Below are 288,358 nucleotides of genomic sequence, written 5' to 3' on the forward strand. Positions count from 1 at the left end.
TCCTGTGAGGATCAAGAAGGGGGACGAATGAAAAACGGCATTTAATACCAGAACAGGCCATTATGAGTACCTCGTAATGCCATTTGGCCTTTGCAACGCTTTGGCAGTTTTCCAGGAATTTATCAACGATGTCCTCCGAGATTTGTTGCAGCTGTGTGTGATGGTTTATATCAATGATATCCTCATTTTTTTCCAAGTCCCTAGAGAGCCACCACTCAGATGTCTGTCATGTGCTTCAGAAGTGGAGAGAGAACAATCTCTATTGTGAATTGGAGAAGTGCGAGTTCCACTGCTGGCTTTTCGATGGACCCAGAGAAACTTTTAGCAGTCCTACATTGGCCCCGACACAGGGGTATGAGTCTTCTGCAATGTTTTCTTGGCTTTGCCAATTATTATCGAAAGTTTGGAGAGCCACTACACAGATGTCTGTCATGTACTTCAGAAACTAAGAGAGAACAATCTCTATTGTAAACTGGAGAAGAGCGAGTTCCATCGTGAACAGGTTACATTCCTGGGCTATGTCATTTCCACTGCTGGTTTTTCGATGGACCCAGAGAAACTGTCGGCAGTCCTACAGTGGCCATGACCCGTGGGTTTAGGTCCTCTGCAGCGTTTCCTGGGCTTTGCCAACTACTATCGGTTTATTTGTAACTTCACGTCTCTAGTCAAGCCTCTGACTGATATGACCAGAAAGGATGGTAACCCACAGAGTTGGTCTCTGGAGTCCATTAAGGCCTTTGAGAGTCTCAAGGCTGCCTTTGTTTCTGTTCCTGTGTTGGCACATCCTGATCCTACGTTACCCTTTATCCTTGAGGTTGATGCTTCCGAGACTGAATTTGGCGCCCTTCTGTCTCAACGTCCTACCTCTGAGTGCGATATGCATCCTTGTAGCTACTTTTCCAAGAAATTGCCACCTGCGGAATGAAATTATGAGATTGGGGATAGAGAGTTGTTAGCGATCATTTTAGCCCTTAAAGAATGGAGGCATCTCCTCAAAGGTACCAACGTGCATGTTCTCATTCTTACTGACCATAAGAATCTCACATTCTTGTCTGAGGCTAAACACTTCTCTCCCAGAAGAACGCAGTGGTCTCTTTTCTTGTCAAGTTTCAATTATTTTATCTCATTCTTACCCAGTACTAAGAATGTAAGGGCTGACGCTTTGTCACAACAATTTTCCTCCACTTCCAAGATGGAATTAGTTCCTGTTCCTGTGATTCCTCCTGATCGTGTTCTGGCTACGGTTCACACCAGTCTCACTTCTCCTTTAGGTGATAAAATTCTTGCTGTTTAGGTCCATGCTCCTCCTGAGAAACCTTGTGACCGCTGCTTTGTTCCTGAGAGTCTCTGTACTGACATGCTCCAGACTAACGATTCTCCCAAGGCTGCTGGCCACCCTGGGAATCAACGCTTTTGGGCCATTTCACAACAATTCTGGTGGCCTAGTCTATGTGCTGATGTAGCCGCCTTTGTAACTACTTGTTCTGTGTGTGCTCAGAGTAAGACACCATAGGGCTAATTTGCAAACGGTTTGCGCCATGAGTTGCGGCTCACGCCGATGCGCAATGGCTGTTTTTGTATTCACAAAGCATTTGCGCCTGTAACACAACGCAATTTGCCATTTACTATTAACATGTCGGCGCACCGCAGGCAGCGATTGGTGCGCCGCTATAGACATGGCGTACGTGCTCCAGGAATGGGGAATCAAACACTACGACCTACTGATAAACAACTCCCACTTCTAGCAATACATTGCTTTAATAATGGAGTGATGAAAGACTTCGCAGTGTTGAAGTCAGACAACGACATCCCCTCCTTGCCCTTGTGGACGTACTTCCAGATACGATCATTCGTTAACAAACCACCGCGTAAGGAACATTTTATTAGAGAACTCACGGAGTTGGAGTCGGTGTGCCTCAAAGGGGAACAGGTATTAAAAACTACCTCCACGGCATACGACTGGTTGCAACACCTGGCGACGGGGACGAGAGATCGGTTTAGAGAGAGATGGTCAGCAGATTTGGAAATAGATTTTACAAATGCTCAGTGGGAGAAGGCCTGTATATTAGCCCACAAATGCTCTATCAGTACAAGACTGCAGGAAACTGCATATAAAGTACTTACCCGTTGGTATGTCACACCTGACAAGACTCATAAATGGTACCGCCAGTCCAGTGACTTGTGTTGGCGCTGTCTCAAAGAAAGGGGCACTATGCTTCATATCTGGTGGCGTTGTGATAAAATAAGTACATATTGGAGTGAAGTGAAGAGGTTGGTGCGTCGGATCACGGAGACCAATATTACCTTAGACGCTGCATGTTGCCTTCTTAACATTTCTGATTTCTCTTTGAAGAAGTATGCAAATTCTTTATCGAGACACCTGCTAAATGCGGCTAGGTCGCTTATCCCCCTCTATTGGAAAACCACGCATACCCCCTCTCTGAAAGAATGGTTGCTAAAGATTTCTTACATATGTGAAATGGAGGATACTAAGGCACAATCAGAAGAAACCGTAGCACGGTATCACAGAACTTGGTCTCCCTGGTTCGAGTACCGGTATTCTCAAGAATATGGGTCACTGGTTGGGTGATCTGATCACCGAAAAAGTGGGCATGGATAGCCAAAACTGACAGGTTGACAGAACCGACCTACACGCTACTTACTATAGGCTGCCTGGTGCAGCACCCATGCGATAAAAATCTCACACTCCATCTACGGTCTCCGCTTTTCTATTTTTTCTCTCTATTTTTACTATCTTTTTTCCTCTGAATTTCCATCTCCCCAAGAAGTACAGTTGCTGCCCGCAGCTTGGTATTACCACTTCTCGTGTGACATTTGGTGTTGTTTTTCTGTAACCAGTCTGCACATTCGTATAGAATCGGGCCGAAGGGTAATAGTAGTTTTGCACTTTATTGTTGGCAGTTTACGCTAACTTTTGGTCTAATGTGTCTAACTTTTTGTGCCTTATTTATCCGTCTGTACTTTCTCCTGTATTGCTTATATTTTTGAATAAAAACTTTTAAATGTAAAAAAAAAAAAAAAATAAAAAAAAAAAGACATGGCGTACGCATTATTCAACTCAGAATGAAAAGAAGCTGGAAGTGCCAATATTATGGGGGTGATGTGGGTGATGTGAGGAAGTACAGTTATAACTGTCCAAGTAACAAATATGCCCAAAATAGAATATAAAAGTTACTTTCTCTGAGCAAGCTCGCTGCGCCTGCAAATACACTTGGAACTGCACAAGGTCAATTTATGCACTGCGCATGCTCAAGCAGCATTTGCCCACATTCAAGTGCTTTGGTTCACTGCGCCTGGAAAATCTTAGTAAATGTCAAGCCACGTAGATGCATTTGCATAAGTTGAACAGGCGCACCTCTCAACTTGACTTTTTGTTTTTTTGTGCCGGTTAACTTTTATGGATTTTTTTAAGGCTATTTGCACACACGTCATGTTAGCATTAAGGGAAAAAAATGTGTGGGGGTCCCCTGAAATTCCATACCAGGCCCTTCAGGTCTGGTATGGATATTAAGGGGGACCCCACGCCAAAAAAAATGGCGTGGGGTCCCCCTTAATGACCTCAAAATCCATGCCAGACCCTTATCCGAGCACGCAACCTGGCAGACCGCAGGGAAAGAGGGGGGATGAGAAAGCGCCCCCCTCCTGAACCATACCAGGCCACATGCCCCCAAAACACCTTGTCCCCATGTTGATGAGGACAAGGGCCTCATCCCCACAACCCTAGAAGCCAGAATCTGGAAGCCCCCTTTAACAATGGGACCCCCAGATCCCTGCCTCCCCACCTGTGTGAAATTGTAAGGGTACCATTTCACCAAAAAGGGACAAAAGTATTAAAAATGACAAGAGACGGTTTTTGACAATTCCTTTATTAAAGTCTTCTTCTTTCATCTTCTTTCTTCTGATCTTCTTCCTTCTACTTTCCTTCATCCTTTGATTTCTTCCTCCATTTTCTTCTTGCTTCATCTTCTTCTTCCTCTGATCCTCTGCTTCTAGCTTCAGTGTTCTCGTCCGGCATCTTCCTCCACAGCGTCTCTTCTTCTTCGCTTCCTTCTCGTCAGCTCCGTGCAATGGGAGGCTCCCGCTGTGTGACACTTCTCTTTTTCTGACACATATAATGGAACCGTGCGTCAGAGGGGGCGGGGTCACCGGGTGGCCCCGCCCTCCGTTATATAAGAACTGTCAGAAGAAGAGAAGCGTCACACAGCGGGAGCCTCCCATTGTGCGGAGCGGCCCAAGAAGGAAGCGAGGAAGAAGAGACGCTGTGGATGAAGATCCCGGACGAGAACACCAGAGCAAGATGCAGAGGATCGGAGGAAGAAGAAGATGGAGGAAGAAACTGAAGGATGAAAGAAAGAAGAAGAAAGAAGAACAGAAGAAAGAAGATGAAATAAGACGACTTTAATAAAAGAATTGTCAAAAAATGTCATTTTTAACACTTTTGTCACTTTTTTGGTGAAATGGTATGGGTACTTTTGTACCCCCTTACCATTTCACACAGGTGGGGGAGGCAGGGATCTGGGGGTCTCATTGTTAAAGGGGGCTTCCAGATTCCAATAAGCCCCCACCCACAGACCCCCACAACCACCGGCCAGGGTTGTGGGGATGAGGCCCTTGTCCTCATCAACATGGGGACAAGGTGCTTTGGGGGGTACCCCAAAGCACTCTTCCGATGTTGAGGGCATGTGGCCTGGAGGGGGGCACTCTCTCATCCTCCCCTCTTTTACTGTGGCCTACCAGGTTGCGTGCTTGAATAAGGATCTGGTATGGATTTTCAGGGGGACCCCCACGCCATTTTTGTTGGCACGGGGTTCCCCTTAAAATCCATGCCAGACCTGAAAGGTCTGATATGGATTTTGAGGTGGACCCCCATGCCCCATTCTGAGAGGGACCCCCATGCCATTTTTTTGGTTCGGGGTTCCCTTTAATATCCATACCAGACCTGAAGGGCCTGGTATGCTCTTGGAGGGGAACCCATGCCGTTTTTTTTTCAATTAAAGTCGCCTGGCCTGGGGGCGACTTAAAGTCACGTTGTAAGTCGCCCCAAGTCGCACTGTAAATTAACACTCAAGTCGTGTCCAAGTTGCCTCCCAAAATCATGCTGGAAGTCGTGTTGCCCCTGTGTGAATGGACTGTTAATGATACGGCGTGCGCTATTATCAATGGCATATTATTATCGCGTGCACTGGAATATTACCTGTTGCCCTTTTGCGTGCACCGGTTCAGACACTCACTTAATAATTTATCTGGCACACAAATTAAGGTATGAACCGGCGCAGCGTATTCATCTTAGTAAATTACCCCCCATTACACCTTCCAGTGGGCCTCCTACAACTTATTCCCAATGGAGAGAGGACTTGGATCCACCTGTCCATGAATTTCATTGTGGAGTTACCGAACTCTCAGGGCAACACAGTTATCCTTAAGGTGGTTGATCGGTTCTTGGAGATGTCTCATTGTATTCCACTTAAAGTGGGATTCCGCTCTTTTTTTTTTTTTCTTACCTGTGTTACAGGTGGGCGACTGCCACCTTCGCTTAGCATCCACGTCCGGCGTTTTTTTGACCCCCGGCGCGACGATTCTTTTCCTCGGGATGACTTTTAAAAAAGTGCTCTGGCGTTTTCCATTTTAAGTGTGGGCGTCTGAAGCCCACAGGCATTTACTTCCTGTGTATCGATGACGCTCGGCTCCCAGCATGCTCCGCTCCATCTCGCACATGCTCAGTGTGCAGTAGTGGTAATGGCAGATACAGCTGCCTGCCCACTTTAAAAATGGCAAATTCGGGCACGCCCTCGTCACGTGACCGGCGTCCTAACGAAATCTCGCGAGATTTCGCAATTTCATTGTCCCCCCATGGATTCTTGGGAAATAGCTTAGAAATTTCCCAGGGACCATTGCGAGGACGATAACCACGCCTACTCCCACGGGAGGACAACCCGGAAGTCAGCAGAAACATCTGAAATAAAAGGTAAGTAAAGAATAATTTTTTTTTTCAGGGTTCATTTAGGTAAGTATTTAATATGGTGATTTTAATAAGATGAAGTTTCATTTTTAGGTACCAAACCACTTTAAGAAGTTGCCCACATCTAAGGAACTGGCTTCCATTTTTGCTTGGGAGATTTTTCGCTTACACGGGCTACCCAGGGTGAACGTCCTGGACAGGGGTAGTCAGTTTTTGTATCCCGGGTCTGGTGAATAGGGATGGACGAACTTCCGATGGGACGTTTCGTGAATGCGAACCGCGAACGTGGCCAAAAGTTCGGTTCGCGGCGGACCCCATTGACTTTAATGGCAGGCGAACCTTAAAAACCTTCAGATCATATTTTCAGCCACAAAATACTTACTAGCTGTGCACACATAGTCCCACAACATGGACACTGACATAACAAAAGTATTAAGTGAATCTGGGATCGACAACAACAAGCATTCTTTTTTTATCTGTGAAATTTTGACAATTCAGGAGCGCATGAAGGCCATGGAGGAGAGGCAAGGTCAGGGCAGGCTATGAAGGGGGTGCAGGAGATGATCAGAGCCACAGACAGGGCAGCGCAGTCCTGTGCCAGTGTCTCAGTGTGCCAACCTGTGCTTGAGCCCCTCCCTCTGTCCGGCCCTTACCCCCACCTATGCAGGGCTCCACTGCGGTGGTCCGGAGATGCCAGTCCAGTGCTGATCCTCAGCCATGGTGCTGGCACTGCCTGCTGATTGTCTTCTCAGCTGCTATCTCCCTAACTGTCTGAAACCAGCAGCGTGATAGAGACTGAGCACTGACACCTGCACCGTAATAGAGAGCACTGACACCAGCACCGAGATAGAGAGCACTGACACCAGCACAGTGATAGAGAACACTGACACCAGCACTGAGATAGAGAGCACTGACACCAGCACTGAGATAGGAAGCACTGACACCAGCACCGAGATAGAGAGCACTGACACCAGCACAGTGATAGAGAGCACTGACACCAGCACTGTGATAGAGAGCACTGACACCAGCACCGTGAGAGCACTGACACCAGAACCGTGATAGAGAGCACTGACACCAGCACTGTGAAAGCACTGACACCAACACTGTGATCGAGAGCACTGAGACCACATCAGAACTGAGATAGAGAGCACTGACACCAGCACTGAGATAGAGAGCACTGACACCAGCACCGTGATAGAGAGCACTGACACCAGCACCATGATATAGAGCACTTACACCAGCACCGTGAGAGCACTAACACCAGCACCGTGATAGAGAGCACTGACATCAGCACCGTGATAGAGAGCATTGACACCAGCACCTTGATAGAGAGCACTGACACCAGCACCATGATAGAGAGCACTGACACCAGCACCGTGAGAACACTGACACCAGCACCGTGATAGAGAGCACTGACACCAGCACCGTGATAGAGAGCACTGACAACAGCACCATGAGCACTGACACCAGCACCGTGATAGAGAGCACTGAGACCACACCAGCACTGAAATAGAGAGCACTGACACCAGCACCGTGACAGAGAGCACTGACACCAGCACTGTGAGAGCACTGACACCAGCACCGTGATAGAGAGCACTGACACCAGCACCGTGAGAGCACTGACACCAGCATCGTGATAGAGAGCACTGAGACCACACCAGCACCGAGATAGAGAGCACTGACACCAGCACCGTGATAGAGAGCACTGACACCAGCACTGTGAGAGCACTGACACCAGCACCATGATAGAGAGCACTGACACCAGCACCGTGAGAGCACTGATATGAGCACTGTGATAGAGAGCACTGAGACCACATTAGCACCGAGATAGAGAGCACTAACACCAGCACCGAGATAGAGAGCACTGACACCAGCACCGTGATAGAGAGCACTGAGACCACACCAGCACTGAAATAGAGAGCACTGACACCAGCACCGTGACAGAGAGCACTGACACCAGCACTGTGAGAGCACTGACACCAGCACCGTGATAGAGAGCACTGACCCCAGCACCGTGAGAGCACTGACACCAGCATCATGATAGAGAGCACTGAGACCACACCAGCACCGAGATAGAGAGCACTGACACCAGCACCGTGATAGAGAGCACTGACACCAGCACTGTGAGAGCACTGACACCAGCACCATGATAGAGAGAACTGACACCAGCACCGTGAGAGCACTGATATCAGCACTGTGATAGAGAGCACTGAGACCACATCAGCACCGAGATAGAGAGCACTAACACCAGCACCGAGATAGAGAGCACTGACACCAGCATCGTGATAGAGAGCACTGACACCAGCACCGTGAGAGCACTGACACCAGCACCGTGATAGAGAGCACTGAGACCACACCAGCACCGTGATAGAGAGCACTGACACCAGCACCGTGAGAGCACTGACACCAGCACCATGATAGAGAGCACTGACACCAGCACCGTGAGAGCACTGATATCAGCACTGTGATAGAGAGCACTGAGACCACATCAGCATCGAGATAGAGAGCACTAACACCAGCACCGAGATAGAGAGCACTTACACCAGCACCGAGATAGAGAGCACTGACACCAGCACCGTGATAGAGAGCACTGACACCAGCACCGCGAGAGCACTGACCCCAGAACCGTGATAGAGAGCACTGACACCAGCACCGTGAGAGCACTGACACCAGCACCGTGATAGAGAGCACTGAGACCACACCAGCACCGAGATAGAGAGCACTGACACCAGCACCGTGATAGAGAGCACTGACACCAGCACCGTGATATAGAGCACTGACACCAGCACCGTGAGAGCACTGACACCAGCACCGTATTAGAGAGCACTGAGACCACACCAGCACCGATATAGAGAGCGCTGACACCAGCACCGTGATAGAGGGCACTGACACCAGCACCGTGATAGAGAGCACTGACACCAGCACTGAAATAGAGAGCACTGACACCAGCACCGAGATAGCGAGCACTTACACCATCACCGAGATAGAGAGCACTGACACCAGCACCGAGATAGAGAGCACTGACACCAGCACCGTGAGAGCACTGACACCAGCACCATGATAGAGAGCACTGACACCACACCAGCACTGAGATAGAGAGCTGACACCAGCACCGTGATAGAGAGCACTGACACCAGCACCGTGATAGAGAGCACTGACCCCAGCACTGAGATAGATAGCACTGACACCAGCACCGAGATAGCGAGCACTGACACCATCACTGAGATAGAGAGCACTGACACCAGCACCGAGATAGAGAGAGAGCACTGACAACAGCAGCGAGATAGAGAGCACTGACACCACACCAGCACCGTGATAGAGATCACTGACACCAGCACCATGATAGAGAGCACTGACACCAGCACCGTGATAGAGAGCACTGACACCAGCACTGAGATAGACAGCACTGACACTAGCACCGAGATAGAGAGCATTGACACCAGTACCGTGATAGAGAGCACTGACACCAGCACCGTGAGAGCACTGACACCAGCACCATGATAGAGAGCACTGACACCAGCACCGTGAGAGCACTGATATCAGCACTGTGATAGAGAGCACTGAGACCACATCAGCACCGAGATAGAAAGCACTAACACCAGCACCGAGATAGAGAGCACTGACACCAGCACCGAGATAGAGAGCACTGACACCAGCACCGTGATAGAGAGCACTGACACCAGCACCGTGAGAGCACTGACACCAGCACCGTGATAGAGAGCACTGACACCAGCACCGTGAGAGCACTGACACCAGCACCGTGATAGAGAGCACTGACACCAGCACCGTGAGAGCACTGACACCAGCACCATGATAGAGAGCACTGAGACCACACCAGCACCGATATAGAGAGCGCTGACACCAGCACAGTGATAGAGGGCACTGACACCAGCACCGTGATAGAGAGCACTGACACCAGCACTGAAATAGAGAGCACTGACACCAGCACCGAAATAGCGAGCACTGACACCATCACCGAGATAGAGAGCACTGACACCAGCACCGAGATAGAGAGCACTGACACCAGCACCGTGAGAGCACTGACACCAGCACCATGATAGAGAGCACTGACACCACACCAGCACTGAGATAGAGAGCTGACACCAGCACCGTGATAGAGAGCACTGACACCAGCACCGTGATAGAGAGCACTGACCCCAGCACTGAGATAGATAGCACTGACACCAGCACCGAGATAGCGAGCACTGACACCATCACCGAGATAGAGAGCACTGACACCAGCACCGAGATAGAGAGAGAGCACTGACAACAGCAGCGAGATAGAGAGCACTGACACCACACCAGCACCGTGATAGAGATCACTGACACCAGCACCATGATAGAGAGCACTGACACCAGCACAGTGATAGAGAGCACTGACACCAGCACTGAGATAGACAGCACTGACACTAGCACCAAGATAGAGAGCACTGACACCAGCACCGAGATAGAGAGAGAGCACTGACACCAGCACCATGATAGAGAGCTCTGGCACCACACCAGCACCGTGATAGAGAGCACTGACACCAGCACCGAGATAGAGAGAGGACACTGACACCAGTACTTATACCAGCAACTCGCTGCAGGACCCACAAATATGACACCGCTCAACCTCTTCAAACAGGAGGGTATGGGCATATAGTATGGTGTGCTTTTTTTGTACAAGGAAGTGAGCCAAAGGTAGAAAAAAGGTCAGTGTGCTAGATTAAATAAATCGTTTATAGAGTTATGCATATACATGGTCTACTGGTCACATGTGTTGTATTCCTCCGAGATTCATGTCTCATTAATTTTTATAAATGTGAAGTGGTCAACACTGTCGTGAGCTAGGCGAGTTCGCTTATCGGTCACGATCCCCCCTGCTGCACTGAACGTCCTTTCGGACAGGACACTGGACAAGGGGCAAGCCAACAGTTCCATTGCAAATTGGGCAAGCTCTGGCCAGAGGTCAAGCCTGCCCACCCAGTAGTCCAGGGGTTTATCACTTCTCAGAGTGTCCACATCGGCCGTTAATGCTAATGTAGTCGGACACCTGTCGGTTTAGGCGTTCCCTGATGCTGGATCCGGATGAGATCTGTCGATGGATCAGCTGAAAGAATGATCTCATATCAGAAGTTACCATCACATCTTCAAACTTCCCTTTTCTTGCAGGCGCTGTTGGATTGATACCTGCAACTCTTTCTCTGGGAGTGGGAATTCCTCTGCCAGTGCACGCAAAAGCAGAATGCAGCATTTCTTGAAGCAAGGCCTGTAAGTGCTCCATTCTGACAGCCCTCTGTGATGGTGGTAACATTTCCGCCATTTTGTGTTTGTGGTTGGGGGTCTAAGTACGTTGCCACCCAGTACTGGTTCTTGACCTTTATGCTTTTTATACGGGGGGTCCCTGTTAAAACACTGGAGCATGAAGGCCCCCATTTGCACTAAACTGGAAGCGGTGTGGTGGCCTGGCTCCTGCTCATCATCCAGGATAATGTAGTCCTCCTCATTCTCCTCTCCCCATCCACGCACAACAACAGGGATCCCAGAAAGGTTTAAAGCATGCTCTTCTTGCTCCTCCTCATCCGCCCCTGTACCATCCTTCTCTGACTCCTCTTCAGACTCCTGTTGTTGACTTGTCTCAGATAGAGTAGCCCCCCCTGGGAATTCATCCATCATTGCAACTTCCTCATCTTCCTGCTCCTCCATGGTTTGATCAATGACACGACACAATGCATAAAGAAGGCATACGGTACAATGTCACTGATGGCGCCATGGCTGCGACTGACCAGTTTGGTGATCTCATCAAATGGCCGCATAAGTCTGCATGCGTCGCGCATGAGCAGCCACTGGCGCGGTGAACAAAAAACAAGCTCCCCAGATCCTGTTCTGCTGCAGAGTTCAGACAGGTAGTCATTAACTGCACGTTTCTGCTGGAGCAGCCTATCAAGCATATAGAAGGTTGAGTTCCATCGCATCGGGCAATCGCAAATAGGACGTCTGACTGGCAGATTGTGTTGCCGCTGAATGTCAGCAAGGCAAGCCATGGCCGTGTAAGATCTTCTGAAATGGGTCGAGATTTTCCTTGCCTGCCGCAAGATGTCCTGGACCCCAGGGTATTTGACAATGAATTGCTGCACGACCAAGTTTAAGACATGTGTCATGCATGGTACGTGTGTAATTTTGCCCTGTTTCAATGCACTAAGCAGATTGGCACCGTTGTCACACACCACTTTACCAACTGTCAAATTGAGCAGTGTTAGCCACTGATCTGCCTGTGAATGCAAAGCTGAAAGGAGTGCAGGGCCAGTGTGGCTCTTGGCTTCCAGGCACAATAGATGCAGCACAGCATGGCAACGTCAGAAGTCTGCCTGTTTGGCGAATCGCGAATGAGCAAAGTTCGCCGCGAACCGACCACTGGGCGAACAGCAAGGCCATCTCTACTGGTGAACCTTTTGTGCACAGTTGAGTATTCAGCCTTCTTTCTCCACTGCGTATCACCCGCAGTCTAATGGGACCTCAGAATGAACCAACCAGTCCTTGGAGCAGTATCTACATTGCTTTATTTCTGACCATCATAACAACTGGTCAGACCTCTTACTGTGGGCAGAGTTTGCTCACAATAGTGTCTTGAATTCTGCTTCCCGATTGTCCCCATTTATGAAAAACTATGGTTTCTAACCATCCATGCTGCCTGACTCATTTGTTCCGCAGAGCATTCCTGCATTAGAGGAGCATCTCTGTGGTCTTCGGTCTTCGTATGGTCTTCGTATCACTTGGGTACAAGTCCAAGGAGGCTTGGCGTGACATGCGAATGATAGGTATAGACTCCATGCTGATCGCAGACGCCTGCCTGCGCCATCCTACCAAGTTGGGGACAGGGTTCGGCTGTCATCTCGCAAGCTCACTGAAGTTGGCTCCTCGGTTTATTGGGTCTTTCCGTATTCTCTGCAGGATTAACCCATTGGCATATGCTTTAGACCTTCCTTCCAATATGTGTATCTCAAATGTATTTCATGTCTCCTTATTAAAACCTTTGATCTAAAACCGCTTCACCGGTGCCACATCCTTACCCAGTACAGGTTGAAAACCATGAGGAGTATGAAGTACAGTCCATTGTTGACTCCCGTAGGTTTCATGGGTGCATACAGTACCTGGTGCATTGGAAAGGGTACGGTCCGAAGGAACGCTCTTGGGTCTCATCTTCGGATGTACATGCCTCTGTCCTCCTCTGTGCTTTCCATAGACGTTTTCCCCTCAAACCTGGTGGTCCCCAGAGGGGAAGGGGTCCTTCTGACCTCTATGTCAGGGCTGGACTCAGCCCATTCTTCAAAGAGCAGGCTGCCCAGCTGTCGGTTAATTGCCAACTCTAATCTTTCCACAGTGACTCGCCTGTTGATGATATCGTGTTCATCAGTCCTGCCGGTTACTTAAGCTTTTCAGATCATCTCTGCCTTTGCCTTGGTCAACACATCCAGAGACTCTCTCCTGTGTACCTGTTGAAGACTCGCTTGGCTGACGTCCCTTCTGGTTCCTAATCATGCTTGCTATCCCACTACACTGATCCTCCAGTTTCCTGATTTCCTGGCCTGTCCTGAAGTACGCTGATCTCCGGTTCTCTGACGTCCTGGCTTGTCTGACTATTCTTTCCAGTTACCGAACCGGGCTATGATTTGACTACGTTGTTCTGTTTTTCTTTTACTATTATTATTATTATTATTAAACAAGTGTGATTTTAACTGCACTTCTGTCTCATGGTTTCTGACACTCTCTTAATACAAGAAAGGACTTTGCTTGCTTTGAAAACCGCAGCATGGCATTGCATGCTATTATTAAGCTTATGATCTACCAAAACCCCCAGATCCTTCTCCACTATGGATCCCCCCAGTTGCACTCCCTTAGTATGTATGATGCATGCATATTCTTAGACCCCAAGTGCATAACTTTATATTTATGGGACATTATTATTTTTTTTGTAATGAAGAACTTATTCTAAGGTGTAGGCATTTTTATTTACTCTTTTACTACTTTGTGAATGGATGACTTTCTCTTTCATGTAGGGAGGAGGGTTGGACATCTGGCAGGCCCAGTTATTTTTAAAGGACATACCAATAAGTCTCCCCACACACACGCCCAGATCCACTGTGCCAGTGATGTTAGAAAAAGGTCCTCATTTATAGTGATGGACGAACTTCCGAAGGGACGTTTCGCGAACGCGGACCGCGAACGCGGACCGCGAACGCGGCCGATAGTTCGCGGACCGTAACATTCGCAGCGGGCCCCATTGACTTCAATGGGAGGCGAACTTTGCAAACCTACAGGTCAAATTTGCAGCCACAAAATAATTACTAGCTGTGCAAACATAGTCCCACCACATGGCTAATGCCATAACACATGTATGAGGTGAATCTGGGATCGACAACTACAAGCATTCTTTTTTTATTTGTGAAATTGTTGTGACAATTCAGGACTATGGAGCGCATGAAGGCAATGGAGGAGAGGGAAGGTCAGGGTAGGCAAAGAAGAGGGTGCAGGAGATGATCACCAGCAGCGTGGCATACAGCAATGACACCTGCACCGTGATAGAGTGATCTGACACCAGCACCGTGATAGAGAGCACTGACATCAGCAGCGCGACATAACGCACTGACACCAGCACCATGATATACAGCACTGACACCAGCACCGTGATGGAGAGCACTGACATCAGCAGCGTGACATACAGCAATGACACCTACACCGTGATAGAGTGATCTGACACCAGCACCGTGATAGAGAGCACTGACATCAGCAGCGTGACATACAGCAATGACACCTGCACCGTGATAGAGTGTTCTGACACCAGCACCGTGATAGAAAGCACTGACATCAGCAGCGTGACATAAAGCACTGACACCAGCACCGTGATATACAGCACTGACATCAGCAGCGTGACATACAGCTATGACACCTGCACCGTGATAGAGTGATCTGACATCAGCCCCATGATAGAGAGCACTGACATCAGCAGCGTGACATAAAGCACTGACACCAGCACCATGATATACAGCACTGACACCAGCACCGTGATATACAGCACTGACACCTGCACCGTAAGCAGCCCTAGGAGTAAGTCAGCATAGCACAGGGATGGTGGGAGCCCCTCATAATGAGCATAGCACAGGGATGGTGGGAGCCCCTCATAATGAGCATATCACAGGGATGGTGGGAGCCCCTCATAATATGCACAGCAGAGGTACAGCCCCAGGAGTAAGTCAGCATAGCACAGGGATGGTGGGAGCCCCTCATAATAAGCAGCCCCAGGAGGAAGTCAGCACAGGGATGGTGGGAGCCCCTCATAATGAGCATAGCACAGGGATGGTGGGAGCCCCTCATAATATGCACAGCAGAGGTACAGCCCCAGGATGAAGTCAGCATAGCACAGGGATGGTGGGAGCCCCTCATAATAAGCAGCCCCAGGAGGAAGTCAGCACAGCACAGGGATGGTGGGAGCCCCTTATAATAAGCAGCCCCAGGAGGAAGTCAGTATAGCACAGGGATGGTGGGAGCCCCTCATAATGTGCATTGCACAGGGATGGTGGGAGCCCCTCATAATGAGCATAGCACAGGGATGGTGGGAGCCCCTCATAATATGCACAGCAGAGGTACAGCCCCAGGAGGAAGTCAGCACAGCACAGGGATGGTGGGAGCCCCTCATAATAAGCAGCCCCAGGAGGAAGTCAGCATAGCACAGGGATGGTGGGAGTCCCTCATAATATGCACAGCAGAGGTACAGCCCCAAGAGGAAGTCAGCACAGCACAGGGATGGTGAACTTCACAAACCTACAGGTCATATTTGCAGCCACAAAATAATTACTAGCTGTGCACACATAGTCCCACCACATGGCCAATGACATAACACATGTATGAGGTGAATCTGGGATCGACAACTACAAGCATTCTTTTGTTATATGTGAAATTCTGACAATTCAGGACTCTTGAGACAATGGAGACGAGGGAAGGTCACGGTAGGCAAAGAAGAGGGTGCAGGAGATGATCACCAGCACCAGCACCGTGATATAGAGCACTGACACCTGCACCGTGATAGAGTGATCTGACACCAGCACCGTGACATAACACATGTATGAGGTGAATCTGGGATCGACAACTACAAGCATTCTTTTTTTATATGTGAAATTCTGACAATTCAGGACTCTTGAGACAATGGAGGCGAGGGAAGGTCAGGGTAGGCAAAGAAGAGGGTGCAGGAGATGATCACCAGCACCAGCACCGTGATATACAGCACTGACACCTGCACCGTGATAGAGTGATCTGACACCAACAACGTGACATAACACATGTATGAGGTGAATCTGGGATCGACAACTACAAGCATTCTTTTTTTATATGTGAAATTCTGACAATTCAGGACTCTTGAGACAATGGAGGCGAGGGAAGGATTAGCAGACTGTACCTCACTCAACCCTATATACTGTAGTACACTATACCTTACCAGTCCTTATAAGGACCTTTGTGGAACTAGTATGTTGTGATTAGCAGACTGTACCTCAGTCCCTATACTCATAAAGGACTGCTGCAGAATAGGGCAGCAGTCAGCAGTAGTGCACCTCAACCCTATATATTGTGGACCTATACCAGTCCTTAAGGATTAGCAGACTGTATCTCACTCAACCCTATATACTGTAGTACACTATACCTTACCAGTCCTTAGAAGGACCTTTGTGCAACTAGTAGGTTGTGATTACCAGACTGTACCTCAGTCCCTATACTCATAAAGGACTGCTGCAGAATAGGGCAGCAGTCAGCAGTAGTGCACCTCAACCCTATATATTGTGGACCTATACCAGTCCTTAAGGATTAGCAGACTGTACCTCACTCAACCCTATATACTGTAGTACGCTATACTTTACCAGTCCTTATAAGGACCTTTGTGGAACTAGTAGGTTGTGATTAGCAGACTGTACCTCAGTCCCTATACTGATAAAGGACTGCTGCAGAATTGGGCAGCAGTCAGCAGTAGTGCACCTCAACCCTATATATTGTGGACCTATACCAGTCCTTAAGGATTAGCAGACTGTACCTCACTCAAGCCTATATACTGTAGTACGCTATACCTTACCAGTCCTTATAAGGACCATTGTGGAACTAGTAGGTTGTGATTAGCAGACTGTACCTCATTCCCTATACTGATAAAGGACTGCTGCCGAATTGGGCAGCAGTCAGCAGTAGTGCACCTCAACCCTATATATTGTGGACCTATACCAGTCCTTAAGGATTAGCAGACTGTACCTCACTCAACCCTATATACTGTAGTACACTATACCTTACCAGTCCTTAGAAGGACCTTTGTGCAACTAGCAGCTTGTGATTAGCAGACTGTACCTCACTCAACCCTATATACTGTAGTACACTATACCTTACCAGTCCTTAGAAGGACCTTTGTGGAACTAGTAGGTTGTGATTAGCAGACTGTACCTCAGTCCCTATACTCATAAAGGACTGCTGCAGAATAGGGCAGCAGTCAGCAGTAGTACACCTCAACCCTATAAATTGTGGACCTATACCAGTCCTTAAGGATTAGCAGACTGTACCTCACTCAACCCTATATACTGTAGTACGCTATACTTTACCAGTCCTTATAAGGACCTTTGTGGAACTAGTAGGTTGTGATTAGCAGACTGTACCTCAGTCCCTATACTGATAAAGGACTGCTGCAGAATTGGGCAGCAGTCAGCAGTAGTGCACCTCAACCCTATATATTGTGGACCTATACCAGTCCTTAAGGATTAGCAGACTGTACCTCAATCAAGCCTATATACTGTAGTACGCTATACCTTACCAGTCCTTATAAGGACCATTGTGGAACTAGTAGGTTGTGATTAGCAGACTGTACCTCATTCCCTATACTGATAAAGGACTGCTGCCGAATTGGGCAGCAGTCAGCAGTAGTGCACCTCAACCCTATATATTGTGGACCTATACCAGTCCTTAAGGATTAGCAGACTGTACCTCACTCAACCCTATATACTGTAGTACACTATACCTTACCAGTCCTTAGAAGGACCTTTGTGCAACTAGCAGCTTGTGATTAGCAGACTGTACCTCAGTCCCTATACTCATAAAGGACTGCTGCAGAATAGGGCAGCAGTCAGGAGTAGTACACCTCAACCCTATAAATTGTGGACCTATACCAGTCCTTAAGGATTAGCAGACTGTACCTCACTCAACCCTATATACTGTAGTATGCTATACCTTACCAGTCCTTAGAAGGACCTTTGTGCAAATAGTAGGTTGTGATTAGCAGACTGTACCTCAGTCCCTATACTCATAAAGGACTAATGCAGGAGAAGGGCAGCAGTCAAGTATAATATTCTTTCTATATTTGGAAGAAAGAATATTATACGTGTACAAGCCTATTACCATACCAGTCCTGAAAAGATCCTTTGTGGACCTAATAGTAACAGCTACTGATTAAACTGACTGTCCCTCACTGCCACACACAGCTTCCTGCCTGTCCCTATTTAAACTGACAAAACACAGGCTCCTGCAACAATAACTTGAATAGCACTCAAAACTATATCCTATACTACTTTACCATACCAGTCCTGAAAAGGACTTTTGTGGACCTAATAGTAACAGCTAATGATTAAACTGACTGTCTCTGCTGCACACAACGTCCTGTCCCTCTCTCAGCACTGACAAAAGACAGGCTGCTGCAACAATGACTTGAATAGCAGTGCCTCAAACCTATATCCTGAACTACACCTATACCATACCAGTCCTTAAAAGAACTTTTGTGGACCTAATAGCTAGCGATTTGGGTCACTGCAGTCTCTCCCTGCTCCACACAGCAACCTCTCCCTATAGTGACAGAAGAAAGAATGTAAAATGGCCGCCGGATCGGGTCTATTTATAAGTTAGGGGGAATGTCCAAGTGTCCATGTGCTGTAATGTCTCAATTGGCTGTCCTGTACCACATGATGAATGTGTCATCATAGGTCAAAGTTCTTTTACACAGTAAACACGTAAGTCCCCCGGGCAAACAGCGGCAATAGTCCGCCGATCGGGCGGACCGTGAACAGCCGAAATTCGCCGCGAACCGACTGCCGTGCGAACAGTTCGGCCATCCCTAGTCCTGGCACTTAGGAAGGTGTTCTGTCCAAAAACAGATAAGTTTAGTATAGTCATGATATGGTTTTTAGAAGATCTACATTTTCCTAAAAAGATTGCAATAGAATCTGGTCCTCCATAGTGAATTTTGACAGCCATGTTCTGCAGGAACTTTGATTGCACATTTACCAAGTTTATATTGTGATTTTTGTTACCAGCAAGTTTAAAATCTATCTTTCCTGACAGACTCCATGGCAGCTTACGTATGGGTTAATCCCGCCTCTCATACCTCATAGGACCCCACTCCCATAAATCTTTACTCCTAATCAGAGACCGTGTTCCTTTTTTGTCCTCCTCCTTAAGGACCAAAGGGGTAGTTCTTACCTGAAGGAGTCATGAATCCGGTTCTGGTTCCTGTTCGCAGTTCGCATGCATGATGGAATTTTCTGGTGTCTGGAGTCCAGTATCCCAGATACTAGCAGGGAGCACATGGGGATGTATGCCATGAAGAGCTTACTATCCAGCAGTATGGCCATTCATCCTAGCTACTAGCGGGAGGCCTTTCCCTTTAATTGATCCCCAAGATCGTGCTTATGGATGGGAGCCAGGTCGGGTGGTCACTGCGCTGGAATGGGATCATATGGCAGCCTGTATGTTGTTTTCTCTGTGTCCTGTGCCAATTGTTTTGGTGGGGGATGGCGGCTGGAACGCATATGCGTTCCAGTTCACCGCTCTGTTCCTGTATTGCGCAACTGCAAGCTTCGGTTGAAATTGAGGCTTGGTTTTCCCTTGCGCAGTACAGTCAATATGGCGGTGACTGTGCATGCGTGCGAGCGCCGTGGAAACAACGCCATTGGCGTCATGACATCATCCGGCGGCAATTTTAAAAACCTGTCAGTTTCAGACAGGTTTGCTGCTGCTCTTTTAGCAAAAAAAAAAGAGAGAGAAAGATTTCACTGCTTGCTCTGTGGAATTGGGGTAAGAGTTTTATGCTTAATCCTGGCTGAATTAACTCTTTATTGGCTAACTGATTTTTGAGCACTATCTGATAGTGTGTCATTCATTGATTTATATTTTTGCTATTGACTTAGTTGCAGCTTGTCTGAATCTATTCCTATGGGTGTCTCTTCACCCCCTTGTGGCCAGCCCTTGCGCCGCAGGTAGGATGGAATTTTATTGTTCCTTTCTGCCTGTTTGTTGGGTTGATTTGGGGGTAGTAAAAAAAAAAATATATATATATATATATATATATATATATTTTTTTTTTTTCCTTTGTTTTTTTCCTGTATCTATTTTTAGCCCTTCTGTACCGGATCTTCGTTCGTCAGCACGTGAAGATAATACTCAGTCTGGGTCACGTTGTGGCCATTCAAGATCAAATTTGTGACGTCATAAGTCCTCTTCCAGACACTGCTCTGACAAATCAAGGTCCGGGTCTCGGCACTATTCCCTCCACCATTCTGGTCGCTTGGAAGGAAAATCTTGTTGGGGTTGCAGAGCTAAAATTCCGGAAGACAAATTGCTATGCGATTTATGTTTTTCTCGAGTCGTAAAAGAAAGAGATACTAAAGACCAGCAAGTAGAGGCTTTGGTCAGAAAGGTGGTTCAAGAATCTCTGAGTAGATCAGATTCCACGCATGCGGCCGTTCCTCCCTCTGTGCCAACTTCAGTCGTTGAGATGGAAGACCTTGAGGTGCCGGGTCCCTCCAGCGACAGTTGTTCCTTCAGTGGTTCCTCTGACGGTGAGGCTGAAGTGGATGATGTTAATGCAGGGTTTGATTTGTCCCTGGTTCCTCATCTGGTCAAAGCAGTCAAAGACGCACTAAGATGGGAAGAGCCAGTGGAAGCACCCGCTAAACAGAGGAAATACTTTAAGCATCTTAAAAAATAACGCTCAAATTTTCCCTTTTTGGGGGAACTAGGTGAAATCATCTTGGATGAATGGAGCAAAGTTGAAAGGAAGAATTCTTTGATCTCCAAAGTGGCGAGAATGTACCCATTTAAGAGTGAAGAGGTGAAGCACTTAGAATCTGCTCCTCTTATTGATGCAGCTTTGATGAGACTGGTAAGACATGTCACACTCCCTCTGGAAGACACCGTCTCTTTTAAGGATGGTCTTGAAAGGAAAATCGATATAGATTTAAAGTGTATCTATATTACGGCCGGGATGGCCTGTAAGCCAGCATTGGCATTGGCAGCTTTATCTAAAGCAATGGAGTGCTGGACTGATGATATGGGTGCGATTTTGAGGATAATTTCCGAGGATGCATTTAAAAACTCTCCAATACACGAGATGAAGATGGCATCAGCGTTTCTGGGTGAGGCATCCCTGGACAATATTCATCTAGTCATGCTGTCTTCTGTTACAGCTAAACGGGCCTTATGGTTACGCCCTTGGGTGGCGGATCCGGCCTCTAAACAGGCCTGGTGCAAAATTCCCTTTTAGGGCGCCTCCCTCTTTGGGAATAAGCTGGATTCAGGTATCACACGTGCTACCGGGGGGAAGTCTGAATTCTTACCCCAGGATCGCTGGAGTTTAGGTCAAAAGAGGGCCCAAGCATGACAAAATCCAGAACGTGCTAGGGATGCACGTCGTTACAGGCCGGGTCGTGAGTTTAGGAAGAACTGGAGGAGAAACCAGCCTTCTGGTCAGAAGTCTTCAAAAACAACTTCTTCCGGGAATCGATATAGAGCCTGTCCAGGCGGAGCAGGTAGGGGCCCGTCTACTCCGTTTCTGCCATGTTTGGGCAGCCTCGATACAGGACTTTTGGGTCATCAAAAAAGTTTCCCAAGGGCATGCTTGGGTGTTCAGCAGTCCATCCATACACTGTTTCGTTCCCACGAGTCTTCCTCAATCAGAAGAGAAGAGATAGGTTCTTCTAGCTTACATGGATTCCCTCATTGCTCAAGGCTTGGCCATTTTGGTCCCAACGGGGGAAAAATTTCAAGGGATCTATTCACCTCTTTTTATGGTCCTCAAAAAGAACGGAATTTGGAGACCAGTCATCGACTTGACTTACCCAAATTCCTTTATAAAAAAGGAAAAATTCAAGATGGAAACTTTACTGACCATACGACAGACAATACAACCAAGCGATTGGTTAGTCTCGATTAGGGATAAGCCGAACACCCCCCGGTTCGGTTCGCACCAGAACTTTCGAACGGACTCCAAATTCGTACGAACTTTAGAACCCCATTGAAGTCTATGGGACTCGAACGTTCGAAATGAAAAGTGCTAATTTTACCGGCTAATATGCAAGATACTGTCTTAAAAAGGGTTTGGGGACCTGGCTCCTGCCCCAGGGGACATGGGTCAATGCCTAAAATGTTTTTAAAAATGGCCGTTTTGGCGGGAGCACTGATTTTAATGACGATTAAAGTGAAAAAAAAGTGAAATATTCCTTTAAATATCGTGCCTGGGGGGTGTCTGTAGTATGCCTGTGAAGTGCCACGTGTTTCCCGTGTTTAGAACAGTCCCTGCACAAAATGACATTAAACCGAAATAACATCATTTAAAACTGCTTGCGGTTTTAATGTTATATCTGGTTCCTGCAATATGGTTGAAAATCATTGAGAAAAATGGCATGGGTAGCCCTCCCTGCCCATTACCAGCCCCTTTAGGTCTTGTACGCATATTAAGGGGAACCCTGTACCCATATTAAAAAAAGGAAATGCGTGTGGCCCCCAGGCCCTATATACTCAGAACAGCAGTATACAGGCGGTGCAAACAAGACAGGGACTGTGTAGGTTTGTTGTGTTAAGTTGAATCTGTTTGTAATTTTCAACTGGTACATTTTTAAAGTGTAGCTCCAGTCAAAAAAACGATTTTTAAGCTTTTTGGAAAACATAGGGAAGGGTTATCACCCCTGTATAATTTGTTTTGTCGTACATCTTTTTTCATCTCACTTGCTGTTGTCTCCTTCCGTTTGCAAGTAGGAGATGTTTGTAAATTGGATGTTTGAAAGTAGGGGCCTGCCCTATATGCTCTGCAGAAATGGCGGAACAAGGTGTTGGTTTTGCCACAACATTGTAAGCCCTCAAAGTGACTCTTGCTGGGCGCTGGAGCGCCCTGCTGTGAACGATTATATCAAGAATTGTAATTACATGCCATTGTTGAACAGTGGTAGAAAAATTGACCTTTGGTGGTTGTGGTGCTGGTGCCACAACACTATAAGTCTTCACAGTTACTCTGGGTGGGCACAGGAACGGGCCCTCCTGTGAAATATTATATCAAGAATTGTAATTACAAGTCCCCGTTAAACAGGGGCAGAAAAATTGGGCCTTAGGCACTGGTGCTGGTGCCACCACACTGCAACCTCTCCCATATACTCTAGTTTTAGTGAAGGAATTAGCCCTGCTGCAAAACATTGCATCAAAAATTGTAATTAAACACCCCTGTTAAACAGGGGCAGAAAAATTGGTCCTTAGGCACTGGTCCCGGTGCCACCACACTGCAACCTCTCCCATATACTCTAGTTTTATTGCAGGAATTAGCCCTGCTGCAAAGCATTGCATCAAAAATTGTAATTAAACGCCCCTGTTAAACAGGGGCAGAAAAATTGGTCCTTAGGCACTGGTCCCGGTGCCACCACACTACAACCTCTCCCACATACTCTAGTTTTATTGCAGGAATTAGCCCTGCTGCAAAGCATTGCATCAAAAATTGTAATTAAATGCCCCTGTTAAACAGGGGCAGAAAAATTGGGCCTTAGGCACTGGTGCTGGTGACACGACACTGCAACCTCTCCCATATACTCTAGTTTTATTGCAGGAATTAGCCCTGCTGCAAAGCATTGCATCAAAAATTGTAATTAAACGCCCCTGTTAAACAGGGGCAGAAAAATTGGGCCTTAGGCACTGGTGCTGGTGCCACGACACTGCAACCTCTCCCATATACTCTAGTTTTATTGCAGGAATTAGCCCTGCTGCAAAGCATTGCATCAAAAATTGTAAATAAATGCCCCTGTTAAACAGGGGCAGAAAAATTGGGCCTTAGGCACTGGTGCTGGTGCCACGACACTGCAACCTCTTCCATATATTCTAGTTTTATTGCAGAAATTAGCCCTGCTGCAAAGCATTGCATCAAAAATTGTAATTAAACGCCCCTGTTAAACAGGGGCAGAAAAATTGGGCTGATGGCATCAACCAGAACCAGAAATGTTCTTCCAACATATCAGCGGAGGAGGAAGAGGATAGATAATCAACATAACAGGACAGTCACTCAGCATCAGCATAGGCAGTCTTGAAGGGATGTGATATTTCAAACAAAATTATTCTGTTACATCAGCTTCAGGTGCTTGGTAGCTGTGGGTGATCCAAGACTGATTCATCTTGATGAAGGTCAGTCGATCAACTGATTCGGTGGACAGGCGCACCCTGTGATCGGTAACAAAGCCACCAGCAGCACTGAAGGTGCGTTCCGAAAGAACGCTGGATGCAGGACAGGCCAGTAGCTCAATTGCATACTGTGCAAGCTCTGGCCAGTGATCCATCCTCAAGATCCAGTAAGCCAGAGGATTTTCGGTGGGAAAGGTGTCCAAGTCTGACCTTGCCCCTAGGTATTCCTGCACCATGTAAATCAGACGCTGGCGATGGGTGCTGGAACCGATCATACCTTGGGGCTGCGGACTAAAAAATTGTCTGAAAGCATCAGTCAGACGGCCACCTTCTCCACCGCTCCTTCTGACCGATGCCTCAGCAACACGTTGTCCAGAACCAGGAGTTTGTAACCTCCCAGTCTCTGGGAACGCGTTGCACAGACCTTTCTGCAAGGCCTCCCGGAGATGTCTCATCCTCTGCTCCCTCTGCGATGGCAAGATAAGGTCGGCAACCTTACCCTTGTACCGTGGATCAAGGAGAGTGGCCAGCCAGTAATGGTCCCTCTCCTTGATCCGAAGAATACGAGTATCCTTCCGCAGGCTTTGCAGGATCAGGGAGGCCATGCAGCGTAGGTTAGCTGAGGCATTCGGTCCGGAGTCCTATGGGTCACTAAGGACAACATGATCCGCAGCTACCTCCTCCCAGCCACGTACAAGTCCACGTGTTTCTTGGGACTGTAAATCATCCCTACAAGACTGCTGCTGCTGCTGCTGCTGCTGCTGATGCTGAGTGCCAGCCTCCACCTCCATGCTGACACAATCATCCTCCTCCTCCTCTTCCTCCTCCTCATCCTCTTCCTGTGTGATGGGTGGCACAGCAGGAACACTGTCTGGATAAAGGGGGCCTTGAGAGGCAAGGAAGTCCTCCTCTTCCTGCCTCTGTTCTGCCTCAAGTGCCCTGTCCATTATTCCACGCAGCGTATGCTCCAAGAGGTGGACAAGAGGTACAGTGTCACTGATGCATGCACTGTCACTGCTCACCATCCTTGCGGCCTCCTCAAACGGTGACAGGACAGTGCATGCATCCCTGATCATGCCCCACTGGCGTGGTGAGAAAAAACCAAGCTCCCCTGACCCTGTCCTGGTGCCGTAGTCGCACAGGTACTCATTGATGGCCCTCTGCTGCGTGTGCAGCCAATGCAGCATGGCCAATGTTGAGTTCCATCTGGTGGGCATGTCACATATAAGGCGGTTCTTGGGCAGGTTCAACTCCTTTTGGAGCTCAGCCAGCCGAGCACAGGCATTAAATGATCGGCGGAAATGCACACAGACTTTCCTGGCCTGCTTCAGGACATCCTGTAAGCCGGGGTACCTGCCCAAGAACCGCTGCACCACCAGGTTAAGGACGTGAGCTACACAGGGCACATGGGTCTGTTGTCCCTGTCGGAGGGCGGAGAGGAGGTTGGTGCCATTGTCGCAAACCACCATTCCTGGCTTAAGCTGGCGTGGCGTCAACCACCTCTCGGCCTGCCCCTGCAGAGCTGACAAAACATCCTCCCCAGTGTGGCTCCTGTCCCCCAAACAAACCAGCGCAAGCACGGCATGGCATTGTTTTGCCTGAGTACTTGCGTAGCCCCTGGAACGCCTACGGAGCACCGCTGGTTCTGAGGACAGAGCACTGGAAGAGGCCATGGAGGAAGAAGAAGAGGAGGGGGTGGAGGAGAGAGGTGTGTCACAACCAATAGTAGCATTTTGGAGGCGTGGTGGCGGAACAACCTCCAACACTACTGCACCTTGTCCTGCATCCTTCCCAGCTGCCAAAAGAGTGACCCAATGGGCCGTGAAAGACAGGTAACGTCCCTGTCCATGCCAGCTGGACCATGAGTCAGCGGTAATATGCACCTTACCGCTGACCGCCCTGTCCAGCAAGGCAAGGACATTGCCTTCCACATGCCTTTAGAGAGCTCGGAATCGCCTTCCGTGAGAAAAAGTGGCGTTTGGGGACCTGCCACTGAAGAACCGCACATTGTACAAACTCACGGAAGGGGGCCGAGTCTACCAACTGAAAAGGCAGCAGTTGAAGTGCTAGCAATTTAGCCAAGCTAGGATTCAACCGCTGGGCATGTGGATGGCTGGGAGTGAACTTCTTTCGCCGGTCCAGCAGCTGGGGCAGGGACATTTGCCTGCTATAATCGGACGTGGGTGTACTGCTAGCAGAGTGCCCGGAAGCACTTGGCTGTGACACACCTAATTCTACACCTTCATTCCTCTCAGAGCAGGTTTCAGAGAGGACTGAAGGTCTAGTGGGGTTGGAGATGCCAGCTGATGAGGAGCAAGGAGAGGTCCGCTTTGTTCTTTGGTGTGGGTTTTTGAGGTACGCATGCCAACGAGCTGCATGGCAGGTCAACATATGTCTGGTCAAGCATGTGGTGCCCAAGCGGCTGATGTTTTGGCCACGCGAGATACGCTTGAGACATATGTGTTGCAAATAGCAGTGGTGTGATCTGATGCACTCGTCAGCGGAGCTCTGCGGTGTGATTCAGTCGGTGTGCTGCCCCTAAGCTGGCCCCCGGAGGGCATCCTGCCTCGTTGGACATGTGCCTCCTCCTCCTCCTCTCTCCTACCAGGCACCCACGTGGAGTCAGTGCCCTCATCATCCCCTCCCTCTTCATCGCTGTAGCAAACCTGGCAGTATGCTGCAGCTTGTGGAACATGACTGCCAGATTGCTGTCCTTCTTGAGCATCCCCTCTCTCTGCATTCACGCTACTGCCTTCCTCTAGCTGAATGTCATCATCAGAGCCTACAAAACACTGGGCATCCTCCTGGAGCATGTACCCAACAATGTGCTCAAAGAGTTCAGGAGACTCCTCAGGAGGACATGGTGGGTCTAGGGAAGGAGTCACTGATGATGACATTGAGACGAGGGAAGACGATGCGTTGGCAGCTGCTTTGCTAGTACCCTGAGACTGGGTGAGAGAGGATGAGGAGGATGAAGAGGGCTTGGTCATCCACTCATTGGCATGTTGCGGCTCAACATGTCCAGCTGCCGAAAAGAAGGACAAGCGTGTCCCATGGCCATGTGCTGATGACGATGCACCGCGTCCACGACCAGCACTGTTGTCTCTAGACACAGAGCCTGCTTGCCCTCTTTTATCGTCTCGCGCCTGTCTGCCTCTCCTTGCTAGCCTTCCAGACATGGTAATGGCCTGAAGGGAGTTGGGTAAAACTCAATTGGGTAGTGTATATTGTGTTGGAGGCACACAACACCCACTAACTCCTGCAGATGCCTTTATTATAGAACACCAGCAATAAAGGGTAGATAAAGGTGTATACTGTACTGGAGGCACACAACACCCACTAAGCCCTGCAGATGGCTCTATTAGAGAACAGCAATAAAGGGTAGATATAGGTGTATATTGTGCTGGAGGCATACAACACCCACTAACTCCTGCAGATGCCTTTATTATAGAACACCAGAGATAAAGGGGTATATACAGATGTATACTGTGCTGTGCTGGAGGCACACACAACTTCCAATAACTCCTGCAGATGGCAGATGGCTCAAATAGAGAAGAGCTATGTAGGTGGATATAGCGGTGTGTACTGGGTACAGAGCACGCAGACAGCACGCACAAGCTCCTAACACTGACTGCAAGCTCTATTATAAAAGATATATATATCGCTAGCTATATAGGTGAGGTGAATATAGCGGTGTATACTGCGGTCAGGGCACGCAGACAACAACCACTACAGAAGAGCAAGATCGAAAAATCGGGCGATAACGATCGGTGTATACTGTGTTGAAGGTACACAGAACACCCACTAACTGCTTCAGACGCCAACACACTACACAAGGCCGCCACACTGGCGGCCTTATATAGTATGGGGCGTGTACTACACAGCCTGAGCTATGATTGGCCACAGGCATCCTGCCTGTGGCCAATCATGGCTCTCCTCGCTGCCGGCGCTGTGATTGGCTAAGCATGCGGGGTCACAGTGCATGCTTGGCCAATCATGAGCCAGCAATGCACTGCGCCATCGCAGTGCATTGTGGGCCGTGAGCGCCACACGAATTTGACGCAAACGGCCCATAATGTTCGGAATTCACCGAACGGGCGAACAGCCGGTGTTCGAGTCGAAACATATGTTCGACTTGAACATGAAGCTCATCCCTAGTCTCGATAGATCTGAAAGACGCATACTTTCAAGTCCCAATTGCAAAGGACTTCCAGAAATATCTCAGATTCTCAGTGAACCAAAGACATCCCCAGTTTATTTGTCTCCCGTTCGGGCTTACAACATCACCACGGGTGTTTTCAAAGCTCTTACTGGCGGTGGTCGCCTTGATCAGAGTCAAAGGTATCAGGCTTCATCATTATCTGGACGACCTACTTCTGCTGTCACAGGACAGGAAGCAGTTGCTGTCACACCGAGATCAAGTCATCTCTACTCTGATAGGGTTCAGTTGGCTATTAAACAAGGAAAAAAGTCACCTGGAGCCTACACAGTCTCTAGTGTTTCTTGGGGCACAGTTCGACATGGCGAAGAGCACGATCTCTCTCCCTCTGGAAAAGATTTCAGTAGTTCGGGACAGAATTCATCTGGCAATTTCAGATCCCATTCTCAGGGCTTCTCAGTGCCTCAGGATAATAAGCACCATGGTGGCCACAGCCCCTATAGTGAAATAGGCGCAATGGAGGATGCAACCTTTTCAGAAGGGTTTCCTGCAACAGTGGAATCTGGAGTTGCAAGATCACCTGATTCGAATAACTCTTTCTCCCCTGATGGCTGCAGCGGAAGAATCTTGTCAACTGCCATTCGATAGCTCCAGTGTCCTGGATAACGGTTAACGACAGATGCCAGCAACAGGGGCTGGGGCGCTCTCTGTCGGTCGGAGGTAGCCCAGGGCAGGTGGGATTTTCCACCTCAGGGGGTGGTTTAGAATGTATTGGAGCTTCGATCTGCCTTCAAGGCCCTTCGAGCTTTCCTCCATCTGACATCGGGGCCTCAGTCCTCATGAGGTTGGACAATACGACAGCGGTATCGTATATCAAAAGACAGGGGGGCACTCGCAGTCTCTCCCTTCTGAAGGAGGTGAGTCCAATCATGTCCTGGGCTCAGGCGAACTTGACGAATCTGACGACGGTGTATCTTGCTGGAGTTCAAAATGTTCAGGCGGATTTCCTTTCAAAAACCGCCTTAGACAACAACGAGTGGTCTCTCCACACAGTAGTGTTCGACTGGATCCTGTTGTTAGGAATGATTCCGGAGGTGGATTTGTTCGCATCCCCCTGCAATGCCAAAATGAAGAGGTATTATACGAGGGGTCATTGTCCCCAATCGACCAGAGTAGACGCTCTCACGGATCAGTGGAGATTCCACAAGGTGTATGCCTTTCCTCCAGTCCCGGTCATTCTTCGGTTTCTTTCAAGGCTCAGACAGGAAGTAGCCGAAATAGTGGCAATCATCCCATATTAGCCCAACAGGCCATGGTTTCCTCTCATGTTACAACTGAGTTACCGGGACCCAGTTCCGCTCCCTTCCAGGCCGGATCTACTTCTATAGGGAACATCCCTTCATCCATGCCCATCTCATCTCCATCTGATGGTCTGATGGTTGAGAGGAAGAGGCTGGAGGCATTAGGATGCCCAAGTTCAGCATTGGCTACCTTGTTAAATGCCAGGAGACAGGGTACGAATAAGGTTTACCAGAGAATCTGGTCTAAATTCATGGACTTTGTCTCATCTTCTGGTGGTTCTTGTAACAACCCAGAAATTAAGGATGTCTTAGGTTTTCTCCAATCGGGTTTGAATCTGCCATTGTCTGTAATTTCTCTATGGGTCCAAGTGTCTGCAATTTCTGCTTTTACTGTTATCTCTTGGGCAAGACATCCTCTTACCAGGCAATTCTTTAGAGGAGCATCAAGACTTAGGCCTCAGAGAAAGCCAAGGTTCTCCAAATGGGATCTTCCCCTTGTTCTGGATTTCCTCTCAGAAGAATCATTTCAACAATTTGATCAGCTGTCTATGAAGGACATTTCTCTTAAAACAGCGTTTTTAGTGGCTATAACATCAGCTAAGAGAGAATCGGAGATCTGTGCCTTGGGTTCTAAGGAGCCCTTCCTTACCTTCTTCCTGGACCGAGTGGTTCTGATGCCAATGTTAGGATCAAATCCTAAAGTGACATTGGTTTTCCACGAGAATCAAGAAATTGTTCTTCCAACCTTTCAGTCAGTTGAATCTTCAATTACTCATCCTCTGGATGTTGGGAAAGTTTTGAAGTGCTATCTGGAAGCTACAGCATCTTTTAGGAAGTCAGATCATTTTGTGTATTTTTACGGGAAAAACAGAGGATTGAGTACTTCCTCTAGAACTATTGCGGGCTGGATCGTACAGACAATCCAAAGGGTGTATAAGACTAAGGGGCTGGCTCCTCCGGAGGCTGTGACAGCTCATTCCACCAGAGGTGTATCGATGTCGTGGGCAGCTTCCTGACACGTGTCAGCAGAAGTAATCTGCAAGGCGGCTTCATGGTCATTGATAAATACTTTCATGAAGCACTATTGTATTGAGCCAGCGGCTCTTTCTTCTGTTAATTTTAGTTTAAATGTTCTATCTGAGCGGTGCTAATTAAACCTTCATTTTTGTTGAACCAGCAATTTGTGCCCACCCGGGTGTGTATGGCTAGTTATTTCCCATACGTAGGCTGCCATGGAGTCTGTCAGGAAAATGGAAAATTTATATCAATACTTACCGTAATATTCCTTTCCTGATGGACTCAAAGGCAGCAGGAGTTCCCTCCCATTTGCTGGAATAGGCTAAGTTACGGAACACGGTCTCTGATTAGGTGCAAAGATTTATGGGAGTGGGGTCCTATGAGGTATGAGAAGCGGGATTAACCCATTCATAGGCTGCCATGGAGTCCATCAGGAAAGGAAAATTACGGTAAGTATTGATATAAATTTTCCGTTTTGCAACTCATTTTTTAACATCAAACATTGAGTACAAAATGGGACAAAAAATATCTCTTTGTGAAGGTCCCTGATTATGTATTATTCATCTATAGTTGTCTGGTTAAACCGTATAGTTACATTGCCATTGGGTTATTCTTCAGTATAAATGTACATGTTTGCATTAACCAAGATAAGTATCAACGTAAAACTTAAACGAAAGTGTTTTTTGCATTTTGATGGTTGATTTACTAACAGGCTGTTCACTTTGCAAGAACATTTTTATTTTGCAAGGGTATTTTCTCTTAGCTTGGTTAATGTGGTGAAAAATCACATTGCAAACATTACTTAATTAGGTGCAAAGAAAATAAAAAACAAACACGATTTTTTTGTTTGCACACAATGAATAGATGGAAGTCAGCAAAATTTGACCTCATTCACTAAGCTAGGGGAATAATTCCCCTGCAAAGAGATTTTGATAAATCAATCCAGTTGAGGTTGTACTGTCAATGTTTACCTTATTGTTTGCATAAAAAGTTAAAAACTGAGTGTTCTTTTTCTTTTTTTAAACTTGCATTCCCACTTATCTACATTCAAATGCATGTATGTACAATGCGTATTGGTCTATGCTGATTATATGTGCTGTATCTCAAATCTCACATTTCAAAACTATTTTAAAACAAAACACTTCCTTGTAATATTTTTAGATGTAGGCAACAGCATATCTCTGCAATTTTCTTACACAGATGGCGGTGTATTTTTATAGTGATCATGATGCAACTGATGCCTGAAGAAAAAAAGGCACATCTGCCCTCAGACTGCCAACACTCCAGGCACTCATTTTTTTTAGCTCTAACAACCAGAAACACATTTAAAAGGTGTAAATAAATATACATTAAACCAATTTTCAAAAACACAATATTTTATTTGCAACTTCTGGATCATAGCTAATGAGTTGAATACACCTAAACTGTTAAGTTTAAGTTAAGTGAGTCAGTGAGTTAAGCGAGTGAGTTAAGTGAGTCAAACTTAAATTAAGATATAAGTCATCAATGTTTCAAAGTTACCTATATCTACATAGTGCTTTTTATATAATGAGGTTGATTTACTAAAGGCAATTAAGCTCTTAATTTTGAAGGCAATATTCCCATAGCTTAGCTTAGTGAATGTGATGAACATTTATTTAGCACAGAATACTCAATCATACCAGGAAAAGTAAAACGAATAGTACTTCCTGGTGCCTCCATGGCAGCATACCTATGATAAGCTCCGCTGGAGTCCTCCCCTCAGGATAGTTAATACGTTATAAAAGTGACAACCATACCCCTCAATAGCCTTCTCCTTTTTTTCCTGCTACCTGATGGATAGTGTCAGTGCGTGTCTTTTCCTCTGCCATGTGCAGCTTAAGTCTTGGTTCAGGCCTCTCCCAGATGCAGTCCCCTATCTTGGGCTGCTAACAGCGCTGATAAGAGGGGGGATCCTTCTGGTGGTCTTTTGGGGCAGCAGCAGTTTCCAAACTTGGAACAACAGCCCTGAATATTGGGTTAAGCTGGCTTTCCACAGTGGCGACAGGTAGGGGCTTCCTTTTCTGAGTCTATTGTGTATTTTGCCTGTATTGCCTTTTGTTATGCTGTTCCTGTTATCTGACCTCTGCAGTCTGTGTGCGGCAAGCGCCGGGGCGCAGAAGCGCCGCTGAAGGGGCAGTATTCTAATCTCCAATTGGCAGAGCGGTGCTCCTGGCCGTCCAGAGCATGCGCAGTTGGCAGATGCTTGTAGCGCCATCTTTCCGTCACTTGAGGCTGAATCGTCAGGGGGCAGAGCGCGGAAGAGGGGGACGGAGGGATCTGCCTTCCCTTTCCCTATTTAGACAGTCAGAGCATTAGTTAGCCTAAAGGCCCGTACACACGATCGGACTTTTTGACAACAAACATGCAAATTAGCTGTTTTGGAGCAACATCCGACCGTGTGTACGCTCCATCGGACAAACTTTTTCTGTTTTCATCGGACTTTTGTTGGCTGTGCGAACGGACAAACTTTTTGACAACAGAAGTCCGATGGAGCAAAGTCCGATCGTGTGTACACAAAATCATCGGACTTTAGTCCGAAGTACAAACACGCATGCTCGGAAGTAAGGATCAGCACGAAGAGGTCGGTCTTGTAAAACTAGCATTCGTAATTTAGTTAGCACATTCGTGACGTGTCAAATTTAGAATTTTCGAAATGCAGAGTACATTGTCTTAATTTAATGGCTTAGTAATAATAAATATGATTTGCAGGTGATACTGACCAAGTACTAACAAACATATTTTTACATAGGACTTGTGTGCTAATGATATCCAAAAACAATTATTTATTTGGCCATTTTTTTTTATTGTCCATTCACAACATAAATTCGAAAATAATTTTAGACATATTTTCTGTCACCACAATTCTAAAAGAAAAATTAGAAACCAAAAGAGCAAATGATACACTGAAAACCAAAACTATAGCCTATTAAATCAGAAGCCTTTAAACTCCCCAGACCACTGGCCTTGTTGTGCATCCTGGGGCTGATTTTGCCACTGACCACCATGCTGCTGAGGTGGGTGGGCTTGCTGGGGTGGGTAGGTTTGCTGGGGTGGGTAGGTTTGCTGAGGTGGGTAGGTTTGTTGAGGTGGGTAGGCTTGCTGAGGTGGGTAGGCTTGCTGAGGTGGGTAGGCTTGTTGTGGAGGAGGTAAAGGTGTGTGGTCCAAATTACACACATGTGATTTGGTGGTTAGCTCACATTTCCTGGCCTTGCTGAAGAGCTGGATTATGATACCCTCACATAGCTCCCTTTGATCTGGATCAATTTCTCTGAGTTTATTAGCTGTAAAACAGCCAAACCCTTCAGCACTATCGGGTGCTGTGGTGATAACGGAAGTAGCCCTACTTAGGAAGTCAGCTGTGGCCTCATCCAGGTGGTGGCTCTTCCTGGCCCTTTTTTTGGGAGGACGCAGGGGAGGGATTCTGCACTCTGTTGTCTGGCTACTGGGCCCAGCCTCTTCTTGGCTCAAAAGTTCCTATGTGTGAAAAAACATAATTTTAATGTTTGGTCATCCATCACAAACACTTTTCAGATCATGACTTTTTTAATTTGGAATGTGTCCAATTAGTAAAGACTATCAATCTGACTCCAGCATTTATCATTCTTGTCCAAATCCAGGGGCGTAACTATAAGGGGTGCAGCAGTCGCGACCGCAACCAGGCCCTGTGATGCAGGGGGCCCATGCAGCCCCCTCTACATATGGCCGGCAGCAGCATAGGCAGCTAGGGGTACCAGTGCACCATGCACACAGGTGGTGGAGGTGGAGGGTGACTAGCAGAGCTCCATGCTCGACTATCGCACTGGCTGCTCTTTAGTTGGGCATTCCCCGCATGACCTGTGTCCTCGGCCGGCTCCTCAGAGTACCCCTCTCCTGCTCCATGCATTGCCGCTCAGTCCGATGTCTGTTATCCCCAGCCAGAGTCCCGCCCCCCCGAGTCCGGCCCACACTGCACTGCATACTTCTCCCGGGTAAACAAACTTTAACCACACAGATGCAGTGCAACCCTATGAGAGCCCCCCAGAGGACACTGCAGGCTTGTATGCCAGCCCCCCTCCTCCCCCGTCATACACAGATGATGAAAGGTCTTTCTGGGAGATATGCTGATCACCCGTCCAGCACACTGGATGGAGCCCAGGCCAACATGGATGAGTGTGCGACTTACAGCTTGGTCATGGTGAGTGAGAAGACCTCATCCCCCACACACTATTACATATCCCCTCCATCTCCCCCTGGGGACAGGGACCCCTTCTCACGTGGGGACAGGGACCCCCTCCTCCCCTGGGGACAGGGACCCCTTCTCACCTGGGGGAAGTAACTTCATCTGCCCTGGAGAAAAGGACCTCATCTCTTCTGGGGACGGGGACCCCATCCTGCCTAGGGACAGTCCCCCAATGGGGCACCTAAAAATTAAAAAAATAAAAATAAAAAAACTACTGATACCAGTGGTGGAACTACAGGGCTCACAAAGGTCATACCTGGTACCACGCCCTGGAGTTCCACCGCCGGACTCGGAGGGAAGGGCCCTGGCTGGGGTTCAGGGGGACCCTTTATGGTTTCTTGCATCGGGGCCCTGAAGGTTCTAGTTAGGCCACTGTCCAAATCCTTTTTGGCCACTACTTGTCTATTGATATGGAACTCACTTTTTTAAGACAACTAATTATTTTAGGCATACTAGCATCTAATTAACAACACACACACTATATATATATATATATATATATATATATATATATATATATATATATATGAAAAAATATTGTTTTTTTAGCCAAGATTTTAAACAATGCTATACCTGAGTCAAGTTGAGCTCCTCCTCCTCTTCATCCTGTGTAGGATCAGGCTCAGTATCGGTGGCCTCAGCTGATGTGGAGGGCAGTGTAGAGAGCGATCTACGTGGTATGTTCAACCCGAACATGAGTTTGACTTGAACATTGACATTACCCAATAGCAAACCATTTATGTTGTTTGTGACAAGTAATAAACCCACAGAACACCTTATTAAAAGCCTATGTGAGAATTCCAAAGTCAGAATTTTAATCAACAATATGCAAGCTATTGTCCTAAAAAAACTTTGTGACCCAGGGGACATGTATCAACGCAAAAGAACGTTTTAACAAAACGGCCTTTTTTTATCGTGCCCATGTACTTTAATGTTTAAGTCATTTAACAGTACCAGCGATAACGAAAAGTTTTAGAAACGTATCTTCCTTTCTGGTCTTTCAGCTTGCGTCAGCTTGCGTTCATCACCCGCCTATGCTGAACGTTACGTTGCATCATACGTTCGTGCTTTATACACGGCGTATACGGCAAACCTCCGCTCTCCGAACGTCATGACGTTGGGCCGTGACGTTACAGATTCTGCCATGCTTTATTAATATTTAACGTTCGTGTACTATTGACTTTAATCGTCTTTATTCATGTCCGGACTATTTTAATTATATACACATACATGTATGTGATAAACTTTCCATACACATATTTAGCCCAAAAAATGAATCCTTTAATTTTTTAATTGCATATAGGGTGTCATCGTATATTCCGATCGGATATAGTCCGCGCGGTACGCTCAACATACAGTGCACATGCGCGAAACTACGATCGCGTCGCCCGCCCCTGACGTTCTTTTTCTGTAATATTCCCCGCCCCTTCTCCCTTCATTGCGCAGTGGGAGTGAAGTAAACATGGCGGACAGACAGACATCCAGTGAGGAGGAATCCCGATGTAGGAGGAGATTCAAGGTCACCAACATGGCCTTTGAAGAAATGGTGGAGATGGTGGCCATTATGAGAAGGGAGGACTATGATGGGAAGCATGGCCCATATCTGCATCCCAATTTAGTCAAGGATCAAATCCTTACTTGAGTGGTGAAGACTCTGGAGGAGAAATTTGGGGTGCGAAGGTCTAAAGACCAATTGAGGAAACGCTGGTCCGACATAAAATTGAGGGAGCCGGATCAGTACCTCAAAATCAAGAAGGCGCTCCGAAAAGTAAGTACCTGTCATACGTTCCCATTATACATAGCAACGTGTATGAATTCGTATACCGTTCGTATATTTGCACCAAACCGTTAAACCGTTCGTATGGTGTTCATTAGCGCATACGATGTTATTAGCTGATCCAGGGTTATGACTGTTTTGGTCTGGATCATTTGACGTAATGAGTAAAGTTCGTAACGTTATTGTTTAGCTGTCTTTGAAATGTATTTCAGTATGGTTAAAAGGGAAATTTCATTGTCTTCAACTTGGATCTCTTCATAAACAGAAAATTGTACACCACCTCAAAGCAATGTTTCATATCTGTGTGCTAAAGTATACCTTTTGTTTGATTCTCATAGGGGAGAAAAGACTCAGACACCAACCCCGCCAGGACCCCCAACCCCGCCAGGACCCCCAACCTCACCGGAACCCCCAACCCCGCCGGGACCCCCAACCTCACCGGAACCCCCAACCCTGCTGGGACCCCCAACCTCACCAGAAACCCCAACCCCGCCAGGACCCACAACCCCGCCGGGACCCCCAACCCCACCAGGACCCCCAACCTCACCAGCCTGAATGGCCGAGAAATCAAGAGGAGGTGGAGGAAAGAGAGGTGGAGGAAGTGAACACACCAGGTGAGTGTCTGACACCCCAGCTTCACGTAATCTATGTCTATGTATATATATGCATATTTCTAAATACATGTTTTTTATCTCATTTTTAGATGATGTGCTGTTTGTGGAACAACAACCTGAAGCGTTCACTACAGACAGTGCACAGAGGCTCATCGGCCAGATCATGGCATGGAATGGGGAGATGCCATGCGCAATCGCCTCAATGTCATGCAGCAGGAAATGAAGAATATGATAGATATTTTGGGAAGAATCTAATCCCTTTTTCAAAAAATAATAATTTTCTTCATTCCCTGCTGCATGTTGTTGAGGCGATGCCCCCATTCCAATGTTATTGTTATTTTAAAAATGTTTTAAGAAAAAAAAAACAATCTATATTTTGATTTTTAAAAAAATGATCAAAAAAGAAAATATATATATTTTGATTTAAAAAAAAAATTATCCAAAAAAAAAAGATATTTTGATTTAAAAAAAAATGATCAAAAAAAATATATATATTTTGATTTTTAAAAAAATGATCAAAAAAAATATATATTTTGAGTTTAAAAAAAAAATTATCAAAAAAAAAAATATTTTGATTTTAATAAAAAATGTGGCACAGATTAAAAAAGTTAAACTAAAAACGATGTGTGGCTTCTTATTTCAATGCTCAATACCAGTATATTTGTTCAGTTGTTGTAGTTACATTGACCATGTACTCTAAAATGTGTGTAGCTGAGATACAGCACAATATAAAAGTTAGCTCAAAGAGATAACCAACCTGCACATCAGGTTGGTTTAAACTAGTGGCAAAAAGGACAAAGATCATGGCTATTTGCAAACATAAGAAACACAGACAACAGTAGCTGAACAGAAATATTATTTTATGAATAAGTAATATATTTACAAGTTATCAAACACATTTTGCTGCCAAGGCACTGCCCCTCTACCAACAAAGTAGTCCATATATTGTTCACGGACAAGACGGCCATTCCGGGAGCCCAAACCAGCACGTGCACCTTCCAGAGCTGGCATCACAGCCTCTTCAGCTGGTTCGGAAAAAGCCTCATCAGTTTGCCCTGAGGCAATATAGCTGGAAGCATTCCTCCTTAAAAAATTATGGAGGATGCAGCAGCATAACACCACATGATTTAATTTATAATCTGCCAAGTTTATGGCAGTTAAAAAGAGACAAAATCTGCTTGAAAGAATGCCAAAGGCATTTTCAACTACCCTTCGGGCACGAGACAGACGATAATTGAAAACCCTTTGTTCTGGGGTTAGGTTCCTCATTGGAAAGGGTTTGAGAATATGTTCCCCCAAAGAAAAGGCATCATCTGCCACAAACACGAAATTTAGTCCCTCAATATTTTCCTGAGCAGGTGGCAAATGTAAGGTCCCTTTCTGCAGCCGGTCATAAAATTCAGTATGCATCAGCACACCTCCATCAGAGTGACGGCCATTCATCCCAACATCAACATACAAAAAATCATATTTGGCTGACACCACAGCCAGCAGAACTATGCTGCAAAATCCTTTATAATTAAAATAATATGATCCCGAGTTTGGCGGTGGAACTATCCTCACATGCTCGGCCAGCACAGTGGTGTAGTGGTTAGCACTCTCACCTAGCAGTAAGAAGGGTCGCTGGTTCGTTTCCCAACCACAACACTACCTGCCTGGAGTTTGCATGTTCTCCCTGTGCCTGTGTGGGTTTCCTCCGGGTACTCCGGTTTCCTCCCACACTCCAAAGACATGCAGGTAGGTTAATTGACTTCTGTCCAAAAAAAAAAATTGGCCCTAGTATATGAATGGGGACCTTGGATTGTGGGCTCCTTGAGGGTAGGGACCAATGTGAGTGTGTAATGTACAGGGATAGGGACAATTGTAGACACTCACTCAGGTTGAACTGGATGGACTAGTGTCTTTATTCAACCTTACTAACTATGAAACTATGAAACTATGCTTGCCATCAATGGCACCTCCACAGTTGAAATTCCATAAATTGGCAAACTGGGCCGCCACATCCTGCCATTGCTGGGTGGTTGAAGGAAACTGTGGAATCAAACAAATAAAAAAAAATGAATACCCGAGTACATAAAATTGCAAACATAGTTGACACAAACATTGTGGGGCAACATAATATTAGAACATTTAAATGTTTATTTCCAATAAAATGATAAGTTACAATTATATGTTCCCTCACCCCCTCTGGTGGCACATTCCAAAAAACTTAGGGGGGGGGGGAGTTGGGTATGATGGTTTGGACAAGTCAAGACTTCCATGAGAACTAAATGCATTAAAATGTAAGTTTAATTTGGCCAACACATCCATCTTTCCAAGATTGTCAGGCCAGTGGATAGGTAAGAAGTGGTATAAAACAAAAAGAAGAATGCACATTGTCCAAATCTACACACATTTTGACATACATCATAAACCCAAAAAAATGTTAATTATGAGTAATCGATATGACGAAGTTAAAAAGCCAGGAAGCTGGGACAGCATAGGGATGGTGGGAGCCATTCATAATGATAAGTTAATCCTAACCAAAGTATAATTTGTACATTTTGAAGGTAATCAGGCAGGCCCTTGCACTACATTATTTTAAGTATTTAGGCAGCAATCTTAACTCCAAAAATAAGGTACACAGTGTATGTGTTTAGCTAAATCTGCAGATAGAGTAGTTGTATTGGTTTACTCTGCATTTTTTATTATTGTTTTCTTTAGTTTTTGTTTTTTTCTAGATTTTTTTGGGGTGTTAAAATAAGTGTGTGAAACACAAAAAAGGGACTCTTGCACTCTGCATAAATTTAAGGGCAGGAATAAGATTGACACACATTTTAGGTGGTGTTTAGGGTAAGGAATGAAGCATAATAAATACAGTGTGAAGTACTAGGTAGGGATGCACCGAAATTTCGGCCAACGAAACATACTGGCTGAAAATGGCCCTTTTGGCAAAAAGCCGAAAAGAGAATTTTCGCCAATACTGGTGCGAAAATGGGGCGGGGGCTTCTGGCCTTGGTCCTGCCCCTGGTGCCACCCATCACGGGGGTGTAATTCCATTTTTACTCTCTCCTCCTCTCCTCCCTCCTCACCCATGCTGCAGGCAGCCTGTGGGGTCTCAGTGTAAAGTCTCCTTCTCCACAGCGGGGGCTCCTCAGCCGATGTGGAAATCAGCTGTGCAGGAGCTCGAACACGCCGTTTACTATGAAAGTGAAAGCAAAGGAGAGGCATCTAGCAGTGTGTGCTGTGCTCTCTGCCTCCCCCTACAGTGCAGTACCCAGCATGGAGATTAAAGTACAGAGCTGCAGCTCCCAATTTTAAAAGGACTGTCTATATCTATATCTATCTATCTATCTATCTATCTATCTATCTATCTATCTATATATATATATATATATATATATATATATATATATATATATATTTGTATGCCTCTCTGTGTGTATGTGTGTGTGTATGTTTATTTATGTGTTTGTGTTTTTATATATGTATGTTTATATGCACTGGTGAGGCACAGGCAGGTTACATGATGGCCACTGGTAGGTTGCTGGGGACAGTGAGGCTGCATATGATGTGCACTGATGAGGCTGCATTGATCTCCTGTAGCATGTCCGCAGTCTCTGACCATCTCCTGTAGCATGTCCGCAGTCTCTGACCATCTCCTGTAGCATGTACCCAGTCTCTGACCATCTCCTGTAGCATGTACCCAGTCTCTGACCATCTCCTGTAGCATGTACCCAGTCTCTGACCATCTCCAGTATAAAAATATTTTTAAACAATAGTCAATTTCGGTATCGGTGCTGTTTCAGTATCGGCTTCAGCAACCAAAAAACCCATTCGGTGCATCACTAGTACTAGGCTAGGTGTGTATGGGCCCAGGGTGACATGCTGGGGAGGTTAGTGAGGGGAAATATGCACGTAGGCCACAAAAGAGGTTACAGTATGCATGAGGACAAAGAGGACATTCATTCACAGCATATCACAAAAATGGGAAGGATGGAATACAAAAAATATAAATTGAATTGGAAAACAGGAAGGTGATATTAAAGCAAAAAACTTACACGAATATAGTCCTTCTGCAGGACTTGGATGATGGCACAACATGTCTCAGGAATAATGACTCCCAGAGCCTGCGGAGAGATACCAGTGGTAAACTTAATATCCTGGAGACTCCTCCCTGTCGCCAAATAACGCAAGGTGGCTATGAGTCTTTGTTCTGCTGGAATAAAAGCTCTCATGCAGGTGTCCTGATTCATGATATAGGGGGACAGCAAGGACAATAGTTGCTGAAAGCAGGAGTCCGTCATCCGGAGATAATTACGAAAATCATTTGGATTATTCTCCTGCAGCTCACGCAATAAGGGCATATGGCTAAATTGTTCTCGATTAAGTAGCCAAGTTTTGGCCCAAATACTCCTCACCCTACTACTCCGATTATTCCTAGACCGGGCTAAAGTCACAGCAACAACTCCAAGCCCATAAATAGCACGCTCTCTCCTAGGATCGCGCAACATAGCTAGTTGGTCAAATCGGTCGGAAACTAACAAGAAACGCACGGAACGAAAAAACGCGAATCAGCACCGACCAAATGTCTACTAACTCGAAAATAGCAGACGGAGCCCGAAGGGTGATGGCAGAGAATTGAACGTCCTCTTTTGAAGCGTCGTCAGTACGTTGTGACGTCACTACGTTCGTGTTTGTTGTCAAAAAGTCTGATCGTGTGTATGCAATACCAACTTGTGGACCACGCCCTTTGTACAAAAGTCCACGGGAAAGTTTGTACAAAGTCCGATCGTGTGTATGCAATACCAACTTGTGGACCACGCCCTTTGTACAAAAGTCCACGGGAAAGTTTGTACAAAGTCCAATCGTGTGTATGGGGCTTAAGTCTCTGTCTTTTCAAGTCCAGCCCTTGGTATGCTCCTATAGCAGCAGTATATGGTGAGTTCTTTTTGATGTTTTAAAAGGGGAATAATTTAAAAGATATGTTTATAGTTCAGGGGATAATGATGCTTAAATATATTTATCACTTTGGCTATATGTTTCTTTTTCTTTTGGTTAAATGTGATAACAAAAAAAAAAGAAGAAGGACACGCACCTAATACAAAAAATAAATACGTAAATAAAATATATATTTATATTTTTTGAACAAAAGAGTGCCTTTATGCTGTTACTCTTGTTTCAGCCCTATACGCTAAGATATGTCTAACAAGACTTCTGGCCATCACAGCGGTCACTCCTGGCCAAGTTCGAATCACAGTCAATCTACTAGTTCTCGACACCATTCCGATGGGAGGTCAGCTTCTAAGAGACATCACTCAGCCAGCCCTTCCAGGCGGGAAAGTACCAAAAAATGCTGGGCATGTGGAGAAACCCCTATGCAGCTAATCTGCAGAGACTGTTTTCGGGGTTATGCTGAAGAAGAAAAAGCTGAAGTTCAGCAGGTGATGGATTTAATAAAAAAAAGTGGTCAAGGACTCTTTAGCCGAGCTAATGCACTCATCTCCCTCAGAACAGAGCATAGCTAGTGGGAAGGTTCAGCCACATCAGGGCCACTTCCCCGACTACAGGAGACAAAGAGGAATCAGAGGATTCTGCCGAGGAATCAGAACCCTCAGACTTTAACTTTTCTTTAGTACAGCCATTTGTTGCTGCGGTCAAGCAGGCCATCGGCTGGGAAGAGGCGGAAGAACCGCCTAAGAAAGCTAAGTCCCCTTTCCCATTTTTAAAGTAAAAACTTGCCTTTTTTCCCTTTATGGAAGAGTTAAAGGATCTTATAGAGGGGGAATGGAAGAAGATGGACAAACACTTCTCCTTAAACCGACTTCAAAAGTTATACCCTTTAGCAGAGTCTGACAATGTTCACCTGGACACTCCTTCGGTGGTCGATGCTGCAGTGGTGCGCCTAGCTAAAAACATCACCCTGCCAATGGAGGACTCAGCCTCCTTTAAGGATCCGTTGGATAGGTGCATCGACTCGGACCTAAGGAAAGCCTACCAGTTGGCAGGAGGAGCCTGCAGGCCAGCTGTAACATTAGCTTCAGTCTCTAATGCCATCAGGGTCTGGACCGAGAATATTAAGGTAGCCATTTGTCAAGATGTACCTAAAGATGACATCATTAAAGCAATGGAGGAGCTCAAATTATCTGCAGGCTTCAATTGATGCAGTGAGGTATTTAGCTACAGCGAAGTTGCACATGATTATGGCCAAACGGGCCATGTGGCTGAAAATTTGGGCAGCCGGCACAGCAGCAAAACAAAACTGGTGCAATATCCCCTTTGACGGGAAAGCTCTGTTTGGGGATAGGCTGGAGAAGGCTATCCCTCGAGTGGCTGGGGGTAAATTAGGGTTACTTCCCCAGGACAGGAGGGTTAGATGTCCTTGAGTTGTTTATTCCAAATTTCAGTCCTCCATGAATAGGGACTTCTCTCAGTTCCGTCAAAGTACATAGTTACATAGTAAGTCGGGTTAAAAAAAGACACAAGTCCATCCAGTTCAACCACGAAAAAAAAAAGAATAATAATAATAATAATAATAATATCATACAATCCCATATACCCAATTCTATACCCACAGCTGATCCAGAGGAAGGCAAGAAACCCCAGCAGAGCATGATCCAATTTGCTAAAGCAGGGGAAAAAATTCGGATTTTCCCCAGATCAACTTTACCTATAAATGTTAGTACCCAGTTATATTCTGTACACTTAGGAAATAATCCAGGCCCTTCTTAAAACAATCCACTGAGCTGGCCAGAACCACCTCTGCAGGGAGTCTATTCCACATTTTCACAGCTCTTACTGTGAAGAAACCCTTCCGTATTTCCTCTAGACGTAAAGAGTGCCCCCTTGTCCTCTTTGTTGACTGTAAAGTGAATAACCCCAAGAAAAATTGGAGAAGTACTCAAGCAACTTTTTTGAAGTCAAACAAACAGAGGAGTCTCTCCAACCCCCAGGAGGCAACGAAAACTTGTCAGGAGGCATCTCCATCTTCCTCTAGTAGGGGTCAGGTTGAAGAGGTTTACTGAAGTTTGGTCCAGCCGCTGGGTGGTATCTACTGTCCATTTTGGTAATTTTTGCACATTCCTAGATCATCCCCCACAAGACTCATTCATTCTAATGAAACAACCAGATTTGCCTCAAAAGGCGGAGGCTCTGCAGAAATATCTTCACCTACTGCAGGTTCAGCAAGTGGTAATCCCTGTCCTTCCTTCCGAGAAATTCACAGGATTCTATTCTGCTCTCTTCCTTATCCCCAAAAAGAGTGGAGAATGGAGACCAGTAGTGGATTTGAAGAGATTAAATTGTTTCGTTCATTTGGACGCTTTCAAAATTGAATCCTTACAAACTATCATCCAGATGGTCCAACCAGGAGACTGGATGATCTAGGTAGACTTGCAAGACGCCTATTTTCATGTTCCCATTCTCCCTGCCTTTCAGAAATTTCTAAGGGTGGTGGTGGGTCCCATACACTTCCAGTTCCAGGGGCTTCCTTTTTGTCTGTGCACATCCCCAAGAATTTTCTCAAAGGTGTTAATCATACTCCTGGCTCCCCTCAGGGAAAGAGGACTGTGAGTCTTTCACTTTTTAGATGACATCCTACTGCTCACCCCCAGTCCAACGCAGCTTCTGAAACACAGGGAGATTCTTCTGTCCACCCTGAAGGAGTTTGGGTGGTTTGTGAATACAGAAAAGAGTCTCCTGACTCCAACCCAGTTAATGATCTACCTCTGCGCTCTTTTCAACACCTCAGCAGGAACGGTGTGCCTCCTCCCCCAGAAAGTAACGGTTATGGTCTAAAAAATGTGTCATGTAAGAACACTTTCTCACCTGTCAGATTGTTTAAGTCTAATCAGGACCATGTCATCCTGTATCCCGATGCTACCCTGTGCTCATTGGCATCTGAGGAGTTTTCAAGTGGGCTTCCTGGCTCAGTGGAGGAGGAAGTCACTGTGTCAACTAATTTCAACCTCAGTGTCCATGAGGAAGAGTCTCCTCTGGTGGATAAAGAAGGAGTTAATCTCAAGACCTCATCTTCTTCAGTGCCCCTTCTGGACCATCCTTACCACTGATGTGAGTATGATGAGTTGGGGAGCACACTGCGATCCCCTTGCAGTACAAGGGAGGTGGGATTTTCTCACAAAGGGGGTAGTCTCCAATGTCTTGGAATTAATGGTGGTCTATCTAGCCTTAGTGAATCTAGGAGAATATCTACACCAGAAGCAAGTCCTAGTACGCATGGACAACAGAGCAGCAGTGTCGTATATATAAAAACAAGGGGGAACACAGAGCATCCCTTTACTAAGGGAAGTGGAGCCCATTATGTTGTGGGCAGAGAGAAATTTGCTGGATCTGAAGGCGGTCTACCTTCCGGGCCATCTGAATGAAGAGGTATATCATCTGTCTCGTTGTTTTCAGGGCAACAACGAATAGTCTCTTCACCCCTCAGTGTTCAATTGGATCATGAGTCTTCAGAATCCTCCGGAAATCAACCTTTTTTTCCTCACCAACGGATACAGAACTGCCGAGATTTCTCTCCCACCTGCCTCATCCTCGAGCAGAAGCAGTAGATGCCCTCTTGAGACCGTGGCATTGCAAAAGAGCTTATGCGATCCCTCCCAAGCCCTTAATCTCAAAGTTTCTGCTCAGGTTGATGAATGAACTAGTCAGAGTGGTGGCAATTCTCCCTTACTGGCCAAGGAGGCCGTGGTTCTCTTGGATTTTCTACAAGCTGACCTGGACCTTGGTCTCAGTCTCAGTTCACTTAAGGTTCAGGTAGAGGCTATATCAGCAGCCAACCAGAAAATATGGGCAGAAGACACGCTCATCATCCAATTCTTCAGGGCAGTCAAAATGTTCTTTCTTGATCATACATCACGGGACACAGGAGCTCATTACATAGTGGGTTATATAGTCACCTCTGGTGATTGGACACTGGTTAACCCCAATTAAGGATAATTCCTCCCCTATATAACCCCTCCCATATGGGAGGCACCTCAGTTTTTTCGCTAGTGTCTATGGTGGTCGGTCACGTAAAACATGTGCTATGAAGAAAGCTCTGTGCAGGTCCCTGCAGGGGACTAAGGGCTACAACAAACCGTATCCATATCTCGGGCCGATATTTGACTCCCAAGATGGTATGGTACCCGGGCCTCATCATCCGAAGAAACGAGGTTTGGCCTGTAAGTCCTCTCCTATTGGAAGACTGGGCTCTGGGAAAACCAGACTTGGTGTACTGTTTACACAGAGCGCACGAAAGTTTCTGGCAGAGTCTTTTACAATGTCCAGGTAGGAGGTTCTTCTGAGAAAGAACCCCAGATAAACCTGCAGGTTGGCTAACTCTGCCCGCCGTGATGGGTGAAGGCTGGAATCTGTCTGTTTCAGCAATTCCTGCGGCGAGGACAGGTAAGGGAAGTTAATCCTATATATAATTATATGATGGATTTCTTCATTTTGAGTAGTTATATGTCTTACCTGGTTTCCACCACTAGAGGGAGTAAGAGCAGCCTGATGCATACTTACATGCCTTTCAGTACACACGCTCAGTGAAGCCTGGTTCTTCAGAGGTCTCACGTCTCCACTGCAGTCCCTGCCACAACAAGGTAATACAGGAGTCCATCGTAGTCTGGGGGTCCCACGCAGCTCTGATGAGACTCCTTTCCCCCCCCCGGATTACGGCGGTCCTCGCGCGCCGAGCGCGCTCCCGGGCTAATGGAGAAGGGGGGAGTGTGGTTGTGAGCCGTGCACGTTGGTGTGCACGGCGCTGTACTGCGCAGGTGCCAGGCGGCAGTTTTAAAAATACCAGAGCGTCAGGGGACTGTAAGTGAGAGACACAGGAGCTGTGGGCAGTAAGCATCCCAGGGGATTGTATCCAGGCAAACCTTAGACACCTACTCAGCATCAGGTTGTGCAGTATTAAGCATATATATGTTATTGTGAGACTTTTAGCACAACAGTGATTGCACTTTGTACTAGTACCTCTGCTTGTAGCTTAGGACTATGTCTCCTCTTAAGAGGATCTCAGGGGGAGGTAACAAGGGCACTGGTAAATCCCTGTAAGTTACCATCCCCCCTGCAAGACTGGAGCCAGCCTCACAGGATGAGTCAGTGCCGCTGTCAGGTTTTGCAGCCTCTCCTAATGTCCCAGCCCCGGTATATGTCACTGACGACTCCCTTAGGGCTACATTGGAGGGTTTTGAAGGGAGAATCATGAATTTTATTTCTGCTTCCCTGAAAGATAGCAGGAAAAGGGGTAGATCCCCTCCCTCTGCTGAGATTTCTCTCTCCGATGATTCTTCTGACAATGAGGAGAGATCCCTATCTTAGGACAGGGATCTTGAGCAGTCGGAGGAATCAGAGGAAGAGGAGAGAGTCCCCTCCTCCCAGGCGCTCAGAAAACAGGTGCAGTATTATACTGAATTGGTGCGTACCACATTCAGAATGCCTGCTGCTGAAGTCGCTACGTCCTCTGTTTCTTCCCTGGGAGTCAGGAAAGTCCCACATACTGCTTTTTCCTTCCAAATTCATCCCTTAATGGATAAATTGATGTATGAGGATTGGGGACATCCCGATAAACTGTTTACTCCTCCTAAAAGATTTTCTATGCATTATCCTCTGGCGGAACGTTTCACCAAGAAATGGGGGGTCCCATCTGTCGATGCGGCTGTTTATTGTGTGAATAAAAACCTGACCTGTCCTTTGGATAATGCTCAGGTATTTAAAGATCCAACTGTTTTCGCGGGGCGTGGCCGGATGTGTGGAGTGGAGTAAGTGAGTGTGTGGAAGACGCTGTGTGTGTCTCCCTCCCTGGCCCCCATGGCGAAAGAGTGGAGTGCTTAACAATACGGCCGGGTGCAGGGTGAGGAGGGCTGAAGCTGCGCAAGCACAGTAGACGCTGGACGGAACGGCGCTATATCACCCTAGCGTGCTGAGCTCTCGGAGCTCTCGGAGATCCCCGCTGACCCCCGCTGACTTCCGGGTTCCGCATCCCGACGGCCGAAGTGAGGTACGAGATACCTCCGAGCAACGCCGATCTACGCCGAACCCCTCCTACTGAGAGACGCCGCCTACAGTAACCATCGAAGGTTCCCCCGCTCCCCGGTAACTCGCAACAGGAAGAAGGAGGTAAGTGGAGGGAGTGCAGGGAGGAAGAAGCCGGCAGCCTGAGGGGCATAGTGGCGGAGGTCTGGTGGAGAAAGCTGGGACACAGTGATGCCTGGAGGCTGGTAACACTCAATCAGGCACCGGAGGGGGTATGAAAGATTGGTATTCCCCTGTCAGTTTTTTTTTTCTCTCTCTGGATGCCTGAGCATAGCAGGCGGAGGTTTTGCAGTGTAAGCCTTTGACATAGCGGTGCCTGGTGACTGGCAATTAGCAAACAGGAGTGTGCTGGCTGAGGGTGAGGAGGACTTATAACACTTCTATCTGGACTTCACCGTATTGTATTGCACAGTAAGGGGAATGAACAGTACCTGAAATAGTATGTGCAAATAAGTACCTGCTCTCCTGGTCATGTTCCTATTTTTCTATTTTTTTCCCTTTTTGATGTTTGGATGTTCGGATTCTACTGCCTCCTGTGGGTGCCTTAAGGCAAGAGACTGCTAAAATAGATAACCTGGGCAAAGGAATACTTTTTGCTAAAAAGGAAACTGAATATTTTGTAAGTAGCAGAGAACGTGTGGACTGACTATAAAACTGGTTATAAATCTAGCTCAGCACTGTACTAATCTATTAACTGTGGGACAGTCTCTGTGTTAAAAAAAGGGACAAGCTAAACAGTGAAGGAGCCAATCTGAGTAAATAAATGTATGTGGCGTTGCAAAACCAGGAAATAGGAGGTCTTTGTGATATATGAAAGGAGCATCGGAATACGGTCATTACCGCACTAAATGAATATTGTGTTGTGGGCGGCTTGATTAGAAACCCTTTAAAATACGATACAACACGATATATCCAGGATTGTCCCGAAGTCAGGGACGAGAAAAGGGAAAGTAAGATGCAACATTTACGTTCTGCAAAAGAAAGGGGGGAAAAAAGCTCGCAACAGTCCGTTACAGCAGCGAAGTTAGAACAATATGCTCACAACCCGGTTCAGTCATCCCAGACACCTCCAAAAAAAGGACAGTCAAAGGGGCAGCAAGGTGTAATGACTGAAAAGTATGGGACAGTCAAATATTAATATCAACACACAAGCTGGAGCAGTGGTAAAACCCTCAGTAAATAGAAATACGGAAGTGGGGGAACAGAATATAGAAATTACAGTAGGTGATTCCCCCCCGATAGAAAAGGAGCCAACTATAAAGGATGTGCTATTGGCGGTAAACGCATGCAACATTTCACTTAAAGAACTCTGTAATCAAATGAAGGGAGTGAAGGAAGATTTAATGGTGGTAAGGCAAGACTTACAGAAAGTGGTGGAAAGGACGATAGAACTTGAGATAAGGACTAGCAGATTAGAAGACGATACAACATTCCTAATTAAAGAAATAGAAAGCCTGAAGGAGCAGTTCAGTGGATATAGAACAAGAATGGACGAAATGGAAAATAGGCTCCGGAGGGACAATGTGCGAGTAGTGGGGCTTCCGGAAAAAAGTGAGGGTGTAAACCCTGCTGAATTTATGGAGCATCTTTTGGTTGAATTGTTTGGGAGGGATGCTTTTTCAACAACGTTCTCAATAGAGAGGGCGCATAGGGTACCCTTTAGAGCACCATTGGAGGGGGGCCGTCCCAGGCCATTATTGATGAAATTACTCAATTATAAAGATAAAGTGGTGTTATTACGGAAGGCAAGGGAAATGGGGAATGTACTGTATAAGGGTGTTAGAATCTCACTATATTCTGATTTTTCCCCAGAACTCCAGAGAAAAAGGGTAGAGTTCCTCCAGGTGAAACGCAGGTTACAGAAGCTCAGGGTGCCGTATGCTCTTCTTTATCCTGCAAAGCTACGGATTAATGCACTAGGGCATACTCAGGTTTTTTGTTCCCCAATGGAAGTGGAAAAATGGATAGAAGAAAATAAAGAAAAATTGTAGCCGTTGGGGTTCCTGGTATTGAGTGGGTCAGGAAGATAGAAAGAGATGGGGGGATGAAGTATGTGTGTCTTTTTTTTTTTTTTTTTGTTTGTATGGGAGGGGGGTCGGGAGGGAGGTAACACACGGCGAGTGTACTAGGTGTGGGTGGTAAATAGGTTGTGAAGAGAGTGGTATAAGGTCACTAATAGCCCCTAGGGTAACACCTAGGAAGGTGGGGGAGGGGTGGGAGGGAGGTAGAAGGGGGGGGGAGGGGGTTGGTGTAGTAGGGAAAATAGGGGGGAGGTTGAAGGGGAAAAAAAATATGTATGCACTAATAAATGGAGTACAGGAAATAACTCAAATCAAGAAAGGACACAAAATATGGGGTGGTAAAACTTGGGGTGGTAAAAAACAAGGAAAATATATTGGTCACAAGGGGGAAAATGGTAATAAACAATTATATAGTATAATTTATATCAAAAGACACATAATATATGAGATAATGGTGACGTCTAATAAATTTGTTATTACACTAGGGAGTAATATTTGGGGAGCGCGGTATAAGTTAATAAAAGAAGTTAGGGGGGAGTTGGTGGGTACTGGGAGACAAATGAATCTCAATAGTGTCCTCAGTAGACTGGTTATTTCGCTCTCTCTCTTCCCTGCCCCAATTTTTTCTTTTTTTTTCTTTATTTGTTTATGGTTATGCAGGACGGTAAAATTAAGATAGGCTCCTGGAATGTGAGGGGCCTGGGGACGCAGGTGAAACAAAAAGCTGTGCTATCCTTGTTGGAGGGATGTGGAGTAGAGCTGCTCTGCCTGCAGGAGACCCATTTAAATAGAGATACAATATACCGGTTGCAGAGTAGAAAATATCAATTTCAATACCACTCTGTTTATTCGACATATAGTAGAGGGGTGAGTGTCTTGGTAAAAACGGGGGTGAATTTTGTATGTAAACGGGTCAGCCTGGATGAAAAGGGCAGATACATTTTCTTACATTGCCTAATTGAAAATAGAGAATGTATGTTGGCAAATATCTACATCCCTCCACCATTTAAAATGGAAGTGCTTTTTAAATTACAGGAATTTTTAGTGGGGATAGATGGTGTTCCTATAATAACAGTAGGGGATTTCAACACGGTATTGGATATTAAAATTGATAGATTCCCAGAAAAAATACTGGCGGAACCAGCTTGGCAGGGGAGGTTGGGACAGTACCTGGAAGAAGTAGGACTACTGGATTTATGGAGAACTGGGAACCCGGGAGCCCGGCAGTATAGTTGTTATTCGGCCACGCATACTACGTTATCCAGGATTGATATGATACTGGGGAATGACCTGGCCTTACAAATGGTGGAAAAGATTGAATATCAGCCCAGGGGGATTTCAGATCATTCCCCAGTGACAGCAGTTTTAAAAATGAGAGAACGAAAGGTACAGAGGTTGTGGAAAGTGAACCCGCTCTGGTTGGAACTGATAAAAAAAGAGACAGAAGAACGCCCTGAGAGAATTCAGTGGGAATTAAAAGAATTTCTAAAAAATAACCGGGGTACAGTAACATCAGGGATCCTGTGGGATACTCTGAAAGCTTTTTTGAGGGGTCTTATGATCCAATCAATAGCAAAAATAAACAGAAAGTCTAGGGAACAGGAGGTACAAATAGGGAGAGAAGTGTTAGAGGCTGAAAGAGATTTTATTAGCGACCCCACTCAGGGCAAAGAAAAAATCTGGTTAGATAAACAAGAAGAACTTAGGCTATTAACTCTGAAGAAAGCAGAGATTCAACATATGTTCCAACGGCAAGCCTCCTTTGCTGAAGGGGAAAGCGTGGGAAAAATGTTGGCACAACTGGTGAAGAATAACACGGGTCCCTCCTCAATTTCGGCGATTAGGATACCTGAGGGAAAGGTTACAACGGAAACTGGGAGTATATGCCAAGCATTTGAAGGATATTATAAAAAACTATATACTGCACAGAAAGTGGGGATGGATGAGCAAATGGAAACATTTTTAGGTCAACTAGAGGTACCATGTTTGAAACAAGAAGAAAGAGAGGAACTGGAAGCCCCAATAACTTTGAAAGAACTTCAGGAAGCAGTTGCGAGTATGCCAAATCAGAAATCGCCTGGGCCGGATGGACTACCGATTGAAGTCTATAAAAATTTTGGCGAGATACTGCTTCCTGAACTCCTGGAGATGTTAAGAGGAGCATATGGGGAGGGTAAATTGCCTCCATCAATGATGGAGGCGGTTATAATCCTGTTGTACAAAGAAGGAAAGGACGCCCTAGATGTTGCAGCGTATAGACCAATTTCTCTCCTGTGTACCGATACAAAGATACTGGCCAAGGTATTAGCGATTAGGCTTAATCGAGTTATAGCAAGATTAGTCCATATGGACCAAACAGGGTTTATAGCCAACAGGTCAACTAGTATAAATATTAGAAGAGCCTTTTTGAATTTGCAGATCCCAATGGATAACGATACTCCGGGTGCAGTAGTGGCATTGGATGTAAGGAAAGCATTTGATAGCGTAGAATGGGGATATATATGGAAAGTTTTGGAGAAATTTGGCCTGGGTCCTTCCTTCATAGGATGGATTAGGATGTTATACGACAAACCTAGTGCGAGACTAAAAATTAATAACGAGTTATCCGGGAAAATAGAGCTGGGGAGAGGGACGAGGCAGGGGTGCCCATTATCACCCCTGCTCTTTGCATTGGCTATAGAGCCCTTGGCATGTGCAATTAGAGCAAACCGGGAGATAGTCGGTTTTGTAAGAAAAACTGGAGAGGAAAAAATCTCACTCTATGCAGACGATATCCTATTGTTTTTAGGGGATATGAGGTACTCACTACCAAGGGCAATGGGACTGGTGCAAGGGTTTGGAGGCTTCACAGGGCTGGAGATAAATTGGGAAAAATCGGAATGTCTTCCTTTGGACCCAATTGGTCAGCAAACGGCCCTGGGAACCCCCCAAATGCCAACAGTGGATAAGTTGAAATATCTGGGAGTAACCTTGTCAAGGGATCCTAAGCAATATATAAGTTATAACTTAGTCCCATTATTGGTTAATAAAAAAAAAAAATTGCTATATGGAAGCGAATGCCTCTCTCGGTGGCTGGCAGATGTAATTTGATAAAAATGATATGGATGCCCCAACTTTTATACATATTGCATAATGCCCCAATATGGATTAATAGAAGTTGGTTTAATAAAATCGAGATGTTGTTCAGGGAGTTAATATGGAGGGGAGGACAGGCCAGATTGAGATTGCGGACGCTCCAGCTACCGGGAGAGGAAGGAGGATTCGCGGTCCCTTATCCGGAGTGCTATTTTTGGGCGTCCCAATTACAACAGCTAGGGGGGATTGATGAGATGAACGGAGGAACCCCAAATGGGAGATTAGTATTAACAGGCTCCCCACATAGCACGCTGATTGAGACCTTGGAAGCGGACTCATTCCAGTGTAGATGCCCTACAGTAAAAATGATGTTAAAGCTATGGGATATAGTTAAAAAAAAAATGGGATATAGTGAAATAACAAAGTATACACCTCTCTGGAACAATAAGAAGCTACAGGAAATATGGCGGGTTGGAAAAATTGTAGAATGGGAAAAATGTGGTATTGTAAGGCTTAGCCATTTATATGGCGGCAGGGGTATTAAATCTTTCGATCAACTGCAAAAAGAATTTAAGATATCACAAAACTCATTCTATGCCTATATACAAGTGAGGCACGCTTTAAAGACCCAGTTTGGAAACTTGTTACTAACATGGGAAGAACTGCCCTTGCTATACCCAGTAGCACAAGTAGGACCCACTAAAGGATTAATATCTAAATTCTATGCCCAGTTGGGTGAACAGATTGATTGTGAGAGGAAAGGGAGGGTCGAGAAGGAGAAATGGGAGCAAGACTTAGGTAATATAACACGAGTACAGTGGAAAAATATCCTAGCGGCATGCCCAAAGGTCTCGGTCTCTCCTCCCCATAGGATTTCCCATTTGATGGTAATTAATAGAGCATACTATACTCCCCAGAAATTATTTAGATTTGGTAAGAGAACAGATGACTGTTGCCCCAGGTGTGGGGGGTCAGGGAATTTAATGCATATGCTCTGGAAATGTCCCAAATTATTTAGATACTGGGAAGGAGTGGTAAAGACAATAAGTAGGGCCTTTGGGACGGCGATAGAATTAAATCCCATAGTGTGTATCTTAGGATATAGAAATGAGGAAGTAGAGAGAAAGGGAGTAACAACGGTAATTCTAAGATGCTTATTCCAAGCCAGAAGGATGATAGCTAGGAGATGGCAATCAAATCTAGCCCCCACAGTAGAGGATTGGATAAGTGCTGTAAATGAATACCTATGTAAGGAGAGAGCAGTATATGCAAATCGAAATAACCTAAAAGAGTTTAATAGAAACTGGCGAGAGTGGATAGAAGAGATGCATACCCCAGTTTAAACCATGATAGGAAAAGGAAGAGGAGAGGGGGAGGGGGGACGGGTATTGGGAAGGAGCAGGGTAGAGTACATTAAAGGTATGGGAAGCATCATAACACATTTATGACACATTGTAGGATAAAAGCACAAATATATATATAGGCGGGGAGGGGAGGGGGGGGCGGTGTCGATAGAAAGGGTGGGAGGGAGGGGAGGGGTTATATCAATAGGAAAAATGTAGGAATTGCAAAAACAGTTGAGGAAGGATAATGGGGGTTATGGTATTGTTCAGATATTGTTTTTTTTTCTGTTAATTATATGTGATGTATGGATGTATTTTCATGTCCCCCGTCCCTTCCTAGAATTTTAAAATTCAGACTCCTGAATGGAAGGAAGATGTATTGGAATTTTGGCAACGTTATTTTAAAATGTGGTCTGTATATTGTGAAAATTTAATAAAGATTAATAATAAAAAAAATAAAAAAAAGATCCAACTGATAAGAGGTTGGAAACATTATTAAAAGCCTCCTTTTCCATGACTGGCGCTGTAGTGCAACCTACAGTTGCAGCCGTGGGGTTGTGTCAGTTCCTCAAGGAACAGGTTAAGCGGATGCTTGGCCTCCTTCCCTGTGAGGAAGTGGAGAATTGTGCAGAGATACCTCAAATTCTGTGTTTCATGATTGATGCGATTTTGGATTCTGTCCAACAAGCATCTCGTTTATCTCTCCTGTTGGTACACATGCGAAGGGCCCTATGGTTTAAGAATTGGGCAGCTGAGCTATCGTGCAAGAAGCATTTGATTGGGTTCCCGTTTAAAGGGGAACGTCTGTTTGGAGAAGAATTAGACAAATTCGTCCAAAAAATGTCAGGGGGTAAATCTACTCTCCTTCCAGTCAAAAAGAGCAAACGTCCGTCATTTAGGCGTTCTCTCTCTCCCGGAGCATCAAGCTCTAAGCAGTGGCGATGGCCTTCTCAACCCTCTACAGGAAAGGCTCAGGGCCGGGCCCAAGGGCAGAAAAAGACTTGGGGGCGGAAGCCTGCCAAGAAGAGCCCAAAAACTTCCTTGTGAAGGGGCGCCCCCGCTCGGCCGAGTGGGGGGAAGGCTTCGGCAGTTTGCGGAAGCCTGCCGGGAAGAGATCCGGGACAAGTGGGTGATCTCTTTGGTATCTCTGGGCTACAAGCTAGAGTTTCAGGAGATTCCACCTTCTCGCTTTCTAAGGTCAAGGATCCCCAGGGATCCAGTAACCCAAAAAACGCTATTTCTGGCCTTAGATCACTTACTGTCCCAAGGGGTGATAGTAGAAGTGGACCCAAAAGAACAGGGTTCAGGGTTTTACTCAAATCTCTTCACCGTTCCGAAGCCAAACGGAAGTGTCAGACCTATCCTGGATCTGAAGGATCTGAACCAGTTTTTACGCATCCAGTCCTTCCGAATGCAGTCAATTCGCACTGTGGTCTCCTCCCTGCAAGGGGGAGAGTTTATGGCATCAATAGACATCAAGGATGCATATCTCCATGTGCAAATTTTTCCCGCACACCAAAGGTATCTAAGATTCGCGGTAGAGCGGCGCCATTTTCAATTTGTGGCCTTGCCGTTCGGGCTCGCTACGGCCCCTCGAGTCTTCACAAAGATTCTGGACCCTCTCTTGGCAAACCTAAGAGCTCAGGGTATAGCCGTCATGGCTTATTTAGACGACTTGCTTCTCATGGAGAAAACAGTAGCGTTCCTGAACCACAGTGTTTCCAGAACACTAGAACACCTGGAACGCCTAGGTTGGATTATAAACCTAGAAAAGTCGTCCCTACAGCCTGCTACCAGGTTGGAATACCTGGGTATGTTTATCGACACCGCTCAGGGCAAGGTGTTTCTTCCAAGGCCAAAAGCCTTGGCCGTCAGGGATCTGGTGCACCTAATTCTGGGCAGGAGATCTTCCCCCATTCGGTTATGCATGAGACTGTTAGGGAAAATGGTTGCCTCCTTCGAGGCCATTCCATTTGCCCAGTTCCACTCAAGGCCTCTGCAAGGATGCATCCTTGCGACTTGGAACAGGAAGCCCCAATCCTTGGATCTTCCTATGCGTCTATCCCCAGGGACACGCAAGAGTCTCGTCTGGTGGTTACAAACCGAGAAATTGCTGAAAGGCAAAACCTTTCTTCCTCTTCCATGGAAGGTTATTACGACAGATGCCAGCCTGGCAGGCTGGGGAGCAGTGATAGAGGAGACGTGCTCGCAGGGGAAATGGTCTGCGATCGAGAAGCTATTGCCCATAAATGTCTTGGAGATCCGGGCAGTTTATATGACTCTCATAAGGTGGTCTTCCAGAGTACGGGGTCTCCCTGTTCGGGTTCAGTCCGACAATGCCACAGCAGTGGCCTATATCAATCACCAGGGCAGTACCAGGAGTCTGATAGCGCAAAAAGAGGTGAATCGCATACTTGTCTGGGCAGAAAAGCATGTTCCATGCCTTTCTGCAGTCTTCATTCCAGGAGTGGAAAATTGGCAGGCGGATTTTCTGAGCCGCCAGCAGTTGTGCCCAGGAGAATGGGCTCTGCACCCCGACGTGTTTTTGGACATATGTCGCAGGTGGGGTACTCCAGACATAGATCTGTTTGCGTCCAGGTTCAACAGAAAACTGGACAAATTCATGTCAAGAACAAGAGATACACTTGCTCAGGAGTCAGATGCTCTGACAGTTCCCTGGGATCAGTACGATCTGATTTATGCCTTCCCCCCCGTGCCCGCTTCTGTCGCGGTTCCTGGGAAGAATCAAGAGGGAAACAAAATCGGCCCTTTTGGTAGCCCCGGCTTGGCCCAGGCGACCATGGTACACAGAGATCATGAAGTTGGCAGTAGGCAGGCCATGGATCCTCCCTCTCCGGCCAGATCTGCTCTCACAGGGTCCAATCTACCATCTTGCTTTACACAGTCTGAATTTGACGGTTTGGCTGCTGAGACCCACATTCTGAGAGACCATGGGCTTTCGGGGCCAGTCTGTCATGTTACCTGGTAGGAGAGCCCAGAATGCAGGGAGCGGCGCCTCGTAAGCCTCCGGCTCGAGAGCCCCTGGAGGTGGAGACAGGGATTCAAGAGTTCGGAGGGCACAAGTGCCAGGCCGGGTTGCAGCAACAGAGATCCACCACCAGCTGGTGCAGGAGGTCAGGCTGGGACGGAGGTAGTAGACAGCGGGCACAGCAGGAACAGGTAAACAGACTGGAACGGCATGTGCGGCCGGCACTGGCAGGCGGGCAGGAACAACAGAAGCAGCTGGTACTGGCAGACAGGCAGGAACAGCAGGAGCAGCTGGAGCAGCTGGTACTGGCGTTCAGGTGGGTACAGCAGGCGTGGTCAGAAACGAGCCGGGTCGGTAACTAGCGGGCAGCAGAGGTACACAGCAGAAGGCAGGAGCGTGGTCAGGCAGGCAGAGGGTCGGAGGCAGGCGGCAATCAAACAAGGTCAAAAACAGGCTGGGTTCAGTATCAGGAACAAGCAGGAGCAGGTAGCAGAAGTCACGGGAACGCTGTAGACAGGACAGCATGGGAGAACAAGAGCTGATTCTTTAAATAGCCTGTTGGGCGCCAAGAACGGTCGCACGGTGAGTTTGCGTGCCCCCGCGAGTAACCGTGCTCCCGTTCGTGACCCCGCGTACCCGCGTACGCCCGTTCGCTTCGTCGCGCACCCGCGTGCGCTCGCTCGTGTCAACGCGCACCCGCGTGCGCCTGTTAGGATCTACACGCACTCGCGTGCGTTCGTTCGCGCCAACCTGCGTCTGAGGACACCGACGAGCTTCTCGCAAAGGAAACCTGCGGGTGAGTTTCCTATGTACGATCGGAACAGTAGATCGATCGTGACATTGCCCCCCCCAAGGGGCAGCCTCCGGATGCCCAACCGTGCCATCTTATCCGGATGAGACCTCTTGAATGCAAGGATTAGCCTCTTCGCATGCAGGTTAGATTCCGGTTCCCAGGAGTTTTCCTCAGGGCCATACCCCTTCCATTTGACCAGAAACTGAGTCTGATTCTGTCTTCTCCTGCAGTCCAGGATGGATTCGACCTCGTATTCCAATTCACCATCAATCATCACAGGTACCGGGGGGTTGGCATTCCGATTGGCAAAGGGGTCCGGAACAGTAGGTTTAAGCAACGAAGCGTGAAAGACCGGGTGGATCCGAAACGACTCCAGGAGCTTCAATTCAAAAGCCACATCATTCAGCTTCCTCACAATAGGGAATGGACCCACAAACTTCGGGCCCAGCTTCTTGGATGGGCAGGCCAATTTCAGGTTTAGAGTGGACAGCCAGACCTGGTCCCCAACCTTGAGATTGAGCTCCCCTCTTCTCTTCTTATCGAAGACCTCCTTGTTGTGTTCCTGTGTTTTAGCCAGAGTCTCTTGTAGGAGTTTATTGTTGGTCTCGAAGAAATTGAGATCTTCCTGTACCGCCGGTACTGAACATTCAGGGAGATTACTGGATAGAAAAAGCGGGTGGAAGCCAAAGTTTGCAAAAAACGGAGACTGTTTTGTGGCAGAATGGATAGAGTTGTTATAAGCAAATTCTGCTAGTGGTAAGAGCGATGCCCAGTCATCTTGGGAGAAGGAAGAAAAGCAACGCAGATATTGCTCTAGCGTTTGGTTGGTTCTCTCGGTCTGGCCGTTGGTCTGAGGGTGATAGGCCGAGGAAAGACGAAGCTCAATTTTCAGGGCCCCACAGAGTGCTTTCCAAAACCTGGACGTGAACTGCACCCCCCTATCTGAAGTAATGTTGGCAGGGATGCCGTGAAGCCTCACCACTTCTCTAATAAAAGTCCTAGCCGTCTCTGCGGCCGAAGGGGTCCCCTTCATAGGCAAAAAGTGGGCCATTTTAGTGAGTCTATCCACCACCACAAAGATTGTGGAATAATCCTCGGAAGGAGGCAATTCCACGATGAAGTCCATGGATATCATCCTCCAAGGTCTATCCGGAATGGGCAATGGTCTCAGCAGCCCCCAAGCTTTTGATTTGCTACCTTTATTCCGAAAACATGTGGTGCATGCCTCCACATATTCCCTGCAGTGCTTCTTCATCTGTGGCCACCAGAAGGTGCGCTGAAGCAAGTCCGTGGTTTTGAGCACCCCAAAGTGGCCGACCAGCAGGTGGTCGTGGCAGGAGCTGAGGACTGCGACACGTACTTCTTGGGGAACGTAGATCCTGTCCTGATGCCAAAGAAGACCATCTCTGAAAGTTAATGAAATGTCAGGTGGGAGGACCGGATCGCTGGAAGCTTGCTTAATTTGGGAAAGCAGATCCTCCTGAAGCAGGAGAAAGTTCCCTGAGGAAAGGATAGTATCAGGAGTAGAGAGCTCCACTGGTTCACTGTACATGTGAGAGAGGGCATCGGATTTAACATTCTTTGATCCCGGACGGTACGTGATATGAAACACGAATCTAGAGAAGAAGAGTGCCCACCTGGCCTGTCTTGGCTTCAGTCTCTTGGCCGACTTAAGATATTCTAGATTTTTATGATCCGTATAGACCAGGATCGGGTGGGAAGCGCCCTCGAGAAGGTAGCGCCACTCCTCGAGTGCCGCCTTGATCGCCAGCAGTTCACGGTCACCGACATCGTAATTACGTTCTGCCTCCGAAAGCTTGTGGGAAAAGAAGGCGACCGGATGCAGAAGTGACTTAGGCCCCTGCCTCTGGGAGAGCACCGCCCCGACCGCAATTTCCGAGGCATCCACCTCCAGGATATAAGGCAGGGTTGAGTCAGGGTGTCTTAAGATTGAGGCTGATACCAACAAGTCCTTTAGGGTTTTGAAAGCCTCTTGTGCCCTAGAAGTCCATTGAAACTTTTGACCCTGTTTGGTCAGCTCGGTGATGGGGGAAATGATGGAGGAAAATCCCTTGATGAATTTCCTATAGAAATTAGCAAATCCTACGAATCGTTGGACCCCTTTCTTGTCAGAGGGAGCGGGCCAGTCTAGGATAGCTGAGATCTTCTGGGGGTCCATCTCTATTCCTTTCACCGAAATAATTAGACCAAAGAATTGAATACTTTGTTGTTCAAAGACACACTTCTCAGGCTTGGCGTACAGACCATGAAGACGGAGTCGGCCTAAGACACTCTTCACATGTTCCCGGTGCTCGGCTAAGGAAGAAGAAAAGATTAAGATATCATCTAGATATACTATCACAAACAAATCAAGGTAATCTCTGAAGATATCATTTACGAAATGTTGGAATGTAGCAGGAGCATTACATAGTCCGAAGGGCATAACTAAATATTCAAAGTGCCCGAAACGAGTACGGAAGGCGGTCTTCCATTCATCGCCTCTACGAATGCGGACAAGGTTGTAGGCACCCCGAAGGTCTAGTTTAGAAAATACTTCGGCCGTCCCCAGTCTCTGAAACAGTTCGGGCACTAACGGTAGGGGATAGCGATTTTTTATTGTGACCTTGTTAAGTGCCCGGTAGTCCACACATGGGTGTAGGGAATGGTTCTTTTTCTCAACGAAGAAGATCCCTGCACCTGCCGTGGAGGTGGACGATCGGATAAAACCCTTCTTCAAGTTATCGTCCAGGTAGGTTTTCAGGGTTCCCAGTTCGGTCTCGGATAAGGGGAAAATTCTTCCGAAGGGAATCTCTGCCCCCGGGAGCAACTCGATAGGGCAGTCATATGGCCTGTGAGGGGGTAGAATCTCAGCGCCCTTCTTGCTAAATACATCCAAGAAACTGTGGTAAACCTTGGGCACAGCCTGTCGGATCTCGGTGTCCGTTTCTAAGCAAAGCAGCGAAGAAAAGTCCGTATTTACAACTGGGAGACAGTGCTGACGGCAGTAGGCAGACGGGAACTCAATTCCTCCGGTGGACCAATTGATGAGAGGGTTGTGGGCCTTCAACCAGGGCATGCCGAGAATAACGGGAAAAAGTGGAGACTGGATGATGTCCAGACACAGGAGCTCCTGGTGGGTTCCGGCGATGATGGCAAAAAGAGGGGACGTCTCCTGGGTCACTGGTCCGGACTTAAGGGTGGAGCCGTCGGCCAAATAAATTGAAAGTCCTTTTACCCTAGGTCGAAGAGGGATGTTGTTCCTCAAGGCAAAGGACAAGTCCATAAAGCCGCTGCAAGCCCCAGAGTCAATAATCGCGTTGGTTTTGATAGTCCTTCCTGAGAGCTGCAAAAGAAGAGGCACAGCCAGATGAGAGGTGTTACTAAGCAAGGCAGGAGAGGAAGCAGGGGGAATGAGGAGGCACTTACGCAATTTGGCAGGGCAAGTGTGAACATAATGTCCCGGTTCTCCACAGTAGAGACAAAGATTGCCGGCTCTTCGACGTTGGCGCTCCTCAGGCGTCAAAGATGGGCGAAGTAGTCCCAGCTGCATGGGCTCTCAAGAATCTGGAGAGGGTGGAACGGGAGCAGAGGGAACCGGAGGGTTGGAACTTGGAACCCGTGGTAACATCCAGACAGGGCGAGAGGTAGAAGAGGAACGCTCTAGGCGACGTTCTCTTAGGCGCCTATCAATCTGGACAGAGAGGTCAATGAGCGCTTCTAGGGTTTCAGGGATACCCACGCGAGCCAGTTCATCTTTTAACGATTCAGAGAGGCCCATGCGAAACTGGTAGCGGAGGGCCGAGTTATTCCAGTCTGTGTCGGAGCTCCAGCGTCTGAACTCAGACACGTAATCCTCCACCGGCCTGCGACCCTGTTGGAGCGCATGCAGGGCTGCTTCTGCGGTGGCAGCAAGCTGGGGGTCCTCATACAGCCGAGACATCGCTTGTAAGAAAGTATTTAAAGTGTCCAGAGAGGGATCCTTCCGTTCCAGAAGACGATGAGCCCAGGCCTGGGGCTCGTCTGTCAGTAGTGAAATGACGAACCCCACTTTAGTTGCCTCGAGAGAGAAAGTCCGGGGTTGTAGAGCGAAGAAGAGCTCGCAGGAGTTACGAAAGGCCCTGAATTTGTTTCGGTTGCCGGAGAAACGATCTGGAGTGGGGACCCTTTGTTCAGGCGGCATCATTACCACTGAAGGTGGAGCTGAAGGTCCGGGGACAGCTGGTGATGAGGCAGATAGGGCCTGGACCTGTTCTTCCAGACGATCGTAGCCTTCCTGCAAGTTCTTCACGGCCTGGGTAAGGCCGGCTAGATGGCGGCAAAGCTCGTCCATTGGGGAGGCTCCCTGCGTGGGCTCGGACATGGCTGTCCTGTACTGTCACGTTACCTGGTAGGAGAGCCCAGAATGCAGGGAGCGGCGCCTCGTAAGCCTCCGGCTCGAGAGCCCCTGGAGGTGGAGACAGGGATTCAAGAGTTCGGAGGGCACAAGTGCCAGGCCGGGTTGCAGCAACGGAGATCCACCACCAGCTGGTGCAGGAGGTCAGGCTGGGACGGAGGTAGTAGACAGCGGGCACAGCAGGAACAGGTAAACAGACTGGAACGGCAGGTGCGGCTGGCACTGGCAGGCGGGCAGGAACAACAGGAGCAGCTGGTACTGGCAGACAGGCAGGAACAGCAGGAGCAGCTGGTACTGGCGTTCAGGTGGGTACAGCAGGCGTGGTCAGAAACGAGCCGGGTCGGTAACTAGCGGGCAGCAGAGGTACATAGCAGAAGGCAGGAGCGTGGTCAGGCAGGCAGAGGGTCGGAGGTAGGCGGCAATCAAACAAGGTCAAAAACAGGCTGGGTTCAGTATCAGGAACAAGCAGGAGCAGGTAGCAGAAGTCACGGGAACGCTGTAGACAGGACAGCACGGGAGAACAAGAGCTGATTCTTTAAATAGCCTGTTGGGCGCCAAGAACGGTCGCACGGTGAGTTTGCGTGCCCCCGCGAGTAACCGTGCTCCCGTTCGTGACCCCGCGTACCCGCGTACGCTTGTTCGCTTCGTCGCGCACCCGCGTGCGCTCGCTCGTGTCAACGCGCACCCGCGTGCGCCTGTTAGGATCTACACGCACTCGCGTGCGTTCATTTGCGCCAACCTGCGTCTGAGGACACCGGCGAGCTTCTCGCAAAGGAAACCTGCGGGTGAGTTTCCTATGTACGATCGGAACAGTAGATCAATCGTGACACAGTCCTTTCTACTAAGCCGGCCTCCAGGCTTATTTACTACAAAATCTGGAGGGCATATGTTTCCTGGTGTGAACTCAGGGAATGGCATCCTAGAAAGTATGTTATTAGCAGGATCTTGGCCTTTCTCCAGTCAGGCCTAGAAATGAATTTGGGCGTAAGCACTATCAAGGTGCAGATTTCGGCCTTGTCAGTATTTTTTCAGAAGCCACTTGCATCACATTCCCTGGTGCGGGCTTTCATCCAGGGGGCTATGCGGATTAGGCCACCAGTCATACCTCCGGTATGCCCATGGGATCTAAATTTGGTTCTCTCGGCTTTGCAGGGGCAACCTTTTGATTCTTTGCATCTGGCTTCATTCGTTTTTTTTTACCAAAAAATTGGTTTTCTTAGTAGCTATTTCCATGGCTAAAAGAGTGTCAGAACTAGCAGCTCTCTCCAGCAAAGAGCCGTATCTAATTGTTCATAAGGACCGGGTGGTCATGCGCCCCAACAGGTCCTTTCTACCTAAGGTGGTTTCGGGATTCCATTTGAATCAAGATGTAATCCTACCATCCTTTTTTCCAGACCCACAGTCCGCAGAAGAAGAATCTTTGCACACTTTGGATGTGGTTAGGGCAATCAGTATCTATCTTCAAGCAACGGCTCAGATAAGGAAAACTGATTGCTTATTTATTTTGCCGGAAGGCCCTAAAAAGGGCCAGGCGGCATCAAAAGCCACTCTCTCAAGGTGGATTAGACAGATTATTTCTCAGGCCTATAGTGTTAGAGGGAAAATCCCTCCTTTTAAAGTGAAAGCGCACTCTACTAGGGCTGTAAGTGCTTCTTGGGCAGTGCATCACCAGGCCTCCCTGGCTCAGATCTGTAAGGCTGCGTCATCAGTCCACACATTCACCAGATTCTATCAGGTGGATGTTAGAGGGCAAGAGGATATCACCTTTGGGCGCAGTGTACTGCAGGCTGCAGTTTAGGTCCTCCGGCCCATGTCAGTCTATAATTATGATCTGTGTCTCCCTCCCCTCAATCTGAGCATTGCTTTGGGACATCCCACTATGTAATGAGCTCCTGTGTCCCGTGATGTATGATCAAGAAAATTGGATTTTTATATACAGCTTACCTGTAAAATCCTTTTCTTGAGAGTACATCATGGGGACACAGGGCTCCCGCCCCTCTTGGGTTTTACGTGGTTTCATATTGCTTTGCTACAAAACTGAGGTGTCTCCCGTATGGGAGGGGTTATATAGGGGAGGAATTGGGGTTAACCAGTGTCCAATCACCAGAGGTGACTATATAACCCACTATGTAATGAGCTTCTGTGTCCCGTGATGTACTCTCAAGAAAAGGATTTTACAGGTAAGCTGTATATAAAAATCCAATTTTTTCTGCTTGAGATTTTCCCTTTTTCCTGGACTGTCTGATGTCTCAGCCTTTCGTTCCAATAGAATCCGCTTCCCTATGAAACCATGACTTTCTAAATGGTCTTTCTGATTGCAGTGACTTCAGGAAAAAGGGCCTCGGAATTACAAGCTTTGGGGGCAGAAGATGAGCACATATCTTTCTTTCCGGATAGGGTGGAACTGTGGACAGTACAGGGGTTTGTCCCAAAAGTCTCTTGTCGGTCTACTCTCTCAGAAGCCTGGACACTTCCTACCTTTATGGATCCACTCTCAGGTTCAGATTACAAGAACTGGACATTTCAAAGGGGCTAAGATGCTACCTGCAAGCCACAAGTCCCTTTAGAGCATCAAAAAATTGTTCATACTTCCTTGGGGCAGGAATAGAGGGAAGAAAGCCGCATTAAGAACTATCACCTCCTGGATTTGCAAGCTGATCCAAAAGGTGTATAGGGCTATAATGTCTCTCGAGAAACCATTTGCAAAGTAACCACTTGGTCATCCCCAAACATGTTAATGCGGCACTACAAGATTGATCCAGGGTCGCTCACTTCAGTGGAGTTTGGAAGATGGGCGATTGAGTCAGCTCTCACGTTTCCTTAATAAAATGTTTTCTTTATGAGCATTACCCAACCCATTGTTAGCTATTTATTTTATCACAGGTATGCTGCCATGGAGGCACCAGGAAAATGGAAATTTGTATCATACTTACTGTAAATTTCCCTTCTCGTGCCTATCCATGGCAGCATACATGCCCTCCCGTGGTATTTGATATAATAGGAGAATGCTATTAGGGGGTATGGTTGTCACTTTTATAAAGTATTAACTATCCTGAGGGGAGTACTCCGGGGCGGAGCTTATCACAGGTATGCTGCCATGGATAGGCACCAGGAAAGGAAAATTACGGTAAGTATGATACAATTTTCAGTTTTTTGCTTGCGTAAATTTGGATGATGGAAGTCAGCAGAACTTTACCTTACTCATTAAGCTCAAAGAAAATCCCTTTGCAATGTGAATAACTTAGTTGCCTTTGTAAACCAAATCCAATGTATCAGTAAATGTGTAAAGCTAACAAAATATATTAAGACAAATACAAATGACACAAATCCAAATTTTTTTGTGCCTTGGTGTTGCCAGTCTTTTAAAGGGTCGGCTCTTATTTTGACAACAGTATTTTTTTATATTTAATGCATACTGCAGAGCTAAAGAGGTAAACCACATCATTTGTGAGTTTATCTCATGGATTTAATGTGAATTCAAACCCAAAATCAATGTTTCAGTATGTATGACATTATGCCTCACTGTATACAGTTTTCTTAAAGTGGAAGTAAACCCACTTTTTTAACTTTTACCTACAGGAAAGCCTATAATAAGGCTTACCTGTAGGTAAAAAAAATATCTCCTAAACCTGTACGGTTTAGGAGATATTCCCCTCGGTATGCGCCGCTGACTGCAGCGGCGCATGCGCACAAGGGGGTTCTCTCCGCGAAAATCCGGCAGCGCTCGTCCGGCCGGATTTAAATCTCCCGCGCGCATGCGCGGGAGTGACGATATCGCGGCTCCGGCCACTCACAGCGCCGGAGCCGCGATACCCGGAAGAGACGCCGAGGGAGCATGTCGGCTTCCTCGGCGTGGATCGGGCGAGATGTCGGGGCCTCGTTCTAAGGTAAGTATTTCATAATGAGCTAGTATGCGGTGCATACTAGCTCATTATGCCTTTTGCTTTGCAGGTTTAAAAAAAAAAAAAAAAAAAATGCGGGTTTACTACCGCTTTAAGCAAATAATGTTTTGTGAATATGTTGCAGTTTCTTGCCAGGGGATTCTACCTGTCATAGCACTGTCTGTTGCAGGCTGATGATGCTAAGTCGCTGCCTCACAATTACCAGCAGTATTTTTTAAAACCTACTGGGCAAGCTTTTAAAGTTGGCTGTTGAGCTACCTAACTGTCAAACCTGATGAGGCACACATGGCAGACTCACAATACTACTGCCAATTGTGAGACAGCAACTTAGTGTTGTCAGCCTAAAACAGAATTTGTGAAGTGTTGAATGCTTATTTCTGCAGCTCTGTAGGAGCACAGAGACTGATGTAAAAGTAGAGTTAGGTAAAAAAAAATATATTTCATCAGCACAGGCTGCCACTTTGGACTCAGTAGCACTTACCTTCATCCCATGGGCACAATTATTTTTCCAAATTGCTTTAAGGAAAGGTTCAAGAGTTGAAGTGAAAAAAGAGAGGGGGCAGTGTAGGAGTGTGCCATTTGCTATCAAAGGAGAAACAGCAGGATGGCCTTGAGAGTGCATGTTCAGGTCCAGGGTTATGATCAGGTTTCCCTAATTTCTCTTATGGGCATGAACCTGTTTTAGGCAATTTGCAAGAATTTTAGCAAATATTTTAATGTTGCAGTTGAGGAGGATTGGGCAATAAACAACACAGTTTTTGGGTCTTGCTTTTTTTTAAGTATGTGATCGAGGAAGTGAGGAAACATCTAGGCCAGGGGATTTGCTATGAAAAAGGACGAGAGGTCCGAAGAGATTCATCAAAGAGAAACAACCAGTATTATCAAAAATACAACGTTTTAATGAAAAAAACAAACACATAAATAATTATTGAAAAAAGCAGGGGATTCGACATTAAAGCAGTTGTTCAGTCTGTAAAAAAAAAATAATAAAAGTCAGCAGCTACAAATTCAGTAGCTGCTGACTTTTAATAAATTGACACCAGGGATCCAGTACTGTCCTCACCTAGGCTAGGTCTTCACTGGCCTCCATGTTACCTACGACAGCAACCTAACTTTCCTCATCACAGCCGGCTGCCCACTGCACATAAGCAAGTCACGCTGCTCTTTGTGAATGGTCTTGTAGTTCCAAGAAAACTGTAAGCTGGAATATAAGTTCTCTGAATGTAAAGTGTGCTGAGGGCCATCTTTTGTATTACAGATTTTTCTGTAAAAACAAACTTACCCTTTAAAGTGAATAATTCTACACTGAGTTGACTATACGGAACACTTATGTATTTATGTATTTATACATGTTGATCATATCCCCCCTTTGTCTCCTCTTCTCCAGAGAGAATAAATTCAGTTCAGTTAATCTTTCCTCATAGCTGAGCTCTTCCAAGTCTCTCATCAGCTTGGTTGCCCTTCTCTGCACTTTCTCCAGTTCTGATATCCTTTTTGAGAACTGGTGCCCAAAACTGAACTGTGTTTTCCAGATGAGGTCTTGCTTATGAATTTAATAAAAGCAGTGAAGCACATAAGCAAACAAAACAATTGAAGAAAAACATGTAAAAGTCCATAATATGAGAGAGCACCATCAAGTGTCCATAAACGGTGGTCCTATGGATGACAGACAGGGTTAACAATCAAACCAATGACAGCCTGCACCAACAATGAATTCTAACCGCTCACCTCAATGTGTGGACCCCTGAATAAATCAATCAGGTCACACAAACAGCCCCTTCACAAGGGTACATATGCTGGTCCATCAGATGACAGGATCACTGGAAACAGGTGTATACACTAGTGGCATAGGGTCTTATGTATCCTGATCATAGATTCCATCATGTTCGTACATAAAATGATAATAGTGGTACGTATAGTGCTCTCCGTTTGGTATAAGGGAAAAGTATTTATTAAAAAGTACTTACAAAACAAGCACTGCCCCTCAGTGCTAAGGAAATACAGCAAACATCAATTTCCACAAAGATGAACGGAAGACGCGGGTGGCATCAGGTAGGTCACCTGGTTCTGTACACGTTACGTCCCAGCGGGCGGGACTTCATCAGTGGTGATGGAGTGACGCACACCATAAATACCCAATCATTGGAGGCATCGCACATGAACAGGTACAAGAACCTTTGTTTCATGTATCCAGTGAGATTATCTACAGCAAAGTTGGCATATAAAATTGCCGCATTTCCAATGTTTCACAACTTTTTCAATTCCCCAGAACTTTAGACCCCTAGGGTTCTGATTATGGACTAATTTGAAATGCCTGGATACATTACGAGTCTTGAGTCTTTTTTTGATGTTGTTCACATGCTCGCCTAATCTGACTTGAAGGGTCCTACCAATACACTGTAGGGCACAATCACACTCGAGCATGTAAACAACACCAATCATGGCACATGTAATTAATTGCTGACAACGTTTTTACGTTTCTTGATATTACATTTAGAATGCCTGCAGCTGGTACAACTCCTGCAGGCGTAAAATCCAGAAAGGAAAGAATCGGTTATCTGACTGAGTTGGTGGATCAATAACACTAGTTGCCAAACGATCACGAAGAGAGGGAGCCTTTTTATATCTAAATGATGGCCATTGTGGCAGGAGAGGGCCCAATACCTTATCTTGTTTCAGGATAGGCCAATTTTTTTGAATAATTCTTTCAAACCTTTTATATTGGACATTGTAATTTAATACCATTTTAAAGTTTGAAGCTTCAGCATTACTTTCTCTAATCTGATTGGCGACCAATGTGTCTCTATCCATACTACGCACCCGCTCTATTTAACTATCCAGGGATGATTTGTCATATCCCTTTTCTTGAAACCTAGAGGCAAGGACCTGAGATTGAGACACAAAATCTTCCTCACGAGTGCAATTCGGGCTTTCCCATTCATTTAGGAAGTTGGGACATATTTTTGATAAAAAAGTTAAAACCTAGTGGGATGTCATCTCATTTGAGCAATATTTGGCTGCCAAAATCATCTCACGCCATTTAAGATGGGATGTGCCGCCTAATGATGGCTTACTGGATGAAGCATCCATGAAAGAATGGAGTGATTTCTTTATAGAGAAAGTTTTGGAATTGTTGGATTTTTTTACTTTTATGTAAACAAAGGAAAATGGTACTTTTAGAATCTCAGATCCAATAGATTAAGAATCTTATGGAACCTTACAAAGATAGCCTCTGAGACAGCTCCCACCCAGGGTATTATTGATTCTCCCTTACCAACATCTACTAAGGATTTGAATTGTGGTCATTTACATTATGAACAGGATCCTACCCTTTTAGGAAATTCCCAAACTCCCAGAGGAAATAACCAGAGGGGGAAAAACAAGAGGGGGAGGGGAGGGGAGAAGAGGTTACCATCAGTCCCCTTCTAGGAATAGCCTTCAGTATTATCAGAATTATGATTCCGCTCGTAATTGGGATAATCACTGGCAGGATCAAGTTCCACATAATAATCGGGGGAGGGGTAAATCACAATACCCTAGAGGTAATCAAGTACCCATTTCAAATATGTTTGCCCCATTACAAAATCAAGCCATACGGAGGGGATTTTACAGGGGCTCAGAGCGGCCCAGGGAGGGGTCCACCACCTTACCATCTGAACCCCGCAGAGTGGTGGAGACACCTGCCCAATCCTTCCCCACAAGGAAGTGGCCAAGTATGAAAAAGAAAGGAAAGAGAGGAAGGAGAGGGGGTAGGAGATTTCAAAAGACCCAAACCCCATTAGGCACAGGCATCTACAATCTCAGTAGTTGCCCATTAAGTGAAGATGAGATGCGTGTTCTGGATAGGGGACTTAAATTTTCCCCTGTTCAGAATCTCAACAAATTTCAGACCTATGTAAATATCCATAAGTATATCAGGAGCCTGAATAATAAAAAATATTTCTTATCCAATCCTGTTAAGACCCCCATATCAGATGTAGGGATTCATTCTAATCGTTGTAACAAGTCTACGTTTAACCCTTTGAACACAAAATAATAAGTATTTGGAGGTGTTCAAAAACATGGTGTTTAATGACTTAGATGCGATGAGAATAAGAAAGGGGTATAGAATTATTGGAGGAGTGTAAGGAGATCATCAGACGCCCTGCTGATAAGGGAGGTGGCCTGGTGATTCTGAACAAAACTGATTATCAAGCAGAGATGAGTCGGTTATTAAGTGACCGAGATACATATAAGATTCTTACTAAGGATCCGATGTTGGAGTTTAAGGATGAATTACATGTGCTAGTAGAAGAAGGTAAAGTTAGGGGTATACTGAATAAAAAGGAGGCAGCCTATCTGGACCCCTGTTTTGCAGGACCCTTATAATATACTGTCTACCTAAAATCCATAAAGATAGTGCCAACCCACCGGGTAGACCTATTGTAAATGGAATTGATTCCATCTCTTCTAGAGTTGGATAGTATATTGATTCCTTCCTGCAGCCACTAGTTTGTAAAACAGATGCATTCCTTAAATATTCTAAACACATTATACAGGTTCTTGAATCAATTAATTGTACATCATCTAGTATTTTGGTTACCGCCGATGTCGGCTCCTTGTACACTATAATTGGGCACAAGGACGCAATGTCCTCTGTACAATGGGCTTTGATAACCTCTGATCTCCCTAGGAAACATAAAAAGTTCCTCCCGAGTTGTCTTAGTTTTTGTTTATCCAGAAACTATTTCTGGTATGATGGACAATATTATTTGAAAACAAGAGGGGTGGCGATGAGGGCATGTTTTGCTCCCAGTGTGGCCAATTTGTTTATGGCCCACTGGGAGGAGGAGATTGTCTTCAATAATCATCCCCCTGAACTTGTCTGCTATAGGAGATGTATTGATGATCTCATTCTAGTCTAGGAAGGGTATTGTTCCAGTCTGGATAAATTCATTCAAATTATGAATGATAACTCCAAAAATATACAACTTACTTGGAATGAAGGTATGGAACATATTGTCTTCCTTGATCTTGAGATCTCTCAAGATGATGACCATTTCCATTTGTGCAATCACTTAAGCCAACTGATCGGAATTCTTATATCCCTCTGGGGAGTTGCCACCTTAGGTCATGGTTGGGAAACATCCACAGAGGTCAATTCATCTGGTTTAGGTGGAATTGCACTCGCAAGGAAGATTTTGTGTCTCAATCTCAGGTCCTTGCCTCTAGGTTTCAACAAAAGGAATATGAGAAATCGGCCCTGGATAGTGAAAGCGGGTGCGTAGTATGGATAGAGACACATTGGTCGCCAATCAGATTAGAGAAAGTAATGCTGAAGTCTCAAACTTTAAAATGGTATTAAATTACAATGTCCAACATAAAAAGTTTGAGAGGATTATTCAAAAAAATTGGTCTATCCTTAAAGACCAATCAAGATAAGGTATTGGGCCCTCTCCTGCCACAACGGCACTCATTTATATATAAAAGGCTCCCTCTCTTTGTGATCATTTGGCACCTAGTGTTGTTGATCCACCAACTCAGTCACATAACAGATTATTTTCTTTCCTTTCTGGATTTTACGCTTGCGGGAGGTGTACAGCCTGCAGGCATTCTAAATGTAATATCAAGAAACGTAAAAACTTTGTGTCCTTAGTAACCAATAAAGAGTACAAAATTCAGCAATTAATTACATGCGCCATGATTGGTGTTGTTTACATGCTCAAGTGTGAATGTGGCCTACAGTATATCGGTAGGACCTCCAGACCCCTTCATGTCAGATTAGGCGAGCATGTGAATAATATCAAAAAAGGACTCAAGGCTCATAATGTATCCAGGCATTTCAAATTAGTCCATAGTCAGAACCCCAAGGGTTCTGGGGGATTGAAAAAGTTATGAAACATTGGAGAGGCGGCAATTTTAGCCAATTTAGTCAAAGATAATCTCAGTGGATACATGAAACAAAGGTTCTTGTACTGATCGGCCTTAATATTGAGTTTCATGTAAATTGTTATTTCAGATCTTTAAAGTGGTTGTAAACCCTTACAAACCACTTTGACCTACAGGTAAGCCTAGATTAAGGCTTACCTGTAGGTCCAAGAATTATCTCCTAAACCTATGCGGTTTAGGAGATATTTGCCCGAAGACAGGCACCGCATGCACCGTAGACAGCGGAATGCAGGCGCACTGAGCGCGGCATTTCCAACAACTGAGCTGCCGCGCGTGTCGGCTCCCATGCGCATGCGCGGGAGTGACGTCATCGCGGCTCCGCCGAATGACAGCGGCGGAGCTGCGAGACCCCACCGAAAAGATGGATGCGCCGGACTACAGGGGACAGCGGTGACTTCGCTGGCTCCTGTGTCAGGTAAGTGACACATAATGGGCTACTATGCGATGCATAGTAGTCCATTATGCTTTGCCTTTGCAGGGAATGAAAGAGGAAGTAAACCCATCAGGGTTTACTTCCTCTTTAAGTTCTTTGTAATATGTTTTTTTTCTTGCTTCTTCTTTTTATAAATTTTTATATATGCTGTATACGATGATTAATGGAGACACGGGGGTTTCTATATTTAATTTTATTTCCCATATTATTCATGTTCTATATTATGTATACATTTTTCTTACATTATATAATTTTATGGATTTTTTATTATGTTTTTAATTGGACTGTGGTCGAAATGGCCCTATGCATAAATGGACTATGTCCATTAGTGCTCATATATAGGTTTTGGATTATCGCTAAAATGGTCCTCTGCATAAATGGACTGTGTCTATTAGTGCTTTTGCCTATTGTTTTTTAAGACCTATTTATGTTATTATTATATTTTTTTTATCATTGAGGGGTCAATATGTGTCCCTTAGTGTTTGTAAAAAATTTTAAGCATGCACTTTATATGTGACTCCAGGTGCTTTATGACTTCCGGTTTTGTCCGGTTGTATATATGAGTGCCATGGATATATACCTTATGCAGTTCCCTTTTTGGCCTGAGGAGTCAGTGTTTGTTATTTATTGTATTTTTATGGTTCCCTTTTATGTGCGATGCCTCCAATGAGCGGAGGTGCCACATTAGGGTATTTATAGCGCATTATGTGTGTCACTCTGTCACCGCTGATGAAGTCCCACCCCCTGGGATATAATGTGCATGGAACCACGTGACCTACGTGACGTCACCCGCGTCTTCCATTCATCTTTGTGGAAACCGATGTTTGCTGTATTTCCTTAGCACTGAGGGACAGTGCTCGTTTTGTAAGTGCAATACTTTTTAATACTTTTCCATTATACCAAACGGAGAGCACTATATGTACCACTATTATCATTTTATGTACGAACATGATGGAATCTATAATCAGGATACATAAGACCCTATGCCACTAGTGTATACACCTGTTTCCAGTGATCCTGTCATCCGATGGACCAGCATATGTACCCTTGTGAAGGGGCTGTTTGTGTGACCTGATTGATTTATTCAGGGGTCCACACATTGAGATGAGCAGTTAGAATTCATTGTTGGTGGAGGCTGTTACTGGTTTGATCTTTCAAGTCTGTCTTTTCAGGCAGAATTTAATGGTACCCGGGCCTTGTGGTGGAAGGAATGAGGTTTAGCCCATAACGCTTCTCTTTTTATAAAGCTGTCCTCGGGATCCAGTACTTTGGTTTTTTCAGCCATAAAGTTTTCCTGACGGGGTGCATTATGGGTCCAGGAGTGTGGATCCCCTGATAAAAAGGGGCCCACCGTGAGGAGTGAAGATTGGATCTGTTGGTTTTACCATAGAATCCTTGCGTCGCAGGAAAGGTAAGTGGAGATTTCTAAGGAATTTTAAATTCTCTTTATGAATTGTCTCCTTTAAAAAGTAAATGTTGTCATGCCTAAAAGTCACTACTGGGAGGTGTATAGAGCACATACCTTTCATGCTTTCCTCAGATCACTTCGTAATCAGCAGAAGCTGCAGTCTTCCCTCCGGCGAGCAGTCCCAGGTCTCTGGTAAGGTGTTGGGGGAGATTTTTTCCTAAAACACCGCCCACCTAGACAGAAGCTCTCCCCCTCTCTCTGGATAGAGGGGGAAGTTGGAAATTATCGGCGGAAGCTGAAAACGATTGGCGGACAATCAGCGAAAACTCTGAACTATATTGGGGAAACTTTTTTATGTTTGTGACCTAGCTTCTGGCTGTCTTGTAATCGGCAGTTTAAAAGCACTACTGGTATCTCTAGCAAGCATTTTGCTGCATTATATATACTTCCCTGAAAAATCTGTTGTTTTCTTCTTTTTATTTATTGGTTGCTTTATTTTCTTGAGAGCTAATTGCTTGTCCATTACATTTTTTCTTCTTTTATGGTCTGTAATCAGCTCTGGAGATCCACATTTGAGTTTACTGACAACACTTTAAATCCCTTGGAACTAAGCTCATTGCAGAGTCTATATTTGTAAATTTACCTTTTTTTATATCACCTTTTTCAAATTTGGGAAAGTATTTCCCTTTTGACACTTTTTATATACTTTAATGTATACTTTATAGACATGTGCAGAGTAAAATATTTCGTTTCGGAATTTCGTTTTCGTCTGAAAACTTAATTTATTTAGTTACTCCCGAAATTCGTTTTTATTTATTTCGTTTTTCGTTCAAAAATTGCATTCGTCCGAAAATCCACATGAATCACGGTCGAATCTGTCTTTGAAGGCTTATGGTGTCTGTCGAATGCATAAAGAAGATTCGACGGAGCTAGTATATAGCATACTTTAGAACCCTATTAAAGTCTATGGGATTCCAACGTTCAAAATCTAAAGTGCTCATTTTAAAGGCTAATTTGCAAGTTACTGTCCTAAAAAGTGTTTGGGGACCCGGGTCCTGCCCCAGGGGACATGGATCAATGCAAAAAAAAGTTTTAAAGACGGCCGTTTTTTCGGGAGCAGTGATTTTAATAATGATTAAAGTGAAACAATAAAAGTGTAATATTCCTTTAAATTTCGTAGGGGGGGGGGGGGTTGTCTATAGTATGCCTGTGAAGGGGCGCATGTTTCCCGTGCTTAGAATTGTCCCTGCACAAAGTGTCATTTATGCAGGAAAAAAAGTCCTTTAAAATCACTCGCAGCTATTATGAATTGTCGGCTCCGTAATACAGAGAACACTCATTGAAAGTCATTGATAAAAAAATAAAAATAAAAATAAATAAAAAAAAGCGTGGGGGTCCCCCAAATTCAATTACCAGGCCCTTCAGGTCTGGTATGGATATTAAGGGGAACCCTGCCTCAAATTTAAAAAAAAAATTGACGTGGGGTTCCCCCTAAAAATCCATACCAGACCCTTTATCCGAGCACGCAACCTGGCAGGCCGCAGGAAAAGAGGGGGGGACGAGAGAGCGGCCCCCCCTCCCTCCTGAACCGTACCAGGCCACATGCCCTCAACATTGGGAGGATGCTTTGGGGGTCTGTGACCCCTCAAAGCACCTTGTCCCCATGTTGATGAGGACAAGGGCCTCATCCCCACAACCCTGGCCGGTGGTTGTGGAGGTCTGCGGGCGGGGGGCTTATCAGAATCTGGAAGCCCCCTTTAACAAGGGGACCCCCAGATCCCGGCCCCCCCCTGTTTGAAATGGTAAGGGGGTACAAAAGTACCCCTACCATTTCACAAAGAAAGTGTAAAAAATGGTTAAATAAAACAAACACACTTTTGAAAAATTCCTTTATTAAAAATAAAAAAATAAAAAAAAGATTCCAGCGGCGGTAATCCACTCTTGCTATCCAGCGACGGACGGTCATCTCTCCAGCGATGTCTCATCTCATCCAGCGCAGCGAATCCTCCGTCCTTCTTCTGTCTCCGTGGAGGAGACACTGCAAGGATTCCGGCGGCTGACGTTTCTTATATACGGAGGGCGGGGCCACCCGTCACCTGACCCCGCCCCCCTCTGACGCAAGGGGAAACCCGGGGTTCCCCGTGACGTATAGGTGACCCCGCCCCCCTCTGATGTAACGGAAACCTGCCTGTGTTACATCAGAGGGGTGCGGGTCACCCCTACGTCACAGGGAACCCCGGGTTTCCCCTTGCGTCAGAGGGGGGCGGGATCAGGTGACGGGTGGCCCCGCCCTCCGTATAGCGTCCGAGGCAATCAGCATTGTTCCAGGAGCGATCCGTCCTGAGGGGGAGGCCATTGATTCATGGCCTCTCCCTCACGATCGCTCCTGGCAAATGAGAAGCTTCCTCTGCTTCTGTAATGTAAACAGAAGCAGAGGAAGTGATGTCATCTCTCCTCATGCAGCCTTTTCGTTCCAAGGAGAGAAGACATGAGTCTGCACCAACACTACACTGACACTAGCACACATAGGCACATAACCCCCCCCCCCCCCGATCACCCACCTGCACCCCCTGTCACCAATAGCAGTTTTAATTTTTTTACTGATTACTGCATTGGTGTCATTTGTGACTATTAGAAGTGTTAGGGCAGTTAGTGGTAGGTCCCTTTAGGTCTAGGGTACCCGCCGTTTATTACCCAATAAAGGTTAACCCCCTGATCGCCCAGCGAGTGATGTCAGTTAGGTTTTAGGGTCAGTTAGGGTCTATGTCGCCCCAGGCAGCATCAGATTAGTGCCAGTACCGCTAACACCCACACACACAGCATAAAGTTGTGTCAGGGAGGTAACTTAGAGATAGATAAGTAGAGAGCGGTCTATTCACAGCACAGCTCTGCATGTTTCTTCATTCCTCTGCCTATGTGGAGTGGGGGTGTATGCTATTTCTCCAATCAGCTAACGCACAGTATATGCCCACACTCCCCTCCCACTGCTGAAACAGGAAGAAATATTTCGAACACAATGTGCACTTACTAAAGAGTCTAGAAAGGGGAAGAAAACATATATACATGTAAAACTTATGTAGGAAGATTTGTTTCATATCTGTGTATTATCTGAGGCTGTTCACTTCACTGGGTATACGTGAGGGTTTACATCCACTTTACATCCACTTTAAACTTAACAAAATATTTATCAGTTTGAGCATTAATAGACATTTTATCCCCTATAAATTAAATGTGGTGAATGTTCTCTTTTAACCCAGCTACTATAGAGGAAGTCACTAAACTTTTTTCTAATGCCCACCTAACCTCCTGCCCCCTGGACCCTGTCTTTAAAAACACTAGCTCCCTTGTCATCTCCTCCCATGCTCGCCTCCATGCTCGCCTCCAGGATTTCTCCAGAGCTTCTCCCATCCTTTGGAATTCCCTACCCCAATCTGTCCGACTGTCCCCTAATCTATCCATCTTCAGGTGATCCCTAAAAACCCTTCTCTTCAAAGAAGCCTATCCTACTTCTAACATTGTTTTACTTCCCCCATCAGCTCATCCCCCCACAACTATTACTTTTTTTATCAATTGACCCTTCCTTTTTAGATTGTAAGCTCTAACGAGCAGGGCCCTCTGATTCCTCTTGTACCAAATTGTAATGTAACTGTACTGTCTGCCCTCATGTTGTAAAGCGATACGCAAACTGTTGGCACTATATAAAACCTGTATTATAATAATAATAATAATAATGTTGCTGGTTAACCACTTCAGTCCTGGAAGATTTGGCTGCTCAATGACCAGAGCACTTTTTAGAATTTGGCACTGTGCTGTTTTAACTGGTAATTGTGCTGCTATGCAATGTTGTACCTAAACAAAATTTGCTTCCTTTTTCCCGCAAATAGAGCTTTCTTTTGATGATATTTGATTGCCTCTGCGATTTATTTTTTTTGCGATATAAACAGAAAAAGACCAAAAATTGTGAAAAAAAAAAGATATTTTCTACTTTTCCTTAGGTGAAAATCCAACAAACTAAATTTTAGCCATACATTTACACCAATATATATTCAGCCACATGTCTTTGGTAAAAAAAAAAGTCAAAAAGCGTATATTTATTGGTTTGCGCAAAAGTTATAGCATCTACAAACTATGGTATATTTTCTTGAAATTATGCAGCTTTTTGTTTATGACTGCCTATCTCTTGAGGTGCTAAAATGGCAGGGCAGTACAAATCCCCCCAAATTACCCCATTTTGGAAAGTAGACACCCCAAGGAAATTGCTGAGAGGCATGTTGAGCCCATTGAATGATTTATTGTTTTGTCATTTTTTTTATTTTATTTTTTACAAAAAAAAATTACACAAAGTTGTCACTAAATGATATATTGCTCACACATGCCATGGTTATATGTGGAATTACACCCCAAAATACATTCTGCTGCTTCTCCTGAGAATGAGGATACTACATGTGTGAGACTTTTTTGGAGCCTATTGGCGTACAGGACCCAGAAAACCAAGCACCCCCTTCAGGATTTCTAATGGCGTAAATTTTTTATTTATTTTTTTTAAATTGTTTATTTATAAAGTTTTTTCCAAAAAAAGAAAAAGGTACAATACAGTATAAAGAAAAAGCATTTCAACTTTCGATAATACAAAGCCATGTATATATAAATGTACGAAATTGAGCGTACATACAGGTATGTTCATAAAGTAAGCATCTTCCAACTATGGATCATTCAAGTACAGTTAGCATACCATGGCGTAATTTTTTTATTTCCCTCCTCACTACCTATCACATTTTCAGAGGCCATAAAATGCCCTGATAGCACAAAACCCCCCAAATGACCCCATTTTGGAAAGTAGACACCCAAAACTATTTGCTGAGAGGCATGTTGAGTCCATGGAATATTTTATATTTTGCCACAAGTTGTAGGAACATGACAACATTTTATTTTTTTATTTGTTTGCACAAAGTCGTCACTAAATTATTATTATTATGATACAGGATTTATATAGCCTCAACAGTTTACGCAGCGCTTTACAATATAAAAGTCAGACAATACAGTTAAAATACAATTAAATACAAGAGGATTAAACGAGCCCTGCTCAGAAAAGCTTACAATCTAATAGAGTGGGGCAGGTGGTACAAAAGGTTGTAACTGTGGGGAATGAGCTGATGGAAGTGGTAGGAGATTAGTTGGAGACGTGATAGGCTTTCCTGAAGAGATGAGTTTTCAGGGATCGCCTGAAGGTAGCAAGAGTAGGGGATAGCCAAACAGGTTGAGGTAGCGAGTTAAAGAGAATGGGAGAGGCGCTGGAGAAATCCTGGAGATGAGCATGGGAGGAGGAGATGAGAGAGGTTGAGAGCAGTAGGTCTTGAGAAGAGAGGAGAGGATGATTTGGGTGATATTTGAAGACAAGATTGATGATGTAGTTTGGGGCAGAGTTGTGAATGGCTTTGTATGTTGTGGTTAGTATTTTGAATTTAATTTGCTGGGTGATTGGGAGCCAGTGTAGGGATTGGAGGAGAGGGTTGACAGACACTGAGTGGTTGGTAAGGTGTATAAGTTTGGCAGCAGCATTTATGACAGACTGAAGAAGGCACAGCCTATGTAGAGGCAGGCCAATGAGAAGGGATTTGCAATAGTCAAGGCGAGAGTTAACAAGGGAGTGAATGAGGAGCTTGGTGGTTTCATTTGTTAAAAAGGGGCGAATTACAGTATAGAGATGTTACGGAGGTGAATTCTACAAACTTTTGACAACGATTGTATTTGAGGCTGAAATGACAAGTCAGAGTCTAGGATTAGTACCCTGACGTGAGGGGAGGGACTGATGGTTGCAATGTTAAAGGAAAAGTCATGGAGGGGGGCATGGGCGGGGGGAATATTAATAGCTAATTTTTAGAGAGATTTAGTTTAACCACTTTCAGACCGGACCAATTTGCTGGTCAAAGACCAGACCACTTTTTGCGATTCGGCACTGCATCGCTTTAACTGACAATTGCACGGTCGTGCGACGTGGCTCCCAAACAAAATTAACGTCCTTTTTTCCCCACAAATAGAGCTTTCTTTTGGTGGCATTTGATCACCCCTGCGGTTTTTATTTTTTGCGCTATAAACAAAAATAGAGCGATAATTTTGAAAAAAACGCATTATTTTTTACTTTTTGTAATAATAAATATCCCCCAAAAATATATAAAAAAACATTTTTTTCCCTCAGTTTAGGCCGATACGTATTCTTCTATATATTTTTGGTAAAAAAAATCGCAATTAGCGATTATTGATTGGTTTGCGCAAAAGTTATAGCGTTTACAAAATAGGGATAGTTTTATAGCATTTTTATTAATAATTTTTTATTATTTTTTTTTTTACTAGTAATGGCGGCGATCTGCGATTTTTATTGTGACTGCGACATTGTGGGGGACCCATCGGACATTTTTGACACATTTTTGGGACCAATGTCATTTATACAGTAATCACTGCTATATAAATGCAGTGATTCCTGTGTAAATGACACTGGCAGTGAAAGGGTTAACCAGTGGGTGGCAGTGTAGGGGTTAAGTGTTCCTAGGGGTGTGTTACTAACTGTGGGGGGGTTGGGCTTTCATTTAGTGTACACTGATCTCTGCTCCAATCACATGGAGCAGAGATCAGCGTCACTAGTTGCTAGGCAGAATGGAAAAATGTTGTTTATACAGCATTTCCTCCATTCGGCTGCTCCGTGAGACGATCGCGGGGATGCCCGCGGCGATCAAGTCCGGCGCGCTCCCGATGGCACGGCGGCAACGAATATTGGACGTACATGTACGCCAATATGCCTGCCCGTGCCATTCTGTCGACGTACATCATCGTGCGCTGGTCGGGAAGTGGTTAAGGAAGTGGTGTGACATCCATGCTGATATGTCAGTTAGTAATGTGAGAGGAGACTGAAGGAGTGAGGTGAGGAGTAGACAGCTAGATTTGGGTGTCATCAGAGTATAAATGGTATTGGAACCCGTGGGCGGCTATCAAGTGACCAAGGGAGGAGGTGTAGATAGAGAAGAGAAGGGGTCCAAGAACAGAGCCTTGGGGGACCGCCGCAGAAAGGGGCAATAGAGAGGAGGAGACAGAGCTGTAGGTGACACTGAAGGAGCACTGTGATAAATAAGCAGGGAACCAGGATAGAGCAGAATCTAGGAGGCCAAAGGAATGCAGTTTATAAAGAAGGCGCGGGTGGTCAACAGTATAAAAGGCTGCAGAGAGGTCAAGTAGTAGGGGTATGGAGTACTGGCTGTTGGTTTTAGCAGATGGTAAACCGTTAGTGATTTTTAGTAAGGCAGTTTCCGTGGAGTGCTACGAGCGAAAGTCAGACCGTAAGAGGTCAAGAAGGTTGTTTCCACTGAGGTAGAAGCTAAGACGGTTATAGACTAATGCCGGGTACACACGACCAGACTTTCCGGCAGAAAAGGTCTGGCGAAATCATTCCGTCGGATATTCCAATCATGTGTAGGATAATCCAATTGTTTTTGTCAGGGCTGGCTTAGCCCTTCCTTCTCTGGGCTGGCCGCTCAACTGTCGGCTAATTGCCAGCTCTCTTCTCTCTCCACAGTTACCAGCTCTTCCTGATGATGCTCGTCTGACCTGCCTACTTAAAGCCTTCCAGCTCACTTCACCTCTGCCTTCGCCTTGGTCACATCACTAGAAACCATCTCCTGCGGTTTGTTTAAAGACTGGCTTGCTGACATCCCTTCTGGCTCCTTATCCTGCTTGCTGTTGCTCTACTTGGATCCCTGACTTCTGGCCTGGCTGACTACCCGATCTGGTTACTGGACTCTGGCTATGCTTGACTACGCTTTTTCTATTTACCTTTTTATTTTTATTAATAAACAAGTGTGATTTAATTGCACTTCTGTCTCAGCCTGATTCATGATTTCTGACAGTTTTTCTTTAAAAAATTCCAATGGACCTAGAAATAGAACATGCTTTAAATCTTTCCCATGGAATCAATTTCTATTGGGAAAACCGTTTGTCTGTATGCTGGTCTGACGGAGCAAATATGGCGCAGGGGCAGCTATTGTCTACTGGCTATTAAACTTCCTTTTCTAGTCCCGTCGTACATCATCGCGTTCAAAATGAACAGACTTTGGTCCAATCATGTGTGGGCAAGTCCGTTCGGTTTGAACTCCGTCGGGAAGACCGTCTGACTTTATTCTGATGGAAAGTCTGGTTGTGTGTATGCGGTATTCTAGAAGTTTAGAGGTGAATGGGAGCAATGAGATGGGTCTTAAGTTGTTCAGGTTGGTAGGGTCCAGTGAGGGCTTTTTAAGTATGGGAATGATCTGTGCATGTTTTAGAGGGGAGGGGAAAGTGCCACTAGAGAGTGAGAGATTGAAGATGTGAGTGAGGGAGCATAGGATAGATGAAGAGGGTGACCATAGTAGTTGTGAGGGAACAGCTTCCAAGGGACAATTGGTTAGGTGGGCATCTGAGAAAATTTTTGTAACCTCTTCACTAGTAGCCAATTCAAAAGAGGAGAGTGTTGAATGTGCTGTTAGGCAAGGTATGTTGGGTGGGGAAGATGTACGCACAGTGGAGGTGTTCTCACAAATTGCACAGTCTTGTCTTTAAAGTGAATGGCAATCTCTTGAGTAAGGATGAGCCGAACATCCCCCTGTTCGGTTCGCACCAGAACCTGCGAACAGACCTAAACTTCGTGTGAAATTTAGAACCCTATTAAAGTCTATGGGACTCGAACATTCAAAATCGAAAGTGCTAATTTTAAAGGCTAATATGCTAGTTACTGCCCTAAAAAGTGTTTGGGGACCTGGATCAATGCAAAAAAAAGTTTTAAAAACTGCAGTTTTTTCGGGAGCAGTGATTTTAATAATGATTAAAGTGAAACAATAAAAGTGTAATATTCCTTTAAATTTCATACCTGTGGAGTGTCTATAGTATGCCTGTGAAGGGGCGCATGTTTCCCGTGCTTAGAACTGTCCCTGCACAAAGTGTCATTTCTGCAGGAAATCACTCACAGCTATAATGAATTGTCGGCTCCCGTAATACAGAGCACACTCATTGAAACTCATTGATAAAAAAAAAAAGTGTGGGGTTCCCCCAAATTCAATTACCAGGCCCTTCAGGTCCGGTATGGATATTAAGGGGAACCCCGCGTCAAATAAAAAAAAATTGACGTAGGGGTCCCCCTAAAAATACATACCAGACCCTTTATCCGAGCACGCAACCTGGCAGGCCACAGGAAAAGAGGGGGGGCAAGAGAGTGCCCCCCTCCTAAACCGTACCAGGCCACATGCCCTCAACATTGGGAGGATGCTTTGGGGGTCTGTTGTCTGTGACCCCTCAAAGCACCATGTCCCCATGTTGATGGGGACAAGGGCCTCAACCCAACAATCCTGGCCGGTGGTTGTGGAGTCTGCGAGCGGGGGGCTTATCAGAATCTGGAAGCCCCCTTTAACAAGGGGACCCCCAGATCCTGCCCCCCCTGTTTGAAATGGTAAGGGGGTACAAAAGCACCCCTACCATTTCACAAAAAAAACAAAAGGAGTGAAACTTGCGCTTGGTAAAAAAATTGTTGATATGGGAAAAATCAATTAAGAAAATAGCAGCTGAGCACAAAAAAACAGATACTAGGTCCAACTAACAGAAATGTGAAAAACAGTGCAGCGCTTAATGTGTGACACGTGACTGAATGTGGTGAAACAATAAATCAGGAAAAAAACTTTCAAAGATAATGTTTCCAAAAAGTAAAACATCAATGATAAACAATACACATGTGCATATTGTGCAATAAACAAAAAATGGGTTATTAAACCAAAAAAAGGGATCAAAAAAACACTTTTAGAAGGACAAAAAATAATTATTCAAACTACAGCTTAGTGCTGTGAAGCACAAACTTGTGATTAAGTGAAAAAAACAAACAACAAAATTGAAAAACAAATCAAAACAAATCCCATGCTTTGGATAAATGAAGTGATTTACAAGGCCCCATAAATGTGAAGATATAAGTTCATTAGATGGAACGTGAATGGAACTTTATAATTGAACGTGAATGAAGCTTTAAAATTGGTCCCAGGTGTCACTGGTATAGGTGCTTGACCACGTAAATTCTTTCACTCTACAGTTTAAGTAAGTAGTAAAGGCTTACCAGAGCCACCTTTAGTGTGCGCAAATACGAACTCCCCAAGTGTTGGGATCGGACCAAGATCGTTCCTCCGACACTCCTCGTGTGAATGGATGACTCGAATCACCTTTCCGGATAGGAAGGTAAAGAATGACCCACACCTTCGGGTGTTCCTTGAACGTCGTCCGTTCCGGTCCGTTCGAAAAATGTTGGCGTGTCACCAAATGGATGAAAAAGGAAAAAAGCGCCCAATCGTGTGATAAAGTCTAAAACACATGTACTTTATTTTCCAACCAAATAGGCGTTGAAAGATACAAATGACTCAATGGAGTCGTATAAAATTGAACGAAAAAAGTTGCTAGCAAAAATATAAAATAAAGCGGATAAAATTAGCACGAGGTGTAGACGTATCTACCCGACGATCGTTTCGTCACAGATTGACGTCATCAGGGGTACGCCCACACCCTCGTGCTTAAGGTTTAAATAGCCTATGGGTGAGGTAGGGAGCCCTGCCATAGGTGCAGACCAAAACGTCCGTGCTTAATGGGATTAACCCACAAATGACCAGTCCCTTCGGAATGGTTACCACACATGGAAAAGAGGAAAAAGGGAAAAAAACGGTCAACGACCAGTTAATTCAAATAAAGTTTGAGTACCATCATAACTAAATGGTGGGACTCAAATATACAATAGACTAGTAAAAGTGACCACTGAAAAAAGCAAACAATGAGTTCTGTGATAAATCACCTTTGTTTGACAGATGGCCAAATACAATAATGGTGGCTGTCTCACTGTGTGTATGTCCCAAAGAGGTAACTTGGTTCAAAAAATATACGAAATGTATATGTATGCAATACATGCGTATAGATTACCATAAAAAGAGAGAGAGGAGAATGACCATAATATTGAGGTGGGGGCATAAACAGCAATAGCTGCCCACCATCACCCTTAGTCCAGTTAAAGAAATACATGGATGAGACATAACCAACAGGTTTAGAAAGAACATTACAATCACTCTATTATCATAAATGTAGTTTACATAAAAAATCATATAAACTACCTAGCAAACATTGCTACAAAAATATGAATAATAATAGTGAAAATGGTGTATGAGACCCAGACTGAATACAAAATCAGTACAAAAAAAGGAAAAAGGGAATATTAAATCAACTGTTGTTAATAAAACAATTAATGTCCCACTCGACGTTGAGACGTTTGGGACATACACACAGTGAGACAGCCACCATTATTGTATTTGGCCATCTGTCAAACAAAGGTGATTTATCACAGAACTCATTGTTTGCTTTTTTCAGTGGTCACTTTTACTAGTCTATTGTATATTTGAGTCCCACCATTTAGTTATGATGGTACTCAAACTTTATTTGAATTAACTGGTCGTTGACCGTTTTTTTCCCTTTTTCCTCTTTTCCATGTGTGGTAACCATTCCGAAGGGACTGGTCATTTGTGGGTTAATCCCATTAAGCACGGACGTTTTGGTCTGCACCTATGGCAGGGCTCCCTACCTCACCCATAGGCTATTTAAACCTTAAGCACGAGGGTGTGGGCGTACCCCTGATGACGTCAATCTGTGACGAAACGATCGTCGGGTAGATACGTCTACACCTCGTGCTAATTTTATCCGCTTTATTTTATATTTTTGCTAGCAACTTTTTTCGTTCAATTTTATACGACTCCATTGAGTCATTTGTATCTTTCAACGCCTATTTGGTTGGAAAATAAAGTACATGTGTTTTAGACTTTATCACACGATTGGGCGCTTTTTTCCTTTTTCATCCATTTGGTGACACGCCAACATTTTTCGAACGGACCGGAACGGACGACGTTCAAGGAACACCCGAAGGTGTGGGTCATTCTTTACCTTCCTATCCGGAAAGGTGATTCGAGTCATCCATTCACACGAGGAGTGTCGGAGGAACGATCTTGGTCCGATCCCAACACTTGGGGAGTTCGTATTTGCGCACACTAAAGGTGGCTCTGGTAAGCCTTTACTACTTACTTAAACTGTAGAGTGAAAGAATTTACGTGGTCAAGCACCTATACCAGTGACACCTGGGACCAATTTTAAAGCTTCATTCACGTTCAATTATAAAGTTCCATTCACGTTCCATCTAATGAACTTATATCTTCACATTTATGGGGCCTTGTAAATCACTTCATTTATCCAAAGCATGGGATTTGTTTTGATTTGTTTTTCAATTTTGTTGTTTGTTTTTTTCACTTAATCACAAGTTTGTGCTTCACAGCACTAAGCTGTAGTTTGAATAATTATTTTTTGTCCTTCTAAAAGTGTTTTTTTGATCCCTTTTTTTGGTTTAATAACCCATTTTTTGTTTATTGCACAATATGCACATGTGTATTGTTTATCATTGATGTTTTACTTTTTGGAAACATTATCTTTGAAAGTTTTTTTCCTGATTTATTGTTTCACCACATTCAGTCACGTGTCATACATTAAGCGCTGCACTGTTTTTCACATTTCTGTTAGTTGGACCTAGTATCTGGTTTTTTGTGCTCAGCTGCTATTTTCTTAATTGATTTTTCCCATATCAACAATTTTTTTACCAAGCGCAAGTTTCACTCCTTTTGTTTTTTACTGTTATACGATACACTAATTTGCTGCTGGTTCATCCGCAATGGATGTTTTTGAATATAGATCCCAAGCTGTCATTGACACCACAGGAGTCTTTGATGGGAATGAGAATTCCAGGGATGACCTGTCCGGTTGTTTTTTGAGGTTGAAGAATTTAACCATTTCTGAACTACACACAAAGTGGGATATAGCCTATCTGGAGGAATATGTAAGGGAAAATATGGTTCCCAGGAGTTTGAGATGGGAGGTTAACCCACAAAAGGGAGACACGGAAATAGCCGAATGGTTTAAATACTTCAATGAGGCAGGGGTTCAGTTTTTAAAATTCCTGATTGCTAAGAAAACGAGGAAACTTGCCTCATTGGATTATGAGATTGGTCTGATTAAAACTAAGCTTGTCCCCTTTAAAAATGATCCTGAGTATATGCAAAGATCTGAATCCCTAAAAACTATCCTGACTAAAGAGGAAACTGAACAAAAAACTAAGAAAAAGAAAAAATACAATAGGGACAAAAAAGATTATAAAGACAATGTTGTCTTTAAATGGCAGGTCTCCACTGAGAACTTGGCCCCCTCACCCCCCATGGGTGATCCAGGTCTACATCCCCCAGGGCATATTGAGGGAATTAGAGGAGGCGGCGTTGGTGATTCTAACCTTTTTTGGGGCCCTACGAGCCAGGCCTCTCCAGTATACACTGAAAGAGTAATGGGTCCATCATTACAACCATATCCCCAGTCCTTCAGAGGAAGGGTCGATAAACGTAACTTTAATCATCATCATCATCTAACTCCATTTAATCATCACCAATATCCCACTTCAATGGCGCCCCCTCCACCCTGGCGATCCAGAGGTGGTAAATCTTTTTCCCAGGGAAACAAATCCCTCTTTCAAGGTAGAGGTGGCAGCAGGGATAGGAGACCCCCTCCGGATGTAAGAGATTTGGGATCCAATTATAGGGTTGAGACCTTTAACAGATATGGCCCCCTTGGGGATGACAGCAATGGGCATTCTGAAGCCCCTAGGGGTCAGGGTGGTTTTCGGCCATCATATAGTCAACCCTCAGCTGGCAGTTTTTACCAACAGGGTTTTCAGGAGGGCACTCGGGGGGGACACAAGAGAAACGGAGACACAAGAGAGGTTGCAGAGGGGGGAAACGTCTTCACACCAAAAAGAAGAAGGACTTAGATATTAGTGGTGTTATTAACTTAAGTAATAAAAAGCTATCTAATGAAGAATTGCAGACTCTCGGAAAGGGTCTCAAGTTTGTGCCCCCTCAGAATCTAAATAAATTCCAGACATTTATAGATATTCAAAAGTTTACACGCAAGTTGAACATTAAGAGATATATCATGAGCAACCCCTCCCGCCAATTAGTTAGGGATTCAACAATCATGCATTCTGGTTTATCGAATGCCTCCTTGTTCAATCCCCCTGGTAATACAGCACCTAACATCAATATTTTCCGTGATCTGGTACTAAAGGATCTCAATAGTTTGAAATTGAGACCAGCTCAACCCACACGGGAATTTAGGGCAGGGTTAGACTCATTGCTTAACAGGAAAGACATAGTAGTTCGGTCGGCTGACAAAGGCGGTGCCATTGTAATACTTGACAAAACCGCATATTCCAAAGAGATGACTAGGATTCTGTCAGACTCTGAGACCTACTCTCCATTACTTTTAGACCCCACCACCCAATTCAAAGGTGAACTAAAAGAGTTGGTTGAGAAAGGGTTCAATATGGGTATTTTAAATAAAAAAGAAAGGGACTTTCTGGTACCTCTGGCGCCGCGTTTACCGGTTATGTACTCTCTACCCAAGATACACAAATCTTTAGAAAATCCACCAGGGCGGCCCATCATCAGTGGAATTGACTCTGTAACCTCGCGTATAGGGAAATACATTGACAAATATCTGCAACCACTGGTGATGGGCACGCCATCCTTTTTGAGGGATACCAAACATGTTATCAACATTCTGCAATTGATTGAATGGAAACCCACCTATCTCCTAGTTACCGCGGATGTAGCTTCACTGTACACCGCTATCTCCCATCAACTGGGCTATGAAGCGGTCCATCACTTTCTGGCCCAGGATGGTAGTATTTCGGTAACTCAGCGCAACTATATTCTTGAATTATTTCTGTTTGCCATGACGCACAATCACTTTTGGCACGATGGGACCCATTTTTTGCAAGTGAAGGGAGTGGCCATGGGAGCAAAATTTGCTCCCAGTATGGCCAATCTCTTCATGGCAAAGTGGGAGGAGGATATAGTCTTTAGTGACAAACCTCCGGAATTAGTCACCTGGAAAAGGTTTATCGATGACATCTTGTTTATCTGGGATGGTGACAGTTCATCGGCAGAGCTCTTCCTGTCCCATTTAAACAACAACAACCGTGGGATAGTTCTCAGCTATGTCTCAAGCCCCATTAATATCCAATTTTTGGATTTGAATATTTCCATTCGGGATAATAATATAACTACCACAACGTTTTTCAAGAAAACTGACAGGAATAGCTATATTCCACTCGACTCCTGCCATCATAGGTCATGGCTCTCAGCGGTCCCCAAGGGCCAGTTTCTTCGCTTAAAACGCAATTGCACTTTTAATGAGGATTTTCTTAAGGAGGCACTAATCTTAAAAGAGAGATTCCTAGCTAAAGGTTACAACAGTGAGTCCCTTGACTCCATTATAATGGAGGTCAACAGTAGGGAACGTCAAACATTGTTAGCTGAGAGACCACCCAGGATTGATAACATGGACAACTATGGAGTTTCTTTACTTACAACGTTTTCCAGCCAGCATTGGGCTGTGAAAAGAATTTTACAGAAACATTGGTCGGTCATCAAAAATGACCGAATCTTGGGCCCCGAACTTCCTGATAGACCAAATGTGATCTTTAGGGGTGCAACTAACTTGCGAAATATGATTGCTCCAAATGTCCCGGACCCCCCAACTAGACCCACTTTTTTTGGTGATTTGAAGGGCTTCTACCCCTGTGGGAAATGTAGAGCTTGTAAGCTAAATGCTCTACGAGGTAGGAGATTTACTGAGTTCACCTCGTCTAGCAATGGACTTACATACCCCATACGAACATTCATCACATGCACCACTAAGTGCGTTGTGTACTTACTTAGATGTCCATGTGGTTTGGAGTATGTGGGACGCACAGTACGCATGCTACATGTGCGCCTGGGGGAACATATCACTAACATTTGTAAAGGATTTGACAAACATAACGTTAGTAAACATTACGATCTTAAACATAATCGGGACCCAAGAGGCACCACCTTTCTGGCCTTAGAAAAATATACCCCACATTGGCGCGGCAGTAACGCTAAGCGCACTATTTCTAGGGCAGAAACAAACTGGATCCACAAATTAGGGACACATATCCCTGGGGGGCTCAACGTCGAGTGGGACATTAATTGTTTTATTAACAACAGTTGATTTAATATTCCCTTTTTCCTTTTTTTGTACTGATTTTGTATTCAGTCTGGGTCTCATACACCATTTTCACTATTATTATTCATATTTTTGTAGCAATGTTTGCTAGGTAGTTTATATGATTTTTTATGTAAACTACATTTATGATAATAGAGTGATTGTAATGTTCTTTCTAAACCTGTTGGTTATGTCTCATCCATGTATTTCTTTAACTGGACTAAGGGTGATGGTGGGCAGCTATTGCTGTTTAGGCCCCCACCTCAATATTATGGTCATTCTCCTCTCTCTCTTTTTATGGTAATCTATACGCATGTATTGCATACATATACATTTCGTATATTTTTTGAACCAAGTTACCTCTTTGGGACATACACACAGTGAGACAGCCACCATTATTGTATTTGGCCATCTGTCAAACAAAGGTGATTTATCACAGAACTCATTGTTTGCTTTTTTCAGTGGTCACTTTTACTAGTCTATTGTATATTTGAGTCCCACCATTTAGTTATGATGGTACTCAAACTTTATTTGAATTAACTGGTCGTTGACCGTTTTTTTCCCTTTTTCCTCTTTTCCATGTGTGGTAACCATTCCGAAGGGACTGGTCATTTGTGGGTTAATCCCATTAAGCACGGACGTTTTGGTCTGCACCTATGGCAGGGCTCCCTACCTCACCCATAGGCTATTTAAACCTTAAGCACGAGGGTGTGGGCGTACCCCTGATGACGTCAATCTGTGACGAAACGATCGTCGGGTAGATACGTCTACACCTCGTGATAATTTTATCCGCTTTATTTTATATTTTTGCTAGCAACTTTTTTCGTTAAATTTTATACGACTCCATTGAGTCATTTGTATCTTTCAACGCCTATTTGGTTGGAAAATAAAGTACATGTGTTTTAGACTTTATCACACGATTGGGTGCTTTTTTCCTTTTTCATCCATTTGGTGACACGCCAACATTTTTCGAACGGACCGGAACGGACGACGTTCAAGGAACACCCGAAGGTGTGGGTCATTCTTTACCTTCCTATCCGGAAAGGTGATTCGAGTCATCCATTCACACGAGGAGTGTCGGAGGAACGATCTTGGTCCGATCCCAACACTTGGGGAGTTCGTATTTGCGCACACTAAAGGTGGCTCTGGTAAGCCTTTACTACTTACTTAAACTGTAGAGTGAAAGAATTTACGTGGTCAAGCACCTATACCAGTGACACCTGGGACCAATTTTAAAGCTTCATTCACGTTCAATTATAAAGTTCCATTCACGTTCCATCTAATGAACTTATATCTTCACATTTATGGGGCCTTGTAAATCACTTCATTTATCCAAAGCATGGGATTTGTTTTGATTTGTTTTTCAATTTTGTTGTTTGTTTTTTTCACTTAATCACAAGTTTGTGCTTCACAGCACTAAGCTGTAGTTTGAATAATTATTTTTTGTCCTTCTAAAAGTGTTTTTTTGATCCCTTTTTTTGGTTTAATAACCCATTTTTTGTTTATTGCACAATATGCACATGTGTATTGTTTATCATTGATGTTTTACTTTTTGGAAACATTATCTTTGAAAGTTTTTTTTCCTGATTTATTGTTTCACCACATTCAGTCACGTGTCATACATTAAGCGCTGCACTGTTTTTCACATTTCACAAAAAAAGTGTAAAAAATAGTTAAATAAGACAAACATTTTTGAAAAATTCCTTTATTTAAAAAAAAATAAATAAATAAAAAGATTCCAGCGGTGGTAATCCACTCTTGCTATCCAGTGATGGAATATCTCCAGGGTCCAGCGATGGCTGATATTTTTTTTTTATTATTCTTTATTTATCTCAATTTTTTCTTTTTTTCCAGCAAAGTGTATATAAGACAATTTAGAAAAGGAAGACAAGAAAAACCTTATGACACATAAATACAAACATTTCTTATTTTCTTTGTAGTTTATACCTACACCATCCAAACGTTAAATACCCCTCTGCCTTCCCCCACCCCCCCCCCCCCTTTCCTTGCAGGTTGCTCATGGGTTCCGTAGTTGTATCCATTATTTCTGACTGGGTATTAGTTTTTTCTTGTGTTTATTGCGTGATTTCCTCTACATATCTCCAAGATTTTTTAAATTCTTCCCACAATGTCCATTTATCTAAGCCTCCCTCTTCTACTGTTAGGTCTTCGTCCCCTTCCTTATAATGTTCTATTTTTTGTATTTCATTAACACGAAAAATCCATTCCGATATTTTAGGGCTTTCGTTCTCTCTCCATTTTTTTGGGATTAAGTTTTTGGCGGTGTCTAGCAGTATGGGAATTAACGAGGTTTTGTATTGCTTTATGGGTTCATCTGTCCCATGAAATAGAACCGTCCAAGGATCTTCTCTTATTTCATTTTTAGTTGCAACCTTTATTATCTCTATGATCTTCCTCCAATAATTTTTGATAATGGGGCAGTCCCACCAAATATGGGCCATAGTCCCAATTTTTTTACACCCGCGCCAGCAATCCGCAGATTGCGCTACTACAAATTTGGCCGTTTTATCAGGTGTGGCGTACCACCTTGATAAGCATTTGTAGTTTGTCTCTATCAGCTTATTATCTTCCACCCCAATGTGAATTAATTTAAATATCTTCTTACGAATTTGAGTGCTACATTGTGACCCCAACTCCTTTTCCCACTTTTTGATGTATGGCGGGTCCTCCAGCTCGTCTCCCTCTGAGAGAATCTTATATATTCGAGTTATATTTTTTTTGGATTTTTCTCTCAGGCATAGCCGCTCCCGAGGTCTCAAATCCTCTTCACTTCGGATTGGCTGGGGTAAATTTTAGATAAAGTGACTTAACTGGAGGAACCGCCATACATCAATCTTCATGAGTTCTGTGTCTACACTCAGTGCTTGAAATGAAATTATTTTACCGTTGACTAGTATATCTTTTAATTGTGCGTTTCCTTTTATTATCCAATTACCCCCCACTTCCTGTTTTCCCGGTGTAAAATAATCGTTTTCTTTAAGAAAAATCAAAGGTGAATTGTACCCCCAGTTATTTAGTGAATGTGTTCGGTCCCAAATCTTAAATGCTAAACGTGTTATCTCGTGTGCATTTGGTCCTATTGACCTGTACTGTGGGGGGTTCCATATTATGCGTCCTAAAAGTGCTTGACTCATTACATTTTCTAAACTCACCCATCTCTTTTCATTTACCTCTAATATCTTTTTAGGTCCGGGACTGCCAGTCCCCCTTGTCTTTTCCCCCTGCTTAACACCGCCAAGGTAATTCTCGGCTTTTTATATTGCCATATATATTTAGAAATTATATTTTTCAATGTTCTGAAGTAGACCTGAGAAAGCGGGATGGGCAACATTTGAAACTTATATATAATCTTCGGGACCAGTAACATTTTAACTGCGTTAATCCGTCCTAACCAGGAGAGGGGACATGTTGAAATTTTTTTTATTTCTCTTTTAATTTCATCAAGTAAGGGGATATAATTATTCGTGTATATTTTCCTGAAGGTATCCGTAAGATAGACTCCCAAATATTTAATCTCCTTACGCCAGGGGAAGCGGAATTCTGCCCGGAGTTTCTCCTCTTCCTGGTTGCTGATATTAACATTCAAGACTTCGGACTTGCCGAGGTTTATTTTCAAATTCGATATTTTACCGAATTTTTCCAACGTCCTCAGCAAGTTCGGAATCGTAATCCTAGGATTGGTGATGAAAAAGAGCACATCGTCCGCATAGGCTGCGAGTTTGTGTTCGTCCCTTCCCATCTCAATCCCCTTTATATCCTGGTTGTTTCGGATAAAGGTCAGTAACGGCTCCAAAGATAAGGCAAAAAGGAGCGGGGACAACGGACACCCCTGTCTGGTGCCGTTTCCCATTTGAAATTGGGTGGAGGATTCTCCATTAATCTTTACCGAGGCCTGCGGATAGTTATAGAGTACCTGGATCCATTGGATCATTCTCGGTCCCACACCCATTACTTCTAATGTTTCTATCATGAGTCCCCAGTCTACCCTGTCAAATGCTTTCTCCGCATCTATAGACAGGAATAGACCAGGGGTCCCACTGTTTTTTAGGGCCTGGAGGAGGAGTAACGCCCTTACTCCATTATCCCTGCCTTCTCTTTCGGGTATAAATCCGACCTGATCTGGATGCACTAGTTCATTCATCTTTTCCTTTAGTCTAGACGCCAGTATTTTGGCGAATAGTTTTGTATCAGCGTTCAATAATGCTATCGGCCTATAACTGGAGCAGAGCAAGTGATCCTTTCCTTCCTTTGGTATTACCGTGATGGAGGCCTGCAAGGCCTCTGCCTTAATTTCGTATTTTGTGCCTAGTCCGTTCATGTAATTACGTAATCTAGGGACTAATATCTCCTTAAATTTTTTAAAGTAAAAAGTCGTGTACCCGTCAGGTCCCAGACTTTTACCCGATGCCGTATCCTTTAGCGCTTTATAGATTTCCTCGTCTGTAATAGGTCTATCTATATTATATCTATCACTCTCTTGTAAGTACGGTAATTTAGTATCATACAAAAACTCTTTAATAATTTCCTCTTCCCCTTTACCTCGCCCCCCTTTTTGACCTACATTATACAGGGCTTCGTAATATTGCCTGAATACCTCCGCAATTTCCTTAGTAGTATGGACCATCTTCCCATTCTTGTCCTGAATTTTATCAATAAAGTTAGTCCCCCTCTTCCCTTTTAGCTGTCTCGCTAAATATTTACCTGTTTTATTTTTCCCATAGTGTCTCTCTCTGACTCTCCCCTCATATGCCCTCCTTGCTTCCTGATCCATCAAATCCTTGAGTTCTTCTCTCATGTTGATCAGTAGATGAAAGGGTTCCTGCTTTTGGCCCTTATATTTTTTATGCTCTTGCTCTAATCTATAAACTTCTTTTATCAGATTCTCCCTTTTCTCTATTCTATCTTTTTTCATTTTTGCACCTATGGAGATGAGGATACCCCTGATGTATGCTTTATGTCCTTCCCATAGGGAGGCACCCGTAATTTCTCCTGTATCATTCATCGAGAAGTAGAATTCTATTTCTTTCCGAATTATCTCTACGGTTTCTTTGTCCTGTAAAAGATTTTCATTTAATCGCCAGGTAAAAGGTTTTCTATGTATTCCGGGTATCCTCATCTTCATTATCACTGGGGAGTGATCTGACAGAGACACTATTCCTATCCTTGTTTCAGAGACTTCTTCTAACAGCCTATGGTCTACCATTATGTAGTCCAGCCTGGAATGCGTCCCGTGCACGGGGGAAAAAAAGTATAATCTTTTATTTTTTCATGTTGAATCCTCCAAGCATCCATCATTTGATGTTGTTTCAGACGGTGTTTGATTATTTTCAGAGTCCTCTCATTCGTCCCCCTCGCACGGGACGTGCTATCCATGGCTGGGTCCATACAAAAATTTAAATCCCCTGCCAAAATTACATCCCCTGATTTAAAGTCTGCTAATCTCCGTAATATTTGTTTCAAGTATCCTACTGGGTTTTTATTTGGACAATATACATTTGCAAGAGTGAACACCCTATTTCCTAGTTCTCCCTTAAGGAACAAATATCGGCCCTCAGGATCAGTCAGCCTATCGAGCAGAGTGTATCTTGTATGTTTCTCAAAACCAATCGCCACTCCCTTAGCCCTCCTTATTGGGGAGTCCCCATAGAACCAGATCGGGAAACTATCTGAATATAATTTGACATTCGTATCCTGGGTTAAATGGGTCTCCTGCAAAAATACCACTTCTGCTCTATATTGCTGCAGTTCCTTTAAGACTTTAAACCTTTTGTTAGGAGAATTTAATCCTTTTACATTGTATGACAAAAATTTTACCTCAGTCATCCAAGATTATCTGATGACATGCTTAATCTGTATTTTTTTACCCTACCCATAGTTTTCCCTTTTCTTTCTTTCCTCCCCTCTGCAAGGTATTTCTTTTCCCACCATTAGCTTTTGGGTTTCTTCCCCTCATATTGTCCTTCTTTATCTTTCTCCGCCCCAGGATTCCCCTTTCACTTAATAGTGACTGAGATATAAAAAGCAGGGATAGGGAAAACGTACCAAGAGAATAAATAAAAAAATAAAAAAAAAGAGAAAAGGAGAAGATACTCCCCTCCTTTATACCCGCCGTTAACCTGTATAGGTATCGGACAAATGTCTGAAACTTTTCTTCAGGGATCTCTTCACTGATGGTCTGCCGATGATGCGCTCTGATCACAATAGAAGAGACCACCTGTTCTTCTCCGTGACCTAAAGTATATCCCTTATGTGTCCATGCCCTGGCTATAGGAATACATCAAAAAAAAAAAAAAAAGGAGAAAAACCCCTTTTCCTTTGTCACACTGATGTACTCCCCAACTAGAGAGATATGGAGAGAATGGATAGATATTCAAAACACCAGAGGTACTATCTTCTTATACAGAGAATTATTCAGCACTATATTTGATATCTTCGGTCCCACCTTCAATAAGGAAACACATATGCAACTCATAATCAATATCATCCTCGGCTTCTCATCTCATTCTATCTTTAGGCATAGAATCTGGACAGCACTGGCCTTAAGCACAGGAGATATGCGGTAGAAAGAGAAAAGAAAAAACAGGGAAAGCGCACATTTCAAAATGTTTCAAAGTTCACGGCAGTACTTTTCAAGGCTTATTTAGCCTATATATATTAACATATATTTTCAGGAAAATGCTTATTAGGAGCTCAGCTTAGTTTTCAAGTCCGTCCGCTATATCCAGCGAATTTCTCCTGAGCACATGTATTTTAAATGCACGTTTCCACTCCATATAACACAGTTCTGCAGGCTTCCTATTAACGCTGCTCACCTGTATTACTCCTGTTATGCTGCTGCTATGTATTTAACAGGCCATGGAATAGCGGTCAGAATAAGTAAAATGCTTGGATCTGACCTGTTTGTAGTCTTCTTTGCATACAGGGTCTTCAGCTCACAGGGATATCTCAGCATCGGGTGGACGAGCGAGGGGGGGGGGGGAGACCCCGGGAATCCGTTCACTCCAGCGAGATCCTCAGCTCCGTCTGCCGGCGGTGACCTCCGAGTCTCGCTGAGGGGGTACTCAGACTCATACGTGCGGGCGTTCGATTACAGGCGAAGGGGTTGATGCAGGCTTCATTATGGGGCGCTGCGCTCTCTCACCGCGCTCCGCTCCGATCGGTACGGCGGGTCCTCCTCCATCCGCTCGCGTGGAAGCCACAATCAGGCCCCTCCCCTCTCACGTGCGCCGCATGACGTCCCGCGATGGCTGATCTGATCCAGCAACGGGTGATTTTCAGTCCAGCGCAGTCCATCCATGCATCCATCTTCTGTCTCCACTGTCGGAGACACTGCGGGATCCCAGCGCTGACGTTTCTTATATTAGGAGGGTGGGGCCACCTGACCCCGCCCCCTCTAACGCTAGTGAGGGAAGCCAGGGCTTCCCCCATGACGTATGGGTGACCCTGCCCCCCTCTGATGTAACGGAAAACCTGCATTAAATCAGAGGGGGGCGGGGTCACCCATACGTCATGGGGGAAGCCCTGGCTTCCCTCACTAGCGTCAGAGGGGGCAGGGTCAGGTGACGGGTGGCCCGCCCTCCTAATATAAGAAACGTCAGCGTTGGAATCCCGCAGTGTCTCCGACAGTGGAGACAGAAGATGGATGCATGGATGGACTGCGCTGGACTGAAAAACACCCGTCGCTGGATCAGATCAGCCATCGCTGAAGGGCCTGGTAAGTGAATTTGGGGGAACCCTACACTTTTTTTTTTATCAACGACTTTCAATGAGTGTTCTCTGTATTACGGGAGCCGACAATTCATTATAGCTGCGAGTGATTTTAAAAGACTTTTTTTCCTGCAGAAATGACAGGAATGCTATGTGTACATTAGGTTAGGTCAAAATATGAGGTTGAGTCGAGAAGTTTAGCTGTAGTTGGGCTGTTAATATTGACAGGAATGTTGAAGTCACCAAGAATGATCGTGGGTATTCAGAGGAAAGAAAGTAGGGCAGCCAGGCAGCAAAGTCATAAAGAAAGTGCAATATCTGTCCAGGAGGCTGATAAATTGCTGCAATCCTCAGAGAAATGGGAGAAAACAGACAAATACAGTGCATCTTGAAAGAAGAGAGGGATAGAGAGGAAGGGATAGGAAGGACTTGGAAGGTGCTTTGTGGGGATAGAATGAAGGCAACTCCACCTCCTTCCTGTCTGTAGGGTCTGGGGGAGTGAGTCCAATGGAGACCACCATGGGACAGGGCAGCAGGAGAAGCTGAGTCAAACTTTTGAAGCCAGGTTTCTGTTATGGCGAGTATGTTAAAGCCATGTACAGATGTTAGCTAAATGATATATTGCTCAAACATGCCATGGGCATATGTGGAATTACTCCCCAAAATACATTCTGTGGCTTCTCCTGAGTATGGAGATACCACATGTGTGAGACTTTTTGGGAGCCTAGCCGTGTACAGGACCCCGAAAACCAATCACCTCCTTCAGGCTTTCTAAGGGCGTACATTTTTGATTTCACTCCTCATTACCTATCACAGTTTGGAAGGTCATAATATGCCAAGATAGCACAAACCCACCCAAATGACCCCATTTTAAAAAGTAGATACCCCAAGCTATTTGCTGAGAGGCATGTTGAGTCCATGAAATATTTTATATTTTGCCACAATTTGCGGGAAAATTACAAAAGTTGTCACTAAATGATATATTGCTCAAACATGCCATGGTTATATGTGGAATTACACCCCCAAATACATTCTGCTGCTTCTCCTGAGTACGGGAACACTACCTTTTTGGGAGCCTAGCCATGTACAGGACCCCGAAAACCAATCACAGCCTTCAGGCTTTCTAAGGGTGTAAAATTGTGATTTTACTCCTCACTACTTATCACAGTTACGGAGGCCTGAAATTTCCAGATAGCACAACCCCCCCCCCCCCCCCCCCGTGAATCCTTTTTGGACACCCCAAGGTATTTGCTAAGAGGCACAGTGAGTATTTTGCAGCTCTCATTTGTTTTTGAAAATGAAGAAAGAAAAGATAAATGTATTTTTTTTTCTTTTCAATTTTCAAAACTTTGTGCCAAAAAGCGAGACCTGCAAAATATACCTCTCAACAAATAGCTTGGGGTGTCTACTTTCCAAAATGGGGTCATTTGAGGGGGTTTTGTGCTAAAATAAAGTTTTGTGCTCCCAAAAAGTCTCACACATGTGGTGTCCTGTACTCAGGAGAAGCAACAGAATGTATTTTGGGGTGCAATTTCACATGGCATGTTTGAGCAATATATCATTTAGTGACAACTTTCTGTAAAAATATATAAATATTTTCACAGGAATTTCTGATAATCAGCTGGCTGAGGTAAGCCTTTTGCTTACATTTGAGTCATCAGACTTCCTTGATCGGTAAGGCATTTTTTTTTTTTTATAAATGTATATTTATTGAGAAAAAGATTTCTTTCACAGAACAAAGTATATATGCTTCCGATACATACAATCAAAATTAACATTGCAACTGTAACAGCAAGTACCGCCGCAGGCGGGATATCAAATGTCGGTATCTTAATATATCACATTAAGGGGGAAGGAACAGGATACACCACGGATTCGCATATAAAGATGCATAGTTAAACCAAGTGCCGTATTTTATATAGGTAACGTAGGGGTAGGATCTCGGGAGAGAGCCATGGGAAAAATTTCCTGGAAGCTCATGTCTACACATCAGGGTGTTGCCTCAGGATTAGATATAGAGTTGTCTCATCTGTCCCATATTTTAGAAAATTTAGGTAGAGAGTCTTGTACCAAAGCAGTCATATGTTCCATCCTACGTATGTTTGCAATAGCGGAAATCAACTGAGAGTGGGTTGGGGGGGAGGAGGACAACCAAAGAGCAGGAATCACTCTCTTGGCAGCTAGGAGGACATATGCTGTCAGCTTCTTAGCGCATTTTGATAGCGTCGCAACAGGCAGGCCCAGTAAGTAATGCCTCGGGTCTAAAGGGATGGCGATCCCCAACACGGTATGGAGCAGGGATTGGACCATAGACCAAAAAGGTACAATCAAAGGGCAACTCCAAAAAATGTGATAATGAGTGCCCTCATGTCGTAAGCACCTCCAGCACATCTTAGACATAGAGGGGTCATATTTGTGTAGCATTTCAGGAGTTTTGTACCAAAACATCAGTATCTTGTAGGCTGTCTCTCTCTGCTCCACACACCTAGAAACCTTGGAGGTAGACAACCAGACGTCTTGCCATTGAGAGAGGGTTAAGGGAGTCTGTAAAATAGTGGCCCATCTCTTCATATAGAGGTGAGCCTCCGCGGTGGGGACAGTAGAATTATGAAGTATGCTGTATATGGCGGATATGAGGCCCTTCTGGCAAGGACCCTGGGAGCATAAAGTTTCAAAGGTGGTAGGATTGACCAGAGCCAGGTCAGGGGATCTGGAATGAAAATAGTGTTTAAATTGGAGGTAAGAAAAGAGGAGTTGGTTCGGGATATCATACTTATTCTGAAGCTCTAAAAAGGATAGGAATTTACGAGATATCGGGTGTACTAGGTGGCGAAGTTGGAAGATACCCGAACTGAACCAAGGGTACATATTCTTCAAGGAGAGACTATCAGGTAAGTCTGGGTTGAAAACGACATTTAACAAGGGTGAGCATGGAGAAGAGAGAGAGTACCTCCCATGACATTTTTTCCATATGGATAGAGTAAATAACATCGGCCCAAGGAGTATGTGTCTAAGCTGAGCCATAGAGGAGGGCAGATCTGACCACAGCATGGAGCAAGGGTGAACAGGACTAATGACACTCATTTCAAGTTCCGACCATCTACTGGTAGCGAAATAGGATGACCAGGAGATAGCCTGCAGAAGGTGAGTCGCATAAAAGTACTTCACTATATCAGGAGCTCCTAACCCCCCATGAGACCGCGGAGCAAAGACCACGGTCTGGGCGATTCTGTGCATTTTATTTCCCCATATAAATTTAGTAAAGGCCCGTTGAATATTCCGAAGCTGAGGCATGGAAATAGCAATTGGTAACTTTTCAAAGAGATACAAAAATTTAAGGAGTATGGCCATTTTTAATACATTAATCCTACCCAGGAGGGACAGAGGGCAAGTTGACCAGCTTCTGAGCAGACTATGTGTTTCCGCTATCAGAGAGACAAAGTTAGCTTCGTATAAGGAATTATATGTAGCGGTCAAGTTAATGCCAAGGTATTTAAGGGAGACCGGGCACCAATGGTAGGGGAAGTCATTCTTTAAAGAAGCCAGAAGTGGAGGAGGAATATGAATGGGGAGCGCTTCAGTTTTAGTCGTGTTAACCCTATACCCCGAGAGTTTACTGAATGTATCCAGGAGTGTATAAAGTTTGGGGAGGGAAATTTGAGGTTTCGTCAAGGTGAGGAGGATGTCATCTGCAAAAAGGGACAACTTATATTCCTTCAGTCTGAGAGAAATCCCGCTTATATCTGAGTCTTCCCTTATAGCTGCGGCCAAGGGCTCAAGGCATAATATAAACAACAGGGTTGATAGGGGACATCCCTGTCTAGTGCCGTTACTATGCGTAAAGAGTGGGGATCTATAAGATGCCAGTTGGACCTGGGACGTGGGAAGTGAGTACAAGGCCTGCAGGGCTGACAGGAAAGAACCAGAAAAACCAAAACGCTGGAGCGTGGCAAACATGTATGGCCATCCCAGCCTATCAAAGGCTTTTTGTGCGTCTAAACTCAAAATAGTGGCAGGGCGGGATGTTTTGTCTAGCAGGTCTATGAGATCGATGGTGCGTCTAGTGTTATCACCGGCTCGTCTACCCAGGACAAATCCTACCTGGTCATTATGGACCAGGGCGGGAATCATCGAGGAAAGTCTATTAGCTAAAATTTTGGTGAAGATCTTATAATCGGAGTTAAGTAAAGCTATGGGTCTGTAATTGTCCGGTAGGGTAGGGGATTTACCCGGCTTCGGGATAACCGTTATGTGCGCATGTAGGAACTGGGAATGAGGCACTATACCTTTCTGTAAAGAGGAAAAAAGATTTAGCAAATGAGGGCTCAGAGTCGGAAGGAAAGATTTATAATAGATATAAGGAAGTCCGTCTGGGCCTGGGGATTTATGGGATGGGAGTGCTTTCACTACCGCAGCCAATTCCTCTGGCGTGACGGCAGCGTTCAGGGTATCCACCTGGAAAGAGGACAACACTGGCAGTTTCAAAGAGGTGCAGAAGTCATTAAAGCTATCTTGGGAGAAAGCGTGGTTGGGATCGGAGGTTAGGCAGTTATATAGTTTCTTATAAAAAGCACCAAAAACTTTAGACATTGTTAAGGGGCAGTAGGTTGGTGTGCCATCTGACTGAATAAGAAGATCGGGATAGGAGTGGAATGGGCGGAGTTTGAGCTTATTCACCAACATCCTATGAGGCTTGTTAGCGAACTCATAAAATTTCTGTTTTGCCCAGAGTAGGGCTTTGGAGCATTTATGCAAATCTAATGATTTTAACCGTTCGCGTAGGGAAGTCACTGTGCGGAGACGAGACACCGAAGGGGAGGACAAGAGCAGAGCTTCAGCTTTTTGCAACTGAGAAAGAGTATCTAGTCTCTGCGCAGCCGAGTCCCGCTTAAGGCGGGAGCCGGCTGAGATACATTCTCCTCTGAAGAAGGCCTTGTGCGCCTCCCAAAGGGTGGATACGTCCCGCACAGATCCCACGTTAAATTGGAAAAAGTCAGTTAAACTTTGAGACAAATGAGCCTTAGTGACCGGATCCCGGAGAAGGAAGTCATTAAGTCTGCAATGACAGGTCCTGGGTGTAGAGGAGGAGAGGGTAAGGTCGAGCTGGACCGAGGCATGATCCGACCACGTCATGGGATTCAACTCTGAGGCTACTGCCGACGTCAGTAGAGGTGCCGTTACAAAAATATAATCCAATCTAGAGTACATTTTATGTGGGGGGGAATAAAAAGAAAATTGGCGGTGTATGGGGTGTTTAATCCTCCAAATATCTAGTAGGTGATGGGATCTAATAAGTTTGCGAAACGCAGTGGATTGACGTTCAGTTTTAGAAGAGGGGTTACCTGGGAAAAGGGTTTGTCTGTCCCTCTTATGCCCCGTACACACGAGCGAACGGACTTGGCCACACACAATCACACTAAACTCCGACGGATTCGAACGTGATGACGTACGACCCGACTCGAATAAGGAAGTTCATAGCCAGTAGCCAATAGCTGCCCTAGCGTCGGTTTTAGTCCGTCGGAGTAGCATACACACGAGCGGAGTTTTCGAAGGGGACCGGGTCCGGCGGAGTTCCTTCGGGAAAATTTGAAGCATGTTCCATATTCTAAAGTCCGTCAGACTTTGGTGAATCAAAAGTCCGTTGCAGCCCACACACGATCGGATAGTCTGACGGACTCGGTCCTTCGGACTTTGGATGTTGAAAAGTCCGCTCGTGTGTACGCGGCATTAGCGGACATGGTCATATTAAAGTCCCCGCGGATGATCATGAATGGCTGGGCATATGAGCCCAGTGCATCCAAGACCCCAGAGAGGAACTGAACCTGGCCCGAATTTGGGGCGTAAATATTAACTATAGTAAGTGAGCGGGATAAGTAGTCGCAGTCCAGGAGAATGTATCTACCCTGTGGGTCAAGGAATGAGGACTTCACCCGTAACGGGCAGGTTTTTTTAATCAGTATCGCGACCCCTGCTTTACCAGAGGGATCGGAAGCCATAAAAGAAACCGGAAAATGTTTAGCAGCAAATTTAAGAGAGCCTCCTGGGCGGAAGTGAGTCTCCTGGACTAGGACCACGCCTGCGTTGGAGGACTTGAACTCCTTCAGAGCCAACCATCGCTTATGAATAGAGTTCAAGCCTTTAACATTGTATGTAAGTACCCTTAAAGACATTGTGCACCAAGTAGTTGAAGCTTAAAGTACCCATAACCAACATACAATAAACAAATATACCTGAGTAAACCAAGGAAATACTGGGAGCCGTGGTGTATCCTAGGAATGAAAAGCGGGTGAAAACATATAATAACAACAATGCATCTAGAGAATGAAAAAGAGAACAGCCAAAATGGGCAAGAAATGAAAAAAAGGCCAAAAAAAAGGCCTAAAAAGTAAAAAAGTCAACTATAAGTAATAGAAAAAAGGCCTGGGGGGTAAAAACCACCCAGGAGTCCGCAGCCGCAGCCGCGGAACAAAAGGAGGCACATCAGGGGTACCTGCACATCTAGAGGGACCCTGCCACCTTCCAGCAAAAAGCTATAGGCAGTGTGAACAATATACCATAGTCCCAATCAACAAAAACAAAAAGAAAAGTCACAACCCGTAACTAGGGGTGCGAACATCCCCTGTCAAGGGGGAAAAAAAATTAAAAAAAACATGGTGAAACAGGGGCCGAAGCCAAGATCAACCAAACACAGCACTTAAATGTTCTCTTCAAGGAGGTAGTCTGGGATGCAAGTTACGCTGGGGAGTAGAGAAGGATTTCTGCATTCTCTGACGAGCTGGGGTCCAAATCCGTGTTGGGATGGCCGTGGGTCTGGGTGTCGTTGGAAGCGGGACAGGGTCTTCGTCAGGCAGCGGTGGCAAACCCAGACCGCGTATGAAAGCTTCACTTTCCTGAAGGTCCCTCATGGAGTATTGAATCCCATCTTTAGTGGCCGAAAGGCTAAAGGGGAAACCCCAGCGATACGGGAACTGGTGATTCTGCAGATGGGCAGTCACAGGGCGGAAGCTGCAACGTTTAGCCAAGGTAATGGGGGATAGGTCACTGAAAATTTGTATCTTGGCCCCTTTAAATTCCAGACGAGACTTGTTACGGGTGGCCACAGTCAGAGCTTCTTTGCTGTCGTAGTAGTGGAAGCGTACAATGATGTCTCTAGGGTTGGCCCCGGCTGGGGGCTTTGGGGCTAAAGACCTGTGGGCCCTATCCAATCTCCAATCTATGTCCGGGATTTTAGGGGCGACAACATTGAAGAGGCTGAGTAGGTATGGTTTAATCTCCCCCTCACTAACGGTCTCGGGGACTCCTCTGATGCGTAGGTTTTGGCGGCGTTCCCTGTTCTCCAAGTCCTCCTGTTGGGACTGGAGCTGTGAGACAGATTGCTTCAAACCGGCATTGTCCTCTTCCAAGACGTGTACATATTGCAATAGATAGTAAAATTTGGTTTCCAGGACGTCAGTCCGTTCCCCAATCTGGGCCAGCTCCCCCCGCAGTTCATGGGCGAGTTTGCCCATTTCCTTGGAAACATTACTGGTCAAGTCTTGCAGGAGAACTCGCAGTTTATCGTCAAGTACTTCAACTGTAACAGGGGCGGACATTGTGTCAAAGTGGCCCTTTGACAAAAGGCTCAGATTATCTTGTACGGACAGTTGGGAGGCCACTTGTGCGTATGTGGAAGAACCCGGAGTTGGAATAGGGGAGGCCGGCCTGCTTAGGAAGCGATCTAAAGTCTGTGAGGGCCGCAGTTCAGGAGACAGAGATTGAGGGATGTTTTTCGGACCGTATTTCACCATGAGGCGTTGGGACTAGGCATACATTCAGTTACACGTGGAGCTCCCCATGTGAAGGTAGCGACTGTGAGCGGTAGGGGAACATTGAAAGGCGGCTAGGGCTCGTAGGGAGTGATCACATGTCTGTCAAGTAGAGGGACCCGGGGTGTGACCCCAGAATAGGACGTTGCAGATTAGAGGGTAGTGGGGGGGATGGAGCCCAGGTAACACTATATCACTGGAGTACAAGGAGAGTCCAGGCATAAACCAGGGTGCAGCTGAGAGAGATGTAGGCCTCAGGAGGGTGGGTGGAGGAACTGGGTGCACCAAGATGGTCGCTGGTGGGGCCTAGGGCATGTGTGCAGGGCTCAGAGAGGCATTAGAACCAAGTGGGCAGCCATCCAGTGGGGGACAGGCTGAACTGAGAGTGGGGACAATGTTCTCCCTGTAAGAATCTGTGAAGCAGCTGCCAGAAGGGGTTTGCAGGAGGACTGCTTTAGGCCTCGGGTGTACCAAGATGGCTGCCGGGTCTCACCTCTCAGGGTGGAGTGCTGGATCCTCTCCGGGCCTCCGGCGGGCGCTCATCCGCCTCCTGTCTCAGGCGAGGGGGTCCTGTGGGTCCAGTAGGGAGTTGCGCCGTGGGATCCGACTCGGGATGCGCCCCGAGAACCGCCGTCCGGAGGTCTCAAGGCACGGAGTAGGCCGCAAGATGGCGGCGGAGACCGGCCTGTCTCGCCGCTCGCAGCCCCGGGGTCCGTTTCGGCGATGGAACGGCCGAAAATAGCGGCTCCGTCCGGATTTTGGATGTTCCCTGGGATGAATGGATTGTCTGGAGGGGCGAAAAAACGCCCGGCGGGCACGGATGGGTGTAGATGCTGAGAGGTCTCTGCGGAGCTCAGCCAAGGCACATCCGTCCGTCTCAACTTCCGGTCACGCCCCCTCGGTAAGGCATTTTGAGGACAAATTGAACTGTATTGATTAGTGTTCATATGTTATGTCGTCACTGCCTACTGTCCATCAGAGTGTTTTAGATAAGAAAGGGAAGAATAGTGCTGTTCACAGGTATATGTAGTACATCTGCTAGATAAAATAGTTTAGAGGCAAGAGGGTATAGGCACACGTAGAGAAGACTGGCCAGTCATTATGGGCATTAAATTAAGTAAGAGAATGAAGGGTAAGAGACCCTCAAAAATGCCCAGTTCAAGAGGAGCGATATATATGAACCGAAGGTGCAGTTCCGCCTATACTGAGTGCCTAGATTAATGGTTAAAGTGGACAGGAATCCACAATGGGTAACTGGGTTACCACTAGACATGTGCATTCGTTTTTCGTCCAAATGCATTTAGTCCGAATTTCAGGTATTTTTGTTTTCGTTTTGACAAACAATAGCAAAAGCATAGAATCCGGAAAACAAAAGATCCAACATAAATAAATGCTTTATTTTCATTTTCGTTGTTACAACAGTTCGATATAGAATAGGAGATTCAACGTTACTCTGACAATAACAATCTGTGTATATTGAACCTGTGGTCGAATGTGCCTAACCTTACCTCTATTAATCCAAGATCATATAGAGAAAAGATTCGACAAAGAGAAAATATTCGATATAGAGAGAAAAGATTCGACAGAGAGAAAAGATTCTGGAATTGGGTGGGGGAAGTAAAATAAAAATAATGATGATGATGAATGTTATTGGCTGATTGTAACCAAAGAGGAGGAGCAGTAAAATAGCTAGAACTAAGTACACATGTACAACTTACTTTCACTTACAATTGTTAGTAGAGAGAGACACAGACACTGAATCATTTCAGAAGACAGTCAATCTTAGCTGGTCTGTTTGAATTGTCACTTGTCAGAGAACCAGAATCATTATTAAGCATAAGCACAGCAGCAGAACAATAGTGAAGCAAGCTACAGTTCATCTTAGCTTTTTCCTAATAATCTGCTGCTATTGTGTTCGTGTGAGAACCTTATAGTGATACTAATGTTGCTGCTAGTGTTGTTGTGATAGCCTCAGAGGCTGCCTGTGTTTTGGGGGGATTTATTATTATAGAATCTTGTTACCTGTCTGATCAGTGATCCCTATCACCAGTCCACCAGTTTCTGTTTGAACGAGTATATAATATATATACAGAAACACTTGTAGATGGTCCAGGAACGTCCTCCAATGCCTCCATGTCGCTCTCACAATGGGTTGCTGCCATATTCGTTATTATCAGTCACTCACTATCTGACACCTGACACTGTGAGACTTAGACCATTCATTCAACATGAACGACGGAGATTCGACAAAACAACGAAAAGCACACACGTTTATAATAATATTTGACAGAGCATCGAAACTGTACGACGCTGCAATTGTACATTTCCAGAGTCAAATGCTCTGGCTATAGGCTATATAGAGTTTAGCAGCTCCGTGGAATCTTCTTTATACATTTGACAGACACCATAAGCCTTCAAAGACGGATTCGACCGTAATTCATGTGGATTTTCGGACGAATGCAATTTTTGAACAAAAAAACTAAATAAATAAAAACGAATTTCGGGAGTAACTAAATAAATGTAATTTTTTGGATGAAAACTAAATTCCGAAACAAAATATTTCACTCTGCACATGTCTAGTTACCACCAAAGTTCACAGGGACTAAGAATCATGCAGTGTAAGCAGCTAGAGAAACAGCTATATATGTGAGCAGGATAGATCAAGGGTGACAATTAACACTAGGCAGAAAGGGACATTTTAATGTTAAGTTGTGGGATGAATTTGGGGTCAGGCACTACAACTAGTAAAATCAAGAAACAGAGAAGTTAGAGTTAAAACATAATACTTTATATGTTGTCAGAGAGGGAAGATGGGATGAGCACTATATGAGCACTATAGCTGCCTGTCTGATCATAGAAGGTACAGTATGTGAAGTATGGTATTACAATACATTGGATGCAAAGGATATCAGAACAAAATAAAGAAAGCAGAAGTTAAGCATGGAAATATTAAAAGAGTTAAAAGAAAATGAAAGAATGATATGCATGTGTTGTGTACAAATGGGAAAAATGTAAGCGATTTTAGAGAGATATTCGTGTATGTGTGTGAATGCTGGAACCTTTAGTTCTATCACTTGTGTGTGTCATGTACGCAGATGTGACCCCCTCCTTTGCGCTCTCATGAAAGAATGTAGCTGGGATGAGAGATCGGTGATAAGCTGGAAGGACCCCATGCCAATTTCAGGTTTTTAGACAAAACATTTATATTAAAATGTGGCGGGTTAACAAATCTAATGATAAACAATGTGATCACAATTATTTTTGAATCTGTTTTCCAAAAATGGTAAAATTAAATCTTAAAGTCTGATAATAACGTGATGTGCAATCCATGATGTGAGAGTAATAATAAATAAAATGTAAGTATAACAGACCCATCACATCAAGTCCACACACCCTGTTAGGATAGATGCTGCCTGCAGCCAGTTGTTTTATAGTTTTTGATGGCCGAGTGCTTTCTGGTCCATCATACATATTGTTGGTCCTTTTGTTTTATGTATTTTTATTTTTGAAATCCAAAGCAGAATGTGTGGATTTTGAAATGGTGTGCCCCTTTTCCTTGTAAGTGCAGTGGGTATAAGCACAAGAATATTTTGGATTTATGGACATCTCTGTATGACCACAGGGTATTGTTATCATTTATTATAATATTGCCAGGAAAAAGTAGTCTTTTTGAAACATGAAACTGGAGTTCTTACAGAAACAGCATGATAGAAAACAAGCCATTGTTATGTTTATGCAAGCTGGACCCAGTAATTAAGAGTTCACCCCAATATATCAGAGCCGTAGCTTTTATGCAAAAGTGCTATTAGACAAAGTTACAGACATTATTTTGGTCAAATATTTAATTTTTAATGGTCCGACATTCTGCGAAGCAAATATGTAGCTAACTAAATGTTTGTCTAATGAAAGGTTCAAAATATGAATTTGTTTTGTTTGTTTATCTACAAATCTAACAATGAAAATGCGTAAATTTGAATCCAGCCACCTTATTGCCTCTATTGGAGGAGGCTGGAGACAAAGAAAAACCACATGCGATAGATTGATGATGCAGGAATCAGCTACTGTGAGCCCAATGCAGGACACACTCCCTGATGACCCGAGTATTTAATTTTTTGTATAGTTATTTCCAGTTTTATACTGAGGATGGCAATACCCATACTGAGTATGCAGTTTATCACCCAGAAGGATACTCTGTATTCAGAGTCATTGGATCCTTTTTCCCCAGCTCAAGAAGCAGAGCTCCATCTTTTAGCAAAGCCTGTGAGCTATAAAAAATATATATTTATATAGATAGTCGAGACATAGAGAGCTTTTGGTTCCATTTGAAGGGTCAGAAGTTTGTTTTTACTTCGGCAGGTAAACCAATGAAGCATGCTAAGTTAATTTGATTGGCTGTTTTCAGCCTTCCAGGTTGTTGCTGAGGTAGCCATACTAACATTACAATTCACACATGGAAGCAGACCAGATGACTAAGGATGCTGCATTTACAGCCCTGGACACTTGCTGGGTCTGTACAACTCACAGATTCCACCCTAGTTCTGGCCCAGTACAGCTGGGATTAATAATGCAAGTTTAAGGACCCCAGAAGAAGAAGAACAAGTGGTCCACAGGGGGCAACTTCTTACGAAACAAGACTTTGGAAAAGGTGATCACTTGTCTATTGTCTTCCAGCCACTCTTTTTCCTCCAGCTTGACACATGGAAAGTGTCATCAGTCGCAAGCAGTTATGGCTGCCTTAGTAAATGAGCATGGGATACAGCCAGGGTTCTCCACAGTTGTTTTTATAACATACCACTTCTTGTTTTACCTGTTACCAAAGGTGTTACCAAAAGCTGAACATCCCTTCCAGAGATAACAAAAAGATATATCCAGATGCCCAAATCAGAATCTTACAAGTATATATTTTGTTTGTATGGACATGTTTTCTGGATGTCCAGTCGCAAATGCTACCGCAAAGACCACAGTAAAAAGTGTTATCAGAAGTAGTTTGTTAGGCTTCATGCACACAAGACACAGATGCAAACTCTGCTGGACACATGTTTTTAAAAGCTGAAACCGGCGTTTAGAAACGCCCATTTTGCCAAGATTTTTACCGCGATTTATCAGCGTTTTACCTCGTTTTACCGCGTTTGCGTCTAGAAGCGTTTAGTTAAGCTAACATCATAGACCCTCCCCAGCTCCAAAAAACAGTATTATTAACTATTTCAGCAATTTTGTGAGACCAGAGTGAGTAGCAGCAGCTGTGAGAGCAGCAGTGTGCTTGTTTTTAGCGTGTCACTTGCCACGGCACCTGCCACAAGTTGTGTATGGTCCTCTTGCCACGTGACTTGCCACATCCCCTGCCACGTCACTTGCCATGTCACCTGCCACAAGTTGTGGATTGTCCACTTGCCACATCACTTGCCACTTCACTTGCCACGTCACTTGCCACGTCACCTGCCACAAGTTGGGGATTGTCTACTTGCCACGTCACCTGCCACAAGTTGTGGATTGTCCACTTGCCACGTCACTTGCCACCTGCCATGTCACTTGCCACCTGCCATGTCACTAGCCACAAGTTGTGGATTGTCCACTTGCCACGTCAATTGCCACACCTGCCACAAGTTGTGGAATGTCCACTTGCCACGTCACTTGTCACATCACCAGCCACAAGTTTGGGATTGTCCAATTGCCACGTCACTTGCCATGTCACCTGCCACGTCACTTGCCATCAGTTGTGGATTGTCCACCTGCCACGTCACCTGCCATGTCACCTGCCATGTCACCTGCCAGGTCACTTGCCACGTCACCTGCCACGTCACCTGCCACAAGTTGTGAATTGTCCACTTGCCACGTCACTTGCCACATCCCCTGCCATGTCACTTGCCACAAGTTGTGGATTGTCCACTTGCCACGTCACTTGCCACCTGCCATGTCACTTGCCACAAGTTGTGGATTGTCCACTTGTCGCGTCACTTGCCACGTCACCTGCCACATCACCAGCCACAAGTTGTGGATTGTCCACTTGCCACGTCATCTGCCACGTCACCTGCCACAAGTTGTGGATTGTCCACTTGCCACGTCACTTGCCACGTCACCTGCCACAAGTTGTGGATTGTCCACTTGCCACTTCACTTACCACATCACCTGCCACAAGTCGTGGATTGTCCACTTGCCACATCACCTGCCAGGTCACTTGACACGTCACCTGCCACAAGTTGTGGATTGTCCACTTGCCATGTCACTTGCCACTTCATCTGCCATGTCACTTGCCACAAGTTGTGGATTGTCCACTTGCAACGTCACTTGCCACCTGCCATGTCACTTGCCACAAGTTGTGGATTGTCCACTTGCCACGTCACCTGCCACAAGTTGTGGATTGTCCACTTTCCACGTCACCTACCATGTCACCTGCCACAAGTTGTGGATTGTCCACTTGCCACGTCACTTGCCACATCTCCTGCCACAAGTTGTGGATTGTCCACTTGCTACGTCACTTGCCACATTACCTGCCATGTCACCTGCCACAAGTTGTGGATTGTCCACTTGCCACGTCACTTGCCACATTACCTGCCACGTCACTTGCCACAAGTTGTGGATTGTCCACTTGCCACATCACTTGCCACCTGGCATGTCACTTGCCACAAGTTGTGGATTGTCCACTTGCCACGTCACTTGCCACCTTCCATGTCACTTGCCACAAGTTGTGGATTGTCCACTTGCAATTGTTAAAAAAAATTTTTAATGGTTTTTCATCATTTGCAATCATTTTTGAGATTGTAAAAAAATAGGTCACCTTTAAAAACTTTTAGTGCTCATGCACATGGACGGTTTAAAAAACTGGCTGCAAAGCTAGCTCCGACACCTGGAAAAATCGACGTTAAAAACGCGATTTTTACGCGTTTTGCATTGGCGTTTTTGCGCGTCTTTTAGCGTTAGCGTTAAGTAGCCTTTTTTAAAGAAACACATCTCTTGGCTATAGCACTCAGAAAACAAATAAAATATGTTACGCGTTTATGCGCGTTTGTGCGCGTTTTTCCACGAATAGTGTTTTTACAGCTCTAGGTCCGCGCCACAAAACGCACTGGTCCTCGGTTTTTTTTACAGCTTAAAAATGCCTATGCCATTTGCAGCTCAAAAACGCCTAGGTGGGCATGAAGCCATAGACTAACATGGACAGGCGTTTTTAAGCTGCAAAAAACGCTCAAAAAAGCGGCTGTAAAAACGTCCATGTGCATGAGGCCTAATAAACGAAAACGCGGCAAGACGCAGTAGTGGCGTTTTGCCGCGTTTGCCGCATTTTGCGTTTGAAACGGGGAAACTTTTGCTTCTGAACCCCATTTTTTTGCTTCTGGAAAAACGAGGTTAAACGCAACTGCATAAAAACGGCAAAAAACGAGACTGTGTACATGGACACATAGGATAACATTGAATGAGTTCAGGAGCAGTTGAAAAAAGTGTCCAACTGCCTCTGAACGCGTGTTTAACAGCGTCTCGTGTGCATGGGGCCTAAGAACAGAGTGCAGAATCTACAGAGAGTAACAGAGGAAATCATTTTTATAGGAGAATCCTTACTAGAAGTTTTGAGGTTTTATTTTTTACACCCCCTACTGTCTACAATGTAGCGGACAAAGTAGGGTAAGAAACTAGAAAACTTTTGCCTGAATGTTTTATTATATTTTATCAAGCCCCTAAGGGGATATTGAATGCTCTCCCTATGGGATTTGGATTGGGAGTGTGTTATTCACTTGCTTATATTTTGTCTCAGTAGCTGAAGTCCTCCATTCAGATCTCACAGAGAATGTTGCTGATCTTTTAAGGTTTTTGACAAACTCATTTATGTGTTTTCTCCTCAATTCCAGATCCTAAAAGTTTGGAAGGATCTAAAACTAAAGTTAGGTGACTTGTGGATTGTTAACAGACATTTATATATATAAGGAAATGTTTGGAGACTCAATGCGGCATTTATTTCATGTACAGTTTTGCTAAACTTGAAGGAAAATTCACCTGGATTCACACCAGACACTGCAAAAATTACTAAATTAAAGAAATCTCTGTGTTTGATTTGTTTCCCTCTTGCGATCACATTCTAGTGTACTTTTTGATTCAATTACTTTAATTGTAAGGGATATATATATATTTGAAAAGTAGTTTTGCCACGTTAAAGTCATATTTGTCTTTTGTACATCTTCTATTTTCTGTAAAATTGTCTGTGTTTACATATGCTGATAAGTCAGCATACCGACAATTAAGTTAGAAGGCCATTCTGGTAACAGGAGTATACAGCCAGTACTCTGTAAATATGTCTTATCAATCATTTGTTTTTCACAATGAAAAGTCATTTTGTAATGAAAAAAGCTGTTCATCTATTATTTTCTCCACAATGGAGTTTTTGCCTCTTTGGCCAGGACTACCTCCACCTAAGCGTGTGGAAGTTCCAGGTTAAATGTGATAGCAGGTATAGTGACAGAAACCATGAAACAGACTGAGGCAGAAGTACAATCAAATCACACTTGTTTATTAATAAAAATAGAAAGGTAAATAGAAAAAAGCGTAGTCAAGCATAGCCAGAGTCAAGTAGCCAGGTCGGGTAGTCAGCCAGTCCAAAGTTCATTAACCAGATCGGGTAATCAGCCAGGCCAGAAGTCAGGGATCCAAGGAGAGCAACTGCAAGCAGGATAAGAAGCCAGGAGGGATGTCAGCAAGCCAGTCTTGAAACAAACAGCAGGAGATGGTTCCTTGTGATGTGACCAACACGAAGGCAAAGGAAAAAGTGAGCTGGAAGGCTTTAAATAGGCAGGTCAGACGAGCATCATCAGGAACAGCTGGTAACTGTGGAAAGAGAAGAGAGCTGGCAATTAGCCGACAGTGGAGCAGCCAGCCCAGAGTAGGAAGGGCTAAGTAAGCCCTGACAGTACCCCCCCTCAATCACCCCTCTCCATCAGAGGGCCACCGGGCTTGAGGGGAAACTGTCTATGGAACTCGCGGAGGAGGACAGGGGCATGTACGTCAGAGGATGAAACCCAGGAGCGTTCCTCTGGACTGTACCCCTTCCAATGCACCAGGTACTGTATGCGCCCACGGAACCTACGGGAGTCAACAATGGATTGTACCTCATACTCCTCATGGTTCTCAACCGGAATAGGGTGAGGACGTGGCACCGAGGTGGTAAATCGGTTACAGACCAACAGTTTCAATAAGGAGACATGAAACACATTTGAGATGTGCATACTAGGAGGAAGGTCCAACACGTAAGCTACTGGGTTAATCCTGTGAAGGATACGAAAAGGCCCAATAAACCGAGGTGCAAACTTCAGTGAGGGAACACAAAGCTGGAGGTTGCGAGATGACAGCCAGACCCTGTCCCCAACCTGGTAGGAAGGCAGGCGTCTGCGGTCAGCATGGAGTCTGTACCTATTATTAGCATGACGCAAAGCCTCCTGGAATTGTACTCAAGTGGAACGAAGACCACGGAGATGCTCCTCTAATGCAGGAATACTCTGCGGAACAAACAAGTCAGGCAACATGGAAGGTTGAAAACCATAATTCGCCATAAATGGACAATCGGGAGGCAGAATTCAAGGCACTGTTGTGAGCAAACTCTGCCAAAGGTAATAGGTCAGACCAGTTGTTATGATGGTCAGAAATATAGCAACGTAGGAATTTCTCCAAGGACTGATTGGCTCGTTCTGCGGCCCCATTAGACTGCGGGTGATACGCAAAAGAGAACGCAAGCTGGATTCCCAACTGTGCACAAAAGGCTCGCCAGAACCGGGAGACAAACTGACTGCCCCTATCCAAGACAATCACCTTGTGTAGCTTATGTAAGCAAAAGATCTCCCAAGCAAAAATGGAAGCCAGTTCCTTAGAGGTGGGCAACTTCTTAAGTGGAATACAATGACACATCTTTGAGAACCGGTCAACCACCATAAGGATAACAGTGTTGCCTTGGGAGTTGGGTAATTCCACAATGAAATCCATAGACAGGTGAGTCCAGGGCCTCTCTCCATTGGGTATGGGTTGTAGGAGGCCCACTGGAAGGTGTCGTGGAGTCTTACTCTGAGCACACACGGGTCAGGCAGCTACGAAGGTAGTAACATCAGCCCGTAGACTAGGCCACCAGAATTGTTGGGAGATGGCACAAATGAGTTGATTCTTCCCAGGATGGCCAGCTGCTTTGGGAGAATGGTAAGTCTGGAGCACTGCAGTACAGAACTCTCTGGGACAAAGCAGCGGTCACAAGGTTTATCAGGAGGAGCATGGACCTGAGCAGCAAGAATTTTTTCACCCAAAAGGAGAAGTAAGACTGGTGTGAACCGTAGCCAAGATATGATCAGGAGGAAACATAGGAACCGGAACCGACTCCGACTTGGAAGTGGAGGAAAATTGTCGTGACAAGGCATCAGCCCTTACATTCTTAGTACCGGGTAAGAATGAGACAATGTAATTAAAGTTCAACAAGAAAAGAGCCCGTCGTGCCCTTCTGGGAGACAGTTGCTTAGCCTCAGACAAGAATGTAAGATTCTTATGGTCAGTAAAAATAAGAACGGGCACAGTGGTACCTTCAAGGAGATGTTTCCATTCTTTCAGGGCTAAAGTGACAATTTCTTGGAAAAGTAGCCACATGGATGCATAGCGCTCTCAGGGTTAGGATGTTGAGACAGAAGGGCGCCAACTCCAGTCTCAGAAGCATCAACTTCTAGGATAAAAGGCAACGTAGGATCAGGGTGTGCCAACACAGGAGCAGAAACAAAGGCAGCCTTGAGAGTCTCAAAGGCCTCAATGGACTCCGGAGACCAACTCTGTGGGTTACCGTCCTTTCTGGTCATATCAGTCAGAGGCTTGACCAGAGACGAGAAGTTATGAATAAACTTCCGATAGTAGTTGGCAAGGCCGAGGAAATGATGCAGAGGACGTAAACCCACGGGTCAAGGCCACTGTAGGACTGCCGAAAGTTTCTCTGGGTCCATCGAAAAACCAGCAGTGAAAATGGCATGAATGTAACCTGTTCACGATGGAACTCGCACTTCTCCAGTTTACAATAGAGATTGTTCACTCTTAGTTTCTGAAGTACACGACAGACATCTGTGTGGTGGCTCTCCAGGGACTTGGAAAACATGAGGATATCATCGAGATAAACCACCAAACATAACTACAACAAATCTCGGAGGACATCGTTAATAAATTCCTGGAAAACTGCCGGGGCGTTACAAAGGCCAAAAGGCATTACCAGGTATCCATAATGGCCTGTTCTGGTATTAAATGCAGTTTTCCACTCGTTGCCCTCCTTAATGCGCACAAGATTGTATGCCCCTCTCAGGTCAAGCTTTGTGAAAACCGTTGCTCCCTTGAGGCGGTCAAATAATTCTGTTATCAATGGAATCGGGTAGGCATTCTTAAATCGTGACACGATTGAGACCCCTATAATCTATACAAGGTCTCAGTTCACCACTCTTCTTTTTCACAAAGAAGAAACCAGCACCAGCAGGAGACGAGGACTTGCGGTTAAAACCTCGAGGAAGTGCATCGGCAACATACTCCTCCATGGCCTTATCCTCCAAGACCGACAAAGGGTAAACCCGGCCACGAGGAGGTATGGCACCAGGTTGAAGGTCAATTGCGCAATCATAAGGCTGGTGTGGAGGCAAACTACCGGCTTGACCTTTATCAAGGACATCGCCAAAATCACGGTACTCCTCCGGCAGGGAGGGGAGTGAAGCGGTGCACAGGACCTTGGATACTTTCAGGAAGCATGTCTTACTGCATTGTGGTGACCAGGAGAGAACCTCAGCATGGAGCCAATCAAAAGAGGGGTTGTGCCTCTGTAACCAAGGATAACCAATAACCAGCGGGAATCTGGGTGAGGAAATAACTTGGAATTGGATTATCCCATGGTGAAGAGCCCCTATGGCCATGGACAATGGAACTGTCTCATGAGTCGCATGGGCAGGCTGTAAAGGTCTCCCGACAAGAGCCTCAATGGCAAGTGGAGTGTTACGCAGCTGCAGCGGAATCGAGTGCTGCAAAACAAAAACAGCATCAATGAACAGGCCTGCATCCCCAGAGTTGATTAGAGCCTGTATCTCGATGGACGACTCAGCCCAAGAAAGGGTGACCAAAACCAGGGGCTTATCCTTCTGGATAACTGGGAACGAAACAACACCACCTAAGGTCTGTCCATGACAGGACCTCAAGGTTTGGGCGTTCCCTGGACGGGTAGAGTGACCTGCCTGGCCACAATAAAGGCACAATCTCTCCCTCCTCCTAAAGGCTCTCTCATCCGCAGAGAGACACGTGAAGCCCAGGTGCATGGGATCATCTTCACTGACCAACTCGGTACCAGGAGGCATGGGAAGTGAGGGAGGCGTGGTTGGGACTACAAAGCTCGGAGGCAAACATACAGGAGGCTTCCGCAAACGCTCCTTAAGGGAAAGTCTTTCTCTGAGTCTGGAGTCAATGAGGATGGCAAACGAGATCAAGCTCTCCAGCTCAGTGGGTATATCTCGGGCTGCTATCTCATCCTTGATGGAATCTGAGAGACCATGAGAAAAAGCAGCCACAAGGGCCTCATTGTTCCAAGCAACCTCTGCTGCCAGAGTACGGAATTCAATGGCGTAGTCTGCAACAGTTCTCGTACTCTGTTTGATGGACATGAGGCACTTGGCAGCAGAAGCGGAGCGTGTGGGAACGTCAAAAACCCTTTTAAAGGAGGCCACAAACTGAGATTACTCAAGACAACAGGTTTTTGCGTCTCCCATAGAGGGTTAGCCCAGGCCAAGGCTCTCTCAGAAAGCAAAGATATCACGAAACCTACTTTGCTTCTGTCCGTGGGAAATGCCTGGGGCAGCATTTCGAAGTATATCTCAACCTGATTGAGAAACCCTCTGCATTGAACTGGATTGCACCAAAATCGCTGGGGAAGCGGAACAGAACCAGACATACCTCTTATAAAGGTAATACTCAAGGCAGGTGCCTGCACAGAGACTGGCGCAGCAGCAGGGACGGCCTGCGACTCAGGTTGTACTGGAGCAGCCACTGTGGGGGATTCCAGGTGAGCCGTACGATTCGGCAGCGTTTGTAACACCAAGGCAAACTGATACATGCAGTGATCTTGCTCATCCAATCTGGAAAAAATATTACCAACAAGTGGATTGACTGTATCTTCTGAATTCATTGCCTTCACGTACTGACAGAAACCATGAAACAGACTGAGGCAGAAGTACAATCAAATCACACTTGTTTATTAATATAAATAAAAAGGTAAATAGAAAAAAGCGTAGTCAAGCATAGCCAGAGTCCAGTAGCCAGATCGGATAGTCAGCCAGTCCAAAGTTCATTAACCAGATCGGGTAATCAGCCAGGCCAGAGGTCAGGGATCCAAGGAGAGCAACTGCAAGCAGGATAAGAAGCGAGGAGGGATGTCAGCAAGCCAGTCTTGAAACAAACAGCAGGAGATGGTTCCTTGTAATGTGACCAACGCGAAGGCAAAGGAAAAAGTGAGCTGGAAGGCTTTAAATAGGCAGGTCAGACGAGCATCATCGGAAACAGCTGCTAACTGTAGAAAGAGAAGAGAGCTGGCAATTAGCCGACAGCTGAGCGGCCAGCCCAGAGGAGGAAGTGCTAAGCCAGCCCTGACATATGGTTAGTGATAAAAATATTGATCAAAAGAGAACAGACTGTAATGGAAATTTGGAAGCTCTGTATATAATTGTATTCTATTTTATATGTATTGCACAATGTCCTCACTGTGCACACGGCACAAATCAATATGAGGATGGGAGTTGCCTATCTATAAAATATCTAAGTCATATGCCCATGGCATGTTTGAGCAATATATAATTTAGTGACGACTTTGTGTAAAAAAATAAATAAATAATTTTCCCATAACTTGTGGCAAAATATAAAGTATTCCATGGACTCAACATGGATTGGGGTGTCTACTTTCCAAAAAGGGGTCATTTGGGGGGTTTGAACTGTCGTCGCATTTAGAAGTTTATGTCACACATCACCCACTCTTCTAACTACTTTCTGACACTTTTTCGTTTACATGAAAAAAAAAAATTTTTTTTGAAAGAAAATTACATTGAACACCCAAACATTATATATACATTTTTTTTTTAAAGCAAAGGATAAATAGAGAGAGAGAGACAGCGCCCTCTAAGTGCAGCAATAAAATTACTAAAATTTATTAAAACCACTCACATTCGATTAGTGGTGTAAAGGCACATCTTAGATACAGTGTTTCATCCGTATGCCCGTAGACACGACTCATTGGGCTGTAGTACAAGGTTCACAGCATCTATCCTTTTAGCCGGTGGTTAGTGGCTTAGTCCATTCCATGAAATTCTTTAGGATGGTCAGGATAGTCGAGGTAGTGCTGGTCGCTGTAGTGCCCTTAGTTAGATCTTCAGGGAGTCTGTGTCATCAGGAGACGGGCTGAGATAGGCGGCGCTTCGGAACATGCATGCTCCTTCATCAGGCTTTGATAATGGCCATGTAATAGAGGCAGATTTAAATGCTAGCTGGGAGGGGCGTGGGGAGTGGGTAGTGACCCAAAATCTAAATAATATGTATCATGTGGGCAGGAATACAACATACAGAGAATGTCAGCATTTATGATTGCAGAGCGTGCATGGAAGGTTTTCTAACACGCCGAGGTGTGGCGTGAGCATGGCTATAGTGCGCCGTATGAAGGAGGGTAACCATGGAGACGGAGTGTGCGCAGTGGCCGGCAGGGATTCCCTGTTTTAAAGCAAAGGCCCTACAGATTAAAATTGTGGTTGTTACAATTTGTTTTCACACAGTATTTGCGCAGCAATTTTTCAAACGCAATTTTTTGAGAAAAAACACACTTTTTTACATTTTAATGCACTAAAACACTGTAAAACACTATATTGCCCAAATGTTTTATGAAATAAAAAGGATAAAAAGGATGATCTTATGCTCAGTACATGGATACCAAACACAACATGCTTTAAAATTGCGCACAAATGTGCAGCGGTGACAAACTACATACATTTTTAAAAGCATATAAAGAAGGAGAAGACTGGGCATAAAGCTCAGAGCAACTAAAAAGAAACTCAGAAGGAGAGTTTCCTAATAGTTCAGTGGGAACAGGGACTATTGCGGTATCATATGTTAATCAAAAAGATCATTAAAATTCAATTATATTTTATTATAAATTAATCCACATAAAAAAATGACAGACAAACATTTACATAACAGAACCACAATATATTCAATCCAATAACAGGACGGAATAGGTTCAAATACATAATTTTAACATTTCCAAACAGAGGGATTTTTTACGGAAGTACAGAGTTGACGCATAAATCCGACCGGTTTCGCGGCACTAGAAACGCCGCTTCCTCAGGGAACGTCACTTTATAAATCTAGTATGTACAAAGAAATATGATTTTTAATAATACAATACATAGATTGTGTAGCCATAAACACAGAGAGAGAAACAATAAACAATACAATAAATAACCAAAATTGATAATCATAATCCAAACATAATAGTTCATTAGAAAAACAGCAATAGATCATGACTCACCCCTGGAGCTCCCATCCCTTCAACAACCAAGCGACCTACTTCGAGACACCCTCAATTCAGGGTGCCCCCCCCCTGTCATTTTTTTATGTGGATTAATTTATAATAAAATATAATTGAATTTTAATGATCTTTTTGATTAACATATGATACCGCAATAGTCCCTGTTCCCACTGAACTATTAGGAAACTCTCCTTCTGAGTTTCTTTTTAGTTGCTCTGAGCTTTATGCCCAGTCTTCTCCTTCTTTATATACACTATTTGGGACGATGGTATCTTGGTGAACCTTGAGGCTATTATATTATTTACATTTTTAAAAGCATTTAAAAGCCTTTACAGGTTACCACTTTAGATTTACAGAGGAGGTCTACTGCTAAAATAACCGCCTTCGATCTGACCTTCGTAGTGATACCTCACATGCATTGTGTAATTGCTGTTTACATATAACACCAGACCAACGCTTGTGTTCGCCTTTTGGCGTAAGCACAGAGGGACAGGGGTGCTTTTTTTATTATTTTTTTTATTTTTTTAATCATTTTTATTGTTATCTCAGGGAATATAAATATCCTCTATGATAGCAATAGTTAGTGACAGGTACTTTAAAAAAAAAAAATTGGGGTCTTTTAGACCCTTGATCTCTCCTCTGCCCTCAAAGCCTCTGACCACACCAAGATCGGTGTGATAACATGCTTTGTCAATTTCCTAATTTTCCAATGGCGCTGCCATTTAGCGAAACCTAAATCATGAAATGCTCATAGCTTCCGGTTTCTGAGGCCATAGAGATATTTGGGCAGCACAGTGGTGTAGTGGTTAGCACTCTCACTTAGCAGTAAGAAGGGTTGCTGGTTCAAATCCCAACCACAACACTACCTGCCTGGAGTTTGCATGTTCTCCCTGTGCCTGCGTGGGTTTCCTCCAGGTACTCCAGTTTCCTCCCACAAACCAAACCATGCAGGTAGGTTAATTAGCTTCTGTCCAAAATTGGCCCTAGTATATGAATGGGTACCTTGGATTGTGGGCTCCTTGAGGGTAGGGACCAATGTGAGTGTGTAATGTACAGGGATGGGGACAATTGTAGACACACTGGATGGACTGGTGTCTTTATTCAACCTTACTAACTATGAAACTATTCTGGTCTCTGATCAGCTCTATATTCAGCTGGTGGAACCACTGGCTGCCTTCTTGTGTTCCCTGTTGGGATAGGAGAACCCGAAAAAACAGTGGTGGGGGGGGGGAGTTCCCTCCCACTGCTTGTAATAGAAGTCTAGAGGCTAATTATTGCTTTTACATGAAAGCCGACCGCTGGCTGAAAATAATGATACCAAGATGACACCTAAGCCTGCAGGCATTCTGGTATAACTACTCAAAGTCCAGCAACATACCAGTATGTTGTTGGTCCTTGTTGTGCATACATTGTGATGTTCTTTTTTTCATGCAGCCTGTGGGCCGAACGAAAAAAGCGATTGATCGGTGAGTATGCCCACCATTAGAATACTGCCCTTGATTCACCCACCTCTAATGATGGGCATACATGCACCATTTTTTTTTAACTGTGGTGGTGAAATCACCTCCTACATCTCTGGAGTTGCTGATTTACATATCGTGGGAGCAAACGCTGTTGCTGTCAAGATAAATTAATCAGTGCTGCCCCTGAATGACGTACCTGCTAAGCAAGTAACATTACAGTATAACAGTAAGACATACCATACCTGCAAAGCAAATACAATAAAACATAGTAAAAATAAAACATTTTTTAACACAATCTGTGCCTAAAAAATATATGCTGAAGCATGGGGGCAATCCGCCCTTAATGTTAGGAGCAAATCGTTCCTCCACCCCTACCCCCATGCTTTGGCATATATAATTTTTTTTTTAACTGTGGTGGTGAAATCACCTATGACAGCGCTGGAGTCAAGGCTTTACGCATCGTGGAAGCAAACAATGTTGCTGTCAAGGTAAATAAACCCGTGCTACAGCTGAATGGCTTACCTGCTAAGCAAATGATGGTTAACAATAAAACAAAGTAACATTACAGTATAAAGTACTGATATCACTGGAAAACACACAAAACATAAAATATTCAGAATATTCCCCACTGATCCCAGCGCCCACAAAGGTAAGTCAAAATAATAATAATTCCAAGCTGCTATCATACAAGTAATAAATCAAAACATTATATAGTATATATCATCCATTAAGACAAATATAGAATAAAATTTATAAAAATCACATACATTCCAAATGTGTATAACCCACAATAAAGTGAATTCATACAATAAAAAAATATATAAATATATAATGATAATTTATTTCTATATTTTTTTATTGTATGAATTGTTTGGTGTGATAAGAAGATTCTCCATAGAGGAACCAGTGAAATAATTATAATTATTGGTGACGATGGGCCTGTTAACCCTCAGTGTTCTGGTGAGTTTATTACCATAAGGAGTGTCACCGGCTGTCAAGTTTCTACACACTGGTGGTTCTATCTTGGAGATGGACTTTCTTTTCTGTTTTTCCAGCGTGTGAATGTTTTAACTGAAAACTCATTCTCATATGTTTGGGACTTTCATGAACATTTCTGTGGTTTCTGTTTTAATTACGGAACTGTCACCCTCTTTAGTATATTATTTTGTTTTTGATATTTAGCGCTGTCAATATGGTATATATGGGATAATAGGTTAATGGATGATATATACTATATAATGTTTTGAACATTACAGTATAACATAACATACCTGCAAAGCAAATACAATAAAACATAGTAAGAATAAAACAGAGACAGCAATAGATAAAGAACAATAGTGAGCGAACAATAGAGGAGACAGTATAGAGCGAACATAAGAGAGAGAACAATAGAGAGAGAGAAGAAAAATAAAACCACAACTATTTTTGGATTATTTTTTTTTGTGTTTTTGTGTATGTGTGTTTTTTTCACTTTTATAAAAACTGTAAATTGAACCATCACATCTTTCAAGACCCTGTGTTAGTGTTCCCTAGGACTGTGTAGTGCTAATACTCAACTAGTGTGTGGTAGCGTTTGAGTTAAAGTTGAGTCACCGATGCAGAGACCAGGTTGGTCAGGACAGAAGGGACAATAAAAGTGGGTGTCACGCCTAAATCTGTGTTTTCTGCAGACACAACATCTTCTTTTGGTGTTCCTTGGGTAGGGGTACCAGGGAAGTGTTTTACAAGGGGCCGAATTTTGTAGAGCCGATCAAATCCATGGTCATGACAGAGTTCATTATCATGGAAGTGCATGAACCGCAAGATCTGCTCATATCGTGTCCTGGTCATGGAGGCAGAGAACACGGGCATATGATGAATTGGGTCAGTGGACCAATATGACCACAACTCAGGAAGGTGTTAAATTCGGAGACCATAATAGGTCTCCAATCTCTGGCAAGGGTCAACTGGGGATTAGCGTCGATAAATTGACCAGCATACAAATTGCTTTGGTCCACAATAGATTTATAGAGATCTTCCATGAAAAACAGTGATTAAAAATCAAGTGACGTAAAATCAACTGTTTTCACCTGAATTCCAGGTTGGCCAGTGAATGGGGGAAGTACCGGTGCTGCAGAATTGGTGGGCTCGCAATTAGTATTGGCAAATGTAGCAGGAAGGGCACTATGAGTCCAACCTATGTTTGTCTTCTTCTTGGTGTGGGACACTACTGTTACTGCAGTACTGGACATATGACTAGGATGTACTAGGCCACTGGTGCTTGCCAGTTCACCAGAAGGATTACCGGCAATAGTACTGGACTAATTCAGGATCAGGCCTAACCCTGTGAATGCTGCAGTTATGTGTGTTGTGCTTTGTAAGTGACAGTGATCGATTGATACTGCACTTGGGTGGGCTGGGCTGGGTGGAGGGGCTAAACGCAGGTGCTTGCAGCTATCTGGGCAGATCCCACTAACTTTGCATTTTTGGGTACCCTAAACTGCTGGGGAAGCTAGTATATATCTGATCAGATCAGATATCGATCCCTTCAGACACTATACTACTAAGGGGCGTGTATGGTGCGTGAGTGGGTGTTAGTGTTACTGGCACTAATCTGACACTGCCTGGGGCGATGCAGACTCTATCTGACAATAAAACCTAACTGATATCACCCACTTGGTAATCAGGGGGTCAAACATTTATTTAGGTAAAATACGGCGGGTGCCCTGACGCTATAAAAAATAAACTAGCTAACCAGCGTCACTCATGACACTTATACAGAGATCACTGGTGACAGGGGTGATCAAGGGGTTAAACTTTTATTGGGGGGGTTGGGGGGGGGGGGTCCCTATATCTACAGTATCTCAAAAAATGAGTACACCCCTCACATTTTTGTAAATATTTTATCATATCTTTTCATGTGACAACACTGAAGAAATTACACTTTGCTACAATGTAAAGTAGTGAGTGTACAGATTGTATAACAGTGTAAATTTGCTGTCCCCTTAAAATAACTCAACACACAGACATTCCTGTCTAAACCGCTAGCAACAAAAGTGAGTACACCCCTAAGTGAAAATGTCCAAATTGGGCCCAAAGTGTCAATATTTTGTGTGGTCCCTATTATTTTCCTGCACTGCCTTAACCCTCTTGGGCATGGAGTTCACCAGAGCTTCAGAGGTTGCCACTGGAGTCCTCTTCATCTCCTCCATGATGACATCACAGGGCTGGTGGATGTTAGAGACCTTGCGCTTCTCCACCTTCCATTTCAGGATGCCCCACAGATGCTCAATAAGGTTTAGGTCTGGAGACATGCTTGGCCAGTCCATCACCTTTACCCTCAGCTTCTTTAGCAGGGCAGTGGTCGTCTTGGAGGTGTGTTTTTAGGTCGTTATGTTGCAATACTGCCCTGCAGCCCTGTCCTGCAGGGAGGGGATTATGCTCTGCTTCAGTATGTCACAGTACATGTCGGCATTCATGATTCCCTCAATGAACTGTAGCTCCCCAGTGCCGGCAGCACTTATGCAGCCCAAGACCATGGCACTTCCACCACCATGCTTGACTGTATCAAGACACACTTGTCTTTGTACTTCTCATCTGGTTGCTGTCACACACGCTTGACACCATTTGAACCAAATACATTTATCTTGGTCTCATCAGACCACAGGACATGGTTCCAGTAATCCATGTCCTTAGTCTGCTTATCTTCAGCAAACCATGACAGCCATGCAGACCAATGTGATGCAGTGTGCGGCGTATGGTCTGAGCACTGACAGGCTGACCCCCCACTCCTTCAACCTCTGCAGCAATGCTGGCAGCACTCATACGTCTATTTCCCAAAGACAACCTCTGGATATGACACTGAGCATGTGCACTCAACTTCTTTGTTTGACCATGGCGAGGCCTGTTCTGAGTGGAACCTGTCCTGTTAAACCACTGTATGGTCTTCGCCACTGTGCTGCAGTTCAGTTTCAGCATCTTGGCAATCTTCTTATAGCCTAGGCCATCTTTATGTAGAGCAACATTTCTTTTTTTCATATCCTCAGAGAGTTCTTTGCCATTATGTGGCATGTTGAACTTCTAGTGATCAGTATGAGAGAGTGAGAGCGATAACACCAAATGTAATACACATGCTGTAATACACATGCTCCCCATTCACACCTGAGGCCTTGTAACACTAATGAGTCATATGACACCGGGGAGGTGAAATGGCTACTTGGGCCCAATTTGGATATTTTCACTTAGGGGTGTACTCCCTCTTGTTGCCAGCAGTTTAGACATTAATGGCTGTGTTGAGTTATTTTGAGGGGACAGCAAATTTACACTGTTATACAAGCTGTACACTCACTACTTTACATTGTAGCAAAGTGTAATTTCTTCAGTGTTGTCACATGAAAAGATATGATAAAATATTTACAAAAATGTGAGGGATGTACTCACTTTTGTGAGATACTGTATCTGGGCCCACACTAAGTATCCCAACACTGACTTTTGTCACTAATGACACCAGTACAGTGATCAAAAAAATATGAACACTCCACTGGGTGACACAGTGACAGGGGGTGAAGGGGTTAACTGGAGGGGTGATCGGGGGTGGCAAGTGCACCTAAATGAACTGGTGTCAGTGTAGTGTTGTGGCACTTACTCTGAGATGTCTTCTCTCCTCTCTCTGGAATGAAAAGACTTCCACGAGGAGAGATGACATCACTTCTCCTCTGTGTTTACACTTACACATGCAGGGGAAGGATCTCATTCACCAGGAGTGATCACCAGGTCCAGGCCAGATACCATTGGCCTGGGCCTGGGAGTTGACCGGTTCTGGATCTAATCCGAACGTCACGCCTCCCTGGCGGCTGCGTGTGCAACTTATAGCTAAGACGCTTCACGCAGCCAGGCCAACCTGCTGCACTATAACTGAGGCGGCTGGTCTGGAACCAGTTAAGGACCGGAAGGATTTGCCCCCTTAATGACAAGGCCATTTTTTGCGATACAGCACTGTGTCGCTTTAACTGACAACTACGTAGTCATGAGATGTCGTACCTTAACAAAATCAACATCCTTTTTTTCCCCACAAATAGAGCTTTCTTTTGGTGGTATTTGATCACATCTGCGTTTTTTGTTTTTTTTTGTGCTATAAACAAAAACAGACCGACAATTTAAAAATAAAAATATATATATTTTTAACTTTTTGCCATAATAAAGATCCAAAAAATGTAAAAAAACAAGTTTCTTCATCAGTTTAGGCTGATATGTATTCTTTTACATATTTTTGGTAAGAAAAATCGCAATAAGCGCATATAAGTGTATATTAATTGGTTTGCGCAAAAGTTATAGCGTCTACAAAATAGAGGATAGATTTATGGCATTTTTATTATTATTTTTTTTTTACTAGTAATGGCGGTGATCATCAATTTTTAGTGGGACTGCGACATTGAGGCAGACAGATCAGACACTTTTGACACTTTTTTGGGATCATTGACATTTATACAGCGATCAGTGCTAAAAATAGCCACTGATTACTGTATAAATGTTGCTGGTTGGGAAGGTGTTAACACTAGGGGGCGATCAAGGGGTTAAGTGTTCCCTAGGGAGGTGTTTCTAACTGTGGGGGCAGTGTAGTGACTTGAGGAGGAGACAGATCTCTGTTCCTAATCAATCCTAATTGCTCCCCTGACAGAACGGAGATCTGTCTGTTTACATTGACAGATCCCCTTTCTCTCTCTCTCAGGAGCGATTGCAGGTGACTGGCAGCCATCGCAACCGCCATCCACGCACATCGGCTCCGGCGTTTACATCATGGGCACATGTGTGCTGCCTAGTGGTCTTAAATTGGCCGACGTACAATGACGGCGATTCGTCCAGGAGAGCCAACCTGCTGCAGTACAACTGCAGTGGCTGGTCCTTAACTGGTTATTGCCAGTGAAGCCAGCACAGTGGATGGGTTTGGATTCACCAAAGGTTTATAAATATTCCTTAAAGGTCAGGTTACACACAGCTGAATGTATTCTTTACACATATATTTTCATTTTTATAATGAACTGAATTATACCCAATGTAATATTGCCAAGAGCAAATTTGTGTTTTATAAAATTACAAATCAAATATATTTTAAAGGTAAATACACAAATGTATAAGTGCAAGATAAGTTCTACAAGGCTGCTATCTCCAGAATATCCAAGCATGTATTTCTAAGTTAAATAATTAAACAGCTTGGAATGTTCACAAAACAATTAGGAACTAGCAGGTGTTAAACTACAACTGGACACATTACACAAAGAGGGATTGAACATTTTTATTACCTGTTGAGCCCATTGGTTCCCATTATTCTTAATTTTGTACTGAATGCATCTTTTATTTCAGGAACATTTTATGTCTATCTTCCATGGTGTATCATAAATATATTATTTAACTATTTGAAAAATGGTAAGTGAATTAAATTTTACCATAATTGCCAACTAAATATATTTTAATTAACAAAGAGATTCTGTAAGGAAAATATTTTGGAACTAGGAGTAAAGCATATGACATTTGCAAAGATGAAAACTGAACAAACCCAAAACCATTTAACCACTTGCTTACTGGGCACTTAAACCCCCCTCAGTCCCAGACCAATTTTCAGCTTTCAGCGCTGATGCACTTTGAATGACAATTGCGCGGGCATACAACATAGTTACATAGTTACATAGTTAGTCAGGTTGAAAAAAGACACAAGTCCATCCAGTTCAACCTTAAAAACAAATAAATAAAATAAAAAAATAATCGTACAATCCAAATACCCAATTTTATGCCCACAACACTGTACCCAAATGAAATTTTTATCATTTTTTTCCCACAAATAGAGCTTTCTTTTGGTGGTATTTAATTACAGCTCGGAGTTTTATTTTTTGCTAAACAAACAAAAAAAGATGCAAAAAAAAAAAAATCATGTTTAATAGTTTGTTATAAAATTTTGCAAACGGGTCATTTTTCTCCTTCATTGAAGTGCGCTGATGAGGCGGCACTGATAGGCTGCACTGGTGGGCACTGATGGGCTGCATTGGTGGGCACTGATAGGCTGCATTGGTGGGCATTGATAGGCTGCACTGATGGGCACTGATAGGCATAGTTAAGGCGGCACTAATAGGCACAGATAAGGCGGCACCGATGGTCACAGATAAGGCGGCACTGATGGGCAAAGATGGGCACAGATAAGATGGCACAGAAGGGGGGCACAGATGGGTGGCACGGATGGGCACTGATAGGTACCACTGATAGATGGGACTGATGGGCACTGATAGGTGGCACTGATAGGTGGCTCTGATAGGTGGCACTGCTGGGCACTGATGGGCGGCACTGCTGGGCACTGGTAGATGACACTGATGGGCACGGATATGTGGCACTGGGGTGCAGCACCTTTGTTGAGGCAGATTGTGGGCACTGCTGGGTGGCACTGCTGGGTGGCACTGTGGGCACTGCTGGGTGGCACTGTGGGCACTGCTGGGTGGCACTATGGGCACTGCTGGGTGGCACTGACAGGGGGCACTTACTTTTTATTAATGTGGCACTGGCAGGGGGCAGGTGGGCACTGGCAGGGGGCAGGTGGGCACTAGCAGGGCTGGCCGTGATCGGGACTGATGTCCCGATCACGGCCGCCGGTGATTGGCTTTTTTTTTTCTCCTCGCGCTGACAGCGCGAGGAGGAATAATAGCCGATTATCGGTTCCGTTATATCACATGATCAGCTGTCATTGGCTGACAGCTGATCATGTGATAAGGAGTCAGGATCGACCCCTTGCATGGATCGGTGATCAGGCGAGTCTCATAGACTCGCCGATCACAAAGCGCGCCGCGTGCGCCCCTCAGGGGGTGCGCAGGCCACTCGTGCACGGGACTACGTCAATAGACGTAGTCCCGGAAAAGGAGATCCGCGCTGTAGCCGTCATTCGGCTATAGCGCGGGTCTCAAGTGGTTAATGACAACTTTTAATTTGAACCTAAACATAATGGGTTATCTGAGCAATGCAAGCAATAAACTCAAACCTACGATACATTAAAGAGGAAGTAAACCCTGATGGGTTTACTTCCTCTTTCATTCCCTGCAAAGGCAAAGCATAATGGACTACTTACTATGCATCGCATAGTAGTCCATTATGTGTCACTTACCTGACACAGGAGCCAGCGATGTCACCGCTGTCCCCTGTAGTCCGGCGCATCCATCTTCTCGGTGGGGTCTCGCAGCTCTGCCCGCTGTCATTCGGCGGAGCCGCGATGACGTCACTCCCGCGCATGCGCACGGGAGCTGACACGCGCAGCAGCTCCGTTGTTGGAAATGGCGCGCTCAGTGCGCCTGCGCGCCGCTGTCTACGGCGCATGCGCCGTAGACAGCGGTGCCTGTCTTCGGGCAAATATCTCCTAAACCGTATAGGTTTAGGAGATATTTCTTGGACCTACAGGTAAGCCTTAATCTAGGCTTACCTGTAGGTCAAAGTGGTTTGTAAGGGTTTAAAACCACTTTAATCGATACGATAATATTGAAAGTTATTACGGTGAAATAGCTTTTCTTATTTTTTTTTTTTTTTTGCTGTATTAGTACTGTATTAGAGAAAATTGTTTGCTCATACAATAAGTGAGGATAACATTTCTAGTTGTTTTTCTGATTCATGACTGTTAAAACACTGTTCATAGTTTAAGTTTGAGGCAATCTTTACAAAGTAAGTTCACAAACTCCAAGATTGATCATGGTAATCGGAGTATGCCTTAAATAATTGAAATACAATGTGGAAATAAATATATGATTTAAAATTTTGACTATAGATACAGTATGCTTTAAATTCCTCTTGAAAAGTTAAAGAGCACTTCTGGGTGTGTGAAGCTCTTGTTCTACAGCCTCAAATCTGCCATGTGACATCACACTACTTCCTCTGATTGCAGAAGATTTGAAGTGAGATTTGATGGCGTCATTCTTGTGCTGCTCACAAAACTCCTAAGGGTCTGCTGAAAAGGAAGCTGTACCCAACAACCTGCAATACATAGTTACATAGTTAATAAGGTTGAATAAAGACACCAATCCAGCCAGTTCAATCTGAACTGCCTACAAGGATCTCTTTATTACTGCATTAACCACTTGCCGCCCGCCCTATAGGCAATTGACGGTGGCAAAGTGGTTGCATAATCCTGATCGGACGTCATATGACGTGATCAGGATTATGAGCCGCTGCGCGCCCCCGGGGGCGCGCATCGCAGCGATCGTTGTTGCGGGGCGTCAGTCTGACACCCGGCAACTACGATCTCGGTAAAGAGTCTCCGACGGAGACTCTTTACCAAGTGATCAGCCGTGTCCAATCACGGCTCATCACAGTGTAAATAGGAAGAGCCGGTGATCGGCTTTTCCTCACTCGCGTCTGTCAGACGCGAGTAGAGGAGAGCCGATCCGCTGCTCCTCTGACAGGGGGGGTCTGTGCTGATCGATTATCAGCACAGCCCCCCTGAGGATGCCCACACTGGACCACCAGGGACGCCACCAGACCACCAGGGATGCCCAGCAAAAGGTAATCCTCCCTTGACCACCAGGGATGCCAGTCAGTGCCACAATGGATGCCAATCAGTGCCCATAATGGATGCCAATCAGTGCCCACAATGGGCATCACTGATTGGCATGCATTATTGTTTGGCACTGATTGGCATCCATTAGTACAGTATAACATAATACTATGAGTGCCCACATGTGCTGCCTATCAGTGCCCACCTGTGCCGCCTATCAGTGCCCACCTGTTGCACCTATCAGTGCCCACCTGTGCCACTTATCAGTGCCCACCCATGCCCATCTGTGCCGCCTATCCCTGCCCATCTGTGCCGCCTATCCATGCCCATCTGTGCCGCCCATCCATGCCCATCTGTGCCGCCCATCCATGCCAATCCGTGCCAGCTATCAGTGCCAATTTGTGCCACCTATCAGTGCCCATCCGTGTTGTCCATCAGTGCCGCCTATCAGTGCCCATCAGTGCCACCTATCAGTGCCACATATCAGTTTCCATCAATGCCACCTCATCAGTGCCACTTCATTGGTGCCACATCATTGGTGCCCATCAGTGCCGCCTTATCAGTGCCCATTAGTGTAGCCCCATCAGTGCCCATCAGTGAAGGAGAAAACTTACTTATTTACAAAGTTTTGAAACTGAAACAAAAAAACATATTTTTTTTTCAAAATTTTTGGTATTTTTTTATTTGTAGCGCTAAAAATAAAAACCGTAGAGGTGATCAAATACCACCAAAAGAAAGCTCTATTTGTGGAAAAAAAATGATAAAAATGTAATTTGGGTACAGTGTAGCATAACCGCGCAATTGTCATTCAAAGTGCGACAGCGATGAAAGCTCAAAATTGGTCTGGGCAGGAAGGTGTTTAAGTGCCCGGTATTGAAGTGGTTAATTATATGGATCTGTGCCAGTAATCATAGTTATCAGCTGACTCTGGGTCACATGAGCACAATATGTCAGAGCCTCTATGAATTACAATTATGATACATGGCTTCTCTGATTTTGAACTGTGAAACATGTGAGAGAACCTGGACAACTTCAACCAAAGATTTAATTTGTCACATGAATGTTTTACTATCCCAGAGCTGAACCTGATCAGTTTGTTATACAAACAAAATTGCATACAATTTGTTTTAAGGACATAGTTTATGAACAATGGGATACTTTATGCTTACACAACATTTGGGTCCAGAAAAAAATAAAGCTAATTTTGTCTTATGTTTGGTATTAATATTGGTATGTCAAGGTATTAACAAACTAACTAGTTTTATGATTAAAGCCGCGTACACATGATCTGATTTTCCAACAGGAAATGTGTAATGACAAGCTGTTGGCAGAAAATCTGACTGTGTGTATGCTCCATCGGACAATTGTTGTCGGATTTTCCACAGACAAATGTTGGCTAGCAGGTTTTAAAATTTTCCATGGACAAATGTGTGTTGTCAGATTTTCCGAGCGTGTGTACACAAGTCCGTCGGACAAAAGTCCAAAGTACAAATATGCTCTGAATCAGTCGGTCTGGTAAAACTAGCATTTGTAATGTAATTATCACATTCATGACGTGGCAAATTATGAAATCTCAATGCAGCGCACATTCTTTTCTTCTTTATAATGGGATAATAATGAAGCTGCTTTGCTGGTGATATTGACAGAGTTCTGCCAAACATATTTCAAATGGCTTTTTGTTTTTAGTGATATCCAGAATAATAATTTTTTATTTTTTATTTTGGGTCAAGTTACCACAACATCATTATTATCTCGTAGTTTTTAAGCTCAAAGATACAACTATGTTGATGTCCCTTGCTCATTTGACATTGTATGTTTGAAATGTACCTGATACTCACAAATAAACTGTTCTTTTTTAAGTAAAACACATAGCCAAGTATTTTTCAAAATAAATATTTTTTATTTAATAGGGAGCATAAGGTCATATACAAATCAAGAGGAAGGCAGCGATTGAGAAACAGTTGGAATGGGTGAATCCATTGTACCCCAGGGCAGACATCAATTATGTGAATTGCAAAATTGGGAACCTGAGGATTCCATTTAATAGGGAGCACAATACGGTCCTGGACTCCGAGAGATCGAGAGCAGCAGCAGATTACATATTGTCCCCAGGCTGTGGTCTTACCACATTCTGCATTTTTTTTGCGAGACCAGACCAAACCCAGGTCATCACTCTCAACGCTTCCTTCCACATCGGCTGAGGCCATTTTTTTCTTGTGGATTCTTTAACAAATCAAATAAACTAAATTAAATAAAAAATGCATTCTCTGCACAAAAATAAAAAAGTAGAACAACTCAAATCATAATTTAAAAAATAAACAAAAAGAAAATTAGAAATTGTAGGGGTGAAAATCCCCGGCTCAGCAGGCTTGTTGGGGGTATTGGGCTGTATTTGCCACAATCCGGTGGCCGTGGTGTCTGGGGAGGTGGTGAAGGATTGTCATCTAAATCACAGATGTGGGTTTTAGGTGTAATTTGGCCCCTTCTCCCCTTGTTGAGAAGCTTCAGAAACAGCTCCTCACACATACTCCCTTGGTCCTCCTACATATCCCCCAGCTTATTGCCTGTCATGCAGCCAAATGCCTCCTGTGCATCAGGGGCCATACTAATTGCCGTTGTTTCATGTCTGAGGAAGGCAGACTTGGTGTCATCCAGGTTCCTGGTCCTCCTGGCCCTTTTAGTAGGAGGGCGTAGGAAAGTAATCTGTGACTCTGTCTGGCTGCTGGGCATGGGCCCGTCCTGACTGAGACTTTCCTGTGTATGAAAATGGGACATATTTGTGTTTTTTTTGGTCATCAATCACACACAATTTTGAGCTCATGACTGTTGCAAATTGAATGTTGACAAATAGAAAAGACTATCATTCTGACCCCAGCATTTTTCATTCTTGTCCCAATCATTTTTGGCCACTACGGTCTATTGATATGTACACCACTTTGTTAAGGCAGAAATTTGGGATCAATAATGTCTAGTTAACATCATTCTATTTTTGGCTACAAATATGTTCAACAATGCTATACCTGGGCCAAGCTGGGCTCCTCCACATCTTCTTCCTGTGTAGAAGGACCAGGGTGGACCCCAGGAGCTGTGGCCTCAGCCGATGTGGAAGGAAGCTTTGAGAGTGATGGGCATGGTTTTGTTTGGTCAGACAAAAAATGCAGGCTATGGTAGTACAAAAGCCTGGGGATATACATGTCATCTGCTGATGCTCCCAATCTCTGGGATTCCATGACCTTCTTGCACTCCCTATTATATGTACTGCGCAGGCTACCTATTTTGGCTTTTAAATAATTGATGTCTGCCGTGGGATACAGAGGCTTCACCAATTCCAACAGTTTCTCCATCGCTGCCTTCCTCTTGATTTTATTTGAGTAATCCCTACTCTTGACTTACCATAGACACGGCAGTTCCGTTACTGCTGTATAAAATCTGGCAAAAAGTCTAGGGCTGTGAATTCATCCACCATTATGAATTCAATTAATTAGCAGATGCCTGCAAGACAAAACACAAGACAAATCCTAATGTCAGGCTAAACTCTGGTCCCATTATAGGCCTCAATCTATAAGCAGTATAGGCCACTAACCACTGATGCCCCAATTTACAATTGTACCTTCATTTTATGTTTCCTTTTGGTGATGTCGATCGTTTGTCCTCAGCTCCCAGATCATTCCTACGGCCGTAACATCGACCGCCCGTTATGGCTTTATATACACTGTGCATGCGTGAAACTCCGCTCTCAGTGCATCATGACGCTGGGGCGTGACCATCTCTCTTCTGCATGCGACACACGTGGCGGAAGATTCTGGAGTGTGATGACAGCATGGCGGATTCCGATACTTTGAGGCACGTCTGCTGTGCTGGAGCTTAAAGGAGGCACAAAGCCATCCCCATGAGCAAGGCTGAGATGGTGGAGATGGTGCGCATCCTTGAGAAGCACGACTACGATTGCAATCTGTGCAACTATGAAAGGCCCAACAGCCGAAAGGACCTCATTTTGGAGAAGGTCATCACCATTTTGGAGGTCAAATTTTCAGTCAAATGAACGAAGGACCAAATCCGAAAGCCATGGTCAGATTTAAAGCACCGTGAGCAAGAGCAGAAGGAGTTCATCCATCACATAATTAAAAAAAGTAAGCAATATTTGTATCTAAACAATATGTATATGTGTAAATTAGCTGTCTGTATATGGGCTTTCTTCAAGTAGGATTTTAAAATTCTAGATAATGTTTTCTCTAATCTTTGTCTGTATTTTTTATTTTAACATGAAGTTAAATATAAAGTAGATTTTAACATTTAAATTATTTATTTTTTTGCCATTTTTTGGGTCAAAAATATATTTTTACTCTTCTTTCAACGGGGAAGCACAAAAAAGGAGGCTACAGACAAGCCACCAGAAGGGACAAAGAGAAGCTACCCTCACCCGGGCCCCAACAGGGAAGACAACAAGGTCATCTTACCCCCAAAATCATAAGTGACAACTTCAAACACACTCATGTAGCCACTGACAGGGTTGATTCTAGGTGTGCCAAAGGTCCTGGGCTTAGGGCAGAACTTAAGTGGTAAAGAACACTTTTTGGTTGCTGCTTGACTCATCAGTGCCCATTAATGCAGCCTTGCCAGGGTAGACAGGGGTAGAGGAGCAGCTCCAGGGATCACAGTTACACACAGTCACGCCTGCTAGAATGAGCCTCATATATCCCCTATCCCATAGGAGACAAGAGGGGTGGGGGGGGCAACTGCATGAGTTCTTAATTGTTGGCACTTGTCAAGTGTTTCCCTCTGTAAAATGACATCACCTTCCCTTTTTCATGAATTTTTAAGGGGAAAAAAACCACAGTGCAGCAGGGGCGGATTGACCATTTGGTCACTCGGTCGCTGACCGAGGGCCCCGAGGTGGGGGGTGCCCGGCTCAGTCTGCCCCTTGAGGTGCCCGCATCTTAACATGCAGAATTGGAGACTATACCCCCGAGGAAGCAGTGAACAAATCCTTGCTGGCAGTTGCTCGTGCAGCTATAGGAGAGGAGAGGAGCGATCTAGCCCGGGATAGATCTTAGTGCAATCATGGAGCCCCGTCAGCCGTGCGGGGATGATTGCACAGACAGGCGCTCTGGCCACCTCTCCCCCTGAGGAATTCAGCAGAGGGGGCGGGGCCACACATCACTGCCGCACGGGACAGTCGATATGGAGCTGGAGCCTGCAGAGTGCACACAGAGGACAGAGCCCACAGAGTCAACTCATCGTGGAATTGGCCACCCACACTGACCTGCCTTGTGCACAGCAGCAGGTCAGTGTGATAATGACAGCACAGCTGTTAGTGTATGAATGTGTGTTCTTTTTCCTTTCCTCTTGCCATGTGCCTATTTACCAGGTGCAATTCACTAGTGCACACTGATATCTGTTACATTGAATGCCACTCAGTGTATAGATATCAGTGTTAAGGCCCGTACACACGGTCGGACTTTTTGACAACAAACATGCAAATTAGCTGTTTTGGAGCAACATCCGACTGTGTGTACGCTCCATCGGACAAACTTTTTCTGTTTTCATCGGACTTTTGTTGGCTGTGCGAACGGACAAACTTTCTGGCAACAAAAGTCCGATGGAGCAAAGTCCGACCGTGTGTATGCAAAAGCATCAGACTTTTGTACAAGGTACAAACACGCATGCTCAGAACCAATGCAAAAGATCAGACTACAATACAGAAGTTGACCAAAGGTGGCGCTGGAGTCATTGAACGTCCTCTTTTGAAGTGGCGTCAGTACGTTGTGATGTCACTACGTTCGTGTTTGTTGTCAAAAAGTCCGACCGTGTGTATGCAATACAAACTTGTGGACCACGCCCTTTGTACAAAAGTCCACGGAAAAGTTTGTACAAAGTCCGACCGTGTGTATGGGGCTTTATATATAGGGAATAGCACTTAGCCTTGGTTCACATTGTAGCAATTTGGCATGCGATTTAACATATGAAATTGCATGGCAAATTGCATGGCAAATTGCCGGAAATGGCACTACCTGAATCAGTGTAACGCTGCATTTGCAGTTTTTGTACTACTTTTGGCGACTTCTGGGTGCGATTTCCATAGACATCTGTACAGCAACCCGCACAGATGTCTCTGAAATCGCTGCCAAACTCATACTGACATGTGGTTCTGAAATTGTGAGAGTTAAGCTGAACTCGCATACTTTTATTCACGCTGTCAGTGTGAACTTGGGCTAAGTGAGTGTTATTCCATATATATATATCACTGAAATGTATACACTGGGTGCTTATCCCTAAGACCCCTTTCACACTGGTGTTCTCTGCAGGCGCTATAACGCTAAAAATAGTGCCTGCAAAGTGCCCTGAAAGAGCCGCTTCTCACACTCCAGTGTGAAGCCCTGATGGCTTTCACACTGGAGCGGTGCACTGGCAGGACGCTAAAAAAAGTCCTTCTAGCAGCATCTTTGGCGCGGTGAAGGAGCAGTGTACTGCTCCTCCACCGCTCCTGCCCATTGAAATGAATGGGGCAGCACAGCTATACCGCCAGCATAGCGCTGCTGCAGCAGCATTGCTTTGTGGTGGTTTTAACCTTTTCGGCCGCTAGCAGGGGGTAAAACCCCCCGCTAACAGGAAAATATCGCTGCTAAAACGACGGTGCAGTGGCGCTAAAAATAGCACCGCTTTACCGCCCACGCCGCCCTAGTGTGAAAGGGCTCTAACACTGTCATCTGTACACTAAGAATGTCTCTTACATTGGTGATCAGTGAGAAGAATGTCCCTTACATTGGTGATCAGAGGGAAGAATGCTCCTTACATTGATGGTCAGTGGGAAGAATGTTCCTTACATTGGTGATCAGTGGGAAGAATTCTCCTTACATTGATGGTCAGTAGAAGAATGTTCCTTACATTGGTGGTCAGTGAGAAGAATGCTCCTTACATTGGTGGTCAGTGAGAAGAATGTTCCTTACATTGGTGATCAGTGAGAAGAATGTTCCTTACATTGGTGGTCAGTGAGAAGAATGTTCCTTACATTGGTGGTCAGTGAGAAGAATGCTCCTTACATTGGTGATCAATGAGAAGAATGCTCCTTACATTGGTGATCAATGAGAAGAATGTTCCTTACATTGGTGGTCAGTGAGAAGAATGTTCTTTACATTGGTGGTCAGTGAGAAGAATGCTCCTTACATTGGTGGTCAGTGAGAAGAATGTTCCTTACATTGGTGGTCAGTGAAAAGAATGTTCTTTACATTGGTGGTCAGTGAGAAGAATGCTACTTACATTGGTGGTCAGTGAGAAGAATGCTCCTTACATTGGTGGTCAGTGAGAAGAATGCTCCTTACATTGGTGGTCAGTGAGAAGAATGTTTCTTACATTGGTGGTCAGTGAGAAGAATGTTTCTTACATTGGTGGTCAGTGAGAAGAATGTTCCTTGCATTGGTGATCAGTGAGAAAAATGTTCCTTAGAGTGGTGATCAGTGGGAAGAATGCTCCTTACATTGGTGGTCACTGAGAAGAATGTCCCTTACATTGGTGGTCAGTGAGGAGAATGTATGTAAGCAATAATGGCACCACACATATATGGTATTGTAGGGAACGTTGGAGTAAGCGCAATTCTAGGGCCACAATTTTGTAACATGCTGGACAGAGCTTTTTATTATTTGTATATTTTTTTTATCAAACTGTTCAGCTAAGAAGACATTTGTTGCACCTGTTATATTGTGTTAATTTATGAAATCCTTAATTTTGGAAATGTGCCATTGTTGCACTTTCTTTAATGTAATTTTTTTATATTCTATAATAAACATTTATTTTGAACATAGTGTATAGAACTTCTGTGACGAACGCAAGTAGTGTGGGCAGTGCAATGTGTAGATGGGGCTTTGTGTGGGTGTGGCTTGGGTGTGGGTGGGTACAGGGGGCCCCAGGATCTCCTATTGCCCGGGGGCCCCATGAGTTGTCAGTCCGCCCCTGCAGTGCAGCATGGTGTAGTCCACTAGTCATGAGAAAATATTGTCCCCAGTGCAAAGTTGGTCAACTAATGCAGCAAAATGGATGCTAGAAACATATGTGACTTGGGGGGATTAATGAACGTTGTATTATTTCTTTTTAGAGGAAATTGAGTGCATTCAGCTGAACCAGGATGTTGGTTTGGAGGAGTGGGATATGACACCTGGACACAGCACAGACCTTCCTATTGTGGATATAACATCCCCTGATGCAAGTCAAACAGAGGGCAAAAGAGACCCAGAAGTGGAAGGAAATGTTTGTGAGCCCCTTGTTTGCGCAAGTAAGTATTTTTTTTAATCTGTCTGCAAATGTGTCTACTAGGGATGAGCTGCGAGTTCGAGTCCAACTCATGTTCGACTCGAACATTGCCTGTTCGCCTGTTCGGCGAACAGTGAACAATTTGGGGTGTTCGTGGCAAATTCAAAAAGCCGGGAACACCCTGTACAAGTCTATGGGAGAAATCTAAAGTGCTAATTTTAAAAACTAATATGCAAGTTATTGTCCTAAAAAGTGTCTGGGGACCTGGGTCCTGCCCCAGGGGACATGGGTCAATGCAAAAAAAAAGTTTTAAAAACGGCCGTTTTTTGGGAGCAGTGATTTTAATAATGATTAAAGTGAAACAATAAAAGTGTAATATTCCTTTAAATTTCGTACCTGGGGGGTGTCTAGAGTATGCCTGTGAAGGGGCGCATGTTTCCAGTGCTTAACTGGAAACATGCGCAACTGTCCCTGCACAAAGTGTAATTTCTGCAGGAAAAAAAGTCTTTTAAAATCACTCGCGGCTATAATGAATTGCCGGCTCCCGTAATACAGAGAACACTCATTGAAAGTCATTGATAAAAAAAAAAAGTGTGGGGTTCCCCCAAATTCAATTACCAGGCCCTTCGGGTCTGGTATGGATATTAAGCACTTGCCGACCAGCGCACGACGATGTACGTCGACAGAATGGCATGGGCAGGCAAATGGGCGTACATGTATGTCCCTTTAAATTTGCCGCCCTGCCATCGGGAGCGTGCGCTGGTCAGGACCTATTCAGGATATTTATTATAACAAAAAGTTAAAAATAATGCGTTTTTTTCAAAATTGTCGCTCTATTTTTGTTTATAGCGCAAAAAATAAAAACCGCAGGGGTGATCAAATACCACCAAAAGAAAGCTCTATTTGTGGGAAAAAAAGGACGTCAATTTTGTTTGGGAGCCACGTCACACGACCACGCAATTGTCAGTTAAAGTGACGCAGTGCCAAATCGCAAAAAGTGGTCTGGTCTTTGACCAGCAAATTGGTCCGGTCTGAAAGTGGTTAAGGGGAACCCCGCGTCAAATAAATTTTTTTTTACGTGGGAGTCCCCCTAAAAATACATACCAGACCCTTTATCCAAGCACGCAACCTGGCAGGCCACAGGAAAAGAGGGGGGACGAGAGAGCGCCCCCCTCCTGAACCATAACAGGCCAAATGCCCTCAACATTGGGAGGATGCTTTGGGGGTTTGTGACCCCTCAAAGCACCATGTCCCCATGTTGATGGGGACAAAGGCCTCATCCCCACAACCCTGGCCGGTGGTTGTGGGGGTCTGCGGGTGGGGGCCTTATCAGAATCTGGAAGCCCCCTTTAACAAGGGGACCCCCAGATCCTTCCCCCCCTGTTTGAAATAGTAAGGGGGTACCCCTACCATTTCACAAAGAAAGTGTAAAAAATAGTTAAATAAGACAAACACACTTTTGAAAAATTCCTTTATTAAAAATAAAAAAAAGATTCCAGCGGTGGTAATCCACTCTTGCTATCCAGCGATGGATGATCATCTCTCCGGGGTCCAGCGATGGCTGATCTGATCCAGCGACGGGTGATCTCTCCCTCCAGTCCAGCACAGCGCAGTCCATCCATGCATCCTCTTTCTCCACTGTCAGAGACACTGCGGGATGCCAGTGCCTGATGTTTCTTATATTAGGAGGGCGGGGCCACCCATAATCTGACCCCGCCCCTTCTGACGCTAGTGGGGGAAACCGGGCTTCCCTAATGACGTATGGGTGACCCCGCCCCCTCTGATGTAACGCAGGTTTCCGTTACATCAGAGGGGGCGGGGTCACCCATACGTCATTGGGGAAGCCTGGCTTCCATCACTAGCATCAGAGGGGGTGGGGTCAGCTGATGGGTGGCCCCGCCCTCCTCATATAAGAAATGTCAGGCGCCGGCATCCCGCAGTGTCTCCGACAGTGGAGACAGAGGATGCATGGATGGACTGCGCTGGACTGAGAAATCACCCATCACTGGATCAGATCATCCGTTCGCTGGATAGCAAGAGTGGATAATAAAGGAATTTTTCAAGTGTGTTTGTCTTATTTAACTATTTTTCACACTTTCTTTGTGAAATGGTAGTACCCCCTTACAATTAAAAACAGGGGGGGCCGGGATCAAGGGGTCCCCTTGTTAAAGGGGCTTCCAGATTCTGATAAGCCCCCTGCCCGCAGACCCCCACAACCACCGGCCAGGGTTGTAGGGATGAGGCCCTTGTCCCCATCAACATGGGGACATGGTGCTTTGAGGGGTCACAGACCCCCAAAGCATCCTCCCAATGTTGAGGGCATGTGGCCTGTTATGGTTCAGGAGGGGGGCGCTCTCTCGTCCCCCCTCGTTTCCTGCGGCCTGCCAGGTTGCGTGCTCGGATAAAGGGTCTGGTATGGATATTTAGGGGGAACCCCACGTCAATTATTTTTTTTAATTTGACGCGGGGTTGCCCTTAATATCCATACCAGACCTGAAGGGCCTGGTAATTGAATTTGGTGGAACCCCATGCTTTTTTTTTTTTATCAATGACTTTCAATGAGTGTTCTCTGTATCACAGGACCCGACAATTCATTATAGCCGCGAGTGATTTTAAAGGACTTTTTTTTCTGCAGAAATGGCACTTTGTGCAGGGACAGTTCTAAGCACAGGAAACATGCGCCCCTTCACAGGCATACTATAGACACCCCCCAGGTACGAAATTTAAAGGAATATTACACTTTTATTGTTTCACGTTAATTATTATTAAAATCACTGCTCCTGAAAAAACGTCCGTTTTTAAAACTTTTTTTTGCATTGATCCATGTCCCTTGGGGCAGGACCCAGGCCCCCAAACACTTTTTAGGACAGTAACTTGCATATTAGCCTTTAAAATTAGCATTTTAGATTTTGAACGTTCGAGTCCCATAGACTTTAATAGGTTTCTAAAGTTCACACGAAGTTTAGGTCTGTTCACAGGTTCTGGTGCGAACCGAACAGGGGGGTGTTCAGCTCATCCTTGGTGTCTACAAATGTTTAGATGTCCAAACAAACATGCACTCCACACATTAGCAAAGTATGTAGTGCCTTAACATTAGCATGGAGAAGGAAGAGGTGGAAGGAGCTGGCAGTGTTGCAAGGTACTCGAGTTTTATAGACCCAGGCACCAGGACCAAGATTACAGAGTAGTTACAGTGTGTACATTCCTAGAAGTGTAGGTGTCTGAAGGGCAAGAAGGTTGCAAGCAACAATAGAATGGGTAGGTAAGTATTTCCCCAATTTGACTAGTAACTTGACCATAATTCACTATGTAGGGCATCAGCCACTTGACCATTGTTCCCTTAATACTTTTTTATCTTCTTACAAGGACACGAACTTCCAAGATGCACAATTGTTCATATGAGTGCAAATATGATGCAGGCTTTGATTGATCTAGACAAAATAAAGGAGGCTGCCACTGCTTTACAGAGAAGAATACATGATTATGTTGACGTTTGCCAAATTTTAAGTTCATCTGGCCTGAAGCTTTCTTCCACTTGTTGGCTCATGTTTACAGTTTTAAGCTTTCCCATGGTTTTATTACTTTTAACCCCTGGTTCACATTGATGCTACTTTGAAATCACACTACTTCACTTGAAGTAGCATGATTTCGAAGTAGCAAGGTCAGTGCAATTTGATAGACATTTGTGTGGCTTCATGCGCAGATGTCTATTGAAGTCACACCTGAAATTGGAAAAAATAGTGCAGGAACTACTTTTGCAAATTGTTGTGGCGCTGCTAAATCAGTTTCCCAGCTATTGGAACAGTGCCATTGGCTCAAATAGGCTGCAACTTGTCATGCTATTTTATCTATCAAATCACATGACAAATCGCGAGGCTTTATAGTGTCTGAGGTCAGTGTTTAGCCACTCCACTTCTCTAGGTGCACCACCAGGTCCTGTTTTCAGCAGGATAAAAACGACTGGGTGAATTACTAACCTCAAAAAATTACATAGTTACATAGTAGGTGAGGTTGAAAAAAGACACAAGTCCATCAAGTCTAACCCATGGGTATGATTATATGTCATTATTACATTGTGTATCCCTGTATGTTGCAGTCATTCAGGTGCTTATCTAATAGTTTATTGAAACTTTCGATGCTCCCCTGAGTTCAATGCCTGTGGAAGGGAATTCCACATCCTTGCTGCTCTTACAGTAAAAAACACTCTACGTAGTTTAAGGTTAAACCTCTTTTCTTCTAATTTTAATGAGTGGCCAAGAGTCTTGTTAAACTCCCCTGCGAAAAGGTTTTATTCATATTGTCAGGTCCCCAGTATGGTATTTGTATTTTGAAATCATATCCCCTCTCAAGCGTCTCTTCTCCAGAGAGAATAAGATGAGTGTTCGCAACCTTTTCTCATAACTAATATCCTCCAGACCCTTTATTAGCTTTGTTGCCCTTCTTTGTACTCGCTCCATTTCTAGTACTGTACATCCTTCCTGAGGACCGGAGCCGGAACTGGACAGCATACTCTAGGTACAGCCAGACCAGAGTCTTGTAGAGTGGGAGAATTATCATTTTATCTGTATAGTTGATCCCCTTTTTAATGCATGCCAATATTATGTTTGCTTTGTTAGCAGCAGCTTGGCATTGCATGCCATTGTTAAGACTATCATCTACTAGGACCCCCATGTCCTTTTCCATCTTAGATTCCCCCAGAAGTTACCCCCCCCCCCCCCCCCCCCCCAGTGTATAGTGTGCATTCATATTTTTGCCACCCAAATGCATTATTTTAAATTTTTCTACATTGAACTTTATTTGCCATGTAGTTGCCCACCCCATTAATTTGTTCAGATCTTTTTGCAAGGTTTCCACATCCTGCGGAGAAATTATTGCCCTGCTTAGCTTAGTATCATCCGCAAATACAGAGATTGAACTGTTTACCCCATCCTGAAGGTCATTTATGAACAAATTAAATAAGACTGGTCCCAGCACAGAACCCTGGGGGATCCCACTACCCACTCCTGACCATTCTGAGTACTCCCCATTTATCACCACCCTCCGAACTCACCCTTGTATACAGTTTTAAATCCATGTAATCACCCTATGGTCCATGCCAATGGACCTTATTTTGTACATTAAATGTTTATGGGGAACTGTGTCAGATGCTTTTGCAAAATCCAGACCACATCCACAGGCCTTCCTTTATCTAGATGGCAACTCACCTCCTCTTAGAAAGTAAATAGATTGGTTTGGCAAGAACGATTCTTCATGAATCCATGCTGATTACTGCTAATGATAACTTTCTCATTACTAAAATCTTGTATATCTGCTTAACCACTTAAGCCCCGGACCATTTTGCTGGCCAAAGACCAGACCCCTTTTTGCGATTCGGCACTGCGTCATTTTAACTGACAATTGCGCGGTCATGCTACGTGGCTCCCACACAAAATTTACGTCCTTTTTTTCCCACAAATAGAGCTTTCTTTCGGTGGTATTTGATCACCTCTGCGGTTTTTATTTTTTGGGACCGGTCCATGAACAGGGAGGGGAGGCATTTGTGGACCAAGAATTGGTTGCGCCAGCGTCACCAGTTCTCCCACATGCCTTTGCTCCGTGAGATCCGCGAGAATAATCCTGATCATTTCTGGATTTTTCTCAGGATGACGGACCCCGTTTTTCACCGTCTGCTGGCTTTGCTGACCCCTTATATCACCAGGCAGGATACCTGCATGTGGCAAGCCATCACTCCGGAGCAGAGGCTCATCGCCACGTTGCGCTACTTGGCGACAGGGAGAAGCCTTCAGGACCTCAAGTTCTCTACAGGCATCTCCCCCCAGGCTCTGGGGATCATTATTCCAGAGACCTGTTCTGCCATCATTCAGCTCCTGCAGAAGGACTATATTATGCTAAGTTTTATCCTTAAACATCACATTCTATGTATTTCATGATTGCTAATGTCTTGCATTTCTTTCCTCATTCCCTAATTACCATCATTGCAATATGCTCTAATTCATATGCTCTGCCCCTTTGTCCTCATGCATATTTGCCTCACTAACTTCCCCACCATGCTCTTCTTGGCCCCTAAAACTATAGTCATGTCGATTAACAATGTCTTTTGGCAGCTCCATAGTATTGCTTTCCCCTAAACACCCCCTAAAATCTCTACAAATGTGATGTGTGTGCTTCAATTCATGCAAAGTGACCTTTTTTTTTTTTTTGTAGTTGTGCCAAACTCATTAGTAACCCCCCTCTCCCCAACTGCTAGCTCAGCTGATAGCAATCTTCTATCTGATGACTTGACCCAACCCAATACACACTCTAAATACCTTTTTCATGATGACATTTATGGACAAATTCACCAAAGCATGTAGTGTAAGGGCCTGCCTCAATACTTTCAAATGCTATTTTGATTTTTTTAACACATTAATTTTCTTGCTATGTAATAGCAGAATGTCAAAATGTGCTTCCATTTTGTTATTATGACACTTCTTACCTGTCCGGTGGGCTGCCAATAGTGTAACTAAGGAGGGGCTTCCCAAAGTATCACACATTATTTAGGCATTCAGCTCTCAATCAAGTGGAGAGGGTTACCTGTCCTAAACATCCCCCCACATTTTTTAGCAAGGGCCCATCAGATGGGGGGGGGGGGTGGGGGGGTGGGGGTTATGACTCTCTTAAGGGGACCTTATACTTTAGGCTTTAAATACTCAGTTAAAAAAATGTTATACTAATTTTGTCCAAAAATGTGGGTGTCTAATCTGCATGCAATGTTGATTTGTCAAATTACTAGTTTTTGTTCTTGTGTCACTAGACAGTGTCCTTCAACGCCACAGGAATGGCAGACTGTGGCCTCCCACTTTGCCAGTTTTATTAAAGTTGTGCCTTTTTCACCAACAGTGCAAACCCAAGTTCAGAGCGAGATGAGGGGACAGTCTCTTCTTCAGATAATCTTATTATGTTGTGGGTCTGCTACACACACACCTTCTTTTTGTTAACGAATGTATGTAGTGCATTACTGATCAAAATCATGCTCATTTTCAGCACCATGGCAGGAAAATGGCATGATTGTACAAATTTACACCTCGCTGTGGGTGTTTTTTACTAAAGGCACATCCACTATGCACTACAAGTGCACTGCAAAAGTACACCTGAAACTGCACTTGGAGTGCAAAGTGGAGTTGCCTTTAGTAAATCGCACTCCTTCTCAGCACAAACTCAAATTTGACTACAAATACATTTTAGGACCAATGAAAAAGGAAGCCACACATTGTTGACAATTCAACTTTTTAATACAAGCACATTCATATGTGCGTTTATTAAAGGTTTTTACAACAAACCAAGAGATTTTGTGTATCCAAAACAGAGTTTAATCATATTTTTTTTTACTTGTTTTTTTTTTATGTAAACAGGCATGTATCAAACCGTAAAATACAGGACACAGGAACTTGCAAAGTTCAACTTTGAAAAGTGAAGACAATATCAGACATGATGGGCAGCACAGTGGTGTAGTGGTTAGCACTCTCACCTAGCAGTAAGAAGGGTCGTTGGTTCAAATCCCAACCACGACACTACCTGCCTGGAGTTTGCATGTTCTCCCTGTGCCTGCGTGGGTTTCCTCCGGGTACTCCGGTTTCCTCCCACAATCCAAAGACATGCAGGTAGGTTAATTGGCTTCTGTCCAAAATTGGCCCTAGTATATGAATGGGGACCTTGGATTGTGAGCTCCTTGAGGGCAGAGACTGATGTGAGTGTGCAATGTACAGGGATAGGGACAATTGTAGATACTTACTCAGGTTGAACTGGATGGACTGGTGTCTTTATTCAACCTTACTAACTATGAAACTATGAAACTATGAAACTATGAGTATGTACAAACTAGGCTGATATTGCCTTCATCACATGGGGTGTGACCCCTGAAAAAAACACATTTGGAAGATGCACACAGTGTGTCAACATGTGCTATATCCCATCATGGGGGATCAATGTACATGCTTTGGGGCTGCAACCCCTTCATCTCAGACACTTTACACAAAACACGTACATTGATCCCCCATGATGGGAGATAGCGCATGTTTACACACTCTGTGCATCTTCCAAATTTTTAATTTTGCAAAATACAACATTTTTATGTTAAAAAGCAAAAATAAAACCCTATCTAGCTTTTTAGTTTTCACACTCTCTCCAAAACATCAATGATGTTCTTCATTTTATTTTTAACATCATTGATGTTTTGTTGTAGAATTTTCAAATCCCGATTGCACCCCATTATCTCCCCGATCAAGATCTGGGCACTTTCACTGGTAAAACAGGAATCTTCTTCCACATCACCTACAAAACAAAGCAAACAAACACACCATGTAATCCAAATATGGTGATATACATTAATGAGCTTACCGGAAGCTGTGTTCTCTGACACTCACCTGTTGTGGTGACAATTTGTCCAACCTCCACAATCTCTCCTTCCTCCTCCTCCTCCTGCTCCTGCTCCTACTCCTCTGTTTCTGCTTTTGGAAGTTGCCCTTCTTTGGGAGGGGTGTGGTCCCTGGTGTCCTCATACTTGCCGAGTCTTCTCTCCCCTATGAGAATGTAAACAAAGATTAATAAGGCACACAGAGAGCAGAAATAGGAATATGAAACATTGCTTGGAAGTGTTGTACAATTGTGTTTTTGGGCCGAGTTACAAAGTGAGAACATTATTGGGGACACTTTGTTAAGCTGGAATAGTTCCCTGCAGAACGATGTTTCATATGAACGAACGAAACCATGACCTTGAAAGTGGCCATTTTAAAATGCACAACATGAAATCAAAGCACATGGAGCATGTATGCAAGCAAGAATAATCATATGAACACACGACAACTACTTACTTTTTTTAAGAACCTGCTTGATCCTTAGGTACTGCTCGTGCTCCCTCAGTTTCAGGTCTGACCAGCGTTTTCTCAGTTGATCCTTGGATCGGTGTACCCCAAAATTCTTCAGAAGACTCTTCACAACTTTATTTATGATCTTGGCCTTTCTGATATTTGGGTTTGGGTAAGGTCCATACTTCCCATAATAGTCGGTCCTGTTCAATATGTCGACCATCTCCAACATCTCTCCAAAAGACATATTTGAGGCCTTAAATCTTGTCTTCCTGGATCGGGACGTTTCAGGCTCCGGGCTTTCCTCACCCTGCTCCTCGTTAGTGGAACTATTAGTGCGCACCTAAGTTCTCTCCGCCATGTGCTCTCCCCACTGCGTGGGAAGCGAAGGGGCGGGGAATAGTCTGGAAAGAACGTCAGGGGCAGGCGAAGTTTCACGCATGCGCACTGTATATAAATTGCAACACGTGTGTATCGTCCATACGATCTGGGAGGAGAGTGTGAGGCACGGACGCGACGAACGTGGAAACGAAGGTAACATTTTTAACTTGGTGCTTCACTAGACTAGACTGCTTCTATCTAGGCCGATGTTGGGACAAGATTAGGAGGGATTTTAATTGCATTATTAGTATTTGAGGGTTTGTCTTGTGTTGTGTCTTGCAGACAATATGGATCCATTCACCAATGCCAACTTTATGGGGCTATTCATAGAACTGTACATGGAGATACCCTGCCTGTGGCAGTTCCACAACAAGTTTTATAATGACAGATCAAAGAGGAATGCAGCACTGGAGAAACTACTTGCTTTGTTGAGGATCATGGTCCCCACGGCAGACCTGACCTATCTGAATCGCAAAATTGTGGCCATGAAGCTTACATATTTCAGGGAGAGAAAGAAGCACCTGAGTCCTTGAGAGCAGGAGATACAGATGCTGTTTATTACCCCAGGATGGTGCACTTTGACAGGCTGCATTTTCTGGTAGACCAAGGGGTACCCAGGCTACCACTCAGGCCAACACTCTCCAGACTTCCTCCAAGGCATCCTTCACCCCCAGCTGAGGCTTCTGATGTACAGTCTGGGCCTTCCAGGCAGCACCATGTGGTGGGGCCCAGCTTGAGACAGGTATTGCATTGTTGAACATATTTCTTGTGTTACATTTAATGATGTTAACTAGATGTTCTTATTGATCAGTAAGTTGAGATTTTTCCAAGTGGTTTACATCTCAAGAGACAGTAGTGACCAAAAATGTTTGGGACGGGAAAGAAAAATGCTGGTGTCAGAATGATAGTCTGTTCTATTTGGTAACATTCAATTAGCAAAAGCCAGGAGCACAAAATGGTGTGATTGATGATCAAAAAACTAAAACTATGTCCCCTTTTCATACACAGGAAGACCTCAGTCGGGGGGAGGCTGTGGCAAGTGGCAGCCAGGAGGTTGACCCACGCCCTCCTCCTCCTGCCCCAGCTACAGGAGCCCAGCCACAGCCTGGAAGGATGCCTGGTGGGAAGTCTCAAAGGAAGACCAGAGAGTGATGGCCTGGGTTGAGTCTGGTGTGCCAGAAGATGCAGCCTCTTGAAGATCCACATCCTGGGGACAGAAATGGCATCTGAATTTCCTGCTCTCTAGGACTTCGGGACCAGACTTCTCTCCCTGAGATATCTACTCCTCAGGCCACCAATTTTTTTATATCTAATTTAGTCATGTCTGCCCTGGGGGCCAAAGGCTGCACCAAAGTTAAGAAGTTTCTCCAGTGCTGCGTTCCTATTTTAGTTTCTAGCGAACAAAATTATTATTTTTTGTTTGATGAAATACTTGCGTAATGTGTTTTCCTTCAAAAAGTATAGTTTATTTGTGAGCAGGCAGGTACATTTCAAAAATACAAAGTGAACTAAATAACAAGGGGTAACAACACTAAACAACCTCCTGTAGATTAAATAAGAAAAAGAAAATATAAAAAATACAATAATGTTGTTGTTGTAAGTTTACACACAAAAAAAATAAAAATAAATAAGGAGAAATGAGCAAAGGGTCTTTAAAGGAGATTTTTAGGGAATCCCCCCCCCAAAAAACATCCAAAAAATAAAAAACCAAATCAAAAATTGTGTAGATGTGACGCAAACTAAAATTGTATTGCTGAAATGGTTAAAATAGAGTAATGAAATCCGTTCGGGAGAAGTGTGTGTGACTATGAGCATCAAAAGAAGTTCATTCTTGCAGCATTGTAAAGAACAATAGAATGCGCTTGATGAAAGAATTTTTAACATTGCAGAGTGACGATATCGTTTACGAGCAGTAGTTTTACCTGAACAAGCACTTCCGTGTCGGAATTTGAATGTGAGCATGCGTGGCACTTGGTTCGATCAAAATGCTCTACACATGATCGGATTAGGTCCGACCGGCCCAGTTGGTTGGGAAATATTTCCAACATGTTGGAAAATTGGGTCCGACGGAGATTCGGACGGAATCAGTCCAATGCATACCACACACAGTCGGATTATCCGACGACGCGGTCCGATAGGACACATTCCGACGGATTCTCTGACCGTGTGTACAAGGCTTAATTGTAATTCTGTCCTCTGTTAACCAGAGGTGCTTCCTCTGATGTGTCATGAGGATAAACACTACAGTTTTGGTTCCTGAAGCCCCCCGATTCCCTTATGAATACTGAGGGGAAGAATAAATCATGACCATTACATCATCACCTGTGCCAAAAACAAAAAATATAGAAAACATGACCTAGAAATGCATCTGGAGAAGGAGAGATGCAAAACACTGCCCTAAGTAATGTTTTAATTGTAGAAAGAAAGAAGAGGTGAATGGGCGAGTGGCGCTACCTATATGTCAAATAGTGCTCTACCAAATCACAAAGACACGGTGTTATTGTGCAATAAATTATAACAAAACAGTTACGATAAAGGTGATAGTGTGTAATAGTTATCACACCTGTTAAAAGACAGAGTGTTATTGTGGAATAAATTATAACAAAACATTTACCATAAAGGTGATAGTGTAATAGTTATCACACCTCCCAGGCATTAGGACCACTATAATATTCCCCCTTCTCACCACTCATGTTCAGTGGGAAAGAGTGTAGAAAATTTGGAAATCCCACACTCTTGAGGTATTCCAATATTATGTATATTTTGGGATGAAGGCAATAACATGCTGCTCTAAATACCTTTAAAATCCCACCCTCTTGAGGTATTCCAATATTGAGTGTAGCAAATTTTACCCAGACGTTCCTGCACTAATGCAGAACTGAGAGGTAAAAAGAGTGTTTCCGCAAAAACAATAACATTGTGTGTGTGTGTGTGTAGCAGACCCACAGCACAACATAATAGCTAGCTAAAGAAGAGATTGCCACCTCATGGAGCAAATAAGGTATGTTTGCACTATTCTAGAAAATGGCCAAAATTAAGATCATTTGAGAATAGAGATGGCCTTGTGGTTCGCGGCGAACTTTGCTCGTTCGCGATTCGCCAAACAGGCGGACTTCTGGCGCTGTTTGCGGCGGCCATATTCGTTTACATTGTGAAGAACTTTGACCCATGACACATTCATCATGGAGTACAGGACAGCCAATTGAGACATTTCAGCACATAGACTGTCAGGAATCCGCCTGTTCCGTGCGATCGGCTCTCCGTACGCGCACGCGCGTTCAGGCCGCGGGTCGTCGTGGGCACGAGCGTCTTCCGACGCGCGCGGGTGCACGTCGTTCGTATGTGCGCGCGGTACACGCACGCACGGGAGAGCGTTAGCACGATTGGCGCCAGTGGCCCTTTTTAAAGGCACAGCTGCAGGGGTTCTGTGCTGTCTCGTCTGCAGCTTGTGCCCGAAGTTACCTGCTATTCTGCTTGAACCTTATCTGATACCTGACCCGGCTCCGTCTGACCTTGCTGATCTCTCCTGCTCCGACCCCGGCTTGTTTGACCCTTCTTGGACTGATTCTTGTTGCCGAACCTCTGCTTGTACCTGATTCCTCTGCTGGCTCCTGCTTGTTCCTGTGTCTGCTATTTCCCCATCCTGAGATCCAGCCATCCTGATTCCACGGTCCGTGGTCTTCTCCCAGCTGCCTTCTTGCTACAGAGAGCTCCCGCTCCAAGAGGATCCTCATCTGCCTGGTATCTGCTGCTGCACCTGGCTGGACTCTCCTACCCCGCTGCGCTCCGGTCTCCCTGTTCCCATTCCAGTGAGACCAGAACCAGAGCCGTAAGAGAGGTCCCCTTCCACTAAGTCAGACTCACTATCTGAAGATCATAACAGTACGAGACAGCCATGTCTGAGTCTGCGGAAGGGGCCTCCGCCATGAAGGAGATCTGCTCCCACCTTGCGGCCCTCACCCAGGCCGTGAAGTCTCTGCAGGAAGGCTACACCAGGTTGGAGGAGCGTGTCCAGCATCTCTCTACCCCGGGTTCTCCAGACACCACACCTCAGCCTTCTCCTGTTCAGCCAGCCGCCCATTCGGCAATCATGATGCTTCCACCTGAGCCTAGGGTTCCCATTCCGGAGAGGTTTTCGGGGGACCGCTCCAAGTTCCGGGCTTTCCGCAACGCCTGCCAGCTATACTTTGCCCTCCAGCCCAGGACTTTCTCTCTGGAGGCAACTAAGGTGGGGTTCGTTGTCTCTCTCCTGCAAGAGGAACCTCAATCCTGGGCCCACCACCTTCTGGAGAATGACAGTCCCCTTATTCAGACTCTCTCCACCTTCTTCGAAGGGATGGCGCAACTCTACGACGATCCCCAGCGGGCTGCCACCGCCGAATCCGCATTAACTGCGCTCCAGCAAGGCCGTAGGACGGCCGAGGACTATGTCTCGGACTTTAGACGCTGGAGCGCAGATACCCAGTGGAACGAGTCGGCCCTAAGACACCAATTCCGCATGGGCCTGTCTGAGGCCCTCAAGGACGAGTTGGCCCGTGTTGGAACCCCTGACGCCTTAGAGGACTTAATTGCTCTGGCCATTCAAATCGACCGAAGGCTTCGCGAGCGCAGGGCCGAACGCTCTTCCCAACCTCTGAGACCTGCCTGGATGACCGCCAGAACCCCGTCTTCCACACCTTTCTTCTCTCCTCCCCCTCAAAGAGGGTCTGCCAGCGTTTCTCCTGCTCCTGAGGAACCCATGCAGCTTGGATTACTCCGACCTACCCTGTCTCCGGAAGAGCGAGCCCGCCGCCGACAGATGAACTTGTGTCTATACTGTGGCGGCTCCGGACATTATGTGGCCAACTGTCCCGTTAAGTCACGTAAGTGCCTCTCTTCAGTGTCTCGCAGTTCCTTAAACCTGCCTTCCAACTCTCTCCATGTTGCCCTTCTGCTCTCGTTTCAGCTTCCGGAAAGAACGATCCGCGTCAACGCCATCCTTGACTCCGGAGCCTGCGGTTGCTTCATTGACGCTGCCTTCACCAACCAACATTCCATTCCACTCCAGAAAAAGTCTCATGGACTCTCTATCTTTTTGGCCGATGGTTCCCAGATTAAGTCCAGTCGAGTCACCCAGGAGACCCTTCCACTACCCACCTCCACCTCCTGCCGACATACGGAACTGTTAATTCTTGATGTCATTTCATCCCCACTCTTTCCTGTGATTCTGGGCATCCCATTGCTGCAGGCCCACAATCCCTCCATTGACTGGACTTCTGGGGAGGTGAGGTTCCTCTCCCCTTACTGCCAGGACCACTGCCTTCCTGGGGCTTCTGTACAATCCGGAACACTACTCTGCCTAGACCCAGACCTGGACTTATGTCAATCAGTCCCCGAGCCTTACCATGAGTTTCTGGATGTTTTCAGTAAACGGGGGGCTGATTCCTTACCCCCGCATTGCCCCTACGACTGTCCCATTGAGCTCCTTCCTGGGGCTGAGATCCCGTTTGGACGTGTCTACCCTTTATCCGAGAAGGAACAAGAGGCTCTGAAGGCGTACATCTCCGAGAACCTCAAGAAGGGGTTCATCCGTCACTCCACGTCTCCTGCCGGGGCTGGAATATTTTTCGTCACTAAAAAAGACCAGACCCTTCGACCTTGTGTGGACTATCGGGAGCTGAACAGAGTCACGATTAAAAACCGCTATCCCCTACCCCTGATTCCAGAACTCTTCCAAAAACTGAGGTCGGCTACTATTTTTACTAAGTTAGATTTGAGAGGAGCCTATAACTTGGTCCGCATACGAGCAGGTGACGAGTGGAAAACTGCGTTCCGAACTCGCTTTGGGCACTACGAGTACCTGGTGATGCCTTTCGGGTTGTGTAACGCCCCAGCCACCTTCCAGCACTTAATTAATGATGTCTTCCGGGACTTCTTGGATATCTTCATCATCGTATATCTTGATGACATCCTGATCTTCTCCAGGTCCCTGGAACAGCACCGGGGACACGTCGGCAGAGTACTGCTTCGGCTCCGGCAACATGGACTCTACGCCAAAGCCGAGAAATGTAAATTCGAGCAACAGGAGATCCAATTCCTCGGCCTTGAAATCTCTCCAGCAGGCATCAGGATGGACCCGCAAAAAGTCGCTGCTGTCCTTGAATGGCCAGCCCCCACTGACAAGAAAGGCATCCAACGCTTTGTGGGCTTCGCCAACTTTTATAGAAAATTCATTAAAGGATTCTCAGCCATTATCTCTCCCATTACCCAGCTCACCAAGCAAAATACACGCTTCCTTTGGGGTCCTGAAGCCCAGGCCGCCTTCAGGAGACTCAAGAACTTGTTCACCTCTGCTCCTATCCTCAGTCACCCGGATCCATCTAGACCTTATATTCTGGAGGTAGATGCCTCTGAGATAGCAGTAGGGGCGGTGGTCTCCCAGCGCTTAGGTAAAGACGACCTGATGCACCCCGTGGGGTTCTTTTCCCGAAAACTCTCTCCGGCGGAGAGGAATTATGATGTGGGCGACCGGGAATTACTTGCCATTAAGTCTGCTTTGGAGGAGTGGAGATACTTACTCGAGGGGGCGGTACACCCCGTGCTCATCTACACGGATCACAAAAACCTCGAGTACCTCCGTACCGCTAAACGCCTAAAACCTCGGCAGGCTCGCTGGGCCCTCTTTTTCTCCCGGTTCTGTTTTCACATAACCTATCGCCCTGGATCAAGAAACGTTAAGCCAGATGCTCTCTCCCCTATGTTTGACAGCCCCAAGGACACCGCACCCCCGGATACCATCCTCCCTGCTAACACCTTTCTACTCATCCAACCAGACCTAGTGTCTCTGCTTAAGAGTGATTCCTCCACATCTTCCTGTCCCCCGGGAATCTCACTAGCATCCAGGGAAGGCCTGATTTGGAAGGACAACCTGATCTTCGTCCCTGAAGATGTGAGAGTTAAGGTCTTGGGTCTCCTCCATGACCATCCGCTCGCTGGGCACTTTGGTGTCCGCAAGACTTTGGAACTGGTACAGCGCTCCTTCTGGTGGCCAGGCATGAGGGAGTTCTGCAAGCAGTATGTAAATTCTTGCCCCGTATGTAGTCGGAATAAGGTCCCCAGAAATCGGGCTTGGGGGCTGCTTAAACCTCTTCCCGCACCCGACCGCCCTTGGCGGATGATTACTATGGATTTTATTGTGGAACTTCCCCCTTCTGAGAACTGCACTGCCATCTTTGTAGTTTGTGACCGTCTGTCTAAGATGGCCCACTTCCTACCCTTAAAGGGAACCCCTTCCGCGACCGAGACTGCCCATATTTTTATCAAAGAAATAATCAGGCTCCACGGGGTACCCACCAATATTGTATCTGATAGAGGGGTGCAGTTCACCTCCCGTTTCTGGCGAGCCCTATGTGAAGCTTTGAAAATAGAATTGGCCCTGTGCTCTGCCTACCACCCACAGACCAATGGGCAAACGGAACGCACCAACCAAACCCTCAAGCAATATATTAGATGTTTTTCTTCCTTTGTCCAAGACGATTGGGTCTCCCTGTTACCGCTGGCGGAATTCGCCTACAACAATGCCAGCCATGCTACCACTGGGCAGTCCCCGTTTTTCGCCAATTACGGTTTTAACCTGTCTTTTCTTCCCGATATCTTTACAGAATCACATGTTCCAGCAGTACAGGACACGGTATCCTTTCTCCAGCAGAATAACCGGACCCTGCAGGAGGTCATAACCAAGGCTCAGGCTGACAGCAAGAGGAGCTTTGATCGAGGAAGAAGGGGAGAATTGATCCTTCAAGTCGGGGACCAGGTATGGCTGTCTTCTTCTAATTTAAAATTAGCATGTCCCTCCAGGAAGTTGGCACCCAAGTTTCTGGGCCCGTTTCCTGTTAAGAGGAAAATTAACGAGGTGTCTTATGAATTGTCCCTACCTGATTCCATGAGAATACATCCAGTCTTTCATGTAGCTTTACTTAAGCCTGCTGTACCTGATCCCTTCCCTGGTAGAGAAACAAGGCCACCTGACCCTGTGCTGATTGATGGCAGTGAGGAATTTGAAGTGGAAGCCATTCTGGATTTCAGAAGACGACGGGGACAAGGTCAGTTCCTAATTAAATGGAAGGGCTATGGCCCGGAGAATAATTCTTGGGAACCTGCTTCTAACATACATGCTAATAGACTAATCCAGGCCTTCTTTGCTGCACACCCGGAGAAAAGAGCCACTAGGGGCTCCCGGAGGTTGCCCCTTGTGGGGGGGGCAATGTCAAGAATCCGCCCGTTCCGTGCGATCGGCTCTCCGTACGCGCACGCGCGTTCGTGCCGCGGGTCGTCGTGGGCACGAGCGTCTTCCGACGCGCGCGGGTGCACTTCGTTCGTATGTGCGCGCGGTACACGCACGCACGGGCGAGCGTTAGCACGATTGCCACCAGTGGCCCTTTTTAAAGGCACAGCTGCAGGGGTTCTGTGCTGTCTCGTCTGCAGCTTGTGCCCGAAGTTACCTGCTATTCTGCTTGAACCTTATCTGATACCTGACCCGGCTCCGTCTGACCTTGCTGATCTCTCCTGCTCCGACCCCGGCTTGTTTGACCCTTCTTGGACTGATTCTTGTTGCCGAACCTCTGCTTGTACCTGATTCCTCTGCGGGCTCCTGCTTGTTCCTGTGTCTGCTATTTCCTCATCATGAGATCCAGCCATCCTGATTCCACGGTCCGTGGTCTTCTCCCAGCTGCCTTCTTGCTACAGAGAGCTCCCGCTCCAAGAGGATCCTCATCTGCCTGGTATCTGCTGCTGCACCTGGCTGGACTCTCCTACCCTGCTGCGCTCCGGTCTCCCTGTTCCCATTCCAGTGAGACCAGAACCAGAGCCGTAAGAGAGGTCCCCTTCCACTAAGTCAGACTCACTATCTGAAGATCATAACATGGACATACCCCCTACCTTATAAATAGACCTGATCTGGTGGCCATTTTACATTCTGTCTTTTGTCAGTGTAGGTAAAGGATGCTGTGTGGAGCAGGGACAGTCAGTCTAATCACTAGCTAGCTAATTAGCTATTACTATTAGGTCCACAAAAGTCCTTTTAAGGACTGGTATAGGTGTACAGTATATAGGGTTGTAATACACTTATAATATACTTTCTTTCAAATATAGAAAGTATATTATGGTGCACTGCTGACTGCTGTGCTGCTCAGTGCTGACCGATTCTGCAGCTGTCTTTTATCAGTGTAGGGACTGAGGGACAGATTGGTGTTTGGAGCAGGGACAGTCTGCAAATTACTAGCTGCTAGGTCCACAAAGGTCCTTTTAAGGACTGGTATAGGTGTACAGTATATAGGGTTGTAATACACGTATAATATACTTTCTTTCAAATATAGAAAGCATATTATAGTGCACTGCATGCAGTGCTGCTGCCCGATTCTGCAGCTGTCATTTCTCAGTGTAGGGACTGAGGGACAGCTAGCTACTACTAGGTCCACAAAGGTCCTTTTAAGGACTGGTATAGATGTACAGTATATAGGGTTGTAATACATGTATAATATACTTTCAGTCAAATATAGAAAGCATATTATAATGCACTGCACTGCTGTGCTGCTGAGTGCTGACCGATTCTGCAGCTGTCTTTCATAAGTGTAGGGACTGAGGGACAGTTTGGTGTTTGGAGCAGGGACAGTCTGCAATTCACTAGCTACTAGCTAGCTACTATTAGGTCCACAAAGGTCCTTTTAAGGACTGGTATAGGTATACTATTTGGTGTGCAGCATATAGGGGTGTAATACACATATAAAATACTTGCAAATATAGAAAACATAGTGTCACGGCCTTGGAGGGAGGCCAAGATGCTGAGAGGGCTCCCCTTGCGGTCGAGTGCAGCACAACCCTGAAGAAGACACAGGGATGCAGTGCCCACAGAAGCAAGGGTTGCCTGGTAGTAGCAGCTGGTGTCAGGAACTGAGAAGAGCAGGTCTCTGGAGGCAACCGTGCTTAGGATGTCCAAGAGAAGGACAAACGGGAGTCCAGTAGCAGAGTCAAGGCCAGGCCAGGGGGTCAAACATGGTAAATCAGTCCAACGATCGGAGCCACAAGTCCAGAACAGGAGACCGGAGTATTCAGAGTCCGTAAGCCAAGCCGAGATCAGATGCAGGAAGCAGACAAGGAGAAGTCGGGTACAAGCCGGTAGTAAGAGCCAGGAGATCAACGCGAGCGGGTCAAACAAGCCGGGTCGGTACACAGGAGATCAGATAGCAGGAATCACAAACACAGGTATACAGAAGAAGCTGACGATAATCCAGCAATGCAGCACTGTCAGAGGAGTGTTTAAATAGGCAAGGTGCCTGTGTCACGTCGTACGTGCGCTGTTGCACACGTGCATTCATACGACCGCGACGTAGTGGCACACATGCGTTCGTATAAACAGTTTTATCGCGCATACGCGTTCGCTCGAATGCAACGCCAGGCGTTCGTTTTAGAAAGCACATTGCACCTTCGTGTGCGCTGACGCGCGTTAACACACCATACCTTGTGAAATTGCGCATAGGGATGCACCTATTTCCCTGACAGTGCCCACCCCCCCCCCCCCCCCCAAGGGGCAGCCTCTGGATGCCTAAACAAGCCTATTTTTTGGGATAACAGCTGCGAAACCTGCGTATAAGCCTAGGAGCATGTACATAACTCGCAGGTTCCCAAGAGTTTTCTTCAGCAGAATACCCCTTCCACTTAATTAGAAACTGGATTGTCCTACCTCTCCGACGACAGTCAAGGATAGATTCTACTTCAAATTCAGTTTCATCTCCAACCTGAACGGGAGGTGGGGGTACTTCTTCTCTCCCTAGAAAAGGACTGGAAATAACATGTTTAAGAAGTGAAACATGAAATACTGGATGGATTCTGAAAGATTCAGGCAAAACAAGTTCAAAAGCTACAGGGTTAATTTCACGTTTGATTTTGAAAGGGCCCAGGAACTTAGGTCCCAACTTCCGAGATGGACATGGCAGCTTGAGATTCACTGATGAGAGCCACACCTTGTCCCATATCTTAAAGGTAGGGTTAACTCTCTTTTTCTTATCATAATGTCTCTTATACTTCTCCTGAGCCTTCTTCATGGTATCCAGGAGTATTTGGTAGTTAGCTCAAAAAAAATTCACTCTGTCCTGAACTGCCGGAACTGAGGATTCAGGAATGGTGTTAGGCAAAAATTAAGGGGGAAATCTGTAATTTGCCCAGAAGGATGATTGGTTGGTAGAAGCGTGCACCGAGCTATTGTATGCAAATTCTGCACAAGGTAACAATGAGGTCCAGTCGTCCTGAGAAAAAGAACAGAAGCATCGTAAATATTGTTCAGGCGTATGTTTGGTTCTTTCAGTTTGACCGTTACTCTGTGGATGGTAGGCTGTGGACAAACATATTTCAATTGATAGTAACTTGCAAAGATTTCTCCAAAACCTAGAGGTAAATTGTACCCCTCTATCTGATATGATGTTATCTGGTATCCCGTGAAATTGGACAATCTCCTTTATAAAGATCTTTGCTGTATCCAAGGCAGAGGGAGTTCCTTTCATTGGCAAAAAATGCGCCATTTTGGACAGACGGTCTTCAACAACCAAGATGGTCGTGAATCCTTCTGAGGGGGGCAACTCTACAATAAAGTCCATGGAGATCTTCCTCCATGGTTGTTCCGGGACCGGCAGTGGCCTTAACAAGCCCCAGGATCTGGTGTAGGACCCCTTGTTACACTGGCAGGTTGTACAGGAGTCAACCTATTTCTTACACTCCGATCTTAGAGTGGGCCACCATAAGGATCACTGCACAAGTTCAGTTGTCTTTCCGACCCCAAAGTGGCCAGCTAGCTGATGATCATGAAAAGTTTTCAATACCTGTAGTCTGGCTTGCTGAGGGACAAAAATCTCGTCTTGGTGCCATAGAAGCCCTTCTTGGCTTCACAAGGAAGAAACTTCAGCTTCGGTACATTGGCTAGAGGCCTGCTCAATTGAGGATCTTAGATCTGGTTGAATTAGTAGGAAATTTTGGGGGGGACAAAATTGTACTGGGTGTAATCCCTTCTGGAGTGTCTGGGAACATTCGGGACAAGGCATCCGCTTTACCATTCTTTGACCCTGGGCGGTAAGTTATATGAAAATGAAACCTTGAGAAAAATAGAGCCCATCGAGCCTGAAGGGGTCTCAGACATTTGGCCGTGCGGAGGTTCCTCTAAGTTCTTATAATCAGTAAAAATTAGGATGGGGTGAGCAGCACCTTCCAGGAGATACCTCCATTCTTCGAGAGCAGTTTTAATTGCTAGAAGTTCCCGATCCCCCACATCGTAGTTCTTTTCTGGGGAACTCATCTTTCGTGGGAAAAAAGCCATAGGCTGCAGTAATGGCTTGGGGTCATGACGTTGGGATAGAATCGCCCCTGTGGCCACCTCCGAGGCGTCAACTTCCAGGACGTAGGGTAAGGCGGGATCTGGGTGCTGCAGGATCGGTGCAGAAGTGAAGAGGGTCTTAAGCTGGTCAAAGGCGGACTGTGCTGCTACGGACCAATGGAATTTGGTATGTTGGCGAGTGGTCTGATTAATGGGTGCTACAATGGTGGAGAAGTTCCTTATGAATCTTCTGTAAAAGTTTGCAAAGCCGATAAATCTCTGGACACCCATCCTGTCAGAAGGAGCTGGCCAATCAAGGATAGACTTCACCTTCTGGGGAACCATGGTAATTCCAACTGTGGTAATGATGAGTCCCAAGAATTGAATGGATTCCTTTTCAAAGTCGCACTTCTCAGCCTTAACGAATAATCCGTGTGTTCTAAGGATGCATAGCACCTTCTTAATGTGCATTCTGTGAAGTTCCAGTGTGGCCGAGAAGATAAGGATGTCGTTGAGATAGGCGACAATGAAGTGGTCTAAGTGCTCCCAGAAGATGTCATTAAAAAAATGCTGAAAAGTCACCGGGGCATTGCACAACCCAAACGACATGACTAAATACTCAAAATCTTGTTCTAAACGCTGTCTTCCACTCGTCCCCCTTTCGGATACGGATGGGGTTGTATGCTCCAGGTAGGTCAAGTTTGGTGAAAATGCGTGCTGTACGGAACCTTTGGAAGAGTTCGGGGATGAGCGGAAGCGGGTAGCGGTGTTTAATTCCCTGTAATCCACACATGGTCTCAGAGTTTTTTCCTTCTTGTCCACAAAGAAGATGCCTGCACCGGCAGGGGAGGAAGAAGGACAAATGAATCCCTTTTCAAGGTTTTCTTCAATAGAGCCTCTATTTCGGTCTCAGAAAGAGGAAATATCCGACCAAAAGGAATTGGAGCCCCCGGTAATAACTCTATGGGGCAATCATAGGTACGATGTGGAGGTAAGGTATCTGCCTTCTTTTTATCAAAAACATCTTTAAATTCCAGGTAAGCTGCTGGTATATTAGGAACTGGGCTGGGCATGGGTTGTATGGTCGGACAACTAGGCAAGTCTTTGGATTCGGGGCCCAGACAATGTTGCCGGCAATAGGTAGATGTAAAGAATACCTCCTTCTTGAGCCAATCAATCCAAGGATTGTGCGCCTGTAGCCATGGGATTCTCAGGATGAGGGGAAACATGGGGGAACTCAGGACATCAAACTTAAGGAACTTCCGATGACCCGAGTTGGTGGTGGTAAGGATGGGTATTGTTTCCTGGGTGACATAGCCAGAGCTAGGTAAGGAGCCATCGGCCAGACGAACAGTCAGTCTTTGTTTCTTGAGATTAAAGCGGTTGTATACCCGCTAATGTTTTTTTTTTTTCCACCGGCAAAAGAAAAGGCATAATGAGCTAGTATGCACCGCATACTAGCTCATTATGAAATACTTACCTTAGAACCAGGCCCCCGACATCTGGCCCGATCCAGGTATCGCTGTGAGTGGCCGGAGCCATGATATCGTCACTCCCGCGCATGCGCGCGGGAGATTTCATCCCGGCAGGGTCCAGCGACTACCGGGCTTTCAGTTGAGAATCCACTTGTGCGCATGCACCGCTGCAGTCAGCGGCGCATACCGAGGGGAATATCTCCTAAAACGTACAGGTTTAGGAGATTTTTTTTTTTTACCTACAGGTAAGCCTTATTATAGGCTTTACTGTAGGTAAAAGTAAAATAATTGACTATACAACCACTTTAAGTGGAAGAGCAAGACTCTTAGCTAAGGCTAAATGCAGGAAACAACTACATGCCCCGGAATCAAGTATTGCCTGCAGATGAACTTCTGCGCCTGCCACCAACAACGTGACAGGAAAGTGTCAGGAGTCGACGACAAAGTCTTTCCTCAGAGGTTAATGCAGGACATTCTGTAAAGAAGTTGCCGCGGGGCAGGCTGAAGGTGGAGCCTGGATAGGACGGGGGGCTTGAGCGCGTTCAGACTGGCGTTCCCGTAAACGTCTGTCAAGCTGGATAGTTAGCTGAATAAGATCCTCAAGTGTTGGAGGGATCTCTAATCTGCCTAGCTCATCCTTGAGGGCTTCAGACAACCCCCATCTGATTTTAATGCTGCTTCATTCCAACCGGAATCTGTAGACCATGTGTGGAATTCCACTGTGTAATCTTCCACAGGGCGCTGGCCCTGGCGAAGGGAGTACTAAGTCGCTTCAGCTGTTGCTGTCCATAAGGGGTCATCATATAAACGTGCCATAGCTTTGAAAAACTGGTCCACTGTGTTAATGAAGGGGCTGCTTTGCTGCAATAAGCTATGGGCCCATGTCTGAGGTTCATCGCTTAGCAATGAAATGGTAAAACCTACTTTGATCTTTTCAGTGGCAAAAGTCTGAGGTTGCAAGGTAAAGTATAAGTAACAAGAATTTTTAAAAGATCTGAATTTCCTTTGATCCCCACGAAAACGTTCCGGTGCTGGGACTCGTGGTTCTGGAGGAGCCATAATTATGGTAGCAGCAGCTTGGCCGGAGGAAATGGGTGACTCTGGTAGGTGCTGCAGACGTTCCTTCAACCGGAGGTATCCCTCTTGGAGTTCCGGAATAACTGGGGTAAGGGCCATGATTTGTTGCAGGATGGCCTCCATTGGGGAGTCACCTCTGTCGGCCTCTGACATGGCTGGATTATACTGTCATGGCCTTGGAGGGAGGCCGAGATGCTGAGAGGGCTAGCCTTGCAGCTGAGTGCAGCACAACCCTGAAGAAGACACAGGGATGCAGTGCCCACAGAAGCACGGGTTGCCTGGTAGTAGCAACTGGTGTCAGGAACTGAGAATAGCAAGTCTCTGGAGGCAACTGTGCTTAGGATGTCCAAGGGAAGGACAAATGGGAGTCCAGTAGCAGAGTCAATGCCAGGCCAGGGGTCAAACACGGTAAATCAGTCCAACGATCGGAGCCACAAGTCCAGAACAGGAGACCGGAGTATTCAGAGTCCGTAAGCCAAGCCGAGATCAGATGCAGGAAGCAGACAAGGAGAAGTCGGGTGCAAGCCAGTAGTAAGAGCCAGGAGATCAACACGAGCAGGTCAAACAAGCTGGGTCGGTACACAGGAGATCAGATAGCAGGAATCACGGACACAGGTATACAGGAGAAGCTGACGATAATCCAGCAATGCAGCACTGTCAGAGGAGTGTTTAAATAGGCAAGGTACCTGTGTCACGTCGTACGTGCGCCATTGCGCACGTGCATTCGTACGACAGCAACATAGTTACATTCGTATAAACAGTTTTATCGCACACGTACATTCGCTCGAACGTAATGCAGGCATTCATTTCAGAAAACACATTGCACCTTCACGTGCACTGACATGCATTAACACGACCATGCCTTGTGAAATTGCGCATAGGGATGCGCCTATTTCCCTGACACATAGTATAGTGCATTTCCACTGTGCAGCACTGTGACTGCTGAGCGGTTCTGCAGCGATACTACAAAGAGTGACAAACGCAATTAGAAAAAAGTATTATAACTGATGTGATAGACCAGTGCCCCCCAAAAACGACAGATTGAAGCAGGGTGTTATATACCTTCTTCCACATATATACTGCACTTCTCTAGAGACTTTTGTCACAGGGTCATTTAAAAAATGACAGGCAGAGAAAGAGGCAGGCCCTTCCGCAGGGGTGGTAGGGGTAGGGCAGGAGCAACAGGCTTGAGCCAAAGTGGCAAATTGCAGAATGTGCGTTAGATTACGGCAAAGGACGCACCAGACTTGGTTGAGTGGCTCTGCATCCTCCTCATCCTCTCGATCTGTGCCCTCTTCTTCACTCTCTGCTGTGTGTACCCCCAAAGACACCACCACCAACACCACCACCACCATATACCCTACGCTTGAGTCACAGGAATTATTATCCATCACAAGACATTGCCGATGCGCAGCCACTCTTGGCATTGGATCAGGAAGAGGAGGTAGCAACAACCGCCACTCAGCAGTCTGACGACAGTACCCAGATCAGCCCAAGGAGGAGGTTGGTCCCCGGTGTTGCTGCCTACTCTGAGATCTCTAATTATAGCGGTGGGGAAGGTGGTGTTGATGATGACGTGTCTAGTGATGTCACGTGGGTGCCCACAAGAGAGGAAGAGGATGGGAGTTCATAGGGAGATATGGACCAGCAGATAGGTAGGAGAAGCAGGCGGAACTTACATTGTACAGGAGGGACAAACAAGACTGCTAATGTATCAGGAGCGAGGCATAAACCATGTAAAGTCACATCTGGCGCTCCCAGGACGCCGGCACATGGCTCCGCAATGTGGGCTTTTTTTAACGTGTCCGCTGCTGACGATAGTGTTGCCATCTGCAGCCTTTGCAGTCAACGCATAAGTCGCGGTAAGCCCAACACTCCCCTGGGGATGACTGCCTTAAGAAGGCACCTGAGATGCCATCACCGAGCCCAGTGGGAGCAACGGAACCCACAAAGCCACACTCCAGGCTCTCACCGTACAGCCTCGTCTTCTACTTCCCCTTCTCCTCTCTCCTCACAATTGTCCACCACTCCACCTTCCATCATGCCGTCCTCACGTTTTTCTGCAAAAAGACAGGCTTCCGTGGGCCAAATGTTCGAGCGTAAAAAAATTATGATGCCGGATAACCCTCTTGGCCAATGGTTGACGGCTGTTTTGTCAGAACTGATAGCCCGCCAACTACTGCCATATAAACTGGTGGACTCGGAGGCCTTTCAAAAATGTGTGGCCATTGGAACACCACAATGGAAGGTCCCAGGAAGGAAGTATTTCTCACAGAAGGGCATCCCAGAGCTATATGGCCATGTTCAGCAGCAAGTGAATGTATCTCTGGCACACAGTGTCGGTGCCAAGATACATCTGACCACAGACATGTGGTCTAGCAAACACGGATAGGGAATTAATTTTACTGCCCACTGGGTGAAACTTCTGACGGCCGTCAAGCATGTAACCCGTGGCACCCATGTAGATTTGGTTTTACCGCCACGGATTGCATGCAGACCTGCCTCTTCTTCTCCTCCTCCTACTCCATCCTCACTCTCCTCCTCGGCTGACTCCTCCTTTTCCGCTGCTAGCGTCTCTTCCGCTGCGCCACCCAAGATCCCCAGAACCTATTCAGCATGCCAGGTGAGACGTTGCCATGCTGTGCTGCGTCTGTTGTGCCTGGAAGCCAAGAGCCACACTGGCCCTGCACTTCTTTCAGCTTTGCGTTCACAGGCAGATCAGTGGCTAACACTGCTCAATTTGACAGTTGGTAAAGTGGTGTGTGACAACGGTGCCAAGCTGCTTAGGGCATTGAAACAGGGCAAAATTACACACGTGCCATGCATGGCACATGTCTTAAACTTGGTCGTGCATCGATTCGTTGTCAAACACCCTGGGGTCCAGGACATCTTGCAGCAGGCAAGAAAAATCTTGGCCCATTTCAGAAGATCTTACACGGCCATGGCTCACCTTTCTGACATTCAGCGGTGACACAATCTGCCGGTCAGACGTCTTATTTGCGATTGTCCGACGCGATGGAACTCAACCTTCTATATGCTTGATAGGCTGCTCCAGCAGAAATGTGCAGTTAACGACTACCTGTGCGAACTCTGCGGCAGAACAGGTTCTGGGGAGCTTTGTTTTTTTTCACCGCGCCAGTGGCTGCTCATGCGCGATGCATGCAGACTTCTGCGGCCATTTGAGGAGATCACCAAACTGGTCAGTCGCAGCCATGGCACCATCAGTGACATCGTATCTTATGCCTTCTTTATGGAGCGTGCATTGCGTCATGTCATTGATCAAGCTGTGGAGGAGCAGGAAGATGAGGAAATCGCAATGCTGGATGAATTCCCGGGGAGGGGGCTACTCTATCTGAGACAAGTCAACAACAGGAGTATGAAGAGGAATCAGAGGAGGATGGTGCCGGGGCGGATGAGGAGGAGCAAGAAGAGCATGCTTTAAACCTTTCTGGGATCCCTGTTTTTGTCCGTGGATGGGGAGAGGAGAACGAGGAGGACAACATTATTCTGGATGATGAGCAGGAGCCAGGCCACCACACCGCTTCCAGTTTAGTGCAAATGGGGGCCTTCATGCTCCAGTGTTTTAACAGGGACCCCTTATAAAAAGCATAAAGGTCAAGGACTAGTACTGGGTGACAACGTACTTAGACCCCCTGGTACAGACAAAAAATGACGGAAATGTTATCACCATCACAGAGGGCTGTCAGAATGGAGCACTTACAGGGCTTGCTTTGAGAAATGCTGCATTCTGCTTTTGCGTGAGCTGGCAGAGGAGGAATTCCCACTCCCAGAGAAAGAGTTGCGTGTACCAATCCAACAGCGTCTGCAAGAAGAGGGCGGTTTGAAGATGTGTTGGTGATTTCTGATATGAGATCATTCTTTCAGCCGACCCATTGACAGGTCTCATCCGGATCCAGCATCAGGGAACGCCTAGACCGACAGGTGTCCGAATACATTGGGTTAACGGCCGATGTGGATGCTCTGAGAAGTGAATAACCCTTGGACTACTGGATGAGCAGGCTTGACTTCTGGCCAGAGCTTGCTCAATTTGCAATGGAACTGTTGGCTTGTCCCTCGTCCAGTGTCCTGTCTGAAAGGACCTTCAGTGCAGCAGGGGGGTTGTGACCGATAAGCACACACGCCTAGCTCACGACAGTGTTGACTACCTCACATTTATAAAAAATGAACGAGGCATGGATCTCGGAGGAATTCAACACATGTGACCAGTAGATCATGTATATGCAAATCTCTAGAAATGATTTATTTAATCTAGCACACGGACCTTTTTTTCTACCTTTGGCTCACTTCCTTGTACAAAAAAAGCACACCGTACTATATGCCCACACCCTCCAGTTTGAAGAGGTTGAGCGGTGTCATATTTTTGGGTCCCGAAGCGAGTTGCTGGTATCAGTGCTGGTGTCAGTGCTCTCTATCTAGGTGCTGATGTGGTGTCAGTGATCTCTATCATGGTGCTGGTGTCAGTGCTCTCTCTCTATATTGGGGCTGGTGTCAGTGCTCTATATCACGGTGCTGGTGTCAGTGCTCTCTATCTCGGTGCTGCTGTCAGTGCTCTCTATCAAGGTGCTGGTGTGGTGTCAGTGCTCTCTATCACGGTGCTGGTGTCAGTGCTCTCTTTCTATCTCAGTGCTGGTGTCAGTGCTCTCTATCACTCTGTTGGTGTCAGTGCTCTCTATCTCGGTGCTGGTGTAAGTGTTCTCTATCACGGTGCTGGTGTGGTGTCAGTGTTCTCTATCATGTTGCTGGTGTCACTGCTCTCTCTCTATCTCAGTGCTGGTGTCAGTGCTCTCTATCATGGTGCTGGTGTCAGTGCTCTCTATCTTGGTGCTGGTGTCAGTGCTCTCTATCAAGGTGCTGGTGTGGTGTCAGTGCTCTCTCTCTATCTCAGTGCTGGTGTCAGTGCTCTCTATCTCAGTGCTGGTGTCAGTGCTTTCTATCACGGTGCTGGTGTCAGTGCTTTCTATCACAGTGCTGGTGTCAGTGCTCTCTATCACGGTGCTGGTGTGGTGTCAGTGCTCTCTATCTTGGTGCTGGTGTCAATACTCTCACGGCGCTGGTGGCAGTCCTCTCTAGCACAATGCTGGTGTCAGTGCTCTCTATCTTGGTGCTGGTGTGGTCTCAGTGCTCCCTATCACGGTGCTGGTGTCAGTGCTCTCACAGTGCTGGTGTCAGGGCTCTCTATCATGGTGCTGGTGTCAGTGCTCTCTATCTCAGTGCTGGTGTGGTCTCAGTGCTCTCTATCACGGTGTTGGTCTCAGTGCTCTCTATCACAGTGCTGGTGTCAGTGCTCTCTATCACGGTGCTGGTGTCAGTGCTCTTTATCACGGTGCTGGTGTTAGTGCTCTCTCTCATGGTGCTGGTGTGGTCTCAGTGCTCTCTCTCATGGTGCTGGTGTCAGTGCTCTCAAGGTGCTGGTGTCAGTGCTCTCTATCACGGTGCTGGTGTCAGTGCTCTCTATCACGGTGCTGGTGTCAGTGCTCTCACGGTGCTGGTGTCAGTGCTCTCTATCACGGTGCTGGTGTCAGTGCTCTCTATCACAGTGCTGGTGTCAGTGCTCTCTATCACAGTGCTGGTGTCAGTGCTCTCATGGTGCTGGTGTCAGTGCTCTCTATCACGGTGCTGGTGTCAGTGCTCTCTATCTTGCTGCTGGTGTGGTGTCAGTGCTCTCTATCTCGGTGCTGGTGTCAGTGCTCTCTATGTTGGTGCTGGTGTCAGTGCTCTCTATGTTGGTGCTGGTGTGGTCTCAGTGCTCTTTATCATGGTGGTGTCAGTGCTGATGGTGTCAGTTCCTGATCAGCAACATTTGCTGCAAAGCAACTGCCCCTCTACCCACAAAGTAGTCCATATATTGTTGCCAGACATCTTGGGCAGTTTGGGAGGGCAACCCAGCACGCCCACTTTCCAGAGCCGTCATTACACCAGGATCAGCTGGGCCTGACACTGAAAAGTCAACCTCGCTTTGAAGTGAGGCAAGGTAGCTGCTTTGCATGTTGAACACTTATAGGTAGGTTCACATACTATATATAATTAACATTTTTGAGGAATGCAGCCTAGTTGCCTGCTCATCTAACCCTGAGCTTGCAACGCTAACCATACATTTGCATGAAATTCTGCTGCAGGTAGGACCTTTCCGCCCTTTGGCCGCTGATGCTCGCACTCCCTCCTATGAAGGTCATTGGGGGAGTGAAAAAAGTGTGATCTCTTATAAGCCGCACCATCGGACTCCGCCTATACTTCTCTCCCTAGTGTGCGGTGGCGTTTGGGAGTGTCGCCTCCCTCATGGGGGGAGAGACAAGCGGTCTACCCTTGAGAAGGATTTCCACTGTGAATGTTTTCTTCATCCTTTTTGGATGTACAATACTGGGTAACTATGCTAGGGTATTAGGTACCCACCCACACTGTATTGAAGTATTTTTCAATGTACACACTTATACTATTTTCTCTTCTTTTTTTTTTCCAGACCATCCCTCTGAAGAAGACCCATATAGGGGGTTGAAATGCGTCAGTGCCATATTTCCACTGTCTTTAGTCTTGTACAGTGTTTGTATGAAATTATTGTCTGTATATGTACATCCTTTTTTCATTATTGTTGTTCCTTATTATTTTTCAATATTTGTCCAGTGGAGTTCATTTTTTAACTAATGTACTCTATGTTTTTATGCACTAATAAACATTGAAATCTTTTTACATAATACTCTCTTCTACTCAATTTTTGCTGCCTAAAAACCCCACCATAGGGGAATTTGTTCTTTTTCCCTTTTTTTTGTCTGTTTCAGGGGTGAGCAGGTGTCTCCAACCTTTTTGGTAGTGTGTTTTTCTCTTATTGCTAGGCAGTTGCTTGCATTCCTCCGTAAGTAATTGTGCAGTATGTAGCAGCACAACATGACATGGTTAATCCTGTATTCGGCCAGGTTAATTGATGTTAGAAAAAGCCTGAACCAATGGATAGTATGCCAAAGGCGTTTTCCACAACCCTTTGGGTACAAGAGAGCCTGTATTTGTAGATCCTCTGCTCTGGGGTGAGGTTCGTAATAGGAAATGGCTTGATAAGGTGTTCCGCCAGAGCAAAGGCCTCATCTGCCACAAAGACAAAATTGAGTCCCTTGACATACTCCTCAGGGTGTGGCAGATGTAAGTTGCCATTCTGAAGCAGACAGTAGAATTTGGCCTGTGCAATCACTCCTCCGTCTCCGTCTGCCATTCCTGTTGGTTGGAAGGAAACTGTGGAGTCAAACAATAACTAAATAAATAAAATAAGTACATTTATTTAAATGAATATTTAAAGACAAAAGTATAAGGTCAACTTATCAGATCACTCACCCCATCTGCTGGCCCATTATAAAAATGTTATGGTGGGGGAGTGGGTAGATGTTTTGGACAGGCAACCCTCTCCAATTCCATGGGAGCTGAGTGCATAAATAATGTGTGATACTTTGGTCAGGCCCTCCTTACTTACACTATTGGCAGCCCACTGGACAGTTAAGAAGTGTCAGAATCCAAAAATGAGGATACACATTGTCCAAATTAAAGCACATTTTTACATTCATAAATTACCAAGATAATAGGGGACAAAAACTTTGCTCTTGCACTACATGCTTTGGTGAATTCATCCAGAAATATGACCGCAAAAGAGGTATAATGTGTATGGGTTTTGCAAAGTCAGCAGACAGAGTATTGGTATTGGCAGACTTGGTACAAGAGGCCAAAAAAACGGCCTCTTGCACTCTGCCTGAATTTGAGGACAACAATAACATTTGTTGCAAGTAATGTGATTGCACTCACCAAACTTCTACTAACGCAAAATTAGCAGAAGAAGCCCTAAGGGTGGTGCATGACTATTGAATTTCCTTTTTATCGACTCGTTGTACATCTAGTAAGTCACTACGCTTGTAATTGTTGGCCAACAATTTTGTAGCCTTGTGTATTCAAAACAAGTTTGGACTAACACCCTTCAGACAAAATTCCATGGTTTTGTTGGCGAACAATCCGATCATGTGTACGTGGCTTAAGGAAAACACCCCCCATTGAAAAACTAATTTTCTATGTTTACAACACCTTGTCTGACAGAAAACACTAACCAGTGTTATATAAGGAAAAACATACAGTATATAATATTCTATTTACCCAAACTAGTGAGAAACAAACCTAAATTTGTCTATTCAGCTGGCCATTGTTTCCAGGGAAAGGTATACAATAGACAGTTAACAGAATGAACTGCATGAAATCTTTCCAGAGGTGAGAGTGTGTGTTGTCTGTATTTACTATAATTGAAACAAAACAATTCAAACTGCATGGAATCTATCACAAATAACAACTTTAAAATATTAGCATACTTTTTATATACGTCTATACAAAATATCATATTATCTAAACAGACTTAGTCATGATTATTACCATGTTTTTATGTGATTGAAATCCTTATAAGAAATATTTGTGTTTCCTAATCTATACATTCTCAGAGGCCAGATGGTTATAGTATAAGTGTGTACAAAATATTTTAGGAGTATAATTAATATTTTCTTTTCTTTAACCACTTACCAACCAGCCTCCGCAGTTATACTGTGGCAAGCTTGCTTGGCTACAGGAATCATCATAGGTGTACGTTGGGCTCTTACATGGCTTTCTGTGCACGTGCACCAATTGGCCAGCCAGGGAGCCAATCGGCGGGTCCGGCGGACTTGATGTCCGCTGGCCGCCCATGATCATTACCCGCAGAGACAGAAAGGGAATCTGCCTGTGTAAACAGTATAGCTCTATGAGCCGCATAGAGTGTGAAATCCAGGGTGACTCCCAAAAAGTGCAAAAAAAGAAAAGTACAAGGAAATAGAGAAAAAGATCAGGAAGCAGAAGAAGAAAAAATAGATGGAAGGGAAGTTGGGGGAAACCCAGAGGGTGAAGAGTAAGTCTTGCAGCTTGGCGTCTCCCCTCTCTTTCCACACATTACGTCACTGCCCTCGTGACCTCGTGAAAAAGCAGCTATGGTCACGAAGGATCGATATGTAAATAGCTGGTCCATGGGCTCCAGACCTTCTAAAACTGTTTGGTAGTAGCATAAATTAGAATGGCAAGTTTTTCATTGAGCATAATCCAAGCCACCTTGTGCCTAGACATAGAAATAGTAACTGTAAGATTCTTCCATAAGCAAACTTGGCCGCTAAGAGCATCAATAAAATACATTTTGCATTGAACAAGAGAACTTCTCCACTGGTTTATTCAGTAATTCAATATGTGGTAATTTAGGTACTGTTGTCTCTGAAATCGTTCTTATTAACCACTTAAGGACCGTAAGGATTTACCCCCTTAATTACCAGGACATTTTTGGGGATACAGCAACGCTGTATCCTGGCCTAGGCCAACAAGGCCCAGGCCTAGGGAAGCACTTTGCAGGGGGGCAGCACGGAAAAGAGTCTTATGGGGCGGACTGGGCTGAGAGGCAAATTAGTCTAGCACCCCCATAAAGTGGCCACACTGCTTCGGAAATTCGGAAATTTCGGGAATTTAGATTTTTCGGATTTCCAAATTTCTGAATTTCGAATTTTCAGATTTCTGTATTTCCAAATTTCAGAATTTCGAATTTTTGGATTTCCAAATTTCAGAATTTTCGGATTTCCGAATTTCAGAATTTAGAATTTTTGGATTTCCTAAATTCGATTTTTCGGATTTTCGGATTTCCAGATTTCGGATTTTCGGATTTCCGAATGTCCGAATTTTCGATTTTCCGAATTTCGGATTTAGGAATTTCCGAATTTCTGAATTTCAGAATTCGAATTTTCGGATTTTCGAAATTCGGTAATTCAAAGAAGCCCAAAAATTCAAAAATCTGAAAAAAAGAAAGAAAATCTGTTTAATCTATAACTAACTATTAAATTAACGAGTACGAATTTATCTTAAGTTATGACTTATGAAATAACAAATCTAAACAAATGGAACGGAACAAATTAATAATAAATAATTAATAATAAATAATTAATAATAATAAAAAGGTATTTAATTATTATTATTATTAGTCATTACATTCCATTTGGTTAGATGCAGCATTTGTTATTTCAGATAATTTAATTCGTAACTTCGGATAAATTTGTATTCATTACATTCACTAACAGACAAATTTGAAAGGGAATTTCAATACCTATAATTTAATAGTTAGTTATTATTTAGAATTAAACAGATTTACTTTCTTTTTTACTGATTTTCGAATTTCCGAAAATTCGGAATTCCGAAAATCCAAAATTCGGAAATCCGAAATTCAGAAATTCAAAAATTCGGAAATCCAAAAATATGAAATTCGGAAATTCGAAAATCCGAAAATCTGAAATTCAGAAATCGGAAATCCGAAAATCTGAAATTCAAAAATTCGAAAATTCGGAAATCCGAAAATTCAAAATTCAGAAATTCAAAAATCTGAAAATTCTAAATTTGGAAAATTCATAATTTCAGAAATACCGAAATTCTGAAATTTTGGAAATTTTGAATTTCGGAAATTGAAAAATTCTGAAATTTGGAATTAACGAATTTGTCAAAATTTGTTAAAAAACTAATTTGGAACCAAACAAATTGCACATGTCTAATGTAAAACAGGGTATACAATGCAGAATGCAGCAGTCAGCAGTATGTGATGTACACAACATATTTTATAGAATGCAGGGTCAGGAGTATGACTTACAGCACAACATACAAAGGTCAGTAGAGGAAAAATGGTGTGGTCAGTTGATGGAGGAATGTCCCATTGTTGATGTCATATACTCCCCACATTGGTGGCAAGTAGAAAATCCCCCCTTACCAAATATTTGTCAGTAGGCTACCCTCTGCTCATTGTAGTATATCCCCCTTCCTAGGCATTAATGGTTGGTAAAACACCCCTTGCTTTCCTAGTTAGTGGCTAGTTTAATATCCCCTTCCCAGGCATTAGAACTACTATAATATTACCCCTTCTCACCACTCATGTTCAGTGGGAAAGAGTGTAGCAAATTGTACCCAGGCGTTCCTGCACTAATGCAGAACTGGGTGCTAAAAAGAGTGTTTCAGCACTTGGTAACAATGGACTTTTTTTGGTGTAAGAAAAGGTCCTGAAAAGTTGAAAGGAGCCTACTGCACTCTTAAAAGACAATGTAATTCATTCTTCCCTATTGAGTCCATTGCATTTAACAAAATAGCAAAATGTTGCTTACATTTTTAGATTATTCACCAAATTTCAGTGAATCCATGATTTTAGATCCTTTATAATCAAAATTTAAATTAGGGTTTTTTACATTTCTATAGAAAAGTTAAATTATTATATTGGCAAGTTATGCTCTACATCCAGCTTCTCACAGCTCTCACCAAGATTTCTATAAATGTTTTTGCTCCACACTGCATTATCACTTCACTGCCTCAGCCATCACCAGCAAAATCAGTATCAACATTAGACACTACAATGCAAAGACATTATGTAAATTTGTTTTCCCAGTCACCAAATTAATCAATTATAAATGCAATTCTTTTCAGTCACCTCATTGCCACAAAGTTAGTCATGAATCACTACTACATCTATGAAAAAATAAATATTGTATTGTAAATATTGTAGTGAAAAAAATTAACAAAGTATTGTTGCCTTTTAATGTAGCAAGGTTTTGGATCAAGTTAATTGTTAAAAGAGATTGATATATAAGAGATTGTAGTATATTACAACATTCATTATGTTATTTTACTGATTTTATAGCTTTCATTTTGGGGATGGATGGCTCACTTAAAAGGCAGAGCTGGTGGATGACAGAATCGGTTTAGTTCTGCTCAGACAAGCACTTTTTGCCAAGTTACTGTATAAAGAGCAGTTACATCTTTTGACCATTTGGTAAATACTTGTGAGTCTCTGAGAACATCTATATAACTTTTTTTTATAAGTTTTATGACTCTTGATCCTTTTTGACCACTGAAAAAGACAACATTCATATGCAACTAGAAATACTGTAAACCAATCAACTCTAATAGCAAATATACATATTTTTATTAGCCAATCATATTTAACTTATTTAAGGAATACAAACAAATCACTTACATTCAAATTCTCTATGGTGTAATGATGAACACTACAGTTTATATAAAAAAAAGCTCTTAAAAAGATTCATTTAATTATATTTCTAACCATTGGCATTACTAGCAGTCAGTCCCACTGCAAATACTAAAGTGCAAACTACATTTCCAAATGTTCTGTTTTCTTTACACCATTCCGAGCCACAGATGACAAAGTTTGCTTGAAGCTGTAATTACTCTGTAAAGCTATAAAGCCAATTAGAGAACCATAAACCTGCCAGTTTCAAAAAGTATAATGATAATAATAATAATAGATCTGTACATCTGTTCATATGTATAACATTAATTAGAAAAGTAGATTTCTTGCGTATTTAACTGTTTATACTGTGAAAATAGACACTGTGTATTCATAGATCAAATCAATTTTAGTAAAATTAAAAATATGATGATTGATGAAATGATGAATATATTGTATTTGTTAATGCATGTTTTTACAGGGTGCTGTAGCTGACATTTTGCTGGCTGAACAGGATCCTAGAAGGTAGACATTTGGTTCTTCCAAAGTTGGTACTCAGTTCTGATGGAGTAAAGGTTTGCCAGCTTTTCAAAAAATGTTTTATTATTTATTTTTAACAAGTTTACATGATGTCTATCAGTTTTGAATCAGTAAACAAATAGGTTGGTGTCCCCATGGTATGGGGTCCATGAGTGTGAGATAATTAAAGACTGAAGACATAAAAGTGTACTATTAATTCTACTAATGAAAGCTGGCTCAATTTATTTTTTTACCTGATGTGAGAAGTCTTTATAGGGTGGGTGGTTTGTTCTGTGGTCACAGAAATGTTTATTGTGTTTTTTTTTATAATTTTATAATTTTTCTACAATAGAGGTTTTTGCATCAGCATGCTCATTTGGGTAATTCACTTAGATTTTTCAACTAAAATGTCTCTTTTACATGTACAACAATTTATAAGAAACAAAACATCTCTATTTTCAAAGTATTAAACAAGTTTAAAAAATAGTACAAGTAGTTTTTTCTCTAACCCACCCCATCTAATCCGCAAATCACAAGGTGTCTGTGGAGAATATTTTTAAAAGAGTCAGATCAGTGAAAAAAAGTATCAGAACAGACTTTCAGATACTTATGCTTATGTTGACTTTGTACTTATGCCCACCTTTTCATAATTTTCCTTTTCTGGTGCATCTTTATGTCAGCATATGATAAGTTATGTCTCCACTCCCACAAACCTGTAGGACAAGATGACTATACATTTTGTCTTAATTCTTCCTAATGCCATTCTTTGTAACTATCAGCATCTGGGTGTGGAGCTATGTATGCTACTGTGAAGATGCACAAGTAAAGGAAAATTATGGAAAAGTGAGTAAACCATTTTCCACTTTCCTGGAGAATCATGGCAGCAAAGGTGTGGATTAACTGACATCACCAGGGATGGTGCTGATAACAAGTCAAAATTTATTGTACCAATTAAACCATCAAACAGCAGCGGAGGCAGAGGCTTGAGATATAATTTAAAAAATTGACACACATTCAGAGGATTGCAGACACCTTCAGAAACTGTGAACAAAAGGAGAAATATCTCTTGATTAAGATATAGTATGTTTTGGGTTGATAGGTTGATTTTCAGGAAAATTTCTGCCACTGGCCTTAGGGTTGCTCAGTTTGAACATCTAGTAGAGTTCGGAGTAGCTGTAAGCCTTGTGTTCTGAAGCTCATTTTACAGAATCTATAGCTACCAGGAAAACTGATCTAAGCATAAGATTCCATAAATACATATCACTAGTAGAGTGAAAGGGGCTCTTTGTTTAGGGATTCGAGGCAAAAGACAAATCTAATTTGGGAAAAATTTGCTCCTTAGGAAGCCTAATATTCACACACTTTTTAGACTTGTACAATCAGAACATGAATTTCTCAGCTGTAGTTCATGAGAGCTTACAGTGCTGACATCATTACCTTTAGTGAGTATAACTAGCATTTTATCAAGACGTGCCTGGAAAAACTAAAGGATTTAACCACTTAACGACCGCCGTATGCCATTATACGTCATCACAATGGCATGTACAGGCACAAGCACGTACATGTACATGCTTGCCTTCCAGCGGGTGGGAGGTCCGGTCGGACCCCCTCCCGCTGGATGCGGTGGTCTGTTTCGCTTCAGGATCGATCTGGGATGAGGGGATGGCCGTTGGTTTCTGGCCATCCCCTCTCGATCGCTCCTGGCGAATGAGAAGCTTCCTCCCACTGTGTATTGTATACACAGGCAGGGAGGAAGTGATGTCATTCTCCTCGGGGCGGTCTTTTTTCTTTTCAAATGTTTTTATTGAGATTTTTAGCAGAGTTAGTTACAACAAGGGTTACAAAACAAAAAAAAATATATATAGTAATAAAAGTAACATAACACAGTATAATGTAGTGACAGGGTTTTCTCAGCATAATATAGCATAGAAACAAATAATCCACAATAAAGAATAAAGTAGTATTCCTAAGTATCTAATATTCATAGTCATAAAGGGACTCGAACAAGAGTAAGTCTCTTAGAATTTGTATAATAAAGTCCGTAATATAATTATTGTAAGATTTATAAATAGCGATATGGATAATGGCCACTTCTGGACCCCAAGACACCCCTCACAGGGATCTATCTGTGTCTTGGAGTACCTAGGCCAACATCCTAAAGGAAATTCAAACACAGTAGTTATCTTTTATGAAGGAAAATAAAGATCTATTCTTACTCCGCAGCTCAATTCAGATAAACAAATATGTGATATATTTGTCACTTTGCTATGAAATTATTTTTAAAGCCATCCAAAAAAAAAATATTAAAACGCACAGGAGTTCTTTCTTCTATATGATTAAAGAATCAGCATTATCTAAATTGTGGAAGTATAATTTTTGTACCATGTACTCCAAGGTTCCCATAGTTGTTGTTCCTTAATATATAGGGATTTGTCATTAGGAAATAACAATTCATAGGAGTGGTGGAGTTGGGTTAATTCTATAACTTCTGTCATAGTAGGAAGAGAGTCAGTTTTCCATTTTCTAGTTATGGATAGTCTCGCAGCTAAAAGTATATGTGTTACTACTTTACGATATTGTTTGGGAATCGTATGTAAATTCATATTCAGAATGGCTAGTTCTGGTGAAAGTTGAAGGACAATACCTGTTACGGAAGTGAGTAAATGGGAGATTGCCTGCCAGTAGTTATGTAAGCTTGGGCAGTCCCACATAATATGAAATAGGGTCCCCAATTGGGTACAATTTCTCCAGCAATTAGGTGACGAGTTCCCCTTGAATTTTGCTAGGATATGTGGAGTCAGGTATTGTCTTTGAACAATTTTTTGTGCCAGTTCCCATAGTGTAACACATGCAGTGGCCCTATATATGCTTCGTAGGGAAGCCATCCATTGTTTAATTCAAAAGTCTTGCCCCAAATCTTGTTCCCATTTAAGGAAGGAAGGTAGTTTGCTGGGTATGTTTTTTTCCCCTAGAATTGGGTATATTGTAGCTACTCCTTTCTGTGATGTGGCATGGGTATTGAGGAAAGACCATATTTTAACCGGGATTGAAGCTCTGAGTTGTGGATTGTGTAGCAGACACTTTTCTATTTGAATATATGTAGATTGCTCAGAATTCGGAAGCTGTAATTCATTACTTAACTGAGAAAAAGACTTTAATGAGCCCTGTTGGAAGAAGGAACCAAGTTTGATATCCCCACCCAAATTCCAGTCGTGTATTTGTACGCCAGGAATTAATGTTGGTATAATTGTTAGAGGAGGGTTTAACACCGTGATTGGAGTTTTATCCCATTTGTATGTGATGATTCTCTGCCAAGAGTGTAGCGTCGCTTTCACCGTTGGTGGGTATTGAGCTGTAATTGTGGACTTAATTTTCCTACTAAGTAACCAGAATTGCATATTAGGCTGTCGTGTGATGTCTTTCTCAATTTGTCCCCATAAAGTTTTAGGAGTAGGCAAGAACCATTCTTGCATTTGGGTCAGAAGAGTTGCGTCATAATAATCCTGTAGCTCAGGTACGGTCGCACCACCTATATTTCTATGTTTAATTAGTATATGGTATGCGCAACGGGATTTTTTGCCATTCCATAGATATTTTCCCAAACTGCTTTGTAAGGATTTAAAGTAGTATTTAGGTATACATATTGGAAGGGACCTGAGTTGATATAATAATTTTGGTAAGGTCATCATTTTGAAAGCTGCCAGGCGACCAGCCCATGTAAATTCGAATTTACTAAGTGTTGTCAGATCTGTTTCAAAATGTTTCTTAAATGGTAAAAAGTTTGTTTTAACCACTTGCCGACCGCCGCACGCCGATGTACGTCGGCAGAATGGCACGGGCAGGCATAAGGGCTTACATGTACGTCCTTGCCTGCCCGCCGGTCGGGGGCCCGATCGGGCCCCCGCCCGGTGAATGCGGCGGTCGGTATTCGTTCGGGAGCGATCCCGGACGAGGGGACGGCCATTCATTCATGGCCACCCCCTCGCGATCGCTCCCGGCGAATGAAAATGTCCGGTGACATCACTTCCTCTCCTGTAATGTAAACACAGGAGAGGAAGTGATGTATTCTCTCCTCCGTGTCGGTAGTTTTCGTTCCGGCACCGAGGAGAGAGGTTCGGTGAGTTGCACCAACACACCCCACATACAGTAGAACATGCCAGGCACACTCACACCCCCCCCTTTACCCCCCGATCACCCCCCAATTACCCCTGCCCCCCCAGTCACAGTGACACCAATTGCTTTTTTTTTTTTTTTTTTTGCATTGGTGTCATTTGTGACTGTAGTAACTGTTAGGGCAGTTAGGGTTAGCCCCCTTTAGTTCTAATGTGCCCCCCTAACCCCCCCAATAAAGGTTTAACCCCGTGATCACCCCCCGTCGCCAGTGTCACTAAGGCTGGGTTCACATTGCAGCGGTTTATGAGAACGAATGTGATTCGCACCGCACTGCAGTGCAAAGCACATCCGATCTCTGTGCGATTCGAGTTCAGCCATACAGATAGTATGGCTGAATTCGTGTCGCACCCGCCGCACCCGCCGCAAATTCGCACAGGACCCTTTTTTTGGCCCGCAGCAGAATCGGATCGCATGGGTGTTCACACCATGCGATCCGAGTTTGCAGATCGCACTGCGATATGCGAACTGATCTGGGGGTGTCATTAACATTTCACTGACACTCCCAGCAGTTCGCATAGGGCAGTGTGAACTGCCGCCGGGAGGCATGCGATGCGGGAACCCGCCGCGGATTCATGGCGTTCCCGCATCGCTCCAGTGTGAACCCAGCCTAATAAGCGATAGTTTTTCTGATCGCTGTATTAGTGTCACAGGTGACGCTAGTTAGGCAGGTAGGTATTTAGGTTCGCCGCAGCTTTTTATAGCGCCAGGGACCCCCATATACTACCGCATAAAGCCCCCTGATTGCCCCCTAGTTAACCCTTTCACCAGTGATCACCATATAACTGTTACAGGTGACGCTGGTTGGTTAGTTATTTTTTTATAGTTTCAGGGCACCCGCCATTTATTACCTAATAAAGGTTTAACCCCCTGATCACCCGGCGGGTGTCATTTGTGACTGTAATAACTGTTAGGGCAGTTAGGGTTAGCCCCCTTTAGTTCTAAGGTACCCCCCTAACCCCCCCAATAAAGGTTTAACCCCGTGATCACCCCCCGTCGCCAGTGTCACTAAGGCTGGGTTCACATTGGAGCGGTTTATGAGAACGGATGTGATTCGCACTGCACTGCAGTGCAAATCACATCCGATCTCTGTGCGATTCGAGTTCAGCCATACAGATAGTATGGCTGAATTCGTGTCGCACCCGCCGCACCCGCCGCACCCGCCGCAAACTCGCACGGGACCCTTTTTTTGGTCAGCAGCATAATCGGATCGCATGGGTGTTCACACCATGCGATCCGAGTTTGCAGATCGCACTGCGATATGCGAACTGATCTGGGGGTGTCATTAACATTTCACTGACACTCCCAGCAGTTCGCATAGGGCAGTGTGAACTGCCGCCGGGAGGCATGTGATGCGGGAACCCGCCGTGGATTCGTGGCGTTCCCGCATCGCTCCAGTGTGAACCCAGCCTAATAAGCGATCGTTTTTCTGATCACTGTATTAGTGTCACAGGTGATGCTAGTTAGGCAGGTAGGTATTTAGGTTCGCCGCAGCTTTTTATAGCGCCAGGGACCCCCATATACTACCGCATAAAGCCCCCTGATTGCCCCCTAGTTAACCCTTTCACCAGTGATCACCATATAACTGTTACAGGTGACGCTGGTTGGTTAGTTATTTTTTTTATAGTTTCAGGGCACCCGCCATTTATTACCTAGTCTCACTAGTGTACCCCTAAATTTAGGGGTGTCTACTTTCCAAAATGGGGTCATTTGGGGGGGGGTTTGTGCCATCTTGGCATTTTATGGCCTTCAAAACTGTAACGCCCTTAGAAAGCCTGAAGGCGGTGCTTGGTTTTCGGGGCCCCGTACGCGGCTAGGCTCCCAAAAAGTCCCACATATGTGGTATCCCCGTACTCAGGAGAAGCAGCAGAATTTATTTTGGGGTGTCATTTCACATATGCCCATGGCATGCGTGAGCAATATATCATTTAGTGACAACTTTGTGAAAAAAAAAAAAAAGTTTGTAATTTTCCCGCAACTTGTGGCAAAATATAAAATATTCCATGGACTCAACATGCCTCTCAGCAAATAGCTTGGGGTGTCTACTTTCTAAAATGGGGTCATTTGTGGGGGTTTTGTGCCATCTTGGCATTTTATGGCCTTCAAAACTGTAATAGGTAGTGAGGAGTGAAGTCAAATATTTACGCCCTTAGAAAACCTGAAGGCGGTTCTTGGCTTTCGGGGCCCCGTACGCGGCCAAGCTCCCAAAAAGTCCCACATATGTGGTATCCCCGTACTCAGGAGAAGCAGCAGAATTTATTTTGGGGTGTCATTTCACATATGCCCATAGCATGTGTGAGCAATATATCATTTAGTGACAACTTTGTGAAAAAAAAAAAAAAAAAAAAATTAAAGTTTGTAATTTTCCCGCAACTTGTGGCAAAATATAAAATATTCCATGGACTCAAAATGCCTCTCAGCAAATAGCTTGGGGTGTCTACTTTCTAAAATGGGGTCATTTGTGGGGGTTTTGTGCCATCTTGGCATTTTATGGCCTTCAAAACTGTAATAGGTAGTGAGAAGTGAAATCAAAAATTTACGCCCTTAGAAAGCCTGAAGGCGGTGCTTGGTTTTCGGGGCCCCGTACGCGGCTAGGCTCCCAAAAAGTCCCACATATGTGGTATCCCCGTACTCAGGAGAAGCAGCAGAATTTATTTTGGGGTGTCATTTCACATATGCCCATAGCATGTGTGAGCAATATATCATTTAGTGACAACTTTGTGTCTACTTTCCAAAATGGGGTCATTTGGGGGGGTTTTGTACTGCCCTGCCATTTTAGCACCTCAAGAAATGAGATAGGCAGTCGTAAACTAAAAGCTGCGTAAATTCCAGAAAACGTACCTTAGTTTGTAGATGTGACAACTTTTGCGCAAACCAATAAATATACAATTATTGACTTTTTTTTTTACCAAAGACATGTGGCTGAATACATTTTGGCCTAAATGTATGACTAAAATTGAGTTTATTGGATTTTTCTAATAACAAAAAGTAGAAAATATCATTTTTTTTTCAAAATTTGCGGTCTTTTTACGTTTATATCGCAAAAAATAAAAATCGCAGAGGCAATCAAATACCATCAAAAGAAAGCTCTATTTGTGGGAAGAAAAGGACGCAAATTTTGTTTGGGTACAACATTGCATGACCGCGCAATTACCAGTTAAAGCAGCGCAGTGCCAAATTGTAAAAAGACCTCTGGTCATTTACCAGCAAAATGGTCCGGTCTGAAGGTGGTTAAATAACTGTTTTGTTTTGTTAGTGAGAGTGATTCCTAAGTAAGAAATCCCCTCGTCTTTCCAGTGGTAGGGGTATTTATTAGACAATAACTGCCTGGTTGTGTTATCTAATCCTAGGTCTAAAATATTGGACTTAGTTTCATTGATTTTATAATATGATGCTGCTCCAAATGTCGTTAGTATATTTTGGAGATTCAGGAGAGATGAAATAGGATCAGACACTATAAGCACTATGTCATCTGCGAACAGACTTATTTTATTATCTATTTGCCCAATTTTTATACCAGATAGTTTTGTGTCAAATCGTATATGTTCTGCTAGAGGTTCGATGGCTAAATTAAATATTAAAGGAGATAAGGGGCAACCTTGTCGTGTTCCATTCGAGATGCCAAAGGGCCTAGACATCATATCATTTGTGTATACTCTCGCTGAGGGGCCCTTATACAGTGCAAAAATTGCCGATAAAATATTTCCATGAAAGCCGAATTTTAAAAGCACTGACTGTAAATAGCCCCAATGGACCCTATCAAACGCCTTCTCTGCATCCAAAGAAAGGAGCAGAGAAGGCGTTTGATGTCTCTCAGTGAAGTGTATAATATCAATCAGACGTCTTGTTGCATCTGAAGATTGTCGACCTTTAGTAAAGCCAGATTGATCTTTGTGAATGAGGTCTGGTATGTAGTTCATCAGTCGATTCGCTATTGCTTTGGCGTATATTTTGATGTCAATGTTCAATAATGAAATCGGTCTGAAATTTTGGGGAGCACTGGGATCTTTGCCTGGTTTCGGCAGTGTTATGATCAAGGCCTGAAGCATCTCAGCCGGAAATTCTGATTTGGATGCCGCTTCGTTAAAAAGTGAGCATAAGTGGGGAGCCAGTATATCTCGAAGTAATTTATAGTATTCTCCTATCATTCCATCTGGGCCCGGAGATTTATTGTTGGGCAGGGAGTCTATAGTTCTAGCAATTTCTTCCACTGAAAATGGGACGTTAAGATCAGAGATTTGATCAGTAGTTAATGATGGGAGACTAATAGTATCTAAGAAATCACTTATTATCTTTGGGGTAGGTGTGGGAGTTTGAGAATCATCTTTAAGATTGTAAAGGGAGCTATAATAACAGCTAAATGCATTCGCTATGTCTTGGGGGTCTTGCAATTTTTCTCTAGTAATAGGGTGGTATAGATATGGAATCTTTGATTTGGAATATCTGCCTTTGATCCGAAGTGCCATGTTTTTTCCTGCTTTGTTGCTAGTATGGTAATATTTTGCTTTTTGACCGGACTACGAGGAGAAGACTAAAAGTAAGTGTGCACCAACACTACACTGACATGTAGGCACACACAGGCACAATTTTTCTGATCGCTGCATTAGTGTCGCTAGTGTCGCTAGGTAGCTAGTTATTTTTTAGGTTCACTGCCAGGTTTTTATAGCACTAGGTACCCCGATATACTACCCAATAATACTACCCAATAATGATTTTAACCCCCTGATTGCCCCTAGTTAACCCTTTCACCCCCTTTTGCCAGTGTCACTAAGCGATCGTTTTTCTGATCGCTGCATTAGTGTCACTTGTGCCGCTAAGTAGCTAGTTCTTTTTTTAGGTTCATCGCCAGGTTTTTATAGCGCTAGGTACCCCCATAATTTCGTACCTGAGGGGAGTGCCTATAGTATGCCTGTAAAGTGGCACATGTTTCCCGTGTTTAGAACAGTCCGAGAGCAACATGGCATTTCTAAAGGAAAAAAGTATTTTAAAAGTACTCACACCTATAATGAATTGTCGGTCCCGGCAATACACATAAAAGTTCAGTGATAAAAACGGCATGGGATTCTCCCAACAGGGAAACCCTGAACCAAAATGAAAAAAGGTCACATGGCGACGTCATCGTGTGGCCCCGCCCTCAGTTATAAAAGAGCTGTCTCCTAATAGACCGGTCATTACGGTGGATGCCTCCCATGGAGGCAGTTTGTAGGCAGCGTCTGGTCTGGCATGGATTTTAAAACAAATTGGTGCGGGGTTCCCCATAAAATCCCTACCAGGCCTAAAGGGTCTGGTATGGATTTTGAGGGGGGCCCCACGCATTTTTTTATTTTATTTTTACATTTTGGCTCAGGGTTCCCCTGTGGGGGAATCCCATGCCTTTTTTTTTAACTCAGAAAAAGTTTTATTGTGTCGTACAAAGTTTTTTACATGTTGCATAACAGCAGTGGAAATAGAGATATAAAAAACAGATTTGTTTGTAATCAATTCACAGATCAACAAGTTATGCTATCTAACCACTTTGCGGCCACACTATAGCCAAAAGACGGCTACAGCGCAGACGCTATCTGTCGGGAGGGCGTCCCTGGACATCCTCCTGTTTCCTTCCCCTCTCAGCGCCGCCGCGGGCGCGCATCGGGGAAGTTCTGTGCTGGCCGTGTCCCTGGGACACAGCCAGTCACAGATCGCTGTAAACGGTCAATCAGAGCGGCCATTTACAGCGCAATCGGCGTGTCCAATGTGAGATGATCTCATATGTAAACATCATCGCCGGCTCTCCCTCCTCACACAGAGACAGCGTGTGAGGAGGGAGAGATGAACCACTGCAGAGATGCAGTGGTTAGTAAAAAAATAAAATTATAAAAAAACTAAAATAAAGTGCCCATCTGTCCCCACTGCCCCCACTGCCATCTGCCCCCACTGCCACCTATCAGTGCCATCTGTCCCCAGTGCCACCTGTCATCAGTGCTATCTGTCCCCAGTGCCACCTGTCATCAGTGCCATCTGTCCCCAGTGCCACGTATAAGTGCCATCTGTCATCAGTGCCACTTGTCATCAGTGCCACATAGTGCCATCTGTCATCAGTGCCACGTGCCATCAGTGCCGCATAGTGCCATCTGTCATCAGTGCCATATCAGTGTCACGTGTCATCAGTGCCACATATTAGTGTCATCTGTCATCAGTGCCACGTATCAGTGCCATCTGTCATAAGTGCCACGTGTTAGTGCCATGTGTCATCAGTGCCACATATTAGTGCCACATGTCACCAGTGCCACATATAAGTGCCATCTGTCATCAGTGCCACATATTAGTGCTATTTGCCATCAGTGTCACGTGGCATCAGTGCCACGTATTAGTGGCATCTGTCATCAGTGCCACGTATCAGTGCCATGTATCAGTGCCATCTGTCATCAGTGGCACATCAGTGTCACATGTCATTGTCCTGGTGCTCCAGGGCCTTCAAAAGTGTAATAGGTAGTCAACAAGTTAGATGTGTAATTTATGCTCCTAGAACACCTGATGGCGCTCCCTGCATGTTGGGCCTCTCTGAGTGGCCAGGCTGTGGAAAAGTCCCACACATGTGGTATCGTAATACTCAGGATGAGTAGCAGAATTTATTTTGGGGCATTATTTGTGGTATACACATGCCATGTGAGAGAAATAACCTATTACAATGACAATTGTGTGGGAAAAAAATAAATAAAATAAAAAATCTTCATTTTGCAAAGAATTGTGGGAAAAAATGACAACATCAAAAACCTCACCATGCCTCTTACTAAATACCTTGGGATGTCTACTTTCCAAAAAGGGGTCATTTGGGGGGGATTTGTACTTTCCTGGCTTGTTTGGGTCGCAAGAAATGCGATTGGCCACCAGTACATCAGGTGTGATAAATTTTGTATGATTTGCACCACAGCTTGTGGACTCTCTGGCCGCGTACACACGGGCGGACTGTCTGACGGACTTGGTCCGCTGAAACGTGTTTCAGCGGGCAGTCCGCTCGTGTGTGGGCTTCAGCGGACTTTTTCAGCGGACAGTCTGGCGGACTAAGGCCGCGTACACACGCGCGGACTGTTCGCCCAACTTTGTCCATCCAACAGTTTCGGCAAACAGTCCGCTCAAACTTAGCATGGACGGACATGGCCACACACGACGGACGAACAGTTTGCTGAAACCGTGCGCGATGACGTGAACGGCACGTACGACGGGACGAAAAATACGACGTCCTATACACTGCATTATAGCTTTCGGCGTGAAAATCCTTTCTGAGCATGCGCGCAACTTTGTTTGACGAACAAGCCTACACACGAGCGGACTGTTCGCTGAAACAAGGTTTCAGCGGACAGTTTTACGGAATTTCCGAAAAACCTTGTCCGTCCAACTGTCCGCTGAAACTGTCCGCTGAAAGCCCACACACGAGCGGACTGTCCGCCCAAACACTGTTCAGCGGACAAAGTTGGACGAACAGTCCGCCCGTGTGTACGCGGCCTTAGTCTTTCGGAATTTCCGTAATATTGTCCGTCCAACTTTGGTTTCAGCGGACAGTCCGCTCGTGAGTAGGCAAGTTGGACGGACTAAGTATGGCGCATGCTCAGAAAGGATTTACACGGCCGAAGGTTGCATTGCAGTGTATTGGACGTCGTATTTCTAGTCCCGTCGTACGTGCTGTACACGTCATCGCGCAAGCTTTCAGCGGACTGTCTGTTCATCGTGTGTGGTCAAGTCCCCCTTTCCTGGCCGGCCGGGTAGCGTGCTCTGATGTGGACCTGTGGGGAACCCCCACGCCGATTTTTTTGGCGTTGGGGTTCCCCTTTAAGTCCATACCAGGTGGCGGGGCCAGCGACGTCTCCTTTGCGGGCTCCGCCTACCTGGAGACCCGCTCGAAATGAGCGGACTTTTCTCCGGGCTGGAAAAGTCTGTTAATTTCAAAAGTACGGCAGACTGGCATACGCACGGCCAGATTTTCCGCCGAAATACGAGTCCGGCGGGAAGATTGGAGTGCAAAACTACTTTCTAAGTCCGCCGTACTTTCGGGTCAAAAAAGTATGCCGGAGGCTACACACGGGGGGATTGTCCGGCGGACTTGAGTTTGCCGGACTTTTCCACCCGATTGTTTGATCGTGTGTACGCGGCATTAGAGTTCCTTCCTCTCTGTTACATTTCGGCAGAGAGGGGTGTCTCTCCTTCCCCAACTATGCAAATGTATGGCTGTACGGTATGCCCTATGCAGCAAGAATAACTGAGATAATCTATGTGACTGAGATACTGATGTGATTGGCCCAGATTGCAAGCATAGCTCCCACATTTCATCAGTTATTTGTCGTAGGTCCTCTGTCCACCCCCTCCTACATGGCAAGGCTGCAGGGTCCTGTATCGATGCCAGTAGGCTTGAGTATATATATGAAATTAGGCCCTTTTTACCTTGACCATAAAAATTTATTTTATTAGTGGGTGGCTAGACAGCAATAATGTAGACGTATGGTCCTGTGTTTGGTAGGCGTGCCTCAAATGGAGATATTTATAGAATTTGTGTTGGGGTAGGTAAAATTCTGTGCGAATATCCATAAAGGATATTACAAATACCAGCAGCTCTCTATACATGAAACCCTACTAGATGGTATATCTCTGCCATATTAACATTGTGCCATAGTGGGGTCTCCATAAGAAATCCCGATACCCTTAGACTATTCTTGATAGTGCTTTGGTCAGCCCACCCCCAAACCCGCCAGCATGGAGGGAACGATTGTTCCAGTTTGCAGTAGGCTATCGATCGGGTCACACTCACCGAGTGATCCTAGACCACTCAGGTGTTGTAGCCGAGATGCATAGAAATAGAGTTTAGGATTAGGAACAGCTGCTCCTCCCCAATTCTTGCCATACTGCAGAGTGGAAAGGCTGATCCTTGCTACCTGTTTTTTCCATATCAGTGATCTGAATAGGGTATCTATGCGCATGAACCATCTATGCTGTATACATTGGGGGGAATTGTGCATTATTTATAACAGTTAGGGGCCCTATACCACTTTAATTAAGTTTATTTTTCTTATTACTGTGGTAGTTTACACCAAGTGTTACAGGTCATTTGGAGTCTTTTAAATAGGGGTAGTAAATTGTCTTCCGGATAGGCCAACGGGTTAGCAGAGACCTTTACACCCAGATATTTAAAAGAGAAGACCAGTTTGAGGTACTCTGCACCTAATGGCAAGGCAACTAGAGGGTCACCCAAAGGCAAACAGGACCGATTTACTCCAGTTGATGGAGAATCCCGACAAAAAGCCAAAATGCTGGATCTCCTACATAGCACTAATGAGGGATGTGTTCGCATCCCCTAAATACAGGAGGGTGTCATCTACATAAAGGGAGATCTTCTCGGTACCCCACGCCCTATCAAATCCTGCAATAGTAGATGATAACCTTATGGGAGCCGCCAATGGTTACAAAGTTAGTGTAAAAAACAGGGGTGACAATGGGCACCCCTGTCATGTGCCTCTAAAAAGTGGGAACAGGTCTGAGAGATCCCCATTCTCTCGTATCCTAGCTGTAGGGCCAGCTCATAGCAATTTCACCGATGAGATAAATGTATCCGCCAGTCCGAAGCATTTCAGCACCTCCCACAGGTAAGGCCATTTGACACTGTTGGAGGCCTTAGCTGCATCTAATGATGGCCCGGATTGGCCCGGATTATCGACAGGAATCTGGAGATTGAGAAATAATCTTCTAATATTGTGGGCTGTGGATCTAGTGGGTATAAACCCGGATTGATCTTTATGAACAAGTTTGTGAATAACTTTAGCTAATCTACTGGCCAGAACCCTAGTCAACAGTTTCACATCTGTTGTTAGCAGCAAAATGGACCTATAGGATTCTGGAGATTGAATGAATGAATGAATGAAATACTTATATAGCGCACAATGCGAACTGAATCGCCTCTAGATTGAGCCTCTTTACCTGGTTTTAACAGTAGCATAATTATCGCTTCATTCATAGATTGGGGCAGGCATCCTTTTTCAAACGTGTCTTGGAATATCTCCTTCAATTGAGGCATCAGTGTTTCAGAGTAGCGTTTGTATACCTCTGCCGGCAAGCCATCCGCACCCGTAGACTTACTGAGAGAGGAAAGTGCCAATGCATCAAGCATCTCACTCTCCGCAAGAGGAGCATTTAGTAGCTCCGCAGCCGATGCCGAGAGCTGTGGAATGTGTCTCCTGTCAAGGAAAGCCCCTATTTCCTCCAGAGTCGATGAAACCCTAGAGGAATACACATCAGCATAGAAATCCTGAAAAGAAGATAGTATTTCAGCATGTGAAGTCTACCTGTGAGTTATTGATAGCCTCTATAAAAGATGAACCCCTTTGTGACCTTATCATCATGGCTAGCCAATGACCTGTATTTTCTCCTTCTTCAAAATATTTTTGTTGAAGAAAGAACCTTTTATTTTCGGCTTTTGTCAAAACTATATACTTTTGAGCTTCCTCCCAAGCCCTTTCAGTGTGTTCAGAGGGGGAGTGAACAAACTTCGAATCTGCCCTCTCAACCTCCTGAAGCACGGATCTTTCCCAGGACCCTGTCTTGTACTTGATGGCTGCTATTGTTTTAATGAATTGACCCTTAGGCACTGGGCCTTAGGGCCTTAGGCACTGGTGCTGGTGCCACGACACTGCAACCTCTCGCATATACTCTCGTTGTAGTGCAGGAATGAGCCCTGCTGCAAAGCATTGCATCAAAAATTGTAATTAAATGCCCCTGTTAAACAGGGGCAGAAAAATTGGGCTGGTGGCATCACCCAGAACCAAAAATGTTCTTCCAATTTATCAGCGGAGGAGGAAGAGGATAGACAATCAACATAACAGGACAGTCATTCAGCATCAGCATAGGCAGTCTTGAAGGGATGTGATATTTCTAAAAAAATTATTCGGTTACATCAGCTTCAGGTGCTTGGTAGCTGTGGGTGATCCAGGACTGATTCATCTTGATGAAGGTCAGTCGATCAACTGAGTCGGTGGACAGGCGCACCCTGTGATCGGTAACAAAGCCACCAGCAGCACTGAAGGTGCGTTCCGAAAGAACGCTGGATGAAGGACAGGCCAGTAACTCAACTGCATACTGTGCAAGCTCTGGCCAGTGATCCATCCTCAAGACCCAGTAAGCCAGAGGATTTTCGGTGGGAAAGGTGTCCAAGTCTGACCTTGCCCCTAGGTATTCCTGCACCATGTAAATCAGATGCTGGCGATGGTTGCTGGAACCGATCATACCTTGGGGCTGCGGACTAAAAAATTGTCTGAAAGCATCGGTCAGACGGCCACCTTCTCCACCGCTCCTTCTGACCGATGCCTCAGCAACACGTTGTCCAGGACCAGGAGTTTGTAACCTCCCAGTCTCTGGGAACGCGTTGCACAGACCTTTCTGCAAGGCCTCCCGGAGATGTCTCATCCTTTGCTCCCTCTGCGACGGCAAGATAAGGTCGGCAACCTTACCCTTGTACCATGGATCAAGGACAGGGGCCAGCCAGTAATGGTCCCTCTCCTTGATCCGAAGAATACGAGGATCCTTCCGCAGGCTTTGCAGGAACAGGGAGGCCATGCAGCGTAGGTTAGCTGAGGCATTCGGTACGGAGTCCTCTGGGTCACTAAGGAGAACATGATCTGCAGCTACCTCCTCCCAGCCACGTACAAGTCCACGGGTTTCTTGGGACTGTAAATCATCCCTACAAGACTGCTGCTGCTGCTGATGCTGAGTGCCAGCCTCCACCTCCATGCTGACACAATCATCCTCCTCCTCCTCCTCATCCTCTTCCTGTGTGATGGGTGGCACAGCAGGAACACTGCCTGGATAAAGGGGGCCTTGAGAGGCAAGGAAGTCCTCCTCTTCCTGCCTCTGTTCTGCCTCAAGTGCCCTGTCCATTATTCCACGCAGCGTATGCTCCAAGAGGTGGACAAGAGGTACAATGTCACTGATGCATGCACTGTCACTGCTCACCATCCTTGTGGCCTCCTCAAACGGTGACAGGACAGTGCATGCATCCCTGATCATGCCCCACTGGCTTGGTGAGAAAAAACCAAGCTCCCTGACCCTGTCCTGGTGCCGTAGTCGCACAGGTACTCATTGATGACCCTCTGCTGCGTGTGCAGCCACTGCAGCATGGCCAACGTTGAGTTCCACCTGGTGGGCATGTAACAAATAAGGCGGTTCTTGGGCAGGTTCAACTCCTTTTGGAGCACAGCCAGCCGAGCACAGGCATTAAATGATCGGCGGAAATGCACACAGACTTTCCTGGCCTGCTTCAGGACATCCCGTAAGCCCGGGTACCTGCCCAAGAACCATTGCACCACCAGGTTAAGGACGTGAGCCACACAGGGCACATGGGTCAGTTGTCCCTGACGGAGGGATGAGAGGAGGTAACGTCCCTGTCCATGCCTGCTGGACCATGAGTCAGCGGTAATATGCACCTTACCGCTGACCGTCCTGTCCAGCGAGGCAAGGACATTGCCTTCCATGAGAAAAAGTGGCGTTTGGGGACCTGCCACTGAGGAACCGCACATTGTACAAACTCACGGAAAGGGGCCGAGTCTACCAACTGAAAAGGCAGCAGTTGAAGTGCTAGCAATTTAGCCAAGCTAGCATTCAACCGCTGGGCATGTGGATGGCGGGAGTGAACTTCTTTCGCCGGTCCAGCAGCTAGGACAGGGACATTTGCCTGCTATAATCGGACGTGGGTGTACTGCTAGCAGAGTGCCCGGAAGCACTTGGCTGTGACACACCTAATTCTACACCTTCATTCCTCTCAGAGCAGGTTTCAGAGAGGATTGAAGGTCTAGTGGGGTTGGAGATCCCAGCTGATGAGGAGCAAGGAGAGGTCCGCTTTGTTCTTTGGTTTGGGTCTTTGAGGTATGCTTGCCAACGAGCTGCATGGCAGGTCAACATATGTCTAGTCAAGCATGTGGTGCCCAAGCGGCTGATGTTTTGGCCACGCGAGATATGCTTGAGACATATGTTGCAAATAGCAGCGGTGCGATCTGATGCACTCGTCTCAAAAAAGGCCTACACCAAAGAACTTTTAGAATAACGCGCAGAGGCAGCGCCCTGCATAGGCGGAGCTCTGCGGTGTGATTCAGTCGGTGTGCTGCCCCTAAGCTGGCCCCCGGAGGGCATCCTGCCTCGTTGGACATGTGCCTCCTCCTCCTCCTCCTCTCTCCTACCAGGCACCCATGTGGAGTCAGTGCCCTCATCCTCCCCTCCCTCTTCATCGCTGGAGAAAACCTGGCAGTATGCTGCAGCTTGTGGAACATGACTGCCAGATTGCTTGAGCATCCCCTCTCTCTGCATTCACGCTACTGCCTTCCTCTAGCTGAGTATCATCATCAGAACCTACAAAACACTGGGCATCCTCCTGGAGCATGTACCCAACACTGCAGTTCAGGAGACTCCTCAGGAGGACGTGGTGGGTCTAGGGAAGGAGTCACTGATGATGACATTGAGAGGAGGGAAGACGATGCATTGGCAGCTGCTTTGCTAGTACCCAGAGCCTGGGTGAGAGAGGATGAGGAGGATGAAGAGGGCTTGGTCATCCACTCTACCAAGTCGTTGGCATTTTGCGACTCAACATGTCCAGCTGCCGAAAAGAAGGACAAGCGTTTCCCATGGCCACGTGCTGATGATGACGATGCACCGCGTCCACGACCAGCACTGTTGTCTCTAGACACAGAGCCTGCCTGCCCTCTTTTATCGGCTCGCACCTGTCTGCCTCTCCTTGCTGGCCTTCCATACATGGTAATGGCCTGGAGGGAGTTGGGAAAACCAACAATTGGGTAGTGTATATTGTGCTGGAGGCACACACAACGTCCACTAACTCCTGCAGATGGCAGATGGCCCAATTAGAGAAGAGCTATGTAGGTGAATATAACGGTGTATACTGGGTTCAGGGCACGCAGACAGCACACACAATCTCCGACAACTGACTGCAAGCTCTATTTAAAACGAGCAAGATCGCTAGCTATATAGGTGGATATAGCGGTGTATACTGGGTTCAGAGCACGCAGACAGCACGCACAATCTCCTACAACTGACTGCAAGCTCTATTTAAAAAGAGCAAGATAGTTAGCTATATAGGTGGATATAGCGGTGTATACTGGGTTCAGGGCATGCAGACAGCACGCACAATCTCCTACAATTGACTGCAAGCTCTATTTAAAAAGAGCAAGATAGTTAGCTATATAGGTGGAGGTTTTTATTAAAAAAAACTGCTGCCAGTTGTATTTACAAAACAAAGACATAAATACTCATTCTTGAAAAGAAGAAAGGAAAACCAACTTAAACAGACTTAATAAAATAGAAAAGAAAACATGTTTTCTTCACCAGGTTAAAAGAAAAGTCACTCGGATTAAAACAGTTTATCTACAATAACAACCTATCTATATACACTACACACCCTTTATAGACAGGAACGTAACGAAACCATCAGTGCCTACCATGCTTTTAAAATTATATTGCCCAAAAAACTAAACGTGAGGGACAGGACAGACAGACCCACCACCAAGGGAAAAAGAAGGGGGAGGATCATCAAGGTGGCCGGAAAGAAAAGTCTCTCCACAATCTGGCACACCTTTCCCTGTCTGTTCTTTCTCCCTCAAGATACCTCACCTTCACCAATTCCTGAAAGATATCACCCGCCACCTCGGGCAGGAACTTGCCCCTAGTGGACACTAAGCACCGCGCATGCCAGGTGTAATAAAGGCAAACTGTACTAACTAAAAACAGTGACGATAACTCATGACCCCTCCGGACCCTGAAGTCGCCGTACACCCTCTCAGAATAGGTAAGGGCCCGGAGACGGGGATAGCCAATGGCATCCCCAACCTCCCCCAGAACCTCCAAGTTGAAAGGGCACTCAACCAAAAAGTGGTCCATGGTCTCCAGTGCCCCTCCACACTCGGGACGAGGACAGCCCCTGTCCTCAAGACTCCGGTACTTTAAGTTCGACCTCACATAGAGCCGTCCATGGAACGCCCTCCATGCAAGATCCCAGAACTTGGCCGGAATTCTCTTAGAATTCAGAAGGGCTAATCCCTCCCTGAGAACCCTGTCCGGACAATCCCTTAAGGCTAGTGGTCTCAAAAAGTCCGAGGTCATGACCCGCTGGTACAGCTCGCGCCGACCCAACGAGCCCACCTCCAGGGCAGTTATCCTCCACCGCCTCAGTACCCTTAGGGCAGTTGGAACATAGGTGGGGAGGTACCCATGGGATCTCCGTAGATCACCGGGGCGACCGCCCCCCTCCCACCCACTCAGGAAAACCAGAAACCAGTTCTTACATGAGCGTTCCCACAGGGAGGGTTCATCCTGAAAAATGGATTGTAGGTTGAACTTAAGAAACACCATGGTAAAGAAAACCGTGGGATTAATCATGTCCAACCCACCCTGCCTCCTCTGTCGGTAAGTGACCTCCCTTTTTATCAGATTCAGCCTGTTTCCCCACAAAAGCAGAAAGAACAGACCGCAGATCCGCGCATAGAGCGATCTTGGCAGAAGACAAACGTAGCTGACAAAGAGGAATTCGGGAAGCAAATAGGTTTTGACCAGACTCACCCTTTCCCTCAGTGACAGCTTCCAGCCTTTCCAGGCATTAACCTTTTGGGTGGCACTCACCAGCCTGCGCTCCCAATTTAGTTTGGGATAGTCACCCTGGCCAAAAAGGATGCCCAGAATTCTAATTTCTGGCCGGGGCGTGGGGAACACGTCCGGGAGGGCAAACTGCTCACCCTCCCTCCCCAACCAGAGAACTTCACTCTTAGTCCAGTTGACCAGCGAACCAGACGCCTCGGAATAATCTCCAATCTGTGTTTCCACAAACTGGGCCTCCTTTCGGCTAGCCACTACTACCGAGACGTCGTCCGCATAGGCCACCACCCTTACCGCCTTATCCGTGCCACTGCAGGGCTCCGCCTGGACCCCCCTCAGGCGTCCGCAGTCTAGCCTCCTTACGAAGGGGTCAACCGCAAAGACGTAGAGCAGGGGACTCAGCAGGCAGCCCTGCCTAACACCAGAGTCCACCGGAAAGGTAGGACCCACCCAACCATTGACAAGAGGGAAGCTTTCAGCCCCCCTGTACAAAACTCTGAGACAATCGATGAATTGATCAGGCAGACCGTATCTCCCCAAGAGAAGCCAGAGATACTCATGGTTCACCCGGTCAAAAGCTTTCGCCTGGTCTAATGCCAACAGATACCGCCCGTCACCTGTTGCCCTGCACCTTTCCACAGCCTCCCGGACGTTGAGGACAGCACTAAAGGTGCTGCGGCCAGGAACCGTGCAGTGCTGGGAAACAGACAGTAGCTTGCCCGCGACTGCAGACATACGCACAAACAGTATCTTCGCCAGGATCTTTCTATCCGTGGAGAGAAGGGCAATAGGGCACCAATTCTCCACCAGGGACGGATCTTTCCCCTTTGACAGAAGGATCAAGGCCGACCTTCTCATCGAGGGAGGAAGCAGGCCAGATGCCAAACACTCACTGAACACCTCCCTCAGACAAGGAGCCAAGAGGCCCTTAAAGGTCCTGTAGAACTCCGCCGTGAACCCATCGGGTCCCGGCGACTTCTTTAGCCTGTTCAACTTCGGCCACAGAGATCTCCTCTGTCAAAGAGCCAAGGGGGTCAGACCTCCACCTCAAGTGGAGTCTCATCAAGAAATTTCTTGGCTTTTCCCAGGTCCAAAGGCTTCTTCTTCAGGAGATCCGAAAAATGGGCTCTGACGAACCCTAGGATTCCCGGCCTGGACCTCGCCAAAGAACCCGAGGGATTCCTCAGTCCGTGTATGACCTTCCCACTCACCGCGTCACCACAGCTCTTGTAGGGGTCCGGGTTGGTGAACTTCCCGTAATCCCTCTCAAGAACCAGGGAGGTGAGACGGTCATACTGACACTCCTTCATCTGAAGCTTCAGACCTGAAATCTGGTCCTGAGGGCCACCATCAGAAACCAAGCGGTCGAGCCGCCTGCCCAACTTCTGGTAGGCCTGGTACCAGGAAGCTGCCCGACGACCAGAGACTTCACGGAAGAAGCCCTCCGACCTCTTCTTCACTACTTCCCACCATTCCTGGCGAGAGCAGCCGCTCTCAAGGAGCAAAGCTTGTTCCATAAAGAAGTCTTCATAGGCCGACCTGACTTCAGGGTCCTCAAGTAGCAACCCATTTAGTCGCCACATGCCCCTACCCTTCTGAGGGGTGTCCGCCACATTCAGAGTGACTGACACCATACAGTGATCGGAAAACTCGACCGCATGCAGCACAGGAGCCGCAAAGGACGAGTCCCCCTTCAAAAAAAAACTATCTAGTCTACTCTTACTACTACCTCTGGAGTATGTGAAACCAGTGAGGTTGGGGAAGTGGTGAACGTGCACATCCACCAACCCGGCCTCCCTCACTATGCGATTCAAAAAGATACTATCATATCCCAGAGGGCCTGAGGTGCCTGCCCGGTCCTTTGACCTGGTGACTAGGTTAAAGTCACCACCAAAGACCACCTGCTGGGATGTAAACAGGTATGGTTTCAGCAGCGCAAGAAGGTCCTTCCTCCCTCTCCTTGACTGGGGACCATAGAAATTTATGAGGCGGAGAAATTCCCCTCTCACGACTGCATCCACAATCAAACACCTACCGATTTCTAATTCAATCACTCATCGACAAGCCACCGAACCGGTCTTAAAAAGGACCGCAACACCACTGCAGGGCTCAGCCGCAAGAGACCAGAGGGAGGGCCCATGTCTCCACTCCCTCTTTGCTAGGTGCATCTCTGCCACAGTTGCCAGCCAGGTCTCTTGCAAAAACAAAATGTCGGCTTCAACGCGGCCGAGAAAATCAAAGGCTGAAAACCTAGCCGCCGCAGAACGCATACTTGCAACATTAATCGTCGCAAGGCATATTGGAGCGGGTACCGTCATCCTTAGTGATTAAAGTTTATGTTCCTCTCTATATTACAAACCCAAGTTAATCCTCCTCAGAATCGGAGGATAGGACCCCAAAACGGTTCCAGAGGGCGAGCGAGGATCCCCCACCCGCCCCCAGACTGGTGCTGGGCTGAGGGTCCTCGCCACCCTCCTTCCCCAGGCCCTTCCTCTTCCGTTTTTTTGTCTTTTTCTTAACCCAGCCCGACTTGGGGGGCTCTCTCCCACTCTCACCGTCCGACCTCCCACTAGACACCTCCTTGGGGCGCTTATTCACCCCCTTACCCACCTCAGAGGTGTCCATTGGGATACCACCCTCCAGGCCAACCCGCCGACCACCCACCACCTCCGTGGAGGCGGGAGGAGGCATGAGAAGGGCCGCCGGATCCGGAGGCGGACATAGTACATCTGGGGGGGGGAGAGGCGGATGGGGAAGGAGAAGAAGGGGGGGAAAGGGAAGGTGGCGGGGGACGGGAAGGGGAGGCAGGGAGAGGGGAAACAAGGGGGGAGGGAGGGGAAGGGGCGGGAACTGGGGGAGGGGGGGAGGATGCTTCTTAACAGAGGGCTTTTTTGGTTTAGCCTGAACCTCTGCTGGATTTCCTACCATCGCCCCATCAGGCACAGAACCAGACGGGCCGGGGAACCTGCTGACATACCCACCCCTGCAGTACCCGCCCCCTGCTCACGCCTGGGGGGTCTGACCCTTTGAGGGAGGGGGGCGCCCTCATTCTGTGACCCAGAAGGATTGGGGCCCCCACTTTGTCTAGGGACCCGCCCACCCTCCGGGCCTGGAGCACTCTCCTCAGCCTGGCACCCCCCAAAAGCTTTGGGGCAGCGGCTGAAGGGGTGCCCCATTTCCCCACAGAGGTTGCAGACTATAAGTCTGCAACCCTCAGGTGAGTGGCCGAAACCATTACACCTCACGCAGCGAGGCATAGTGCAGTCCGCGCTAAGGTGCGTGGGACTGCCACATTTGAAACAGCGACGGGGCTGGCCAGGGTAGAAGACCAGGATACGGTCTCTCCCTATAAACGCACTCCCGGGTACATGCGCCACGGTGTTGTTGTGGCGCTTGAGCCGGATCCTGACCAACCAAGCACCTGTCCAGACCCCGCGCTCGTCCAAATTCTTCCTCAACCCTGTCTGGAGCTGCCCATACCGCGCCAGCCAGGTTGCGATGTCCTCAGGAGGAAGGGACTCGTTTCTAACCAAGACGGTCACGTTCTTTATCTCCTCCTGCCTCGAAAGAGGTACTACACAGAAACTTTTCCACGGATCTGACTTCCTGACGATCTCGTACAGGGTCAGGAAAAGTTCCATAGAGACCACGGAGACGAAGCTCACATCGAACTCCTTGCTGTTCGCAGGATGTATGACCGCGAACAAGTCAGAAACCTTGAAGCGTAATCCCAGCAGGTAGTCAATTACTTGACCCCTACTGGGACACGCGGCCGTCCCCTCCCACCTGAGCTGCACCACATTCCGCCTGCGCCTCTCCGGACCCCCCATACCCCTTGACCAAGCCTGTGCCCCCTGGAGATGTTCCTCAGGGGGGGCCCTGAAGTTCTGGGCACCAAACTGGCCATACAGGGGGCCCAGAGGAACAGAGGAACCTGCCACCTGGGCAAATGAGCGCCCAGCTTTCAGGGCACCTAAGAGGTTTGCCTCTTCCTGCGTGCCCAAGATGGGATTCGGGACTGTGGGGGAAGGGTCAGACCCCCGCTGAGATGAACCCATGGGCTCTGACGGAGCAGCACACATCCCCCCACTCCCACCCTCTATCCCTCCCCCAACAGGTGCCTTGCTCCCAACCACCTCCGCAGATGGAGATGTAGCCGCACCCCCCACAGCGGCGGGGGCCTGAGAGGAAGCCACTTCCATTCCCCGTGCTATATCCTGCTCCTGCTGCTGGGACCCCTCCAGTTCCCTGATGAAGTCCAAGGCCGGGCATTTTCCCCTTAGTTCCCCCATAGGGGACTCCCCCCAACTTGTCTGTCCACCGGGTAAAGCTCCACTGGAGGATTCCGGGGTACCCAAGGCAGTAGCCACCAGAGGAGCCCCCGAGACCCCCAAAGCCCCTACCTGACCCAGAGGAGCAGGAGACTTGGTCCCCACCTCCTCAGTACATTCTTTCACAACCTCTGGGGTCACCGCAAGTGGTGCTTCCGGTTCACGGAGGTCACTTCTGGCCGCACCTCCGGAAACAGGAAGTGACACATCCACCTCCCCGCCCCCACCCTCCCTGGTGTCTGCAGAGGATGTTTGTCCAAGGTGTTTTTTCTGAACACAGTCCGCACTTGCCGGCACCTCCCCCTCACTACATGCAGCCGCGGCGGGGGGCGCCATTACGGCCGGCACCCCTCGCACTGTCTCAGAATCTGCGGGCTTGACCGGGGCCACTGGGGGGGCCCGCACAGCATGGCCCCTAGCAAGGACCACCACCAGCTTCCTTCCATGCTGTTCCATCCGACTTGCCTCTCCCCCGGAGCTTCCCTGTGCATCATGGGGTTCCCTACCCGGATCTATCTGCTCCACAGCCTCTGGCTGAGCAGGTGAAACAACAGGGATCCGGGGACCCTTCGCACTTACGGCTCCGGGGGCCACGCTCACCCGGCTGGTCTCCACCTCGGGGCGCTGATCTTCCTCACCCATCGAGACTACATCCTCCACCGGGGTTCGCAGCTTCTCCTCCATTTCCAGCAACGCTTTCTGGTAAGAGCCTTTTCTCCTGGCTGCCTGGGATCCCTCCTGGCTTGCTCTCAGGAGCTCTTTTTTCACTTCGGAGAGGAAGCCCCTCTCACCAACTCTGCGTTCGCAGAGACCGCCCAGCAGCCGCCACAGGTCTCTGCACTCATGTTTCAGGCCTTCAATGGCCTCCCGGTACTCCCCCCTTCTGCTACTGGCTGAGCGGTCTCTGCGATTCCGCAGGTCCGCTAGTCTCTCAGACTTTATCACATAGGCCAACGTGGCCTTCTGCACAAGGGCTTTGATCCTTGACCGACGCTTCTGCATCCTTCCAGGGTCCTCTCCCGGCTGGGCCCGGGTCCAATCCAGCAGCTCAAACTGTGTTTGCAGGAACAACCTCTCCTCCCTGGAGAGGTCTTTCACTCCAGGGGGATGAACCGTGGGCCCAGGCCGGGAAGAGGGCCCCGAACCTGGGCTGGCCGACGCCATCAGCTCCCTCTCCTCCTCCACCTCTCTGGAAGCTCTCACAGTCACAGGACAGGTCAGAGCATGCAGCCAGCACGCACAAGCTCCTACAACTGACTGCAAGCTCTATTTAAAACGAGCAAGATAGTTAGCTATATAGATGGATATAGCGGTGTATACTGGGTTCAGAGCACGCAGACAGCACGCACAATCTCCTACAACTGACTGCAAGCTCTATTTAAAAAGAGTAAGATAGTTAGCTATATAGGTGGAGATTTTTATTAAAATAAAACTGCTACCGATTTACATAATCAAGAACTTAAGAAAGACTCATACTTGAGCAAAAAAAAGAACAAGAGAACAACTCGTACAAATGTTTTTAGACAGACAGAATCTATCCAAACTGCCCCTTCATAGTGAAGGTAAAGTCCATTTCAAAAAAAAGGGGAAAAAGAGGGCCCATATCGGACGACCCCTAGCCCCATGATCATCTGGACTACTTATAAGAAAAACAGAAGCCTATCCAAACAATTTCCAACATTATTCTAACTATGTACATTTTATTACATACCACTATAGGCAGGAACGTAACGAAAACTGACGGTGCATACCATGTTTTTAAAATTAAGTTGCCAAAAAGCTAAAAAAAAAGGGGTGAAAGGACAGACAGACCTCAACCTAAGGAAAAGAAGGGGGAGATCATCAAGGTGGCCGGAAAGAGAACCCTCTCCACAACCTAGCACACCTTTCCCTACCCATTCTTTCCCCCTCAAGAAACCTCACCTTACCCAATTCCTGAACGATATCACCCGCCACCTCATGCATGGGCAGGAACTTGCCCCTAGTGGACACTAAACACAGAGCGTGCCAAGTGTAGTAGAGGCATATGACACTAACTAAATACAGTGATGATAACACAAAACCCCTCCGGGCTCTGAAGCCTCTCAGGATAGGCAAGGGCCTGGAGACGGGGATAGCCGATGGCATCTCCAACCTCCCCCAGAACCCCCAAGTTGAAGGGGCACTCGACCAAAAAGTGGTCCATGGTCTCTAGCACCCCACCACACTCAGGGCGAGGACAGCCTCTGTCCTCTGGGCTCCGGTGCTTCAAGTTCGATCTCACATAGAGTCGTCCATGGAACGCCCTCCATGCAAGATCCCAGAACTTGGCAGGAATTCTCTTGGAATTCAGGAGGGCTAGTCCCTCCCTGAGAACCCTGTCTGGACAGTCCCTTAAGGCCAGTGGTCTCAAAACGTCCGAGGCCATGACCCTCTGGTACAGCTCACGCCGGCCCAGGGAGCCAACCTCTAAGGCCGTTATCCTCCACCGCCTTAGTACCTTCAGGGTGGTTGGGACATAGGCGGGGAGGTACCCATGGGACCTCCGAAGGTCACCCGGGCAACCGCCCCCCTCCCACCTACTCAGGAACACCAGGAACCAATTCTTACACGAACGTTCCCACAGAGAGGGTTCGTCCACAAAAATGGATTGCAGATTGAACTTCAGGAACACCACAGTAAAGAAAACCGTGGGGTTGATCATGTCCAACCCGCCCTCCCCTCTCCGGCGATACGTGACCTCCCTTTTTATCAGGTTCAGTCTGTTTCCCCACAGAAGCAGGAAAAATAGACCGCAGACCCGCGCATAGAGTGATTCTGGCAACAGACATGCGTAGCTGACATAGAGGAACTCGGGAAGCAAATAGGTTTTAACCAGGCTCACCCTTTCCCTCAATGACAGCTTCCAGCCTTTCCAGGCATTAACTTTCTGGGTGGCACTTACCAGCCTGCGCTCCCAATTTAGCTTGGGATAATCACCCTGGCCGAAATAAATGCCTAAGATCTTAACTTCTGGTCGGGGCGGGGGAAAAACGTCCGGGAGGGTGAACTGCTCACCCTCCCTTCCCAACCAGAGAGCTTCACTCTTGTCCCAGTTGACCAACGAACCAGACGCCTCGGAGTAGCCTCCAATCTGTGTTTCCACAAACTGGGCCTCCTCTCGGCTAGCCACTACCACCGAGACGTCGTCCGCGTAGGCCACCACTTTCACCGCTTTATCCGGGCCACTGCCGGGCTCCATCAGGACCCCCCTCAACTGCCCACAGTCTAGCCTTCTTACGAAGGGGTCGACTGCGAAGACATAGAGCAGGGGACTCAGCGGACAGCCCTGCCTAACACCAGAGTCCACCGGAAAGGAAGGACCCACCCAACCATTAACCAGAGGGAAGCTCTCGGCCCCTCTGTACAAAGTGCTGAGCCAATCAATAAATTGATCAGGCAGGCCGTATCTACCCAGGAGAAGCCAGAGGTACTCGTGGTCTACCCGATCAAAAGCTTTCGCCTGATCTAACGCCAGCAGATACCGCCCGTCACCCGTTGCCCTGCACCTCTCCACAGCCTCCCGGACGTTAAGGACTGCACTAAAGGTGCTACGGCTGGGAACTGTGCAGTGCTGGGAGGCAGACAGCAGCTTGCCTGCAACAGCAGACATACGCGTAAACAAAATCTTTGCCAGAATCTTTCTATCCGTGGAGAGAAGGGCGATAGGACGCCAATTCTCTACCACGGACGGATCCCTCCCTTTGGACAGAAGGATCAAGGCCGACCTTCTCATCGAGGGAGGGAGAAGGCCAGATGCCAAACACTCACTGAACACCTCCCTCAGACGAGGAGCCAAAAGGCTCTTAAAGGTTTTATAAAATTCTGCCGTGAACCCATCAGGCCCAGGCGACTTCTTTGGAGACAACGAGTCAATGGCCTGCTCAATTTCGGCCACTGAGATCTCTTCCACCAAGGAGTCCAGGGGGTCAGACCTCACCTCAAGTGGAGTCCCATCAAGAAATTCCTTGGCTCTCCTCAGATCCAACGGCTTCTTCCGAAGGATGTCTGAAAAATGGGCTCTGATGATCCCCAGGATGCCCGGCTTGGACCTTACCAGGGAACCCGAGGGATCTCTCAGTCCATGTATGACCTTCCCACTCACCGCGTCCCCACAGCTTTTGTAGGGATCCGGGTTGGTGAACTTCCCATAATCCCTCTCCAGCACCAGGGAGGCGAGACGGTCATACTGACACTCCTTCATCTGGAGCTTCAGATCTGAGATCTGGTCCTGAGGGCCACCATCAGAAACCAAGCGATCTAGCTGCCTGCGTAACTTCTGGTAGGCCTGAAACCTGGATGCTGCCCGACGGCCCGAGACTTCCCGGAAGAAGCCCTCCGACCTTTTCTTCACCACTTCCCACCATTCCTGGCGGGAGCAGCCGCTCTCAAGGAGCGAGGCTTGTTCCAAAAAGAAGTCCTCATAGGCCGATCTGACTTCAGGGTCCTCAAGTAGCGACCCGTTTAGTCGCCACAGACCCCTCCCTTTCTGAGGGGTGTCCGCCACATTCAGAGTGACCGGCACCATACAGTGATCAGAGAACTCAACCGCATGCAGCGCAGGAGCTGCAAAGGACGAGTCCCCCTTCAAAAACCTAACCTACTCCTACAACTACCTCTGGAGTATGTGAAACCAGTGAGGTTGGGGAAGTGGCGAACGTGCACATCCACCAACCCAGCTTCCCTCACTATTCTATTCAAAAAGATACTATCATATCCCAGAGGGCCTGAGGTGCCTGCCCGGTCCTTTGACCTGGTGACCATGTTAAAGTCACCACCAAAGACCACCTGCTGGGATGTAAACAGGTATGGTTTCAGCAGTATAAGAAGGTCCTTCCTCCCCCTCCTGGACTGAGGTCCATAAAAATTAATGAGGCGGAGGGATTCCCCCCTCACAAGTGCGTCCACAATCAAACACCTACCAATTTCTAATTCAATCACTCGTCGACAAGCCACCGAACCAGTCTTAAAAAGGACCGCAACACCACTGCAGGGCTCAGCCGCAAGAGACCAGAGGGAGGGCCCATGTCTCCACTCCCTCTTTGCTAGGTGCATCTCTGCCACAGATGCCAGCCAGGTCTCTTGCAAAAACAAAATGTCGGCTTCAACCCGGCCGAGAAAATCAAAGGCTGAAAATCTAGCCGTCGCAGAATGCACACTTGCGACATTAATGGTCGCAAGGCGTATTGGAGCGGGTACCGTCATCCTTAGTGATTGAAGTTTACGTTCCTCTCTATATTACATTCCTAAAAGAATCAATCCTCCTCGGAGTCCGAGGAGGAAAGGATTCCGAACCTGTTCCATAGGGTCAGTGAGGAACCCCCCCTGCCCCTGAATTAGTACTGGGCTGGGGGTCCTCACCACCCTCCTTCCCCGAACTCTTCCTCTTCCTCTTTTTTTTGTTTTTTTTCTCCCATCCCACTTTGGGAGGTTCCCTCCCACTCTCCTCGTCGGACCTCCCACTGGAGATCTCCTTAAGCCTTTTATTAACCCCTTTACCTGCCCCTGAGATGTCCATCAGGGCCACCTTCCCTGTACCAGCTTGCCGACCACTCACAACCACCGAAGAGGCTGGAGGGGGCATTAGTAGAGCCGCCTGATCCAGGGGTAGGTGTAGCTTACCCGTAGGCTTCCCAGGTGGTTTTGTTGCCGTTGCCCCATCTGACACAGGATCAGACGGGGCCGGAGAACTCGCCGGCTCCTTCACTATGCCAGTTCCCGCCCTTGATTCGCGCCTGGGGGGTCTGACCCTTTGAGGAAGGGGGGAACCCTCCCTCTGTGACCCTGAGGGGCTGGGATCCCCACTCCGTCTAGGGACCCTCTCACCCTCCGGGCCTGGGGCACCCCCTTCAGCCTGGCACCCCCTGAACGCCTTGGGGCACCGACTAAAGGGGTGTCCCATTTCCCCACAGAGGTTGCAGACAATAAGCCTGCAACCCTCAGGTGAATGGCCGAAGCCATTGCACCTCAAACAGCGGGGCATTGTGCAGTCCGCGCTGAGGTGCGCGGGACTGCCACATTTGAAACAGCGACGGGGCTGTCCAGGGTAGAAGACCAGGATCCGGTCTCTACCTATAAAGGCGCTGCCAGGTACATGCGCCACGGTATTATTGTGGCGCTTGAGCCGGATCCTGACCAACCACGCACCTGTCCAAACCCCGCGCTCGTCCAAACTTTTCCTCAGCCCTGTCTGGAGCTGCCCGTACCGCGCCAGCCAGGTCGCGATGTCCTCAGGTGGGAGGGACTCATTCCTGACCAGTACAGTCACATTTTTTACCTCCTCCTCGAAAGAGGTATCACCCGGAAACTTTTCCATGGATCTGACTTCCTGACGAGCTCGTACAGTGTCAGGAAAAGCTCCATGGAGACCAAGGAGACGAAACTTACATCAAACTCCTTCGAGTTTGTGGGATGTATGACTGCAAATAAGTCCGAAACTTTAAAGCGCAGCCCCAGCAGATAGTCGATGACCTGACCCCTGCTGGGACATGCAGACGTCCCTTCCCACCTGAGCTGCACCACATTCCGTCTGCGCCTCTCAGGGCTCCCCGTACCCCTCGTCCAGGCCTGCGCACCCTGGGGCTGATCCCCGGGGGGGCCCGGAAATTCTGGGCGCCAATCTGGCCGTACAGGGAACCCAGGGGGACAGAGGAACCTGCCACCTGTGCAAACGAGCGTCCAGCCTTCAGGACACCTAAGAGGTTTGCCTCCTCCTGTGTGCCCAAGATGGAAACTGGGCCTGTGGGGGAAGGGCCAGACCCCTGACGGACCGGACTCTCTGGCTCAGCACCTCTACCCACCGTATCCCCACCACCTGGCATCTTACCCCTTACCGCGGGGGAAGGAGTAGCATCCCCCACAGCTACATGATCCTGAGGGGGAGTTACCTCCATTTCCTCAGGACCCCACTCCTGTGACCCCTCCAACTCCCGTATAAATTCCAGGGCCGAGCATTCATTCCTCAAATCCCCCATCGGGGACTCACCCCAGCACACCTGTCCTGCCGGAAGATATCCCCCCGGAGGACGCTAGAGTTGCTACCTCCAGGGAGGCCTCCGACATTACCGCCTCCCCTCCCCCAACGAGCAACACCAAAGACCCTTCCAGCTGAACCACAGGTGTCCCCACTTCCGCTTTGGGCCCTCCCAGGACTTCCGGGGCCGCCGCGGACGTCACTTCCGGTTCCCGGAAGTCGATGAGATCACCCAGGTCACTTCCGGTCGCGTCTCCCGGTACCGGAAGTGACGCACCCGCTCTCATCCCGCCACTCCTCCCAATGTCAGCAGAGGACGTTTGTCCGCACTGTCCGTCCAAAACTGTGCTTGTGTCTGTTCCCGCCAGCACCTCGCCCTTCCTCCATGCGGCCGCGGCAGGGGCCGCCATTATGGCCGGTTCTCTCCGCACCGCTACGGGCCTGGCGGGAGCGGCCGAGGTCACTGGGGGGGGTCCCGGAGGCGGGTCGAGCTGTACTGTCCGCCGGGGACCTCTGACCACTGGCCTTCATTGGCCCTTCTGACCGTTCTCTGGTGAGGACCACCATCAACTTCCTGCTTCGTTGGCTGCGACTTGCTTCTCCACCGGAGCCTTCACGTGCTTCATCGGGTACCCTACCCGGATCCACCTGGACTGCAGCCTCAGGCATGGCAGATGTTAACACAGGGATCCGGGGACCCTCCGCACCGACGGCTCCGGGGGGCATACTCTCCTGACAGGCCATGGACTGGTCATCTCCAAAAGTCGTTACCTCCTCCGGAGTCTGTTGTACCGTTACTTCAGGTGAGGGCTTCAGGGGGGACTTCGGGGGGGGGGGGGGGGCGCTTCCTCGCCTCACCGCCTGGGTTCCATCTTGGCTGGCTCTTAGAAGTTCCCTCTTTATCTCTGCCAAAAAACTTCTCTCACCTTTCCCTCGCTCGCAGAGACCGCCCAGCAGCTGCCAGAGGTCCCTGCATTCTCGCTTTAGGCCATCTATGGTCTCTCTATATTCACCACGTTTGCTGCTGGCTGAGCGGTCCCTGCGATTTCGTAGGTCGGCCAGTCGCTCTGAACGTTGCACATAGGCCGCCACGGCCTTCTGTATCAGTGCCTTTACCCTTTCTCTCCTTTTCTGGAGCTTGCTTGGGCCCTCTCCCGGCTGGGCCCAGGTCCAGTCCATCAATTCAGACTGCGTGATCAGGAATAGCTTCTCCTCCCTGGAGAGGTCTCTCACCCCAGGGGGGGTTGTCTGAGACCCAGGCCGGGAAGGGGGCCCCGAACCTGGGCTAGCCGACGCCATAAGGCCGGCTGTCCAGAAGCAGCCGTGGTTCTCTACAGAGCTCCTCCACACACGTCTGTTCTCCTGGAATGCCTCTCCTGGTGTGTACTGCGGTCAGAGCACGCAGACAGCACGCACAATCTCCTACAACTGACTGCAAGCTCAATTTAAAAAGAGCAAGATAGTTAGCTATATAGGTGGATATTTTTTTAATGATTTTCTGCTACCAAAACATACAAGAAATCAAAACTTTACAAAAACAACATCAGTTACATTCCACTCATAACATAATCATATCACTTGGAATCACAACATCCGTGGAACTGTACAATTATATTTACATATCTTCAACACACTCATCCCCTGAGGAAAAATCTAGAAGATGAGCTTCACCCCTGTTGCTAGGCCCTGGTGAGGACCTAGACTCCACCTCAGGTAGTGGGACCCCTTTCTTCTTCTTTTTACTATGCTTCTTCTTGACTGTTATCCAGGTTACCTCACCTTCCTCATCTGATAACTCTTTAGGATGCTTCTGAGCACCCTTTACTGACACCTCCATCTCCTCCTCCCCGGTCTGGCTCTCACCCGCTGAGGAATCAGACGAGGAGGTGGCAGCTAAGCGACCACCAGATCGCTGCCTCCGAGGAACGGGAGAGGGACCAGGAACTGGAGGACAAGATCCCTGCACCACTCCCCCGGAAGGGAGAGACTCAGAAGGCATCACGGACCCAACCTTACTTATAGAAGCTTGAACTATACTATCAGGAGCCCGGGCTACATTCGTAGACCGAACCCCCTTCTCTTTCTGGGGCACCTTAGGTTCCTTCTGAGTCCGGGGTTCCTCCTGCCCCCCCTGCCCAGACACGTTACTCTGCCCCTCCCCTCCAGATCTCCGCCCAGCTGGAGGTGGAGCAGCATTACCACCCGATCTACTGCCCGCTGCTGCTTCTCCCCTGTACGCCCTGGGGCATCTACTAAATGGATGCCCCATTTGACCACAGAGGTTGCAGCAGATCAGGCCACAAGACTCCCCTGAGTGCCCAAATTTGTTGCACTTGATGCACCGCACCACCGTGCAGTCTGCACTCAAGTGGGTTGGGCACCCACATCTAAAACAATGACTGGGTTGGCCTGGATAGAACACCAGGATCCTATCCCTTCCTAGGAAAGCACTACCTGGGACATGTGCAACCGTGTTGCCGGCCCTTTTTAACTTAATCCTAGTGTTCTATGCCCCAGTCCACACCCCTCGTTCATCCAGGCATTTATTTAGAGGACACTGTCATTGGCCATGTCTTCCTAACCAAGTTGCAATGTCCTCTGGGGGCAGACTCTCAGTTCTAACTAAGATTGTTATGTTCTTGATGTCCTCTTGTCTACTCAAAGGAATTATACGGAACCCTTTCCATGGATCCGTCCCCCTGATTAGACCAAATGAAGTAATAAAAAGCTCCATGATTACCACATTCATGAAGCTTATGTCAAAATCAGGGGAACCCGATGGGTGGATTACTGCAAAAATTTCCCCAACCTTGATCCCCAATGATAGGATCATGTCCACAACCTGACCCCTTGTAGGGCATTGGCCACTCCCCTCCCACCTTAACTGTACAACGTTCCTACGTTTGCGTTCAGGACCACCCGTCCCCCTAGACCAAGAATTTGCCCCGGAGGACTGATCAGCCGTGAGCACCCGAAACTTACCAGCCCCGAACTGATGGTACAGGTGGTCCAGCGCAACATTTGACCCTGCCACATTTGCATAGGAACGTCTTTCCCCTAAGGCTGTTAGCAGCCTCACTTCCGGTGTACCCCTCAAAACAGGTTCAGGAAGAGGAGCCTCTATTGCTGGGACAGGTGGAGCAACCAGGGGCAACACAGCAACCCTCTCAGCTTGGGGATACCTACTCTCCCCCCCCCTACTAGACTGTTCCATTGGAGGGGCCTCCTCCTCTGAACTATAGAAGAGGGCGTTCCAATTCTCCTGCCAGGCCACCTCTGTATAGGCCCCACAGGAATCCATTGGGACCCTTCTAAACCTTGAATATAATCCATAGCAGGGCTGTCATCTCCTAGCTCCCCCATGGGACAATCTCCCCAAGCAGAAACCTGACCTGGTTCCAGACCATTAGATATTTCCATATCAGTCCCACCGGCATTCTCCTGACAAGATGGAATACCGGAAGTCCCAGGTGTCACTGACCGAAGGGGCCTCCCGCGGTCAACCTCCGCTTCCGCGATCTTCACTCCCGGCCTCGAACCATCCCCGCCAGGAACAGATCCGCCTACCGGAAGTGCGTCACCCGCTCTCATTGCACTCCTATTGGCTCCCCGCCCAACAGTACCGCCCTCCCTCCCGCAGGAAGACGGCGTTCTATTGTCGGTGGCTGCCATTACCAAGTCACCCAGAGCTTTGCTGCTAGCCTTCACTGCACCACCAACCACAGTGCCGGCCAAGCTGTCTTTGCTCTTCTCACTCCCTCCACACATTTTAACCCCCTTCCCCTTACCCTGGGTCCGGCTTGCAGCAGCGGCAGCCGACAACTCATCTGACGGCGTGCCTTGCTTGCAATCACTGGCTGGGATCATTGGGGACTGTTTTGGTAAGTCCGGTTTTTCTCTATCTTCTACCAGTCTTGCTAGCTGTACCACAGGAATCTTCTCACATTTTTCCTTAAAGTCTTTCTTCTCCTTGCTATCCTTCTGATATTGTCTCCCTCCTGCATCACCGGGACCCAAACCGCCACCTGGGGTCACAGCCACACACACAGGCTGGCTCCCCTTAGGCTTATCTGGCCCCTCCGCGGTACCATCGGGAACAGCATTCTTTGCCTTGGGGTTTCTTCTCCCATCACCGCTCTCCTCCACACTCCCATTTACCGGGGATGTCTCTTTCCTGGCCGGGGTTGCAGCTACAGCTGGAGCCTCCACCAATATTGGGGTTACCGGCCTTTTTTCCTCCACTTCTGCTTCTCCATGGGTGTCCTCCATAGAGGGACCCTCCATCTCTCCTTCTGGCGCTGTAGTTGGGGTTAAACGCTGCTTGCGGCGTCTTACTGCTTGAGAGCCCTCATCGCACGCCACTTTCATAACTTTTTCTATACTCAACAGAAAGTCCTTTTCACTTGAGGCACTTTCAATTAGATTTGATAAAAGCTCACCAAGCATATTACACTGCTTTTTCAGTCCATCTATGGCAGGTTTAAATTCTGATCTCTTCCTGATACCTGATCTGTCGTGTCTATTCCTCAGCTCGGCCAAAACTTTTTCGCAGTAACAGCGAGAAGCCTTTGCTATTAAGCTCTTGGCTTTCCTTTTTCTCTCCGCAGATTTCTCCATGTCTTCACCTGGCTGTCTCAGAGACCAGTCAACCAAGTCAAGCTGGTTTTCTAAGTACAGCCTCTCCTCCTTAACGAACTCCTGGAGTTTTAGGGCACCACGCCTTTCCTCAGGCTGAGAAACAGCCACCTGGCCTGGGCTGACTGAAGCCATCAGCTCCCTCTCTTCCTCCACCACTCTGGAAGCTCTCACAGGTCAGAGCACACAGCCAGCACACACAAGCTCCTACAGCTGACTGAAAGCTCTATTTAAAAAGAGCAAGATAGTTAGCTATATAGGTGGATATAGCGGTGTATACTGGGTTCAGAGCACGCAGACAGCACGCACAATCTCCTACAACTGACTGCAAGCTCTATTTAAAAAGAGCAAGATAGTTGGCTATATAGATGGATATAGCGGTATATACTGGGTTCAGAGCATGCAGACAGCACGCACAATCTCCTACAACTGACTGCAAGCTCTATTTAAAACGAGCAAGATAGCTAGCTATATAGATGTATATAGCGGTATATACTGGGTTCAGAGCATGCAGACAGCACGCACAATCTCCTACAACTGACTGCAAGCTCTATTTAAAAAGAGCAAGATAGTTAGCTTTATAGGTGGATATAGCGGTGTATACTGGGTTCAGGGCACGCAGACAGCACGCACAATCTCCTACAACTGACTGCAAGCTCTAATTAAAACGAGCAAGATAGTTAGCTATATAGGTGGATATAGCGGTGTATACTGGGTTCAGAGCACGCAGACAGCACGCGCAATCTCCTACAACTGACTGAAAGCTCTATTTAAAACGAGCAAGATAGCTAGCTATATAGATGGATATAGCAGTGTATACTGGGTTCAGAGCACGCAGACAGCACGCACAATCTCCTACAACTGACTGCAAGCTCTATTTAAAAAGAGCAAGATAGTTAGCTATATAGGTGGATATTTTTTTTAATGATTATCTGCTACCAATCAAATCAAATATCAGTTAACATTCACTTTACAAATAAACAAACAATAAACTATACAATCAAAGGGAAAACAACTTTACATGTCATCTTCCCCATCTACTTCTTCAGAGGAAAAATCTATAAATAGGGCATCACTTCTACTATTAGGCCTTGGCAATGGCCTAGGTTCCACCTCAGGTGGTGGAGCCCTCTTTTTCTTTTTCTTTCCCTGTTTCTTCCTGATTGTGACCCACGCCACCTCACCCTCCTCATCAGACACCTCTTTTGGGCGTTTCTGAGCCCCTTTTATTGAGACTTCCATCTCCTCTTCCCCAGACTTATCCTCACTGGCCAAGGAATCGGACAAAGAGGCAGCGACCAGACGCCTACCTGGCCGACATCTCAGAGGAAGAGGAGTAGGAACAGAAACTTGGGAATGGGAACCCTGAGCTTTCTCACCCGAAGGAGGAGGCCCAACTACTTCAGCTTGACCAACATTTTGGTCGGACATTTGGGCTTCAACAACAGGGGCCTGGACAGCTTCAGCAGGCCGTACTCCTTTCTCTTTTTGAGGAACCCTACTTGCCCTTTGGGCTCGAGACTCCCCTTGCGACTCAGGAACACCCTCCTGACTCTCCCCCCTTGAATTCTGCCCAGTAGGGGGCGGAGCACTATCCCTCCCTGGCCTACCACCTGCTGCTGCTTCACCCCTGTAAGCCCTGGGGCACCTACTAAAGGGATGCCCCATGTGGCCACAAAGGTTGCAGCAAATTAATCCACAGGTGTCACCTGAGTGCCCAAACTTGTTGCATTTGGTGCAGCGCATAACTGTGCAGTCTGCACTCAAATGGGTTGGACACCCACATCTAAAACATCGGCGGGGCTGGCCCGGATAGAACACCAGGATTCTGTCCCTACCCAGGAACGTACTCCCTGGGACATGTGCAACTGTGTTGCCAGATCTTCTTAAGCGAATCCTGGTGTTCCATGCCCCAGTCCATACCCCGCGTTCGTCCAGGCATTTATTCAAAGGACACAGCAACTGACCGTGTCTACCCAGCCAAGTCGCTATGTCCTCCGGAGGCAGGCTCTCATTTCTTACTAAAACTGTAAGACTTTTAATATCCTCCTGTCTGCTCAATGGGATCAGGCGGAATCCCTTCCAAGGGTCAGTCCCCCTGACTAGCCCAAAAGCAGTAATGAATCGCTCCATGGTCACTGCGTTAGTAAAGCTGACATCAAAGTCCGGGGAACCCGATGGGTGAATTACAGCAAATAATTCCTCCACCTTGAACCCCAACGCCAGGACCATGTCCACAACTTGCCCTCTCGTGGGGCACTGACCAGTACTCTCCCACCTTAGTTGGACTACATTTCTACGCTTGCGCTCTGGACCACCTGTCCCCCTAGACCAAGAGTTGGCCCCAGAGGTCTGATCAGCCGGAGGCACTCTAAAATTACTGGCCCCGAACTGATGGTACAGGTGGTCCAGAGGCACACTGGACCCAGCCACATTGGCGTAGGAGCGTTTTTCGCCAAGAGCTGTCAGCAATCTTACCTCCGGCGTACCCCTTAATACGGGTCCCGGAGGAGGAGCTTCTGTCACTAATACTGAGGGAACGGCTTGGGAAGAGGTTTTTCCCTCCCCAGCACAATAACTCACATTCCCCCCACCATTTGCACCATTCTGATCCTCCAGGGAAACTTCCTCTTCGGAACTATCAAATAGAGCGTTCCAATCTTCCTGCCATTCTACCTCCATGTGGGCCCCACAGGAATCCACCAACACCTGCCCCTGTTCCTGCTGGGATCCCTCTAAGCCACGGATATATGCCATTGCGGGATTCTCCCCATCTAACTCACCCATTGGGCAGTCACCCCAGGCAGTAACTTGACCTGGCTCTATATTATTTGACATTTCGATACAAATGTTTTCAATAGAATTACCCTGACCGGAAGGAGGGCCCGAAACCATAGTAGTCGGCTGGATGCGTCTCTCGCGGCCTACTTCCGGTTCCGCCAGCGTTACTTCCGGTCGCTGGCTAACCCTGCCGGAAGCCAACCCGCGCACCGGAAGTGCGTCATCCCCCTCTATTACACTACCATTGGCCTCTCGACCAGAAGCACCGCCCCTCCTCCCACGGGAAGACGGCGTTTTTTTGCTCACAGCCGCCATTGCCGAGTTAACAGACGCCATGCCGCCGGCTGATACTGTACCGCTCCCCACAGCGGCAGCCAAGCTGGCCAGACTCTTCCCATCCTCCACACACACCCCGGCTCCCTTACCCTGAGACCGGCTTGCGGCAGCGGCGGCCGACAACGCAACTGACGGCGTGCCCTGCTTGCAACTACCGGCTGGGATCATTGGGGACTGTATTGGTAAGTCCATTTTCTCTAGTCTAGCCAGCTGAACCACCGGAATCTTCTTCTCCTTGGTATCCTTCTTCTCTTTATTGTCTCTTTATTGCCTCCTTCCTACATCATTGGGGTCTAACCTGCCTTCATGGGACACAGCCTCGTTCATAGGCTGGCAACCCTTAGGCTTACCTGACCCCTCTGTAAGATTACTGGAGTCAGCAGTTTTGTCTTTAGGGACATTTTTCACTTTTCCAGGTTTCTCTGCACCTTTACTCACTGGGACTGTCTCTTTGCAGGTCAATGGCTTTCCCTCACCCACAGTCTTTCTCACTGGTTTCTCACCATCCATCTTTCCTTCCACCACTTTTTCTGTCTCTTCACGGGTGGCCACCTCAGAGGGACCCGCCATTTCCTCCTCTTGCGTTGTGTTTGGGGCTGGATACTGTCTACGGCGTCTCCCTGCCTGGGTCCCCTCGTCACACGCAATTCTCATCGCTTTGTCCACGTTAGATAGAAAGTCTTTCTCACCAGAAGCACTGTCAATCAGGTTGGATAACAGCTCACCAATCATGTTGCACTGCTTCTTCAATCCGTCTATCACCGTCTTATACTCCTGTCTCTTTACAACGCCCGATCTGTCTCTCCGATTCCTTAGCTCCGCCAGGACCTTCATTTTCTTGCAGTAGCTGCGGGAAGCCTTCACAACTAAGCTTTTAGCTTTCTTCCTTCTGTCTGCAGATTTCTTCGCATCCTCTCCTGGCTGTCTCAGAGACCAATCTGCAAGATCCAGTTGGTTCTCCAAGAACAACCTCTCCTCCTTGATGAGCTCCAGGAGCTTAGGGGCTCCACGTCCTTCACTAGGCTGAGAAACAGGCCCCTGGCCTGGGCTGACCGAAGCCATCAACTCCCTTTCCTCCTCCACCACTCTGGAAGTCCTCAGAGATCAGAGCACGCAGACAGCACGCACAATCTCCTACAACTGACTGCAAGCTCTATTTAAAAAGAGCAAGATAGTTAGCTATATAGGTGGATATTTTTATTCCAAGAATACTGCTACCATCTTACAATCATAACATTACAAAACAAAAATCAGTTTACATACACTTTACAATAAACAAACTATACCATCAAAGAGAACAATTTTTACATGTCATTCTCCCCCTCCTCATCCCCGGAAGAAAAATCTATGAGAAGGTCTTTACTTCTACTGCTAGGCCCTGGCGGAGGCCCAGGATCCACCTCAGGTGGTGGAGCCCTCTTTTTCTTCTTCTTCCCCTGCTTTTTCCTTATCGTGACCCAAGCCACTTCACCCTCCTCATCTGACACCTCTTTTGGGCGCTTCTGAGCTCCTTTTACAGAGACCTCCATCTCCTCCTCCCCAGACCTATCATCTCCAGCCGAAGAGTCGGATGAAGAGACAGCGACCAGATGCCTGCCCGGCCTACACCTTCGAGGAAGAGGAGTGGGAACAGGACCCTGGGGGTTGGAACCCTGTGCCCCCCCACCTGGAAGGGGAGTCCCGACCACCCCCACCTGACCAGATACTTGACTTTCAGTAACAGGGGCCTGGGCAACCTCTACAGGTCGCACCCCTTTCTCTCTTTGAGGGACCTTGTTTGCTTTCTGAACTTGAGGTGTACCTTGTGGTTCCACCACAGGAGAACTTTCCTGCCTTTCCCCTCCAGAACTTTGCCCAGCAGGGGGCGGTACATTGTCCCCTCCTAATCCATCACTTGCTGCAGCTTCACCCCTGTAGGCCCTGGGGCATCTGCTAAAGGGATGCCCCATTTGACCACATAGGTTGCAGCAGATTAAGCCGCAAGTGTCACCGGAGTGCCCGAACTTATTGCACTTAGTGCAGCGCACGATTGTGCAATCTGCACTCAGGTGGGTTGGACACCCGCACCTGAAATACCTACGAGGCTGACCTGGGTAGAACACCAGGATTCTGTCCCTTCCCAGGAAAGCACTCCCTGGGACATGCGCAACCGTGTTGCCAGATCTTTTTAAGTGAATCCTGGTGTTCCACGCTCCAGTCCATACCCCCCGCTCGTCTAGACATTTATTCAGAGGACACTGCAACTGGCCATGCCTTCCCAGCCAAGTTGCTATGTCCTCTGGAGGCAGGCTCTCGTTTCTCACTAATACCGTAAGATTTTTAATCTCCTCCTGCCTACTCAAGGGGATCAAACGAAACCCCTTCCAGGGATCAGTACCCCTGACCAGCCCAAAAGCGGTTATAAAACGCTCCTTGGTCACCGCGTTGGTGAAACTGATGTCAAAGTCCGGGGAGCCCGCTGGATGGATTACAGCGAAAAGCTCAGCCACCCTGAACCCCAACGCCAAGATCATGTCAACCACTTTGCCCCTTGTGGGACACTGACCCTCACCCTCCCATCTCAGCTGAACTACGTTCCTACGCCTACGCTCCGGACCACCTGTCCCCCTAGACCAAGAACTGGCCCCTGGGGTCTGACCAGCCGGGGGAGCCCTAAAATTGCTGGCCCCAAACTGGTGGTACAGGTGGTCCAAAGGCACACTGGACCCAGCCACATTGGCGTAGGAACGTTTCTCACCAAGGGCTGTCAACAACCTCACCTCCGGTGTACCCCTCAACCTGGGCTCCGGAGGAGGAGTCTCTGCCACAGACACCGGGGGCACCACATGAGAAGAGACCCCCACTCCCCCAACATGAGGATTCACTTTTACACCGGGCTGAACCTTAGAGTGGGTTTCCTCCTCAGAACTGTAAAACAGAGCATTCCAAGATTCCTGCCATTCCACCTCCATATAGGCGCCGCAGGAATCTACTGACACCTGACTCTGCATTGATTGAGAACCCTCCAAGTCCCGAATGAACGCCATTGCAGGGTTCTCATCATCAAGCTCTCCCATTGGGCAGTCACCCCAGGCTGCAACTTGCTCAGGTATCATACTGTTAGATGTTTCAACATTACCACTTTTGTTTACACTTTCCTGACCGGAACGAAGACCGGAAGTTCCTTGAAAACAACCTCCGTGGTCTACTTCCGGCCTCGCCACCGTCACTTCCGGCCGCGGGCCAATCCCACCAGGAACCTGCCCGCCCACCGGAAGTGCGTCATCACCACCCAACACGCTACTATTGGCCTTGCGGTCAGAAGCACCACCCCTCCTCCCGCGGGAAGACGGCGTTTTCTCATTCACGGCCACCATTCCCAAACTATCAGACGCCATGCTGCCGGCCAACGCTGCACCGCTCCCCACAGCGGCAGCCAAGCTGGCTTGACTCTCACTTTTCCCGGTCCCCTTACCCTGAGCCCGGTTTGCAGCAGCGGCAGCCGACAACGCAACTGACGGTATGCCCTGCTTGCAACCACCGGTCGGGATCACTGGGGATTGTACAGGTAAGTCCGATTTTTCTTTGCTTACTAGTCTAGCAAGCTGAACCACAGGTATCTTCTTTTCTTTCATGACACATTTTTCTTTATTGTCCTTCTGCTGTCTCCTTTCTGCTTCACCGGAGTCTAACCTGCCTTCTGGGGATACAGCCTCGCTCATAGGCTGACAACCCCTAGGCTTACCCGACCCCTCTGCAGTACTAACGGAGTTAGCAGTCTTGTCACTGGGAGCACTCTTCACACTTGCAGCCTTCTCTGCACTCTTTCTCACCGGTGCTGTCTCTTTACAAGCCATTGGCTTTTTCTCCACCACCTCTTCACGGGTGGCCACCTCAGAGGGACCCGCCATTTCCTCCTCTTGCGTTGTGTTCGGGGCTGGATACTGTCTACGGCGTCTCCCTGCCTGGGTCCCCTCGTCACACGCAATTCTCATCGCTTTGTCCACGTTAGATAGAAAGTCTTTCTCACCAGAAGCACTGTCAATCAGGTTGGATAACAGCTCACCCATCATGGTGCACTGCTTCTTCAATCCGTCTATCACCGTCTTATACTCCTGTCTCTTTACAACGCCCGATCTGTCTCTCCGGTTCCTTAACTCCGCCAGGACCTTCATTTTCTCGCAGTAGCTGCGGGAAGCCTTCACAATTAAGCTTTTAGCTTTCTTTCTTCTGTCTGCAGATTTCTCCGCATCCTCTCCTGGCTGTCTCAGAGACCAATCTGCAAGATCCAGTTGGTTCTCCAAGAACAACCTCTCCCCCTTGACGAGCTCCAGGAGCTTAGGGGCTCCACGTCCTTCATTAGGCTGAGAAACAGGCCCCTGGCCTGGGCTGACCGACGTCATCAGCTCCCTTTCCTCCTCCACCACTCTGGAAGTCCTCAGAGATCAGAGCACGCAGCCAGCACGCACAAGCTCCTAACACTGACTGCAAGCTCTATTTAAAACAAGCAAGATAGCTAGCTATATAGATGTATATAGCGGTGTATACTGGGTTCAGAGCACGCAGACAGCACGCACAATCTCCTACAACTGACTGCAAGCTCTATTTAAAAAGAGCAAGATAGTTAGCTTTATAGGTGGATATAGCGGTGTATACTGGGTTCAGGGCACGCAAACAGCACGCACAATCTCCTACAACTGACTGCAAGCTCTATTTAAAACGAGCAAGATAGCTAGCTAAATAGATGTATATAGCGGTATATACTGGGTTCAGAGCATGCAGACAGCACGCACAATCTCCTACAACTGACTGCAAGCTCTATTTAAAAAGAGCAAGATAGTTAGCTTTATAGGTGGATATAGCGGTGTATACTGGGTTCAAGGCACGCAGACAGCACGCACAATCTCCTACAACTGACTGCAAGCTCTAATTAAAACGAGCAAGATAGTTAGCTATATAGGTGGATATAGCGGTGTATACTGGGTTCAGAGCACGCAGACAGCACGCGCAATCTCCTACAACTGACTGAAAGCTCTATTTAAAACGAGCAAGATAGCTAGCTATATAGATGGATATAGCAGTGTATACTGGGTTCAGAGCACGCAGACAGCACGCACAATCTCCTACAACTGACTGCAAGCTCTATTTAAAAAGAGCAAGATAGTTAGCTATATAGGTGGAGATTTTTATTAAAATAAAACTGCTACTGATTTACATAATCAGAAACTTAAGAGAGACTCATACTTGAGCAAAAAAGGAACAAGAGAACTCATACAAATGTTTTTTTGACAGACAGAAACTATTCAAAACTGCCGCCTCATAACGATGGTAGAGTCCATTCAAAAAAAAATAAAATAAAAAAAATCGTCTGGACTACTTATAAGAAACCAGAAGAACAGAAGCCTATCCAAACAAACCCCAATCATTACTCTAACTATGTACATTTATATTACATACCCCCTATAGGCAGGAACGTAACGAAACTGACGGTGCATACCATGTTTTTAAAATTAAGTTGCCCAAAAGCTAAAAAAAAGGGAGGTGAAAGGACAGATAGACCCCCACCTAAGGAAAAGAAGGGGGAGATCATCAAGGCGGCCGGAAAGAGAACCCTCTCCACAACCTAGCACACCTTTCCCTACCCATTCTTTCCCCCTCAAGAAACCTCACCTTACCCAATTCCCGAACGATGTCACCCGCCACCTCATGCATAGGCAGGAACTTGCCCCTAGTGGATACTAAACACCGAGCATGCCAAGTGTAATAAAGGCATATGACACTAACTAAATACAGTGATGATAACACAAAACCCCTCCGGGCTCTGAAGTCACCGTACACCCTCTCAGGATAGGCAAGGGCCTGGAGACGGGGATAGCCGATGGCATCTCCAACCTCCCCCAGAACCCCCAAGTTGAAGGGGCACTCGACCAAAAAGTGGTCCATGGTCTCTAGCGCCCCACCACACTCAGGGCGAGGACAGCCTCTGTCATCTGGGCTCCGGTACTTCAAGTTTGATCTCACATAGAGTCGTCCATGGAACGCCCTCCATGCGAGATCCCAGAACTTGTCAGGAATTCTCTTGGAATTCAGGAGGGCTAGTCCCTCCCTGAGAACCCTGTCCGGACAGTCCCTTAAGGCCAGTGGTCTCAAAACGTCCGAGGCAATGACCCTCTGGTACAGCTCACGCCGGCCCAGGGAGCCTACCTCTAAGGCCGTTATCCTCCACCGCCTTAGTACCTTCAGGGCGGTTGGGACATAGGCAGGGAGGTACCCATGGGACCTCCGAAGGTCACCCAGGCGACCGCCCCCCTCCCACCTGCTCAGGAACACCAGGAACCAATTCTTACACGAACGTTCCCACAGAGAGGGTTCGTCCACAAAAATGGATTGCAGATTGAACTTTAGGAACACCACGGTAAAGAAAACCGTGGGGTTGATCATGTCCAAACCGCCCTCCCCTCTCCGTCGATACGTGACCTCCCTTTTTATCAGGTTCAGTCTGTTTCCCCACAGAAGCAGAAAAAACAGACCGCAGACCCGCGCATAGAGAGACTCTGGCAACAGACATGCGTAGCTGACATAGAGGAACTCGGGAAGCAGATAGGTTTTAACCAGGCTCACCCTTTCCCTCAACGACAGCTTCCAGCCTTTCCAGGCGTTAACTTTCTGGGTGGCACTTACCAGCCTGCGCTCCCAATTTAGCTTGGGATAATCACCCTGGCCGAAAAAAATGCCTACGATTTTGACCTCTGGTCGGGGCGGGGGAAAAACGTCCGGGAGGGCGAACTGCTCACCCTCCCTTCCCAACCAGAGAGCTTCACTCTTATCCCAGTTGACCAATGAACCAGACGCCTCGGAGTAGCCTCCAATCTGTGTTTCCACAAACTGGGCCTCCTCTCGGCTAGCCACTACCACCGAGACGTCGTCCGCGTAGGCCACCACCTTCACCGCTTTATCTGGGCCACTGCTGGACTCCGTCAGGACCCCTTTCAGATGCCCACAGTCTAGCCTTCTTACGAAGGGGTCGACTGCGAAGACATAGAGCAGGGGACTCAGCGGACAGCCCTGCCTAACACCAGAGTCCACCGGAAAGGTAGGACCCACCCAACCATTGACCAGAGGGAAGCTCTCGGCCCCTCTGTACAAAGTCCTAAACCAATCAATGAATTGATCAGGCAGGCCGTATCTACCCAGGAGAAGCCAGAGGTACTCGTGGTCTACCCGATCAAAAGCTTTCGCCTGATCTAACGCCAGCAGATACCGCCCGTCACCCGTTGCTCTACACCTCTCCACAGCCTCTCGGACGTTAAGGACTGCACTAAAGGTGCTATGGCCGGGAACTGTGCAGTGCTGGGAGGCAGACAGTAGCTCGCCTGCAACAGCAGACATACGCGTAAACAAAATCTTTGCCAGAATCTTTCTATCCGTGGAGAGAAGGGCGATAGGGCGCCAATTCTCTACCACGGACGGATCCTTCCCCTTGGACAGAAAGATCAAAGCCGACCTTCTCATCGAGGGAGGGAGCAGGCCAGATGCCAAACACTCACTGAACACCTCCCTCAGACGAGGAGCCAAAAGGCTCTTAAAGGTTTTATAAAATTCTGCCGTGAACCCATCAGGCCCCGGCGACTTTTTCAGAGACAACGAGTCAATAGCCTGCTCGATTTCGGCTACTGAGATCTCTTCCACCAAGGAGTCCAGGGGGTCAGACCCCACCTCAAGCGGAGTCCCGTCAAGAAACTCCTTGGCTCTCCTCAGATCCAACGGCTTCTTCCGAAGGATGTCTAAAAAATTGGCTCTGATGATCCCCAGGATGCCCGGCTTGGACCTTACCAGGGAACCCGAGGGATCTCTCAGTCCATGTATGACCTTCCCACTTACCACGTCCCCACAGCTTTTGTAGGGATCCGGGCTGGTGAACTTCCCGTAATCCCTCTCCAGCACCAGGGAGGCGAGACGGTCATACTGACACTCCTTCATCTGGAGCTTCAGATCCGAGATCTGGTCCTGAGGGCCACCATCAGAAACCAAGTGATCTAGTTGCCTGCGTAACTTCTGGTAGGCCTGGTACCGGGATGCTGCCCGACGACCTGAGACTTCCCGGAAAAAGCCCTCCGACCTCTTCTTCACCACTTCCCACCATTCCTGGCGGGAGCAGCCGCTCTCAAGGAGCGAGGCTTGTTCTAAAAAGAGGTCCTCATAGGCCGATCTGATTTCAGGGTCCTCAAGTAGCGACCCATTTAGTCGCCACAGGCCCCTTCCTTTCTGAGGGGTGTCCGCCACATTCAGAGTGACCGAAACCATACAGTGGTCAGAGAACTCAACCGCATGCAGCGCAGGAGCTGCAAAGGACGTGTCCTCCTTCAAAAAAAACTAAAAATCTAACCTACTCCTACAACTACCTCTGGAATATGTGAAACTAGTGAGGTTGGGGAAGTGGCGAACGTGCACATCCACCAACCCAGCTTCCCTCACTATTCTATTCAAAAAGATACTATCATATCCCAGAGGGCCTGAGGTGCCTGCCCGGTCCTTTGACCTGGTGACCATGTTAAAGTCACCACCAAAGACCACCTGCTGGGATGTAAACAGGTATGGTTTCAGCAGCGTAAGAAGGTCCTTCCTCCCCCTCTGGGACTGAGGCCCATAAAAATTAATGAGGCGGAGGGATTCCCCTCTCACGACTGCATCCACAATCAAACACCTACCAATTTCTAATTCAATCACTCGTCAACAAGCCACCGAACCAGTCTTAAAAAGGACCGCAACACCACTGCAGGGCTCAGCCGCAAGAGACCAAAGGGAGGGCCCATGTCTCCACTTCCTCTTTGCTAGGTGCATCTCTGCCACAGATGCCAGCCAGGTCTCTTGCAAAAACAAAATGTCGGCTTCAACGCGGCCGAGAAAATCAAAGGCTGAAAATCTAGCCGCCGCAGAACGCACACTTGCGACATTAATGGTTGCAAGGCGTATTGGAGCGGGTACCGCCATCCTTAGTGATTGAAGTTTACGTTCCTCTCTATATTACATTTCTAAAAAGAATCAATCCTCCTCAGAGTCCGAGGAGGAAAGGACCCCGAACCTGTTCCATAGGGCCAGTGAGGAACTCCCCCCCGCCCCTGGACAAGTACTGGGCTGGGGGTCCTCACCACCCTCCTTCCCCAAACGCTTCCTCTTTCTCTTCTTTTTGTTTTTTTTCTCCCATTCCACTTTGGGAGGCTCCCTCCCACTTTCTTCATCGGACCTACCACTGGAGATCTCCTTAATTCTCTTGTTAACCCCCTTACCCGCCCCTGAGATGTCCATCGGGGCTACCCCTCCTGTACCAGCTTGCCGACCATTCACGGCAGCCGAAGAGGCCGGAGGGGGCATTAGTATAGCCGCCTGATCCAGGGGTGGGTGCGGCTTATCTGCGGATTTAATTACTGAAGGGAGGGAGGGGGAAGGGGGCAAAGGAGAAGAAGGGGAAACTGGAAGGGGGGAGACCAGGGGGGGAGAGGGGAAGGGGGGGCAGGGGAAAGGGAGGAGGACGGGGGGGAAACAGGGGTAGGGGAGCGGGTGATTTTTGGGCGAGGGCTTTTTTGCCTTGGCCGGCTTCCCAGGTGTTTTTGTTGCTGTAGCCCCATCTGACACAGGGTCAGACAGGGCCGGAGAACTCGCTGGCTCCCTCACTATGCCAGTTCCTGTCCTTGATCCGCGCCTGGGGGGTCTGACCCTTTGAGGGAGGGGGGAACCCTCCCTCTGTGGCCCTGAGGGGTTGGGATCCCCACTTCGTCTAGGGACCCCCTCACCCTCCGGGCCCGGGGCACCCTCCTCAGCCCGGCACCCCCTGAACACCTTGGGGCACCGACTAAAGGGGTGTCCCATTTCCCCACAGATATGCAGACAATAAGCCTGCAACCCTCAGGTGAATGGCCGAAACCATTGCACCTCACACAGCGGGGCATTGTGCAGTCCGCACTGAGGTGCGCGGGACTGCCGCATTTGAAACAGCGACGGGGCTGTCCAGGGTAGAAGACCAGGATCCGGTCTCTACCTATAAAGGCGCTGCCAGGTACATGCGCCACAGTATTATTGTGGCGCTTGAGCCGGATCCTGACCAACCACGCACCTGTCCAGACCCCGCGCTCATCCAAACTTTTCCTCAGCCCTGTCTGGAGCTGCCCGTACCGCGCCAGCCAGGTCGCGATGTCCTCAGGATGTGAGGGACTCGTTCCTGACCAGTACAGTCACATTCTTTACCTCCTCCTGCCTCGAAAGAGGTATCACCCGGAAACTTTTCCACGGATCTGACTTCCTGACGAGCTCGTACAGTGTCAGGAAAAGCTCCATGGAGACCAAGGAGATGAAACTTACATCAAACTCCTTCGAGTTTGTGGGGAGTATGACTGCAAATAAGTCCGAAACTTTAAAGTGCAGCCCCAGCAGATAGTCGATGACCTGACCCCTGCTGGGACATGCAGACGTCCCTTCCCACCTGAGCTGCACCACATTCCGTCTGCGCCTCTCAGGGCCCCCCGCACCCCTCGTCCAGGCCTGTGCACCCTGGGGCTGATCCCCAGGGGGAGCCCGGAAATTCTGGGTGCCAAACTGGCCGTTCAGGGGACCCAGGGGGACAGAGGAACCTGCCACCTGATCAAACGAGCGCCCAGCCTTCAGGGCACCTAAGAGGTTTGCCTCCTCCTGTGTGCCCAAGATGAAAACTGGGTCTGTGGGGGAAGGGCCAGACCCCTGACGGACCGGACTCCCTGGCTCAGAACCTCTAACCACCGCATCCCTACCAACCAGCATCTCACTCCTTACAGCGGGGGAAGGAGCAGTACCCCCTACAGCCATATGATCCTGAGGGGGAGCCACCTCCATTTCTTCAGGACCCCGCTCCTGTGACCCCTCCAAACCCCGTATGAATTCCAGGGCCGAGCACTCGTTCCTCAAATCCCCCATCGGGGACTCACCCCAGCATACTTGTCCCGCTGGAAGAAATCCCCCAGAGGACTCTAGGGCTGTTACCTCCAGGGAGGTCTCTGACACCACCGCCTCCCCTCCCCCAACGAGCGACACCAACGGCCCCCCTAGCTGAATCTCCGGTGTCCCCACTTCCGTTTTAGGCCCTCCCGGGACTTCCGGGGTCACTGCTGACATCACTTCCGGTTGCCGGAAGTCGATGTGGTCACTTCCTGTCTCGTCACCCGGAACAGGAAGTGACGCACCCGCCCCCATCCCACCACTCCTCCCAGTGTCAGCAGAAGATGCTTGTCCACATTGTCTATCCGAGACCGCACATGTGTCCGTTCCCATCAGCACCTCCCCCTCTCTCCATGCGGTCGCGGCGGGGGCCGCCATTATGGCCGGTTTTCCTCGCACCGCTATGGGTCTGGCGGGAGTCATCAAGGTCACCGGGGGGCCCCGGAGGGGGGTCGGACTGCACTATCCGCTGGGGACCTCTGACCATTGGCCTTCACTGGCCCCTCCGACGGCTCTCTGGTGAGGACCACCATCAGTTTTTTGTTCCGCTGACTGTGACTTGCAATTCCATCGGAGCTTTTACGTGCTTCATCGGGTACCCTACCCGGATCCTCCTGGACTGCAGCCATAGGCATAGCAGGTGTTAACACAGGAATCCGGGGACCCTCCGCACTGACAGCTCCGGGGGGCATACTTTCCTGACAGGCCATGGATTGGTTGTCACCGGAAAATGCTGCTTCCACTGGGGTCTGTGGCACTGTTGCATCAGGTGAGAGTTTCAGGGGGGACTTCAGGGGGGTACTTCCTCGTCTCACCGCCTGGGTTCCTTCCTGGCTGGCCTTTAGAAGTTCTTTCTTCACCTCTGTCAAAAACCTTCTCTCACCCTTTCCACGTTCACAGAGACCGCCCAGCAGCCGCCAGAGATCCCTGCATTCATGCTTCAGGCCATATATGGTCTCCCTATATTCACCCCGCTTGCTGCTGGCTGAGCGGTCCCTGCGATTTCGTAGGTCGGCCAGTCGCTCCGAGCGCTGTACATAAGCCGCGGCGGCCTTCTGTATTAGGGTTTTTACCCTCTCTCTCCTCTTCTGGAGCTTGCTTGGGCCCTCTCCCGGCTGGGCCCAGGTCCAGTCCATTAGCTCAGACTGTGTGACCAGGAACATCTTTTCCTCCCTGAAGAGGTCCCTCACCCCAGGGGGGGTTGTCTGAGACCCAGGTCGGGAAAGAGGCCCCGGGCCTGGGCTGGCCGATGCCATGAGGCCAGATGTCCAGGACAGCCGTGGTTCTCCACAGAGCTCCTCCACGCACGTCTGCTCTCTTGGAAAGCCTCTCCAGGTGTGTGCTGGATCCAGGGCACGCCGAGAGCACACAAAATCTCCTACAACTGACTGGAAGCTCTATTTAAAACGAGCAAGATAGTTAGCTATATAGATGGATATAGCGGTGTATACTGGGTTCAGAGCACGCAGACAGCATGCACAATCTCCTACAACTGACTGCAAGCTCTATTTAAAACGAGCAAGATAGTTAGCTATATAGGTGGATATAGCGGTGTATACTGGGTTCAGAGCACGCAGACAGCACGCACAATCTCCTACAACTGACTGCAAGCTCTATTTAAAAAGAGCAAGATAGTTAGCTATATAGGTGGATATAGCGGTATATACTGGGTTCAGAGCACGCAGACAGCACGCACAATCTCCTACAGCTGACTGCATGCTCTATTTAAAATGAGCAAGATAGCTAGCTATATAGATGGATATAGCGGTGTATACTGGGTTCAGGGCACGCAGACAGCACGCACAATCTCCTACAACTGACTGCAAGCTCTATTTAAAACGAGCAAGATAGCTAGCTATATAGATGGATATAGCGGTGTATACTGGGTTCAGAGCACGCAGACAGCACGCACAATCTCCTACAACTGACTGCAAGCTCTATTTAAAAAGAGCAAGATAGTTAGTTATATAGGTGGAAATTTTTTTTATTCCATACTGCTACCATACATTACAAATATTTTACATAACAAAATCAAACCAAACACAACTTTAACTATACATTACATAAACTTAGTCATTTACATTTATTCTCAACTCTTTTCCGGCATTCTACGCTCTTTCTTCTTTTTTTTCTTTTTCCCTACAGTAGTAAACTCATTACCACGTCCAGAAGCTGGAGCTTCACCTCTACCAACATCTTCTTCTCCCACCACATCTTCACAAACTATACCAACTTCCGCATCAACTTCCTCCCCACCTTTATATTCATCCTCTGACATTTCAGAGTCTGTAGATACTACTCCTGGACCTGTCAAACCCCGCTGCGGGGAAGGTGAAATCGACCCTGACCTAAGAGGGCTTCTACTGCGAGAAGTGCTAGTGCATCTCAACTTCTGCCCACTTCTCCTTGCCGTTCTCTCCCTCCTCTCTCTCACCAGATCTGACCCCTTCCGAGACACCCCTCCCCCAACATCACTGGGTGAGGCGACTGTAGGTCTTACCCCTTTAGGATCAACAACTACACTGACGCTTTCTGGACCCTTCTCCTCCACTGCACAAGGTGTTACTTCAACCGGAAAAGCACTGGCAACACCAACCGCACCTCTTTCAACCACGCCCCCATCATTCCGCCCAACTACCACCTCTTCTTGTCTAGATTCAGAGGGGGCACTATTATCATTTGCCTGCCTCTCAGGTTCATCCTCCCCTCTAAAGGCTTTTGGACACCTATTAAAGGAATGACCCATATGACCACATAAATTGCAGCATATGAGGCCACAGGTTTCGCTTGAATGTCCAAATTTGTAACATTTGATACATCTTGTTACCGTACAGTCCGCGCTCAAATGGGTTGGACATCCACATTTAAAGCACCTTCTTGGCTGTCCCGGATAGAACACCAAGATCCGGTCACGGCCCAAAAACGCACTGCCTGGGACATGAGCAACCGTATTACCTGTTCTGCGTAACCGGATCTTGGTGCTCCATGCCCCGGTCCAAATTCCTCTCTCATCCAAATTTTTATGCAAAGGACACTGTAACTGGCCATACCGACCAAGCCATGTCGCAATGTCCTCAGGCAACAAACTCTCATTCCTTACAAGAATAGTCAAATTCTTGATATCTTCCTGCCTGCTTAGTGGGATAATCCTAAAGTTCCTCCAAGGTTCTGTCCCTCTGATTAATCCAAAAGATGTAATAAAAATTTCCATAATAACTATATTAATAAAACTTAAATCAAAGTCTCGGGATGCCGGAGGATGGATTACCGCGAATATTTCACCAACTTTGATGCCTAATGCCAGCATCATGTCAATTACCTGTCCTCTACTAGGACTTTGTCCTTCCCCCTCCCATCTTAATTGAACTGCATTGCGTCGCCTGCGCACTGGTCCACCCGTACCTCGGGACCATGAATTGGCACCCGAGGACTGATCAGCCGGGGGGGCCTGAAAATTCCCAGCCCCGAATTGATCGTACAGATGCCCCAGGGGCACAGACGACCCTACCACATTTGCATACGAACGTTTCTCTTTTAACGCATTTAGTAACCTTGCTTCTGGCGAGCCTCTTAAAACAGGCTCCGGATGAGAAGTTTCCATCCTAGCGTCACAAGGAGAGACGCCTCCCACCCCTCTCTGTACATCTTCCTCCACCTCCATACCTACCTGCTGAACTACCTGAGGACTCTCATTTAAGTCAGTTAGTGTCTGGTCTCTTATGGGGTTGCCCGCATCATTTAACCTCCCTCCCACCTCATGGGAATTTATCACCACCCGCTCTGAGACCTCCTGAGAGTTTTCTAAACATTTAATATAATTTATTAATGAAGCATCCTCCCTTTCACTTTCCCTCGGACAACATCCCGACTTTACCACTTGACCAGGTTGTAGACTGTTAGACTTTTCCATGTCTATATCATTACCAACACCGTTAACCACTTCCTGATGATTTACCCCGGAAGCCCTTGAAACCGACGCCCGGAAGTGACCCGCCAAGCTGACTTCCGTTTCCGGCGGCGATGTCACTTCCGGCGCGACTCCAGTCCTCCCACCAGCTTCCCCACCCACAAATTTCGCGCCAGATTTTCCCGCCAAACTAGGACCGCCCCTCCCGCGGGAAGACGGCGTTCCACCTCCCGCTAACGCCATCTTTCCACCATCGTTAGTCCTGCTACTGGACACTACTGCACACCGCACAACAGTAGCTTGGCTATGCCCCATACTGTCCTTAGATGCATTCCCCTCATCCCGAGGCCGGCTTGCGGCAATGGCGGCCGACAGTATCTCTGACGGTACACCTTGCTTGGAAGCATCGGCCGGATTCACCGGGGATTGGGATGGTAAGTCTTTTCTTTCTTCATTTGCTGTCAGTCTTTTCAATAGCACCACTGGGACACACTTTGCTTTCTGGCCTAGGTTTGTTACCACATCACTGGAGTCAGCCATAGCTGTTGGGGCTACAGCCTTGTTCACAGGTTGAGCACCCCCCGGCTTACTAGGACCCTCCGTGGTATCCCCCAAACCAACAGTCTTAAAGTTAGAGTCTGTACCTTCTGCAATCACTTTCCCAGAAATTGAGGTTTCCAAGTCTCTCTCTTCTCTTGCTGACACTTCTTCTGATGGTCCTTCTGCCAACTTACTTCCAGTTACCGTTGATTGTAATAAACATTGCTCTTTACGGCGTATCACCACTTGAGCACCCTCTTCCTGTGCTACTCTCATCACTCTTTCTATTCCGTCTAGGAATTCCTTCTCGAGAGAGCCATTGTTAATGAGCACTGTCATCAGCATACCAATTTGATTACATTGTCTCTTCATAACATCAATGGCCGCCTTGAAATCAGGCCTTCTATTGCTGCTCACCTTGTCTCTCCTTGTCCTTAGTTCAGACAAAATTTTCATTTTCGTGCAGAAAATCTTTGCCGCCTTGGCCATCACATCCTTCACCTTACTCCTTCTTTCCTGGGCCTGAGCCCTATTCTCTTCAGGCTGATTCAAAGCCCAGTCAGGAAGTCCTGCCTGGTCCTCCAAAAACATCCTCTCATCATCAGACAGCTCCGTGGGCCAGAGGGCCCCACGCACTTCACCCGGCCCAGCAGGGAGCTCAGAACCTGGGCTTGAAGAAGTCATCACGCTGCACTCCTCCTGGAAGTCTGGGAGCTCACACAGAGCATGCAGACAGCACGCACAATCTTCTACAACTGACTGCAAGCTCTATTTAAAAAGAGCAAGATAGTTAGCTATATAGGTGGATATAGCAGTGTATACTGGGTTCAGGGCACGCAGACAGCACGCACAATCTCTTATAACTGACTGCAAGCTCTATTTAAAAAGAGCAAGATAGTTAGCTATATAGGTGGATATAGCAGTGTATACTGGGTTCAGGGCACACAGACAGCACGCACAATCTCCTACAACTGACTGCAAGCTCTATTAAAAAAGAGAAATATAGCTAGCTATATAGGTGGATATAGCGGTGGATATATCGGTGTATACTGCGGTCAGGGTAAGCAGACAACAACCACTACAGAAGAGCAAGAACGCAAAATCGGCCGATAACGATCGGTGTATACTGTATTGAAGATTAGTGATGGACGAACGTTTCGCCCGGCGGTCGTTTCGCGGCGAATTTCCGACATTCGCGGTCCGCACGTTCGAACGCCTTTTTCCGTCGTTCGCCGCGGCGGACTTACGTGTTTAATGTATACAAGAACTTTAACCTTTGGTGACACGTTTATCATGTGATACAGGACAGCCAATTGAGACATGACAGCACATGGACACTTGTACATTCCCCCTAACCTATAAATACACCCGATCCGGTGGCCATTTTACATTCTTTCTTCTGTTACGATAGGGACAGGTTCCTGTGTGGAGTAGGGAGAGATAAACCACTAGCTATTTGGTACACAAAAGTTCTTTTCAGGACTGGTATAGGTGTTAGGTGTTGATAGGTTTGCTGTGCTGCTGATTCTTGCAGCAGCCTGAGTGTCTTTTGTTAGTTTAGAGAAAGGGAAAGGACGGTGTATGCTACAGGGACAGCCAGATTAGTCTTTCATCATCATCATCATCATCATCATCATTAGCTGTTACTATCAAGGTCCACAAAAGAGCTGTTCCAGTAACCACTAATCGTTCTCTTTTTTTGCCAATTTGTATAGGGACAGGAAGGAAGCAGTGTTGTCAGGCAGTGAGGGTAATTTTAAAGACTTGCTGTTATTATTAGTTCCACAAAGGTTCTTTTCAGGACTGGTATCAGTGGTACAGTAATAGGCTTGTACATGTATAATATTCTTTCTTCCAAATATAGAAAGGATATTATACTTGACTGCTGCCCTTCTGCTGCAGTCTGCTAAACATTCACAACTCACTTGTTCCACAAAAGTTCTTATAAGGACTGGTAACTTGGTATAGGGTGCTACGGTACATAGGCTTGAGTGCGGTACAGTCTGCTGTTCTGTAAGGACCGCTATCGGTCCACAATAGATAGGGTTGACGTGCACCACTGCTGACCGCTGCCCTATACTGCAGCAGTCCTTCAGCGGTATAGGGACTGACGTACAGTCTGCTAAACACTAATACACAACCTGCTTGGTCCACAAAAGTTCTTATAAGGACTGGTAACTTGGTATAGGGTGCTACGGTACATAGGCTTGAGTGCGGTACAGTCTGCTGTTCTGTAAGGACCGCTATCGGTCCACAATAGATAGGGTTGACGTGCACCACTGCTGACCGCTCACCTATACTGCAGCAGTCCTTCAGCGGTATAGGGACTGACGTACAGTCTGCTAATCACTAACACACAACCTGCTTGTTCCACAAAAGTTCTTATAAGGACTGGTAACTTGGTATAGGGTGCTACGGTACATAGGCTTGAGTGCGGTACAGTCTGCTGTTCTGTAAGGACCGCTATCGGTCCACAATAGATAGGGTTGACGTGCACCACTGCTGACCGCTGCCCTATACTGCAGCAGTCCTTCAGCGGTATAGGGACTGACGTACAGTCTGCTAAACACTAATACACAACCTGCTTGGTCCACAAAAGTTCTTATAAGGACTGGTAACTTGGTATAGGGTGCTACGGTACATAGGCTTGAGTGCGGTACAGTCTGCTGTTCTGTAAGGACCGCTATCGGTCCACAATAGATAGGGTTGACGTGCACCACTGCTGACCGCTGCCCTATACTGCAGCAGTCCTTCAGCGGTATAGGGACTGACGTACAGTCTGCTAATCACTAACACACAACCTGCTTGTTCCACAAAAGTTCTTATAAGGACTGGTAACTTGGTATAGGGTGCTACGGTACATAGGCTTGAGTGCGGTACAGTCTGCTGTTCTGTAAGGACCGCTATCGGTCCACAATAGATAGGGTTGACGTGCACCACTGCTGACCGCTGCCCTATACTGCAGCAGTCCTTCAGCGGTATAGGGACTGACGTACAGTCTGCTAATCACTAACACACAACCTGCTTGTTCCACAAAAGTTCTTATAAGGACTGGTAACTTGGTATAGGGTGCTACGGTACATAGGCTTGAGTGCGGTACAGTCTGCTGTTCTGTAAGGACCGCTATCGGTCCACAATAGATAGGGTTGACGTGCACCACTGCTGACCGCTGCCCTATACTGCAGCAGTCCTTCAGCGGTATAGGGACTGACGTACAGTCTGCTAATCACTAACACACAACCTGCTTGTTCCACAAAAGTTCTTATAAGGACTGGTAACTTGGTATAGGGTGCTACGGTACATAGGCTTGAGTGCGGTACAGTCTGCTGTTCTGTAAGGACCGCTATCGGTCCACAATAGATAGGGTTGACGTGCACCACTGCTGACCGCTGCCCTATACTGCAGCAGTCCTTCAGCGGTATAGGGACTGACGTACAGTCTGCTAAACACTAATACACAACCTGCTTGGTCCACAAAAGTTCTTATAAGGACTGGTAACTTGGTATAGGGTGCTACGGTACATAGGCTTGAGTGCGGTACAGTCTGCTGTTCTGTAAGGACCGCTATAGGTCCACAATAGATAGGGTTGACGTGCACCACTGCTGACCGCTCACCTATACTGCAGCAGTCCTTCAGCGGTATAGGGACTGACGTACAGTCTGCTAATCACTAACACACAACCTGCTTGTTCCACAAAAGTTCTTATAAGGACTGGTAACTTGGTATAGGGTGCTACGGTACATAGGCTTGAGTGCGGTACAGTCTGCTGTTCTGTAAGGACCGCTATCGGTCCACAATAGATAGGGTTGACGTGCACCACTGCTGACCGCTGCCCTATACTGCAGCAGTCCTTCAGCGGTATAGGGACTGACGTACAGTCTGCTAAACACTAATACACAACCTGCTTGGTCCACAAAAGTTCTTATAAGGACTGGTAACTTGGTATAGGGTGCTACGGTACATAGGCTTGAGTGCGGTACAGTCTGCTGTTCTGTAAGGACCGCTATCGGTCCACAATAGATAGGGTTGACGTGCACCACTGCTGACCGCTCACCTATACTGCAGCAGTCCTTCAGCGGTATAGGGACTGACGTACAGTCTGCTAATCACTAACACACAACCTGCTTGTTCCACAAAAGTTCTTATAAGGACTGGTAACTTGGTATAGGGTGCTACGGTACATAGGCTTGAGTGCGGTACAGTCTGCTGTTCTGTAAGGACCGCTATCGGTCCACAATAGATAGGGTTGACGTGCACCACTGCTGACCGCTGCCCTATACTGCAGCAGTCCTTCAGCGGTATAGGGACTGACGTACAGTCTGCTAAACACTAATACACAACCTGCTTGGTCCACAAAAGTTCTTATAAGGACTGGTAACTTGGTATAGGGTGCTACGGTACATAGGCTTGAGTGCGGTACAGTCTGCTGTTCTGTAAGGACCGCTATCGGTCCACAATAGATAGGGTTGACGTGCACCACTGCTGACCGCTGCCCTATACTGCAGCAGTCCTTCAGCGGTATAGGGACTGACGTACAGTCTGCTAATCACTAACACACAACCTGCTTGTTCCACAAAAGTTCTTATAAGGACTGGTAACTTGGTATAGGGTGCTACGGTACATAGGCTTGAGTGCGGTACAGTCTGCTGTTCTGTAAGGACCGCTATCGGTCCACAATAGATAGGGTTGACGTGCACCACTGCTGACCGCTGCCCTATACTGCAGCAGTCCTTCAGCGGTATAGGGACTGACGTACAGTCTGCTAATCACTAACACACAACCTGCTTGTTCCACAAAAGTTCTTATAAGGACTGGTAACTTGGTATAGGGTGCTACGGTACATAGGCTTGAGTGCGGTACAGTCTGCTGTTCTGTAAGGACCGCTATCGGTCCACAATAGATAGGGTTGACGTGCACCACTGCTGACCGCTGCCCTATACTGCAGCAGTCCTTCAGCGGTATAGGGACTGACGTACAGTCTGCTAAACACTAATACACAACCTGCTTGGTCCACAAAAGTTCTTATAAGGACTGGTAACTTGGTATAGGGTGCTACGGTACATAGGCTTGAGTGCGGTACAGTCTGCTGTTCTGTAAGGACCGCTATCGGTCCACAATAGATAGGGTTGACGTGCACCACTGCTGACCGCTCACCTATACTGCAGCAGTCCTTCAGCGGTATAGGGACTGACGTACAGTCTGCTAAACACTAATACACAACCTGCTTGGTCCACAAAAGTTCTTATAAGGACTGGTAACTTGGTATAGGGTGCTACGGTACATAGGCTTGAGTGCGGTACAGTCTGCTGTTCTGTAAGGACCGCTATAGGTCCACAATAGATAGGGTTGACGTGCACCACTGCTGACCGCTGCCCTATACTGCAGCAGTCCTTCAGCGGTATAGGGACTGACGTACAGTCTGCTAAACACTAATACACAACCTGCTTGGTCCACAAAAGTTCTTATAAGGACTGGTAACTTGGTATAGGGTGCTACGGTACATAGGCTTGAGTGCGGTACAGTCTGCTGTTCTGTAAGGACCGCTATCGGTCCACAATAGATAGGGTTGACGTGCACCACTGCTGACCGCTGCCCTATACTGCAGCAGTCCTTCATCGGTATAGGGACTAAGAGTTTTGTCACAGGGTCATTTAAAAAATGACAGGCAGAGGAAGAGGCAGGCCCTTCCGCAGGGGTGGTAGGGGTAGGGCAGGAGCAACAGGCTTGAGCCAAAGTGGGAAGTTGCAGAAGGTGCGTTCAATTACTTTAAAGGATGCACCAGACTTGGTTGAGTGGCTCGCTCAGCCTTACTCTTCTGCACCCTCCTCATCCTCTCGATCTGCACCCTCTTCTTCACTCTCTGCTATGTGCACCCCCAAAGACACTACCACCAACAACACGACCACCACCACCACCACCACATACCTTCCGCTTGAGTCACTGGAATTATTTTCCGATCCATATCAAGAGGACATTTCTGATGCGCAGCCACTCTTGGTATTGGATCAGGAAGAGGAGGTAGCAACAAGCGCTACTCAGCAGTCTGACGCCAGTACCCAGATCAGCCCAAGGAGGAGGTTGGTCCCCGGTGTTGCTGCCTACTCCGAGATCTCTACTTATAGCGGTGGGGAAGGTGACGTTGATGATGACGTGTCTAGTGATGTCACGTGGGTGCCCACAAGAGAGGAAGAGGAGGGGAGTTCAGAGGGAGATATGGACCAGCAGATAGGGAGGAGAAGCAGCAATGACTTACATTGCACAGCAGGGACAAAGCAGACTGCAAATGTATCAGGAGCGAGTCATCGACCATGTACGGTCACATCTGGCGCTCCCAGGACACCGGCACATGGCTCCGCAGTGTGGGCTTTTTTTAACGTGTCCGCTGCTGACAATAGCGTTGCCATCTGCAATCTTTGCAGTCAACGCGTTAGTCGCGGTAAGCCCAATACTCACCTAGGGACGACCGCCTTAAGAAGGCACATGAGCAGCCATCACCGAGCCCAGTGGGAGCAACGGAACACACAAAGCCACACTGCAGGCTCTCACCGTCCAGCCTCGTCTTCTACTTCTCCTTCTCCTCTCTCCTCACAATTGTCCTCCACTCCACCTTCCATCACGCCAAGCTCACATTTTTCTGCAAAAAGGCAGGCTTCCGTGGGCCTAATGTTTGAGCGTAAAAAAATGATGACGCCGGATAACCCTCTTGCCCAACGGTTGGCGGCTGGCTTGTCAGAACTCATAGCCCGCCAACTACTGCCATATAAACTGGTGGACTCGGAGGCCTTTCGCAAATTTGTGGCCATTGGAACACCACAATGGAAGGTCCCAGGAAGGAAGTATTTCTCAGAGAAGGGCATCCCAGAGCTATATGGCCATGTTCAGCGGCAAGTGAATGTATCTCTGGCACACAGTGTCGGTGCCAAGATACATCTGACCACAGACACGTGGTCTAGCAAACACGGGCAGGGAAGGTATATCAGTTTTACTGCCCACTGGGTGAACCTTCTGACGGCCGTCAAGCATGTAACCCGTGGCACCCGTGTAGATTTGGTTTTACCGCCACAGATTGCATGCAGGCCTGACTCTTCTTCTCCTCCTCCTACTCCATCCTCCTCCCTCTCCTCCTCAGCTGCCTCCTCCTTTTCCGCTGCTAGCGTCTCTTCCACTGCACCGCCCAAGCTCCCCAGAACCTATTCCACATGCCAGGTGAGACGTTGCCATGCCGTGCTGCGTCTGTTGTGCCTGGAAGCAAAGAGCCACACTGGCCCGGCACTCCTTTCAGCTTTGCGTTCACAGGCAGATGAGTGGCTAACACCGCTCAATTTGACAGTTGGTAAAGTGGTGTGTGACAACGGTGCCAATCTGCTTAGCGCATTGAAACAGGGCAAAATCACGCACGTGCCGTGCATGGCACACGTCTTAAACTTGGTCGTGCAGCGATTCCTTGTCAAATACCCTGGGGTCCAGGACATCTTGCGGCAGGCAAGGAAAATCTCGGCCCATTTCAGAAGATCTTACACGGCCATGGCTCGCCTTGCTGACATTCAGCGGCGACACCATCTGCCGGTCAGACGTCTTATTTGCGATTGCCCGACGCGATGGAACTCAACCTTCTATATGCTTGATAGGCTGCTCCAGCAGAAACGTGCAGTTAACGTCTACCTGTATGAACTCTGCGAAAGAAACGGTTCTGGGGAGCTGGGTTTTTTTTCACCGCGCCAGTGGCTGCTCATGCGCGACACATGCAGACTTCTGCGGCCATTTGAGGAGATCACCAAACTGGTCAGTCGCAGCCATGGCGCCATCAGTGACATGGTACCTTATGCCTTCTTTCTGGAGCGTGCATTGCGTCGTGTCATTGATCAGGCTGTGGAGGAGCAGGAGCGGGAAGATGAGGAAGTCGCAATGCTGGATGAATTCCCAGGGGGGGCTACTCTATCTGAGACAAGTCAACAACAGGAGTCTGATGAGGAGTCAGAGGAGGATGGTGCCGGGGCGGATGAGCAGGAGCAAGAAGAGCATGCTTTAAACCTTTCTGGGATCCCTGTTGTGCGAGGATGGGGAGAGGAGAATGAAGAGGACGACATTATCCTGGATGATGAGCAGGAGCCAGGCCACCACACCGCTTCCACTTTAGTGCAAATGGGGGCCTTCATGCTCCAGTGTTTTAATAGGGACCCCCGTATAAAAAGCATGAGGGTCAAGGACCAGTACTGGGTGGCAACGTACTTAGACCCCCGGTACAAACACAAAATGGCGGAAATGTTACCGCCGTCGCAGAGGGCTGTCAGAATGCAGCACTTCCAGGCCTTGCTTCGAGAAATGCTGCATTCTGCTTTTGCGTGCGCTGGCAGAGGAGCAATTCCCACTCCCAGAGAAGGATTTGCGGGTACCAATCCAACAGCGCCTGCAAGAAGAGGCCGGTTTGAAGATGTGTTGGTGACTTCGGATATGAGGTCATTCTTTCAGCCGACCCATCGACAGGTGTCATCCGGATCCAGCATCAGGGAACGCCTAGACCGTCAGGTGTCCGACTACATTGGGTTAACGGCCGATGTGGACGCTCTGAGGAGTGATGAACCCCTAGACTACTGGGTGGGCAGGCTTGACCTCTGGCCAGAGCTTGCCCAATTTGCAATCGAACTGTTGGCTTGCCCCTCATCCAGTGTCCTGTCCGAAAGGACGTTCAGCGCAGCAGGGGGGATTGTGACCGATAAGCGTACTCGCCTAGCTCACCACAGTGTTAACTACCTCACATTTCTAAAAATGAATGAGGCATGGATCTCGGAGGAATTCAACACATGTGACCAGTAGACCATGTATATGTCTATAAACTATTTTTTTAATCAAGCACACAGACCTTCTTAATTCATTTGGCTCACTTCCTTGACCCAAAAAAGCACACCGTACTATATGCCCCTACCCTCCTCTTTGAAGAGGTTGAGCGGTGTCATATTTCTACTGGGGCTGCTTATGATATCCCTGTGCTGTGCTGACTTCCTCCTGGGGGTTCTTATTATGAAGGGATCACACTATCCCTGTGCTGTGCTGACTTCCTCCTGGGGGTTCTTATTATGAGGGGATCACACCATCCCTGTGCTGTGCTGACTTCCTCCTGGGGCTGCTTACGGTGCTGCTGTCAGTGCTGTATGTCACGGTGCTGCTGTCAGCGCTGTATGTCACGGTGCTGCTGTCAGCGCTGTATGTCACGGTGCTGCTGTCAGCGCTGTATGTCACGGTGCTGCTGTCAGCGCTGTATGTCACGGTGCTGCTGTCAGCGCTGTATGTCACGGTGCTGCTGTCAGCGCTGTATGTCACGGTGCTGCTGTCAGCGCTGTATGTCACGGTGCTGCTGTCAGCGCTGTATGTCACGGTGCTGCTGTCAGCGCTGTATGTCACGGTGCTGCTGTCAGCGCTGTATGTCACGGTGCTGCTGTCAGTGCTCTGTATTACGGTGCTGCTGTCAGATGCCTCTATCACGGTGCATGTGTCATTCCGGTATGTCACGCTGCTGGTGATCATCTCCTGCACCCTCTTCTTTGCCTACCCTGGTCCCTGACCTTCCCTCTCCTCCATTGCCTTCATTAGCTCCATAGTCCTGAATTGTTAGAACAATTTCCCAAATAAAATAAAAATGCTTGTAGTTATCGATCCCAAATTCACCTCATACATGTATTATGTCATTGTCCAGATGGTGGGACTACGTTTTACCCCCTAATAATTACCACGTGGCCGCAAATTCGACATGAAGGTTTGCAAAGTTCGCCTCCCATTGAAGTCAATGGGGCCCGCGGCGAACGTTCGGTTTCGCGAACGTTTGGGTCCGTTCGCATTTCGCTTTCGCGAAACGTCCCGTCGGAAGTTCGTCCATCACTATTGAAGATACACAGAACACCCACTAACTCCTACAGACGCCAACACACTACACAAGGCTGCCGCGCTGGGGGCCTTATATAGTGTGGGGCGTGTACTACACAGCCTGAGCTATAATTGGCCACAGGCATCCTGCCTGTGGCCAATCATGGCTCTCCTCGCTGCCGGCTCTGTGATTGGCCAAGCATGCGGGGTCACAGTGCATGCTTGGCCAATCATGAGCCAGCAATGCACACGGATTTGGCGCGAACGGCCCATAACATTCGAAATTCGCCGAACGGGCGAACAGCCGATGTTCGAGTCGAACGTATGTTCGACTCGAACACGAAGCTCATCCCTAGTGGTGAGTTTACACTTTTCATTGAACAGAGTTTGGATAGCACAGGATTAAACGGAAAGGTTAATTGCACATTATCTGGACAGAATGCTTAGGGAGATAGTGATGTTTTCCTGCTTAGGAGATGTATGTTAGCTTGGGGGGCTGAAAACTCTGCAGGCAGGGCCAGATTAAGAACATCATGGGCCTGGTGCTGAGGATTTTGGTGGGGCCTTTTATAAACAATAAATAAATAAAAATGCTAACTATTTTTTGTTATAACAAATTAAATTAAAGAGAGAGAGAACGAGAGAGAGAGAAAGGGGATGAAAGAGGTGTGCGGGGTAAGGGAGGGAGGATGAGAGAGAAAGGGGGGGATGAGAGAAAGAGGATGCACATGAGCATGTGTGGGAATGACATCAACGTAACCCTGAAGGAAGACCGGGTGAAGATGGAAGTGCCCGGGCCCCACCAGATTGATCACAGCACAGCACTGGATGGCTCAGTCTGACAATTTAAGTGTACCCTAATGTGCTAATATGCTGGGCATACTTGTACATTATGACATAACCTACCCCAGGGCCTTTAAAAAGTAGTAATGTAAGAAAAGTTTACTGCCACTTTAATATCACAGGAGCCTCTCATGGGCCCCCTACTGACCCTGTGGCCCTTGGGCAGTGCCTAAGTGCATAGTTGTTAACATTTCAAAAATAATTTTAGGGATGCTTTTTTTACAAGTGCTATATTTAGAGTAGCTGACATCCCCTATGTTCCTCTATACATCAGAATAGTAATTACTAAATTAAATAAGTACTAATAATGAGGCAGAACAAATATGAGGACTGTGAGATTTCCTTTAGTTGAACTAACAAAAGTGCCCATTCTAGAGCTGGTAACATTGAGGATATTCAGTATAATTTTAAAGAACAGTTTTTGTGGGTAAGAGGCATAGAGGAGGAGTATGGATGGTATAAAAGTGGGAAGCAAGTGCAGGTGAGGGAGTGGAATGTGGAGGGTTTAACAGTGGGCACTATGTACATGAGAGGAGTGCAGAGGGTATGGCAGAAGGCACTATGTGTTTTTAACTTTAGTGTTTTTTTTTTATGAATGAAACAATTTCTTTCCAAAAAAAAAGTTTGAAAAATTGCTGCGCAAATATTGTGTAACATAAAAAGTTGCAAAAAAGGAAAAAGGAAGGAGAGAAGTCTCAGAATGGGCCTGGGTGGCAAGGGGTTAATTATCAGACGTAATATACAAATAATTATTATTAGTGATGGCCAAACGGTTCGCCCGGCGGTCGTTTTGTGGCGAATTTCGGCTGTTCGCGATTCGCCCGATCGGTGGACTATTGCCGCCGTTAGCCCGGCGAACTTCCGTGTTTACTGTGTAAAAGAACTTTGACCTATGATGACACATCCATCATGGGGTACAGGACAGCCAATTGAGACATTACAGCACATGGACACTTGGACATTCCCCCTAACTTATAAATACACCCGATCCGGCAGCCATTCTTTCTTCTGTCACTATAGGGAGAGGTTGCTGTGTGGAGCAGGGAGAGATTGCAGTGACCCAAATCGCTAGCTATTTGGTACACAAAAGTTATTTTCACGACTGGTATAGGTGTTAGGTGTAGTTCAGGATATTGGTTTGAGGCAGTGCTGTGCTAGTGATTGTTGCAGCAGCCTGAGTGTCTTTTGTCAGTTTAGAGAAAGGGACAGGACGGTGTGTGCTGCAGGGAGAGTCAGTTTAATCATTAGCTGTTACTATCAGGTCCACAAAAGTGCTATTCCAGTAACCAGTTATTGTTCCAGCAGCCTCTGTTTTGTCAGTTTATATAGGGTACAGTACATAGGGTTGAGTGAGGTACAGTCTGCTATTTTATAAGGACTGGTATAGGTCCACAATACATAGGTTTGAGGTGCACTACTGCTGACCGCTGCCCTACACTGCAGCAGACCTTTATCAGTATAGGGACTGACGTACAGTCTGCTAATCAGTCACACACAACCTACTTGTTCCACAAAGGTCCTTATAAGGACTGGTAAGGTATAGGGTATTACAGTACATAGGGTTGAGTGAGGTACAGTCTGCTATTCTGTAAGGACTGGTATAGGTCCACAATACATAGGGTTGAGGTGCACTACTGCTGACCACTGCCCTATACTGCAGCAGTCCTTCATCAGTATAGGGACTGACGTACAGTCTGCTAATCAGTCACACACAACCTACTTGTTCCACAAAGGTCCTTATAAGGACTGGTAAGGTATATGGTACTACAGTACATAGGGTTGAGTGAGGTACAGTCTGCTATTCTGTAAGGACTGGTATAGGTCCACAATACATAGGGTTGAGGTGCACTACTGCTGACCGCTGCCCTATACTGCAGCAGTCCTTTATCAGTATAGGGACTGAGGTACAGTCTGCTAATCAGTCACAACCTACTTGTTCCACAAAGGTCCTTATAAGGACTGGAAAGGTATAGGGTACTACAGTACATAGGGTTGAGTGAGGTACAGTCTGCTATTCTATAAGGACTGGTATAGGTCCACAATACATAGGGTTGATGTGCACTACTGCTGACCGCTGCCCTATACTGCAGCAGTCCTTTATCAGTATAGGGACTGAGGTACAGTCTGCTAATCAGTCACAACCTACTTGTTCCACAAAGGTCCTTATAAGGACTGGTAAGGTATAGGGTACTACAGTACATAGGGTTGAGTGAGGTACAGTCTGCTATTCTATAAGGACTGGTATAGGTCCACAATACATAGGGTTGAGGTGCACTAATGCTGACTGCTGCCCTTTACTGCAGCAGTCCTTCATCAGTATAGGGACTGACGTACAGTCTGCTAATCAGTCACACACAACCTACTTGTTCCACAAAGGTCCTTATAAGGACTGGTAAGGTATAGGGTACTACAGTACATAGGGTTGAGTGAGGTACAGTCTGCTATTCTGTAAGGACTGGTATAGGTCCACAATACATAGGGTTGAGGTGCACTACTGCTGACCGCTGCCCTATACTGCACCAGTCCTTTATCAGTATAGGGACTGACGTACAGTCTGCTAATCAGTCACACACAACCTACTTGTTCCACAAAGGTCCTTATAAGGACTGGTAAGGTATAGGGTACTACAGTACATAGGGTTGAGTGAGGTACAGTCTGCTATTCTGTAAGGACTGGTATAGGTCAACAATACATAGGGTTGAGGTGCACTACTGCTGACCGCTGCCCTATACTGCACCAGTCCTTTATCAGTATAGGGACTGACGTACAGTCTGCTAATCAGTCACACACAACCTACTTGTTCCACAAAGGTCCTTATAAGGACTGGTAAGGTATAGGGTACTACAGTACATAGGGTTGAGTGAGGTACAGTCTGCTATTCTGTAAGGACTGGTATAGGTCCACAATACATAGGGTTGAGGTGCACTACTGCTAACCGCTGCCCTATACTGCAGCAGTCCTTTATCAGTATAGGGACTGACGTACAGTCTGCTAATCAGTCACAACCTACTTGTTCCACAAAGATCCTTATAAGGACTGGTAAGGTATAGGGTACTACAGTACATAGGGTTGAGTGAGGTACAGTCTGCTATTCTATAAGGACTGGTATAGGTCCACAATACATAGGGTTGAGGTGCACTACTGCTGACCGCTGCCCTATACTGCACCAGTCCTTTATCAGTATAGGGACTGACGTACAGTCTGCTAATCAGTCACAACCTACTTCTTCCACAAAGGTCCTTATAAGGACTGGTAAGATATAGGGTACTACAGTACATAGGGTTGAGTGAGGTACAGTCTGCTATTCTATAAGGACTGGTATAGGTCCACAGTACATAGGGTTGATGTGCACTACTGCTGACCGCTTCCCTATACTGCAGCAGTCCTTTATCAGTATAGGGACTGACGTACAGTCTGCTAATCAGTCACACACAACCTACTTGTTCCACAAAGGTCCTTATAAGGACTGGTAAGGTATAGGGTACTACAGTACATAGGGTTGAGTGAGGTACAGTCTGCTATTCTATAAGGACTGGTATAGGTCCACAATACATAGGGTTGAGGTGCACTACTGCTGGCCGCTGCCTTATACTGCAGCAGTCCTTCATCGGTATAGGGACTGAGAGATTTGTCACAGGGTCATTTAAAAAATGACAGAGGAAGGCCCTTCCGCAGGGGTGGTAGGGGTAGGGCAGGAGCAACAGGCTTGAGCCAAAGTGGGAAGTTGCAGAAGGTGCGTTCAATTACTTTAAAGGACGCACCAGACTTGGTTGAGTGGCTAATTCAGCCTTACTCTTCTGCACCCTCCTCATCCTCTCGATCTGCACCCTCTTCTTCACTCTCTGCTATGTGCACCCCCAAAGACACTACCACCAACACCACCACCACCACATACCTTCCGCTTGAGTCACAGGAATTATTTTCCGATCCATATCAAGAGATTTCTGATGCGCAGCCACTCTTGGTATTGGATCAGGAAGAGGAGGTAGCAACAACCGCTACTCAGCAGTCTGACGACAGTACCCAGATCAGCCCAAGGAGGAGGTTGGTCCCCGGTGTTGCTGCCTACTCCGAGATCTCTTCTTATAGCGGTGGGGAAGGTGACGTCAATGATGACGTGTCTAGTGATGTCACCTGGGTGCCCACAAGAGAGGAAGAGGAGGGGAGTTCAGAGGGAGATATGGACCAGCAGATAGGGAGGAGAAGCAGGAATAACTTACATTGCACAGGAGGGACAAAGCAGACTGCAAATGTATCAGGAGCTAGTCATCGACCATGTACGGTCACATCTGGCGCTCCCAGGACACCGGCACATGGCTCTGCAGTGTGGGCTTTTTTTAACGTGTCCGCTGCTGACAATAGCGTTGCCATCTGCAATCTTTGCAGTCAACGCATTAGTCGCGGTAAGCCCAACACTCACCTAGGGATGACCGCCTTAAGAAGGCACATGAGCAGCCATCACCGAGCCCAGTGGGAGCAACGGAACACACAAAGCCACACTCCAGGCTCTCACCATCCAGCCTCATCTTCTACTTCTCCTTCTCCTCTCTCCTCACAATTGTCCTCCACTCCACCTTCCATCACGCCAATCTCACGTTTTTCTGCAAAAATGCAGGCTTCCGTGGGCCTAATAACCCTCTTGCCCAATGGTTGACAGCTGGCTTGTCAGAACTCATAGCCCGCCAACTACTGCCATATAAACTGGTGGACTCGGAGGCCTTTCATAAATTTGTGGCCATTGGAACGCCACAATGGAAGGTCCCACGAAGGAAGTATTTCTCACAGAAGGGCATCCCAGAGCTATATGGCCATGTTCAGCGGCAAGTGAATGTATCTCTGGCACACAGTGTCGGTGCCAAGATACGCTAGACCACAGACACATGGTCTAGCAAACACGGGCAGGGAAGGTATATCACTTTTACTGCCCACTGGGTGACCCTTCTGACGGCTGTCAAGCATGTAACCCGTGGCACCCGTGTAGATTTGGTTTTACCGCCACGGATTGCATGCAGGCCTGGCTCTTCTTCTCCTCCTCCTGCTCCTACTGCATCCTCCTCCCTCTCCTCCTCGGCTGACTCCTCCTTTTCCGCTGCTAGCGTCTCTTCCGCTGCGCCGCCCAAGCTCCCCAGAACCTATTCGACATGCCAGGTGAGACGTTGTCATGCCGTGCTGCGTCTGTTGTGCCTGGAAGCCAAGAGCCACACTGGCCCGGCACTCCTTTCAGCTTGGCGTTCACAGGCAGATCAGTGGCTAAGACCGCACAATTTGACAGTTGGTAAAGTGGTGTGTGACAATGGTGCCAATCTGCTTAGCGAATTGAAACAGGGCAAAATCACGCATGTGCCATGCATGGCACACGTCTTAAACTTGGTCGTGCAGCGATTCGTTGTCAAATACCCTGGGGTCCAGGACATCTTGTGGCAGGCAAGGAAAATCTCGGCCCATTTCAGAAGATCTTACACGGCCATGGCTCGCCTTGCTGACATTCAGTGGCGACACAATCTGCCGGTCAGACGTCTTATTTGCGTTTGCCCGACGCGATGGAACTCAACCTTCTATATGCTTGATAGGCTGCTCCAGCAGAAACGTGCAGTTAACGTCTACCTGTATGAACTCTGCGGCAGAACAGGTTCTGTGGAGCTGGGTTTTTTTTCACCACGCCAGTGGCTGCTAATGCGCGACGCATGCAGACTTCTGCGGCCATTTGAGGAGATCACCAAACTGGTCAGTCGCAGCCATGGCACCATCAGTGACATGGTACCTTATGCCTTCTTTATGGAGCGTGCATTGCGTCATGTCATTGATCAAGCTGTGGAGGAGCAGGAGCGGGAAGATGAGGAAGTCGCAATGCTGGATGAATTCCCAGGGGGGGCTACTCTATCTGAGTTAAGTCAACAACAGGAGTCTGAAGAGGAGTCAGAGGAGGATGGTGCTGGGGCGGATGAGGAGGAGCAAGAAGAGCATGCTTTAAACCTTTCTGGGATCCCTGTTGTTGTGCGTGGATGGGGAGAGGAGAATGAAGAGGACGACATTATCCTGGATGATGAGCAGGAGCCAGGCCACCACACCGCTTCCAGTTTAGTGCAAATGGGGGCCTTCATGCTCCAGTGTTTTAATAGGGACCCCCGTATAAAAAGTATAAGGGTCAAGGACCAGTACTGGGTGGCAACGTACTTAGACCCCCCGGTACAAACACAAAATGGCGGAAATGCTACCGCCGTCACAGAGGGCTGTCAGAATGCAGCACTTCCAGGCCTTGCTTCGAGAAATGCTGCATTCTGCTTTTGCGTGCGCTGGCAGAGGAGCAATTCCCACTCCCAGAGAAGGAGTTGCGGGTACCAATCCAACAGCGCCTGCAAGAAGAGGCTGGTTTGAAGATTTGTTGGTGACTTCGGATATGAGGTCATTCTTTCAGCCGACCCATCGACAGGTGTCATCCGGATCCAGCATCAGGGAAAGCCTAGACCGTCAGGTGTCCGACTACATCGGGTTAACGGCCGATGTGGACGCTCTGAGGAGTGATGAACCCCTGGACTACTGGGTGGGCAGGCTTGACCTCTGGCCAGAGCTTGCCCAATTTGCAATCGAACTGTTGGCTTGCCCCTTGTCCAGTGTCCTGTCCGAAAGGACGTTCAGCGCAGCAGGGGGGATCGTGACCGATAAGCGTACTCGCCTAGCTCACGACAGTGTTAAATACCTCACATTTCAAAAAATGAATGAGGCATGGATCTCAGAGGAATTCAACACATGTGACCAGTAGACCATGTATATGTCTATAAACAATTTTTTTAATCGAGCACACAGACCTTCTTTCTTCATTTGGCTCACTTCCTTGTCCAAAAAAAGCACACCGTACTACATGCCCGTACCCTCCTGTTTGAAGAGGTTGAGCGGTGTTATATTTCTACTGGGGCTGATTATTATGAGGGGCTCCCACCATCCCTGTGCTGTGCTGACTTCCTCCTGGGGCTGCTTATTATGAGGGGCTCCCACCATCCCTGTGCTGTGCTGACTTCCTCCTGGGGCTGTACCTCTGCTGTGCATGTTATGAGGGGCTCCCACCATCCCTGTGCTATGCTTATTATGAGGGGCTCCCACCATCCCTGTGCTGTGCTGACTTCCTCCGGGGGCTGCTTATTATGAGGGGCTCCCACCATCCCTGTGCTGTGCTGACTTCCTCCTGGGGCTGCTTATTATGAGGGGTTCCCACCATCCCTGTGCTATGCTTATTATGAGGGGCTCCCACCATCCCTGTGCTGTGCTGACTTCCTCCTGGGGCTGCTTATTATGAGGGGCTCCCAGTATCCCTGTGCTGTGCTGACTTCCTCCTGGGGCTGCTTATTATGAGGGGCTCCCACCATCCCTGTGCTATGCTTATTATGAGGGGCTCCCACCATCCCTGTGCTGTGCTGACTTCCTCCGGGGGCTGCTTATTATGAGGGGCTCCCACCATCCCTGTGCTGTGCTGACTTCCTCCTGGGGCTGTACCTCTGCTGTGCATATTATGAGGGGCTCCCACCATCCCTGTGCTATGCTTATTATGAGGGGCTCCCACCATCCCTGTGCTGTGCTGACTTCCTCCTGGGGCTGCTTATTATGAGGAGCTCCCACCATCCCTGTGCTGTGCTGACTTCTTCCTGGGGCTGTTTATTATGAGGGGCTCCCACAATCCCTGTGCTATGCTGACATCCTCCTGGGGCTGCTTATTATGAGGGGCTCCCACCATCCCTGTGCTGTGCTGACTTCCTCCTGGGGCTGTACCTCTGCTGTGCATATTATGAGGGGCTCCCACCATCCCTGTGCTATGCTCATTATGAGGGGCTCCCACCATCCCTGTGCTATGCTCATTATGAGGGGCTCCCACCATCCCTGTGCTATGCTCATTATGAGGGGCTCCCACCATCCCTGCGCTATGCTGACTTTCTCCTGGGGCTGGTTACGGTGCAGGTGTCAGTGCTGTATATCACGGTGCTGATGTCAGTACTCTCTATCATGGTGCTGCTGTCAGTGCTGTATATCACGGTGCTGGTGTTAGTGCTTTATGTCACGCTGCTGATGTCAGTGCTCTCTATCACGGTGCTGTTGTCAGATCACTCTATCACGGTGCAGGTGTCATTGCTGCATGTCTCGCTGCTGATGTCAGTGCTCTCTATCACAGTGCTGCTGTCAGTGCTGTATATCACGGTGCTGGTGTTAGTGCTTTATGTCACGCTGCTGATGTCAGTGCTCTCTATCACGGTGCTGTTGTCAGATCACGGTGCAGGTGTCATTGCTGTATGTCACGCTGCTGATGTCAGTGCTCTCTATCACGGTGCTGCTGTCAGTGCTGTATATCACGGTGCTGGTGTTAGTGCTTTATGTCACGCTGCTGATGCCAGTGCTCTCTATCACGGTGCTGTTGTCAGATCACTCTATCATGGTGCAGGTGTTAGTGCTTTATGTCACGCTGCTGATGTCAGTGCTCTCTATCACGGTGCTGTTGTCAGATCACTCTATCACGGTGCAGGTGTCATTGCTGTATGTCACGCTGATGATGTCAGTGCTCTCAATCACGGTGCTGCTGTCAGTGCTTTATATCACGGTGCTGGTGTTAGTGCTTTATGTCACACTGCTGATGTCAGTGCTCTCTATCACGGTGCTGTTGTCAGATCACTCTATCACGGTGCAGGTGTCATTGCTGTATGTCACGCTGCTGATGTCAGTGCTCTCTATCACGGTGCTGGTGTCAGATGACTCTATCATGGTGCAGGTTTCATTGCTGTATGTCACGCTACTGGTGATCATCTCCTGCACCCTCTTCTTTGCCTACCCTGGTCACTGACCTTCCCTCTCCTCCATTGCCTTCATGCGCTCCACAGTCCTGAATTGTCACAACAATTTCCCATATAAAAAAAGAATGCTTGTAGTTGTCGATCCCAGATTCACCTCATACATGTGTTATGTCATTGGCCATGTGGTGGGACTATGTTTGCACAGCTATTAATTATTTTGTGGCTGCAAATTTGACCTGTAGGTTTGCAAAGTTCGCCTCCCTTTGAAGTCAATGGGGCCTGCCGCGAACATTCCGGTTTGCGAACTATCGGCCGCGTTCGTGGTCCACGTTCGCGAAACGTCCCGTCAGAAGTTCGTCCATCACTAATTATTATAAGCACTGTGAGTTCATCCTCTCAGTCTGCTGCAGAGTGTTCCAGCTTGTATTTAAACTGAGGAGATGAGGGATGAACAAACTCTGGACAGCCACACTCAGGATCAGATGAAAAGTAAAAAGTGCCTTTATTTCTTCAAAATGAAAAACCTCACATCACGCAAATAACAGCAGCAAAGGGAAAAAACTGGCCGCTCTGTATGTAGCTTCTGACAGGCTGCGCAAGGAGCCCCGTATCTCCAGAATCATAGATAATAGCGGCCCCACATTTCAAATGTGGGGTCTCTGTGAATCCTGATTGCCGAGCTACAATCCTCGAAGTCGACCTTTTTTTTAAATTTTATTTTATTTTTATTTTTTTGGGCAAATGGGCCTATCTTGAGAAAGCCCCTATGTTAATCCGGCCCTGTCTACAGGCTCCAACACACTCGCTGCTATTCCAACCCTTCACATATTTCCACATAAACTTCTCTCCTGGCATTAAACTTTGCCAGGTATTGTGCTCAGCTTACCACCCCTAATGTTCCTCCCTCGGCTCACCTCTCTCCCTGCATGTCCTGTGAGCAGAATAGCTGTGCTCCTCCTCTGGGTTTTCTCATCATATGGCACTGAAGATAGAGGAGGGGGAGATTCAGCGGGACACACAGAGCAAGTATGCAGGAGACGGAGGGGGGGGATGAGGAGACAGAAAATCAGGAGGGGCCAGCGGGAGGAGCGCATCACGAGAGGTCTGACTAAATACAATCTCTTAACAGCACCTGATCTACCCATCAGCTAGCTGTGATTGACAGGTAGATCGAAGAGGAAGCTGTCATGGGGCCCCCCATTGGCAATGCCTGAATGGTCAGTCCACCCCTGGTGTGCGGCACTTACTATTGCGAGCTGTGTCGGCGGCTGCAGGTGTAGCACCTGCCTCACAGCTCACATACTTCAAAGTCTTGCAGGACACGGCTGCTAACGGGAACTGAGTTCCTGTTGTGGAAAAAGTACAGGAACTGCGTTCCCGCAGGACTTGAGCCCTGAATAACACACAAGCCATGTAATAGTAAGAAGGATAAGTGGTGGCTGGGACAAGCCCGGTCAGCGAATCATGAGGATAAGCCCCTTCCCTTATTAAAACCAACTGAGTCCAGAAGGCACATGTTATTTTATAAACCTGAAGATGATCCCTGTAATAAAGGTGTTAGGCATGTAAAGAGCGTATGGACCAACTGGGTCCAAAAGAACAAACCAGCAAAAAAACCTGTACTGTCCTTGAGGGACCAAAAACTTGGGGGCCGGCTTTGGGGAGCCAACAGGCACCATGTGGTGTTTCCTACAGCCTTATTAGTTCTGGTGTGACTTGTGTAAATAGTCCTCCGCCTTTTTAGGATGAATGTATGCAAATTCAGTCATTGTCTCTTCCAAAACAGTGTGATTCCGTATATTGGGTGTAGATGTCAGCAATCAGGTTGCCCTCCTGCGCTTGTTGAATTCCTCTCTCAAGCATCGTTCCTCTCTATCCAGCCATTGCATTACCATTGTGGGGTTTGTCAAAATGAGGTACTGTATTTCCAGGGAACGAACTCTCTTCTTAACCTCATTGAATTGGGCCCTCTGCTTTTGGATCTCCTCTGAAAAATCTGGGAACAATGAGATTTTTGAGTTATCCATTACCAGGGCATCACCTAGGGATCTTGCTTTGGACAGAACAGTGTCCCGATCTCTATAGTGGAGCAATTTAAACAGGCCCTGGGAGGAATGCCTGGAGGAAGAGGCCTGGTAGGAACGTGATGCGCACGCTCCACTGCAAACATTGCTGAAAATGTTTCTTTTCCAAACTTGCTCTGCAGCCACTGCTCTATAAAATGCACTGGCTTTTTCCTTTCCATCTTTTCAGGTATACCTATGGCTCTTATATTGTTCCTGCAGAGTTTATTTTCCAACTCGTCGAGTCTCGCGGCATGCTTGGCTACTAGGGATGAGCCAAAAACCCCCCCGGTTCGGTTCGCACCAGAACTTTCGAACAGACCCCAAATTCGTACGAACTTTAGAACCCCATTGAAGTCTATGGGACTCGAACGTTCGAAATTAAAAGTGCTAATTTTAACGGCTAATATGCAAGATGCTGTCCTAAAAAGGGTTTGGGGACCTGGCTCCTGCCCCAGGGGACATGGGACAATGCTTAAAATGTTTTTAAAAATGGCCGTTTTGGCAGGAGCACTGATTTTAATGACGATTAAAGTAAAAAAAAAGTGAACTATTCCTTTAAATATCGTGCCTGGGGGTTGTCTGTAGTATGCCTGTGAAGTGCCACGTGTTTCCCGTGTTTAATAACAGTCCCTGCACAAAATGACATTTAACGGAAATAACATACCGTATATACTCGAGTATAGGCCGACCCGAATATAAGCCGAGGCCCCCAATTTACCCCCAAAAAAACTGGCAAACTTATTGACTCGTGTATAAGCCGAGGGTGAGACATGCCTGTCCATCCCTGTGTGTGTGTCCGTCCATCCCTGTGTGTCCGTCCATCCCTGTGTGTCCGTCCATCCCTGTGTGTCCGTCCATCCATCCCTGTGTGTGTGTGTGTCCATCCATCCATCCATCCCTGTGTGTGTGTGTCTCCATCCATCCATCCATCCATCCCTGTGTGTGTGTGTCTCCATCCATCCATCCCTGTGTGTGTGTGTCTCCATCCATCCATCCATCCCTGTGTGTGTGTGTGTATCCATCCATCCCTGTGTGTGTGTGTGTCTCCATCCATCCATCCGTGTGTGTGTGTGTGTGTGTGTGTGTGTGTGTGTGTGTGTGTGTGTGTGTGTGTGTGTGTGTGTGTCCAGCCTACCTGTGTCCCGAGCCTTTGTCCCGAGCCTCCGTCCCGTGCCTTGCCTCCTTGCCTCCGTGCCGTGCCTTGCCTCCGTCCCGTCCCGTCCCGTGCCGTGCCTTGCCTTGCCTTGCCTCCGTCCCGTGCCCTCTTCGTCGGCGCCTCGGCGGCCATTGTAAAATTCAAAAGCTGCGCCGCCGCCTTCGCCTGTGATAGGCGGAACACTGAATTTCCCAGCAGCCTGTGTTCCGCCTATCACGGACATCGTATCATCCTCGTCCGTAGTACGAGGATGATACGATGTCCGTGATAGGCGGAACACAGGCTGCTGGGAAATTCAGTGTTCCGCCTATCACAGGCGAAGGCGGAGCCGGAGGCGCGGCTTTTGAATTATAGAATGGCCGCTGTCTGTCTGCTCGACACGCTGATCGAGCGGGCAGACAGCGATGACTCGAGTATAAGCCGAGGGGGGCACTTTCAGCCTCAAAAAAGAGGCTGAAAATCTCGGCTTATACTCGAGTATATACGGTAATTTAAAACTGCTTGCGGTTTTAATGTTATATCTGGTTCCTGCAACATGGTTGAAAATCATTGAGAAAAATGGCATGGGTAGCCCTCCCTGCCCATTACCAGCCCCTTTGGGTCTTGTACGCATATTAAGTGGAACCCCGTACCCATATTAAAAAAAGGAAATGCGTGTGGCCTCCAGGCCCTATATACTCAGAACAGCAGTATACAGGCGGTGCAAACAAGACAGGGACTGTGTAGGTTTGTTGTGTTAAGTTGAATCTGTTTGTAATTTTCAACTGGTACATTTTTAAAGTGTAGCTCCAGTCAAAAAAACAATTTTTAAGCTTTTTGGAAAACATAGGGAAGGGTTATCACCCCTGTATAATTTGTTTTGTCGTCCATCTTTTTTCATCTCACTTGCTGTTGTCTCCTTCCGTTTGTAAGTAGGAGATGTTTGTAAGTTGGATGTTTGAAAGTAGGGGCCTGCCCTATATGCTCTGCAGAAATGGCGGAACAAGGTGTTGGTTTTGCCACAACATTGTAAGCCCTCAAAGTGACTCTTGGTGGGCGCTGGAGCGCCCTGCTGTGAACGATTATATCAAGAATTGTAATTACATGCCATTGTTGAACAGTGGTAGAAAAATTGACCTTTGGTGGTTGTGGTGCTGGTGCCACAACACTATAAGTCCTCACAGTTACTCTGGGTGGGCACAGGAACGGGCCCTCCTGTGATATATTATATCAAGAATTGTAATTACATGTCCCTGTTAAACAGGGGCAGAAAAATTGGGCCTTAGGCACTGGTGCTGGTGCCATGACACTGCAACCTCTCCCATATACTCTAGTTTTATTGCAGGAATTAGCCCTGCTGCAAAGCACTGCATCAAAAATTGTAATTAAACGCCCCTGTTAAACAGGGGCAGAAAAATTGGGCCTTAGACACTGGTGCTGGTGCCACCACACTGCAACCTCTCCCATATACTCTAGTTTTAGTGAAGGAATTAGCCCTGCTGCAAAGCATTACATCAAAAATTTTAATTAAACGCCCCTGTTAAACAGGGGCAGAAAAATTGGGCCTTAGGCACTGGTGCTGGTGCCACCACACTGCAACCTCTCCCATATACTCTAGTTTTAGTGCAGGAATTAGCCCTGCTGCAAAGCATTGCATCAAAAATTGTAATTAAACGCCCCTGTTAAACAGGAGCAGAAAAATTGGGCCTTAGGCACTGGTGCTGGTGCCACCACACTGCAACCTCTCCCATATACTCTAGTTTTAGTGCAGGAATTAGCCCTGCTGCAAAGCATTGCATCAAAAATTGTAATTAAACGCCCCTGTTAAACAGGGGCAGAAAAATTGGGCTAATGGCATCACCCAGAACCAGAAATGTTCTTCCAACATATCAGCGGAGGAGGAAGAGGATAGACAATCAACATAACAGGACAGTCCCTCAGCATCAGCATAGGCAGTCTTGAAGGGATGTGATATTTCAAAAAAAATTATTCGGTTACATCAGCTTCAGGTGCTTGGTAGCTGTGGGTGATCCAAGACTGATTCATCTTGATGAAGGTCAGTCAATCAACTGATTCGGTGGACAGGCGCACCCTGTGATCGGTAACAAAGCCACCAGCAGCACTGAAGGTGCGTTCTGAAAGAACGCTGGATGCAGGACAGGCCAGTAGCTCAATTGCATACTGTGCAAGCTCTGGCCAGTGATCCATCCTCAAGACCCAGTAAGCCAGAGGATTTTCGGTGGGAAAGGTGTCCAAGTCTGACCTTGCCCCTAGGTATTTCTGCACCATGTAAATCAGACGCTGGCGATGGTTGCTGGAACCGATCATACCTTGGGGCTGCGGACTAAAAAATTGTCTGAAAGCATCAGTCAGACAGCCACCTTCTCCACCGCTCCTTCTGACCAATGCCTCAGCAACACGTTGTCCAGGACCAGGAGTTTGTAACCTCCCAGTCTCTGGGAACGTGTTGCACAGACCTTTCTGCAAGGCCTCCCGGAGATGTCTCATCCTCTGCTCCCTCTGCGATGGCAAGATAAGGTCGGCAGCCTTACCCTTGTACCGTGGATCAAGGAGAGTGGCCAGCCAGTAATGGTCCCTCTCCTTGATCCGAACAATACGAGGATCCTTCCGCAGGCTTTGCAGGATCAGGGAGGCCATGCAGCATAGGTTAGCTGAGGCATTCGGTCCGGAGTCCTCTGGGTCACTAAGGACAACATGATCCGCAGCTACCTCCTCCCAGCCACGTACAAGTCCACGGGTTTCTTGGGACTGTAAATCATCCCTACAAGACTGCTGCTGCTGCTGATGCTGAGTGCCAGCCTCCACCTCCATGCTGACACAATCATCCTCCTCCTCCTCCTCCTCCTCATCCTCTTCCGGTGTGATGGGTGGCACAGCAGGAACACTGTCTGGATAAAGGGGACCTCAAGTGCCCTGTCCATTATTTCACGCAGCTTATGCTCCAAGAGGTGGACAAGAGGTACAGTGTCACTGATGCATGCACTGTCACTGCTCACCATCCTTGTGGCCTCCTCAAGTGGTGACAGGACAGTGCATGCATTCCTGATCATGCCCCACTGGTGTGGTGAGAAAAAACCGAGCTCCCCTGACCCTGTCCTGGTGCCGTAGTAGCACAGGTACTCATTGATGGCCCTCTGCTGCATGTGCAGCCGCTGCAGCATGGCCAACGTTGAGTTCCACCTGGTGGGCATGTCACATATAAGGCGGTTCTTGGGCAGGTTCAACTCCTTTTGGAGCTCAGCCAGCCGAGCACAGGCATTAAATGATCGGCGGAAATGCACACAGACTTTCCTGGCCTGCTTCAGGACATCCTGTAAGCCCGGGTACCTGCCCAAGAACCGCTGCACCACCAGGTTAAGGACGTGAGCTACACAGGGCACATGGGTCAGTTGTCCCTGTCGGAGGGCGGAGAGGATGTTGGTGCCATTGTCGCAAACCACCATTCCTGGCTTAAGCTGGTGTGGCGTCAACCACCTCTCGGCCTGAACCTGCAGAGCTGACAAAACATCCGCCCCAGTGTGGGGACCTGCCACTGAGGAACCGCACATTGTACAAACTCACGGAAGGGGGCCGAGTCTACCAACTGAAAAGGCAGCAGTTGAAGTGCTAGCAATTTAGCCTAGCTAGCATTCAACTGCTGGGCATGTGGATGGCTGGGAGTGAACTTCTTTCGCCGGTCCAGCAGCTGGGGTAGGGACATTTGCCTGCTATAATCGATTGTGGGTGTACTGCTAGCAGAGTGCCTGGAAGCACTTGGCTGTGACACACCTAATTCTACACCTTCATTCCTCTCAGAGCAGGTTTCAGAGAGGACTGAAGGTCTAGTGGGGTTGGAGATGCCAGCTGATGAGGAGCAAGGAGAGGTCCGCTTTGTTCTTTGGTGTGGGTCTTTGAGGTACGCTTGCCAACGAGCTGCATGGCAGGTCAACATATGTCATGTGGTGCCCAAGCGGCTGATGTTTTGGCCACGCGAGATACGCTTGAGACATATGTTGCAAATAGCAGCGGTGCAATCTGATGCACTCGTCTCAAAAAAGGCCCACACCAAAGAACTTTTAGAATAACGCGCAGAGGCAGCGACCTGCACAGGCGGAGCTCTGCAGTGTGATTCAGTCCGTGTGCTGCCCCTAAGCTGGCCCCCGGAGGGCATCCTGCCTCGTTGGACATGTGCCTCCTCCTCCTCCTCCTCTCTCCACCAGGCACCCACGTGGAGTCAGTGCCCTCATCATCCCCTCCCTCTTCATCGCTGGAGCAAACCTGGCAGTATGCTGCAGCTTGTGGAACATGACTGCCAGATTGCTGTCCTTCTTGAGCATCCCCTCTCTCTGCATTCACGCTACTGCCTTCCTCTAGCTGAGTATCATCATCAGAGCCTACAAAACACTGGGCATCCTCCTGAAGCATGTACCCAACACTGTGCTCAAAGAGTTCAGGAGACTCCTCAGGAGGACATGGTGGGTCTAGGGAAGGAGTCACTGATGATGACATTGAGAGGAGGGAAGACGATGCGTTGGCAGCTGCTTTGCTAGTACCCTGAGACTGGGTGAGAGCGGATGAGGAGGATGAAGAGAGCTTGGTCATCCACTCTACCAAGTCGTTGGCATTTTTGCGGCTCAACATGTCCAGCTGCCGAAAAGAAGGATAAGCGTGTCCCATGACCACGTGCTGATGATGACGATGCACCGCGTCCACGACCAGCACTGTTGTCTCTAGACACAGAGCCTGCTTGCCCTCTTTTATCGGCTCGCGCCTGTCTGCCTCTCCTTGCTGACCTTCCAGACATGGTAATGGCCTGAAGGGAGTTGGGAAAAACAGCAATTGGGTAGTGTATATTGTGCTGGAGGCACACACAACTTCCAATAACTCCTGCAGATGGCAGATGGCTCAAATAGAGAAGAGCTATGTAGGTGGATATAGCGGTGTATACTGGATTCAGAGCACGCAGACAGCACGCACAAGCTCCTACCGCTGACTGCAAACTCTATTTAAAACGAGCAAGATAGTTTGCTATATAGGTGGATATAGCGGTGTATACTGGGTTCAGAGCACGCAGACAGCACGCACAAGCTCCTACCGCTGACTGCAAGCTCTATTTAAAACAAGCAAGATAGTTTGCTACATAGGTGGATAGAGCGGTGTGTACTGGGTTCAGAGCACGCAGACAGCACGCACAAGCTCCTACCGCTGACTGCAAGCTCTATTTAAAACGAGCAAGATAGTTTGCTATATAGGTGGATATAGCGGTGTGTACTGGGTTCAGAGCACGCAGACAGCATGCACAAGCTCCTACTGCTGACTGCAAGCTCTATTTAAAACGAGCAAGATAGTTTGCTATATAGGTGGATATAGCGGTGTGGACTGGGTTCAGAGCACGCAGACAGCACGCACAAGCTCCTACCGCTGACTGCAAGCTCTATTTAAAACTAGCAAGATAGTTTGCTATATAGGTGGATATTTTTTTAATGGTTATCTGCTACCGAACATACAAATTTTTCATTACAAATCAAATATCAGTTAACATACACTTTGCAATTTAACAGATAATAAACTATACAAACAAAAGGGAAAAAACAACTTACATGTCATCTTCCCCCTCCTCCTCCCCAGAAGAAAAATTTATAAGTAGAGCATCACCCCTACTGCTAGGCCCTTCTGGTGGCCCAGGATCCACCTCAGGTAACGGGGCCCTTTTTTTCTTCTTCTTCCCCTGCTTTTTCCTAATCGTGACCCAAGCCACTTCACCTTCCTCATCCGATACTTCTTTTGGGCGTTTCTGAGCCCCCTTAACCGAGACTTCCATCTCCTCCTCCCCAGACCTGTCATCCCCAGCCGAAGAATCGGATGAGGAGACAGTGACCAGACGTCTGCCCGGCCTACATCTCCGAGGAAGGGGAGTGGGAGCAGTAACCTGGGAAACAGAACCCTGTGCCCCCCCCTTATCCAAAAAGGGAGGCCCAACTACCTCCACCTGACCAATATCTGGACCGGGCACCTGAACTTCAGTGACAGGGGCCTGGGCAACATCTGCATGCCGTACCCCCTTTTCTCTTTGAGGGACCCTACTTGCCTTTTGGGTTCGAGGTGCACCCTGTGGCTCCGCCGTAGGAGCGCTTCCCTGCCTTTCCCCTCCAGAACTCTGCCCAGCAGGAGGAGGTGCACTATCCCCTCCTGGCCCACCACCTGCTGCAGCTTCACCCCTGTAGGCTCTGGGGCATCTGCTAAAGGGATGCCCCATTTGACCGCAAAGGTTGCAGCAGATCAACCCACACGTGTCACCTGAGTGTCCAAACTTATTGCACTTAGTGCAGCGCACAACTGTGCAATCTGCACTCATGTGGGTTGGACACCCACACCTGAAACACCTACGGGGCTGGCCTGGGTAGAACACCAGGATTCTATCTCGTCCCAGGAACGCACTTCCTGGGACATGTGCAACCGTGTTGCCAGATCTTCTCAAACGAATCCTGGTGTTCCATGCTCCAGTCCATACCCCACGCTCGTCTAAGCATTTATTTAGAGGACACTGCAACTGGCCGTGTCTCCCCAGCCAAGTTGCTATGTCCTCCGGGGGCAGGCTCTCGTTCCTTACTAACACCGTCAGGTTTTTAATCTCCTCCTGCCTACTCAAAGGAATCAGGCGGAACCCTTTCCAGGGATCAGCCCCTTTAACCAACCCAAAAGCGGTTATAAAACGCTCCATAGTCACAGCGTTGGTGAAACTGACATCAAAGTCAGGGGTGCCAGCTGGGTGGATCACAGCAAATAGCTCAGCCACCCTGAACCCCAACGCCAGGACCATGTCAACCACTTGGCCCCTCGTGGGGCACTGACCTTCACCCTCCCATCTCAGCTGGACCACATTCCTACGCTTGCGCTCCGGACCACCTGTCCCCCTAGACCAAGTACTGGCCCCAGGGGTCTGACCAGCCGGGGGTACCCGAAAGTTACTGGCCCCAAACTGGTGGTACAGGTGGTCCAGAGGCACACTGGACCCAGCCACATTGGCGTAGGAACGCCTTTCACCAAATGCCGTCAGCAACTTTACCTCCGGTGTCCCCCTTAGTACGGGTCCCGGAGGAGGAGCCTCTGCCACAGACACTGGGGGTACAACATGAGAAGCAGCCCCCCCACTCACGGCATGGGAAGTCACACTCCCCACATCGTTTACCCCAGCCTGAACTTTAGGATAGGTCTCATCCTCAGAGCTATAAAGCAAAGCCTCCCAGGCTTCCTGCCACTCCACCTCCATATGGGCCCCGCAGGAATCCACTGACACTTGGCTCGGCCCTGATTGAGAACCCTCCAAGCCGCGAATGAACGTCATTGCAGGGTTCTCACCATCAAGCTCGCCCATTGGGCAGTCACCCCAGGCCGTAGCTTGTTCTGGCACTATACAATTAGACATTTCAACATTACTGTTACTGTTACTGTTTACACTCTCTTGACCAGAAAGCAGACCGGAAGTCCTTTGAAAACGACCCTCGGGGTCAACTTCCGGACCCGCCACCGTCACTTCAGGCCGCGGGCTATTCTCGCCATGAACCAGCTCGCGCACCGGAAGTGCGTCATCACCCCTTCCCGCGCTACTATTGGCCCCGCGGTCAGTAGCACCACCCCTCCTCCCGCGGGAAGACGGCGTTCTCTTATTCACGGCCGCCATTCCCGAACTGTCAGATGCCATGCCGCCGGCCGACACTGCACCGCTGCCCACAGCGGCAGCCAAGCTGGCTTGACTCTCATATACCCTAGTCCCCTTACCCTGAGACCGGCTTGCAGCAGTGGCAGCCGACAACGCAACTGACGGCGTGCCCTGCTTGCAACCACCGGCTGGGATCACTGGGGACTGTACAGGTAAGTCCATTTTTCCTTTGCTTACTATCCTAGCAAGCTGCACCACTGGTATCTTCTTAACAACACTCCTGTCTTTAATGTCCTTTTGCTGCCTCCTACCCACTTCACCGGGGTCTAACCTGCCCTCTGGGGACACAGCCTCATTCATAGGCTGGCAACCCTTAGGCTTACCTGACCCCTCTGCAGGATTAGTGGAGTTAGCAGGGCTAGCAGTCTTTTCACCAGGAATGCTCTTCACATTTTCAGCCTTCACAGCACTCTCTCTCTCCAAAACTGTTTCTTTACACACCGCTGGCTTTCTTTCCACCACAGTCTTTCCCTCTGGTTTGTCACTGGCCACCTTTCTTTCCACCGCACTTTCCTTTTCTTCATGGCTGGCTTCCACAGAGGGACCCGCCATTTCCTCCTCCTGCGTTGTGTTCGGGGCTGGATACAGTCTACGGCGTCTCCCTGCCTGGGTCCCCTCGTCACACGCAATTCTCATCGCTTTGTCCACGTTAGATAGAAAGTCTTTCTCACCAGAAGCACTGTCAATCAGGTTGGATAACAGCTCACCCAATATGTTGCACTGCTTCTTCAATCCGTCTATCACCGTCTTATACTCCTGTCTCTTTACAACGCCTGATCTGTCTCTCCGGTTCCTTAGCTCCGCCAGGACCTTCATTTTCTCGCAGTAGCTGCGGGAAGCCTTCACAATTAAGCTTTTAGCTTTCTTTCTTCTGTCTGCAGATTTCTCCACATCCTCTCCTGGCTGTCTCAGAGACCAATCTGCAAGATCCAGCTGGTTCTCCAAAAACAACCTCTCCTCCTTGACGAGCTCCAGGAGCTTAGGGGCTCCACGTCCTTCATTAGGCTGAGAAACAGGCACCTGGCCTGGGCTGACTGAAGTCATCAGCTCCCTCTCTTTCTCCACCACTCTGGAAGTCCTCAGAGATCAGAGCACGCAGCCAGCACACACAAGCTCCTACAACTGACTGCAAGCTCTATTTAAAACGAGCAAGATAGTTTGCTATATAGGTGGATATAGCGGTGTGTACTGGGTTCAGAGCACGCAGACAGCACACACAAGCTCCTAACACTGACTGCAAGCTCTATTTAAAACGAGCAAGATAGTTTGCTATATAGGTGGATATAGCGGTGTGGACTGGGTTCAGAGCATGCAGACAGCACGCACAAGCTCCTACCGCTGACTGCAAGCTCTATTTAAAACGAGCAAGATAGTTTGCTATATAGGTGGATATAGCTGTGTGTACTGGGTTCAGAGCACGCAGACAGCACGCACAAGCTCCTAACACTGACTGCAAGCTCTATTATAAAAGATAGATATATCGCTAGCTATATAGGTGAATATAGCGGTGTATACTGCGGTCAGGGCACGAAGACAACAACCACTACAGAAGAGCAAGAACGAAAAATCGGCCGATAAGGATCGGTGTATACTGTGTTGAAGGTACACAGAACACTCACTAACTGCTTCAGACGCCAACACACTACACAAGGCCGCCGCGCTGGCGGCCTTATATAGTGTGGGGCGTGTACTACACAGCCTGAGCTATGATTGGCCACAGGCATCCTGCCTGTTGCCAATCATGGCTCTCCTCGCTGCCCGCACTGTGATTGACCAAGCATGCGGGGTCACAGTGCATGCTTGGCCAATCATGAGCCAGCAATGCACTGCGCCATCGCAGTGCATTGTGGGCCATGAGCGCCACACAAATTTGGCGCGAACGGCCCATAACGTCTCGCCAAACGGGCGAACAGCCGATGTTCAAGTCGAACATATGTTCGACGCGAACACGAAGCTCATACCTATTGGCTACTAACAGTTGCTGGACATACGACTCTCTTTGCATGGGCGCAATTCATCCTCTATGGTGCTGATGCACCCTTCAATGGCCGAACTGTGGTCTCTTAATTTTTGCATGTTCTAGCGCAGGAAAGACATTTCAGCTTTTACCCCTGAACTTCTGAGTCTAGTGCTGTTATGGACAGATTACAGGATGTCACTGCAGAGAAAATATCTCTTAATGTGGGTTCAGGCCCTGCCGAGCTGTGGGTTGTGGTGGCGTGTGGGGTCTGACTCACAGAGTTCATACTCACAGCTTCACAGGGCAGTAATGGTTCCATCTTCCAGTGGCACTGTGTTATCCATGTCTGTCTGTGTGCCTCTGTGATCATCCGGCTGGTCTCCGAGTAGGTCTGGTGGATCCCAGGAGCCTGGGGGGAGAACAGCTTTTGTGCTGCCTCCCTGTACTTGGCTTTCACTGACTTGTATGCAGGGCCACCATCTTGGATCGCATGATCCAGGATGGTCCGCGATGCAGGGCCACGTCTAGACATCCCCTCCGTGGGTGTAAGGTATTGCCGTGACCATGGAGATGTGCTGCATCCACTGGAGGACTGTATATCTGAAAGGCTGACGTGTCAGGGTATTGCACAGGATATTTGCATGCGCTGCCAAGCCACGCCCCTCATTACGTTTTTATCAATTAACTTTTATGTGTATTGCCAACAATTCATTATAGTTTCGAGTACTTTTAAAATTACTTTTTTTCCTTTAGAAATGTCATTTTGCTCTCAGACTGTTCTAGAAACACCCCAGGTACAAAATTTAAAGGAATATTTCACTTTTATTGTTTCAAGCATTATTACAATCACTGCTCCCGAAAAAAAAAAACTTTTACAACTTTTTTTGCATTGATACATGTCTCTGGGGCTGGACCCAGGCCCCCAAACACATTTTATGACAATACCATGCATATAAGCCTTTTGGTTTCTCCCATAGACTTTTAAAGGGTGTTCTGCGGCTTTCGAATTTGCCGCAAACACCCCAAATATACAGCAAACAGGTGCACACCTGATGTTCGAGTTGGACTTACGTTGGACTCGAACATTGGGCTGTCACCAGATCAACGCAGCCAGCAACAATGTTCCCAATCACTAGTCACACCAGTGTCAGTATCACCAGAGCCAGTACACCCATCAACAGTTTCCCTGATCACCATCACACCAGTGCACTGACTATGGTAACATTGGCACTGGCGTGGCTAGTGATTAGGAACATCGCTACTCTGGCCACTGTTTGCCTACACTGGTCTGATGAAATTGAAAAAGCTGCCTGTACTGACCCTGACCTGTTTTTTGTACCACATTTTCACCTGCTGCCTAAACTGATCCTTTGTTTATTAATCATGTGGCTGCCTGTGGCCTGAACTGAACCATCTGCATGTCCCACTGACTATGTTCCTGTGAAACACAAATTCCAGCCAACCACTGCAGACAACTGCACCCTTGGAACCACATGAACTTTTTTGTTCACCCTTTGTTCAGCCTCCTGTCTTTCCTGGCCAGTAAACATGGCATTTCTAGTAGCAGCCATGTACCAGTAGGCTAGGCTTGCTTGGATTATGGAAATAGGGAGTGATTTAGGTGATGCTACACTAAGCTATATTCCCTGAGCACCTGTACAAAGGTGAGCGTTATACTACACTGTTTTTGATTGGTTGATTTTTGCGATAAACATCAGCTGACTTCATCCAAAATCATTGGCTGAAATAAGCTACCAAACTCATGCTGTGTCCAATCACAGTAGGGGTCGGCAGGGGGTGCGTGCCTGTGTGCCCCAAACCGTAAATATAGGCTGCAATGTACCAGTACTTTCCCCGACTTGCAGCTGCTGTCTGATTGCAGTACAGCTACTGTGGGCAAGTAGTTATAAATACCTTGGGAAATGTTTATGCTGTCCCAGAAACTATTCTATGAGTTTATAAAAAAATTGGGGAAACTATTAGCGAGAGCCCTTCAAACGAAAAAGTCTTCCGCCACTGTCCATTCCTTAACCACTTTCAGATCGGACCATTTTGCTGGTAAATGACCAGAGGTCTTTTTACACTTTGGCACTGCGCTTCTTTAACTGGTAATTGCGCGGTCATGCAATGTTGTACCCAAACGAAATTTGCGTCCTTTTCTTCCCACAAATAGAGCTTTCTTTTAAAGGTATTTGACTGACTCTGCGATTTTTATTTTTTGCGATATAAACGTAAAAAGACCCCAAATTTTGAAAAAAAATGATATTTTCTACTTTTTGTTATTAGAAAAATCCAATAAACTCAATTTTAGTCATACATTTAGGCCAAAATGTATTCAGCCACATGTCTTTGGTAAAAAAAAAGTCAATAACTGTATATTTATTGGTTTGCGCAAAAGTTGTCACATCTACAAACTAAGGTACGTTTTCTGGAATTTACGCAGCTTTTAGTTTACGGCTGCCTATCTCATTTCTTGAGGTGCTAAAATGGCAGGGCAGTACAAAACCCCTCCAAATGACCCCATTTTGGAAAGTAGACCCCCTAAGGAAATTGATAAGTGGCATGTTGAGCCCATTGAATATTTTATTTTTTTGCCTCAAGCGATTGAATAATGACAAAAAAAAATTTTTTTTTTTTTTTACACAAAGTTGTCACTAAATGATATATTGCTCACACATGCTATGGGCATATGTGAAATGACACCCCAAAATAAATTCTGCTGCTTCTCCTGAGTACGGAGATACCACATATGTGGGACTTTTTGGGAGCCTAGTCGCGTACGGGGCCCCGAAAACCAAGCACCGCCTTCAGGCTTTCTAAGGGCGTAAATTTTTGATTTCACTTCTCACTACCTATTACAGTTTTGAAGGCCATAAAATGCCAAGATGGCACAAAATCCCCACAAATGACCCCATTTTAGAAAGTAGACACCCCAAGCTATTTGCTGAGAGGCATGTTGAGTCCATGGAATATTTCATATTTTGCCACAAGTTGCGGGAAAATTACAAACTTTAATTTTTTTAAATTTTTTTTTCACAAAGTTGTCACTAAATGATATATTGCTCACGCATGCCATGGGCATATGTGAAATGACACCCCAAAATAAATTCTGCTGCTTCTCCTGAGTACGGGGATACCACATGTGTGGGATTTTTTGGGAGCCTAGCCGCGTACGGGGCCCCGAAAGCCAAGAACCGCCTTCAGGTTTTCTAAGGGCGTAAATATTTGACTTCACTCCTCACTACCTATTACAGTTTTGAAGGCCATAAAATGCCAAGATGGCACAAAACCCCCACAAATGACCCCATTTTAGAAAGTAGACACCCCAAGCTATTTGCTGAGAGGCATGTTGAGTCCATGGAATATTTTATATTTTGCCACAAGTTGCGGGAAAATTACAAACTTTTTTTTTTTTTTTTTCACAAAGTTGTCACTAAATGATATATTGCTCACGCATGCCATGGGCATATGTGAAATGACACCCCAAAATAAATTCTGCTGCTTCTCCTGAGTACGGGGATACCACATATGTGGGACTTTTTGGGAGCCTAGCTGTGTACGGGGCCCTGAAAACCAAGCACCGCCTTCAGGCTTTCTAAGGGCGTTACAGTTTTGAAGGCCATAAAATGCCAAGATGGCACAACCCCCCCCCAAATGACCCCATTTTGGAAAGTAGACACCCCTAAATTTAGGGGTACACTAGTGAGACTAGGTAATAAATGGCGGGTGCCCTGAAACTATAAAAAATAACTAACCAACCAGCGTCACCTGTAACAGTTATATGGTGATCACTGGTGAAAGGGTTAACTAGGGGGCAATCAGGGGGCTTTATGCGGTAGTATATGGGGGTCCCTGGCGCTATAAAAAGCTGCGGCGAACCTAAATACCTACCTGCCTAACTAGCGTCACCTGTGACACTAATACAGCGATCAGAAAAACGATCGCTTATTAGGCTGGGTTCACACTGGAGCGATGCGGGAACGCCACGAATCCGCGGCGGGTTCCCGCATCGCATGCCTCCCGGCGGCAGTTCACACTGCCCTATGCGAACTGCTGGGAGTGTCAGTGAAATGTTAATGACACCCCCAGATCAGTTCGCATATTGCAGTGCGATCTGCAAACTCGGATCGCATGGTGTGAACACCCATGCGATCCGATTCTGCTGCGGACCAAAAAAAGGGTCCCGTGCGAGTTTGCGGCGGGTGTGGCGGGTGCAACGCGAATTCAGCCATACTATCTGTATGGCTGAACTCGAATCGCACAGAGATCGGATGTGATTTGCACTGCAGTGCGGTGCGAATCACATCCGTTCTCATAAACCGCTGCAATGTGAACCCAGCCTTAGTGACACTGGCGACGGGGGGTGATCACGGGGTTAAACCTTTATTGGGGGGGTTAGGGGGGTACCTTAGAACTAAAGGGGGCTAACCCTAACTGCCCTAACAGTTATTACAGTAACAAATGACACCCGCCGGGTGATCAGGGGGTTAAACCTTTATTAGGTAATAAATGGCGGGTGCCCTGAAACTATAAAAAAATAACTAACCAACCAGCGTCACCTGTAACAGTTATATGGTGATCACTGGTGAAAGGGTTAACTAGGGGGCAATCAGGGGGCTTTATGCGGTAGTATATGGGGGACCCTGGCGCTATAAAAAGCTGCGGCGAACCTAAATACCTACCTGCCTAACTAGCGTCACCTGTGACACTAATACAGCGATCAGAAAAACGATCGCTTATTAGGCTGGGTTCACACTGGAGCGATGCGGGAACGCCACGAATCCGCGGCGGGTTCCTGCATCGCATGCCTCCCGGCGGCAGTTCACACTGCCCTATGCGAACTGCTGGGAGTGTCAGTGAAATGTTAATGACACCCCCAGATCAGTTCGCATATCGCAGTGCGATCTGCAAACTCGGATCGCATGGTGTGAACACCCATGCGATCCGATTCTGCTGCGGACCAAAAAAAGGGTCCCGTGCGAATTTGCGGCGGGTGCGGCGAATGGCTGAACTCGAATCGCAGAGATCGGATGTGATTTGCACTGCAGTGCGGTGCGAATCACATCCGTTCTCATAAACCGCTGCAATGTGAACCCAGCCTTAGTGACACTGGCGACGGGGGGTGATCACGGGGTTAAACCTTTATTGGGGGGGGGGGGGTTAGGGGGGTACATTAGAACTAAAGGGGGCTAACCCTAACTGCCCTAACAGTTATTACAGTCACAAATGACACCAATGCAGAAAAAAAAAATGCATTGGTGTCACTGTGACTGGGGGGGCAGGGGTAATTGGGGGGTGATAGGGGGGTAAAGGGGGGGTGTGAGTGTGCCTGGCATGTTCTACTGTGAAGTGTCGTGTTGGTGCAACTCACCGATCCTCTCTCCTCGGTGTCGGAACGAAAAATACCGACACGGAGGAGAGATTACTTCACTTCCTCTCCTGTGTTTACATTACAGGAGAGGAAGTGATGTCACGAAGGATTTTCATTCGTCGGGAGCGATCGCGAGGGGGTGGCCATGAATGAATGGCCGCCCCCTCATCCCGGATCGCTCCCGAACGAATACCGACTGCCGCAGGCACCGGGGGGGGGGCCCGATCGGGCCCCCCACCCGCGGGAAGGCAGGGACGTACAGGTACGCCCATATGCCTGTCCGTGCCATTCTGTCTACGTACATCGTCGTGCGGCGGTCGGCAAGTGGTTAAGTGGTCATCAACCCTGTTCTCAGGGCACACTAACAGGCCAGGTTTGCAAGATAACTGATATACATCACAGGTGATATCATTTGCTGCTCAGTGATTGCAGTATTCTAGTCTGCAGCTCCACAAAGTTATACATAAAACCTGGCCTGTTAGTGGGCCCTGAGGACAGGGTTTATGACCACTCCCCCCCAGATGAGCCTGTCAAAAGTTATTGATAGGCAAATCATGATCTCAAATTTCCTTAGTAAATATAGTCCCACACCCCTAATGACCCAGACAGCTAAAGGCTTAAAGCATCCTCTCTCTATAGAAGAAACAGAAGCTGTGCTCAAACAACTGTAACGGGCAAGAGCCTAGGCCCAGATGGCATGACAGTAGGGTACTACAAAACCTTCTCCAACACAATCCTACCACGCTTCTTTTTGGCCTTTAATAACCTATCAGACCATACCCTGTCATCACGGAACTTGTTAGAAGCCCACATAACAGTGATTCCCAAGGCTGGTAAGGATCCAACTTTAGTCACCAATTACAGACCAATATCCCTCCTCAATGTAGAAACTCAAATTATTAGCAAAAATTCTAGCAAACCACATTCTTCCCCTGCTCCCAAATTGAGTTTCTATTGACTAAGTAGGCTTCATCCCAGGTAGAGAGGCATGGATAACACCCTGAAAGCCATCAATATTCCCCACTGGCTCACCTCTTCCTGCCTGCCAGGGTTCTTTCTCTCGTTGGACGTGGGGAAGGTGTTCTATAGGGTAGCCTGGGATTACATGATGGCTGCACTCAGGGCGAGTGGCCTAGCTTTTGTGCAGACTAAATCATGCTTTTTTGTTTTGATTATCAGGCCTAGTAGAGTGGATGAGCAAATAAAAATTTGTGGATACTTTCTTATGAAAATAGTGTAGGCTAATATTGATTCCTTAACCACTTAAATACCGGGCACATTTCCCCCTTCTTGCCCAGGCCAATTGTCATGAAACGCCAGTAATACCTTCATGCCCTGTCTGTCTGCTTATCTAGTCTGTCTGTCAGCTTTGGGCCTGTACTCTCACACCTTCATGGTTACGTAATCTTCCCTCAGTATGGCTCCACACTAGCCTCTACAGAATACACTATTTAACACTGTGCTGTCCAAGATTGCCTTTCCCGAGCAATATTTTGTGTTTGGTTTCCTGTCTCGCGTGCCGTGTGCTCTACATCTGTTTCTGTTACCAATCTTGGCTTGTTCTTTGACTGTCCCTGCCTGCTTTTTACCCTGACCTTTGGTGTGTTTTCTGTTTATCCTTGTCTGCAAGTTGCCCCTACATTTGGCTTATCTGCTGACTATCCCTTGTTGTCCTGGGCTGCTGCTTGCTCTCTATCCTTCTGTACCCTACTGTGAGCGTGAGCTGGGAGAGCCTGGGGGCCACGACCTGGAGCCGCACCTGCTGGCTCTTAGACTCAACGTCCTGAGGAATCTTATGCTCTAGCTCCTAGTGCGCTCCATGTTGGTGCTACAGTGTACGTGCTTTTCTGAATCAACCAGAATTCCATCTGCCCAAGTCAGCCATAGGGTCCACTGCCCTCCTGACCCCAACGGTGTGCATCTGTCACTTGGCCTCAAGTGACCTGACAGTTTGCTCAGGCCATGGACCCGGCTGATGTGCCACTGCCTGCCATTGGCCAGCTGCAGGGCTTAGTCGACTCGAAACACAGGAGTTTAATTAGACTCAAGTGATGAAATTCCTGCAAGGCTTTAGCCTGGGCTGCCTCTCTATGGGAGAGGAATGATCCAGTGGTCTCCAGCTTGTCTAACTTCCTGAAACTCTTCCAGAATATTTTCAAAGCCAGTTCCCTTTTATGTCTCGGTCAAGAGTTTTCTTCAATGGGACAGTATGCCCTTCACGTTTGCATTTTACCTGCTGAGCTGAGCTAAGCTGGAATAATAAGGCCTTAGTTGAAACCTTTTTACATAGCCTCTCTGACAGAGTGAAAGATGAGTTGGCAGGAAGAACCATTCCCTCAGGTCTGAATGATGTCGTCTCCCTCTGCAATCAGATCAATATTCGCTTCCAATAGAGGACCCTAGAGAAAATGCATCAGTACTGTCAGGGCTGGGCTCAGCCCTTCCTTCTCTGAGATGGCCACTAAATTTTTGGCTAATTGCCAGCTCCTATGTCTCCACAGTAACTCACCTGTTGATGATATTCAGCTTATCAGTCCTGCCTACTTAAGCCGTCCAGCCCAGATGATTTCTGCCTTTGCCTTGGTCAACATCACAGAGACTCTCGTACGTTCCTGTTAAATAGAGATTGACATACTTCCGACGGGGCCGTTTCGCGAACGCGAACCGCGAAGGCAGCCAAAAGTTTGCGAACCGCAAAGTTCACAGCGGGCCCCATTGACTTCAATGGCAGGCGAACCTTACAAACCTACAGGTCATATTTTCAGCCACAAAATACTTACTAGCTGTGCACAAATAGTCCCACCACATGGCCACTGACATAACACATGTATGAAGTGAATCTGGGATCGACAACTACAATTCAGGACTCAGGAGCGCATGAAGGAAACGGAGGGGAGGAAAGGTCAGGGTAGGCAATGAAGAGGGTGCAGGAGATGATCACCAGCACCGTGATAGAGAGCACTGACACCAGGACCATGATATAGAGCACTGACACCAGCACTGTGATATAGAGGACTGACACCAGCACCGTGATATAGAGCACTGACACCAGCAACATGATAGAGAGCACTGACACCAGCACCGTGATATAGAGCACTGACACCAGCACTGTGATATAGAGCACTGACACCAGCACCGTGATATAGAGCACTGACACCAGCACCGAGATATAGAGCACTGACACCAGCCCCGTGATAGAGTGAACTGACACCAGCACCGTGATATAGAGCACTGACACCAGCACTGGCGGCACAGTGGTGTAGTGGTTAGCACTCTCACCTAGCAGTAAGAAGGTCACTGGTTCAAATCCCAACCATGACACTACCTGCCTGGAGTTTGCATATTCTCCCTGTGCCTGCATGGGTTTCCTCCGGGTACTCCGGTTTCCTCCCACAACCCAAAGACATGCAGGTAGGTTAATTGGCTTCTGTCCAAAATTGGCCCTAGTATATGAATGGGGACCTTGGATTGTGTGGACTCCTTGAGGATAGGGACTGATGTGGGTGTAGCAATGTACAGGGAAAGGGACCATTGTGGACACTCACTCAGGTTGAACTGGATGGACTGGTGTCTTTATTCAACCTAACAAACTATGAAACTAACTATGAAACTGTGATAGAGTGAACTGAAACCAGCACCGTGATACATAGCACTGACACCAGCACTGTCATACAGAGCACTGACACCAGCACCGTGATAGAGTGAACTGACACCAGCACCGTGATACAGAGCACTGACACCAGCACCGTGATACAGAGCACTGACACAGCACCGTGATAGAGAGCACTGACACCAGCATTGTGATATAGAGCACTGCCACCAGCACCAAGATACAGAGCACTGACACCAGCACCGTGATATAGAGCACTGACACCAGCACCGTGATATAGAGCACTGACACCAGCACCGAGATATAGAGCACTGACACCAGCACCGAGATATAGAGCACTGACACCAGCACCGAGATAAAGAGCACTGACACCAGCACCGTAAGATAGAGCACTGCCACCAGCACCGTGATATAGAGCACTGACACCAGCACCGAGATAAAGAGCACTGACACCAGCACCGTGATATAGAGTACTGACACCAGCACTGAGATTTAGAGCACTGACACCAGCACCATGATATAGAGCACTGACACCAGCACCGAGATAGAGAGCACTGACACCAGCACCGTGATATAGAGCACTGACACCAGCACTGTGATATAGAGCACTGACACAAGCACCGTGATAGAGTGAACTGACACCAGCACCATGATATAGAGCACTGACACCAGCACCGTGATATAGAGCACTGACACCAACACCGTGATAGAGAGCACTGACACCAGCACCGGGATATAGAGCACTGACACAGCACCGTGATAGAGAGCACTGACACCAGCATCGTGATAGAGAGCACTGACACCAGCACTGTGATATAGAGCACTGACACCAGGACCGTGATATAGAGCACTGACACAAGCACCGTGATAGAGTGAACTGACACCAGCACCATGATATAGAGCACTGACACCAGCACCGTGATATAGAGCACTGACACCAGCACCGTGATAGAGAGCACTGACAACAGCACCGTGATATAGAGCACTGACACCAACACTGTGATAGAGAACACTGACACCAGCACCGGGATATAGAGCAACTGACACAGCACCGTGATAGAGAGCACTGACACCAGCATTATGATATAGAGCACTGCCACCAGCACCAAGATACAGAGCACTGCCACCAGCACCGTGATATAGAGCACTGACACCAGCACCGAGATAAAGAGCACTGACACCAGCACCGTGATATAGAGTACTGACACCAGCACTGAGATTTAGAGCACTGACACCAGCACCGAGATAAAGTTCACTGACACCAGCACCGTGATATAGAGCCCTGACACCAGCACCGTGATATAGAGCACTGCCACCAGCACCGTGATATAGAGCACTGACACCAGCACCGAGATAAAGAGCACTGACACCAGCACCGTGATATAGAGTACTGACACCAGCACTGAGATTTAGAGCACTGACACCAGCACCGTGATATAGAGCACTGACACCAGCACAGAGATAAAGTTCACTGACACCAGCACCGTGATATAGAGCACTGACACCAACACCGTGATAGAGAGCACTGACACCAGCACCGGGATATAGAGCACTGACACAGCACCGTGATAGAGAGCACTGACACCAGCATTGTGATATAGAGCACTGACACCAGCATTGTGATATAGAGCACTGCCACCAGCACCAAGATACAGAGCACTGACACCAGCACCGTGATATAGAGCACTGACACCAGCACCGAGATATAGAGCACTGACACCAGCACCGTGATATAGAGCACTGACACCAGCACCGAGATAAAGAGCACTGACACCAGCACCGTGAAATAGAGCACTGCCACCAGCACCGTGATATAGAGCACTGACACCAGCACAGAGATATAGAGCACTGACACCAGCACTGTGATATAGAGCACTGACATCAGCACCGAGATATAGAGCACTGACACCAGCACCGTGATATAGAGCACTGACACCAGCACCGAGATAGAGAGCACTGACACCAGCACTGTGATAGAGAGCACTGACACCAGCACCGTGATATAGAGCACTGACACCAGCACCGAGATATAGAGCACTGACACCAGCACCATGATATAGAGCACTGACACCAGCACCGTGATATAGAGCACTGACACCAGCACCATGATATAAAGCACTGACACCAGCACGGAGATATAGAGCACTGAAACCAGGACCAAGATATAGAGTACTGACACCAGCACCTTGATTTAGAGCACTGACACCAGTAACAAGATATAGAGCACTGACACCAGCACCATGATATAGAGCACTGAAACCAGCACCGAGACAGAGAGCACTGAAACCAGGACCAAGATATAGAGTACTGACACCAGCACCTTGATGTAGAGCACTGACACCAATAACAAGACATAGAGCACTGACACCAGCACCATGATATAGAGCACTGAAACCAGCACCGAGATAGAGAGCACTGACACCAGCACCGTGATATAGAGCACTGACACCAGCACTGTGATAGAGAGCACTGACACCAGCACCGTGATATAGAGCACTGACACAGCACCGTGATAGAGAGCACTGACACCAGCATTGTGATATAGAGCACTGCCACCAGCACCAAGATACAGAGCACTGACACCAGCACCGTGATATAGAGCACTGACACCAGCACAGAGATATAGAGCATTGACACCAGCACCGTGATATAGAGCACTGACACCAGCACCGAGATAAAGAGCACTGACACCAGCACCGTGATATAGAGCACTGCCACCAGCACCGTGATATAGAGCACTGACACCAGCACGGAGATATAGAGCACTGACACCAGCACCAATATATAGAGCACTGACACCAGCACCGTGATATAGAGCACTGACACCAGCACCGAGATAGAGAGCACTGACACCAGCACTGTGATAGAGAGCACTGACACCAGCACCGTGATATAGAGCACTGACACCAGCACCGAGATATAGAGCACTGACACCAGCACCAAGATATAGAGCACTGACACCAGCACCATGATATAGAGCACTGCCACCAGCACCATGATATAGAGCACTGACACCAGCACGGAGTTATAGAGCACTGAAACCAGGACCAAGATATAGAGCACTGACACCAGCACCTTGATTTAGAGCACTGACACCAGTAACAAGATATAGAGCACTGACACCAGCACCGTGATATAAAGCACTGGCACCAGCACCGAGATAGAGAGCACTGACACCAGCACTGTGATATAGAGCACTGACACCAGCACCGTGATAGAGAGCACTGACACCAGCACTGTGATATAGAGCACTGACACAGCACCGTGATAGAGAGCACTGACACCAGCACCGTGATAGAGAGCACTGACACCAGCACCGTGATATAGAGCACTGCCACCAGCACCGTGATATAGAGCACTGACACCAGCATGGCGATATAGAGCACTGACACCAGCACCAAGATATAGAGCACTGAAACCAGCACCGAGATATAAAGCACTGACACCAGCACCGTGATATAGAGCACTGACACCAGCACCGTGATATAGAGCACTGACACCAGCACCAAGATATAGAGCACTGACACCAGCACCAAGATATAGAGCACTGACACCAGCACCGTGATAGAGAGCACTGACACCAGCACCATAATATAGAGCACTGACACCAGCCCTGTGATAGAGAGCACTGACACCAGCACCGTGAAAGAGAGCACTGACACCAGCACCGTGATATAGAGCACTTACACCAGCACCGTGATAGAGAGCACTGACACCAGCACAGTGAAAGAGAGCACTGACACCAGCACCATGATATAGAGCACTGACACCAGCACCGTGATAGAGAGCACTGACACCAGTACCGTGATATAGAGCACTGACACCAGCACCGTGAAAGAGAGCACTGACACCAGCACCGTGATATAGAGCACTGACACCAACATCGGGATATAGAGCACTGACATCAGCTCTGATACCAGCAACTCGCTGCTGGGCCCCAAAAGTATGACACCGCTCAACCTCTTCAAACAGGAGGGTTTGGGCATATAGTACGTGTGCTTTTTTTGTACAAGGTGAGCCAAATGTAGAAAAATGTCTGTGTGCTTGATTAAATAAATCGTTTATAGAGATACACATGGTATATTGGTCACACGTATTGAATTCCTCTGAGATCCATGCCTCATTCATTTTTAGAAATGTGAGGTAGTCAACACTGTCTTGAGCTAGGCGAGTGCGCTTATCGGTCACGATCCACCCTGCTGTGCTGAACGTGTTTTCGGACAGGACACTGGACGAGGGGCAAGCCAACAGTTCCATTGCAAATTGGTCAAGCTCTGGCCACAGGTCAAGCCTGCCCACCCAGTAGTCCAGGGGTTCATCACTCCTCAGAGCGTCCACATCGGCCGTTAACCCGATGTAGTCAGACACCTGTATATCTAGGCGTTCCCTGATGCTGGATCTGGATGAGACCTGTCGATGGGTCAGCTGAAAGAATTACCTCATATCAGAAATCACCAACACATCTTCAACACATCTTCAAACCGCCCTCTTCTTGCAGACGCTGTTGGATTGGTACCCGCAACTCTTTCTTTGGGAGTGGGAATTCCTCCTCTTCCAGTGCACGCAAAAGCAGAATGCAGCATTTCTCGAAGCAGGGCCTGGAAGTGCTCCATTCTGACAGCCCTCTGTGATGGTGGTAACATTTCCGCCATTTTGTGTTTGTACCGAGGTCTAAGTACGTTGCCACCCAGTACTGGTCCTTGACCCTTATACTTTTTATATGGGGGTCCCTGTTAAAACACTGGAGCATGAAGGCCCCCATTTGCACTAAACTGGAAGCGGTGTGGTGGCCTGGCTCCTGCTCATCATCCAGGATAATGTCGTCCTCCTCGTTCTCCTCTCCCCATCCACGCACAACAACAGGGATCCCAGAAAGGTTTAAAGCATGCTCATCTTGCTCCTCCTCCTCTGACTCCTCTTCAGACTCCTGTTCTTGACTTGTCTCAGATAGAGTAGCCCCCCTGGGAATTCATCCAGCATTGCGACTTCCTCATCTTCCTGCTCCTGCTCCTCCACGGATTGATCAATGACACGACGCAATGCACGCTTCATAAAGAAGGCATAAGGTACGATGTCACTGATGGCGCCATGGCTGTGACTGACCAGTTTAGTGATCTCATCAAGAAGTCTGCATGCGTCGTGAATGAGCAGCCACTGGCGCGGTGAAAAAAAACCAAGCTCCCTAGAACCTGTTCTGCCGCAGAGCTCATACAGGTAGACGTTAACTGCACGTTTCTGCTGGAGCAGCCTATTAAGCATATAGAAGGTTGAGTTCCATTGTGCCGGGCAATCGCAAATAAGACGTCTGACCGGCATATTGTGTCGCCACTGAATGTCAGCAAGGCGAGCCATGGCCATGTAAGATCTTCTGAAATGGGCCAAGATTTTCCTCACCTGCCTCAAGATGTCCTGGACCCCAGGGTATTTGACAACGAATCGCTGCACGACCAAGTTTAAGACGTGTGCCATGCATGGCACGTGCATAATTTTGCCCTGTTTCAATGCGCTAAGCAGATTGGCACCATTGTCACACACTACTTTACCAACTGTCAAATTGAGCGGTGTTAGCCACTGATCTACCTGTGAATGCAAAGCTGAAATGAGTGCAGGGCCAGTGTGGCTTTTGGCTTACAGGCACAACAGACGCAGCACAGCATGGCAACGTCTCATCTGGCATGTGGAATAGGTTCTGGGGAGCTTGGGCAGCGTAGCAGAAGAGACGCTAGCAGCAGAAAAGGAGGAGTCAGCCGAAGAGGAGAGGGAGGAGGATGGAGTAAGAGGAGAAGAAGAAGAGCCAGGCCTGCATGCAATCTGTGGCGGTAAAACCAAATCTACACGGGTGCCATGGGTTACATACTTGACGGTCCTCAGAAGGTTCACCCAGTGGGCAGTAAAAGTGATATACCTTCCCTGCCCATGTTTGCTAGACCACGTGTCTGTGGTCATATGTATCTTGGCACGACACTGTGTGCCAGAGATACATTCACTTGCCACTGAACATGGCCATATAGCTCTGGGATGCCCTTCTGTGAGAAATACTTCCTTCCTGGGACCTTCCATTGTGGTGTTCCAATGGCCACAAATTTTCGAAAGGCCTCTGAGTCCACCAGTTTATATGGCAGTAGTTGGCGGGCTATCAGTTCTGACAAGCCAGCCGTCAACCGTTGGGCAAGAGGGTTATCCGGCGTCATCATGTTTTTATGCTCGAACATTTGGCCCACGGAAGCCTGCCTTTTTGCAGAAAAACGTGAGGACGGCGTGATGGAAGGTGGAGTGGAGGACAATTGTGAGGAGAGAGGAGAAGGAGAAGACGAGGCTGGACAGTGAGAGCCTGGAGTGTGGCTTTGTGTGTTCCGTTGCTCCCACTGGGCTCGGTGATGGCAGCTCATGTGCCTTCTTAAGGCGGTTGTCCCTAGGTGAGTGTTGGGCTTACCACGACTTATGCGTTGACTACAAAGATTGCAGATGGCAACACTATTGTCAGCAGCAGACACGTTAAAAAAAGCCCACACTGCGGAGCCATGTGCCGACGTCCTGGGAGCGCCAGATGTGACCGCACATGGTTGATGCCTTGCTCCTGATACATTAGCAGTCTGCTTTGTCCCTCCTGTGCAATGTAAGTTATTCCTGCTTCTCCTCCCTATCTGCTTGTCCATATCTCCCTCTGAACTCCCCTCCTCTTCCTCTCTTGTGGGCACCCACGTGACATCACTAGACACGTCATCATCGACGTCACCTTCCCCACCGCTATAATTAGAGATCTCGGAGTAGGCAGCAACACCGGGGACCAACCTCCTCCTTGGGCTGATCTGGGTACTGTCATCAGACTGCTGAGTGGCAGTTGTTACTACCTCCTCTTCCTGATCCAATGCCAAGAGTGGCTACGCATCGGAAATCACTTGATATGGATCGGAAAATAATTCCTGTGACTCAAGCGGAAGGTATATGGTGGTGCTATTGTTGGTGGATGGTGCTGGTGGTTGGTGGCCTCTTCCTCTGCCTGTCATTTTTTAAATGACCCTGTGACAAAAGTCTCTAGAGAAGAGCAGTATGTATGTAAGAAGGTATATAACACCCCGCTTCAATCTGTCGTTTTTGGAGGCCACTGGTCTATCACACTAGTTATAATACTTTTTTTTATTGCGTTTGTCACTCTTTGCAGTATCGCTGCAGAACCGCTCAAGGCTGCACAGTGGAAATGCACTATACTATGCTTTCTATATGTGCAAGTATTTTATACTTGTATTACACACCTATATACTGCACACCAAATAGTACACCTATACCAGTCCTTAAAATGACCTTTGTGGACCTAGTAGCTAGTGATTTGCAGACTGTCCCTCAGTCCCTACACTGATAAAAGACTGCTGCAGAATAGGGCAGCAGTCAGCAGCAGTGCACCACAACCCTATATATTGTACACCTATACCAGTCCTTACAAGGACCTTTGTGTACATAGTAGCTAGTGATTTGCAGACTGTACCTCAGTCCCTACACACATAAAAGACTGCTGCAGAATAGGGCAGCAGTCAGCAGCAGTGCATCACAACCCTATATATTGTACACCTATACCAGTCCTTACAAGGACCTTTGTGGACCTAGTAGCTAGTGATTTGCAGACTGTACCTCAGTCCCTACATTGATAAAAGACTGCTGCAGAATAGAGCAGCAGTCAGCAGCAGTGCATCACAACCCTATATATTGTACACCTATACCAGTCCTTACAAGGACCTTTGTGGACCTAGTAGCTAGTGATTTGCAGACTGTCCCTCAGTCCCTACACTGATAAAAGACAGCTGCAGAAATGAGAAGTAATCTGCAGCACAGCAATGCACCAGCACCCTATATATTGTACATCTATACCAGTGCTTAAAAGGACCTTTGTGGACCTAATAGTAATAGCTAGCTAGTGATTAAACTGACTGTCCCTGCTGCACACAGCGTCCTGTCCCTACACTGACAAAAGACAGGATGCTGCAATCACCAGCACAGCAGTGCACTGAACCCTATATACTGTACTACACCTATACCAGTCCTTAAAAGGACTTTTGAGGACCTAATAGCTAGTGATTTGTGTCACTACAGTCTCTCCCTGCTGCACACAGCGCCCTGTCCCTACACTGACAAAAGACAGGATGCTGCAATCACCAGCACAGCAGTGCACTGAACCCTATATACTGTACTACACCTATACCATTCCTTAAAAGGACCTTTGTGGACCTAATAGCTAGCGATTTTTGTCACTACAGTTTGTCCTTGCTCCACACAGCATCCTGTCCCTACACTGACATAAGACAGAATGTAAAATGGCCGCCAGATCAGGTCTATTTATAAGGTAGGAGATATGTCCAATTGTCCATGTGTTGAAATGTCTCAATTGGCTGTCCTGTACCCCATGATGGATGTGTCATCATGGGTCAAAGTTCTTTCACACTGTAAACACATATGTCCGTCGGGCGAACAGCAGCAATAGTCCGCTGATCGGGCAAATCGCGAACACGCAAAATTCGCAGCGAACCGACCACCGGGCGAACAGTTCGGCCATCCCTACTATTAAAGACTCGCTTGGCTAACATTCCTTCTGGCTCCGGATCCTGCTTGCTGTTCCACTACACTGATCCCCAGATTCCTGACTTTCTGGCTTATCTGACTATCTGGTATGATTACCGAACTTTGGCTATGTTTTGACTATGTTTGTTCTATTTACTTTTATCATTAAACAAGTGTGATTTAACTATACTTCTGTATCAGTCTGATTCATGGTTCCTGACAGTAGGCAAAGACCCTGAAATCAGAAGATTCAGTCAATCCACTTGTTGGTAATATTTTTTCCAGATTGGATGAGCAGGATCACCGCATGGATCAGTTTGCCATGGCGTTATAAACATTCCTGAGTCGCAGGGCTCACATGGAATCTCCCACTGTGTCTGCTCTGGTACAACCTGTGTTGCAGACTGTTCCTGCTGCTGCTCCAGTCTGTGTGCAGGGACCCGCCTCAAGTATTACCTCTATAAGAGGTATATCTGGTTCCGCTCCACTTCCCCAGTGATTTGGGGGTGATCCAATCCAATGCAGAGGGTTTCTCAACCAGGTTGAGATATACTTGGAGATGTGGCCCCAGGCATTTCCCACAGACAGAAGCAAAGTAGGTCTCATGATATCTTTTATGTCTGAGAGAGCCTTGTCCTGGGCAAACCCTCTATGGGAGACGCAAAAACTTGTTGTCTTGAGTTACCCTGAGTTTGCGGCTTCTTTTAAAAGGGTATTTGACATTTCTGCATGCTGCGCTTCTCTTCCAAGTGCCTCATGTACATCAAACAGTACGAGAACTGTTGTCAAAAACACCATAGAATTCAATACTCTAGCAGCAGAGGTTGCTTGGAACAATGAACAATTAACTTTTTCTCATGGTCTCTCGGAAACCATCAAGGATGAGATAGCAGCCCGAGATATGCCCAATGAGCTGGAAAAGTTGATCACGTTTCCCATCTTCATTGACTCAAGACTTAGAGAAAAACTTCCTTTTAAGCAGCGCTTTTGGAAGCCTCCTGTATATTTGTCTGTAAATTTTGCAGTCCCTTGCCTCCCTCACCTCCCATGCCTCCTGATACCAAGTTGGTCTGTGAAGATTAGGGATGAGCTTGGTGTTCGAGTTGAATGAACGTTCCTCAAACACCAGCTGTTCACCCGTTCAGCGAAGCCAGAACTCTGTGGGCCGTTCACGCCAAATTCGTGTGGCTCTCACGGCCCACAATGCACTGTGCCATCGCAGTGCATTGCTGGCTCATGATTGGCCAAGCATGCACTGTGACCCCTCATGCTTGGCCAATCACAGTGCTGGCCGCGAGGAGAGCCATGATTGGCCACAGGTAGGATGCCTGTGGCCAATCATAGCTCAGGCTGTGTAGTACATGCCCCACACTATATAAGGCCACCAGCGTGGCGGGCTTGTGTAGTGTTCCTGCGTCTGCAGGAGTTAGTAGTGGGTGTTGTCTGTGTACCTTCAGTGCAGTATACACCTGTATCTACCTATTTTTCGTTATTGCTCTTCTCTAATTGAGCTATAAGTCATCTGCAGGAGTTTGTGGGTGTTGTATGTGTGCCCTGAGCGCAGTATACACCTGTATCTACCTATTTTGCTTTATTGCTCTTCTGTAATTGAGCTATCAGCCATCTGCAGGAGTTTCTGGGTGTTGTCTGTGTGCCCTGAGTGTAGTATACACCTGTATCTACCTATATAGCTATATTGCTCTTCTGTAATTGAGCTATAAGCCATATGCAGGAGTTTCTGGGTGTTGTCTGTGTGCCCTGAGCGCAGTATACAGCTGTATCTACCTATTTTGCTTTATTGCTCTTCTGTAATTGAGCTATCAGGCATCTGCAGGAGTTTCTGGGTGTTGTCTGTGTGCCCTGAGTGCAGTATACACCTGTATCTACCTATAAAGCTATATTGCTCTTCTGTAATTGAGCTATAAGCCATATGCAGGAGTTTCTGGGTGTTGTCTGTGTGCCCTGAGCGCAGTATACACCTGTATCTACCTATTTTGCTTTATTGCTCTTCTGTAATTGAGCTATCAGCCATCTGCAGGAGTTTCTGGGTGTTGTCTGTGTGCCCTGAGTGAAGTATACACCTGTATCTACCTATATAGCTATATTGCTCTTCTGTACTTGAGCTATCAGCCATCTGCAGGAGTTTCTGGGTGTTGTCTGTGTGCCCTGAGTGCAGTATACACCTGTATCTATCTATTTTGCTTTATTGCTCTTCTGTAATTGAGCTATCAGCCATCTACAGGAGTTTCTGGGTGTTGTCTGTGTGCGCTGAGCGCAGTATACACCTGTATCTACCTATATAGCTATATTGCTCTTCTCTAATTGAGCTATCAGCCATCTGCAGGAGTTTCTGGGGGTTGTCTGTGTGCCCTGATTGCAGTATACACCTGTATCTACCTATTTTGCTTTATTGCTCTTCTGTAATTGAGCTATCAGCCATCTGCAGGAGTTTCTGGGTGTTGTCTGTGTGCCCTGAGTGCAGTATACACCTGTATCTACCTATATAGCTATATTGCTCTTCTGTAATTGAGCTATAAGCCATATGCAGGAGTTTCTGGGTGTTGTCTGTGTGCCCTGAGCGCAGTATACACCTGTATCTACCTATTTTGCTTTATTGCTCTTCTGTAATTGAGCTATCAGCCATCTGCAGGAGTTTCTGGGTGTTGTCTGTGTGCCCTGAGTGTAGTATACACCTGTATCTACCTATATAGCTATATTGCTCTTCTGTAATTGAGCTATAAGCCATATGCAGGAGTTTCTGGGTGTTGTCTGTGTGCCCTGAGCGCAGTATACACCTGTATCTACCTATTTTGCTTTATTGTGTTTCTGTAATTGAGCTATCAGGCATCTGCAGGAGTTTCTGGGTGTTGTCTGTGTGCCCTGAGTGCAGTATACACCTCTATCTACCTATAAAGCTATATTGCTCTTCTGTAATTGAGCTATAAGCCATATGCAGGAGTTTCTGGGTGTTGTCTGTGTGCCCTGAGCGCAGTATACACCTGTATCTACCTATTTTGCTTTATTGCTCTTCTGTAATTGAGCTATCAGCCATCTGCAGGAGTTTGTGGGTGTTGTCTGTGTGCCCTGAGTGCAGTATACACCTGTATCTACCTATTTTGCTTTATTGCTCTTCTGTAATTGAGCTATCAGCCATCTGCAGGAGTTTGTGGGTGTTGTCTGTGTGCCCTGAGTGCAGTATACACCTGTATCTACCTATATAGCTATATTGCTCTTCTGTACTTGAGCTATCAGCCATCTGCAGGAGTTTCTGGGTGTTCTCTGTGTGCCCTGAGTGCAGTATACACCTGTATCTACCTATTTTGCTTTATTGCTCTTCTGTAATTGAGCTATCAGCCATCTACAGGAATTTCTGGGTGTTGTCTGTGTGCGCTGAGCGCAGTATACACCTGTATCTACCTATATAGCTATATTGCTCTTCTCTAATTGAGCTATCAGCCATCTGCAGGAGTTTCTGGGGGTTGTCTGTGTGCCCTGATTGCAGTATACACCTGTATCTACCTATTTTGCTTTATTGCTCTTCTGTAATTGAGCTATCAGCCATCTGCAGGAGTTTCTGGGTGTTGTCTGTGTGCCCTGAGTGCCGTATACACCTGTATCTACCTATATAGCTATATTGCTCTTCTGTAATTGAGCTATAAGCCATATGCAGGAGTTTCTGGGTGTTGTCTGTGTGCCCTGAGCACAGTATACACCTGTATCTACCTATTTTGCTTTATTGCTCTTCTGTAATTGAGCTATCAGCCATCTGCAGGAGTTTCTGGGTGTTGTCTGTGTGCCCTGAGTGTAGTATACACCTGTATCTACCTATATAGCTATATTGCTCTTCTGTAATTGAGCTATAAGCCATATGCAGGAGTTTCTGGGTGTTGTCTGTGTGCCCTGAGCGCAGTATACACCTGTATCTACCTATTTTGCTTTATTGTGTTTCTGTAATTGAGCTATCAGGCATCTGCAGGAGTTTCTGGGTGTTGTCTGTGTGCCCTGAGTGCAGTATACACCTGTATCTACCTATAAAGCTATATTGCTCTTCTGTAATTGAGCTATAAGCCATATGCAGGAGTTTCTGGGTGTTGTCTGTGTGCCCTGAGCGCAGTATACACCTGTATCTACCTATTTTGCTTTATTGCTCTTCTGTAATTGAGCTATCAGCCATCTGCAGGAGTTTCTGGGTGTTGTCTGTGTGCCCTGAGTGCAGTATACACCTGTATCTACCTATATAGCTATATTGCTCTTCTGTACTTGAGCTATCAGCCATCTGCAGGAGTTTCTGGGTGTTGTCTGTGTGCCCTGAGTGCAGTATACACCTGTATCTACCTATTTTGCTTTATTGCTCTTCTGTAATTGAGCTATCAGCCATCTGCAGGAGTTTGTGGGTGTTGTCTGTGTGCCCTGAGTGCAGTATACACCTGTATCTACCTATATAGCTATATTGCTCTTCTGTACTTGAGCTATCAGCCATCTGCAGGAGTTTCTGGGTGTTCTCTGTGTGCCCTGAGTGCAGTATACACCTGTATCTACCTATTTTGCTTTATTGCTCTTCTGTAATTGAGCTATCAGCCATCTGCAGGAGTTTCTGGGTGTTGTCTGTGTGCCCTGAGTGTAGTATACACCTGTATCTACCTATATAGCTATATTGCTCTTCTGTAATTGAGCTATAAGCCATATGCAGGAGTTTCTGGGTGTTGTCTGTGTGCCCTGAGCGCAGTATACAGCTGTATCTACCTATTTTGCTTTATTGCTCTTCTGTAATTGAGCTATCAGGCATCTGCAGGAGTTTCTGGGTGTTGTCTGTGTGCCCTGAGTGCAGTATACACCTGTATCTACCTATAAAGCTATATTGCTCTTCTGTAATTGAGCTATAAGCCATATGCAGGAGTTTCTGGGTGTTGTCTGTGTGCCCTGAGCGCAGTATACACCTGTATCTACCTATTTTGCTTTATTGCTCTTCTGTAATTGAGCTATCAGCCATCTGCAGGAGTTTCTGGGTGTTGTCTGTGTGCCCTGAGTGAAGTATACACCTGTATCTACCTATATAGCTATATTGCTCTTCTGTACTTGAGCTATCAGCCATCTGCAGGAGTTTCTGGGTGTTGTCTGTGTGCCCTGAGTGCAGTATACACCTGTATCTATCTATTTTGCTTTATTGCTCTTCTGTAATTGAGCTATCAGCCATCTACAGGAGTTTCTGGGTGTTGTCTGTGTGCGCTGAGCGCAGTATACACCTGTATCTACCTATATAGCTATATTGCTCTTCTCTAATTGAGCTATCAGCCATCTGCAGGAGTTTCTGGGGGTTGTCTGTGTGCCCTGATTGCAGTATACACCTGTATCTACCTATTTTGCTTTATTGCTCTTCTGTAATTGAGCTATCAGCCATCTGCAGGAGTTTCTGGGTGTTGTCTGTGTGCCCTGAGTGCAGTATACACCTGTATCTACCTATATAGCTATATTGCTCTTCTGTAATTGAGCTATAAGCCATATGCAGGAGTTTCTGGGTGTTGTCTGTGTGCCCTGAGCGCAGTATACACCTGTATCTACCTATTTTGCTTTATTGCTCTTCTGTAATTGAGCTATCAGCCATCTGCAGGAGTTTCTGGGTGTTGTCTGTGTGCCCTGAGTGTAGTATACACCTGTATCTACCTATATAGCTATATTGCTCTTCTGTAATTGAGCTATAAGCCATATGCAGGAGTTTCTGGGTGTTGTCTGTGTGCCCTGAGCGCAGTATACACCTGTATCTACCTATTTTGCTTTATTGTGTTTCTGTAATTGAGCTATCAGGCATCTGCAGGAGTTTCTGGGTGTTGTCTGTGTGCCCTGAGTGCAGTATACACCTCTATCTACCTATAAAGCTATATTGCTCTTCTGTAATTGAGCTATAAGCCATATGCAGGAGTTTCTGGGTGTTGTCTGTGTGCCCTGAGCGCAGTATACACCTGTATCTACCTATTTTGCTTTATTGCTCTTCTGTAATTGAGCTATCAGCCATCTGCAGGAGTTTGTGGGTGTTGTCTGTGTGCCCTGAGTGCAGTATACACCTGTATCTACCTATTTTGCTTTATTGCTCTTCTGTAATTGAGCTATCAGCCATCTGCAGGAGTTTGTGGGTGTTGTCTGTGTGCCCTGAGTGCAGTATACACCTGTATCTACCTATATAGCTATATTGCTCTTCTGTACTTGAGCTATCAGCCATCTGCAGGAGTTTCTGGGTGTTGTCTGTGTGCCCTGAGTGCAGTATACACCTGTATCTACCTATTTTGCTTTATTGCTCTTCTGTAATTGAGCTATCAGCCATCTAC

Source organism: Lithobates pipiens, unplaced genomic scaffold (genome assembly GCF_037356315.1).
Source record: "Lithobates pipiens isolate NorthernLeopardFrog02 unplaced genomic scaffold, aLitPip1_a1.2 Scaffold_18, whole genome shotgun sequence".
Classification (NCBI taxonomy): Eukaryota; Metazoa; Chordata; class Amphibia; order Anura; family Ranidae; genus Lithobates; species Lithobates pipiens.